Source organism: Amblyraja radiata, chromosome 10 (assembly GCF_010909765.2).
Source record: "Amblyraja radiata isolate CabotCenter1 chromosome 10, sAmbRad1.1.pri, whole genome shotgun sequence".
NCBI classification, from domain to species: domain Eukaryota; kingdom Metazoa; phylum Chordata; class Chondrichthyes; order Rajiformes; family Rajidae; genus Amblyraja; species Amblyraja radiata.
Genome location: NC_045965.1, coordinates 11,995,501 through 12,283,858, shown reverse-complemented (window position 1 = coordinate 12,283,858; position 288,358 = coordinate 11,995,501). Strand labels below are relative to the sequence as shown.

The 288,358-nt window shown below is 44.8% G+C and overlaps 5 protein-coding genes across 9 annotated transcripts; 2 read left to right on the top strand and 3 right to left on the bottom strand.

The window, feature by feature from the left end:
- Positions 1 to 13,597: 13,597 nt before the first annotated feature.
- LOC116977526 (leucine-rich repeat-containing protein 52-like) lies at positions 13,598 to 40,412 on the top strand. Of its 2 annotated transcripts, none has more exons than XM_033028026.1 (3): positions 13,598 to 13,815; positions 33,250 to 34,103; positions 39,596 to 40,412. In XM_033028026.1, the coding sequence occupies exons 2-3, from the start codon at positions 33,482 to 33,484 to the stop codon at positions 39,952 to 39,954; spliced, it is 981 nt and encodes a 326-aa protein (XP_032883917.1). In that variant the 5' UTR covers positions 13,598 to 13,815; positions 33,250 to 33,481; the 3' UTR covers positions 39,955 to 40,412. The 2 variants fall into 2 exon arrangements, with proteins under 2 accessions (XP_032883917.1, XP_032883919.1); XM_033028028.1 differs by having other exon boundaries at positions 33,245 to 34,103.
- Positions 40,413 to 52,541: 12,129 nt separating this feature from the next.
- Positions 52,542 to 61,768, top strand: LOC116977525 (leucine-rich repeat-containing protein 52-like). Its single transcript, XM_033028025.1, has 2 exons — positions 52,542 to 53,343; positions 61,199 to 61,768. The coding sequence occupies exons 1-2, from the start codon at positions 52,725 to 52,727 to the stop codon at positions 61,492 to 61,494; spliced, it is 915 nt and encodes a 304-aa protein (XP_032883916.1). The 5' UTR covers positions 52,542 to 52,724; the 3' UTR covers positions 61,495 to 61,768.
- A 16,058-nt stretch (positions 61,769 to 77,826) lies between these two features.
- Positions 77,827 to 94,040, bottom strand: hsd17b7 (hydroxysteroid 17-beta dehydrogenase 7). Its single transcript, XM_033028024.1, has 9 exons — positions 93,776 to 94,040; positions 91,071 to 91,274; positions 89,195 to 89,287; positions 86,388 to 86,502; positions 84,195 to 84,389; positions 81,917 to 82,021; positions 81,768 to 81,824; positions 78,668 to 78,766; positions 77,827 to 78,340 (listed from the first exon to the last, which is right to left on the bottom strand). Exons 1-9 carry the CDS (start codon positions 93,823 to 93,825, stop codon positions 78,239 to 78,241), a joined length of 1,020 nt encoding a protein of 339 aa, XP_032883915.1. The 5' UTR covers positions 93,826 to 94,040; the 3' UTR covers positions 77,827 to 78,238.
- Positions 94,041 to 101,340: 7,300 nt separating this feature from the next.
- On the bottom strand, positions 101,341 to 237,353 carry ddr2 (discoidin domain receptor tyrosine kinase 2). Of its 3 annotated transcripts, none has more exons than XM_033028021.1 (18): positions 237,145 to 237,353; positions 214,413 to 214,543; positions 160,559 to 160,660; positions 146,005 to 146,107; positions 144,659 to 144,887; positions 141,552 to 141,699; positions 136,457 to 136,562; positions 132,758 to 132,944; positions 129,193 to 129,436; positions 127,872 to 127,943; positions 123,466 to 123,602; positions 119,532 to 119,736; positions 114,595 to 114,818; positions 113,646 to 113,773; positions 110,442 to 110,639; positions 108,825 to 109,059; positions 106,180 to 106,329; positions 101,341 to 102,428 (listed from the first exon to the last, which is right to left on the bottom strand). In XM_033028021.1, the coding sequence occupies exons 3-18, from the start codon at positions 160,635 to 160,637 to the stop codon at positions 102,279 to 102,281; spliced, it is 2,595 nt and encodes an 864-aa protein (XP_032883912.1). In that variant the 5' UTR covers positions 160,638 to 160,660; positions 214,413 to 214,543; positions 237,145 to 237,353; the 3' UTR covers positions 101,341 to 102,278. The 3 variants fall into 3 exon arrangements, with proteins under 3 accessions (XP_032883912.1, XP_032883914.1, XP_032883913.1); XM_033028023.1 differs by having other exon boundaries at positions 119,571 to 119,736; XM_033028022.1 differs by lacking the exons at positions 214,413 to 214,543; positions 237,145 to 237,353 and adding an exon at positions 196,702 to 196,959.
- A 15,895-nt stretch (positions 237,354 to 253,248) lies between these two features.
- Positions 253,249 to 287,253, bottom strand: uap1 (UDP-N-acetylglucosamine pyrophosphorylase 1). 2 transcript variants are annotated; one of them, XM_033028019.1, is made up of 10 exons: positions 286,937 to 287,253; positions 280,937 to 281,141; positions 274,071 to 274,246; positions 270,078 to 270,250; positions 265,411 to 265,604; positions 265,132 to 265,272; positions 263,309 to 263,497; positions 260,479 to 260,526; positions 258,144 to 258,210; positions 253,250 to 255,177 (listed from the first exon to the last, which is right to left on the bottom strand). In XM_033028019.1, exons 1-10 carry the CDS (start codon positions 287,232 to 287,234, stop codon positions 255,085 to 255,087), a joined length of 1,584 nt encoding a protein of 527 aa, XP_032883910.1. In that variant the 5' UTR covers positions 287,235 to 287,253; the 3' UTR covers positions 253,250 to 255,084. The 2 variants fall into 2 exon arrangements, with proteins under 2 accessions (XP_032883911.1, XP_032883910.1); XM_033028020.1 differs by lacking the exon at positions 260,479 to 260,526 and having other exon boundaries at positions 253,249 to 255,177.
- Between the last annotated feature and the right edge of the window lie 1,105 nt (positions 287,254 to 288,358).

The following is a 288,358-nucleotide window of genomic DNA, read 5'->3' as shown; positions in this document are numbered from 1 at the left end:
GGCAGTGACATTGTGGGCCGAATGGCCCATTCCTGTGCTGTACTGTTCTAGGTTCCACGTCTGATCTTTGACCTCAGTCCCATATTCTTGAACTATCCCCAAATCACTTGATTCACTACATATCCAGAAATTGAAATTAATTTATTGTATTGTATTGTAAATAATTTATTAGCCAAATATGTAAAAACATACAAAGAATTTGAATTGCCATACAGTCACACCAAAAAAGCAACAAGATACACAACTACATAAAAATTAACATAAACATGCACACTGTAGATGCAAGGCAATAACGTATTATCTTATTCCCTCCTTTTCTCCCGCAGTCGGGGCAGCGAACCACCCGCGGTCGGGATGATCGAAGCCCCCCGCAGCCGGCGATCGAAGCCCCCGCGTCGGGGCGATCGAAGCTCCTATGGTTGGAATTCCCGAAGTCAATCCCTAACCAAGGGGCCGTGAGCTCCGCGATGTTAAGTCCGCAGGCTCCCGCGGTTGGAGCTCCCGAAGTCGATCCGTGACAAAGGGACCCCCAGCTCCACGATGTTAGGCCGCAGGGGGGACAGAGATACCACACGGAAAAGTCGCATCTCCGTCGAGGAAAGGGATAAAAAGAGTTTTCCCCTCCCATCCCCCACATAATACTAAACCAAAGCTGCAACAGACAAAAAACACCAAAAGAAGAAAGGGACAAGACAGACCGTTGGCGAGGCGGCCATCGTGCGGTGTCAACTAAATCAAGCAGTTTAGTTTAGTTTAGAGATACAGCATGGAAACAGGTCCTTCAGCCCATCCACGTTGACCAGCGATCACCCGTTTACACTAGTTCTCTATTATCCCAATTTCTCATCAACTCCCTGCACAGATTAACAGAGAGCCAATTATCCTACAAACCCGCTTGATATTGGGATGTGGGAGAAAATGGAGCACCCGGTGGAAACCTATACGGTCACAGGGAGAACGTGCAAATTCCACACAGACAGCACCTGAGGACAGGATTGAACCGGGGTATCTGGCACTGTGAGGCAGCAACTCCACCAGCTGTGCCACTGTGCTGCCTCTTATCAGGCAACTGAACCATCCCACCACAACCAGAGAGCTGTCCTGAACTACTATCTACCTCACTGGAGATCCTTGGACTATCTTTGATCGGACTTTACTGGACTTTATCTTGCACTAAGCGTTATTCACCGTTACTCCCTTATCCTGTATCTGTACACTGTGGACGGCTCGACTGTAATCATGTATTGTCTTTCCGCTGACTGGTTAGCACACAACAAAAGCTTTTCATTGTACCTCGGTACATGAGAAAATAAACTACACTCAATTAACTAAACTCGAAAACTGGAAGGAATGTATAGAGTTGGGATCCTTCTTCAGACTTTTTTAGAGAAAGCTAAGGTCAGGAAGTGACCAGAGTCCAGTGCTAGTCATTAAATTACTACAGCCTAGTTAACAGAGGCCATGAAATGAATGTCTTTCTTTGTTTTATCATTGCTCTCTTTTAGAACACAGATGAGGAAACCTGCTCAACAAATGCTTTAACCAAGGAGTAAGTTATAGACAATAGATAATAGACAATAGACAATAGACAATAGGTGCAGGAGTAGGCCATTCGGCCCTTCGAGCCAGCACCTCCATTCAATGTGATCATGGCTGATCATCCCCAATCAGTACCCCGTTCCTGCCTTCTCCCCATAATCCCCTGACTCCGCTATCTTTAAGAGCCCTATCAAGCTCTCTCTTGAAAGCATCCAGAGAACCGGCCTCCACCTCTGAGGCAGAGAATTCCACAGACTCACCACTCTCTGTGAGAAAAGGTGTTTCCTTGTCTCCGTTCTAAATGGCTTACCTCTTATTCTTAAACTGTGGCCCATGGTTCTGGACTCCCCCAACATCGAGAACATGTTTCCTGCCTCTAGCGTGTCCAAAGTTCCCGGGCAGGGGGGGGGGTCTTTAAGTTGAGAGGTGCAAAGTTTAAAGGGGATATGCGGGACAAGTTTTTTTACTCAGAGGGTGGCCTGGAAAATCACTGCCTGTTTGAAGCATGATTGGATTGTTAGCCACATTTTTCATCTCCTATGATTGTGAATGGGGTGACAAGGAAGGAATACACTACAACATCCAGTGGAGAATGTGGTCCTTTGCTTGTAGATACAAGGAACTGCAGATGCGGTTTTACAATTTAAAAAAAGACACAAAGTGCTGGAGTAACTCAACAGATCAGGCAGCATCTCTGAAGATGATCGACAGGTGATGTTTCGGGCCGGGACCCTTTTCCAGTCTCCGGGGTCTGAAGAAGGGTCCCAACCAGAAACGTCACCTGTCCATGTTCTCCAAAGATGCTGCCTGACCTGCACTTTATGGTCTTTTGCTTAACTGGCCAAAACCATGTCAGGATCCAGAATTGAAAGGGTAATGTGCCAAAACAATGCAACATAATAAGCATGATTTATATTAGGGAGAAGTAATAAAGAACAAGAGATCTTCCCTGAACTTTGTGTTACCGTTGTTCGACACACATCAAAATCACAAAAGCATTACTGATTTATTTGGAAACGTTGGCATAGTTTCGCTCACAGCTTCGAATGTCAGAAGGAATTTAAGAAGAGTATTCAGGATTAAAGGCGTTTGACAAGGTATAAAGGAAAATCTCCTGGGAGTCTTGGTAACGAGGACAAACAAATTTAACATATTTGGCCAAAGAATCAGAGGGCAATGAATATTTTCAACTTATTGCTGTTATTCAGTGTGCTCCCACTGTGAGGATAGAAGTATATAATAGTATAGATGTGTATAAAATAGTGAGAGGCATAGATAAGGTGGACAGTCAGAACCTTTCTCCCAGGGTGCACAGGTCAGACTAGGGGGAATAACTTTAAGGTGAGTGGGTCAAAGTTTAATGGAAATGTTTGGAGCAGGTATTTTTACACAGTGGTGGAGGCAGATATTTTTAAGAGCAGCACGGTGGCATAGTGGTAGAGTTGCTGCCTTACAGCGCCAGGGACCCGGGTTCGATCCTGACTACGGGTGCTTGTCTGTGCGGAGTTTGTACGTTTTCCCCGTGACCTGCGTGGGTTTTCGCCGAGATCTTCGGTTTCCTCCCACACTCCAAAGACGTACAGGTTTGTAGGTTGATTGGCTTGGTATAAATGTAAATTGTCCCTAGTCTTCTTCTTGTGAATGGCATGCACAGCCTCAAGTTGCAAGACAACTTGTTCTGTTTGATCTTCTGTTTGTGCACGCCAGGTTGAAACAGGGTGGACCACGTGAAGGTTGCGATCTCCCACCCCAATTGTCCCTAGTGTGTGTAGGGTAGTGGTGTTATTGTGCGGGGATCGCTGGTCGGCACGGACTCGGTGGGCCGAAGGGCCTGTTTCTGCTCTGTATCTCTAAACTAAACTAAAAGAGTATTAGTCATACATGGATATGCAGGGAGTGTAGGGACATGAATCATGTGCAGACAGGTGAGATTAGGTTATCTTGGCACAATGTTTAGAACAGACATTGTGGGCTGTTCCTGTGCTGTACTGTTCTATGTTCCATGATATTGGAAGCAGGTTCAATTCTAACTTTCAGAAATGTGTTGGCCACAGAAAGTGTAAAGTTGGAGAGGGGCAGAGGAGGAAAAGGATTGGGTCTAATTGCTTAATTCTTGCAAGGAGTCTTTCTTTAGACTTTAGAATTTTAGACTTTAGGGATACAGGGCGGAAACTGGCCCTTCAGCCACTGAGTCCGCGCCGACCAGCGATCATCCCTTATTCATACGCTATCCTACACACAATTTATAATTTTACCGAAGCAAATTAATTTATAAACCTGTACATCTTTGGAGTGTGTGGGGAAACCGGAGCACCCGGAGAAAGCCCACATGGTCATAGGTAGAGCGTGCAGACTCCATACACCCGTAGTCAGGATGGAACCTGGGTCTCGGGCGCTGTGAGGCAGCAACTCTACCGCTGTGCCACCGTGCCACCCACTGAGTGATTGGCTGATTGAATCAAGGAGATACATTGTTATGAGACCGCTGCATATTTACCTGGCACAGGGTATTCCCAAAGTTTACGATGATCACACATGAAGAGTCATCTCAGAAGGTTTTTTAAAAAAAATGTTTTTTAGAAGGGAAGTAAGACAAAAGAAAACAATAGAAAGGAGAAAAAGAGGAAAAATAGATTGTAGAGAATAGAAAAACGTGAAGTGTGTATATATAAAAAAAGAAAAAGTGGAAAGTAGAAATAGGAGAGAAAGCCCATTAAAAGAGAAATTTTCAAATCTTTATTCGGAGATGTAGATCTATCCGCGGCATGAACTGAAATCAGTAATCTTCACGGTACCGCTGCATCACATGATTCCAAAAAGTCGATGAAAGGAGACCAACTCCTTAAGAATTGGTCATATTTATCTATTAGTAGGAGTCTCATTTCTTCAAGGCATGCTATGTCCATCATATTCCTAAACCACATTTTAACAGTTGGTATGGTTGTATTTTTCCAAAATTTAAGTATCAATTTCTTTCCAATTATTAATCTCAGAAGGTTGATCGTGCATCTCCTTGCTTAGGCCTGGCGAAGCGGTGATAGGAGATTGGCAGAAACGTTGATAACAATGTTCTACCTCATCTCGAGAATGCATTAAAAAACATCAAACGTTTTGTACAATCAGGGAAAGTATATGGTCCACACCGCCAATGTGAATGAGGTGGCACGGTGATACAGCGGTAAAGTTGCTGCCTTACAGCGCCAAGGATCCAGGTTCGATTCTGAGTATGGGTGCCCTCTGTAAGGAGTTTGTACGTTCGCCCTGTGACCACGTGGGTTTTTACCGGGTGCTCCGGTTTCTTCCACATTTTTCAAGGCATTCACGCTAGTAGGTTAATTAGCTTCGGTAAAATTGTAAATTGTTCCTAATGTGTAGGATTGTGCGAATGCATGGGGCGATCGATGGTCGGCGTGGACTCGTTGGGCCGAAGGGCCTGAATCTCACACTAAACTAAACTAAACTAAGGTCCCTCCTCCCTTCCATCTAAATGAAGGATCTAGTAAACACATTTATGCTTAAACGGAGAACGGATGGTTGCAAGTGATTTTGTTCCCACAAAAAGGATGTCACACACACTTGAATCGAAGAAGAGTTCTGACTTGAAACATTGTCTGTCCGTTTCCCTCCTGACCTGGCATCTCTGCGGCACTTGGTGTTTTGCTGAAGACTGCAGCATCTGTAGTGCCTTTTGTCTCTGTGTTTTCGCTGTGCATATCTGAGGCATTGGAAACAAGGTGCACATTCACACCGCTTGTCAGCTGACCTGACCTGACATGGCCACAATTGCAGAATGGAAGTTGGAAGAGTAGGCTGGCAATGGACCATTATTTTTATTAGGTCTGGAGTTGTAATAAAGGCTGCTCCCTGACACAAGGTCACATGAAGTAGATAGTGATTGGTCAATTCTAAGTAGATCCTTGTACTTCTGTGCAGCTTGGATTATAATACGGTCTAAAACAAGGCAATGCCGTAAACTATGTGAAGTGCATGAAATTGCTGGGAAAACTATTGTGTTTCTTGCTTTTATTTTTAAATGAATTATTTTGCAGGTTTGTTGAAGATATTAAAGTGATGCCACCTACCAGAGTTTAGTTTAGTTTAGTTTAGTTTAGTTTCAAGATACAGTGGGGAAACAGGCCCTTCGGCCCATCGAGTCCATGCCGACTAATGATCACCCGTACATTAGTTCTATCCTACGCACTATTTGATTGAATGATACAGCATGGAAACAGGTCCTTTGACCACCGAGTCCACGCCGACCATCGATCAACCTCTTGATCACACACAAGGGGGAATTTACAGAGCGCCAGTTAACCTACAAACCCGCATGTATTTGGGATGTGGGAGGAAACCGGAGCACCCGGCGAAAACCCACGTGGTCACGGGGAGAACGTGCAAACTCCACACACACAGCCAGCACCTGAGATCAGAATGGAACCCAGGTCTCTGGCGCTGTGATGCAGCGGCTGTACCAGCTGCGCCACAGTGTTGGCGTTATGACGGCGTGCAATTAGCTACACACCCATGCCTCAGGCAACATGACATGATATTTCCAGTGTCAGTTTTCGGTAAGTTTCCTTTTCAAATGCCGGAAATATTTGCCAGAAGAGCTGACGCTACTGTTTTTTCCCAGGAAACAGGTGAACCGAGAAAGGAGGGCTGAGTGACTGACAGCAATCTTTGGAATTTTCCACAGTTTAGTTGAGTTTAGAGATACAGCGCCGAAACTGGCCCTTTGGCCCACCGAGTCCGTGCCGACCCGCGATCTCCATACACTAGCACTATCCTACACACGAGGGACAATTTACAATTTTTACCGAAGCCAATTAACCTAAGAACCCGTACGACTTTGGAGTGTGGGAGGAAACCGGAGCACCTGGAGAAAACCCACCTGGTCACAAGGAGAAAGTGAAAACTCTGTACACGCGGTACCCCTGGTCGGGATCGAACCCTGGTCTCCTGCGCAGTAAGGCAACAATTCTACTGCTGTGCCACCATGCCGCCCACGTATTAGGCAATGCAAGTACAGAAATCCCCGACATCGGTTAGTTTCAGCCATTACACCACATTTTACAAGTCTTGGAAGAGATTCCTTCCTCTGGCAGTCTCTGATACTGGTCCTAATACTCCCAGTTTTAGTCATAGAGTCACACAGCACAGAAACAGGCCTTAGGCCCATGATGACCAAGATGCCCCATCTACACTTGTCCCACCTGCCCACATTTGGCCCATATCTCTCTAAACCTTTCCTATCCATGTACTTGTCCAAATGTCCTTTCAATGTTGTCATAGTACCTGCCTCAACTACCACCTCTAGCTGTTTGTTCCTTATCCCTTCTCCCTCCAAGTCAAACAGTTGCCCCTCAGGTTCCTATTAAATGTTGTCCTTCTCACCTTAAACCTATATCCTCTAGTTCTTCTTCTTCTTTCGTGTGGCGTGCACAGCCTAAAGTTGTTGGACAACTTGTTCTATTTGATCTTCCGTTTGTGCACTAAGTTGATTGCATTAATCGAAAGAGGGCGGACCATGTGAAGGTTGCAATCTTCCACCCCCTCTAGTTCTTGATTCCCCTGCTCTGGGTCAAAGACTGTGCATTCACCCTATGTATTCCTCTCATGATTTTGCACACCTCTATTAGACCACGCCTCAGCCTCCTGCACTCCAAGGAATAAAGTCCAAGCCTGCCCAACCTCTCCCCATAGCGCAGCCCCTCGAGTCTGGGCTACTTTCTTGTAAATCTTCTCTGCACCCTTTCCAACTTATTGATATCCTTCATTTAACATAGTGACCAAAACTGAACAGAATACTCTAAATGTGGCCTCACCAACGTCTTATACAACTGTAACATGACCTCCCAATGTCTATACTCAATACCCTGACTGATGAAGGCCAATGTTCCAAAATCCTTTTTTACCCCCCTATCTACTTGTGATGCCACTTTCAGAGTACCTGTACTCCTAGATCCCTCTGCTCCACCACACTCCCCAGGGCCCGACCATTCGCTGTGAAAGTCCTGCCTTGATTTGATATATATTTTTTAATAAAATTGAAAAGATCAATGATGTGACAATGGATAAGATCTGTAAATTGCCTCCAGCGTGTAGGATGTGAATGTGAAAGTGGCATAACATAGAGCTAGTATGAATGGAATTCATTACCATAGATGACTATGGAGGCCGTCAATGGATATATTTAAGGTGGACATTAACAGATTATTGATTAGTACGGGTGTCAGGCGTTATGGGGAAAAGGTAGGAGAATGGGATTGAGGGAAAGATAGATCAGCCATGATTGAATGATGGAGTAGACTCGATGGGCCAAATGGCCTAACTCTGCTCCTAGAACCTATGAACTTATTATTGGTGATCAATGGCCAGCATGGACACTGTGGGCCGAAGGGCCTGTTTCCATGCTGCATCGATAGAGATGGGGCGACGGACCAAAGGTGTGCTCGGTTGAGTGAAAGGAAATGAAGATTTCACTGCAGAAATGATCATGCAAATGCTGAAGTCGTCTGTAAATACTCGCTGTTTCTGTGGTTACTGACAGAAATCGTCTGTTAGATTTCAGAGCACCTCACAAGAACTCGTGACGGAAATGTTAAAAAAAAAAAATCCATTCTCAGTTTCTAGAGCAGTACAGATGTCACCAACAGAACCAGCAATTGGAACGAGAAGAAACAATGGGGGATTTTATTCAACGGTGCGTTCAGAAGCTGTACTGAGTGGATCGTCAACATGGGAAGCCGCTTCACCAGAGAGCCACTGCAGCAAGAATCCTGCCAATCTTTTGGAGACCCTCTAACTATCTTCAATCGGACTTTACTGGGCTTTATCCTGCTCTAATAGTTATTCCGTTTATCCTCTACCCTGAGATGCTGCCTGCCCCGCAGAGTTACTCCAGATGTTTGTGTCCATCATCTATCTATACCTGTGGCTGTACATTGTGGATGGCTCGGTTGTAATCATGTATAGTCTTTCCGCTGACTGGTTAGCATGCAACAAAAGCTTTTCACTGTACCTCAGTCCAATAAACCAAACTAAACTAAACTTATTTGTCAGTGCTGCTTTGAGCTGTTTTAATCCAATTGTAGTAATTGAAAATAACTCTTACACTTGATGTAAGCGCAGTAATTCATGGCTATACATCTGTAGACAATTGTTTGTAGACTTCTATAGCTATGTTGACATTAATGGCTATCCATGAGTAGTCAACCTGTTGTGGACATCTATGGCTATGTTGATATTCATGGCACTCCACATGTAGCCATCCTTTTGACTTGATATGAGGCTGAGAACAGCATTGGGAGGAATGGTCTGAAGTACAACGTGGAACGCAGTGCCGTATCTCAAGCAACGTTCAACACACTCAACGGACCAGGGCTGTGACGCTACAGATTCTACTGCTGCATTGAATGTGAGGGGGACGTTGATTAATGGTATCTGTCCTCGCCAAGAACCGGCTCCTGCTATGGGAAGTGGTCCATGTTCTGCCATGGTCCTGCCATGGGCCTTCATTGTGCAGAAGACCTATTGACTTGTGAACATGGCACCCACATTGACCTCAACGGCCACCTTATGACCTGCGAGACCAGAGAGAGAACAGGAGGTCCTCCATTCCCCGGAGGAGGTCCAGAAACAGCAGCAGGAGCAAAGCTGCTCCACCATCTTAACTCTACTTTAGAGGAACATGTCTTCAGGACGAAGACAGACACAACAAGCTGGAGTAACTCAGTGGGACGGGCAGCATCTCTGGAGAAAAGAAATAGATGACATTTCTTCTTCAGACTGAGAGGCAGGGGAAAGGGAAGCGAGAGTTATAGACGGTGATGTAGAGAGATATAGGGACACTTGCCAATTGTCGGAGATGATGACCAAGGCTGTTTATTCCCAGAATAAATGCATTCACTTATGCTGCAGGTATAATCAGCTGCGAACAATATTTGGTTGGTTGGGAAGACTCCGACTTTGACCTGTGTAAGGATGGATCTGATCTTGAGGGGAGGAATGCTGGCGTGTGTGCTGACAGATGAAGGCAGTTGTCTACTCAGCAGGGTACCAGCCCCCAGACACTTAAGCTGTGCCGAAGAACTCCCTGGAGAAGCATTGCCAACCAGCAGATCTTCCAGTACACTAGCTGCCAGTTCACTTACAGCAGATAAGTGTAGCAGCCGTGTGGAGATGAGTGAGAGGAATCTGCTGCCGGTACACAGGTACAGTGATGCTTATTCATTGATTTAAATGCCAGCTGAAATGCTTTTTAAATGGTTTAACTGCATGCATTTTAATTTATCAAAACTAGTTTAAATTCTAACCTTTTAAAAAATAAAATGGTGATTTTTGTAAATGTCAAAACTATTTCAAAGCATTAGCAATTGTTAGTGGGCGGCACAGTGGTCGAGTTGCTGCCTTACACCACCGGAGACCAGGGTACGAACCTGACTACTACGGGTGCCGTCTGTGTGTGGCGTTTGCACGTTCTCCCTGTGACCGCGTGGGTTTTTACCGGGCTACTCCGGTTTCCTCCCACATCCCAAAGACGTGCGGGTAATTTGTAGGTTAATTGGCTTCTGAAAATTGTCCCCAGTGTGAAGGAGAGAACTAGTGTGGGCGGGTGATCGATGGACGACGGGCACTCGGTGGGCCGAGAAGCCTGTTTCCGCGCTGTATATTGCATTCACGTGGTGTCAGAGATAGGTTTAACAGGGTGGGGCAGGAAGAGAGGGGAAGAGAGGGTGTTTCACTGGCTGTTAAAGCCATCTTGGGAGCACAGCTGCCCAGCAAGGCTGAATGTTACTCTGCCTCAGACTAGGTCTTACTGAACAGATGGATCAACCACTCAGTACAACAAAAGGAAGAAGCATTGAGGTGCAAGGGAGGTGATCCGTGATCTCGGACAACGGATGATCTGCCCCAATGTTGGGGCTTTCTCGACTCAAACAATACATAATTCTGACATTTCCTGTAAAGGTATTTTAACCAGTTAATCTAGAACTAATCAGCTCAGATCGCAGCCCAATCCAGTGACATGGGTGGGTAATGTAGACCTTAGAGATACAGCACTAAAACAGGCTATTCGGACCACCGACCCGCAATTACCCCGTATACTAGCACTATCCTTCACACTAGTCACTATTCACCAAAGCCAATTAACCTGCAAGCCTGTGCATCTATGGATCAGAATTAGATCTCATGTTGCACAGAGAGGCTTAGAGTCAGAGTCACACAGCATTGGAAACTTCGGCCCAACTTGTCCACGCCGACCAAGGTGCACCGTCTGCGCTAGTCCTGCCCGCCCGCATTTCACCCCATATCCTTCCAAACCTTTCCTATCCACGTACCTGCCCAAATGTCTTCAGATTTTTGGCTAGGAGGCGGTTTATTTGCAGAGGCACTCACAGTGTTATGTCCGACCTAGATCAACAGCAAATCTTGCTGATCTTTCACTGTGGGTGATCAGGACAACAAATAGCATTACACTGAGGATATCGTGGGTGTGAGGACATTTTCAGCTGTAAATATTATTTGTTTAGCGGCCATATCAATCCCATGTCGCCCCCTCTCCCCCAATCCCCCCACCCCCCCCCCCCCCCCCCCCCCCTCACCCCCACCTCCCTCCGAGCCTGTTCTCGATATCACAGGAATAGATATCTGAGTGTTAACTAACTTGATGCCAACAGGACAGTGCGGTGCCAACCAACTCTCTCGGTTGCTATGGAAACAGTGCAGCTTGTTCTCTTTGCTTCAACAAGACTCCGGTGGTATTTCTAATAACTGAGATATTATGAATTAAAAAAATTCCTCTGCATAAATGGACTTACCTTTCTTTAGCTAGAGGGTGGTGAATCTGTGGAATTCATTGCCGCAGACGGTGGTGGAGGCCAAGTTATTAGGTACTTTTGTTGCGAAGGTTGATAGATTCTTGATTAGTCAGGGGCTATGGGGAGAAGGCAGGGGAATGGGGTTGAGAGGGAGAGATAGATCAGCAACGATTGAATGATAGGGTAGACTTGATGGGCCAAATGGCCTAATTCTGCTCCTATGATTAAGAACTTGTGAACTTCTGTTTGAACAATTAAAGATAGGAACTAAAACACGTTAAAGATGTTGCCAATCACATAATTAAGACACAATGGGGGCAGCACAGTGGCGCAGCAGGTAGAGTTGCTGCCTCGCAGTGCCGGCGACCCAGGTTCAATCCTGACAACGGATGCTGTCTGTGTGGAGTTTGCACGTTCTCCCGGTGACGCGTGTGTTTCCTCCGGGTGCTGCAGTTTCCTCCCACATTCCACAGACGTGTGGGTTTGTAGATTAATTGTCCCTGGTGTGCAGGGAGTGGATGAGAAAGTGGAATAACAAAGAACTAGTGTGATCGATAGTTGGCATGGACTCGGCGGGCCAAAGGGCCTGTTTCCACGCTGTGTTTTTCAGTCAATTAATAATTCTGGGTGTGTGTAAAAAGAACTTAAATAAACACTAAGCAATCAAAGCTCGTGACTGTGCGTATGCATACAAAAGCAGAGCAGCCAGCTCACCTTTTATTGCTCACGTTACTTGATTTAAAGGTTTGCTGCACCCACCCCAAAAATGATCAAATGATAGATATTTGGGTGGTACAGTGGCGCAACGGTAGAGTTGCTGCCTTACAGCGCAAGAGATCCCGGTTCGATCCTGACAGGCGCTGTCTGTATGGATTTTGTACGTTCTCCCCGTGACCACGTGGGTTTCTCTGGGTGCTTGCTATTGAGGAAGTGCAGCGAAGTTTCACAAGGTTAATTCCCGGAATGGCGGGACTGTCATGTGCTGAGAGAATGGAGCGGCTGGGCGTGTATACTCTGGAATTTAGGATGAGAGCGGATCTTATTGAAACATATAAGATTATTAATGGTTTGGACACGCTAGAGGCAGGAAACATGTTCCCGATGTTGGGGGAGTCCAGAACCAGGGGCCACAGTTTAAGAATAAGGGGTAAGGCATTTAGAACGGAGATGAGGAAACACTTTTTCACACGGAGAGTTGTGAGTCTGTGGAATTCTCTGCCCCAGCGGGCGGTGGGGGCCGGTTCTCTGGATACTTTCAAGAGAGAGCTTGATAGGGCTCTTAAAGATAGCGGAGTCAGGGGTTATGGGGAGAAGGCAGGAACGGGGTACTGATAGTTTCCCACTGTGAGGGAAGACACCAAAGTCCAGTCATCTTCCTCTGATGTTCTTTGATGTTCAAGCTACAATAGTTCAATAGTTGCAAGATACAAAGTAATTTGGGCACATCCCACCCATGGAAACCATTACATTTATCCTGAATGACCTTTGAAAAAGATTATGAAAATGTCTGAAGAGCACACCATGGAGTCCTAGAGTGATACAGCGTGGAACCAGGCCCTTCGGCCCATCTCACCCACACCAACCAACGTGTCCCATCTACAATAGTACTCCTGCCTGCATTTGGACCATATCCCTCCAAACCTGTCCTATCCATGTACCTGTCCAAATGTTTCTTAATGTTTAACATGAGGCAAACAGAAGACTGAGAAGTAGTTTTAATTCCCTCGACATTGTTGCAATCATTACTTGATGTCTTTTGCTCCTTCCACGAAATAATTTACTTCTAAACGGGTTAGTGGACAGCACAGTGGCGCAGTGGTAGAGCTACTGCCTTACAGCGCCAAACTCCTGGGTTCAATCCTGACTACGGATGCTGTCTGTACGGAGTTTGTACGTTCTACTTGTGACCGTGTGGGTTTTCTCCGGGTGCTCCGGTTTCCTCCCACACCTCAAGTAGGTTCATTTGCTTTGGTAAAAATTGTAAAATTGTCCATAGTGTGTAGGATAGTGCTAGTGTACGGGGTGATCACTGGTCGGCGTGGACTCGGTGGGCCGTGGGGCCTGTTTCCGCGCTGTATCTCTAAAGTGTAAAGAGTTGCACCGATGGGACTTTGACCCAGAACTTACTCACACTGTATGTTTATGAATCTGACTTTACACAAAAAAATGTGGACTAACCATGTGTCAGCTGAAGCCATAATTCAAAGTTAGGCTCCACCCCATCAGCGTATCCTGAGTTGAATTCAGCTTTATATATTCACCCTCCTCTTTTTTACCTACGTATTGATGGGTATTGTTTCATTTTTACTTGCTCCACACCAGACTGGTGGGAAAGGGGTGGCTGTGCTGAATTCTCGACTGTAGTCTAACCACACTCACATTAGAATCTGTGCTCGTGGTTCCAATGGTGTAATATTGGACTTCCTGAACGGATTAGTGCTCAGAGGAGATGAAGGTATGTATATCGGTTTAATGTCTTGGCAAAGCTAGGATAATATTGATTGCAACATACTGTAACACAAGGGAGATCTTATGTGATTCTTCCGCAGTTGTTTTAGTTAAATTTAGTTTAGTTTAGTTCAGTTCAGTTTAGTTTAGTTTAGTTTAGTTAAGTTAAGTAAGTTAAGAAGTTAAGTTAAGTTTAGTTTAGTTTAGTTTAGTTTAGTTTAGTTTAGCTTAGTTTAGTTTAGTTTAGGTTATTTTTACGTGTACCGAGGCTTTTTGTTGCATGCTATCCAGTCAGTGGAAAGACTATACATGATTACAATCAAGCTGTCCACAATGAACAGATACAGATACAGGATAAAGGGAATAATGTTCAGTGCAAGATAAAGTCAGGTAAAGACCGATTAAGGATAGTCCGAGAGTCTCCAATGAGGTAGGTGGTGGCTCAGGACCGCTCTCTAGTTGGTGATAGGATGGTTCAGTTGCCTGATAACAGCTAAGAAGAAACTGTCCCTGAATCTGGAGGTGTCCGTTTTCACACTTCTGTACCTCTTGCCTGATGGGGGAGGGGAGAAGAGGGAGTGACCGGGGTGAGACTCGTCGTTGATTAGTGTAAAATATTGTGTATAATATGTTACAGTGAGGATGTTGCCAGAACTTGGGGACATGAGTTGTTATGAAAGATTGGGCAAGCTAGGACTTTATTTCTTGGGGCTAATCTGAAACAACTTGATAGTATTTGATCCTCAAAATAAGCACAGGTTGAGCCTCTCATTTGCCGATATCAAAGGAAGCCAAACATTCTTAATGTGAACACTTTCCGATATCGGTGAATCTTCATCTTGTGGCATACTTGCCAATATGATATTATCATGTATATCGCAACATTTAGCGGCTTTAAATTGCAATGTTTAAGAAGGGTAGATGGACATGGTACATGGATAGAATAGGTTTAGAGGTAGTTGGGCCAAACGCAGGCAGCTGGGAACTGTGTAGATGGGACATGTTGGTCGGTGTGGGCAAGTTGGGCCAAAGGGCCTGTTTCCACACTGTATGATTCTATGTCTCCATGACTATATCAAGAAGAAACTTTTAAAAAGCAACCTAGGAAGAGTGCAGGGAAGATTTACGAGGATGTTGTCAGGACTCGAGAGCCTGAGCTATTGAGAGAGGTTATGCAGGCTAGGACTTCATTCCCTGGAGCGCAGGAGGCTGAGGGATGATCTTATAGAGGTGTACAAGATCATGAGGGGAATAGGGCAAGGGGGAAACTGTTTCCCAGCCGCTTCCTGGTGGGGACGCGACTATTCTCCGAGTCGCGTCCTCGCCCGCCTCCTCGCGGCCTAACACCTGGATTGGCGTGGCCTTTCCTGCCGGGGACCGGACCAGAGCTTCAGCAGCGGCGGCGCAGCGCTGGAGTCACCACGGAGCAGGCGATGCCTACCTGGATCGCCGTTTGGAGCTCCAGAGCGTTGGGCCCGCGGCTCCAACATCGCTGAGCTGTAGTTTGGAGAGCTTCCAGCGCGGGCGGCGCTGAACAACATTGCGGAGTCCTAGGGCCCTTTGCCGAGGGCCGCCAGCGTCACATCTCCGCCCAGCGCGGCCTGCAGACTTCGGGAGCCGTGGACTCCGGTAAGAGGTGCCCGACTCGGATGTCCAAGCCGCTGAGGAGGTCCTCCAGTCCCGACGTCGGACTTCCATCACCCCGGCGAGCGGGCCTGAACATCGGGCCGCCCGGAGCGGCGAGAGCGGGGGGTTCGGGAGCCCCTCCGACCACGGGAGGACAACAGTGGAGGATGACTGAATTTTTGGAGCCTTCCCCCTCAGTGGGAATTTGATCCCGTTGTGTGGGGATGTCTGTGTTAAAAAAAACAGACTCTGTGCCCTGTGCTCTTTTTTATTTATTTGTATGGCTGTATTGCGACCACACATTTCACTGTCCCAATTGGTACATGTGACAAATAAATGTATCTTGTATCTTGTATCTTGAATGGATATAGTGAATACACACAGGCTTTTACCCAGAGTAAAATCAAGAGCCAGAGGACATAGGTTTAAGGTGAGAGGGGAAAGGGGCAATTTTTTTAGTCAGAGGGTAGTGGGAACATGGAATGAGTTGCCAGAGGACGTAGTTGAGGCAGATACTATCTATCTATCTATCTATCTATCTATTTATCTGTATACAGGGTACTACTAAAAGTCTCGTCTTGTTTGGACGCCTGCCTGTCTGCCTGCCTGTCTTGCGTGCGAGTGAGCTCAAGGAACTTTGCCAAAACGGTACACAATAGCGCTAAAATATTTGCACCGCCTTACTCAACTTTGTATAAAGTTTCCTTCAGATTAATGTTATGTTTCACAAGTTATTGACATTTAAACGTTAAAAAAAGCCCACTTTGAGATAAATAACTGTGACCCTGCTGTGAGTTTTCTGGCAGCTTCCAGCGATGATGCCACAATGGAATCTCACAGTCCTCCAATCACAATGAGATCTCATTTACATTCGCTGCTGTGAACATTCCACCACCCAACAATGACATCACAATGGGATCTCAGCTGCCACCTGACAGTGACTGAGGGTTGGGTAAAGGAGTGGGAGGGAGAGGTGACAGAGAGACAGAGATAGAGATAGAGACAGACATATATAGGGTTAGAGTGTGTGTGGGGGGGATTAGTGTGTGTGGGAGGGTAGTGCAGGTGTGGGAGTTAGTGTGTGTGTGGGGGGGTTAGTGTGTGTGTGGGGGGGATTAGTGTGTGTGGGGAGTTAGTGTGTGTGTGGGGGGGTTAGTGTGTGTGTGAAGGGGGTTAGTGTGTGTGTGGGTTAGTGTATTTGTGGGGGGGGGGTTAGTGAGTGTGGGGGGGTTAGTGCGTGTGTGGGGGGGGGGGGTTAGTGTGTGTGTGGGGTGTTAGTGTGTGTGTGTGGGGTGGTTAGTGTGAGTGTGAGGGGGTTAGTGTGTGTGTGGGGGGGTTAGTGTGTGTGTGTGGGGGTTAGTGTGTGTGTGAGGGGGTTAGTGTGTGTGTGTGGGGGTTAGTGTGTGTGTGGGGGGGATTATGTCACAACGGGAACCTGTCAGCCACGCCTGCGCAGTTGGGGACTATGGGTCAGTGGTGGAATATTGTGTTTGTGGACCAGCCCTCCTGTGTGATGCTGCGCCACCCAACCCCCAATGTTGGGGACGGGGCCCAACGGGTCCCACTTCGTCTAGTATGTTACTAAAACTCTCATCTTGTTTGTTTGGATGTCTGTCTGTGTGCGAGTGAGATCCTGAAATTACGCCAAAACAGTACAAGATAGCATTGCAATTTTTTCACCACCTTACTCACAATTTTCCTGTGGTGCGTTTACAAGAAGTTTTATTCAGTTCGATGTTATATTTTACAAGTTAACACATTTTTAACTTTACAAAACCCCACTTTGAGAAGATTTTTCCAATCTGCACTGGCAGTTACCTGCTATGACGTCACAATGGGATTGTAGCGCTGCCCACTACAATGTTGCTATCCCAGTACACTGAGTCCTTTAACAAGTGCAATTGCATTTTTTTTTAAAGTTTACAATGAGGGAGGGTGAATAAAGGGGAAAGAGTCGGCCTGCACCGTTGGGGGCTATGGCTGAGTGGTTGAATATTGTGTTGGGGGGGATGGGTTGCGTTGGGGGACCAGGCCTCCCGTGTGACAGGTACCCAACAGGTCCCACTTGGTCTAGTACCATTTAAAAGACACTTGGACAGGTACATAGATAGGAAAGGTTTAGAGAGATATGGGCCAAATGAGGGTAAATGGGACCTGCTTAGATGGGTCATCTTGGCGGGCATGTTGGTCTCTGGGCCTGTTTCCTTGCTGTAAGACTCTATGACTCTAATTGTAATAATGAATTTAACGTACGTAAATGGTACTCTTCCCTTGTATAAGGTGGAAGAAACCATTGTTTTCGCAGAGAAACTCACTTTTTGGATATTTATGGTTGGTAAGGAGTCATATTGTTTGGAAAGATTTGCATATCAGACGTAGTTACAAGACTTAAAAATAAATAATACTAACTTTCGAACTTGAACCTAATGGACGTTTAAATGGTATCAGAACTCCAACTTAATGCCAGTCAGAAGGAGAACAAAAGGTCAAGAGGGTGGTGCCCTTTACATGAGAAAGATTCTATCTACAAGGAAGCAATATGATGACAGAAATAACTGAAATGATATAATACCTTGACAAATGTTTTTGCATCATAATGGATCAGTTTGACACAAAGTGTTGGAGTAACTCAGCGGGTCAGGCAGCATCTCTGAAGGGTTCCCTTCCGAAACGTCTGAAAGGGCTCCCTCCCGAAACGTCACCCATCCTTTTTCTCTAGTGGTGCTGCCTGACCGGCTGAGCTACTCCAGCACTTTGTCTCTATCTTTGGTATAGACCAGCATCTGCAGTTCTTTGTTTCTCTATTCTTCGATCTTCAGATGTGCAGCTTTCTAGGAGTGGCAAAGTAACTTCACGTACTGCCAGCAGTCTCAATCTAAGTCAGAAGTTCAGGGGAGATGGACACGAAGTGCTGGACTTGTATGCAGCGGGTCAGGCGGCATCTCGGGAGGAAAAGGATGGGCGACGTTTCAGGTGGGGACCGTTCCAGACCCGAACCGTCACCGATGCATGTTCTCCAGAGTGTCACCTATGCAGCTTCTCTGGGGAAAAGGAATAGGTGACATGTTGGCTCGGGACCCTACTTCAGATGCGTCTTCTCCAGAGGTGCTGCCCGACTCGCTGAGTTACTCCAGCACTTTGTGTCTACCTTTGGTATAAACCAGCATCTGCAGTTCTTGGTTTCTCTACTTCACGATCTGAGGTCCCACCTCTGAGACATAGGTATGGGTGCCACTTCACAGCCACCACCAGAAGTGCCTTTCTCCTGAGACTTTAAACTGAGGTCCTTTCTGCACATTTTGATGAACTTAATAGATCCATGAGAGTCCTGAGGAACATTTAGGGAGGATGGCCTGACCAATATTAATTCCTGAGCTCACACCATTCAGTAACCTCGAGACACAAGGAACTGCAAGTGCTGGAACGCTTGAGTAAAACACCAAGTCAAACACAAACACAAACACAAACACAAGGACTGGACAAGCTAGATGCAGGAAAAATGTTTCTAATGTTGGGCGAGTTCAGAACCAAGGGCCACAGTCTGAGAATAAAGGGGGAGGTCATTTAAGGCTGAGGTGAGAAAAAACTTTTTCACCCAGAGAGTTGTGAATTTATGGAATTCCCTGCCACAGAGGGCAGTGGAGGCCATATCACTGAATGGATTTAAGAGAGAGTTAGATAGAGCTCTAGTGGAGTCAAGGGATAGGGGGAGAAGGCAGGCACGGGTTGTTGATTGGGGACGATCAGCCATGATCACAATGAATGGCGTTGCTGGCTCGAAGGACCGAATGTCCTCCTCCTGCACCTATTTTCTATGTTTCTATGTTTCTAAGTGCTGGAGGAACTCAGCGGAACAGGCAGCATCTGTGAAAGGAATGGACAGGCAACGTTTCGGGTTGGGAACCCTTCTTCAAAATGCAATAAGACCCAGGAACAGGGAATTAAGCCGTTCAGCCCATCAATCCCTGCTGTAAAAATACCCAATGTGTAGGTCTCCACAGCCATCTGTGGCAACAGATTTCTTTGATCTATCTCCAATACTTAGATGACTGCATCAGTGCTGCCTCCTGCACCCATGCAGAACTCATGGATTTCATCAACTTCACCACTAGTTTCCATCCCACACTCAAATTTACTTGGACCATCTCCGACACCTCCCTCCCCTTTCCTGATCTCACAGTCTCCATCACAGGAAATAGACTATTGACTGACGTCTATTATAAACCCACTGACTCCCACAACTATCTTGACTACACTTATTCCCACCCTGCTTCCTGCAAAGTCTATCCCCTACTACTAATTCCTCCGTCTACACCGCATCTGCACCCAATATGAGGTGTTCCATACCAGAACATCTGAGATGTCCTCATTCTTTAGGGAACAGGGGTTCCCCTCTCCCATCATAGATGAGGCCCTCGTGTTTCCTCAGTACCCCACAGCTACGCCCTTACACCCCCTCCCCCTCATCGCAACAGAAACAGAGTCTCCCTAGTCCTTACTTTCCACCCATCAGCCGTCGCATACAACACATCATCCTCCGAAATCGTTGCCACCTCCAATGAGATCCCAACATTAGTCACATTTTCCCATCTCCACCCCTTTCCGCCTTCAACAGAGACCGTTCCCTCTGCAACTCCCTGGCTAACTCACCCCTTCCCACCCAAACCATCCCCTCCCCAGGTTCCTTCCCCTGCAACCGCAGAAGATTCAACACCTGTCCCTATACCTCCTCCCCCGACAGTCCTTTCAGGTTAGGCAGAGGTTCACTTGCATCTCCTCCAACCTCATCTACTGTATCCGTTGTTCAAGATGTGGACTCTTATACATCGACGAGACCAAACGCAGACTGGGCGATCGTTTCGCTGAGCACCTTTGCTCAGTCTGCCTGAACCAACCTGATCTCCCGTTTGCTAAACACTTGAATTCTCCGTTCCACACACATCTTTCTGTCCAAGGTCTCCTCCATTGTCAGAATGAGGCTAAATTATAATTGGAGGAACAGCATCTCATATTTCACTTGGACAGCTTACAGCCCAGTGGTATGAATATTGATTTCTCTAACTTCAGGTAGCCCCGGCATTCCCTCTCTCTCTATCCCTCCTCCACCCGTCGCACTAGCTTCTCACTTTCATCCAACAAACAGCTAACAATGGCCTGTTTCCTTTATCAGCATTACTTTTTTGCATATCTTACATTCTTTGTTCTTTATTTATCTACATCATCGTCTATATCTTTTGTTTCCATTATTCCTAACCAGTCTGAAGAAGGGCCTTGACTCGAAACGTCACACATTCCTTCTCTCCAGAGATGCTGCCTGACCTGCTGAGTTACTCCAGCATTTTATGTCTATCCTTGCAGAACTTTATGCTTTGCTCATTAAACGTCCTCTTTCACGAGAAGGTGAGAGCCCTTTGATGTTGTGTGCCTGAAGCAATGTCCCTGACTGGTAAAGCAGGAAGCTGTACAGTTAAAACCTGCTCTGCCACCTTCTGACACTGAGCTGTCCATTCTGTGTAAGCACTGATTTCCTTTTTACCTTTGGAGGCAGTTCTGTTCCGGCTCTCACAGTGAGATCTGATTGCAAACATTAATGACGTTGCAGAATGGCTCATGAGTTTCATTACCTCAAGTCAGAGAAACTCCAGATTCAGGGACAGTTTCTTCGCAGTTGTTATCAGGCAACTGAACCATCCTCTCCCCTACTAGAGAGCGGTCCCGACCTCCCATCTACCTCATTGGAGACCTTCAAATTATAGTCATAGAGTCATAGAGTAATACAGTGTGGAAACAGGCCCAACTTGACCACACCGGCCAATATGTCCCAGCTACACTAGTCCCGCCTGCCTGCATTTGGTCCATATCCCTCCAAACCTGCCCTATCCATGTACCTGTCCAACTGTTTCTTAAACGTTGGGATAGTCCCAGCCTCAGCTACCTCCATACACCCACCAAACATGTTCCTGATGTTGGGGGAGTCCAGAACCAGGGCCCACAGTTTAAGAATAAGGGGTAAGTCATTGAAAAAGGAGATGAGGAAACACTTGTTCACACAGAGAGTTATGAGTCTGTGGAATTCCTCAGAGGGTGGTGGAGGCAGGTTCTCTGGATACTTTCAAGAGAGAGCTAGATAGGGCTCTTATAGATAGCGGAGTCAGGAGATATGAGGAGAAGGCAGGAACAATCAATCAATCAATCAATCAGTTTTATTCGTCTGAAGAAGGGTTTCGGCCCGAAACGTTGCCTATTTCCTTCGCTCCGTAGGTGCTGCTGCACCCGCTGAGTTTCTCCAGCATTTTATCTACCTTCGATTTTCATGCACCTACAGTTCCTTCTTAAACAAAAAGTTTTATTCGTCACTTGCACATAAAGAACGGGGTACTGATTGTGGATGATCAGCCATGATCACATTGAATGGCGGTGCTGGCTTGAAGGGCCGAATGGCCTCTTCCTGCACCTATTGTCTATTGTCTATCGTGTGAAAAAGTTACCGCTCAGGTTCCTATATAAATATGTTTCCCTTCATCTTGAACCTATGTTCCTTGGTTCTCGATTCCCCTACTCTGGGCAAGAAACTTTGTGCATCTACCCGATCTTTTCCACTCCTCTATCCTTTTCTCCAAAGATGCTGCCTGACCCGCTGAGTTACTCTAGCATTTTATGTCTATTGTTGTTAATCGGGCTTTACTGGACTTTATCTTGCACAAAACGCGATACTCCTTATTCTGTATCTGTACCCCGTGGACGGCTCAATTGTAATCAGGTATGGACTATTTGCTGACTGGTTGGCACGCAACAAAAAAGCTTTTCATTGTACCTCGATACACGTGACAATAATAAGCAAAATGAATCAAAACAAACACAAACAAAACTAATAGGCTGTGGGCCGGGCATCGAAAATGTGTCTAGAAATGAACTTTCGTGACCCATGTCTCAGAACGACATTAAATTTTGCACAGATAAAAATAATTGAGAAGGAAGTCATACTCATCAGTGGCAAAAGTTGCACATTAATTAATTAAACTAATTAGAAAATTAGATCAAAAAGGTAAATCGCCATCTAGTGTCCAATGCCCATATTACACCATGGGGAGCCTATTTCCGTGTGTACCTGTCAAATGTGCATCTGTAAATGTGTGTGTGGATGAGTGTGTGAATGTGTGTGTGGGTGTGTGTGTGTGGGTGGATGGATGGGTGGATGTGTGTGGGTGGATGGGTGGGTGGATGTGTGTGTGGATGTGTGTGTGTGTGGATGTGTGGGTGGGTGGATGTGTGTGTGGATGTGTGTGTGGGTGGATGTGTGTGTGGATGTGTGGGTGGATGTGTGGGTGGATGTGTGTGTGGATGTGTGTGGCTGTGTGTGTGGATGGATGTGTGGGTGGATGGGTGTGTGTGTGTGGATGGATGTGTGGGTGGATGTGTGTGTGGATGTGTGGGTGGATGTGTGTGTGGATGTGTGTGTGGCTGTGTGTGTGGATGGATGTGTGGGTGGATGTGTGTGTGGATGTGTGTGTGGCTGTGTGTGTGGATGGATGTGTGTGTGGATGTGTGGGTGGATGTGTGTGTGGATGTGTGTGTGGCTGTGTGTGTGGATGGATGTGTGGGTGGATGTGTGTGTGGATGTGTGTGTGGCTGTGTGTGGATGTGTGGGTGGATGTGTGGGTGGTGTGTGTGTGGTGTGTGGGTGGGTGTGTGGGTGGATGTGTGTGTGGATGTGTGGGTGGATGTGTGTGTGGATGTGTGGGTGGATGTGTGTGTGGATGTGGGTGGTGTGTGTGTGTGGATGTGTGGGTGGTGTGTGGTGGGTGTGTGTGGGTTGTGTGGGTGTGTGTGTGGTGTGTGTGTGTGGTGTGTGTGTGGCTGGTGTGTGGGTGGGTGTGTGTGGATGTGTGGGTGGGTGGATGTGTGTGTGGATGTGTGTGTGGATGTGTGTGGGTGGATGTGTGTGTGGATGGATGTGTGGGTGGATGTGTGTGTGGATGTGTGGGTGGATGTGTGTGTGGATGTGTGGGTGGATGTGTGGGTGGATGTGTGTGTGGGTGGATGGGTGGGTGGATGTGTGTGTAGATGTGTGTGTGGGTGGATGTGTGGGTGGATGTGTGTGTGGATGTGTGTGTGGGTGGATGTGTGGGTGGATGTGTGTGTGGATGTGTGTGTGGATGTGTGTGTGGGTGGATGTGTGTGTGGGTGGGTGGGTGGATGTGTGGAATGTCGCACTGTCATTCACCAGCACGCCATAATCATAAGCCATTCACTCATTGTTTAAATAATTCGACACAATAAACAGTAAAACACTCCACGTTAAAATACTTTATATAATCATTTATTTCCCCAATCTTTTCGTTGACATTCCATCTAATCTTCATCTGAATATTCTTCATCGGATTCCAAATCTTTTGTAGTAAGAGATTTTCTGCAGTCAACACACTTACATAATTCTGTACATGGCACACCATGCTGTTGACATGAGCATCTTCCTTTCTCTGTACTTGACTTCTCACAGCTTGTTTTCTTGCATGAACAGTATGTTAATTCTAACAACATGCTTGGGGCCGGAGGCAGATCAGCCCAGTCAATGTCCAATTCACCACCTACAATTTTCCACCCTTTGGACTGGGAATTTGTGGAACCTGTGCCATACATTTTGAATGTTCAGCAGTCTGGTAAAGGAATGAAAAGTAAAATAAATCAACATCCTCAAATATATCTTTACATTGTTCAAAGTAACATCATACCTGAAACAAAGTGCGTGATTGGCCAATTGGCATCCGGTTCAATGTTAAACGAGCTTTGATTGGACTCGAAAAATTTGAGGTTTTTCTCATATTTTAAAAATATGTGCGGGTTTTGTTCTTGACGAGTTTCAGGTATGATTTATGTAATATTTTTACACAATATGTTAAAAATTCCGTGAGTAGTTCCGTGAGTTGGGTCACGAACTTGAACAAAACAGTTCCTCGGACCACAGCCTATAAACTAAACTAGACTAAAGTCAACTGCTATGGGATAGCCAATGGCAAGTATGCTTCTGGGTGCTATTGTATTTTTCTCTTCAATTAAACAATCCCTCAGTACAGAGTTCGAAACCTGGATTCTGTCTCTTATCATTTATCCCATCGGGGCACAGAGAACAGCTTTGGCTCAAATGTACACAAAGTGCAGGAGAAAGTCAGCAGGTCTGGCAACATCTCCGGCAATCCAGAGGAGGCCAGAATAGAAATGTCAGAATGGGAATAGCAAGGGGAATCACAGTGGCGCAGCAGTAGAATTGCTGCCGCACAGTGACAGAGGCCCCGATTCAATCCTGACCTTGGGTGCTGTCTGTACATAGTTTGTACATTCTCCCTGTGGCCACGTGGGTTTTCTCCAGGTGCTCCAGGTTCCTCTCACACTCTAAAGACATACAGGTTTGTAGGTTAATTGGCTTTGTTAAATTGTAAATTGTCCCTAGTGTGCAGAATAGTGCTAGTGTACGGGCAAGCATTGATAGGCACGGACTCGTTGGGCAAAAGGGCCTGGTTCCGTGCTTTATCACTAAATTAAATTAAACTAGACTAACACTAGACTAAACTAAATTAACCTAAACCAACCAAAACTAAACCAGGAGATCCTTGGCGAACTGAGCGCAAGTGAATTCTCCAATTTTAGGTAATGTTGTCCACCCCCCCCCCCCCGCCCCCACCACTCCCTTCCCTTCCCCTTCACCCTGTTGCGCACCCATTTCTCCCACATGACTGTCATAAGGTCAAAAGGGATAGGAGCAGAATTAGGCCATTCGGCGCACTAGGCCTACTGTGCCATTCAATCATTGCTGATCTATCTCTCCCTCCTAATCCCATTCTCCTGCCTTCTCCCCATAACCCCTGACACCCGTACTAATCACTATATACTCTCCTCTTACATTCATCCCCCCAAAGTGCATCTCCTCACACTTTCTCAGACTAAACTCCATCTCCAGCGGCAGAAATGGATGGAGAAATGGCAGATGTAACTTATCGAAGGGTCGTTCCATTTGGTTTATTTGATAGACTCTAGTTTTTGTACTTACAAAAAAAAACTGAACATCCTTTTTTTAATGTTAAATTGATACCATGTCTCACTTCCACTTAAACTGAATGAACTGGAGAGCCCTGAACTACTATCTGCCTCATTGGTGACCCTTGGGTTATCTTTGATCGGACTTTATTGGCTTTACCTTGCACTAAACATGATTCCCTTTATCATGTTTCCGTACACCGTGGACGGCTCGATTGTCATCATGTATTGTCTTTCCACTGGCTGGTTAGCACGTAACAAAAAGGCTTTTCACTGTACCTCGGTACACGTGACAATAAACTCAAACTGAAACTGAGTTTAACACATCAATTTAACATGATAAACAATGCTCAGTCTTCAAGGCTTTAAGCGTTAAGCTAAAGTAATGGGCCTGTCACACTTAGGCGATTTTTTTTTGGCGACTGTCATAGTCATAGCAGGTTGCCGAATAACCGGCGACTGGACCCCCCTACGACAATGTCTACGACAATATCTACAACAACCTACCACCTAGTCGACGTCAAGCTACCGACAACCGGCGACCCATTAGGACGTCCACTTATGACCACACCTACGACAACCTACGTCCACCCGCGGCAAGGTAAGACAATTAAGTCGCCGGTACCTGTCGCCGGTTGTCGAAGGTTGATGTAGGTAGTCGCCAATGGAATTCACCGAAACCAGAAGCGGCGACAATCTACGCCATCCTGGCGACAATCTACGACAGCACCTACGTCAGGAGAAGTCAAGCTACGACAAGCCCACGGTCACCGACTTTCGCCGAAAGGTTTTGAACATTTCAAAATCCAGTGGCGACCAGAAAGACGGTACGACCATCCAGGCGACACCCTGACGACCATGTGGTGAAAGCCTAGTCGCCTGTAGTCGCCTAAAAAATTGCCTAAGCATGACAGGGGCGTAAAGCACTTGCAAAACATCAAACCTGATCTGGCAGAAACAGTAATACTCCATAGGCTGTTCATGATGGTATTCCTATGCAGTCCAAGGACGTCTGTTGGTGCAAGTACTGCATTGCCCCAACTTCATGGAAGTAGAAACTCATAATGACATGGTGGCACAGCGGTAGAGTTGCTGCCTTACAGCGAATGCAGTGCCGGACACCCAGGTGTAGGTGCTGTCTGTACGGAGTTTGTATGTTCTCCCCGTGATCTGCATGGGTTTCAACCGAGATCTTTGGTTTCCTCCCACACTCCAAAGACGTACAGGTTTGTAGGTTAATTGGCTTGGTAAATGTAAAAATTGTCCCTAGTTGGTGTAGGATAGTGTTAATGTGCAGGGATCGCTGGTCGGCACGGACCCAGTGGGCCAAAGGGCCTGTTTCCGCACTGTATCTCTAAACTAAACTAAACTAAACGCTCATACTATTATCCAAGTATTGGAGGGACCATGAATTGGTGGAATCAGCATCTTTGCCAAAGAATTAAAAAATGCAAAAACTATGCAACATCCAAGATAATCATTAACTAGTAATGGGTTTGCTCAAAAATAAGTTTACAAAGCAAATAAAACATTCGTCCAGACTGACTGCTAAAGCTTCTTCATCTTTCTCCCATAAAAGGCATTTGACTGACTAAATGACTCCTTCTTTCAAGTACTTATCATACATAAAAGTACATGTGTAGGTCGGGACTGCAGATGCTGGTTTAAACCGAAGATAGTCACAAAATGCTGGAGTAACTCAGCCGGGGCAGGCAGCATCTCTGGAGAGATGGAATTGGCAATGTTTCGGGTTCAAGACCCTTCTGCAGACAATAAAAGCATGTTTGATGTGAAAAGCCATATAGGTTCAGTATCATCCTGGTATATACACAGAACCATTTCCCATCATGACGACATTGGCCAGGGAGATTAGCAGACTTAATGTTCAGAGGGCTCTGATAACACTGGCTCCATCAAAAGGCAAAGAGTCTCCAGGTCTGCTTTGTCTCCAGAACCAGGGGCCACAGTTTAAGAATAAGGGGTAAGTCATTTAGAACGGAGACGAGGAAACACTTTTTCTCACAGAGAGTGGTGAGTCTGTGGAATTCTCTGCTTCAGAGGGCGGTGGAGGCCAGTTCTCTGGACACTTTCAAGAGAGAGCTAGATAGGGCTCTTAAAGATAGCGGAGTCAGGGGATATGGGGAGAAGGCGGGAACGGGGTACTGATTGTGGATGATCAGCCATGATCACATTGAATGCCGTTGCTGGCTCGAAGGGCCGAATGGCCTACTCCTGCACCTATTGTCTATTGTAAATCATAACAGCGTGAGTTTTAAAAAAAAGTTACGTAGCTCAATGTGAATTTAAGGTCTTACATTTAACCAAAGTAAACTATGAAGGTAGAAGAGTGGTACGGTGGCGCAGTGGTAGAGTTGCTGCCTTACAAGCGCCAGAGTCCTGGGTTCGATCCTGACTACAGGTGCTGTCTGTGAGCAGTTTGTACGTTCTCCCTGTGACCGCGTGGGTTTTCTACGGGTGCCCCGGTTTCCTCCCACACCCCAAAGACGTGCAGGTTTGTAGGTTAATTGGCATCACTAAACAAAAATAGTAAATTGCCCCTCGTGTGTAGGATGATTCCAGTGTACTGGTCGGCGTGGACTAGGTGGGCCGAAGGATTTGTTTCCTTACTGTATCTCTAAACTCTACAGTGTAAAAGCTAGTAATATTTGGTTTGGTTTTCACCTGTATGAAGTGTTAACTTCTGCACCTGATGCAGCAAAACAATGTGTAGAGAATATGTAGAAACATGGAACTGCAGATAGCAGTTTACGAAAAAAGACATACAGTGCTGGAGTAACTCAGTGGTTCAGGCAACAGCCCTGGAGAACACGGATAGGTGACGTTTCAGAGACTGATCGCAAGGGTGGGAGAGGAGGGGATCTAATATACACAAAGTGCTGGAGTAACTCAGCAGGTCAGGCAGCATCTCTGTATATCATGGATAGGTGACGTTTCGGGTCGGGATCCCTTTTCAGACTGATGGGGGGGGGGGAGGGAGGGGGGGGGGAAGATAGTTGGAAGAGAGGAGGGGCAGGATAAAGGTGAACACGAGCAAGGGTTTCTTTTGATAGGCAGATGGTTGGAACAAGGCCAAGGATGAAAAAGCAGAAGGTGTGAGACAAAAGGATTGAAGAGGTGTGAATTGTGAAGCCAGAGGAAGGAATGTAGGGGGAGGGGAAGGGGGGAAATAATCAATAGTCCAGGTGGGGCACAGAGGAAGGGGGAGCGGGAGTTTTAAAGGGGAGAGGGGGTGAGGCAGAAAGGCGAGAGAGTTGTAAGAGGTTCCCTAAAATTGAAGAACTGGAGGTTCATCAGTTGGGTTAGAAGCTACTCCAGTGGAATATGAGGTGCTGTTCCGCCAGATTTCATGTGGCATCACTAACAATGGAGGATGCCCAGGACAGAAAGGTCAGTATGGGAATTGGGAGGAGAGCTAAAATGATTAGCAAACCGGGAGATCTAGTAGCATTGGTTATTGGTGCATCTGAAGAAGGGTCCCGACCAGAAACGTCACATAGAAACATAGAACATAGAAAAATAGATGCAGGAATAGGACATTCGGTTCTTTGGGCCAGCACCGCCATTCAATATGAACATGGCTGATCATCTAAAATTAGTAGCCCGTTCCTGCTTTTCCCCCATATCCCTTGATTCCTTTAGCCCTAAGAGCTAAGTCTAACGCTGTCTTGAAAACATCCAGTGCATTGGCCTCCACTGCCTTCTGTGGCAGAGAATTCCACAGATTCACAACTCTCTGGGTGAAGAAGTTTTTTCTCATCTCTGTCCGAAATGGCCTTCTCCTTATTCTTAAATTGTGACCTCTGGTTCTGGACTCTCCCAACATCGGGAACATTTATCCTGCATCTAGCCTGACCAAACCTTTAAGAATTTTATATGTTTATGAGAGAGCCTCTCATCCTTCTAAATTGCAGTGAATAGAAGTCCAGTCGACCCATTCTTTCACCATAAGCCAGTCCTGCCATCCCGGGGATTAACCTGGTGAACCTACGCTGCACTCCCTCAATAGCAATAATGTCCGTCCTCAAATTAGGAGACAGAAATTGCACACAATACTCCAGGTGCGTTCTCACCAGGGCCCTGTACAAATGCAGTAGGACCTCCTTGCTCCTAAACTCAAATCCTCTTGCAATGAAGGCCAACATGCCATTTGCTTTCTTCACTGCCTGCTGTACCTGCATGCTTACTTTCAGTGACTGATCGTCAAGGACGTCAAGGTCTCATTTACTTCCCCTTTTCCTAATCTGACACCATTCAGATAATAATCTGCCTTCCTTTTTTTGCTACCAAAGTGGATAACCATACATTTGTCCATATTGTACTGCATCTGCCATGCATCTGCCCACTCACCCAACCTATCCAAGTCACCTGCAGCCTCATAGCATCCTCATCGCAGCTCACACTGCCGCCCAGCTTTGTGTCATCCGCAAACTTGTAGACGTCACATTTAATTCCCTCGTTTAAATCATTATTAAATATTGTAAATAACTGGGGTCCTAGCACCGAGCCTTGTGGCACTGCCTGCCATTCTGAAAAGGGCCCGTTAATTCCTACTCTTTGCTTCCTGTGTGCCAATCAGTTCTCTATCCATGTCAATACCCTACTCCCAATACCATGTGGTCTAATTTTGCACCCTGATCTCTTGTGTGGGACCTAGTCAAAGGCTTTTTGAAAGTCCAGATACACCACATTCACTGGCTCTCCCTTATCCATTCTACTTGTTACATCCTCAAAAAATCCAGATTAGTCAAGCATGATTTCCCCTTCATAAATCCATGCTGACTTTGACCGATCCTGTCACTGCTTTCCAAATGCGCTGGTGTAACATCTTTAACAATCGACTCAAGCATCTTCCCCACTCCCAATGTAAGGCTAACTGGTCTATAATTCCCCGTTTTCTCTCTCCCTCCTTGCTTAAGTAGTGTGGTTACATTGGCTACCCTCCAGTCCACAGGAACTGATCCAGAGTCAAGAGAACATTGGAAAATGATCACCAATGCATCCACAATTTCTATGGCCACCTCCTTGAGTACTCTGGGATGCAGACTATCTGGCCCTGGGGATTTATCTGCCTTCAGTCCCAACAGTTTACCTAACACCATTTCCTGACTAATGTGGATTCCCACAGTGCCGCCCTCTCACTAGATCCTTGGTCCCCTAGTATATCTGGGAGATTGTTTGTGTCTTTCTTAGTGAAGACAGAAGCAAAGTATTTGTTTAACTATTCTGCCATTTCCTTGTTTTCCATTATAAATTCACCTGTGTCTGATTGTAAGGGACCTACATTTGTCTTCACTAATCTTTTCTGTTTTACATATCTAAGGAAGCTTTTAGTTTTTTTATTCCCTTTTTCCAAGCTCTTTTTCCCTCCTCTTAATGAGCCCCTTTGTCCTCCTCTGTTGAGTTTTAAATTTCTCCCAGTCCTATGGTTTGCTGCTTCCTCTGGCCAATTTATATGCCTTTTCCTTGGATTCAACACTATCCTTGATTTCCCTCGTCAGCCACGGTTGAGCCACCTTCCCCGTTTTATTTTTTCGCCAGACATGGATGAACAATTTTTGGAGTACATCCATGCGATCTTTAAATCTTCGCCATTGCATCTCCACCGTCAACCCTTTAAGTATAATTTGCTGGTCTATCCTAGCCAATTCCTGTCTCATGCCTTCAAAGTCTCCATTCTTTAACTTCAGTACCCTAGTCTCTGAATTAACCGTGTCACTCTCCATCCTAATGCAGAATTCCACCATATTATGGTCACTGTTGCCCAAGGGACCTTGCACAACAAGATCGCTAACTAATCCTTCCTCATTACACAATACCCAGTCTAGGATGACCTGCCCTCTAGTCGGTTCCTCTACATATTGGTTAAAAAACCCATCCTGTGTACATTCCAGGAAATCTTCCTCCTCAGCACTGCTACCAATTTGATTGGCCCAATCTATATGTAGATTAAAGTCACCCATGATAACTGCTGTACCTTTGCTACACACATCCCTAATTTCCTGCTTGATGCTTTTCCCAACCTCCCTACTGCTGTTTGGTGGTCTGTACACAACTCCAACAAGCGGTTTCTGCCCTTGGCTATTTCACTGTTCCACCCATACCGATTCTACAGCATCCAAGCTAATGTCTCACCTTGTTATTGCATTAATCTCCTCTTTAACCAGCAATGCTACCCCACCTCCTCTTCCTTTCTGTCTATCCCTCCTGAATATCGAATACCCCTGCATGTTTAGTTCCCAGCCTTGGTCACCCTGGAGCCATGTCTCCATAATTCCAACTAGATCATATTCCTTAACCACTAACTGCACATTCAATTCATCCACCTTATTGCGAATGCTCCTCGCATTAAGTCACAAAGCTTTCAGGTTTGTTTTTCTTATCTCCCTTCCATCTTTTGCTTCTGTCCTCCTTTTATGGCCCTCTGTCTCCTTGCATTGGTTCCCATCCCCCTGCCCTGTTAGTTTAAATGTGGCCTTTCCTACACTCTCTTTCCCATTAACTGCACGCATACGCTTCCACGTTATTGACTCCCTCCCCCCAACCCCCCACTGTTTAATTTAGTAAAGTAAAGTATCCTTTATTGTCATTCAGACATTTCAGTCTGAACTAAATTGTATACATTGCAGTCATAACATAGAATAAAATTACAAAACACACACTTAACACAGTTTAACATCCACCACAGTGAGTCTACCAGGCACCTCCTCACTGTGATGGAAGGCAAAAGTCTTAAAGTCCTTGTCTCTTCCCTCCTCGACTCCCTCTGCGTTGAGGCGATCCAGCTTCCGATGTTGGGACCCCCCCCGCCGGGCGATGGTGCCCTGCGGCCGCATCCGAGCTCCGCAAACGGGCCGGTTCAAACTCCGCGGCCCGGGGTGGTCAAAGCTGCCGAAGCTGCCACCCTCCAGTCCAGCGGACAAAGCTGTCGCTGCGGGAGCTCCAGAAAACCGGTCACCAACCTGGGACATGCGAGCTCCCAATCGTCCACTGGGCCCGTGTAGCCCTAGTAAACCTGCCTGCCAGAATGTCAGTCCCCCCTCCTGTTAAGGTGCACCCGTCCCTTTTGTACAGGTCACCCCTGCCCCATCTAGAAATCTAAACCCCTGCCCCCTGCACCAACTCCCCAGCCACACATTCAGATCCCCTATCTCCCTTTCCTACCCTCACTAGCATGAGGTACTGGAAGCAATCCAGAGATAACCACCCTAGAAGTCCTGCTTTTCAGCCTCCTGCCTAACTCTCTATACACGTTGCAGAACCTCCTTCCTCTTCTTACCCACCTCATTTGTTCCTACATGCACAACTACTTCCGGCTGTTTACCTTCCCTCTGGAGGATGTTCTTAAGTCAGTCTGAGACATCTTGGACCCTGGCACCAGGGAGGCACCTCATTCCTTTTCCCATGAGATGCTGCCCGACCCGCTGAGCTACTCCAGCACTTTGTGACTAGCATTGGTTGTAACATTGGGAAGTCAAGTTTAATAGATTGGTGGACACCAATGTTCAATTTATTAGAAGTAACGCTGAAACGAAAAGTGACACACAAAACAATCTGTAACCTTTAATAATTGACTTGGCGTGTTATATTTAGCAGATCGGTTAACGGATTGCCATAGAGCAGGTAGGAATTTAACGCGCGTGGTAAATAAATTATCCATTCTCTAAATATAGCGCACGTTAAGGAAATGAAAGTGTATTTTGTGGCATACCTAAGCGATTATTTGTCATGACCCATAACCCATATTTCACCCTGCCCAGTTTAGGTAATATCATCTAACTGAGGTGTGAGTTTCAGAAGGCTTCGGAGAGCGTGAAGGGGGCAGATGCATAAGCAATTGACCAAGACGCAACGCCACCGTGATCTCCAACTTAACACACAGTGTCCAAGTATCTCGACGCTGTTTGATCCACCAAGACCTCAAGCAAACACAAGCGACATTCTCAGAGCGGAGATGACTTGGGTGGGAAGACTCGGATGAAAGAAGGTCCGGGAATATGGATGACTATTTCATGTTGAAGGGTTTAAGACTGCTCAGTGTCTTCCTCATAGCCAAAGTGGTTCGGGTCACTGGCTGTCCCTACGGCTGCAATTGTAGCCAGTTTTCAATCAACTGCACGGGCGCTCACCTCCAGCAGTTCCCACTGGACATCCCCTTTGCTACCAAACAACTGCTCTTCTGTAACAACAACATCTCCAGCCTCCCCGTCCACCTCAACTACCTGGGCGGGCTGGTTCACCTGGATCTCAGCAACAACTCGCTGGCCGAGATCTCCCAGAGCGCCTTGGTCAACATGCAGAGGTTGGTGTATCTGGACCTCAGCCGCAACCGTCTGCGGGAGCTCACCCACCTCGCCTTCAGCTACCTGGCTAATATGGTGGTGCTGAAAGTGAGCGGCAACAAGGAGTTGACTTTCGTGGACAGCCGGGCGCTCTCTGCAAACTCCAAGCTGCAAGACCTTGACTTGAGCGGGAACGGTTTGACCTTCATAGATGTCAACATCTTGTCTGCGCTCACTCACCTCAGATCGGTGCGTTTGGCAGGAAACCCTTGGGCGTGCAATTGCAACTCGGAAACCCTAATTAGTTGGATAAGAAGAAACAGGCGAATCATTCCAGGTAGACTTTCATTTGTCCTTCATTTGTCGGGTGAAAAGAAATCGATTGAAACCTCAATTATTGCAGAATGCAAGAATGGAATTGGATCAACACCGCACTTAATGCCCATCTCCAGTTGATCTCAAGACGTATGGGAACTTTAAGCGTGTTTTTCCCCTGCTCCTGAGTTCCCTTTGCTTTTACATTTCATATTACACCTGTACTGTGTGTGCAATGTTACTGAAATTGAGATATTAGAAACTGCTGATGTTGGAATCTTGAGCAAAACACAAAGTGCCGGAGGAACTCAGCGGGTCATAGAAACATAGGTGCAGGAGTAGGCCATTCGGCCCTTCGAGCCAGCACCGTCATTCAATATGATCATGGCTGATCATCTAAAATCAGTACCCCGTTCCTGCATTTCCCGCTAAATCCCTTGATTCCTTTAGCCCTAAGAGCTCAATCTAACGGAGTCAGGCAGCATCTGTGGAGAAAACAAGATAGGTGACATTTCGGGTCGGGACCCTACTTCAGAACCGGCCCGAAATATCACCCATTCATTTTCTCCAGAGAAGCGCTGAGTTACTCCAGCACTTTGTGTCTTCCATCGGTATAAACTAGTATCTGCAGTTCCTTTCCTACACATTCGGGATTAAGGATGTCTTGCAATTATATGGGACCTCGGCCAGGCCACACCTGCGGTATTGTGTACTGTTTTGTTCTAGTTGCCTAGATATAGAGCGAGAGAGTGCTGCAAAGATTTATTGAATCAGTCTGAAGAAAGGTCCCGACCCTAAACGTCGTCTTCCCATTCCCGGCACAATTGCCACCTGACCCGCTGAGTTACTCCAGCACTTTGTGTTTTGCTGAATGGTAGCAAAGTATATTTAAGCTTAACTAATATGCCGGCGCCTTTAATCTCCCGCCAGAATCGTGACATAGAAAATAGGTGCAGGAGGAGGCCATTCGGCCTTTCGAGCCAGCACCGCCATTCATTGCGATCATGGCTGATCATCCCCTATCAATAACCCGTGCCTGCCTTCTCCCCATGTCCCTTGATTCCACTAGCCCCTAGAGCTCTATCTAACTCTCTCTTAAATCCATCCAGTGACTTGGCATCCACTGCCCTCTGTGGCAGGGAATTCCATAAATTCACAACTCTCTGGGTGAAAAAGTTTTTTCTCACCTCAGTTTTTTCTCACCTCACCCCTTTATTCTAAGACTGTGGCCCCTGGTTCTGGACTCGCCCAACATTGGGAGTCCAGAACCAGGGGCCCTGCATCTTGCTTGTCCAGTCCTTTTATAATTGTATATGTTTCTATAAGAACCCCCTCATCCTTCTAAACTGCAGTGAATACAAGCCTAGTCTTTTCAATCTTTCCTCATATGACAGTCCCGCCATCTCAGGGATCAATCTCGTGAACCTAAGCTGCACTGCCTCAATCACAAGGACATATCAACTAAGTACAGAACTTGGTTCAGTTTAGTTTTAAGTTTAGAGATACAGCATGGAAACAGGCCCTTCGGCCCACTGAGTCCATGCTGACCATCGATCACTCAGTTCTATGCCAGTTCTATGTTATCCCACTTCTCATCCACTCCCTACACACTAGGGGCAATTTACAGAGGGTCAAACCTGCACGTCTTTGGGATGTGGGAGGAAACCGGAGCACCCAGAGGAAACCCACGCGGTCACAGGGAGAACATGCAAACTCCATTATTATCTTGCTGTAAAGGAGAGAATCCTGTCCACATTTAAAACCCAAGGTAGTATATAAACCAAGTGCAGGAAAATGCAGGGGTGTGGGAAGAAACCAGAGCACCCGGAGGAAACCCAGGCTGGCACAGGAAGAATGTACAAACTCCACACAGACAGCACCCGAGGTCAGGATCGAACCCGAGTCTCTGGCACTGTGAGGCAGCAGCTCTACCAGCTGCACATTCAGACGTATTATATAAGAAACACTTGATCACTATGCGATACATGATGATCCAAGTATGCCTAATACATGATATGGTCCCTGTTGTTTTCCATTCCATTACTACTAAGAGCACTTGCTGTGGGCAGGCTCTAGTGTCTCGGATATCAACACGAGATCAACACCTTGTCCGGTACACATTCCTTGTGCTGGAGCTGCCTTGCTGAGGTGACAGCAAGCCAAGGATGCAAAGACCAAATCCGATTCCCATCTGGTGTGCAAACATGTTTGTTAATGCACGTATGGGCGGCATGGTGGCGCAGAGGTAACGTTGCTGCTATACAGCGCCAAAGACCCTGGTTCGACCCTGACTAGGTGTCTGTAGGGAGTTTGTACATTCTCCCCATGACCACATGGGTTTTCTCCATGTGCTCTGGTTTCCTCCCACACTCCAAAGATACAGATTTGTAGGCTAATTGGCTTGGTATCATTGTAAATTGTCCCTAGTGTGTAGGACTGTGCTGGTGTGCTGGCGGGGACTCAGTGGGCCGAAGGGCCTACGTCCATGTTGTGTCTCTAAACTGAACTAAACTAATGGGTGGGATTAATTTGCTTGGATAGTTTACAGCCCAGCAGTATGAACGTTGATTTCTCTAATTCCAAGGTACTCCTGCATCTCCTGCCCTGCCATCCCCTCCCCTCCCATGCCCTGCCCTCTCCTGCCCTGCCCTCCCCTCCCCTGCCTTCCCCTGCCCTCCCCTCCCCTCCCCTGCCCTGCCCTCCCCTGCCCTCCCCTGCTCTGCCCTCCCCTGCCCTGCCCTCCCCTGCCTTGCCCTCCCCTGCCTTGCCCTCCCCTACCCTCCCCTGCCCTCCCCTGCCCTGCCCTCCCCTGCCCTCCCCTGCCCTGCCCTCCCCTGCCTTGCCCTCCCCTGCTCTGCCCTCCCCTGCCCTGCCCTCCCCTGCCCTGCCCTCCCCTGCCCTGCCCTCCCCTGCCTTGCCCTCCCCTACCCTCCCCTGCTCTGCCCTCCCCTGCTCTGCCCTCCCCTGCCCTGCCATCCCCTGCCTTGTCCTCCCCTGCCCTCCCCTGCCCTGCCCTCCCCTGCCCTGCCCTCCCCTGCCCTGCCCTCCCCTGCCTTGCCCTCCCCTGCCCTGCCCTCTCCTCCCCTGCCCTGCATCCTGACTGGCCTACCAGTTCCACTATTCGCATCCTTGTGCCCCTCTCGTTATCACATCTTCCGCAGCCAACAATGGGCCATTGTGGGCTCCACCATTCCTGAGGTCATCTGTTGCTGGCCCTGAGTTGTTCTGGTCCTTTCTCACTTCCAGTTCATTTCCCCCGATGCCCCTCCAACCCACACCTCTACTTTCAGTCTGAAGAAGAGTTCCGACCCAAAACGTCACCTATTATTTTTCTCCAGAGATGCCGCCTGACCTGCTGAGTCAACTCCAGCATTTTGTGTCTATTTTTGGATTAATTGCAATTTTGATCTGAAACTCTAAATTATTCTGAATGATGGTAACGGCATCTAAAAGCTCTGGTCAGACCTCACGGGGACATACAATATTGTAGATGCTGGAATCTCGAGCAGAAAGCTGGAGGAACTCAGTAGGTCAGGAGCAACTATGAAGCGAATTGGACAGGCTACATTTTGAGTTGGGACCCTGCTTCAGACAACAGGTAGAAAGAGATGAGGGAAAATATTAAAATTTTGGAAAAACCCAACAATCCCCACAATTAAAATGTGGATTATGGAGATGTCTGAGACCTTACACTTTGAAAAAATTAGACTTGTCTTAATTGACAAACCAGAATTGTTTGCTAGAATATGGTCTCCATTTATTGATTTTCTGAAAGGGTAAATTGGTCCAGCACGGAAGCTTGACTGAAACTTGAATCCAGGATTGGATGAATAATTACACTTTATAATCTACAGACCTATCTCCAAAATTGTGTTATTGGTCATTTATTTTTTTTTTTTTTTTTTTTCTCTCTCTTTTCTTTCTATAGCTCTATCTTTCAAAAAATCTATTAAAAAATAAATAGAAGCTGTGTTAATATGTAATTGATAAACAAATTGTGTTTTGGTTATGATATGTATATGCTTCTAAGAAAAAAAAAGAAAGATGAGGGGATCTGATGGGGCAAGAACAGGGGAGTGATAGGTGGATGCAGGTGAGGAGGGGTCGATTGGAAGATGAGTCAAGTGGGAGAGAGAAGAGTGGTGGTAGTGATTGAGGCTGGAGGTGAACAGTAGAGAGGGCAACAGGGTGCAGATGTTGGAATCAGATAAGGAAGGAGGATAGGGGAGTGAAATGTATAACCAGAGGGAGGAATGTTGGGTTGAACAGAGGAGGGGGGGAGGGAGAAGAAAATGAGGGACTGGAGTTTAAATGAGGTATCTGAAATGGACCAGAAATCCATCCATGGGATGTTCCATATTAAGCCATAAATGAGGGATATCAACTGAGACGCAGTAAATACATAAATCATTAATAGCGGCAATATTAATTATGAATGTTTTCCACAGTATATATTCACTTAGCTTGTCCATAATAGCCTGAAAGAGAATAAATGAACGGTTCGATGACAACTCAAATGTTTTGGAGGGTCTGAAATATCATTAAATTGCCCAAATTTGACCACACTTTATGCTTTAGGCACTTGACTGAAGCGTTTGTTTCAAAAATGTCTTTGTATTGAAAATTTGGATTCTGGTGCTGCAAATACTGGATCCATATAACACCAAAGCAGGCCCTTCATCCCAACTCATCCATGCCGACCAAGGTGCCCCATCTATCCTAGTCTCACTTGCCCGTGTTTGGCCCGTATCCCTCTAAACCTGTCCAAGTTTCTATTAAATGTTGTTATTCTACTTGCCTCAACTATCTCCTCTCGCAGTTCGTTCCATATACCCACCACCCTCTGAATAAAAAAGTTGCTCTTCAGGTTCCTATTAAATCTTTCCTCGCTCACCTTAAAAAAGGTTTTTTGGACAGTCTGAACCCATTTGCCAGGGTGAAAATGCCAAAGCTATTGCTTTAAGGTGAGAGAGTAAAGATTAAAGGAGATGTGAAGGGCTTATTTTTTACAGAGTGTGTGGTAGGTACCTAGAACGTGCTGCCAGGGGTTGTGCAAACAGATACGATAGTGACATTTAAGGGGCTTTTGATCTGGAACATGGCTATGCAGGGAATGGAGGGTATGGAGTATGTGCAGGCAGATTAGAGTTGGTCTTGGCATCATGTTTGGCACAGACATTGTGGACTGAAGGGCCTGTTCACTGTTCTATAATCTATGTACTGTGCTGTGGATCTGAATTAACTGGGGACCGACACAAAATACTGGAATAACTCAGCGGGTCAGGCAGTATCACCCAAAATGGATGTGTGACGTTTTGGGTTGGGACCCTTCTTCAGACACAACCTGAAACGTCACCTATCCATTTTCTCCAGAGATGCTGACTTATCCACCGAGTTATCCAGCATTTTGTGTCTTTCTTTGGTATAAACCAGCATCTGCAGTTCTTATGTATTACAATACTGAATGAACTGGTTACAGAATCTTTCTTTGATTGTTCTTTTCATCTTTACCAGATGTTGCAGAAGTCACCTGTGCATTTCCAGATTCTTTGCAAGGAGTCCTTGTCACGGAACTTGCAGATAGACTATTCCCACTCTGTCATAGGAAACGGGAATTTAAACTGAGCGAAGTCCTTTACTTTTGCCTAATCGGCCCAGGGCTATTTTCCGCAAGCATTGCACTCAACTTGACTTTCAGCTTGTTGATGGTTCTCTACAAGAGGATCAAGAAGAAAGATATGAAGCACTATCGCAAACTCCGCAGGGCCATCTCGTTTAAATACTCCAAGCGGCCGAACATAATTATTCAGCAAATCAATACCAAAGCCTTCGCAAATGGGGGTGCAACATTCGGAGTGCAACTCAGCAGATGACTTTACATCTGACCTGTTACTGTGAAAGGATGTCCACACTGAGAATGACCATAGGATATGAAGTAAAATTACAGTATTGCCTTAATGTCGACACAATCAGAAAACCATCTCAATCAATAGGATTTACAATTGCTATTCTGAAACTCCATCTTGTCGCATGTTGAACCTCAAGGATTTTTACACATTTATTTGTTGGAAACCAGAATCAGGTTTTAGGATTCAAAATTCTGCAAATGAAATTTGTTAACAGTGTAATCTTATTTTTTTAAATTATTTTTCCGTTAGATAAACTAAAATTGTGAATGTTAGATCCTTTTGAACTCTGTCTCTCTGTAAAACAATGCCGTGATAATTCATTTCATATGAGCAATTTTGAAACAATGAATGTAGAGAATAAATTAACTGGCAGGAACACATGGAAACTCTCTGTACAGATTAAAGAGATTTGGTGGTTAGAAGTGTTTGCTTTGACTCATTTATTCTTTTTAAAATTGGGCCAAGTTTGGCTTTCAATAAGATTTTAAATAAAGCATTCAACAGAGGTTGAATGTTGAAATGAGTTACTCTTTATACCTTGCAGAGCTGGTGTGAATCCAGCATAGGCTGATGCAAAAGAAGGCCCTTCTTTCATAGTCATACAGCGTGGAAACAAGCCCTTCTGCCCAACTTGCCCATGCCGCCCAATATGCCCCATGTAGGAAATAGATAGGGTGAATACAGAGAGGTTTTTTACCCAGGATCAGGAAACAGGAACCAGAGATTTAAGATCAGAAACAAGAGATTATATTCAAGAATCTAGATTTAAGGTGAGAGGGAAATGATTTAATAGGAACCCGAGGAGTAACGTTTGCATGCAGGGGGTGGTGGGCATTTGGAACGAGCTGCCAGAGGAGGTAATAAAGACAGGAAAGTAAATTCCGTTAGTACAGTTTAGTTTGGAAACAGGCCCTACGGCCCACTGAATCCACGCCAGCCATCGATCACCCTTTCACAGTAGTTCTATGTTATCCCACTTTCTCACCTACCTCTTACACACCAGGGGCGATTTATAGAGGGCCAATTAACCTACGAACCCGCACGTCTTTGAGGTTTGTGAAGAAACCAAATCACCCAGAGGAAACCCACGTGTTTACACAGGGAAACTTTTAAACACTATGCAACACCAACCTCAGCAACGATGAACTTCTACGGATTGTGTCTTTGGTTGCTCTACGGATTATTTTTTGCACTAGCATTACGTTTATTAATGTATTGAATTTTTAAAATTGTTATCAGGCAGCATAGTGGTGTATCTGGTAGAAAGCACGGCGCCAGAGACCCAGGTTTAATCCTGACCTCGGTTGCTGTCAGTGTAGAGTTTGCACGTTCTCCCTATGACCGCATGGGTTCTACTAGGTGCTCCGGTTCCCTCCCACAAGACCTGCGGGTTTGTATGTTAATTGGCCCTCTGTAATTTGCCCCTAGTGCGTAGGGAGTGGATGAGAAAGTGGGATAGCATGGAACTGGTGTGAACGGGTAATCGATGGTCAGCATGGACTCGATTGGCCAAAGGGCCTGTTTCCTTGCTGTATCTCTAACAAAAAATGTTTTTTAAATGTATTTTTACTTGTGTATTATTGCATGTATAGGCCCGTTAAGCTGCTACAAGTAAGAATTTCACTCTTCTGGTGTCGGTGTATATGAGAATTAAACACTCTTGCTTCTTGACTCTTCTTGACTTGACCCGCGGAGGGAGTGCTCCCAACATTTTCTGTTTTTTATTTAATATCCACGTTCAATTTTTCCGCCACAGAGATTCATTAAAATTTACCTGACTACAATTTTTGAAGCTTTTCCTCAGATAATTTGGAACAAAATCCAAACCAGGATTACGAATCATCTTGCAGCCACGCAGTTGATAAAATACCATAGATGCAACCGGTGAAACTGCACATGCTCAGTGCAACATCTGTCTTTAATGGGGCGGCACGGTGGCGCAGCAGTAGAGTTGCTGCCCTGCAGCAGCAGAGATCCAGGTTCGATCCTGACTACGGGTGCTGTCAGTACAGATTTTCACGTCCTCCCTGTGACCGTGTGGGTTTTCTCCGGGTGCTCTGGTTTCCTCCCACATTCCAGAGACACATAGGTTTGTAGGTGAATTGGTTTTTGTAAATTGTAAATTGCCCCTAGTGTGTAGGGTAGTGCTAGTGTACACTGGTCGTGCACTGTATCTCTAAAGTCGAAAGTCTAAAAATCTAAAGGTTATTAAAAGACTGTAAGGTCAACTCAGGTTGAAAACATTCCCATGAAACATTAATGAGTCTTCTTTAATATTGTTTAACTAATTATTTTCAATAATGGAAATTACCGAGATAAAAATAAATACCTTTTTCATCAGATCTAAGGTAAGAGAGGAAAGATTTAATAGGGATCCGAAGGGCAACCTATTCACACAGAGGGTGATGGGTATATGGAACGAGATGCCAGAGGAGGTAGTTGAGGCAGGAACTGTAACAACATTTCAAAGACACTTGGACAGGTACATTTATAGGAAGGGTTTAGAGGGATATGGGCCAAACACAGGCAGTTGGGACTAGTATAGATGGGTAATCTCTGTGGGCATGGGCAAGTTGGGCCGAAGGGCCTGTTTCCAGGCTGCACGACTATGACTAAATCTCTTTGCAACCAGTAAATTTGGCAATGCTACGCCATCTAGTGGCCCACTAGAACATTGGGCTAGAGATCACCATTTAGCTCCTGAGGTTTGTCATTTGGATTGAGTGTTTAGTTTATTTAGAGATAGAATGCAGAAGCAGGCCCTTCCGCCCACCGAGTCCACGCCGACCAGCAATCCCCGTACACTAGCACTACCCTACACTCTAGGGACAAATTACAATTTTTTATCAAATCCAATTAACCTACAAATCTGTACATCTTTAGAATGTGGGAGGAAACTGGAGCAGCCAGAAAAATACATGCAGTCATAGGGAGAACGTACAAACGTACAGACAGCACCCTCAGTCAGGATCGAACCCGGGTCTCTGGTGCTGTGAGGCAGCAACTCTACCGCTGCACCACCATGCCATGATTGAAACATACAGCATGGAAATAGGCCCTCAGGCCCACAGAGTCCACGCCAACCATCAATCACCCATTCACATTAGTTCTATCTTGTCCCACTTTCTTATCCACTCTAGGTTCATGATTTCAGACATGCTTTGCATAAGCTCATTCTGTGAGCCCATTGTTGGGTCGTGTGGCTACAGTGGGTTATTGGCTACAGTGTTGGGTAGAAATGTCTGACATTACAGTCCCACGCTTGTAACACCTCCCCTTCCTTACAATCAGTCTCAAGAAGGGTTCCGACCGGAAACGTCACCTATCCATGTTTTCCGGGGATGATGTCGTAGTTTTTTTTTTTTTTTAATTCGGTGGGGCACCAACAGGCAGAGACAATGGGTCTACCGGGACAGTCAGGTTTGTGGATTTTGGGGAGAAAGTAAAATTTTTGAACATTGAACTCTATTTTGTTAGCCCTTGCTGTCTCCTCCCCTTCCTATCTCTCCATCAGCCCTCGGGCTCCTCCTCCTCCTTTTTCCTTTCTTGTCCCCCCCCCACCCCCCATAAGTCTGAAGAAGGGTTTTGGCCCGAAACGTTGCCTATTTCCTTCGCTCCATAGATGCTGCTGCACCCGCTGAGTTTCTCCAGCATTTTTGTGTACCTTCCGGGGATGATGCCTGGCCTGCTGAGTTACTCCAGCACCTTGTGTCTCCCCATGGGTTGCTGGCACTAAATGTGCTCTACAGATCATCAGTAAAAGCAAACCATGGGCTGCAAAAGCGACCTAATTTGTGCCAGCACGAAGGATGATTTTCTCCCTAATAGTTTCAAGTGTTATGACTTGTGCATAATACAACACATTGTATATTGGCTTTCATCAGTCAGAGTATTGAGTATAGAAGTTGGGAAGTCATGTTACAGATATGCAAGACATTGGCGAGGCTGCATTTAGAGTATTGTATTCAGTTTTATCACCGTGTTATAGGAAAGATGTTATCAAGCTTGAAAGGGTTCAGAGAACATTTAAAGCCCTGTCCCACAGTACGAGTTCATTCCAAGAGCTCTCCCGAGTTAAAAAAAAATCAAACTCGTGGTAAGCACGGAGAATGAACGTAGTGGGTACGTCGGAGCTCGGGGACGTCTCTTAGCGGCTCGTAACGCTAATGGCAGGTACTCAGGAAGACTCGCTAACGGCAGGTAAGCACGGGAAGACTCGTGAAGATTTTTCAACGTTGAAAAATGTCCACGAGAACCCCGAGTACCGACGAGTGGCCATAACCATAAATCTCCGAGTTCGAATCAGGGCAAACTCGGGAGAGCTCTTGGAATGAATTCGTACCGTGGGACAGGGCTTTTACCAGGATGTTGCCTAAAGGGAGAGGTTTATTTCTTGGAACGCAGGAGGATGAGGGGTGATCTTATAAAGGTGTTCAAAATCATGAGGGGAATAGATCTGGTAAACAGTCTTGCCCAGAGTAGGCGAAATCAAGAACCATAGGACTTAGTTTTGAGGTGAGGGGGGAAAGATTTGAAGGGAACCTGAGGGGTAACCTTTTACACAGAGGGTGGTGGGTGAATGGTAGAAGCTGCCAGAGGAGGTAGTTGAGTCAGGGACTATCGCAACATTTAAGAAACATTTAGACAGGTATATGGAGAGGACAGGTTTAGAGCGGTATGGGATAAAACTGGGCAGGTGGGACTAGTGTCGGTGGGGCCTGTTGGTCAGCATTGGCAAGTTGGGCCGAAGGGCATGTTTCCATGCTGTTTGAATCTATGACTCTCTATCAGTAATACAATTATATTTGCATCTCTAAAACAGTCATATTGACTTGCAGAAACAATGCTCCCTGGTAAATCCAAAAGTATGAATATGACCATGGGGATATTGTTATAGAAACATAGAAACATAGAAAGTAGGTGCGAGAGTAGACCACCAGGTCCGTCGAGCCCGCACCGCCATTCGCTCATGGCTGAACACTAAACAGACACACTTACCCACAAACAGTAGACACAAGACACAGAACACAAGACACTACCCTCCCCTTTATACCGCTATCACCCCTCTCCACCCCAAGAACCTCGTGATCTCCTGGGGGAGGCAAAAAACCGGATAAAAACCCAGGTCCAATTCGGGAAAAAAATCCGGGAAATTCCTCTCCGACCCCAATCCAGGCGATCGACACTTGTCCAGGAGATCACTCAGGTCTTACTATACTAACCATACCTAGGTCCATATCCATGCCCTCTCCCCGTAGCCCCTTATCCCCTTGGCAGCTAAAAAACCATCTATTTTAGTCTTAAATATATTTAACGTTTCTGCTTCCACTGCTCCCTGGGGCAGTGAATTCCATAAATTAACCACCCTCTGGGTGAAGAAGTTCTTCCTCATCTCAGTTTTAAAAGAGCCCCCCCTTATTCTGCAACTATGTCCCCTAGTTCTAGTTTCCCCGATCATTGGGAACATCCTCGGTGCATCCACCCGATCAAGGCCCCTCACGATCTTATATGTTTCAATGAGATCGCCTCTCATTCTTCTAAACTCCAAAGAGTAGAGTTCCAGCCTACTTAACCTTTATGGAGTTGGAAGAAGTATGAATGGAACTCTGGCTATCCTCCTCACTCTTCTCTCTTCTTCACAGCTCCCAACTGGACAACTCCCACCTCCCATTACAAAACATAAAGAGCTGGAGTGCCTCAGCGGCTCAGGCAGCCTCTGTGGAGGGAATGGACAGGTGACGTTTCAGGTCAGGACCCTTCTTCAGACAGTAGGGGGAAGAATTCCCTCATACTACAAACTCTAGACCTCACCAGTTTATATTGGGATGAAGAATGTAGAAACAAGTAACTGCAGATGCTGGATAGCAAAAGGAGAGTGCTGGAGTAATTCAGCAGGTCAGGCAGCATCTCAGGAAAACATGGTCAGGCGATGTTACAGGTCGGGACAATTCTTCATACTGATGAATCTGAAGACCTTCAGACTTGAGTCTAAAGGTCCCGGCCCGAAACGTCCCTTATCCATGTACATCAGATATGCAAGTATGAAATTTACTGTTCCGTTTCAGGACATATGAGAATAAAACACTATTGACTTTTGCCATTATGGTCTGAAGGGCTTGTTTCTGTGCTGTACTGTTCTAAAAATCTAAAGAAGAGTCCCAACCTGAGTTTCAGTTTAGTTTATTGTCACGTGTACCGTGGTACAGTGAATAGCTTTTATTGCGTGCTATCCAAGCAGTGGACTCCAGGCAATCGAGCCATTTACGGTGTACATGGTAAGGGAATAACGTTTTGTGCAAGGTAAAGCCAGCAAAGTCCGATCAAAGATAGACTGAGGGTCACCAATGGGATCAGATAGTAGTTCAGGACTGCTCTCTAGCTGTGGTAGGATGGTTCAGTTGTCTAATAACAGCTGGGATGAAACTGTCCCTAAATCTGGAGGCGATTCACCTTTCTGAAACGTCACCTATCTGTGTTCTCCTGCAATGCTGCCTGACTCGCTGAGTTACATAGAAATATAGATAGAAACATAGAAAATAGGTGCAGGAGGAGGCCATTCTGCCCTTCGAGCCAGCACTGCCATTCATTGTGATCATGGCTGATCATCCCTAATCAATAACCCGTGCCTGCCTTCTCCCCATATCCCTTGATTCCACTAGCCCCTAGAGCTCTATCTAACTCTCTCTTAAATCCATCCAGTGATTTGGCCTCCACTGCCCTCTGTGGCAGGGAATTCCACAAATTCACAACTCTCTGGGTGGAAAAGTTTTTTCTCACCTCAGTCTTAAATGGCCTCCCCTTTATTCCAAGACTGTGGCCCCTGGTTCTGGACTCGCCCAACTTTGGGAACAGAGTTACTCCCGCACTCTGTCTTTTATATATTGGGGGACTGTGTCTCCACTTCCTTTTAACCTGAACCAATTGGCCTGTGTAGTTGAGGCCCCACTCCCCATCCCCCACTCCCCACCCCTCACACCCACATTCCCACCCCCCCAATCCTCACCACCACTCCCCACCCCCCCATCTCCACCCCCATTCCCACCCCCTATCCCCCTCCATCCCTCAGACCCCCATCCCCACCACCACTCACCAACCCGTCCCCACCCCCCATCCCCATCCCCCATTCCCACCCCCCTCCAGTAACCAGTCACTGCAATTCTAATTGCATTCACATTCCTTCCACCCAACAGACAGTTTTGAAATCTTACCCCCTGTTATATAATATCTGTCCCGAATGCTATTCCTCATCACGAGGAGAGGCCATTTATTATTAAATGCCGCTGGATGTCGTTTCATTTATTATTGTTAAATTATTCATAGTTTTGCAAATAAAACTCAGAGGAGTATCAGTTGTGTTAAAGGGCATTCATTTAGGTTGAGGTTTAGGCTTGTTAATATCATGTGTGCCAAATCGCCCCTTGTGGGTGAGATGGATGTGAAAGTGGGATAAGATTGAATGGTGAATGGGCGATCGATGGTCGGCGCGGACCCGGTGGGCTGAAAATGGAAGAAGGAACTGCAGATGCTGGTTTAAACCGAAAATAGACACCAAAAGCTGGAGTAACTCAGAGGGACAGGCAGCATCTCTGGAGAGAAGGAAAGGGCGACGTTTAGGGGTCACAGTTTAAGAATAAGGGTTAGGCCATTTAGGACTGAGATGAGGAAAAACCTTTTCACCCAGAGAGTTGTGAATCTGTGGAATTCTCTGCCACAGAAGGCAGTGGAGGCCAATTCACCAGCAGTTTTCAAGAGAGAGTTAGATATAGCTACTAGGGCTAATGGAATCATGGGATATGGGGAGAAAGCAGGAACGGAGTACTGATTTAGGATGATCAGCCATGATCACATTGAATGGAGGTGTTGACTTGAAGGGCCGAATGGTCTACTCCTGCACCGATTTTCAATGTTTTTATGTATATGTGAGTAATTGGAGGAAGCAAAATAAGTTTGAGTCTGATAAGTCTGAACCCCATTCTCCTGCCTTCTCCCCATAATCCCTGACACCCACAAAGAGTGGTGGGTGTAAGGAAGGAGCTGCCGGCCTCTATCGGTAGTTTCTTAGCAGGGCGACGACTCAACCAGCACCGGTGTCGCTGGGAATTTGTCGACAGGCTTTACAGAGGGTCTTCGTTGTCGACACCAGCCCCATTGGCACTCCTTTTGCAGGTACAGAAATAAAGTTCTGATCGTAGAACTGCTCACCATCTGCTGACACCTGTCCCTCATTCAGATAATCATTTCCATCCTCTGTCCATAACACATCCACTGGGTTATCTGCATAATCATACTGAACCTGCCTCAATGGCACCGGCTCATTTACTGGCAGAATATGTCGTCGGTTTCGTCTGTATAGACCTCCGCCAGATTGTATCAAATAAGACCTTGGTTCCGGACACACCTCCTTGACCATGCACTGGGTTTGGAGACAGACCACCTGGCCCTCCGACAATGGTTGGAGTGGACAACTAGAACAGTCGTAGTATGCCTTTATTACGCCGCAGACGCGCCCCGAACCACCTCGGACTCGCAGACTTGTGGCTGGAGCAGCTGCTTCGTGAATGGAAGAGTAGCCCTGGTCTGTCTGGACATGAGTCGCTGAGCCGGCGAACCGAGTGTGGGATCACGTGGAATGTTGCGGAGATGGAGAAGATCCAAAAACACGTCAGACCCGGCCCTGCAGGACTTCTCCATCAGCTCCTTTGCACTGTGGACAGCTCGTTCAGCCAGCCCGTTCGACTAGGGGTACTCCGGACTGCTGGTGATGTGTCTAAAATCCCATTCCTTTCCAAAGTCCTTGAAACGCTGCCTTGTGAGTTGGCCACCATTGTCAAACATGAGGGTTTGAGGTACCCCATGGACCGCAAAATGCCTCACAAGTTTCTTGATGACTGCCGCATCGGAAGCTATGGGGAAGTTCAAATTTATTTGTCACATGCACTATAAGGTGCAGTGAAATGTAATTTACCATGCAGCGTTACAATTAAAAAAGGACACAATACACAACATAATAATTCAACACAGACATCCACCACAGCATTCTTCACTGTGGTGGAAGGCAATATAGTTCCTCCTCCTCCTCCCTTGTTCACCCGTGATCGTGGCCCTGATCCTCCGTAGTTGCCGCTACGGATGGCTCGATGTTCAAGCCCTCTGGCCGGGCAGATCGATCTCAAACCATCGTTTGTAAGAGCAAGAGTCAACCGGGACATGTACTGGTTGCCACGCCAGTCAAAAATGTCAGTAGCCACTATAGACCACGGCTCTTTCTGTTGATGTGGAGCCTAGCTGTTGCACACAGCGCAGGACTGCACTCTCTGGCAGCCAAGAGACAGCTTAATTATCCTGCAGCTCATTTTATTCAAGAATGCAACAACTGTGGTGGGGAGCACTTGGCTAAGAGAGAGAAGTGGTCAAGCCTTTGGTCAAGTTTGCCATGGGCGTAAGAGCCGACATCATTTCTGGAGATTTTGCAGATTCCAACCTAACAGAGAGCAGACAAAGCAGCCAATGCATTTGCTGCAGGCTGAGCCCGTCAGGTTTGTCCGATAGCAGCATGGACGAGAGGCCAAAGGTCGATGGAACCGTTCTGGGGGCACATTGTATTAGCACACAAAATGTGCCGAATAGTGAGCCATTGGCCACCGTAAAGGTAAACAATAAAGTGATCGAGATGAAAATTGACACTGGAGCGAAATGCAATGTTCTGTCTCGGGAACAGTTCAATCATCTGAGGAACGTAGACCTATTAAAACCCACCAATGTTACTCTTCTCGCATATGGGGGAAGCGAGATCAATAGGGTCGGTATTGTGACGCTACAGAGCCATCTAGGGGATCAAACATACAGGTTGCGATTCTATGTCATCGACCGCAATGTTATCCCACTTCTGACACCATGTGCAAAGTACTTATGATTCAGAATCATCATAACAATACTTTCATTTGAATACATACAGAGACCATCAAAATGAGTACTGTAGGGTCTGAATCGTAAGTTAAAAATAAAAAGGCGTCATGGCTGCCCGCATGCCACAAGGTGGTCGTGTGGAAAACCCGACATGGATTATGGATCAGGTCATCAGCAGCAAAACCAGACACGGATCAAATCAGCAATACTGTTTGATCTACATAACTCAGCGGGACAGGCAGCATCTCTGGAGAGAAGGAATGGGATCGAGACCCATCTTCAGACTAAAAGTCGTGGGAAAGGGAAACGAGGGATATAGACGGTGATGTAGAGAGATATTGAACAGATGAAAGAAAGATATGCAAAAATGTAACAATGTAGCGATGTTACAAAACCTACCTTCAGCGGCGCTGCAGATCTGCCACGGGCTGTGTGTGCGACTTTGGCGCCTTTGAGGGGGGTGGGGGGGGGTCGGGATTAAAATGCAGGTTTGTATCGCTAGTCGGAGAGGGATTTCCTCGGGCTGCTAGTCGATGATAAAAAATCGATCGAACTTCCTTCCCGTTTTTTTAAATCGTTGGACAATTTAACAGTTGGATTAAAGTAAAAGGCGACTTCGAACGCCCTCAACGCCTACAACGTGACGGATCGCAACAACAGGACAAAACAAAGGATAAGTCGTATATTTTACATATAATCTTGCTTCTTGGGGTGGCTTTAATCTAATTTTACGTTGCGAATGTTATTTGGGCCCCATATGAATCGGCATGGGGTTTCAAATTCACCGCTACCGCAACGTTCCAATCAATTACATTCCAGAAACACCCACTCGCAAGATGATTTAAATTATCTTTTATTTTTGGACAATCACGTCATAAGAGCATCTAAATTGTCTATATTTTGTGTAATTGTCTATCCATAGTCAATATTTTTATACTAAATATCCACAACAGGGATATTGTGCAAAAAAATAATATTTTTGATTATATTGAAAGTGGATGTTTTAGATTAATTTATGGGAATTAAACATTAAATTCCTTCCATTTGGCATATAAATTCATGACAGTGAGATTTAAAAATCATGTTATATTGTTAAATCTTGTGTGAATGGGATTAGTTTGTTATTTGGATACTTAGGCTATTTAAAAAAATATATCATTTTCTTAAGAAATGGAATCTACAGGACATTCTTAATGGGAAAGTAGTGGGCAGAAAGGCATGTCATGCGTGGTTTGAAGAGCAAAAACTTGTAGTTTACAGTGCCAAAATTGAAAAGTTGAGGAAAAGCAAGGTTGCTTATTGGTTACAATCTGAGGCATATGATGATGCTACTGATTATGATATGCCAATGTACCAGCTAGCAACTGATCTTCTCCATAAAGACTTGGTCTATTGCTAGAAATTGTAATTTATTTACCTATCTATTACGGACTTACAGCATATAATACAATAATATTAAAGTTCTGATCTTGAGAATATCACATTTTTGAATTTTCAAGGCAGTGTTATTACTATTTCCGTCACAACGGTCAATTTTGTAATTAGCTACAATTAGGTAACTAACTAATTATATGCTTTAATTTCAGGTCATCCAAGTAAGATGTTTTATATTTGTTACAGAATGCTTCAATCTATAATAACTGAAAATGTCATTCAGTTCTCTTAATTTTTAAGAAGGTTATGTATGGGCTTTTGACTGGCCCCGATCATAGCTTTTGTGTTAAGTCAATGGAAAAGCAATAGGGAACAAGATGCTAATTTCCGAGTATGAAAATGGCCATAACTTTTTTTTAATACTGAAGATATGAAAGTGAACTAGGTGTCAAATTAAACTTTTTTTAATGCTTTATCTGATGGGATAAATTGCAGACTTGATTTTTAAAATCTCAAAATGTTGTACCATTGCTAAACAATGATATAGGAAACATGACGTTGTTAGTTGTTTGCACCCGCTGAGTTTCCCCAGCAATTTTGTGTACCTTCGTTGTTAGTTGTTTGCTAGGTGAGAACGAAACAGCAACAGTGAGAGGAACAGCATCTCATATTTCACTTGGGCAGCTTCCAGCCCAGTGGTATGACCAGTCTGAAGAAGGGTCTCGACCAGAAAAACCATTCCTTCTCTCCGGAGATGCTGCCTGTCCAGCTGAGTTACTCCAGCATTCTGTGTCTACCAGTGGTATGAATATTGACTTCTCTAACTTCAAGTAACCCCAGCATTCCCCCTCTCTCCATCCCTCCCCCACCCAAGTCACACACCAGCTTTTCGTTCTCACCCAGTAAACAGCTAACAATGACCTGATTTCTTTATCTTTTCTACTTTTTTTTGCATATCTTGAATTCATTTGTTCTGCATCTCTCTACATCACCGTCTACATCTCTCGTTTCCCTTCGCCGTGACTTTCAGTCTGAAGAAGGGTCTCGACCAGAAAAGGTCACTCATTCCTTCTCTCCATAGACTGCCTGTTCCCGCTGAGTTACTCCAGCATTTTGTGTCCATCTTTTTTAAGACTGTCGTTACGATTGAGCACGTCACAAAAGCGTTGACTAGCAACTGCAAGTGACATTGGATCAAGTCTCCCCCCCCACTCTTCTTAACTTTCACGCTTCATCAGGTCAACTCTACCCTCGGTGTATAGAGGCAACCGGTGATTGGTGATTGCCGCCATGGCGAGATAGTGGTTGCAAATGCAATGAAGCATTCGCCTAATCAAACGTTTAAAAAATGAAACCATAATGAAAAAAAACAAATGCAATCTTGCACAAAAAAATATATGTATATATATATATATCTTAGCATGAAGTTGCGGTTTGGATAACATCTTATCAACATGTTTCTTTATTTGAGAAGGTCGCAGGGATTGCTTTGGGAAATACTGTTGATGGGAGCGACAATTGCTGCCGATTGCCCACCAAAGTGCATCTGTGATATCTTTAAGGTGAACTGCAGGAATAAGGGTTTCGTCTCATTTCCAAAAAACTTGCCATTAAACACCAGGTATCTGGACCTCTCGAGAAACAGCATCACTGAAATCAACTCTCTGCAAATCAACCTCCTGAGCGACTTGGTCTACCTGGATTGCAGTCACAACGCCATCTCGGAAGTCTCCAAGCTCGACTTCCTCGCTGGGTCAAGGGTGGCGTATTTGGACCTCAGCTACAATACTCTGAAAAGGGTCGGCGCCACCACTTTCCAAACGTTGGCGAGCTTGATCGTGTTGAAGCTGGCCCACAACAAGATAAGGAACGTGCAAAACAACGCATTTGACTCAAACATTGGGATACGTGAGCTGGACCTGAGGAACAACAGCTTGACTTTCGTAAACGTTACCGCCATAAAAACCCTGAGTGGGTTACATTCCGTGTATCTGTCCGGCAATCCTTGGGATTGTCAATGCACGGTTAAAGATCTGAGTCAGTGGTTGCAGAAAGACAAAAGTTTGTTTCCAGGTGAGAGAGTCCGTCTCAAATTTTGTATCCAATATCTGTATACATTATCTATATTTGTGTCCATATCTGTATTTATAATCTATATTTGTTTCCATATCTATACCTGTAGCCAGAATCTATTTGTTTCCATATCTGTGTCCATAATCTGTATTTGTTTCCATATCTGTATCCATAATCTATTTGATTGACATTAGGAACTGCATGCAGATGCATGTTGACAAATATATATATCCTTATAACTATAAAATTCTGATCTTGAATGTGTGTGTGTGTGTGTGTGTGTGTATTTACTTGTTTGTGTGTTTTCACATCTTCTCGAAAAAACGACGTGCAAACGGGAACATTTTTACATATTCTGGTAGAGATTTACCCCCTGGAGTCCGAAATCGGCTTATCTGAAAATGTTGTGCTTTATTTCTTGAATTATTCATAAAAATGTTCACAAATCCGATCCAACTTTGAACTCAAAACGCCTGTTTTTCGCTGATGATTTGACAATGGATCTGCCTGCCTGCTGTCTGCTCGCGCTGCGACTGATGCTACCTCCCACCCCTCCCTCCTCCCCCCGTTGTTCAAAAGTCGCCCTGTCGACTGTTGACCAAAGATCATCGCTGAAGACTGCGGCACACGCTGCGAGTGAAGAAAACGAGCAAGTCAGGCCCTGTACTAGAGCTCTCGGGTCCCGTCCCGTCCGTCGCTGCCGAAAAACCTTTGAAAAAAACCCGCTGTCTTCTTGCGAGTGATGTCACCCCCGACCGCTCCCCGCGTTCTCGGGCCCTGCCTGCAGCCTGAAGCCAGGAGCGAGGTTCGGGAACCAGCCCTCCTCTCTGATGACGCCCCCCCCCACCACCCCTCAAACTCTACCCCATCTCTCTCTGCCCTCCCCCCCCCCCGGCTCCCTCTCTGCCCCCCTCACACACCTTCTTGCCCCCCCTCTCTCCCCTCCCACCCTCCCCCCATCTCTGTGCCTCTGTGTCCCTCTTTGTGCCTCTGTGCCCCTCTCTGTGCCCCTCTCTGTGCCCCTCTCTGTGTCCCTCTCTGTGTCCCTCTCTGTGCCTCTGTGTCCATCTCTCTCTACCCCCTCCCTCTCTAGCCGTGCCTGCGAGTTGGGGGTTATATGTGAGTGGATAGGGCAGGGCATGGGGTAAAAGGAGTGAATGAATAATATTAATATAATATCAATGGGGGTGGCTAGTGTGTGTGTGGGGGGGGGGTGGTTAGTGTGTGTGTGGGGGGGGGGGGTGGTTAGTGTGTGTGTGGGGGGGGGTGGTTAGTGTGTGTCTGGCGCCGCAGGCCGCCCCCTCCCCCCGTAACCGGGCGTTGAGGCACACAACGTCACTCATACTCCCAAATTTGACTAATGTGTGTTGTATAGTTGGGAGATAATACCTTAAGCAAGTTAGGAAAAAGACAGAATTAGCAGAAATCTGAATGCTTGAATTATAATCAGGAAGGGATACAAAGTTAATTAGCTTGATGGCCAGTCTTTTTTGCCTAGGGATAGTAGTCTAAAATAAGAGTGCATAGGTGTAAGGTGAAAGGGGAAAGATTTAAAGAAAATTTAAATAGGCAAGGTGGTCATAAGGCAAAGGCAAAAGTTCATAAGGCAAAGGAGCAGAATTTGGCCATTCAGCCCATTTAGTCTGCTTCCCCATTTAATCATGGCTGATCTATTTTCCCTCTCAACCCCATTCTCTTGCCTTCTCCGCAAAACCTACTAATCGAGAACCTAAGATAGGCACGAAAAGCTGGAGTAACTCAGCGGGTCAGACAGCATCCCTGTATATCATGAATAGGTGACGTTTCGGGTTGAGACCCTGCCACCACTATCTGTGGCAATGACTTCCACAGATTCACAACCCTCTGGCTTCGTCTGGCTATGGAACAAGCTGCTAGAGAAAGTGGTAGAGGCAGGTAAAATTCCAACATTAGAAAAGTAAATATATAGAAAAGGTTTTAGAGAGCTATGGGCCAAACACAGATATATGGGATTAGCAGAGATAGATATCTTGGTTGGCGTTGGACAAGTCGAGCTGAAGTATCTGTTTCTGTGCTTTTTGTGACCATATGACTAAAGATAGAATGTTTCTTAAAGATTAAAAATCGTGCTCAGGCCCTTTCTGGATTTGGCCTGGCCTGACAGAGAACATATGGAAGATACTGTAGACACAAAATGCTGAGTAACTTAGCGGGACAGGCAGCATTTCTGGAGAGAAGGAATGGGTGACGTTTCGGAGTCGAGACCCTTCTTCAGACAGAACCGAAACGTCATCCATTCCTTCTCTCCAGAGATGCTTCCTGTCCCGCTGAGTTACTCCAGCTTTTTGTCTATCTTCAGTTTAAACCATCATCTGCAGTCCCTTCTTACAGAGAACAGATGGAAGTGTATTTGATTGCATGAGCTGATTTTTTAAAACATTGTTTATGTGAGACGACACAGTGGGTCTCACAGTGCCAGAGACCTGGGTTCGATCCTGTCCTCGAGTGCTGTCTCTGTGGAGTTTGACACCATGGGTTTCTTCCCACATCTCAAAGACGTGCGGGTTTGTAGGCTAAAAATTGGCCCCTGTAAATTGCCCCTCGTGTTTCGGGAATGGGTGATGAATTGGGATAACATAGAACTAGTGTGAATGGATAATCATTGGTCAGCACAGACTCAGTGAGCCGAAGGGCCTGTTTCCACTCTGTATCTCTAAAGCTACAAAACCATGCATAAATACAATCGTCAAGTAGGTAGAGCATTAACGGTAGCACACCTCATGTACAGTAGAGCATCATTGTAGCGCACCAGTTCCATAGATGAAGACCAATATCCTCAATGTGGTAGCAGTGAATCGGACAAGACCCTAGCTTAAGAATGGCTAGTTCAGAAGCCTGATAACAGAGAGGAATAAGCTCTTCCTGAGTCTGGTAGTGCTATGCAATCCCTAGTAATATGGAGAAACAAGGAACTGTCGATGCTTGACTCTTGAACAAAACACAAAGTGCTGGAAGAACTCAGCAGGTCAGGCAGCATCTGTGGAGGGAAACGAACAGGCAGTGTCTTGGGTCATGACCTTTTCTCAGACTGAAGACCTGAAACCAAAAGATCACCTGTCCATTCCTTCCACAGATGCTGCCTGATCCCTGAGTTCCTCCAGCACCTATATAATCTCCAGTATCAGATCTGAATCTGGCTCGCTACCCGTAGAAAGGGTGTCTCGGTGATGATTTTTGTAGACTTATGGAATTGTGTTAAATGTGCGGTATGAGACCATAAGTAATACTTTGAGATCCAATTGTCAATCAGCAAGGTTATTGCGCGAATCGTGTTGAGAAATTCTTCGGCCAAAATGGAATGATCAATGTGGGGGAGTATGCATGGCAAGGGAGCGATGGAGAAGCTGAGAGGTGTGCAATATCATGAGAGGAATAGACTGGGTAAACACATAGAGTCTTTAGCCCATAGGGTAATCAAGAAACAGATGACTTAAGTTTAAAGTGATTTAGGCAAAGATTTAATAGGAACTGAGCGGTAACAATAGACACTAGGCCATTCGGCACTTCGAGCCAGCACTGCCATTCAATGTGATCATGGCAGATCATCCCCAATCAGTACCCCGTTCCTGCCTTCTCCCCATATCCCCTGACTCCGCTATTTTTAAGAGCCCGATCTAGCTCTCTCTTGAAAGCATCCAGAGAACCTTCCTCCACTGCCCTCTGAGGCAGAGAATTCCACAGACTCACAACTCTCTGTGAGAAAAAGTGTTTCCTCGTCTCCGTTCTAAATGGCTTACTCCCTATTCTTAGCCCCTGGTTCCGGACTCCCTCAACATCGGGAACATATTTCCTGCCTCTAGCGTGTCCAAACCCTTAACAATCTTATATGTTTCAATGAGATGCCCTCTCATCCTTCTAAACTCCAGCGTGTACAAGCCCAGCTGCTCCATTCTCTCTGCATATGACAGTCCCGCCATCCCGGGAATTAATCGTGTAAACCTATGTTGCACTCCCTCAATAGAAGAATGTCCTTCCTCAAATTAGGTTGTGTAACTTTTTTACACAAAGGGTTGTGGGTGTATGAAACGAGCTGCAGGAGAAAATAGTTGAGGCAAGTACTATCATAACATTGAAGAGACGTTTGGACAAGTACATGGATAGGACAGGTTTAGAGGGTTATGGGCAGGTGTAGATGGGACATGTTGATCGGCATGTGAAAATTGGGCCGAAGGGCCTTTTTCACGCTGGATGACTCTATGGGAAGTGAGAAAATGCTGAAAGGATATCAAAACAATTGGTTGTTGCATTGAAGGGCAGAATGTAATAAATTAAGGTGTTCATGTTATAGGAGCAGAATTAGGCCATTTGGCCCATCAAGTCTGCTCCGCCATTCGATCATGGCTGATCCATCTTTCCCTCAGAACCCCATTCTCCTGCCTTCTCCCCATACGCCTGACACCCGTACTAATCAAGAATCTATCAATTCCCTCCTTAAAAAATATTGATTGACTTGGCCTCCACAACGTTCTGTGGCAATTAATTCCATGGATTCACTACCCCCTGGCTGAAGAAATTCCTCCTCATCTCCATTCTAAAGGTAAAATTCCTCCTCAACTCCTTTCTAAAGGTAAACACACTCTTCCTTTTGTGGCCTAATGGTCTGGAGATGGCTTTGGGAATTTTTGATACAAATAGTCACTGAGTCTCTTCCTATATGTTCCTCAGCAAAGCAGTTTCACTGTAAAAGAATTGTTTAAAAAACTCCTAATTTCTATCTGACCTCAGAACTAATCACCTCCTTCACAACGTGTTGGAGTAACCCAGGCAGCATCTCTGGAGATGCATGGATAGGTGACGTTTTGGGTTGGAACCCTTATTTAAACTGATTGCAGTGTGGAGGGGACAGAAAGCAGGAAAAGCAGAGGGGCAGTACAAAGCCTGGCAGGTAAAAGATGGACATAGTGGCAAGTAATAGTAACCGCTGAGTTACTCTTGCACGCAGTGTCCCTTTATGTAAACCAGCATCTGCAAATCTTTGTTTCTACAAGATATTAACTGTACTCCGATACATGGTTTTGAAGATAGGTGACGTTTCAGGTCGGGACCCTTCTTCAGACCCCTACCCACGGAGAAACACCTTCCTATCCATGTTTTCCAGAGATGCTGCCTGTCCGACTGAGTTACTCCAGCTCATTATGTTTTGTTTTTTTAACCATCATCTGCAATTCTTGTATCTACCTTTTCACAACCCCACATATTCTCACTCTTAACTCTACCTCAATCGGTTATTCCACTATTGCAGTTTATTAGTTGATTTTCACCACTTCAGATGACACTACAATCTTTGCACCGGCCAGCTAATTGGCACCGATTGTTATACCCATCATTACCATTTCCCGTTCACTCTGAAGGCTTCACATGAACAAGGAATTTCATTGCACCCCTGTGCATATGCCAATAAAACTCATCTAATCTATCTTGTTTTTGCAGCCGTGTTCTACTTAATAAAAAGCAAACTCATAAATATCAGTAAATTACTCTGCTAGGTTCCATCTTAACCTTCCTTATTCCAGAGAGTCATATAGCCATACAGCACAGAAACTCTTCTATGTTGACCAAGTTTAATAATGGCTAGTTCGATTAGCCTGAGTTTGGCCCATATCCCTCTAAATTATTTCCTCTCAGTGGCACAGTGGCGCAGCGCTCCTGGTTCGATGCTGACCACAGGTGCTGTCTGTACGGAGTTTGTATGTTCTCCATGTGACCATATAGGTTTTCTCTGGTTGTTCAGGTTTCCTTCCACATCCCAAAGACATACAGGTTTTTGTACGTTAATTGGCTTTGGTAATTTTTTTCTTAATTGTCCCTAGTGTGTAGGATAGTGCTGGTGGATGGGGGGTGATCGCTGGTCCATGTGGAAGTGTGGACTTGGGACGAAGGGCCTGTTTCGGCGCTGTATCTCTAAAGTCTAAAGTCTGCCCATATACCTGTCTATATGTCACCATTATACTGTACCTGCCTCTACAACTTTCGCATTTTGTTCCTTCTCTTTGTTAAGCAATTGTCCCTCTGATCTCGTTTAAAATTTTCCCCTCTCACATTATACATATGCCCTTACTTCACGGTCTCTATCCTGAGAAAATGACGTCAACAAATCACCTTATCAATGCCTTTCATGGTTTTGAGTACCGTCATTAGGTCACCTCGTAGTCTCCTAAACTGAATGGAACTAAGTCCCAATCTATCCAGTCTCTCCCTATAACTTGAGCTCTTGAGTCCTGGTAACATTCAGGTATTTTCATTTCTTTTATCTGTCTGTCTGCCCCTTTTATTTAAGTTACTATTAATATTGTCATATCATTGAATCTTAGGGCAGTTATTAGATTTGTTTATTCAAATTTTGATTACCATACAAAATCTTTAATTCCATAAAATTGACATTTTGGTAAATTATTTTTATTGAAACTGGGCTTTATTTTTAATTTAGTAATATTCTCAATTAATTCATAAAAATATTCAGTAGCCCATGTAAAAGTTTTTAAAGCATGTGGAGAAGATGGCTTTCTTGACTTCCAAAGGCAAGTCCAAACTCTATCCACTGACTGATCAGACTGTGTAGACTGTGCAGCATAAAACATATTCATAGGTATACTAGAAACTAGAAATTAATGAAATGAGGGGAAGCGTTGAGTGATTCTAGTTTAGAAACAGCCCAACTGAATTCCAAGATAACTTGAATCGGAGTACAGTTAATCTCTTGTTAAAATAAGGATCTGCAGATGCTGGTTTACATAAAAGGACACAGAGTGCGAGAGTAACTCAGCGGTTACTATCACTTGCCACTATGTCCACCTCTTACCTGCATTGCTTTGTCCTGCCCCTCCTCTTTTCCAACTTTATTTCCTCTCCTCCCTGCAATCAGTCTAAAGAAAGGTTCCAACCCATCACGTCACCTATCCATGTTCTCCGGAGATGCTGCATAACCCACTGTGTTACTCCAGCACTTTGTGCCTTTTTTTTGTTGTAAACCGGCATCTGCAGTTCCTTGTATCTACAAATTAAAGCATTGCTATTTGCTACTGGCTCTTGTTTGTAAAGAGGATAATACTGCCCACATTTTAAAAAAATGGTTGCATATAAACAAAGTGCAGGAAAATACAAGGGATGATAGATGGAAACTTAGAAGATTGAGGGGGGATCTTATAGAAACTTACAAAATTCTTAAGCGGTTGGACAGGCTAGATGCAGGAAGATTGTTCCTGATGTTGGGAACGTCCAGAACAAGGGGTCACAGTTTAAGGATAAACGGGAAATCTTTTAGGACTGAGATGAGAAAAACATTTTTTACACAGAGAGTGGTGAATCTCTGGAATTCTCTGCCACAGAAGGTAGTTGAGGCCAGTTCATTGGCTATATTTAAGAGGGAGTTAGATGTGGCCCTTGTGGCTAAAGGGATCAGGGGGTATGGAGAGAAAGTAGGTACAGGATACTGAGTTGGATGATCAGCCATGATCATATTGAATGGCGGTGCAGGCTCGAAGGGCCGAATGGCCTAATGCTGCACCTATTTTCTATGAAACTGGAGCACCTGGAGGAATCCCACACGGCACAGGGACAGCACTCAGACAACACCCGAGGTCGGGATTGAACCTGGATCACCGGTGCTGTGAGGCAGCAGCTCGACCAGCTGCACCACTGTGAAATCAACAGCTTTTAAGGAAAAGATTTTGGCTGTAAACGTTCAAGTGTGCAAGGTTAAGTTCTAACTTTGGATGCATGTGCCTGGTTTGGTTTTCTTGCGTGTTATTGGTTTGTGATACAATGTCGTTCCATGAACAAATAAGTTAAAATAAATAATCTGCTTTTGATTTAACAGATGATAAAGACACTGTCTGCCGTAGTCCAAATTCGATGGCTGGAATCAAAGTCTCGGATGCCTTAAACAACATATTGCACATTTGTCTGGCCCCTCTGGATTACTTTGACTACATATTTTTCGTAATGGTTGGTGTTACAATATTTATCAGCGGCATAATTGTTGCCACAATTTCAGGTATAATCATGGTTTATTTGGATCGTCAAAGGAAGTATACAGAAACAGATGATGATATAGAACCAGTACTGTATCCACCAGCAAAGTCTAATATGAGATTTAGTCAAATCAACACATGATAAAGGATTCTCTACAGGAGTATCATATCATCAGGACGCCCGAGTTAATCACCAAGGTCATTGGTAGGATGGTTCATATTATGTATGTTATTGAAATGAACTAGTCACCAACCAATGAATCGATATAATGGACTATGTGGAAGATTGGAGTGTATCACTCCGTTATGTTATCATTGTTCAATTGTGTAATACTCCCTTTGCAATTTATATATTATCAGATGCACACATTTATTTTGTAAACTATATGCCAATAAACTTTATTGTATGGTTCCAACATTTGCGACTTTACCATATTAATGACGATGTGCTCCACTTTCCTGTATTGGTATATTCCCTTAATCACCAAAAACATATCAACTTCTGGGATTTGTGCAACCTCTGGCTTTAGGGTGGCACGGTGGTGCAGCGGTAGATTTGCTGCCTTACGGCACCAGAGACCCGGGATCGATCCTGACTCTGGGCGCTGTCTATACGGAGTTTAGAGTTTACGCTCTCCCCGTGACCACGTGAGTTTTCTCCGGGTGCTCCGGTTTCCTTCCACACTCCAAAGACGTGTGGCTTTGTAGGTTAATTGACTTCAGTAAATTGTCCCTAGTGTGTAGGATAGAAGCAGTGTACAGGTGGTCGTTGGTCAGCACGGACTATGTGGGCTGAAGTGCCTGTTTCCACACTGTATCTTTAAACTAAACTAAACTCTGTCTTAAATCGACTTGGCAAGCTGAACTTCCTCAGCGCTCCTTGGCAGAGAATTCCAAAAATTCACTAGCCCAGGTTAAAGTAATTTTTTTAACCTCATGGTGTCATACAGCATAGAAACAAGCCCTTCGACCTAACTTGTCTACGTCAACCAAGATGTCCCATCTAAGCAAGTCCCATTTGCAAGTGTTTGGCCCGTATCCCTCCAACCCTTTCCTTACCTCTGTCTGCCTTGAATAGCTGACTGGTTATTTTGACCCTCTCTGATGCAATTACATCTTTAGCTGTGGACACCAGACCAGTACACAATATTTCAAGTTTCATTGTACCGTGGATTTAGATAGTTCCAGTCAGAAATCTTTACTTCTGTATTTAATTCCTTTGCAATAAAGGCCAAAACTATTATTTGCCTTCCGAGTTATTTGCTCAATCTACATGTTAATTTTTAGTTAATTGTGTACAAGGAAACCAGTTCCTTCTGAACAGCAACTCTCACTATATATGAAAATGTCTCCCGTCTATATTTTCTACTCAAGTGGATGACTTTAGATTTCTCCATATGATATTGCATCTACCATTTCCTCTCCCATTTACTTAGCATAGCTATACCTTATACTAGTCAAGTGATCAAGTATGTCTTTTCCCCCTCAACTTCTGATCTCAACATTCCAGAGGAAACAAAAGAAGAAAAGTCAGGTTGGGTACTTTTAGTTTAGTTTAGTTTATTGTTACGTGTACCAAGGTACAGTGAAAAGATGTTTTGTTGTGTGCTATCCAGTCAGTGGAATGATTACAATCAAGTCGTCCACATCAGTGCCGGCTCGGATTTATTCTGTACGTTTTCATATTTCTAGTTTACCTTGACTTTCATTCTGAAGAAGGGTCTTGACCCGAAATGTCACCTATTCCTTTTCCCCAGGAGATGTTGCCTGACCCGCTGAGTTACTCCAGCTTTTTGTGTCTATATTCACAGTGTACATTGTCTGAAGAAGGATTCTGAGCCGAAACATCACCCATCCTTTTTCTCCAGGGATGCTGCCAGACCCGCTAGAGTTTCTCCAGCACTTTGTGTCTATCTTCCGTATAAACCAGCATCTGCAGTTCCTTTAGACACAGTATACAGATACAGGGTAAAGGGAATAACGACTAGTGCCAGATAAAGTCCAATAAATTCTGATTAAAGATAGCCCATGAGTCTCCAATGAGGTAAAAGGTAGGTTATGGCAGCTCCCTATCACGAACTGGAACCTGGGTCACTGCACGCCATTGTGCCGTGATCTTCAGGTGAGGTCAAGCAAGGTCTATTAAGCTTTAAACCATAGCACAATTTTAACATCTTTTGTGAGAGCCTCTTAACGACATAAATCTACGAGAATCAGAGAACTAGGGGTGGTAGAGTTGCTGCCTTACAGCGCCAGAGACCTGGGTTCAATCCTGGTTACGGGTGCTGTCTGTACGGAGTTTACACGGTCTCCCTGTGACCACGTGGGTTTTCTCCGGGTGCTCCGGTTTCCTCCAACCCTCCAAAGACGTGCAGGTTTGTAGGTCAATTGGCTTCGATAAAAAATTGTAAATTGCCTCTAGCATGTAGGATAGTGTTAGTGTATGGGTTGATGGCTGGTCAGCGTTGACTCGGTGGGCCGAAGGTCTTGTTTCCGTGCTGTATGGCTAATGTCTAAATAGTAGGTTGAACCAAATCAGATGTCCAGCAAGTTCAATTTTGCCATCCACAGATAATTACTGGAGAAAAGAAATATTCCTTTTCTCCAGAGAAGCTGTCTGACCCGCGGAGTTACTCCAGCTTTTTGTGTCTATCTAAGGTTTAAACCAGCATCTGCAGTTCCTTCGTACACATCCACAGATAATTGTTATGTAAGCCGGCAACTCCATGGTCATAATCATGTCCAGCACAATGTATCAATCAATCAATCAATCAATCAATCAAAGACTTTATTGTCATTCAAAAATACACCAACAAATGCAAATCTGAATGAATTTTTGTTGCATCTGGCTCACCGTGCACCACAAAAGGATAAAATAGATAAAAAGATAAAATAGATAAAAAGATAAAATAGATAATAATGGCGGCACATTATATGAAATTATATGTATATATTTATATTACGGTATATGGACACATTGATCTGTTTTGTAGTAAATGCCTACTATGTTCTGTGTGCTGAAGCAAAGCAAGAACTTGAACTTGAATTCAAAAGTCTGATGGCTTGGGGGAAGAAGCTGTTGCAAAACCTGGCCGTTCTGCTCCTTATACTGCGATACCTTTTGCCCGAGGGCAGCAGAGTGAACAGTCCATGATGGAGATGTGTGGGGTCCTTTATAATACTGTTGGCCTTGGACAAGCAACGTTTGCACGCAATGTCCCGGATTGAAGGAAGACAAGTCCCGATGATTTTTTCAGTCGTCCTCACCACTCTCTGCACGGACTTCCAGTCGGAGGCTTTGCAGTCCCCAAACCAGACAGAGATGCAGCTGGTCAAAATGCTCTCTATGGTGCCTCTGTAGAAAGTGGTGAGGACGGGATGGGGGAGGTGAGCTCTTCTCATCCGGTGCAGAAAGTGCAAACTAGTGATGCAATGTTTTGTGACCAGATCAGACAGTTCGTGATCATTGCTATCTACACCAAACACTAGCGTAGAATTCTTCGACTTATTTCTCTAAGCCAATCTCTCAAGATTAAGGTCAATGTGTTCAAATTGCAGGATAATACACAAACAGATTACCTTACACATAATCATGAAGGTTATTAATAATTTAAAGTCATAAGATTCGTATTATATCACAAGCTCTATTTGGAAAGGCAGACGCACTTCAGTGCATTCCGTGACCTCAAGGAAATACCATCCCTGCTCTTTGAGACAGCATCTTGTGATCATGGTGTCCATTTGAGATGAAGACCAGGCCACAGTATAACGTCACATCTGAAAGTCCATATGTCCACCAGTTCCTCGGTTCTACACTGGTAATTAGCTTTGATTATCTGGAGATGTACGTGAACCATAACCTTGTGACTTAAAGATGAGGGTATGCGCGTGTGTGTGTGCGCCACTGACTAAACCAGAGCTGGCATTGATTGCAAAAGGTCCAAACTTTGGGACAGTATGTCCGACCTGCTGACAGTTGCTTTCTGCTACAACTACAGCTCTTCAGCTGATTGCTGACTTGGTGGGGTTTTAGTTTAGTTTACGTTTAGCTTAAGTTTAGTTTAGTATAGTTTAGTGTCTACTGAGGTACAGTGAAAAATGTTTTTTTTGCGTGCTATCCAGTCAGTGGAAAGACTACATATAATTACAGTCAAGCTGTCCACAGTGTACAGATACAGGATAATGGGAATAACGCCTCATCCAATATAAACTCCAGTAAAGTCCGATTAAAAGGTTTGAAAACATTTAGAATCTAAGTTTACAAACTAAAAGCAAAATTGAAAATAAATGTTGTTTATCTTTGAAAAATAATAAAAGTTATAAAGAACAAAATCTTTCCTTGGCCACTCTCTAAATACCACACAATTTAGCATAACTTTTTGGTTAAAGGGAATGAAACTTTGATAACTGGGAACAGCAAACAGAAATAATTGGAAATGTACGGAATCTCAGAAAGCTACCATCATGCTGAACCTTCCATCAGAATTGCAACTAATTGCAACCTGAAGCATCATCTATCCTTCTTTTGTGTTCTCTTTTGTAAACCAGCATCTGCAGTTCCTTGTCTCTATCTGCCACAGATGCTGCCTGACCTGCTGAGTGTCTCTAGCAATTTGACTCCTTTTGTGTCATAACCAGCATCTGAAGTTCTTATTTTCTAAACTTAATCCAGTCAGGAATGATTTAAGGGCCTGTTCCACTTAGGCGATTTTATTAGGCGACTACAGGTGACTAGGCTGTCGCCACATGGTCACTGGGGTGTCGCCTATATGGTAGTGAGTAGTCTCCTCAGTCGCCCATAGAGTCATAGTGTTTTTCTGGTTGCCGCTGGATTTTGAAATGTTCAAACATTTTTGGTGACAGTCGATGACAGTGGGCTTGACGCTAATGAGCGTAGCTTGACTTCTCCTGACATAGGTGCTGTCATAGGTTGTCGCCAAGAAGACGTAGGTTGTCGCCGGTACTGACTTCGGTAAATTCCATTGGCGACTACCTACGTCAACCGGCGACAGGTACCGGCGACTGAATTGTCTTAAGTTGTCGCCGATAGGGTCCTAGCTTGTCATAACTTGTCGCGGGTGGACGTAGGTTGTCGAAGGTGTGGTCGTAGGTGGACGTCTTATTGGGTCGCCGGTTGTCGGTAGCTTGCCATGGACTAGGTGGTAGGTTGTTGTAGCTTGTCGTAGACATTGTCGTAGGGGGGGTCCAGTCGCCAGTTATTCGGCAACCTGCTACGACTATGACAGTCGCCGAAAAAATCCCCTAAGTGGGACAGGCCCATTAATGATAAAGGCAGATGCTATTGTCCATTGTACACACTTACCTTGATAATCAAAATCGCCTAAAATGGACACTCTGCTAGATGCTGTCTGAACCAATTGTGCATTTTCAGGACTGCAGTTTCCCCTTGATCAGGTCAAGAGTCAAGTCAAGAGTATCTGGGACATTGTTGGCCATTGTGGGGCAAGTTGGACTGAAGGGCCTGATTCCACACTGTATCACTCTATGACTCTATCTTATTGTCATATGTACCGAAACGGAATAATGGAATTCTTACGGTTGTAGTGTTTACACTGTGCAACAAGTCTCTCAACCTTCATGGAACAGTATAGCACCAGAGGAGGCCAGTCAGCCCATCAATTCTGCACTGACTCCTTCAGAGATCAGTTGGCCCCGTTCCTTTTGTACAAACAAGGAACTGCAGCTGCTGGTTAAGACACAAAAGGACACAAGGTGCTGGAGTAACTCAGCAGGTTAGGCAGCATCTCTGGAGAACAGGAATAGGTGATATTTTGGGTCTCTACCAGAATGTCACCTATGCATGTTCTCCAGTCCCTTTCCTTAACTCTTTCCTTGATAATTTCTCCTTCAAATACTAATCCAGTTTCCCCTTGACATCACAGAGGCTTATTTTATAAGCCACTTGATTTGACTAACGAGAATCAATAATATTTGAGTGTTTGCAAATCTCAAAGGTTCAAAGGTTATTTATTGGTCACATACACCTAGGTGTAGTGAAATGCTTTTTGCCAATGCAGCACATAAAGAAAGAATACAGACATAACAGTGATAAAGAAATTTAAACATAAAAACATCCCCCCACAATGGTTCCCATTATGAGGGAAGGCACAATGTCCAGGCCCATCCCATGTCCTCCCATAGTCGGGCCTATTGAGGCTTCCACAGTTGCCTTTACGGAGGCCCGATGCTCCAGGCCGTTCTCGCTGGGTGATGGTGCTCCGGCGTCGGGAGAATCCTCTCAGCGGCATGGGAACCCTGGAACGGCCGCTTCCCTTACCGGAGACTGCGGCTTCCGAAGCCAACAAGGCTGCGCCGGACGGAGCTCCACCACTGGCGATCTCGGCGAGAGATCCCAGGCTCCCGATGTTAAAATCTTTGTTGCTCCCTCTGACCTTTATGTTCCTTTTGTTTCCACAAGATAATCAAGTAGAAAATATGAAGACCTCTTTGGTAGGCATATATAGAAAATATCAATGGTTGGCAAGGCATATGGATTTGGACTGACATGGACCATAATTAATCCATTATCAAGATAGGTGTGTGCAGATGGAGCAATAGCTACTGTCTTTAACATTCAATCACGAACTAACACTACGGCTTATGATATTATTTTCTCCTCTATCTTGACTACTCTCATTTTCTGTTCTATTCGGCTAAATTTGAAAATAGAAGTTGTACATGAACTGTATTATCTCATTATGTATTAGATACTTATGTACTACATTATTGTACTTATAATAATAAAAAAAATAAAAAAATAACATTCAATCATTCCTGATTGGATTAAGTTTAGGGCTATCGGTAGAAAGGAAGGCAAATTCAATGCTAGCATTTATATCAAGAGGATTGGAATACAAAACAGTAATGCTGAGGTTCTATAAGGTGCTGGTCAGGCCACATTTGGAGTACTGAGCTGATTTGGGCTCCATATCTAAGGAAGGATGTGCTGTCTCTGGAGAGGGTCCAGGAATGAGTGGGTTAGCATATGATGAGCGTTTGACAGCACTGGGCCTTTACTCTCTGGAGTTTAGAAGGTTGAGGGGGGACCTCATTGAAACTTACAGAATAATGAAAGGCATAGATAGAGTGGATGTGGAAAGGATGTTTGCACTGGTGGGAGAGTCTAGGACCAGTGGTCACAGCCTCAGAATTAAAGTGCGCTCTTTTAGAAAGGAGATGAAGAGGAACTTATTTTGTCAGAGTACTCAGAGTTAATCTGTGGAACTCATTGCCACAGAAGGTGGCTGTGGAGGGAAGGTCAGTTGATATTTTTAAGGCAGAGATGGACAAATTCTCGATTAGAATGGGTATCTAGGGTTATGGGGAGAAGGCTGGAAAATGGGATTAGGAGACAGAGGTCAACCATGATTGAATGGCGGAGTAGACTCGATGGGCTGAATGGCCTAATTCTACTCCAATAACTTGTGAACTTTGAGATTCAATTAGATCACAGTTACAATTACATTTAAGACCAGGATTTGGATTACACTTGGTATTTTATGTCAGAATTTATATAGCTATTAACTTCTGCAAATGAACTGTAACTATTTTGTTAATATTTTAGGAGCCTGGTTCGGAGAAAGGTTAAGCTCCTTGAAGCAATCCCACATTATACAACTAAAATCTTTAGATCTAAGATCGGACTGAAATGCTTTAACTCAGAATTTAAAAGTCACGGTGATCAAGAAGTAAATTCATTTTTATTTTGTTTAATCAATCAAAAATAATTACTGTAAACATTGACTTAACTTATGTAGGAAGTAACTCCTGGTTTATACCGAAAATGGACATAAAATGCTGGAGTAACTCAGCGGGCCAGGCAGCATTTCTGGAGAGATGGAATAGGCGACGTTTTGGGTCGGAACCCTTCTTCAGACTCCTTCTTCATGTTCTAACCTGAAATGTCACCTATTCCTTTCCCAGTCTGAAGAAGGGTTCTGACCCGAAAAGTCACCTATTCCTTTTCTCCCGAGATGCTGGCTGACCCGTTGAGTTACTCCAGCATTTAGTGTCTAACATTGCCTTAATTTGTGCCTTTGACATGCAGATATGTCTCAAAAAGGCAGCCAATATCATCAACAGAAGATACCTGACCACTAGATTCAAGAATATCTTCTTCCCAACAACCATTACATGTGGGCGGCATGGTGGCATAGCAATTAATTAATATGCCTTACAGCGCCAGGAACCCGGGCTCAATCCCGACTCCGGGTGCTGTCTGTACGGAGTTTGTACATTGTCCCTGTGACCTGCATGGGTTTCCTCCGAGATATTCGGTTTCCTCCCGCACTCCAAAGACGTACAGGGCTGTAGGTTAATTGGCTTCTGTAAATTGTCCCTAGTGTGTGCAGGGTAGTGTTAATGTGCGGGGATCGCTGGTCGGTGCATATTCGGTGGGCTGAAGGGCCTGTTTCTGTGCTGTATCTCAAAACTAAACTAAATAAATCCAACACCAACTCAACTATGAATGAATAAATAAGTATTCACCTACAAGGAATTTGCCTTGGTGCTACGCCCGCAAGTGACAACATGACATACAGTGACAGTTAAGAATGATACATAAAACATTAAACATTAATAATAAAACATTTTTGATGTGAATTAAATAAAATACCAGATCAAAAGGAGGCTACAGATGTTTGGTTATTGAGTAGAGCTATTACTCGTGGAAAAAATCTGGTTTTATGTCTGGCTGTGGCAGCTTTGACAGTCCGTAGTCCCCTTCCAGAGGGAAGTGATTCAAAGAGTTTGTGGCCAGGGTGAGAGGGGTCAGAGATGATCTTACCCGCTCGCTTCCTGGCCCTTGCAGTGTACAGTTCGTCTATGGAATGGAAGGTTGCAGCCAATAATTTATAAACTTCTATGGACTGATGCACTATTTTATTTGCACTCGTATTGCGCTCATTAATATATTAATTTCTGTTTATTTTATATCTATGTGCATTGCGTTTACACACCTGTTATGCTGCTGCAAAGAAGAATTTCCTTATTCAGTTATCAGTGCAAATGACGATTAAAACTCCTGACTATTGACTATGTAAGCTACAATTTGAATAGGCAGAGTCCAAAGTGCATTATTTCTTTTGAAACAAACACAAGGAATTGAGAGGAATTCCAACTATAAAGAAGCACATCTCACAGAGTAATTAACACCATGCCGTAACAACCCTGAATTGTTAAAAGTGCACCAAATAAATCACCTTGTTGTGACATAGTTTTGTGATGCAGTTTATGTCTATTTTTGGTTTAGTTCATTTATACAGTATACACCAATTTTGGGAGAAGACGAGGAATAGGCCACCAAGCCTCTGGAGAGACACAAGAAACTGCAGATGCTGGAATCTTGAGCAAATGACATCTTGAGCTTGGTATCTAAATATTGGGTCTGTTATGCCAATCAGTTAGCAAACTGATATCTTAATTCCCTTTACCCGCCTTGCTCTTAGTAAGTTTAGATATACAGCGTGGAAACTTGTGCTGAACGGTTTTATGTTTACGTTTTAGTTTGAGATACAGCATAGAAACAGGCCCTTCAGCCCACTGAGACTGCGCCAACCATCCACTAGTTTATCCAACATGCTAGAGTCAATTTACAGAGGACAATTAACCTACAAATCTGCAAGTCTTTGGAGTGTGGGAGGAAACCGGAAAACCTGGAGAAAACCCACGCGGTCACAGGGAGAACGTACAAACTCCACAGACAACACCCAAGCTCAGGATCAAATCCAGATCTCTGACACTGTAAGGCAGAGACTATGCCTCTGCGCCACTGTGCTGTCCTCTTATGCCTTAATCTCCTTGCCTAACTAAAATTTATCTCACTCTCAGAAGTTTTAAATGTCAAATCAAGACTGTTTCATTATCATATGTACCAACCAACAGAACAATTAAATTCTTACTTGCAGCAGATGAACTGGCCTATTAACACAATATACAAAGATAATATATAAAAAACAAAAATTTAATAAATTAATAAGCCCCCCCAAAAAAGTCCATAGTCATTTGTGCAACCAAATATTGTCCATAAGTCATAGGTTGGTGTTGTGTACTGTTGAAGAGCCAATATATGTTGGGAAGAAGCTGTTCTTGAACCTGGTGCTCATGGTTTTCAGACCTTCTTCCCGATATTAACAGCGAAATGCGAGTGTGGCCAGTGTGGTGTGGGTCTCTGATGATGCTGGCTGCCTGTCTGAGGCAGAGCCCCCCTGTAGACCCCTTCAATGGTGGGGAGGTCAGTACCCATGATGGACCAGGGCAGTGTCCACCACTTTTTGTAAGTGACGTAACCAGAACAGATTTTGGCAGAATTCCCAGATGTTTTCCAGACATTGTTTGAAGGATAGCTTTCTGATATTCATTAGAAACGTTTGGAGCAGTTCCTGCCTATTTTGTCCTCCCCTATTTGCAATGAGTTTCATTAGTTGTCATCTTTGTCATTGCACCATTCACTGCTGCTCTGTTTTCCCATCTCATTTTCCATCAGATGTGGTATCCTCTCCCTGACTTCTCGTGACCTGTAATAAATTTGATCCGTCTCATCTCCAACTTGTATCTCTATAATTACACACACCGAGTAAAAGATACTCGCATGGCTACACCTTACACCATTGGTTGTGCTAATTATTTTAAATAAATTAACTCAGCCAGATGGAGAGCGGAATCCTGAAGCTTCTCACATTTTGTGACTTCTTTTCCTCAACCGTCAAAATAAAGGTTTAGAATGACCAAAATATTGTTCTGTGCGTCATTGAGTCACTTCGCAATCTTTAAATAACTTTTAAAACAAAACTTTCATTGTGTGAATTGAGATTTGATATACTTCCTTATATAACACAGTGGCTTTCACATCACGTAGGGTGCTTCATCAGAATGTAGTTACATACAAGGAACTGCAGATGTTTGTTTAAACAAAACACATAAAGTGCTGCTGGAGTAACGCAACAGGCTAGGCAGCATTTCTGGAGAATATGGACAGGTCAGGATCCTTCTTCAGACTGAATGTGGGGTGAGGGGGGGGGGGGGAAGGAAAGCTTCAATAGAGCTAAGGCAGCACGGAGGTGCAGCTGCAGAGTCGGCCAGAGATCCGGGTTCGAACCTGACTAGGGGTGCTGTCTATATGGGGTTTGTACGTTCTCCTCATGACCTCGTGGGTTTTCTCTGGGTGCACTGGTTTCCTCCCACTCTCCAAAGACGTACAGGTTTGTAGGTTAATTGGCTTTGGTAACAGAAATTATAAATTGTCCCTAGTGTGTAGGATAGTGCTATTGTACGGGTGATCGTTGGTCGGCGTGGACTCGGTGGGCAGATGTTGGACAAAAGCCAGAAGGTGCGTGACAAAAGGATTGAAGATTGGCAAATTGTGAAGCTAGAGGAAAGGATGCAGGTGGAAGTGGAGGTGTAGGTGGGGTACAGGGGAGAGGGATGGTTTTCTAGTTACCTAACATTTGAAAATTCAACGTACATACCGTTGGGTTGTGAGGTGTCTGTCCTCCAGTTTCCATGTGGTCTCACTCTGGCAATGGATGTGGCTCAGGGCAGAAGGCCAATATGCGACTGGGAAAAGTTGTTAACCGGGAGATTAAGTAGGCCTTGGTAGACCAAGCGCAAGAGTGCACTGAAACAGTCGCCATCCTGTACATTGCTGAGTCGATACTTGGTCTCGCCAATGAACAGGATGTCAATGCAGGTAGGTGTTTTCCTTTGTATTCAGTTTTAAAACACAGCCATCAGAGGCAAAACTCCCCGTTGATAACTAAAAGTGCAGTTCTGCATGTTAGCAGAAATAGGAAAAAGAAAACCTGATTTTTTAAAGAAAAAAACACACTAATGAGTAATTTAAGATGTATCAATTCTTTCATTAACATTTCATGATACATTTCATATAGTCTGATGTGGGTGAGGGCGTCATTACTGCTCCCATTTCCGTTAACCTTTTACACAAATAAATTGACTCAGAGGTGAAATGGAGGTAAGGGGCACAAGCAGGAAGTTCCCTCATCCCAATTATGTCCTTCCCACAAACATCAGGAAGTAACTATCCCACCCTGTCTCTACATTGCACAACTCTTCTCTCCTTATCTGACACCCCTTGACCTCCTTACACCTCGAGCCTTTGTCACTTACTCTACCCATCTGCCAAACACAAGGTCATAAGGAATAGTAGAATTTGTCTCAACTTCTATGTTTCTACCATCCTGTGTAAAAAAAACTTGCTGCTCACACCTCTTTCAAAATGTTGCCCTTCTCACCTTAAAACTATGCCCTCTAGCATCTGGGGAAAAGGTTCTGACTGTCTACCCTATCTATGCCTCTCCTAATTTTATGTACTTCTATCAGGCCTCCCAATAACCTCTGGCGTTCCAAAGAATACAATCCAAGTGTGACCAACCTCTCTCTGTAGCTAATATTCCCTAATCCAGGCATCATTCTGTAAACCTCCACTGCATTTCCAAAGCCTCCACATTCTTCCATATATACAAGAGGTTGGACAAACCTGGATTGTTTTCTCTAGAAAGCCGGAGGTTGAGGAGAGAACGGATAGAAATATATAAAATGATAGACATAGATAGGGTGGACAGTCAGAACCAGTATCTCCCAAGGTGGAGATGTCAAAGACTAGAGGGTGTAGCTTTAAGGCGAGATGGGCAAGGTTTGGAAGGAGATGAGCTAGACTCAAGTTTTGTTCTTACACAGATAATGGTGCTTGCCTGGAACGTGTTGCCAGGGGTGGTGGTGGAAGCAGATATGGTAGTAATAATAATAATAATAATAAATTTTATTTATGGGCGCCTTTCAAGAGTCTCAAGGACACCTTACAAAAATTTAGCAGGTAGAGGAAAAACATGTAAGGGGAATGAAATAAATAGTAGAGACATGACTAGTACACAAGTTAAAGACAAAATTCAATTCAAAACACAATATGAGGCAATTCATGCACAGATGAAAAGGGAGGGGGACGTGGGGCTAAGGATACTTAGTAGCATTTAAGAATCGTTTGGATAGGCACATGGATATGCCGGGAACAGGGGGATATGGACAATGTGTAGGCAGATGAGATTAGTTTAACTTGGCATTATGCTTAACAAAGACATTGTGGGCCGAAGGGCCTGTCCCTGTGCTGTACTTTTCTGTGTTTTTTGTACATGCTTAAAAATACAGAGCTGTGAACTTCCTTACTGTTAGTGTAAGTCTAGTTTAGTTGAGAGACACAGCTTGGGAACAGGCCCTTTGGCCCACCGAGTCTGTGTCGATGAACGATCACCCGTACACTGGTTCTATTCTACACACTAGGGACAATTTACAGAATCCAATTAACCTACCAACGTGCATGTCTTTGAAATGTGGGAGGAAACCTGAGAACCCAAGGAAAACCCAGGCGGTCACAGGGAGAACATCCAAAATCCCCGCACTCGAGTCACTCGACTCAAGGTTTTGGTCTGAATAATTAAGATGACTTACTTCATCAAATTACTATTCTTAGTGTTTTTAAAACACGGCCATGGCAATTCTATCACCTCTTCCTCCAGCAATAGAATATTCCGAATAATAAATCAACTGAAAGGTCTCTGACCTGTGCAGCTGAGAAATTATAGCCGTCAAATGAGGTCAGAGGCAAATTAAGTTTACAGGCTGAAGTCATAGAGCTATGGAAGAACAATGGGGTATAAAAGAGCTGACAAGAGAGGAATGGAAGCAAAAGTTAACAAGAATTACCAAAGCTGACGGCAAACATCTTTACAAATATACCAAGAGAACAGAGTAGTCTGCATATTAAGAAGCTGATAGTATCATGACAATAAGGAAAAGAGCTTGGTTTTCCATCTAAGGCTTCAATTCCAGAAGTCGATGCATGGAGTAAGAGTTTAAAAAGTAACCCTGACTTTATTTGTTCACTTGAGACTCAACATAGTTGCTGGCTTTACCCTCCAGGTTACATACAACAAAAATGATTTTTAACCAGCTGCAAGACCATGACAACAATTGGTGATTCCGGGTCTCTTGAATCTCTACAGGTGTACGGTAAATAGCATATTGACTGGCTGCATCTCACCCAGGTATAAGAAGATTAGTAAAAGTGGTGGATAATACCCGGTCCATCACAAGTACTCACCTCCCCACCTATAGGAGGCACTGCCTTAAAAAAGCAGCCAGCATTATCAAGAACCTACAGTACCATCTTGGCTTGCAGCAATAGTTTATTTAATCCCAAACATCAATAAAGAAGTTTAATAAAATCTTCAGGTAATCAGGCAGGACTTTATTTCTAAATACAGAAATCTATTTGCGCCCCTATTTATCTACAGTTGTAAGACCATTGAGTAGTGATGTTACAAAACTTACCTTCAGCGGCGCTGCAGTTCTGCCACTGGCTGTGTACATGACTTTGGCGCCTTTGAGGGGAGGGGGGGCGGGATTAAAATGCCGTTTTCTCCTGCTTATCGGAGGCGGACTTCCTCGGGCTGCCAGCTGCTGAAGAACAATCGATCGGACTTCCGTTCCCGATTTTTTTCTTTATTTAATCGCGAGACAATTTAATAATTACATAAAAATAAAAAGCGACTTCTAAAGAATAGAATAGAATAGAATAAAGCCCTCAACGCCTACAGCGTGACGGATCGCATGAACGGGATAAAACAAAATGTAAGTCGTTTATTTTACATATAAACTTGTTTCTTGGGATGGCTTTAATCAAATTTTATGATGCGAAAATGTGATTTGGGCCCCATACGAACCGGCAGTGTTTTTCCTGCCGATATGGGGTTCAAATTCACCGCAAATGCAACGTTCCAATCGATCGCGTTCCAGAAAAAAACATTCGCAAGATGATTTAAATGCTCTTTTTTTTGGACAATCATATCATAAGAGCATCTCAATCGCCTATATTTTGTGTTATTGTCTACCCATAGTCAATATTTTTATATTAAATATCAGTTATAGTCCCATGTATTGTGCAAAAAAATAATAATTTTAATTATATTGAGTGGTTGTTTCTAGATTAATTTATGGGAATTAAACATTAAATTCCTTCCATCTGGCATATAAATTCATGACAGTGAGATTTAATAATCATATTATATTGTGAATTCTTGTGTGAATGGGATTAGTTTGTTATTTGGATACTTAGGCTATTTAAAAAATATATCATTTTCTTAAGAAATGGAATCTACAGGACATTCTTAATGGGAAAGTAGTGGGCAGAAAGGCATGTCATGTGTGGTTTGAAGAGCAAAAACTTGTAGTTTACAATGCCAAAATTGAAAAGTTGAGGAAAAACAAGGTGTACAGAGTTGCTTATTGGTTACAATCTGAGGAGTATGATGATGCTACTGATTATGATATGCCAATGTACCAGCTAGCAACTGATCTTCTCCATAAAGACTTGGTCTATTGCTAGAAATTGTAATTTATTTACCTATCTGTTATGGATTTACAGCATATAATACAATAATATTAAAGTTCTGATCTTGAGAATATCACATTTTTGAATTTTCAAGGCAGTCTGGGTGTTTATTACTATTTCCGTCACAACGGTCAATTTTGTAATTAGCTACAATTAGGTAATTAACTAATTATATGCTTTAATTTCAGGTCATCCAAGTAAGATGTTCTATATTTGTTTCAGAATGCTTCAATCTATAATAACTGAAAATTTCATTCAGTTCTCTTGATTTTTAAGAAAGTTATGGGCTTTTGACTGTCCTCGATCACAGCTTTTGTGTTAAGACAATGGAAAAGCAATAGGGAACAAGATGCTAATTTCCGAGTATGAAAATGGCCATAACCTTTTTAATAGTGAAGATATGGAAGTGAATTAGGTGTCAAATTAAACTTCTTTTTATGCTTTATCTGATGGGATAAATTGCAGACTTGATTTTTAAAATCTCAACATTTTGTAACTGCTACATTGTGGTTTACACAAAGAATTTAAAATCTGGAGGTGAAGAAATGCAAGCATCTTAAAGATAATTTTGGTGATGTGCAAGCCACATTAAACCTGCAAAACGTAACCAACATCACATTTAAAACTAGTTGACAGAAAAGTAAGAATACAAATAATTAGCTATTAATTAATAATGCCATGCACAATGCTTCAATACAATGTGCTGTTAAACGTGATCAAAGGCCAAGTCATTGGGTATTTTTAAAGCGGAGATTGATAGGTTCTTGATTGGGAAGGGTGAACGGTTACCGGGAGAAGACAGGAGAATGGGGGTGAGAGGGAAAAAATGATCAGTCACGATTGATTGGCGGAGCAGATTTGATGGGCCGAATGGCCTAAACCTGCTCCTATGTCATGATCTTATGAAAATTGGCCTTCAGAAGAGACGATTTACAATGCAAATATAAAATAAAACAGAAACCCAATAAAATGGCTTAAATCTTGATATTTAGCTGTGCACCAGTGTTTTTTCTTTGTGACAGTACATGCCAGTATGGAATACCAGCACCACTAAAAAATAAAACGCTATTATTTTATTTTATAGCTACGAGGTGTATATTTATGAATTGACATTCCAGCACCTTTTTGTGTACAAAAAGAACACTGCTGGGAACTGTTACAGATTTTGCCCATTGTTAAGTAGACATTTGTTTTCAGATTACTGTGAGCATTGTTTTCAAATGAAGAACAAAGCCCTGCTCCCAGGTACTTATTCTTGCTAAATTTCCTGATCAATCCCAGGAACAAATTTGGATAATTAAACCTGGAAAAATAAAAGTATAAAGGCAACAGAGGACAATATAGTTTTGCAATTCCTGAAGGATACTTTTAAAAGGTACCGTACATACAACTCACATTTTCACAACAATTTTCATATGCCCGCATTAGGAACTGCTACATGCAGCATTATTATCATGGCAATATACTAGCTATTGTCCCCAGTTATTTGACTTTTTGTTGTCATCTTGTTTTCAAGCTTTAATACTTCTTGATAAAATACTTCAGCCGTTTCAATATCAATGTCCATCTAGAAAGAACATAATAAAGTCCAATGACTCAAAGGAAAATTGACGGACAAACGCAAAATCGAAGTAAAAATAAAATCACTGGCAGCCATGGTGAATAATGATTAGTAATGTTGTTTTTGGTTTATGGGTACAATTTACCAGGTTGCAACAATTTCTTCAACTATGTGGAATAAGACAATGGCAAAAATGATATGCTATCATGCATGAAAAAGGTTCGTTTTCATCATATCCAAGATAATAGCCAGAGAATGCACTGCTTGGCAAAATATCTAGTGCAAAGGAGCAGCACCATTCATTGTAATTTAATTATAATCCCGTCACCTAACCTTGTATGTGGCCACGTAATTATTTCCCACTCCCGATGTGCAGCTGTGGTACTTCACCATTGGATCCAATGACTCTGGCTTCTGTGTGAACAACCAAACCTACAACATCGAAAACAATCAGAAACGGAATTAGAAACTAAAATGGGAGCGGTTTTAAGTGACAAAAAAAAATGGAAAGTTACAAAAGTGGTGTTTTCTCTTGTTGTGACCTGCTTCTCAAGCTAAAGCAATCTATATTGCCATTAGCATAACCAAGGAGGTGGGAGATTGCAACCTTCACTGTTTCAACGAATGCAATCAACCTGGCGTGCACAATCAAATAAGATCAAATAGAACAAGTTGTCCTACAACTTTAGGCTGTGCACGCCATACGCAAGAAGAAGCAGCATAACCAAGGACGAGTCTCGCCCCGCTCACTCCCTCTTATGCCCTCTTCCATCAAGAGGTGCAGACGTTTGAAAATGCATACCTCTAGATTCAGGGACAGTTTCTGCCAAACTATTATCAGGTTATTGAACCGTCCTCTCAGCAGCTAGAATGTGGTCATGACCTCCCATCGACCTCACTAGAGACTTTTGAAATATCTTTAATCGGACTTTACCTTGCAGTAAATGTTTACCCTTATCTTTTATCTGTACACTGTGGATGGCTTGATTATAATCATGTGTAGTATTTGAATAGCACGCAACAAAAAGCTGTTCAATGTATCCCAGTACACGTGACAGTAATAAACTAAACAAGTTTACGATTTTGTCTCAATAACAAAACCTCTAAAACTTCGTTGGCTGTTTATGTAAATAATCTAGCTCACTTTGTTTAGTTGTTAAGAGACTTAAAATAGATAGAGATCAAAGCGTCCTGTGCAAATTTAGTGTGTGGTATATACAAATCTCAGAGACTGAGGCGGATTACTCTCAGAATGCTAACAGCCAGCAGACCATTCACATACATCTTTGAGGAGAAAAGTAGACAATGAGGAGCAATATAAAGGAACATACCTAGATTTCTGGCCCTGGAAGTTGAAAAGGCACAAAACTAAAATAATACACCCCTGAACGATTGAAGTTTGAAGGGTCCCAACCCAAACATCACCTATCCATGCTCTCCAGAGATGCTACCTGACCCGCCAAGTTACTCCGGCACATTGTGTCTTTCTTTAGTAAAACCTGTACTTAGTTTCTTGTTATTGCACCCTGAACTATTTAAAATAAATGATATATTGTGGCGTCAGCTGCTAGTCAGACTACTTACGGTCGAACCCTCGTCAGTGGTTATCACGTCATGGGTTAAGGGGAGTGTCTTGCTACTTAAGCAGATCTATCTTCTGATCGTGAGTCGACAGGTTGCTGAGCAAGAGACAACACCCTCGCTCAGCTGCAGCAGCAATGACATTATTATGTTAGAGGACCAAACGTGTATGTATTTCAAACCTATTATGTCTGAATAAAGCAACTTTTTATTCACCGCATCTGGTGCCGCTACAATATATATATATATATATATTTGCAATGGGCACTGTTGGTGGAGCTGCTGCCTCACGGCTCCAGTAAACCATGTTCAATCTCAACCTCCAGTGGTCCCTATAAGGAGTTTGCTTGTTTTTCCTGTGATGATGTGGACTTTCCCCATATGCTCCAGCATGCTACCATGGAAATGCAGTATAGTGGTTTAGTTGGCCACTGTATATTGCCGCCAGTGTGCATGTGGGCCACAGAGTCTGGGGTAGTTGATGATAATGCGGGGAGAATAAAATGGATTAGTATAAATGTGTGCTTGATGGTTGGCATGGAGCTGGTGGACCAAAGGCGTATTTCCATGTTGTACGACGCTGAATTATTTTAGCTTATAAATTCTATTAAAATACTTATTTATTCATTGGAACATAGATGTCACTGTAGAAAAAAAAAATCAGCATTTAGTATCCATACCCAACTCATCCTGAAACAGCGATTTGTGAAGAAATATCAACAAGACCCATGTAAACGGTCTGAAATTAGTTCAAGGCCAATCCTGGTAAAGATGGTTAGTTTTCTAACCTGAAGTACGATGCTGAAGCAGATGGATTTTTACAATGATTGGGTAGTTTCATGTTTACCGTTAGTTATTTGTTATTTTCCTTAAATACTTGAATTTAAATTCACAGCAGCCAAAGTACAATTTGAATGACATTGCCTGAACCCTGACTACTAATAATAGTTTACTATTTTACTTTAGGCCCCTAACTACTAATTCAGTAATGTAACCACTAAGCTATTACACTTTTTGGGACACTTGGTGAGAAGATGCAGGGCAAAATTTGATTGGGGCAAAATTTACAGTAATTCTGATTGAAATCCTAAATGATTCATGTTAAAAGTTACACATTATACACATGGTTACAAACCTGAAGGAAGAGTAACATAATTTTAATAGCAAGATTAAAAACCTGCATAAGTTTAATGATGGTACAGGAAAAAATGAGACCTTTTTACAAAAAAATATTTTGGTACCCTATAGATACTAAAATATTTATAATGTGTAGGAAGGAACCGCATATGTTAGTTAAAACCAAAGATAGAGACAAAAAGCTGGAGTAACTCAGCGGGTCAGACAGCAAGCATCTCTGGAGAAATGTTTCGGGTCAAGACCCGTCTTCAAACTGAGAGTCAATATTTATAATGTGGTACTGAAACAGAAGAATGTATCAACTGAAATTGGTATTGTATTTGCAGTGTCTATGAGGTTTAATATTTGTAAACCATTTAATCTATACATGATGAATTACCTGACATAACTCCTTTTGGCAAGTTGATTGGCAATGTTTGCTGATAAAGAATTTACACTTAGAGAATAAAATGTAACCCATAATAACATTAAAACTTCATTGAACAAATGTTGTGAAGTGTGCAGGAAGGAACTGCAGATGCTGGTTTACACCGAAGATATACACAAAATGCTGGAGTAAGTCAGTGGGACAGGCAGCATCTCTGGATAGAAGGAATGGGTGGCTTTGAGTCGAGACCCTTCTTCAGACTCAATGTTGTGAGTTGTCAATACTAGTAAAAGGAATAAAACATTGTATCTGAATAATTATAATTTGTTTTCTCTGCAAACTACATACCATGGCTTCTGTTCCATTGTAAGGGCTCAACGTAAATGAATTTGTGAATATACGTATCTGGAGAAAAGAACATGTCGCAGAAATATTATTCAAAATGCAAACATTATAAGCAGTAAATGGACTGAAAATGCACGAGACATTCCACTCACCAGCCACATAATGGGGGTAATAATTGTCCAGAAAATGGGAGGAAAGATGTTGAAGGTCAAATTGGTCAATACAAATCCCGGGCACACCACACTGGAAAACAGGCCCTGGAAACAAAGGAATAATTCTGCAGTGAGAAACACCAAGTTATAGGGTGTACATAACCAACTCCAAAATCACTTCTACTATCCGACTACAGTGATACTTTGAAAGATTTAGCATTTGGTTGATAAAGTTATAATTTCATCATGAAGTAAAGTGCAGACGCAATGACAGATTTCTTCCTTATGATGATTATAATTCATAATATAATCATAATACATTATATTACAATATAATTAACATATATTATAATACATGGTTTGGAACATACCCAGCAATGGTTTTGGAATGTGACCATTTTTTAATTCTCCAGTAAATAATTATTTACATGCTTAGAAGATGGAGACAAATTGCCTCAATCTACCTTTCCATTGAAATGCAATATTATCAATAAAGGTGAATGGAATGTGTTGCCTTTGCTATCTTCTCCACACTCCGTTATTTTTCTCCTGTTAAAATCTGATTTTTATAAGAACAACAAAATGTCAGAATTCCGGTGCCAAAAATAACTAAGCACCAGTCTGTCACAAGCTTGCCAGGAGTTATTTTTGAGTAGAAGGCTGTTAATTCTTCTAAGCATGCAAGTTGTCCAAAAGTGGAAGTACATTCAATCTATGCTGGCATACGAGTGTGCATGAGAAGTATACATAAAAACCATAACACTTGTACTGATAATAAAGTTGAGAAAGATCTCCATGCAAATGGTTCACATTGCTACAGTCCATTAATGGGAAGAATTTCTGGGAACAAGATTCAATTTTTTGTGTCAATGGGTGTCAGTTAATTTGCAAATGGTGCCTGGCAGTCGGTTTCATGCCTCTTGCCATATTGGTGAAAGATCTCTTTGGATTGGGCACATCATTTTATCAATCAGCACACATTATTTTTGATCCCAGCTCCAGCTAACATCAGGCATATGAAATCCATTATTGCCTGGACTGAAAGCTTATCTGTGTTGCACAGTGCCACAGTTTGCATGTGTAACATTCTGCAGAGAAAACAAGTCAACTCAGATTTACAGCAACTAAAAAGGATTTTATTCCTCAATGTCCATCTACCATATCACATTGAACAATTTTTGGCATGCTGGCAGTTGTCAGCATTAGGGTTGAAGGCACAGCACAGGAACGACCCTTTGGCCCACAATGCTCTTGCCGATCAAGATGCCTAGATACTGATCTCTTCTGCCTGCAAATGATCCATATCCCTCTATTCTCTGCGTTCCAGGACTCCACCACCCTCTGTAAAACAACATGCCCTGCTCTTCTCCATTAAACTTTCCCCCTTTCACCTTACAGCTCTGGCCTCTAGCGATGGACATTTCCACCCTGGGAAAATGGTTTTGACCTTACCAATGCCTCTCATAATTTTATATACTTCAATTTGCCCATCAAATTAAAATAAACGATGCAGGCTGATTTAAACTGTAGCTAATTACTGGCAAAACTAGTCTCCAACCACTCAGCAACACAAGTAATAACATGTTCATAAAGTAGCGGGCAGCGTAAAGACCAAAGATGGACATTAAATGCTGAGTAACTCAGCGGGTCAGACAGCATCTCGGGAGAACATGGATAGGTGACATTTCAGGTCGGAACCTTTTTTCAGACTCAAAGATATAGAAAATGGATTGATTCCAACCTGAAATGTCACCGATGTGTTGGAAGGAACTGCAGATGCTGGTTTAAACCGAAGATAAGACACAAAATGCTGGCGTAACTCAGGCAGCATCTCTGGAGAGAAGGAATGGGTAACGTTTCGGATCGAGTCCCCTCTTCAGACTGAATACTGCCTGTCCCACTGAGTTACTTCAGCATTTTGTGTCTATCTGAAATGTCACCTATCCATTTTCTCCAGTGATGCTGCCTTGCCCACTAACTTACTCCAGCATTTTCTGTCTATCTTTGGTATAAACCAGCATCTGCAGTTCCTTTTCATAGCATAAAAGCAATCTTTGGAAACTAGTCAAAGTTACTGTCCACTTTTGGACACTTGTCAATTTAAACTCCACTTACCATCCAATTGTATATTAAGTGCATTGGGGCTTAAAGTATGAAATATGGTTTTCTAATCATCTTGAAGTAGCAACGTTTCATAGATTATTACATTTTCCATTGCACATCTCATCACAGTCATTACCATCTCTCCAAATGGGCTGCAACAACGGATCATGTTTACCTTGTTATTGTAGTGCTTGTTCAAGCATACACTCAAAAGATCAGTTGCATATTTGGATGAACTGTAAGATTCCTGGCCTTGGCTATGCTGGTAGTCAGTTAAACTGAAGGTGGATTTGCTTGCATTACTAGAAGATGTCCAAATAACTTGTGATGTACAGCCAGATCGACTAAACAGAGCTTCCAAGTTTCGTATCTAGGCAATGAAAATTACATTTTTAAAAATGTGTTTAATCTGCACAACATATTTTGTTAGCCACAGTTTTAAGATCAAGGGATTTATTTAATTATTTTGTTCATTACAAATTTCACTGCTATTAATTTTTTTGGATGGGCAGGAATTTAAAAACAGGTCCAATAATCATTGGGTAATATGGGGGCGCAGCTGGTAGAACTGCTACCTCACAACATGAGAGATCCAGATTCAATCCTGACCTCGGGTACTGCATGTGTTGAGTTTGCACATTCTCCCCATGACCGCGTGGGTTTCTTCTGTGTGCTTCAGTTTCCTTCCACATCCCAAAAGACGTACGGGTTTGTAGTTTAATTGGCCTGTGTAAATTGCCCCTGGTGTATAGGGAGTGGATGATAATGTGGAATAACATAAAATTAGTGTGAATGAGTGATTGATGAGTGTGGTGGACTTGGTGAGCGGAAGGGCTTGTCTACATGCTGTATGATAAAATTCTAAAGTTTGACAACAAAAATAAAGGAAATAACAAAAGTGTATGAAGTGCAACTTATTTGGATTTCAAAGAGCAATTGCAGAGGAAGGATGGAGAAGAGTTGTAACAAAATTAATGGTTCATGGAATTAAAGCGGAATGTGGTCAAATGGATTAAGAGATTTACAAGTTACTAGTAAAAAATATATTGTGCTGAGAATAAAAACTTCATTTTTATAATGCCCGGTCATTATTGTTAGGCATGGCAGGCAGGCTGAGTCATGCTTGCAGCAAGATATAAATCTAGTCTTCGGCGTCACAAGTGAGGTGCCAGGTGACTGGAGGACAGCAAATGTGGTACCTTTATTAAAGAAGGGCCACAGGTATAAGCAGGTTGCTTTTGTTATTGGAAGCCTGTGATCAGTGGTTAACCACGGATATTGATGGTAGGACAATTATACTTTGCTCTGCCCAATTTAAAGAAAAAACTGAAATTACTCAGAACGAAATAGTGGGGAGATACAAACTGTGGGGGGGGGGGGGGGGGGGGGGTTTAAGGAGAAATGATCTTAACTATTCTCCATCAATGAATGCCAACCAAAACCAACCTACAGCCGTTATGCACATTACAAAAAAGAGCAATAAGAATTATCAATAACGTTGGATATCTTGAACATACCAATTTATTATTCTTAAAGTCACATACACTGAAGTTCACTGATCTGGTTAAATTTAAGACTGCGCAAATCATGTACAAAGCAAGAAATAATTTACTTACAAGAAATATACAAACACTGTTTATGGAAAGACAGGGTGGGTATAATTTGAGAGGGGAACATAATTTAAAAAAACTCAATGTCAGAACAACTCTTAAAAGTATGTGCATAGCAATCTATGTGTGAATTTGTGGAATGGTCTGGAACAGGAGATAAAACTTAGCACAAACATAATTCAGTTTAAAAAGATGTACAAAAACACTTGTTTAAAAGGATATTGGGATGAGGATACGTGATTGTGAGTGGGATATTTGTTATACTGATTGTATTGGGAAGGGTGATTATAGCGTGATAGGTTGTAGATATGACTAAGATACTGTATAGTATATGAGGGTTTTTTCTTTTCTTTTTCTTTTTTTCTTTTTTGTATGGCTTTGTAAATATTTGATTAGTGTTCAAATGTAAATAATTTGGTGTACATATAGTGACTGGTGTACATAGGGTGTACATATAGCTGCTAAATTTGTATAAGATAATTACAAGCAGTTGAATAAGGGGTGGGTATTAATAAGCTTTGCTTCTTCCTGCTCCTTTTCGGACACATATGATTTCATTTATTTATGGATATTGTTCATGACACTTTATAAATATTTTTGTTTTGTTTTTTGTATGCTGTTTCACACTTGCTTTTTATTCTTTTATTCCGTTCGAAATAAATAATAAAATAAATAAATAAATAAATAAATGCCTTGAGACCAGGTTGGATTTTATGTTGAGCCACATTAAGGTGGAACAATTACAAAAAGATTCTTACAAGTAAAAAATGCCCAAAGACATTTGTCATGAAGACCTGCTGTAGTCCGTCATCACTAAGCCAATCATCCTGGGTTAGCAATCCATCCGCAGTTGTAAACATACTAAATATTTTCCTGTTAATGTGAAAATACCATCATTTGGCAACATTACTAATATCAATTAATAGTCATCACAAATACAGATCTTGGGGAAGAGGGGAGAGATCGATGGAGAAGGTGGGAGGGATAAAAGGGAGAGCATTGGGGGATGGGCTGAGAGGTTGGAGTGGGAATAGAGGGTAAAAGTTCCAAAATATTTTTAAAACCAACTTCTCCTGGACCACCCATATTGAAGCAATGGCTAATAAAGCACACCAACGCCTCTACTTCTAAGGCTTAGGACGTTCGGCAAGTTCCCAACAACACCAGGGCTGCCAACTCTCACGCATTGAGCGTGAGAGTCACGCATTTGACAAATTCTCACACTATAACCCTGATCACAAATCTTTATGCGGATAAATGGGACTAATTTAGATGGGGCATCTTGATCTGCATGAACCAGTTGGGATGAAGGGCCTGTTTCCATGCTGTAAGTATGACACACTGTAGAAAGGGTGCAATTGCTCTGGAGAGGATCCAGGGGCGATTTATGAAGATGTTGGCAGGACTGGAATTTTTTTTTTCACTTTGAAGAAAGATTTGACGGTGGGCTGAAGGGCCTGTTTCCATATATATGTTTTACGTATAAATCTAAATTTCATTGAACCATATACGATTGAATATGTGGCATTATTTTTGTCTTGTTTCGATAGTCAAAGGGTAAGGTTGATTGATTTTTTTGTGCAGAACAGTGATGGAAGTCTGACTCTTGCCTTGTTTCTCTGATTTTTCTCTATATAAATGCATAAAAGCATGAATTATAATCTGATTTCCATACATGAATATAGTCATTCATGTGCTGCACCTGTTGATCAGAGCCTGGCTCTACTGTGGAATGTAATTAGGAATGTAATTTAGCCTAACCTTATTCATACCTAATCCAATTTAAAGCATTAATGTTGCATTCAAGTGTAAGTTAAAAGACTCGCTACAGTATGCACCAGATTGCACAATTTCAAGCTGAAAAATGCGAAAGCTCCATCGCAATTTCTCACTCAAATCTCACCCAATGTTGGCAGCTCTGCAACACCTAGTTGGGCCGTAGAGAGCATTTTATCGGGATGCATCACAGCATGGTTTGCGAACAGCTCCATCCAAAACCACAAGAAATTGCAGAGAAATGTGGATGAAGCCCAGACCGTCACACAAATCAATCTCCCTTCCATTGATTTCATTTATACCTCACACTTCCTCAATAAGGCCACCTGTATTATCAAGAACGAGTCACACGCTGGCCACTCCCTCTTCCCAGCTGTTATACAGCAACTGAACCATCCTACCACAACTAGAGAGAAGTACTGAACTACTGTCTATCTCATTGGAGGCACTCAGATTATCTTTGATCGATCTTTACTGGCTTTATCTTGCACTAAACAGTATTCAAGTTATTCCCTTTATCATGTATTTGTACACAGTGAACGGCTCAATTATAATCATGTATTGTCTTTGTGCTGACTGGTCAGTATGCAACAAAAGCTTTTTACTGCACCTCGGTACACGTAACAATAAACTAAACTCAACTAAAAACAAACTATTCATCTACATTTAACTTTTCTATTCACAACAGCAACCCCATTCTGATGCCGTATGTTTAAGGCAATGGACAAGATGTGTAACATGCTGTTCAAGTCAGACAGGCTGAGCTCTAGCCCCAGACTCTGGCATAACTGCAGAGGTGAGCTCGAGATGACATGCATGAATGTGGAGTCAGAGTTGAGCCACTTGCAAAGTGCACCTCACCAGCAGTTCTCTAATGTGCTGCTTTCAAAAGGAAAGTATATTGCAGGCCGTTACTGATCTCTCATCATAGATAGATCCTGGTTTAAATTCTTTCAGCATTTTAAGATAAAGAAGCAGCTGCAAGCCATTTTGGCCATTCTACCACTCAATAAGACGATTGCTGATCCTTAACCTCAATGCCAACTTCCTGCACTAATGCCAAATTCCTTAATCTTTGCAAATCTATTGATCCCTATGTTAATAATTCAGATTTACAGTATCCAGACTTTAGCTGTATTAAAATATAGCTCTTTGCTAATTGCTCAGCAATTTACGATCAAGTGAAGAGTCAAGATTTAGGGGCAAATTAATCTCTCATCTTAATTTTGGAAAGTAGAAGAAAACCCAGTAGACACGCTTGCAGGCACAGTGAGAACGCACAACCTCCATGTTGGCCTCACCTGAGGTCAGGATCAAACATAGATTCCTGAAACATTGGGGCAGCAATGCTAACTGTTGTGCCATCATGCCACTCATAGGTGGGAGGACAGGCATGACTATTGACAATCCCAGAGAGGCCATGAGGACAATAATTACAGGGCAGGAGACAACATGCAATGTCCAATGTCTATAGTGTCCTTTTTGTTCTCTCAGGTGGTTAAAATATCTAAAAGATCCAAAAGACAATTTCTAAATCTGGTTCCACATCATTTCCACTCATAACATCAGTTTCACTGAGAGATCTCCCATGTCTGCAGTCCCAATCTTAGATACTATTGGGGGAACCATGTCAAGCAATTCCATCATCAAATTCCCAAGATATCCTTGAGGCATTGGGGGTGCATTTTCAAAAGCCAAATGCAGTAGATTACAGCATAAAGAACATTTAAACCGCTTAATGTGAATCGGCAACTTTAGTAATTATTTCTAAATCCTCATGATACAATACCTGGAAAATAATCCATTTAGAAAGGCTTTCAAATTGAAACGAGGATTTGGCATAATCCCAGCATTTAGATAGAGATAATCTAAATGTTGATACCTGCATCAAAAGAAAATATTAATTATTTAGAGAAAGTTGACATATACAACATACAATATCATGCAGTCTGCTTCTTTGCTGCATTTAATACTGGATAAGGGATTACACCTTGCTGATCAGGCCAATAGATTGTGAGCAAAAGTCAGAGTGGACAGTTATCCAAACATATTTCACATTACACTTGTAGTTTCAGATATATCTTCCCTATATCTTGAATAGCAGAGAATAGAGAGAACTGTGTTCTTTGTATCATAGAGTGATACAGTGTGGAAACAGACCCTTCGGCCCAACTTGCCCACACCGGCCAACATGTCCCGGCTACACTAGTCCCACCTACCTGCGTTTGGTCCATATTCCTCCAAACCTGCACTATCCATGTACCTGTTTCTTAAACATTGGAATAGTCCCAGCCTCAACTACCTCCTCTGGCAGCTTGTTCCATACACCCACCACCCTTCGTGTGAAAATGTTATCCCTTAGATTCCTATTAAATCTCTTCCCCTTCACCTTAAACCCATGTCCTCTGGTCCTTGATTTAATACTCTGGGCAAGAGACTCTGTGGATCTACCCGATCTATTCTTCTCATGATTTAAGATCACCCCTCATCTTCCTGTGCTCTAGGGAATAGAGTCCCAGCCTACTCAACCTCTCCCCATAGCTCAGACCCTCTAGTCCTGGCAACTCTCCTGTTAATTGCGAGTGCTGAATCCCTGAATGCTAAAATTGCAGGAAATGCCATTTTCAGAAGCAATGATATTTCTTACCCAAAGCCCCAAAAATTAAATGGAAGTGATGTTTCATCCCAGGATAGTGGCTGAAAGTTGACAACATTTAAGTCATGTATGGCTACAGGATTCATATATTTCAGAGTAATTTCAGGTTCTGATATTCAGATGTGGGTTAGATATTTTACTACCAAAAGATCATTTTATATTTCCTTCAATTATTATTTCAAATTAAGCATAAGGGAGGAATGACAACATAAGGCACAGACTCATGTTCACCTAGTATAGAAACTACACCCAGTACATAATAAACTAAGTAAAAGTTTATTCTCAATTTGCAATTGATGATGAAAATATGGGGTGGCAGAGTCAGCGATGAAGTTAGCTCAGAAACTAAAAGGACATCAGAAGATCTCATGACCAAAATACACAGTTCTCTGATCAAGTCTCAATATGAATGTAGTGCTTTTTTAGGGAGACATTGAACATATGCAAATATATGTCATCGTCATTATTATACTTATAAAAGCATAAAATTGACTAATGAATGGCGAATAGTGAAAGGAATGCAGAGAGTGGATGTTTCCACTAATGGGAGAGTCTAGGACCATAGTCACAGAATTAAAGGATGTTCCTTTCGGAAGGAGATGAGGAGGACTTTCATTAGAGGGTGGTGAATCCGTGAAATTAATTGCCTCAGAGGGCTGTGGAGGCCATTAACGGATATTTTTAAGGCAGAAATAGATAGATTCCTGGTTAATATGGGTGTCAGGGATTATGGGGAGAAAGCAGGAGAATGGGGTTAAGAGGTTAAGATAGATCAGCCGATAGAATGGTGGAGCAGACTTGATGGCCTAATTCTGCTCCTATTCCTTATGAGTAGCAAAAAGTTTATTTTCAAATTATGATAAATGCAATTCATTACAAGTACAGTACATGACATTCAGAATTTTGCCTCGTTTTGTCTGCTGGAATAATGATAGAAAATTAATTCAGTAAATATGATTACATTTATTGTAAATTGTAAAAAAATACATAATTGATAATATTGAAGTACCTTTGCCTTATCTCCTTTGCTCCTTTGATCACTGAGTCAACATTTCCTACATCCAGCTTCAGGAGGTTAATGTCAGCCCCCGGATGAGACAGCAGGAGTTCAGACTTGGCAGCCTCAGCTTTCTGCATATTTCGACATGCCATACACAGGTGGGTCTGGTCATCCTCAGACAGAATGCGATCACAAAGAGCCAGTCCAATACCACTGGAAAAGAGACAAATCTGTGGTCATCTATTGGCAAAGAAATATGCAGTCTCCCCGCATTATCACAGACGTCTTTACTATGTATTTCAGTTATTGTGGACGGGGCATCCCTACAGTGATCAGACACCACTTGTCTTTTTAAGAGCACAGGCTGATAGTTACACCGTGGGAATTCATTGTAATTGACAAGCAATTGTTTCGATCGACACTTGTGCAATGATACCGCATTAAACAATGTAACGTGCAGCCTTTTTGCTTGCAGTAACAAAAATACATTTTTAGCTTTAAAAAAAATGTGTATTTGGAAACAACTCGTTGTTTCAGAGTGACCTGTCCCATCCATTCCCCCATCGTGTCTCATCCATCCCCCCTCTTGTCCCATCTTGCTTTAGAGATTGTGGAGGCATTAATAGTGATATTTCAAGAATCACTAGTGTCACTAGTGAAGTGGTTTGAGACAATTGGGAAATTGCCCGTATTAACCCGCTGTACAAGAAGGGAGCAAAGCAGAATCGTGACAACTATAAACCGGTTGGTCTGACTTCAGTGGTTGGCAAGATTTTAGAGTCCATAATAAAGGATGAGGTTATGTACTTGATAAAATAGACGGTCAGCATGGCTTTGTGAAGGGGAGATCTTGCCCGACAAATCTGGTGGAATTCATTGAAATAGCAGGACAAAGGAGAGCCAGTGAAAAAAAGCCTTTAATAAGGTGCCACACGTGAGGCTACAAAGGATGATTAGAGTCCATGGTAACAAAGGGCAGATACTAGTATCGAAAGCAGGTTATCTGTATGGCTAATAGCAAATAGTGGCAATAAAGGGAGCTTTTCTGCTTGGCTCTCAGTGACTAGCGGAGTTCTGCAGGGGTCTGTGCTGGGTTTGCTACTCTTCATGTTGTATATTAATGATTTGCATGAGGGGATTGAAGGCATTGTGGCCAAGATTGCAGATGATACAAAAATAGGTGGAGGGGTAGGTAGTGTAGGGAAAGCATAGACTTTGCAGAGGTCATATAGACAAGAAACAATAGGTGCAGGAGTAGGCCATTCGGCCCTTCGAACCGACACTGCCATTCATTGCGATCATGGCCGATCATCCCCAATCAGTACCCCGTTCCTCCTTTCTCCCCATATCCCCTGACTCCACTATTAAGAGCCCTATCTAGGCTCTTAAAGACTTGGACAGGTTGGGAGAGTGGACAGAGAAGTGACAGATGGAATAGTGTGCAGTCATGCATTTTGGTAGTAGGAATAAAGGCATAGATTATTTTCTAAATGGGGAATCCAGAAATCGCAGGTGCAAAGGGACTTGGGAGTGTTGGTGCTGGATTCCCCAAAAGTTAATTTGCAAGATAAATCGGTAGTAAGGAAGGCAAATGCAATGCTAGCATTTATTTCAAGAGAGCTAGAATACAAAAACAGGGATGTAATGCTGAGGCTCTATAAGGTGCTGGTCAGGCCACATTTGGATTATTGTGAGCAATTTTGGGCATCATATCTGAGGAAGAATGTGCTGGCTCTGGAGTGGGTCCAGAGGAGGTTTACGAGAATGATCCCGGGAATGAGTGGGTTAACATATGATGAGCTTTTGACAGCAGTGAGCCTGTTCTAGCTGGAGTTTAGAAGAATGAGGGGGGACCTCATTGAAACTTACCGAATAGTGAAAGGCTTGGATAGAGTGGATGTGGAGAGGACGTTTCAACTAGTGGGAGAGGTCAGAGCCCTCGAATTAAAGGACGTTCCTTTAGGAAGATGTGGAAGAATTTATTTAGTCAGTGGGTGGCGAATCTGTGAAATTCTTTGCCACAGAAGGCTGTGGAGGCCAAGCCAATGGATATTTTTAATGCAGAGATAGATAGCTTCTTGATTAGTACGGGTGTCAGGGGTTAGAAACATAGAAATTAGGTGCAGGAGTAGGCCATTCGGCCCTTCGAGCCTGCACCGCCATTCAATATGATCATGGCTGATCATCCAACTCAGTATCCCGTACCTGCCTTCTCTCCATACCCTCTGATCCCCTTAGCCACAAGGGCCACATCTAACTCCCTCTTAAATATAGCCAATGAACTGGCCTCGACTACCCTCTGTGGCAGAGAGTTCCAGAGATTCACCACTCTCTGTGTGAAAAAAGTTCTTCTCATCTCGGTTTTAAAGGATTTCCCCCTTATCCTTAAGCTGTGACCCCTTGTCCTGGACTTCCCCAACATCGGGAGCAATCTTGTTATGTGGGTTATGTGGAGAAGGCAGGGAAATGGGGTTAGGAGGGAGAGATAGCTCAGCCATGATTTAATGGCTGGCGGAGTAGACTTGATGGGGCGAATGATCGAATTATTCTGCTCCTATCACTTATGAACTTAAGATCCATTCCCCATCTTGCCCCATCCATTCCCACCTCACCTTGGTCCTCCCTGCATCTTAACACCAGCCTCCTAACCCTGAGGCAACCCAGTCCCTCCCTCCCTCCCACACAGACGCTGTCCGACCCGTCGCCATGGTTACCTGTTGGCGCCTGTTACCAGGACGACCCGGCGCGCAGACAGCGCGGCCATGGCGGCGGCGGCGGCGGCTCTCTCGTCCTCGGCGGCCCCGGGAGGGGGGGAGAGGGGATGGCAGGTAAACCGCTTCAGCTTCACGCCCTCTCCTTGTCCTTCTCCGCGATGAGGCGTCCACCCACCCCCTAGTCATCCGTTGAAGCGTCCCGCCCAACCGCCATCCCCGGCCGTGTCCCCGCCTCCTCGGACCACAGCGCGTCACCGTCTCCGTCACCGTCACCGTCACCCCAGCCCAGCCCAGCGCCGTGATGGCGGCGCCGCCTATCAGCGGACGCTGCTTCATGTGTGTGTGTGTGTCTATGTGTGTGTCTGTGTCTATGTGTGTGTGTCTATGTGTGTGTCTATGTGTGTGTGTCTATGTGTGTGTGTTTGTCTATGTGTGTGTCTATGTGTGTGTGTGTGTGTGTTTGTCTATGTGTGTGTCTATGTGTGTGTGTCTATGTGTCTGTGTGTGTCTATGTGTGTGTGTGTGTCTGTGTGGGTCTATGTGTGTGTGTGTCTATGTGTGTGTGTGTCTATGTGTGTGTGTCTATGTGTGTCTATGTGTCTATGTGTGTGTGTCTATGTGTGTGTGTGTGTCTATGTGTGTATGTATGTGTGTGTATGTATGTGTGTGTGTCTATGTGTGTGTGTGTGTCTATGTGTGTATGTATGTGTGTGTGTCTATGTGTGTGTGTGTGTCTATGTGTCTATGTGTGTGTGTATGTGTGTGTGTGTGTCTATGTGTGTGTGTGTGTGACACTGAAAACATCTGCATCCGCACAGCAAATATCCTTTCCCAAGGCATTACCCCGCTTTGTGGAAAACATGTGTGGGAAGGAACTGCAGATGCTGGTTTAAACTGAAGACAGACACAAACATGCTGGAGTAACTCAGCGGGACAGGCAGCATCTCTGGAGAGAAGGCAACTCCAGCTTGTGGGAAACATTTGCCTCTGCCTTTTGGACACTTGAAAGTAATTTTGTTTGTAAAACTGCTGTTTTTTTCCTTTTTCCTTCCTCCCACAATATGTAATATGTAAAAGAATATGTGATTCTGTTACATTCTGTTTGTAGTTTGTTTGTTTGTTTTTTTGCACAAAGTCCGCGAGCATTGCCACTCTTCATTTCACTGCACATCTCGTATGTGTATGTGACGAATAAACTTGACTTGACTAGCACAGCCTTCAGTCTGAAGAAGGGTCTCGGCCCGAAACGTCTCCCATTCCTTTTCTCCAGAGACGCTGCCTGCCCCGCTGAGTTACTCCAGCTTTGTGTGTCTCTTCAAGGCAGGAGAATGGTTGTACGAGACTCTCAACATTAATGATGTTATTGTGCATCAACACATTAATAGATACTTCTCACAAGCTCAGGAAGGTCTGAAGCGATTCGCAGTAAAGAAGGTAGACACAAAAGCTGGAGTAACTCAGCGAGACAGCCAGCCTCTCTGGAATCAGGTGACATTTCGGGTCGTAACCCTTCTTCAGACTGAGAGTCAGTGGAAAGGGAAACGAGATATAGACAGTAGTATAGAGAGATATAGAACAAATGAATGAAAGATATGCAAAAATGTTAAGATGATCAAGGAAACGTTTCCGCAGAGACCGGTCCCTCCGCAACTCCCTGGTTAACTCATCGATTCCCACCCAATCCACTCCCTCCCGAGGTACCTTCCCCTGCAACCGCAGGAGATGCAACACCTGTCCTTATACCTCCTCCCTTGACTCTGTCCAGCGACCCTGATAGTCCTTTCAGGTTAGGCTAGAGGTTCACTTGCACCTCCTCCATTATTTACTGTATCCGCTATTGCAGGTGTGGACTACTACATATTGGTGAGACCAAGCGTAGACTGGGTGATCGTTCCGCTGAACACCTCCACTCAGTCCGCCTTGGCCTAAGCGATCTGGTTGCCAAACACTTTAACTCCCTCTCCCATTCCCACACTGACCTTTCTGGCCTGGGCCTCCTCCTCTGTCAGAGTGATGCCCAGCGCAAATTGGAACAGCACCTCATATTTTGCTTGGGCAGCATACAACCCAGCAGTATGAATATTGATTTCTCTAACTTCAAGCGACCCTTATATCCCTTCGCTCTCCGTCCCTCCCCCACTCTAGTCATGTCGCCCTGTTGAGTCTCATTGTCTATAATTTGTTTTCACCCAACACACAGCTAACAATGGCCTGTTTCTTTTATCATTGTTACTTTTTGGCATATCTTTAATTCATTTGTTCTATATCCCTCTATGTCACTGTCAATATCTCTTGTTTCTCTCTCCCTGACTCTCAGTCTGAATAAGGGTCTCGACCCGAAATGTCACCTATTCTTTTTCTCCAGAGCGATGCTGTCTGACCTGCTGAGTTACTCCAGCTTTTTGTGTCTATCTACACTTTCTCAATATTGATGGTACCTATTTTCACGTGGAAGCAATGGTCGGCGCCTGCCACTTAAATTATTTGAAAAGGGGTGGGGGGGGGGGGGGGGGCGGTCCCCTCTACACTAGTCCCACCTGCCTGCGTTTGGCCCATATCCCCCTAAACCTATCCTATCTCTGTACCAGTCTAAATGCTTCAGAAAATTTAACGTTGCTATAGTACCTGCCTCAACTACTTTCTCCTCATAGAATTCCATACGCCCACCACCCTCTGCGTAATAACGTTAGCCCTCAGGTTCATATTAAATATTTCCCCTCTCACCTTATACCTATGTCCTCTGGTTCTCGATTCCCCTACTTTGGGCAATTTTGTGCACCTGTACAAGATCATCCCTTATCCTCCTAGCCTGCTCAACCTCTCCCTATAGCATAGACCCTTGAGTCCAGGCATCATCCTTGTAAATCTTCTCTGCACCCTTTCCAGCCTCACACCATCTTTCCTATAACATAGTGATCAAAACAATACTCTAAATGTGGCCTCACCAGTATCTTATCTAACTGCAGCATGACCTCCCAACATCTATACTCCATACTTTGACTGATGAAGGCCAATGTGCCAAAATCATTTTTGACCACCTTACCTATAACTCCATTTCCAAGCAACTATGTAACTGCAACACCACTTTCAAGGAACCGCATATCTGCACTCCTAGATCCCTCTGTTCTACAACATTCTCCAGAGCACTACCATTCACTGTGTAGGTCCTGCCCATGTTAGATTTTCCAAAATGCAACACCTCACATTTCTCTGTATTAAATTCTGTCAACAATTCCCCAGTCCACCAACAGATCAAGATCCTGCTGTGATTTTTGACAGCCATCTTCAGTACAATACCACCCATTTTTGGATTCCTCTGTGTCCAATTCATGATATAGCATAACTACCTGAATATGCCTCTTGAAAGGTATATAACCTTCCTACACTCCTTGTTCCTCTGACTACATCCTCTTGAGCATCCTGGCATATTGCCCCACATTTGGGCACCAAGCCTTACCATTGGTTCACATGCTCTGGAATCCCCTCCGTAAACATCTTTACCTCTGCTACAATGTGGTAATGGTAGACCAATTTGCAGTTTCAAAGCACAGTTGATACAATAGAGGGAGGTAACCACATCATTGACACTTGGAGCAGAGATGGATTCATGCGATTATGGAGTTGAGCAATAGTGAACTAATGAATTATCGGAAAATGCTCTTGGAACCAAATAGCCTAATCCTTGTTCCCTTCTTCTTTCTTTTAGGAAAGATTTTGTGCTCCATTCAAATATGCCAGTAGTTATAATGGATACTGCATCACATAGAAATTAGGTGCAGGAGTTGGCCATTCGGCCCTTCGAGCCTGCACCGCCATTCAATATGATCATGGCTGATCATCCAACTCAGTTTCCCGTACCTGCCTTCTCTCCATACCTATGATCCCCTTAGCCACAAGGGCCACATCTAACTCCCTCTTAAATATAGCCAATGTACTAGCCTCAACTACCTTCTGTGACAGAGAATTCCAGAGATTCACCATGTTTTTCTCATCTCGGTCCTAAAAGACTCCCCCCTTATCCTTAAACTGTGACTCCTTGTTCTGGACTTCCCCAACATCGGGAACAATCTTCCTGCATCTAGCTTGTCCAACCCCTTAAGAATTTTGTAAGTTTCTATAAGATCCCCCCTCAATCTTCTAAATTCTAGCGAGTACAAGCCGAGTCTATCCAGTCTTTCTTCATATGAAAGTCCTGACATCCCAGGAATCAGTCTGGTGAACCTTCTGGTGAAGAATGTCTTTCCTCAGATTAGGAGACCAAAACTGTACGCAATACTCCAGGTGTGGTCTCACCAAGACCCTGTACAACTGCAGTAGAACCTCCCTGCTCCTATACTCAAATCCTTTTGCTATGAATGCTAACATACCATTCGCTTTCTTCACTGCCTGCTGCACCTGCATGCCTACTTTCAATGACTGGTGTACCATGACACCCAGGTCTCGTTGCATCTCCCCTTTTCCTAATCGGCCACCATTCATATAATAGTCTACTTTCCTGTTTTTGCCACCAAAGTGGATAACCTCACATTTATCCACATTATACTGCACCTGCCATGCATTTGCCCACTCACCCAACGTATACAAGTCACCTTGCAGCCTCCTAGCATCCTCCTCACAGCTAACACTGCCCCCCAGCTTCGTGTCATCTGCAAACTTGGAGATGTGGCATTCAATTCCCTCATCCAGATCACGTGACTAGACTTTAGTTTAGTCTATTGTACTTAAGAGATACATTGTGGAAACAGGCCTTTTGGCCCACTGAATGCATGCCGACCAGTGAACACTAGCACTATCCCACTCACTAGGGACAATTTATAATTTTATCAAAGCCAATTAACCTACAAACCTGCATGTCTTTGGAGTGTGGATGTAACCGGAGTACCCGGAGAAAACCCACATGGTCACAGGAAGAACGTAAAACTCCATACAGACAACACCCATAGTCAGTATCGAATCCGGGTCTCCTGCACTGTCAGGCAGCAGCTCTACCGCAACCCACTGCCTTCCTCTAAAATAAACTAATCTAAATTGACAAATTACCAGGGAGGCTAGTAGATATTAGTACAATAAATGTGCCTGTGAACATCATTCATGACCCACTAAGTCAAAGGATTTGTTTTATGACCAGTTTTATGTTGCAAGGCCCTGGCTACTGAGCCATGCTAAATGCGTAGAGATGAGAGAAATGCATAACTAGATTACATCAGATGATTCTTGTTGTACATGATTTACTCTACTAACTTTTAAGGTGTTCAAATTCAGAGCTATGAACTTAGCAATAATAATATAATGTCAGAGTCAGAGAGATATAGAGATTGAAGGTACACACAATTGCTGGGGAAACTCAGCGGGTGCAGCAGCATCTATGGAGCGAAGGAAAAAAAAAAAAAAAAAAAAAGGTATATAGAGATTGTCAACTCCATGCCAACCACCAACCATCTGTTTACACCAATTATAAATTCATCCCAGTTTTATTCCCCCCTCCCACCGCCCCGCAGATTCAATCTTTCTCCTACATGCTAGTGGTCATTTACTGTGACCAATTAATCTACTACCCACACTACCAGATGTGAGAAAACCAGAGGAATCCTACAAGCTCCACTGGACAGAACCCAAGTATAGGATTGATCCAGGTTTCTAGTGCTTTGCGGCAGCAGCTGTAATAGATGCACCACTGTTATCACCTTTGAGAGCAATGTTCATATTAATATATAACCTGTTACTTCAAATATATACAGATTACTTATTTTCTTCCTCTAACACTCAATCATTTTATGGCTAACATCAACTTTATTGTAATGGTGCTGCTTAAAATTATTAAATGGACAGCTGTGAAGAGCATTTGAAATCTGAAATATAAATGGGAATAAAAAATAAGGTGAAATTTTCAAAATCGACACATTGCTGTTGCTGGAAATCAGAAATAAAACAGAATGTGGTGGAAATACTCAGCAGAGTTCCGTGGAGAGTTAATGTGTCAAGTTGATGACCTGTCTTCAGACATTTTTGTCTACATTCAATCTTCTTGTCTCCGGTCAATAGAGTGCTGCATTTCTTGAATGTCTGGCTTGCTTGCTAAAGTTGTCTTGATATGTACACAAATAGTGATAGGACTTGGGGAATTAGTAATGGTAATGTTGTCCTGGAGAAAATTTAGCAAAAAAAAATGTAAATACCTTTAAACAGTTTCCAAAGGCAATATATTTAAAGAAAGGCTGGCATGTAAAATGCTGGGTGGATTATTCCTTGGAAAATGTCCTTGTTGTCTCTGGTAAGCTACACTGCCGAGATATTCCCTGTAGAACAATTTATCGCTTCTGACATTTCTCAATGGTGTACATCGGGGTTTGTTCTGGACAGTCCTGTCAACCTTTTTAGTTTGGAATAGTTGAGAGCTACAGCATGGAAACCGGCCCCTTGGCCCGCCGAGTCTACGCCGATCATCGATCATCCCACTCACACTAGTTCTACGCTATTCCACTTTTGCATCCACTCCCAACATACTATGGTGAATTTCCAGAGGTCAATTATCCTACAGCCTTTTAAAGGTCATCCATGTGTAAAACCTTTCCAGAGGAAATAGCACCCTTGAGCACAATGACAATCCATGCCAAGGAGGGCTGCTAAAAAGAATATGTACATTTATGCAAAATAACAGAATAAGGCATGCAATTGGAATGGCTAGGAAAATCAACACAGATACACAAGATAAAAAAACCTTACATCGTCAATAAGAAACGAAGACCCAATTAGGTCAAAAAGTAAAAAGGATCTTGGGGTACAAACATACAAGTCACTGAAATTAATACAAACAACTGCAGATGATTGTTTGCAAACAAAAGGCACAAAGTGCTGGAGTAGCTCAGCAGGTCAGCAGCATCTCTGGAGAACATGTATAGGTGATGTTTCGGGTCGGAACTCTTCTTCAGACAAATTAGTGACACAGTTTTGTTGGACCTTACGTTGAATAGAGCACTGGGCGCTGGTAGAATTCCAAATGAGGGATGTCATAGTGAATTTGATTCTGGTTGCTGAATTATAAAAAGGGATTAAAAAAACACACCAGGGATACTGTCAAAAAGATATACTACAAAGGCTCAGCAATGACAGTTTATGCCCCTTTGAAAAGGGGTGGACAATTTGGGTGGGTAAAAACAGACCATCAATATAAAATGGTCGCCAAGGAAGCAATGGGCAGATTCAGAGAAAATTCCCTTTTAACTATGAGGTATGCAGAACTCACAGCCACTGCGTGAAATTTAGATGCACCTTAGGGAACTGTATAGCAAGGAACTGCAGATGCTGGTTTAAACCAAAGATAGATACAAAATGCAGGAGTAACTAGCACGGCAGGCAGCATCCTGGAGAGAATGAATGGGTGACATTTTGGGTCGAGTCTGAAGAAGGGTCTTGACCTGAAACGTCATCCATTCCTTATCTCCAGAGATGCTGCCGGTCCCACTGAGTTACTCCAGCATTTTGTGTCTATCTTAGGGAACTGTACATCTTGTTTACTTTATATAAGTGGATATTAAATGATTGCAATCAGTTAGGTAGCACTTAGATAATATTTGCACATATATTTAATAAAATTTGCATAAATATCTAAATACAGTTGGGTAACTGCGCTCAAAATGAAAACATCTAGACAACATACAGATATCCACAATCAAATTAATATAGCAATGACAAACGCCTGCTAATCGACATTTTGATACCTAAATTAAGCCAGCATCCTTATTGCATGGCAATAACTCAGAGAACATCATGTATTAGTAGACATACTTTTTGACTGTAATATCTGCTATTAAGCCATAAGAAACTTTACTCTTGAATATGTACTAAATTGTACGTTAAAAAAGGCTCATAATCAAGCCTTTTCCTATACATTACTAGCAAAAAAAAGTGCTTCTTTTAAAAAGTAATCTAAAATTTGTTTTTCCAAGTTCCTAAGCAATGTTTTTGAAGTGAGAAATCATAGAAAAAAAAAAGAATTTATCAAATATTCTGTACTTTCCTATTGCAAACAGCATTTATAAACCCTCCCAAATTGTTACTGGAAAATGCAATTAGATCATTTAGAGTAAAGGGATCAGAGGGAGGAGTTTCTACTGCTTATATGCTACTGTACATTTACTGCTGTTATTATTTTAGTCTTTTCAAGTCCTTACACCTTACCACAAAACTTTCTAATCCAGTATTGGTCCACTTTCACAAGCATGTCCATTTAATCGTAGGAAGTCTGAACGAAAAAGGAGGCAAGGATGCTAATCCTTTGCTGCATCATTTACGTCATGTTTTCCACCACTGTATTTGAAAATATCTCTTTCCACTTGTCCTTGGTCCTCCTTTCTTCAAATATGCTTCCGTCACCCAGCACTGGAAACAGCGGCTTTCGTTTCACCCCCCTTAGTTTAAACATGGCAGCATACGTGCTAATAATCAGACATGAAAAGGTCTATGTTAAAGTCACGACTCTTCTCACATCCCCCTGGGAAGGGGCTCATTCTTCCAGCCCAAGTCCGACTGCAGATTCCTGCAGCACACGGTGAATGTCCTGGAACGTTGGCCGGGTTTTGGGTTCACGACGCCAGCAGCTGACCATTAACTTGTACACACCGTCCGGACAGTTTGCTGGCTGAGGCAGATAAACCTGTAGATCATGGGACAAAGAACAACAGCCTGTGTAAGCAAAACACAAAGTGATAGAGAAACTCAGTGAGTTAGGCAGCATCTGGGAAGGGAATGTGTAGGAAAGAACTGCAGATGCTGGTTTAAATCGAAGATAGACACCAAATGCTGGAGTAACTCAGCGGGACAGGCAGCATCTCTGGAGAGAAGGAATGGGTGATGGTCTTCAGTCTGAAGAAGGGTCTCGACCTGAAACATCACCCATTCCTTCTCTCCAGAGATGCTGCCTGGCCCGCTGAGTTACTCCAGCATTTTGTGTCTATCTGGAAAGGGAATGTTTAGTTTAGAGATGCAGTGTGGAAACAGGCTCATCAAGCCCATTCGACCAGTGATCACCCAAACACTGGTTCTATCCTACACACTAGGGACAATTTACCGAACCCAATTAACCTGCAAACCTGCACGTCTTTGGAATATGGGTGGAAATCATCCTGACTACAGGTACTGTCTGTACGGAGTTTGTACGTTCTCTCTGACAGCGTGGGTTTTCTTCGGGTGCTACGTACCTTAGAGGGCGGGCAATGATTTGACACTTCAAGAAAAAGGAAGATTGGGCCTTTTTAATTAACTTCTGTTGTGGGGAATTTAACATCTGGCTCAGGAATTAAAGTTCTTTAGGCCGGGACAAGATTGATAACTGTGAGAAACATAAACCAGAGAGTGCTGAACAGGCAGTCTTCAGTATCTGGATAAATGACAAGCAAGTTATCTTTTTCAGGTGATGACTGAAATGTCACCATCATTATTCTTTTTTAATTAATCCCAGCAGGTCAACTGTATCTTAGTTCACGTTGAATTAGAAAAATGTTTATCGGCCTTAAAGGTAATGTGATAGAAGACTTCAACAAATGTACTCAAATACTTTACCGAAAGTTGCAAGGCACTTTATAAGATTGTTTTCAACCTTTGGGATCAGATTTTTATGCACAATTTAATGTGATTTAAATATACCCATATCGGATTAAACCAAGCTTAAAGCATTACATTTGCAGTGGCATGTTTAACTGATTGTTCATGGTTTAATCTACCATTTCGATGAAATTACAATTTTCCAGTGTAAAGAATTCCAATCAGTTAATGTGTATTCAAAAATTATTTTAGACTACTGATATGTGTGCGTGTACTAGTAATTATTTTTATTTTAAAATGTGAGATATTTCAAAATATCTTACTCTTATCCTGAAATAAACGCACCTTCATTTATAGAATTCTTGATCAGAATCTTACTTTAAAATTTTATTTTTTGTTTAAATGCCAGTTTGGCTCAGTTCTAAAAAAAAAATTGCCTCGGTCAACAAGTATCCAGGATTTTAGTCACATAATCCACACTGAAAATTCATTGTTATGTTGGCAGACTTCTGCATTGTAGGAGGTTCCACCGTAAAATGAAACTGTAGCTCCAAGAGTTTCAATCTATAATGTTATGGGTTGTTAGAGTTGCCAGATATCAAAGGGTGGGACTACAAAGTTTAAATCCACACACCATTATCATGTGTATATTGACAAAGATCTTTGTACCCCCTCTCCAGCCACATGTCAGGTACCGAAAGACTGGAGAGGAATCAATGTTGTTCCTTCGTTTAAGAAGGGAAATAGGCATAATCCAGAAAATTATGGGAATTTGCACACTGAAAGATGTTTATTATTCTTAAAGGTATTGTTACAAAGACGTTACGGAAAAAAAATGCAACACTTATAGAAAATGTACTCTCCTGAAAGACTTTATCAAAAAACTATAAGATTATAGCTTGACGCATGAGATCAAATTTTTATGCTTGATTTAATGTGGTTTTATACAGGAGTCTTCAAGGAGGGCAGTGGGGCAGATCAAAATCTCTTAGGTCGGGAAATTTAGTTTAGTTTAGTTGTAAGATACAGCATGGAAACCGGCCCTTCGGCCCACCAAGTCCATGCCGACCATTGATCACCCACTCACACTAACTCTATGTTACCCCACTTCCTCATCCACTCCCTACACACTCGGGACAATTTACAAAGGCCATTTAACCTGCAAACCCGCATGTCTTTGGGTGGAAACTGGAGTACACGGAGGAAAACCACGTGGTCACAGGAAGAACATTTAAACTCCACACAGATAGTACCCAAGGACAGGATCGAACCCAGGTTTCTGGTGCTGTGAGGCAGCAGCTCTACTAGCTGCGCCACTGTGCCACACAAGGAAACCTGTCCTTTGAATCTGTCCATCTGTATAAACCTAGTCCCCATTCAAGTGATAGGGAGAAATGAGCCAATCTGCTTGCAGAGAGGGATATAGTTACTACTTATTTATCTTATTTTCAATTAGTTTTTAAGTCATATTTTGTTTAACGTTTCAGAACCTGGGCATCACTGGATGCATTCAGAAGAGAGTCAGATAGAGCTCCTAGGGCTGGCGGAATCAAGGGATATGGGCAGAAGACAGGAACGGGGTACTGATTGTGGATAATCAGCCATGATCACATTGAATCTATGGATCTATGAATCACATAGAGGGAAAACCATGGACATTTCCTCCCTTGAACGACATTTGTGAGCTAGATGTGGTTTTTAATGGCAATTAGGTAGTTGTGTGATCACCATTAGGTAGTTGTGTGATCATTACGGAGGCTCGCGGGTCGGAGCCTCGTGGGTCAGCGAGGGTGGGAGAACAAAGGGGGTACTTTGTAACTTTTGTAAGCACCCATTATGGGTGACTATTTGCATACCTTGAATTTCACTGTGACTTGTCACATGTGACATAACGTATTCATTCATTCATTCATTCATTCATTCATTCATTCATTCATTCATTCATTCATTACTGATGATTATGACTGAACATTGACTGAATTTAAATGGGGTTTGAACTTGGGTCTCAGACTATTTAGTCCAGGCGATTGGATAACAAGTCAGATAACTTCACCATTCCACCATCTTAGAATATTGAATGTTAAAGCACATTCTAGTTTAGTTTATCGTCACATGTACCGAGGTACAGTAAAAAGCTTTTTTGCAAGCTAACTAGTCAGCGGGAAGACAATACATGATTATAGCCATTACAGATGAAGGGAATAAGGTTTAGTGCAAGATAAAGCCCAGTAAATTCTGATTAAAGATAGTCCGAGGGTCGCCAATGAGGTCGATAGTAGTTCAGGACCGCTTTCTAGTTGGTGATAGGATGGCTCAGTTGCCTGATAACAGCTGGGAAGAAACTGTCCCTGAATCTGGAGGTGTGCGTTTTCACACTTCTGTTCCTCTTGCCTGATGGGAAATGTGAGTGTTCTCTATAAAGGACCGTAAATGCTACTGAATGCTTGTGAATGTCCTTCGCATTCAACATTGATATCAACACTGATGTCTCTGATACCCACTTAGCCCTTAGCTGTGGAGCCGGCTGTCGAAGCTGTTCTGTGGGAGCAGCCAACCCATACAGTGCACCCGTTCACACTGCTGGGCGTTGGGTTTAGGGCAACGGTAGAACCACCCTGACCTCGGGTACTGTCCGTCTGAAGTTTGCATGTTCTCCCTATGATCACGTGGATTTCCTCCGGCTGCTCTAGTTTCTTCCTACATCCCAAAGACGTGCAGGTCTGTAGGTTATGTGGCCTGTGTAAATTCCCCCCTAGTTTGCAGGGAACGGGATACCGTAGAACTAGTGGCAGGAAGGTGGCTATCCCCAAGGCAATGGAAGATCTGCTCCAATAACCTTGAGACTTGACAAAACCCAGACTTACCTGCCGCCCCTGGTCTCTGAAAAACTCGCCGGTATTTTCGATGACTTGCTCATCGGACAGCTGGGAATAGGGCTGTTCTCGGCAGAAAGTCAAAGATTCCCACAGGGTAACTCCATAGGCCCACACATCACTCGCTGTAGTAAACTTGCCCTGCACAGAAATACATAAATATATCGGCATCACAACAATTATTAATTAACCATTTCCTGAGATAAATCCTGACTGAATCAGTACAGGAGAAGGAATGGAATACGGTGGCACACTAGCATAGCCAGTAGAGCCACTGCCTCACAGCGCCAGAGACCCAGGTTCAATCCTGACCTCGGGTACTGTCCATGTGAAGTTTGCACGTTCTCCCTGTAACCATGTGGGTTTCCTCCGGGTGCTCCGGTTTCCTCCCACATCCCAAAGACGTGCAAGTCTGCAGGTTGTGCGACCTCAGTAAATTGCCCCTGAGTTTGTAGGGAATGGGATAACATAGAACTAGTGTGAACGAGTGATCGATGGACTCGGTGGGCTGAAGTGCCGACTTCTCTGCTGTATCTCTAACTTAAAAGAAAACGTGATCGTTTCAGACAAAAATGAACTTGTGGTGTGGAGATGATGGCTCGTCAGGAAATAGTTATCGCGTTGCGTACCATAGACATCAGTTATATAAAGGGGAACATTCCAATTGCAAACTATTAGTTACATAACTTGAAAATAGCACTGCAACTGAATAGGATAAAGAAATAGTGGGGACAACCACTAAATAGGCAGCAGAGATACAGGGATTATCGAGAAAATTCATCTGTGGCAACTTCAAAGCTTCCTCTGGAAGGTGAGGAAATATACACCAAACTATTCTCTGCATGGGAGTCTGACGTCTGTCTTGCTTCTGGATTTAATAGAAAGCCGAATTAAGGCATGTTATAAATAACGACTTTGATTTTGGACAAGTAAAGTAATTTAGCCACAAATGGTCTATATAGCTTCATATCTCTAGATGTTGTTTGAACTGTCAATACAGGTTAACATTGTGAATTTGCAAATATTTGTCTAATCTCTGTGCCAGATAAACAGGAATTGTAGCTGCAAATATGTCATTCTGCATTCTTCTGACAACTCACGTAATCTTTCCTGTCCGTGCAAATCTTTCATTGCATGCCTGCGTTTGATCTTTTTAAGTGGAGAGCTCACTATCCCGACCATGTTTTCAAGGGTGGCATGGTGGTGTAGTGGTAGAGCTACTGCCTTACTGTACTGCCTTACTGCACCAGAGACCCGGGTTCGATCCTGACTACGGTTGCTGTCGGCTCGGAGTTTGTACATTCTCCCCGTGACCTGCATGGGTTTTCTCCGAGATCTTCGGTTTCTTCCCACACTCCAATGATGTACAGGCTTGTAGGTTAATTGGCTTGGTGTAAATGTAAAATTGTCCCTAGTGTGTGTGGGGTAGTGTTAATGTGCGGGGATCGCTGGTCGGTTTGGAGTCGGTGGGCCGAAGGGCCTGTTTTCACGCTGTGCCTCTAAACTAAACTAGAAGGGTCTTGACCCGAAACGTCACCCATTCTTTCTATCCAGAGATGCTGTCTGTCCTGCTGAGTTACTCCAGCATTTTGCATCTATCCAGTTTAAACAAATCTAAACTTCAATGAGCTGATTAAAGCCATTGTCTTATTTTGACCTGAAAAAGCTGAGATGGACGTTTTCTCTGAACAGCAGCAGAAATGTAAAACGAAATGCAAGAGCACTAAATGTTTATCATTTTCCTGTGATACTGGGGACAAATGTTGCCTCAGCAGTAAGAGAACACCAGGCTTTTTCAATTTATTCATATTTATTTCAATCTATTTCAAGCAGATCTACTTTTCACATCATTTTTTCCCCTCAGTGTCTCGCTCCCAGATGAACAGATTTAACAGACCAGTACAGCATAGGATCGGGCTCTTCGGTCCACCATGTCTGTGCAGAACATGATGCCTACTTAACTAATCTCTGATGCACATCCCTCCATTCCTTGCATATCCATGTGCCAAACGAAAAGCCCCTTAAATGCCACTATCATATCTGCTTCCGTCACCATCCTTAGCAGCTTATTCTAGGCACCTGCAACTCTCTCTGTCTAAAAACTTGCCCCGCAAATCTCCTTTAAATTTTCCCCATCTCACCTTAAAGCTATGCCCTCTAGTATTTGATTCTGTTGCCTTCTCTGTCCTGGCAATTCATCAGTAGATACCTATTAAATATGGTGAGGCACCGGCTCTACCTGCTGTCCCACTGTGCCACCTGTGTTTACATATGGGTGCTTAAAGAAACACACATACACACACACACACACACACACACACACACACACACACACACACACACACACACACACACACACACACACACACACACACACACTCCACACACTGCACACGTGCACACACACAAAACAACATGTCTACACTCCACACACCACATGCATGCTCGTGTGCGCACACACACACACATGCACACCGCTCATATACACAACACACTCCACACACGCACACCACATGCAAGCACACAATGTACATGCGCGCACATGCACACACACACGTACACATACACGCACGCGCATGCGCACGCACACAGAGCAACATGGACAATGAGTTGGAATCACAGCTCAAGTTCCTCACCAGTAAGATGCTCTCCCAGGACATCCAGCGAATTGGAAGCACAGCACGTCCCTGGATTCGGTAATAATCCCCGCTGTACAGGTTACGGCTCATGCCAAAGTCCGCTATCTTGATGGTGTAATTCTTTCCCACCAAGCAGTTGCGAGTGGCAAGGTCGCGATGTACAAAGTTGAGGGAGGAGAGGTACTTCATGCCGGAGGCTATCTGCATGGCCATCAGTATGAGATTGGCATAGCTGTGATCAAGAAAAGAAAGCAGGAATAAACATCGGTACAGACATTTCCTTCATTTACTCCACATCCTCCAATTCTTTGCAACTTAAAACATGTTTAATTCTGAAAATTTCTTAGTTCTAACGAAAGCTGAAGGGTTAACTCCTGTTCACAATAATGGAACATTTTTTAATTTTTTAATTATTACAACTTGTTTTCCAGTACCTTTGAAACTGTAATATATCAAGATGGGATATATTTAAACGTGATTTCCAAATTAAATTTAACTCTCCCAACAGAGTCCAACGGGATTATTATAATCTGTGGGAAGGAAATGCAGATGCTGGTTTAAACCGAAGATAGGTGCAAAAAGCTGATGTAACTCAGCGGGTCAGACAGCATCTCTGGAGAAAAGGAATCGGTGATGTTTCGGGTTCAGACCGTTCAGAATAAGAAGTCTCGACCTGAAATGTCACCTAATCCTTTTCTCCAGCAATGCTGTCTGACCTGCTGAGTTACTCCAGCTTTTTGTGTTTATCTTGGATCATTATTATGATATTCCCCCATTCAGTTCTCTACTTCATTCTAATTTCCGAGGACACAATTTTCCATTGATGGGAGAATCTGCAAGATTAATCATGAACTTCGGAGCAAAGCCTGGCATCACCCACATTGAATGAGCTAGTAAGAAAAAAAAGCAGATGTATTCCTGTTTGCGTCTTTTGCCCTACTCCCTATTCAATAAGGTAACGACTGCTGTTTAGCCTCATCCACCACGTGTCGTCACTAATCTGTCCTTTGATTTCCTTGCTAAAAAAATTCAATCCCAATTCTTAGCGAAGGGAAATAAATATTGGCCTTGAAGACACAAGGAACTGCAGATGCTGGGATCTTGAGCAAAACACAAAGTGCCGGAGGATGAGTAGAAAAAAGGAACCGCATCTGTGGAAGGAATGGACAGGTTACTGTGAAGGGTCCCGACCAAAAACATCGTCTGTCCATCCCTTCCACAGATGCTGCCTGACCCGCTCAGTTCCTCCAGCACTTTGTGTTTTGCTAGATACTAGTTTTGCCTGTGATGTCCAGATCTCCTCGAAAATGTACAAAACGTTTAATTTCTCTGCTATTTCCGCATTACACAATATAATTTCTCTTATTTAAGCCTATGAGGAAGCCACAGTAACATTTGCTAATAAATTTGCAATTTATATTATATAGGACTAATAATATGTACTATGCAGATATTTCTGCTAGTCAAGAGTCAAGAGTGTTTAATTGTCGTATGTACCAAAATGGAACAATGAAATTCTTACTTGCAGCTAACAGGTTTGTAAACATAATAATCTTATGTGGGCAGAAGTTGTGCATTAAAATGACAATGAATAACTGCTTACAGGTATCTCACCTTACAATGGGAGCATTGCTTGCCATTGGCTCTGCACTTTCTGGTTCATGACGAGTTAAGAACTGATTGAGGTCCCCATTTTCCATGTATTCGGTGATCATGCAGAGTGGGTCATCGCGGATACAGACAGCCAACAACCGGATAATGTTTGGGTCTTTCAGCCGAGACATGATCTTGATTTCTTTTAGGAAGTCATTCCTGCAGAAGGTTCATTATATCATTTAAGTTTCACTGAAAGATGGTGTATACCGCATGGCACTGAAATGGGGCGGCATGGTGGTGCAGCGGTAGAGTTGCTGCCTTACAGCGCCAAAGACCAGGGTCCGATTCTGACTACGGGTTTTTCTCTGAACAGAGTTTGCATGTTCTCCCCGTGGGTTTTCTTATAATTCTTTGGTTTTCTCCCACACTCCACAGACGTGCAGGTCTGTACATTAATCGGCTTGGTATAAATGTAAATTGTCCCTAGTGTGTGTAGGATAGAGAGTGTTAATGTGCGGGGATCGCTGGTCGGTGTGGGCCGTAGGGCCTGTATCTCTAAACTAAACTAACAAAAATTCAGATGGAATCGAACGGGTACACAAGAGACTGCAGATGCTGGAACCTGGAGCAAAATACAAACTGCTCGCACATCATCTTTGGGAGGACAGGAATCACTAACATTTAGGGTTTAGACCCTCCACCAGGACCAATTCCTTTCCCTCCACAGAAGCTGCTTGACCCACTCAGTTACTCAGTTTGTTTTTCTTTGCTTTGGAAACCACCAGAGATATTTATGGAGGTCCAGTGGGTTGAAATAGTCCTACTTGGGTATTGTGTAGGAAGGAACTGCAGGTGCTGATTTATACCGAAGATAGACACAAAATGCTGGAGTAACTCATCGGGTCAAGCAAAATCTCTGGAAAAAATAAAGGAATAGGTGATGTTTCGGTTTGCAACACAGGTTTCTGACCCGAAACATCACCTACTCCTTCTCTCCAGAGATGCTGCCTGACCAGCAGAGTTACTCCAGCATTTTGTGTCTATCCACATGGGTTCGGTTGAGGTTGTAGGTGAGCTAAATTCTGTCAAGCACAAAAATTTAAAAATAAATTCAGATACTGCAAATCTAAAACTAAAAATGCAGTAAATACTCAACAGGTCAGGCCGCATCTGTAGCAAGAGAAAAAGAGTTGACTCTTCAGGCGAAAGCCATCTGTTTTTGGCCTCTGCTCCTCAGTCATGTTTGAACCCTTGATTGGCTTTTAAACAAGAAACGTGTCTACCTCAACCTTGAATATGGTAAGTTGTTCATCCACCACAGCTCAGTGGGGAAGAGAGTCCCGAAGCCCAACGACACTCTGAGAAGAGGAAGTCTTCTCATCATTGCTTTGGGTGCGTGAATCCTTGTTCTAGTTTAATTTAGTTTAGTTTAGAGATGAAGTGTGGAAACAGGACCTTCGGCCCACTGAGTCCACGGCGACCAATGATCACCCTAGTTCTATCCTATACCCTAGGGGGGTAATTAAACTACAAACTTGCACATCCTTGGGTTGTGGGAGGAAACCGTAGCACCTGGAGAAAACCCACGCGGTTACAGGAAGAATCGAACCCAGGTCTCTAGGAATGTAATGCCCCTGTCTCATTTAGGAAACCTGAACGGAAACCTCTGGTGACCTTGCGCCCCACCCAAGGTTTCCAAGAGTCGCCAGAGGTTTTGGTCACTTGCCTAGAAAGCCTCCACCGAAGCGTGAGCTGCATCTACTGACCAAAGATCCGACAGGAAGTTTGCTACCGACCGCACACACACACACACAAACACATCGCGAAGGTGGGGACCAGGGAAAGCGGAGGAGCGCTGTCTGCGCGATGAAGAGGAAGATAAACAGCTGCCACAGAGCACGGTAAGTCCTTTAGAGAGGGAGGGAGAGAAGGGGAGAGAAGGACAGAGAAGGGGAGAGAGAAGGGGAGAGAGAAGGAGAGAGAAGGGGAGAGAAGGGTAGAGAAGGAGAGAGAGAGAGAGAGAGGGGGGAGAGAAGGGGCAGAAGGGGGGGGGGCGGAGAAGGGGTGGAGAGTTTTAAGAAGTTTAATAAAGTTAGCGGGCATTTTACCTTCCGGTGGGTCTTCTAGGTCCTGAAAACCAAAGATCCTACAGGATCTTTGCTGAAAACTCCAATGTGACAATCAAAATGGCCGGTCAGCGAAGGAGATTGCCTTCGACTGCCTGTAAGTAAATAGCAACCCCACTCCACTGGCTTCGTCCAAACGGCAACCTATTTTTAGTCGAGGCCGGATTTGAATTTGTTGAAATAATCGCAGGAACAAAGAAAAAGCCTCGACTACGCGGAAACCACTTTCGACAATTAGGGAGAGTGACCAAAACTTCCTGTGACCTCATGGAAACCTTGGGTGGCGGGCAAGGTCACCAGAGGTTGCTGTTTAGGTCTCCTAAATGGGACAGGCCTTAAAGAAGCAACTCTACTACTGTGCACCCTGCCGCCCTATCTGATGATAGGATTTTGAGTTAATATTCTTCTGGCTCATTACTTTAAATCTCCCAGTTAGCAGTATATTAATTAACCACTATATATGGTAAAGTTAAGCTCAAAAATTTGTATTTATCAGAAGGCACAGACTTCCAATAGACGATTGGAGAATACATTCCATATTTAAAAGCATGAGAAATATTGATTATGCTGTGTGTGACTTTGCCTTGTTACCAGATAATACTGGGGATTAGCTAAATAAATTGTCTGCTGTAACTTTTCCAAAAGGTTTAGTTTAGTTTTAGAGATTCAGTGCAGAAACAGGCCTTTTGGCCCACCAAGTCCGCACTGACCAGCGATCCCCGCACATTAACACTATCCTACACACACTAGGGACAATTTCAAATTTACATTTATACCAAGCTAATTAACGTACAAACCTGTACGTCTTTAGAGTGTGGGAGGAAACAGAAGATCTCGGAGAAAACCCATGCGGTCACGGGGAGAACGTACAAACTTCATACAGACAGCACCAGTAGTCTGGATCGAATCCGGGTCTCCGGTGCTGCAAGCGCTGTAAGGCAGCTACTCCACCGCTACGCCACTGTGCAACCCGTAAACTAACTGTTCTAACCAGCAAACTAGCTTTCACTAATTCCCAAGCAAAGATTTGTCAACAGTTGTAAAGGGGGCATCCTGTCATTGACTTAGGAGAGAGAGAGAGGTCAGTGTCCCTCACCTAGCATTCTTGTTGGCGTCTGATCGTAGCATCTTTACCGCAACCAAAGCTGGCTGATTAGCGCAAATATCGAAAGGAAACTCTTTGTCGATGAATTCTTGCATCCCCTCCGCTTCACACAGGTGGACCTGGTCATTAAAAATCACAGTTTAAATATATTACACTAAGAATGTACATAGATTTTGGCATTAATTTGGATAAGGGATGATATGTTTAAAAGTATCATCTTGTTGGAAAAGATAGTGCTGGTTGAGGAATACATTCAGACACCATCAATTGACAGGGAGAGCAGGCTTGATGGGCCAAATGGCTGGACTCTTGTTTCTGATCTGGAATATTGTGTTCAGTTTCGGTTACCCTGCTATAGGAAGGATGGTGTTAAGCAAGAAAGAGCGCAGAGAATATTCACAAGGATGGTGCCAGGATTTGAGGGCCTAAGTTATAGGAAGAGGTAGTGCAGGCTAGAACTTTATTCCTTGGAGCACAGGAAGGCTGAGGGGTGATCTTATAGAGGTCTATCAAATCATGAAGGGAATAGATAGGGTGAATGCAGAGGAATCAAGAACCGGAGGGCATAGGTTGAAGGTGAGAGGGGAAAGATTTAATAGGCACAGGCATCGTGAGCCGATGGGCCTGTTCCTGTGCTCTATGTTTTATGTTCTGTGGAACCTGAGGGGCAACTTTTTCGCACAGAGGATGGTAGGTATATGGAACAAACTGCCAGGGGAGGTAGTTGAGGCAGGTGCTACACAACATTTAAAAGACACGGACAGGTACATGGATAGGAAAGGTATAGAGGTATATAGGGCAAATAGGACTAGCTTCGATGGGCATCTCGGTCGGCATGGACAAGTTGGACAGATGGGCCTGTTTCCTTGTTCTATGGCTCTTTGACTCTATCTACCACTGTTTTGAGTTCAACGGTTAATCATAATGAAGGCATTCCAACCTCCCCAAATTGTCCCTCTCCGAGCTTCTCCTTAAAGGCCAGCAGTTTACGCGGGAACTCTTCCACGGCCACATCTTTCCCGGACAGCAAATCCATGGTCACGGCAGGGACAGAATAGGTGTTACTTCCGGTGACGCCCTGCAAGTTCACAATGTCGGCCTCTGCATAGTGAGGTACACTGTCCTGTGGAGCACCGAGTGGCTTTGCATAGTCACCGCTACATCCTAGAGAAATCAAAGGAACTACATTTCACTCATCTGTCACCTGCGTGCAAAATCCATCATTAATGTTCAGAAAGGAAGAAGAATACTTGTTATGGAGACGCGAGGAATTGCAAAGAAAGACACAAAGTGCTGGAGTAGCTCAGTGGGTCAGGGAAAATCTCTGGAGAAATGGACAGGCGACGTTTCAGGTCAGGATCCTTCTTCAGAGTGAAGAAGACTCCGGGCCTGAAACCTCGCCTCTCCCCGTTCTCCAGAGATGCTGCCTGATCCGCTGAGCTACTCCAGCGCTTCGTGTCTTTTTTGTAAAACAGTATCGGTGAGGAAAAGCCGATCCTGGACTGACTCTGGACTCTGTTCCTGACCACGGGGGGGAAATGGAGGAGGACTGGCCAATTTTTGTGCCTTCCACCACAGTGATGAATGCTGTGGTGGATGTTTGTGTTACAGTTTTATTGTGGTTGTGTGTTCTTTACTATTGTATCGCTGCAGACAACCCAAATTTCCACCAGCCTGGCTGTGTGGCAATAAATTATATCTATCTATCTATCTATCTGCAGTTCCTTGTTTCTACACAAGGAATTGCAGATGTGGATTCTTGAGCAAAACACAAAGTGCTGGAGTAACTCAGCAGGTCAGGCAACATCTGTGGAGAACATGGAGAGGTGAACTTTCGGTCGGGGCCCTCCTTTAGATTGCCTGTAGTGGGAGGGATGGGACGGGACGGGAGGGGAGAAAGCTGGAAAAGAGTGGCAGGGGTGGGACAAAAGCTGGTGCTAGGTAGATACAGGTGAGGGGGGGGGGGATGTTTGGCTGGAGGGTGGAGTAAGTGACAGCGATTGGAGATAAAAAGGAGATAAGAGGGTGTTGGATATGGAGAGGAGTGAAATCTAAAGCCAGAGGGAGGGATATATATGGGATGGTATAGGGGGAGAAAAGGGGTAAGGTAGTGGGAGAAATGGGTGCACACCAGGGTCATAAGAAAGTGGCAGTAGAGGGGATAATATCATGTAAACTTAGAAAATTCAATGCTCATTATTTGGAGTAGAGTTTGGTGGGGCAGGAGCAGGCAGAAACAATGGTGTTGCCAGGACAGAATATTGCTATCAATGGTTCCGTGAAGGATCGAAATCACTGTGTGAAAGTGCACTAACATTATCTCTGTTTGCTTGGGAACGTATAATCAAATAAACCCTATTATGTCAACATCTCAAGGTTCTTTATCCTTTAACATGGTTTTCAAATCCTTTTCATTTTCATGAAGCTAAAATCTTCCCAAGGAAATTAATATATGCAGTTCCATTTTGAAAAATTAAATATATATTGCCTTTTTGAAAAAACTCTTTCATTGCTCACCGATACAGAGATGGTTGGCTTCCAGGAACCACCATCATCTTCCAATAGGCTAGATATAGTTCCAAAGTTTTCAATACAAAAGCAGAAAAGGCTGGAAAGGCTCAGCGGGTTAAGGAGCATCGATGGAGAGAGAAACACTCACCCATTTGAGTCAAGGAACCTTTATTTGAACTGGAGAGGTGAGAAATGCACGTTTTAAGTTGCAGAGAGGGGAGGGGTGGAAAGAACAGTGGAAGCATCTACGATAGGATGTCAAGAGAACATTTCAAAGTCAGCCGTTAGAGACAAAAGAGTGAAAGGAATTATGGAAACTAGGAAATGCAGATGCTGGTTTCCACAAAAGGACACAAAGTGCTGGAGTAACTCAACAGGTCAAGCAGGATCTCTGGAGAACATGGATTAGTGACATTTTGGGTCGGATCTTTTTTCAGACTTTAGACTTACTCCAGCAATTTGTGCCCCAGTAAAAGGAAATATTTTTGAAATGAAAAGTTACGCGTGGAGAGAGAAAAACACAAGGATGGTTGCAAGTAATTAATTAATTAATTATGTGCCTGCTGCGGCCTCACAGGGCCAGAGACCCAGATTCAATCCTGACCTCAGGTGCTGTCTGTGGTTGGAGTCTGCACCTTCTCCCTGCAACCACTTGGGTTTCCTCTGGATGCTCCAGTTTCCCAAACGGGGGGTTTGTAGGTTAATTGGGCCTCAGAAAATTTCCCCCAGTGTGTAGGGAGTGGATGAGAAAGTGGGATAACATAGAACCAGTGTGAACAGATGATCGATGGTTAGCGTGAACTCAATGGGTCAAAGGGCCTGTCACCACACTGTATCTGTTAATCAATCAATTGATCAAACGATCGGGGGAGACAAAGACAGCCTCTACGCGTCCTCCTCCACGAGTAGCTTACAGGCTCATAAGCCCACAAAGCGAATCCAATGTCTTTACCGCGGCTGCAAACTGCTAAAAGCCATGCCTCCCCAGGCTAGGCGGCACCGTTAAATGGCGCCAACTGTCGAGGTTTAGCACCACTGCAGCTCAATGTTGAAGGCCTTACAACCGCCAAGCTCAACCCAACACAGACAGTGGAGCACATAGTCACCAGTTGCCCCAAACACCGGCCACCGAATGGTGAACGAGGTCTGATTGACCTGGATGATGACACGTTGGCCTGGCTCGCCTCAACGGAGCTGCAGGTCTAAAGACATACGACAGAAGAAGATCAAACGATCAATCAATCAATCCGAAAAAGAGCCCCAAGGGCCTTATTTTGGGGGTTTAGTTTAGTTTAGAGATACAGCGATGAAATAGGCCCTTCAGGACGTCTTTGGAGTGTGGGAGGAAACCGAAGTTCTCTGAGAAAACCCATGCGGTCACGGGGAGAACGTACAAACCCTGTACAGAAAGCACCCGTGGTTGGGATCGAACCCGGGTGTCTGGGGCTGCAAGCTGTAAGGCAGCAACTCTACCGCTGCGCCACCGTGCCACCCGGGCTGTTGGAGCACTGCAGGAGTCCGAAGGGGGAGAAGTAACATGGGATGGAGAATTTCTGCAAAGGCAACTGAGAGCTCAGATTTATGCTTTTGAACTGAAAAAGATCTACAAAAGGAAGTGTGAGATGGAGATGGAGATGGAGATGGAAGAGTGAATAGGGAATCATGGAAGGAATAGTCCCTTTGGAAGTCTTAAAGAGGAGGTGAAGATGGAAGATGGAAGTCTGGTGGTGGAATCCTACTGAGGATGGTGGATATTGTCCATTGAATATGGAGGCTGAAGGATGGAAGGCAAGGTATATTTAAGAGGGAGTTAGATGTGGCCCTTGTGGCTAAAGGGATCAGGGGGTATGGAGAGAAGGCAGGTACAGGATACTGAGTTGGATGATCAGCCATGATCATATTGAATGGCGATGCAGGCTCGAAAGATTGAATGGCCTACTCCTGCACCTATTTTCTATGTTTCTATGTTAAGAGAAACTCTATCCTTAATCTAAGAGGAGGAGAAGGGTTGAGAGCAGATCTGCAAGACATAGAAATGCAATTGAGAGCCCTGTCAAGTATAGTAAAGGAGAAACCACTTCGGAACAAAGGAAAAAAGAAAGGCAATTTAATAGCACCAGTGTTGAGGGTTTCCTCATCAGAACCGATATGACAGACACATATCTTCTAATTTAGTTTCGAAATACAATATGGAAATAAGCCCTTCGGCCCACCGAGTCCGCACCAACCAGTAATCCCCGTACACTAGTTCTATCCTGCACACTGGGACAAATTACGGAAGCCAATTAACCTACAAACCCGCATGTCTTTGAAATGTGAGAGAAAACTGGAGCACCCGGAGAAAACTTATGCAGTCACTGGGAGAACGTACAAACTCCATACAGACAGCACCCGTAGTTAGGATTGAACCCGGGTCTCTGGCGCTGTGAGGCAGCAACACTACTGCTGCGCCACCGTGCCACCCCAGCACAGTGAAATTCTTGAAATTGTTCCAATTTAAATTCACCCGCCTTTCTCCCAATTTACTTTCCTCCTCTTTCAGCATTCTCATGAAGCTATTCTCCCTGTGACACCTGGCCTCCACCAACTATTCCCTATTCCCACCACCAACTACTCCCTATTCCCACCACCAGGAGGCACAAAGCCTGACTTTTTACCTCTTCCATTCACATCATCCAGGAGGCTAATAAGTCCTAGGTACACAAAATTGCTGGAGGAACTCAGCGGGTGCAGCAGCATCTATGGAGCGAAGGAAATAGGCGACGTTTCGGGCCGAAACCCTTCTTCAGACTCATAAGTCCTTGCAGGCAAAGCATGGACAAGTTGGACAGATGAGCTTGAACTTTTTTTCTTGGAGCGCATGAGGCCGAGGGATGATCTTAAAGAGGTGTATTCGATCATGTGAGGAATAGATAGGGTAAATGCACAGAGTATCATGTCCAGAGTAGGGGATCAATAACCATGTCATAAGGTGAGGGGGGAAGATTTAACAGGGATCTGGAGGGCACCTTTTTTACACAAAGGGCGGTGGGTAGGTGGAAAGAGCTGCCGGAGGGGGTAGTTGATGCAGGTACAAACACAACATTTAAGAAACATTTGGACAGGTACATGGATGGGCTTAGAGAGATATGAGCCAAGTGCAAGCAGGTGGGACTAGTGTAGATGGGGCATGGGCAAGTTGGGCCAAAGGGCCTGTTTCCACTCTGTACCACTCCATGACTACGACAAAAGTGGAAGGAAGGTGTGGGATTTACACTAAGGCTGACAAAGACCAGTTCTCACTTGTACCAAAGTAGCTATAAATAAAATAAATCTGAGAAAATGCATAAATAAATCCACTGGCAAATCCCACTTGCTTTTCCTCACCTGCCTCATCCCAACTTAAAGAAAACTCTGGCAGCTTACGGAGCAGCTTTGATGGTTCCTGGTAGTCGGGACCGAGTGGGAATATCCGGTCATATGTGGAATTGGACTCTTGTTCACTGGGTGGGGAGGACTTGTTGATCATGATGGTCTCACTCTGCAGCGACAGGCTCACGGTGAGTTCATCATCCAGCATCCGGCGTGAAGCCTAGGAGAGATGTCGTCAGTCAGTAAGACACGCATCAGCCCGTACCAGAGAATAACCCTCATGGAAATTCTGAAAATAGGTGAGGTGTGTGTTTGTGTTTGTGTATATGTGTGGTGTATGGTGTGTGTGTGTGTGTGTGATAGAAAGTATATAGAACAGTGTGTGTGGAACACAATGTGCTGGAGTAATTCAGCGGGTCAGGCAGCATCGCTGGAGAATGGAGAAACAAAAGAACTACAGATGATGGTTAATCCACAAAAGGACACAAAGTGCTGGAGTAATGTAGAAGGCCAGACAGCATCTCTGGAGAGCATGGGTAGGTGACGTTTCAGCTCAAGACATTTCTGAAGAAGGATCTCAACCTGAAACCTCATGTTCTCCAGAGATGCTATCTGACCCATTGAGTTACTTCAGCACTTTGTGCCCTTTTGTGCATCTCTGGAGAACATGGGTGGGATGTTTTGGATCGGAACCCGTCTTCAGACTGTTTTGCTACGTGTGTGTGTATGTTTGTCTCGGTGTGTTTGTGCATGTGTGTGTTTGTATCTATGTATATAATAGTGGTGTATGCATCTTTGTGTGTGTGTGTGAGTGTGAGTGTGAGTGTGAGTGTGAGTGTGAGTGTGAGTGTGAGTGTGAGTGTGTGTGTGTGTGTGTGTGTGCGTGCGTGCGTGCGTGCGTGCGTGTGTGCGTGCGTGCGTGCGTGCGTGCGTGTGTGTGTGTGTGTGTGTGTGTGTGTGTGTGTGTGTGTGTATGTTTGTCTCGGTGTGTTTGTGCATGTGTGTGTTTGTATCTATGTATATAATAGTGGTGTATGCATCTTTGTGTGTGTGTGTGTGTGTGAGTGTGAGTGTGAGTGTGAGTGTGAGTGTGAGTGTGTGTGTGTGTGTGTGTGTGTGTGTGTGTGTGTGTGTGTGTTCATTCAACTGCCGATTACAAAATCATAATTGATAGGTTTGGTTAAGAAATAAACTAAATACAATGTAATTGAGTTATAAAAGACCTGAAGGTCTAAGTAGCCTATACTCTTGCTATGTTCTTATGTGTGTGCACATTTGTTCTGAATAAATCAACTGATTATTGCTAAATTCTGCAGAATGGACTTGGCCACAAAAGATATCGGATTTCAGGAAAGCGAAACAGGTAGAAGTGGGAAATAAACACTAGCTTTTCAGTCAACGTCCACATTGCGTCTTTGTGTGTGAAGCCCAAAATAATTTTTAAATGTGTGCTTTGATCATGGGCAGATGCAGTAAAGTATTACAACTACATTAGCTGATGTAATACTCTCCTACGTGGAAGTCTATAAAGTGAAATCCAGTATAGATTTCCCCTTATCACTTGGGCCAACATGTGTCTCACAGGGTCCCAAAATGCTCTTGAGCTCAATGTGCAGTTTTGTGATGTAGCTCTGTGCCAAATCTATCCTAAGCCTGCACATCAGCTGAGAAAACCAACCGTTTCTTCAATTGGCGTATGTGATCCTAACTAGTGGGCAGAAAAACAATAATCCTCTGCATTTGTTTTGCTGCAGATCCTATCAAATCACTGGAAGTGCAAATGTGATGAGGATCTCGGAATCGTACTCAGAAGAAGCCACAATGATCTTCTCAATAATACAACGCTTGCTCTTTGAAATGCTGCCAAATTGATTGATGGCTAACTACATGACTCAAATGCCATCTGAATGATAGGTCCTGTCTCTTTTTAGGTATGTGGAGAATACAGAAAAAGGTCCTGCAGTCTACCAGGTCATGCTGACTTATCTATACTTATGACTTATCTGTACTCGCAAGAATTTAGAAGATTGAGGGGGGATCTTGTAGAAACTTCCAAAATTCTTAAGGGGTTGGACAGGCTAGATGCAGGAAGATTGTTCCCGATGTTGGGGAAGTCCAGAACAAGGGGTCACAGTTTAACGATAAGGGGGAAATCTTTTAGGACCGAGATGAGAAAAATATTTTTCACACAGAGAGTGGTGAATCTCTGGAATTCTCTGCCACAGAAGGTAGTTGAGGCCAGTTCATTGGCTATATTTAAGATGGAGTTAGATGTGGCCCTTGTGGCTAAAGGGATCAGTGGGTATGGAGAGAAGGCAGGTACAGGATACTGAGTTGGATGATCAGCCATGATCATATTGAATGGCGATGCAGGCTCGAAGGGCCGAATGGCCTCCTCCTGCACCTAATTTCTATGTTTCTATACTTGGCCCATTAACCCACATTTGGTCTGTAGCCTTCTATGCTTCGGTAATGCAAGTGCTTATGTCAGGCTATAAGGATTAGGATTCACAGGTACTATCGCAACGTTTAAGAAACATTTAGATAGGTACAAGCATAGGACCGGTTTAGAGGGATATGGGCCCAATGCAGTCAGAATTGGACTAATGTAGATGGGATATGTTGGTCGGTGTGGGCAAGTTTGGCCAAAGGGTCAATTTCCATGCTCTATGACTCTAGGATGCTTCCAAAATGTTGCAAAAGTACTTCACCACCATCTTCTCAAGCAGCAGGTTTAAGATTCCAACTACATTCTGTCTGAAAATATTCCCCTTCAGATCTCCTCTGAGCCTGCCTCGCCAACAGCCTGTCTGTCCCTTCCTTCTTTGTGTTTAAATAGTACGTGTTAAATGTATGTTTTTAGTGTTCTTTAGCTTGTTTTATGTGGGTGGTGGGGGAGGGGGTTGGGGGAAACTTTTTCTAATCTCTTACTTCGACGGAGATGCGATTTATTTCCGTATCGTGTCTCCAACCGCACTGACATCGAGGAGTTGGCAGCCTTTGCTGGAGACCAACTTTTGAGAGCTACTCCGCGGGTGCCTACGGGACTTTAACATTGCGGAGCCCGCGATCCCTTTGCCAGGGATCGACCTCGGAGCTCCAGCCATGGGTGCTTGCGGACTTACATCACGGAGCTCGCCGTCTCTGGTCAGAGAACGACATCGGGAACTCCAAGCCGTGGGAGTTTCGATCGCCCTGACGGGGGGAGCTTCGACCGCCAGCTGCGGGAGCTTTGATCGCCCTGACGGTTCGACTGCCCTGATCATGGGAGAAATAAAGAGGAAGAAGCTAGGACTTCTTTCCCTTCCATCACAGTGAGGAATGTGGGGAATCTGCTGTGGTGGATGTTTATGTTAACTTTTATATAGTTGTGTGTCTTGTTGCTTTTTTTCCCCGTATGGCTGTATGGTAATTTGCATATCACTGTTCCTTAATTGGTACACGTGACAATAAAATACATTTGAAACCTTATAAGCCCTCTTGTTTTGGACACCCACATAAAGGGAAAATGATTCTTGATTCTTACCATCTCCCCTATATTTCCCCTTCATCATTTTCTATACATCAATAAGGTGCCCCATCCCCAGTCTCCTTTGCTCCAGGGAAAACAGACCTGGCCAATCCAATCTCTCCCAATTGGGATATGGCCCTGACACCATCAAATGCTGATGATGCACAATGCATTTGTGAGCAGGACTGGTCAATTAACTATGGTGAGCTGGTTTTCATCAGAACGCTAGATTCTGATGATTATTCAATTATCCATCTGCCCTACTTCCATTGATGTTCACCAGACTATCGCTCATTCCCACCATTCCCAATTCCCCCAATATCTGCTTCCCCTCTCATTAGTGGGTTGCGTTCCTTGACATCTATGATTACAGTCGCCAGATCCTGCACAGAAGGGTCGGCAAGGTGCGGATCCTAATACAGAGTCGGGGAAAGTCACCTTTTCCAGCATCTTCTGCCAAAACTGGCGCCACAGGATGATGACGATGATCGCGACCAGGATGAAAATAATTGCCACCAAGCATCCAATGAGGATTCGAGTGTTGCTGTCGTCCACTTTATGCATTGGGTTGATGTCTGAGGACACAATGGGGATTACACATGGCATCCGAGCAAGAATACAGCAAAACCTCAAGGCTAAATACCAAGCATGTACAACAGAGGTTTTTAATTATGACATGACAAGATGCCTGTATTAAAAAAACAACGTTTTACTTTCGACTTCACTTTCGACTTTGTTGTATATATAGAAGGAATGGGTGACAAGTGATAGAAGCCTGACAAGTGATAGGTGGATACAGGTGAAGGGAGGTGGGGGCGGTGATAGGTAGATGATTGGATGAAGACCAGAGATGAAGAGACTAAAAGTGTGAGATAAGGTTGTAAAAGGTGCGAATTGTGAAGCCAGAGGAAGGAAGGAATATAGGTGGAAGGGACAGGGGGAGGAGGAAAGGGTGAAATATGTGCAACTCCAGGTGGGCCACAGGGAATAGAGGGGGGTGAGGAAAGGGGAGGAGTTGTTTGTAAGATAGTTACCCAAAATTGGGGAATTCAATGTTCATACCGTGCAAAGAGTGGGAGTAAACGGGTCCTTTTCAGAATGGCAGGCAGTGACTAGTGGGGTACCGCAAGGCTCAGTGCTGGGACCCCAGCTATTTACAATATATATTAATGATCTGGATGAGGGAATTGAATGCAACATCTCCAAGTTTGCGGATGACACGAAGCTGGGGGGCAGTGTTAGCTGTGAGGAGGATGCTAGGAGGCTGCAAGGTGACTTGGATAGGTTGGGTGAGTGGGCAAATGCATGGCAGATGCAGTATAATGTGGATAAATGTGAGGTTATCCTCTTTGGTGGCAAAAACAGGAATGTAGACTATTATCTAAATGGTGATCGATTAGGAAAAGGGGAGATGCAACGAGACCTGGGTGTCATGGTACACCAGTCATTGAAAGTAGGAATGCAGGTGCAGCAGGCAGTGAAGAAAGCAAATGGTATGTTAGCATTCATAGCAAAAGGATTTGAGTATAAGAGCAGGGAGGTTCTAATGCAGTTGTACAGGGTCTTGGTGAGACCACACCTGGAGTATTGCGTACAGTTTTGGTCTCCTAATCTGAGGAAAGACATTCTTGCCATAGAGGGAGTACAGAGAAGGTTCACCAGACTGATTCCTGGGATGGCAGGACTTTCATATGAAGAAAGACTGGATAGATTCGGCTTGTACACGCTGGAATTCAGAAGATTGAGGGGGGATCTTATAGAAACTTACAAAATTCTTAAGGGGTTGGACAGGCTAGATGCAGGAAGATTATTCCCGATGTTGGGGAAGTCCAGAACTAGGGGTCACAGTTTAAGGATAAGAGGGAAGTCTTTTAGGATCGAGATGAGAAAATCATTTTTTACACAGAGAGTGGTGAATCTGTGGAATTCTCTGCCACAGAGAGTAGTTGAGGCCAGTTCATTGGCTATATTTAAGAGGGAGTTAGATGTGGCCCTTGTGGCTAAAGGGATCAGCGGGTATGGAGAGAGGGCAGGTACAGGATACTGAGTTGGATGATCAGCCATGATCATATCGAATGGCGGTGCAGGCTCGAAGGGCCGAATGGCCTACTCCTGCACCTATTTTCTATGTTTCTATGTTAGCTGGAAGCTACCCAAGTGGAATACGAGGTGCTGTTCCTCCAGTTTGCGTGTGGCCTCACTCTGGCAATGGACGAGGCCCAGGAGAGAAAGGTCATTGTGGGATTGAGTGGACATATTAAAATGGTTGGCAACTGGGAGATCCAGCAGGCCTTGCCAGACTGAGCACAAGTTTTTGGTGAAACGTTCGCCTAGTCTATGCTTGGTCTCGCTGATGTAACGGAGGCCACATCAGGACCACCAAATGCAGTAGATGCATTCGATGTATATGCTTGATGGGAGTATATAAAATTATGAGGCATAGATAGAGTAGCCTGTCAGAACCATTTTTCCCAGGATAGGAATGTAAAAGACTAGAAGACATCGTTTTAAGTTCAGAGGGGGGAAGTTTAAAGGAGATGTGCGGGGCAAGTTTTTTTACACAGAGGGTAGTGTGTGCCTGAAACATGCTGCCAGGAGTGGTGGTGGAGGCAGATACGATAGCGGTGTTTAAGAGGCTTCTGGACAGGCACATTTACATGCAGGATAAGGAGGGATATGAATCACGTGCAGGCTGAGGAGAATAGTTTATCTTGGCATTGTGTTTGGCACAGACATTGTGGGCTGGAGGAGTCTGTTACTGTGCTGTACTGTTGTATGATGTCCCAATGAACCAATGAACCAAGGACACAGTCTTCCAACATTGGTCTTCAAAGAGAATGAGACACGATAAACGCAGGCTCAGAAACAGAACAAGATTTGTGTGCCACATTGGCTGATTCATTAACTGGCAGCCGTTCAGGTCAGTAATTGAAATATATCCTGCTTGCGTTCTACAATCAGTGACAGTTAATCTCTTTGGAATGTGTGGCTATAAAAGTTTATTTCTTGCTGAGATGAAACCGAATGGAGTCGGTCAATTAGCTGGTTGGAAGTGGGTTTATACAAAATAGATCATGAATACTTTCAAGACAATTGCACTTGTATTTGACTCATCTCTAAGGAACTCGGGCTGAAACAGTTTTGGGTGCTTTTCATTGTGTAAATCTCAGCATATTGAAGCACACACGGACTTGCTCTGGGGTACATCAAAGTACAGAGTAATAGTGCAAATGCATTCAGGAATAGTGTGAGTATATTCACCAACTCTTTGATAAACACAAAATGCTGGAGAAACTCAGCGGAACAGTCAGCATCTCTGGATAGAAGGAATGGGTGACGCTTCGGGTCGAGACTCGATTTAATCAATTCTTGGTCTGATTAGTGCCTCAACAACCTTCTTTGGCAACCTGTTCCATAAACTCACTATCTTCCATGTGGAAAAAGTTGCCTCTCAGGTTCCTATTAAATCTTTCTCCTCTCACCTGAAACTTATAAGTCTAGTTAGAGCAGGGTCTTGGCCCATGGCATTGAAGTTTCGAAGAGGGCTGGAAATTGGGCTCTTTAGACAGATTACGTACCTGCATTCATGCAGATCCCATACATACACACACATCTCATAACATCAGAATGTTGTTGGGGCCTCAGATGATGTAAAACATTTAGAAAAGTATAAGGAAATAATGAAAATAGACACAAAAAGCTAGACAGCGGGACAGGCAGCATCTCTGAGGAAAGGGAATAGGTGACGTTTCGAGTCTAGACCCTAATTCAGACTGAGAGTCAGGGGAAAGGGAAGCGAGAGATATAGACGATACAGAGATATATAGAACAAATGAATGAATAAACGCAGTTCATAATCTGTTTAACCCAAGAGTTTACATACTGGGGAAGCATGATGGGAAAAGTGGCCAACATAGGGGTCCTTTAAGGATGTTAGTGAAGCAGTGAGTGAATAGATTTATTATGGTGTTCAGGTTCCAAAGCACAGCTAGTTTAGTTAAAGCAAATATTGGGGGTTGTAAACAGCTGAGGGTAATAAAACTAATCAGCAGTACTAACATTTATGATTACCTATTTGTTATACAAAATGGGAAGAGTGGTATACTGAGTAACAGGGAGCATAGGGTTAAAGATATCTCTCGGGAAAGACAAAGATGAAAGGTTACAGTGACATTGATCAATGATGACATTTAAAAAAATATAGAATTCATGTGACCATTGTGTCACAAGAACAGATATAAGCTGTAGGTACTGCGAATCTTTGAAAGTGAACAAATCTTGGGGTTCTCTCAAAGTGTTTCTCAGTGCACACGGTTAAGGCCTTCAATAAAACCGACTTGTTTGGGAGACTCACCACTGATCTATGAGGTGTTTTATTTTGTGTCCGTGCCTATCTGAGTAAAGCCAGATACAGGGTACGGGTATAACACAGAATTCCCTCCTACAGATGACCAGAGGTGACCTGCATTAACAGACGGAGAGATGATGGATGTGCTGACCTATTCCTGAATGCATTCACATTGCCCCTCAGTATTTTGAGGCAATGTTGGAGAAACTGGATATTGAGTGATATTTAACCATGTAACAGAGAGGCTATTACATTTGTCAGTGGCCCAGCATAAAGTCACAGCAACTGCAGTCCCTACCAGATTAAAATAAAATACAAATAAATAAGTTAAAAAAAAGAATTTGTTGACATATCCTGGCACCAGCGACATCATTTTCTCAGCATGTGTGTAGAAGTGATAAGGGAAATAAGACAGAATTCTTTCAGAATATCTAATGGGAGATGAGGCTTGTTTGAATGTGTATGGAAGTCTTTAGCTGAATCCGTAGCTTCTTACCAATGTCACTGTGGGTTGTGGTGTCGATGTTCACTGTTGGGTGAACGCCCGAGTTGTTGTACATTGCAGTGTCTGCAAAGAGAAGAACAATCGTGTCATTGTCAAATCTTCTTATTTTATGAATTTCTTCATTTTATTTACGATGCAAACGTAGCACCAGCAGTCAGATTTCACCTCTTGTCAGATCCAGAGATGTTTGTAGCGGCAGATTTCCATTGGGATCTGAATGAATCTCTGGAACTGATGTGCTACAATGCTGAGAACTACATTCTTCACTCTGCATCTTCCCCTTTGCTCGACGGTTCAATAGTTCCTTTATCATCACGTGCACTGAGATACAGTTACATTATTCTTTTGCATACAGATCAGTAAGATTATTGCCTTACATAAGTACAATGCGTTGACTACCTGCTGCACTTGAGATTGGCTAGGTTGTATTTATGTATAGTATCTGATAGTATTTGATTTGATAGGATAGTTTGCCCCATCTCTTTTTACCTCTTCTCCCCTCTCCCGTCAGGCAAGAGGTACAAAAATGTGAAAATACATACCTTCAGTTTCAGGAACAGTTTCCTCCCAGATGTTATCAGGCAACTGAACCATCCTATCACCAACTAGGGAGCGATCCTAAGCTCCAATCTACCTCATTGAAGAACTATCATTACTTTATCTCATACCCTTTACCCTGTATCTGTACTAGTTGACGATTGTAATCCTGTACAGTCTTTTCGCTGACTGTATAACATGCAATAAAAAGCTTTTCACTGTACCTTGGTACATTTATGCCCCTGTCCCACTTAGGAAACCTGAAGACTTGAACCTGAAACCTCTGGAGACTTTGCACCCCACCCAAGGTTTCTGTGCGGTTCCCGGAGGTTCCCGGAGGTTTTTGTCAGTCTCCCTACCTGCTTCCACTACCTGCAACCTCCGGCAACCACCTGCAACCTCCGGGATCTGCACGGAAACCTTGGGTGGGATGCAAAGTCTCCAGAGGTTTCTGTTCAGGTTTCCTAAGTGGGACAGGGGCTTAAGAGATACAGCGTGGAAACAGGCCCTTCGTCCCACCGAGTCCACACCGACCAGCGATCACCCCGTAAGCTATCACTATCCTGCACACTAGGGACAATTTACAATTTGTAACAAAGCCAAATAACCTACAGACCTATATGTCTTTGAGGGAGCGGCTCTACCAGCTGTGCCACTGTGCTAAGGGTAATGTTAAGCAGCATCCAATGGGGAAAAGAAATGTACTGTAGGAATGGCAAGGGAAAACAATACTGAAAGTTGAGACCAAAAGAAAAAAAAAATCACATGGCAATACCTGACTGGAAAGAAATTTCACTGAACAGCATCCACGTGTCGGCAAAGTAGAACTGGCATTTGATGGCACTTGCCATGCGCTGTTGCAGTGGAACGGTGACAAAGCGGGAGCTCGGATTTACGTCATCCAGCACCAGAACAGATGTGGCGGGGGTCGGCTCCCACTTCCCTGGTTCTGAGCGGAAGAAGCACTGCACTTCCCGGAATATCTTCACTGCCTTTGTGAACATGTTATTGCTATGGACCTGCAGTTAGCAAAGGGTAGGTTAAATCTCCACACAAAAACTATTGCAAATAAGCACGCAGCATAACACAAGACATCTTGCTCTTTCACCCTTCCATTGACTCCATCTACGCTTCACGTTGCCTCGGCAAGGCCAGCAGCATAATCAAGGACCAGGTTCATCATGGTCACTCCCTCTTCTCCCCTCTCCCATCGGGCAAGAAGTACAGGTGGGAAAATGCATATATCCAATGTCAGAGACAATTTCTTCCCAGCTGTTATCAGGCAACTGAACCATCCTATCATCAACTAGAGAACGGGCCTGATCTACTATCTACCTCATTGAAGACCCTCGAGCTATCTTTAATTGGACTTTATCTTGTACTATACATAAAGGGCCTGTCCCACTGTACGAGATAATTCAAGAGTTTAAATAAAATCAAACTTGTGGTAAATACGTAGAATGTACGTAACGGCTACGTTGGAGCTCTTGGATGTCCCGTAGCGGCTCGTAATGCTAACAGCAGGTACTCGGGAAAAGCGGTAACTCGTGAAGTTTTTTCAGCACTATGAAAAATGTCCACGAGAGCCCCGAGTACCTACGAGCGGCTATTACTGTAATTCTCCGAGTTCGAATCAGGGGAAACTCGGGAGAACTCTTGAATTACCTTGTACAGTGGGACAGGCCCTTTATACCTTTTATCCTGGATTTGTACACAGTGTACAGTTGTAATCCTCTGTAGTCTTTTCGCTGACTGTATAACAAGCAACAAAAAGCTTTTCACTGTATTCTGGTACACATAATAATAATAATAATAACTTTATTTATAAAGCACTTTAAACAACTGCAGTTGCCACAAAGTGCTGTACATGACAATAATAAACAAAACTCTCCAGAGATGCTGCCTGTCCCGCTGAGTTCCCCCAGCATTTTGTGTCTATCTTCGGTTTAAACCAGCATCTACAGTTCCTTCTTAAACTAACCTGAAATTCAACTGCAAGCTAGTCAGTTGTGCATGTATCAACAATTGTTTCCACAGCATCTTAACATGGAACATAGAATGGTACTGCACAGAAACTGGCCCACAGTTTCTTAATGTTTTCAACTCGCTCGTATTTTTTTTGTCACGCAGATGAGGTAGCCTCACGTTACAGAATTTCACGATAGGGACTTTACGATAGGAACACAATCCACCCTCTTTCCCTGCTCGTAATGCTGGGATGGCCTACATTCCTAACAAGATTATTATTTTGGACACTCAAGGAACTGCCAAAGCTGGAATCTTGAGCAAAACATAAATTGCACATGGGTAAGTTTGGAGGGATTTGGACCAAACGCAGGCAGGTAGGACTAGTGCAGCAGGGACATGTTGGCTGGTGCGGGCAAGTTGGGCCGAAGGATCTGTTTCCACACTGTATCACTCTATGACTCCATGCACGAGGAACTCAAGTGGGCCAGGCGGCATCTGTGGAGGGGCTGGACATGCAACGATTTGGGTTGGGACCCGGAGAAAGCACCTGAAGAAATCCCACGGGGTCACGGGGAGAACGTACAAACTCCGTACAGACAGCACCCAAGGTCAGGATTGAACTCGGGTCTCTGGCCCTGTAAGGCCGCAACTCTACCGATGCGCCACCGTGCAGCCCAATGTTAGAAAAAACTTGATAGCACTGGTGAACTAAAACCGGTGTGCAAATGTTCTCTTTTACCTAATGTCTGGACACACTTCATTTTGTCCAGCTTATATGTTGGAGTTGGTTTTGTCCATTCCTCAGGACTGCTGATGAAAAATAATGTGCAGGAAACATAGATTAAGGCAATTGTCTTGTGGAAAACTATCTGGGTAGTCACTCTGTTCCAAGCTGTGACAACACATGAAATTACCAGGTGGCGCCAGCAATAGCTGCCTCGCCAACAGTTTGTCTGTCTCTTTCTTCTTCGTTGTTTTTTTAGTATGTGTTAAATGTATGCGTTCTGTGTTCTTTAGCTTGTTTTATGGGGGGATTGGGGGAAGGAGTTGGGGGAAACTTTTTCTAATCTATTACCTCGACGGAGATGCGATTTTTTTCCGTATCGTAACTCTGTCCGCACTGCGGCCTAACATCGAGGAGTTGGCGGCCTCTGCCGGAGACCGACTTCGAGAGCTCTACAGCGGGTGCCCGTGGACTTATCATCGTGGAGCCCGCGATCCCTTTGCCAGGACGGCCGTCCCGACACGGGGGCATCAACTGCCCTGATGCGGGGGCATCGATCGCCCCAACGTGGGGGCTTCGACTGCCGGCTGCGGGAGCTTCGATCGCCCCAACGGATGGTTCCACCGCCCCGACCGCGGGAGAAAAATGAGGGAAGAAGATGGACTTTATTGCCTTCCATCACAGTGAGGAATGTGGGGAATCCACTGTGGTGGATGTTTATGTTAACTTTTATGTAGTTGTGTGTCTTGTTGCTTTTTTTGGTTTGGCTGTATGGTAATTCACACATCACTGTACCTTAATTGGTACATGTGACAATAAAATACCTATGAAACCTTTGAAATTAGCTGCACACTAGTTCTACACACTATACACATCTCATAACGTAACTGAAGCAAAATCAAATCCAGCTGTTTGTAATAAGTACTCTACTAACAGCGGTTATCATGTAATTTTGTAATTAATGAAGCTTAGGATTTACCCAACCGAAGAACTCTGGAAATCATTGGATTGAAAATTATGTGCAGGAATGAACTACAATTATATAAATATAATCATTTCAGCTGTTATTGAACCTCAAAAGGAAGTAACAATTTATTTATTTTACAATAGTACCAAACTGTACTTTAAAGACAATGGGAACATTGAGTTTGTTTAGAAATAATGGTTACCCCTGTGTATCACATTAAAAAAAGTAGAGAGACCAGATGTGCCGTTATTTTTAAAGAACCCTTGGATGGATGGAGGGATGGTGGGAAGGCAGGAGGGATGGATGGGTGGATGGAGAGAGGGATGGAGAGAGGGATGGAGAGAGGAATGAGGGGATGGATGGAGAGAGGGATGAGGGGATGGATGGAGAGAGGGATGGATGGATGGAGAGAGGGGTGGAGTGATGGATGGAGAGAGGGATGAGGGGATGGATGGAGAGAGGGATGAGGGGATGAATGGAGAGAGGGATGAGGGGATAGATGGAGAGAGGGATGAGGGGATGGATGGAGAGAGGGATGAAGGGATGGGTGGATAGGGACGGATGAATAGATTGAGAGTTGGATGCATGGAAGTTTGGATGCAGGGATGGAGGGAGGAATGAGTGGAGTAAATGAATGAATGGGAATCAAGACAGATTCACTGATTATTGAGAAATGTGCACCTTCATTGCAGTGAAATTCCGGATGCGATCAAACTCAAACAAGATCTCCACAAATCCATTCTCAAAGCTGTCGTTCCGCCATCCTAAGTAGTCATATCCCGGCCACACGTTATAGATGTGACTCTGGGTGAAATCGTCCAAACCCCAGACGCCGTCTGTCATCTGCCCGAGTCCTTCGGAAACCATCCTAAGAACAAAGGAACATGAAGGAGGTTTAGAAGAAGGGTCCCGACTCGAAATGTCACCCATTATCTGCAGAACATTCTGTACTAATTCCTGCTGATTTTCAATGTAACATTCTCACCATTTCCAGAGAACACAGTACTTGGCTCCAGCAACACAAGGAACAGGCAGGAATGAAAAGGAATATGATGCAATGGACAAATTATCTGCTTAATTTAGTTTAGTTTAGAGCATAGAAACAGGCCGTTCAACCCACTGAGTCCACGCCGACCATCAATCACCCGTTCACACTAGTTCCATGTTATCCCACTTTCTCATCCACTCCCTACACACTGGGGACAATTTACAACTAACCTACACACCCGCACGACTTTGGAAAGGGAGAGGAAACCGGAGAACTGGAGGAAACCCATGCGGTCACAGGGACAATGTGCAAACTCCACACAGACAGCATCCAAGGTCAGGATCGAGCCACGGTCTCTGGCGCTGTGAGGCAGCAGCTCTAGCAGCTGCACCATTGAACACATCAAAGCACATTTAAACATATCACTGAAGAAGTGTTCCAAACAAAAACATCACCTATCCATGTTCTCCAGGGATGCTGCCTGACCCGCTGAGTTACTCCAGCACTTTGTGTATCGTTTGGTAAACCAGCATCTGTAGTTATTTGTTTCTACATCAAAGCATATGTTAGATAGAAACAAGGAACTGCAGATGCTGGCTTACACAATGTATGTGTGTGTACGTGCGTGCGTGTCCGTCAGGAACACAAAATGCTGGAGTAATTCAGCGGGACAGGCAGCATCTTATCAGAACATGGATAAGTGATGTTTTGGGTCAGGACCCTTTGTCAGAATAATAGAGATGGAATGGGTGGTGTTTCAGGTCGAGAATCTTCTTCAGATTCGACCCGAAACATCACCCATTCCTTCTTTACAGAGATGCTGCCTGTCCCGCTGAGTTACTCCAGCATTTGTGTCTGTCTTCAGTGTGAGTTAAAAGAAGGGTCCAGACCCGAAACGTCACCTATCAATTTTAGCCAGAGATGCTGCCTGACCCGCTGAGTTACTCCAGCACTTAGTGTCTATCTTTGGTGTGAACATTGAACTCTCCAATTTTAGGCAACTAACCAACTACCCTTTCACCTACCCCCCTCCCTCCCCAAACTCTTTTCTCTCCCCCTCCCTTCCCTGTGCCCTGAAAGTGCTCCCCCTTTCCCCTTTGCACCATCCCTTTCCACACATATCTCTACCTCACAATTTGGGCCTCTTCTCTCCTTTTCTCACTTCACGCTGCCTCGGCAATAGCCAGCAGCATTATCAAGGACGAGTCATACCCTGGCCTCCCCTCTCCCATCAGGCAAAAAGGTATAAACGTGTGAAAACGCACACCTCCGGATTTAGGGACAGTTTCTTCCCAGCTGTTATCAGGCAACTGAACCATCCTACCACAACCAGAGAGCAGTTCTGAAGTACTATCTACCTCATTGGCGACCTTCGGAATATCCTTGATCAGACTTTGCTGGCTTTACCTTGCACTAAACGTTATACCCTTATCATGAGGAATAACCTTAATCTGAGGAAAGACATTCTTGCCATAGAGGGAGTACAGAGAAGGTTCACCAGACATTCCTGGGATGGCAGGACTTTCATATGAAGAAAGACTAGATAGACTCGGCTTGTACACGCTGGAATTCAGAAGATTGAGGGGGGATCTTATAGAAACTTATAGAAACTTACAAAATTCTTAAGGGGTTGGACAGGCTAGATGCAGGAAGATTATTCCCGATGTTGGGGAAGTCCAGAACTAGGGGTCACAGTTTAAGGATAAGAGGGAAGTCTTTTAGGACCGAGATGAGAAAATCATTTTTTACACAGAGAGTGGTGAATCTGTGGAATTCTCTGCCACAGAAGGTGTTGAGGCCAGTTCATTGGCTATATTTAAGAGGGAGTTAGATGTGGCCCTTGTGGCTAAAGGGATTAGGGGGTATGGAGAGAAGGCAGGGATGGGATACTGAGTTGGATGATCAGCCATGATCATATCGAATGGCTTTGCAGGCTCGAAGGGCCGAATGGCCTACTCCTGCACCTATTTTCTATGTTTCTATGTTTCTATGTACCTATACACTGTAAATGGCTCGATTGTAATCATGTATTGTCTTTCTACTGACTGGATAGCACGCAACAAAAGCTTTTCACTGCACCTCGGTACAATAAACTAAACTGAACTTAAGGGCCTGTCCCACTTACGCGACCATTACAGGCCAGTACTCGTCATAGGTCGCCGAAATTTTCAACATGTTGAAAATTCAGGGGCAACCAGAAAGACGCTACGACTCTTTGGCGACCTCTCACCACCATAGGAGACCTCTCCCAACCGTGGTCATGAGAGGTCTCCAAAGAATCGTAGCATCTTTCAACATGTTGAAAGTTTCGGCGACCTATCACGGGTGCCGGCAGTCGCCTGCAAAGGTAGCGTAAGTGGGACAGGCCCTTAAGTCTCCTTTTTATTCCTGACAACCTCACCGGTATCCTGTCTGAAGAAGGGTTCTAACCTGAAGCATCACCTATTCATTTTCTCCAGATATGCAGCCTGGGTCGCTGAGTTACTCCAGCACTTTGTTTCTATCTTCCACCTATCACTCGCCAGGCTTTGTCCCACCTCCACCTCTCTTCCAGCTTTCTCACCCCACGACAAACAGTCTGGAGAAGGGTCCCAACCCGAAACGTCACCTATCCATGTCCTCCAGAGATGCTGCCTGACCCGCTGAGTTACTCCAGCACTCTGTGTCTATTGCTGCGAAATCTTCACAGATAAATGGCTCCAGATTCGAAATAATGCAGAAGAAGTGTGTGGTCTTAATTCATCAGGGACTTATATCTGAGGAACTAATAATAGTCTTGGCTGATTTACAATGTTTGAATAGTTTTAGTTTATTTATACATTGAGCTCCTTGTGCCTAAGAGTTTGAATGATGTTAATTAATGTTTTGTTTGTGAGTGCTTCTTGATACTGGCAGAACTTAGGGTCCTGTAACTTTGTTAGGCTCATTGCTCGGGGATTGTATTGAAAAGTAGAAACGGGAATTTCAGAGGCAAAGAAGTTCTTATCTTAGCCGCTATATTAATTTTTAATGAAATGGGTGGAATAAAGAGCTAATGTCAAATTGTTGAGGAGCGAAGGGTATCCTACTTTAGACTTTAGGACCTTTGGCCCACTGAGTCCGCACCGACTAGCGATCTAACACTAACACCATCCTACACACGAGAGACAATTTACAATTTGCTTAAGCCAATTAACCCACAAACCTGTACGTCTGTGAAGTGTGGGAGGAAACTGAAGCACCCGGAGAAAACCCACGCAGTTCACGGGGAGGACGTACAAGCTCTGTACAGACAGCACCCGTAGACAGGATCGAACCAGGGTCTCTGGTGCTGTGAGGCAGCAACTCTACCGCTACACCACTGTACCGCCCATCAATAAAATATATAATAAATGAATAACATAATCCGTTACCTTGAACTGATTGCACCATCGTAGACCGAATCATTCAAATAAACTGTGGGGTTCTTGGAGGAGAATATTTGGTGGCCCACTGGACAGTTGTAAGACACAAGACCATCTGTAGAACGACACGAACCAGTCACATCAGAGATACACCATCCGCAGTTCATCTACTGTAGTTTATCTAGTTTGACTCATTATGCACATTTCACTTGGCATTTTCACCCCTTTCACCAATTTGTATGGGACTTTAACCCAAATAGGTCTTGCTTTGAATACTATTTGAGAACCAGACAGCAGCCTAGCTCAAAGATAGACACAAAATGCTGGAGTAACTCAGCAGGTCAGGCAGCATCACTGGAGAACATGGACAAGTGACATTTCGAATCAGGACCCTTTTTCAGACTCATAGTGGAGAGAAAAGACCAGGACGTCAAAACTGGCAACAGATGACCTCAGGCAAATGCGCACATTCCCTGATGGGGCAGGAAGGGATGGAAATGGGAAGATGTGAATGTGGTGGGATGATATTGGAGGTGGTGAAAATGTCGGAGGATTTTGTGTTGTATGGAACGGCCGATGCGGTAAAGGTGAGGACTAGGAGGACACTATCTCTACTGCGAGCGTGGGGAAGGGGAGCTGTGGGGTACCAAGGAGATACGTGTGAGGGCCTTATCTATGATGGAAGAAGGGAACCCCTGTTCCCTGAAGAATGAGGACTTTGCGGATGTCCTGGTAATGAACACCTCACCTTGGGTGCAGATGCAGCGTAGACAGAAGAATTGTAAGGGAGAAGTAGGGGATAGAGTATTTGCAGGAGGCAGGGTGAGAGGAAGTATAGTCTAGATAGCTGTGGGAGTTAGTAGGTTGGTGGGATCACATTGGAGGTGACGGAAATGTCACAGGATGATGTGTTGGATGCGGAGGCTGGTGGGGAGAAAGGTAAGGACCAGGGAAACTCTGTCCTTGTTGCATCTGTGGGGAGGGGGAGTGAGAGCAGAACTACGGGACACAGAGGATACACGGGTGAGGGATCCATCTATAACACAAGGAGTGAAACCACATTATTAAAGAATGAAGACATCTTGGATCTCCTTGTATGGAAAACCTCATCCTGGGAGCAGCTGAACTGAAGCTAAATTAGTGTCATAACTTCAAACTAAATTAGTGTCATAGAATCATACACCATGGAAACAGGCCCTTTGGCTAAGGATGCCACATCTACACTGTTCCCAGCTGCTCCCATTTGGCCCATATCCCACTAAACCTTTCCTATCCATGTACTTTTCCAAATGTCTTTTAAATGTTGTTATTGTACCTGCCTCAACTATCTCCACGGGCCATATATGCACCACCCTCTCTGTGAAGAAGGGCCTCAACCTGAAATGTCACCCGTTCCTTCTCGCCAGAGTTCCACTGAGTTACTCCAACATGTTGTGTCTATCTTTGGTGTAAACCAGCATCTGCAGTTCCATCCTACCCTCTCGGAGAGGATCTCTCCCCTCTCACAATAACCTATGTCCTCTGGTTTTTGGTGTGTCAGGTCGGGGGGAGTTCCCCCCGCCACGGGTACCATGTAACCCCGTGCTACCTGCTCCATGGTCGGGTAGTCGGCGACTAAACCGTCTCCCCCACCTAGTTTGCCAGGTGAGGAGGGGGCTGTGGACCCCCAGCAGGACCAAAAACAAGACCCGTCAAAGGGCGGATGAGCTCCTAGTGAGCCAACGGCCATCCACACTTCAGTAGAAGTTGCGATCACTGTCGTACACAGCATTGTGAAGCACCGTGCCCATTGATACTTTCAACGATGATGGTGATGATGCTCTGTTTTTTTGATTCCCCTACTCTGGATAAAAGACTGTACTCTATCTACTCTCCTCGTGGTCTTATACACCTCACTAAGATCACCCCTCATCTTCCTGCACTCCAAGGAAGAACGTTCTAATGAAGAACGTTCAATGTGAAAGATGAACTTTTCCCTCCACAGATGCTGCCTGACCTGCTGAGCATCTGTCGCATTGAAACCAGCTTTCCAGCCTCTACACTTATTTGTTCTGCAGAAGCAATCCGTTGTAGAAGATTGCTCTGGGTTTATCCTGAGGATGTAATAAAACAGCATGTAAATGTAACTGCTTCCTTCCTTTGTATAGGAAGGAAAGCAGATGCTGATTTAAACCGAAGATAGACACAAAAAGCTGGAGTAACTCAGAGGGACAGGCAGCATCTCTGGAGAAAAGGAATGGGTGACGTTTCGGGTCGAGGCCCTTCTTCAGATTGAAGAACTGAAGAAGGGTCAAACTGAAGAAGGGTCTCGATCCGAAACGTCACCCATTCCTTCTCTCCAGAGATGCTGCCCGTCCCGCTGAGTTACCCCAGCATTTTGTGTCTATCTTTTGCCTCCTTCCTTCGTTAACAATCCCTAAATCAGGGCGAAAAAACAAAAACCAAGCCAAGTATTCTTGTGATTGTGACTCACTTTGTAATCCATTCTGCTGCCAACCCACAAGATTTCAGTGGCCTTGAGGTTTGCATCCAGAAGAAAGCTTGGCCTTTGTTTAAATCCCGAGGGAGAATGATAGTCACATTTGTCTACAGTCAGTCTGAATCTCTTTTTCTTTAGGAGTGTGACAGCGTGGAAGCTGTGCAGCTTTCACAACCTCCGCTGACGGAGATTTCCAAAGTGTGAAATACGATTTAGCACTGCAAGGTAGTACAGGGGCTGGCTGGTCAGACATGTGTGGGAAGGTTCTACAGATGCTGGTTTAAACCGAAGATAGGCACAAAACGCTGGAGTAACTCAGAGGGACAGGCAGCATCTCTGGACTGATGTCACCTATTCCTTCTCTCCAGAGATGTTGCCTGTCCCGCTGAGTTACTCCAGCATTTTGTGTCTATCTAGGGTCAGAGCATCAGCAACTTTGGGGCTACAGTTAAAGCCATAATAAGTCCATTAGACCAAAGACCTGAATTAGGTCGTTCGGCCCATCGAGTCTGCTCCGCCATTCGATCGTAGAGTCATACAGCGTGGAAACAGGCTCTTCGGCCCAACTTGCCTGTGCCGACTAGCATGCCCCGCACTAGTCCCATCTGCCTGCATTTGGCCCATATCCCTCTAAACCTTTCCTATCCATGTACCTGTCCAAATGTTGTGATAGGACCTGCCTCAACTACCTCCTCTGGCAGCTCGTTCCATATACCCACCACCCTTTGTGTAGAATGTTGCCTCTTAGGTTCCTATTAAATCTTTCCCCTCTCACCTTACTCCAATGTCCACAGTTTCGTGATTCTCCTGCTTTGGGGAAAATACGCTGTACATTAATAGGGCTGTCCCACTGTGCGAGCTAATTCAAGTTCTCCCGAGTTTCCCCTGATTCAAACTTGGAGATTTACGGTAATAGCCGCTCGTAGATACTCGGGGCTCTCGTGGACATTTTTCAACATGTTGAAAAATCTTCACGAGTCTTCCCGAGCTTACCTCGTTTCCTGAGTACCTGCCGTTAGCGTTACGAGCCGCTAAGAGACGTCCCCGAGCTCCGACGTACATTCTACGTACTTACCACGAGTTTGATTTTTTTTTAAACTCGGGAGAGCTCTTGGGTAAACTCGTACAGTGGGACATGCCCTTTACCCTCTCTAAACCTCTGTATGATCACCCCTCATCTCCCTAAAAGTTCTTGGACTGACCCAAGAACAGCCTAGAGTCCTACACTGCTCAACCTTTCCCTATAGCTCAGGCCCTCGAATCCTGGCAACATTCCCGTAAAGCTGATCTATTTTTCCCTCTCAACCCTATTCTCCGACCTTCTCCCTGGAATCTTTGACCCCTTGCTAATCATGAACCTATCCGCCTTAAAAATACCCAATGACTTGGCTTCCACTGCCATCTGTGGCATTGAATTCCACAGATTCACCACATTCTGGCTAAAGATATTCCTCCTCATCTAGAAAGGCAATTCAACATTCTCGTTGTTAAAGGCAACTTCATAAAATATATTTAATAATTTTCTCCACGTTTGGGGAGAGACTGGATGAACGATGAATAATTTTTGTTACTTAAAATCAAAGCATATAAAAGCAAGAATGGGTATACAAATATATATTTTTAAAACTTCTTTTCCAAATGTGCACTGCAAGGTCTCACTAAATTGGTTTATGGCTCAATTTGAAGAAGGGACTTGACCAGAAATGTCACCTATTCCCTTCCTCCAGAGATGCTGTCCGACGCGCTGAATTACTCCAGCATTTTGTGTCTATCTTATGGTGATCTGCATTGTGTAGATAGTGTGGATAAGTTCACCTCTTTATATTATTTGCAGTGATTTTCACATATCTCTCCTTTAATACCATTCCCTAGTGTTAAAAGCTCATCTCTCCCTGTATATGTACGTCACCTCCTCAACTCTAGGGGTAGCAATGTGGCATAGTGGGTAGAGCCGCAGACTCACAGCACCAGAGACCCGGGTTCGATCCTGACTACGGGTGCTGTCTGTGTGTGGAATTTACACATTCTCCCTGCGACCATGTGGGTTTCCTCTGGGTTGCAGGTTAATTGTCCCTCTCTAAATTGTCCCTTGTTTAGAAGTGAGTGGTAGAACTTGAGGGGAATTGATAACAATGTGCGGGGAAAAAATGTAGATTAGAGTAGGATTAGTGTCAATGGGTGGTTGATGGTCAGAACATATAGACACAAAATACTGGAATAACTCAGCGGGTCAGGCAGCATCTCTGGAGAAAAGGAAGAGGTGACATTTCAGATCTTCAGATGGTCAGCGTGGAATCGGTGTCCCAAGGGATCTGTTTCCATGCTTTAGTTTAGTTTAGTTTAATGCTTAACTGCCCTGTGTGCGGAGGTACAGTGAAAAGCTTATTTTGTTGCGTGCTATCCAACCTGCATAAAGACTGTACCTGATTGCAACCAAGCTGTCCACAGTGTATCTCTCTATCTGTAGCTCAGCATAATCCTTCCCCACCCACCCTCTCATCTACACACTGCCCATTTGAATGTGTAAATCTGGGTGATTGGCTGGGTAGTTTGGGATTTAAAGGTCTGATTCGATGGGCAATAGACAATAGGTGCAGGAGTAGGCCATTCGGCCCATTCACTTACCCAACCATTCACATCCATAGAGTTCCACTCTCATACACACACTCATTGAGTGATCAGTAATTGGTATGAACCTGACAAATCGGGCTATCATTGGAGGCTCCAGATCCCTCAGCACTGGATCATACGGGTTGGCATTTCCTTCAATTATCTGAAGAGGAAGAAGAAAGCATGAGACAATTAAATGGCAATAATACAATACCATACAATACAATACAATACCTTTTATTTGTCATTTGAACCTCACATGAGGTTCAAACGAAATTTGGTTTCTGCAGCCATGCAAGAAAAGAACCAAGACACACACCAACACAATTTACACAAACATCCATCATAGTGAGTCTCCTCCTCACTGTGATGGAAGGCAAAGTCTTGTCTCTCCTCTGCTCTCCATTCCTCTCCCAAAGTCGAGGTCAAAGCCCCCGGCGGGCGCTAGCAAGTCCGCAGCCACTCAAAGCCACGCCGGGCGATGTAAGGCCCTGCCCCGGGACTTGGTGTTGGAGTCCCTGGCGGGCGCTGGCAAGTCAGCGGCAAATCAAAGCCGCACCGGGCGTTGTAAGGCCCCGCTCCAGGTCACTCTCAACCCCACAATTCGGGCGGGAGAAGTCGCCGTTGCCGGTGCCCCGCAAAGCAGTCTCCCACCAGGGACCCGCGAGCTCCCGGTGTCACCATCCACCAGAGCCGGGTCGCAGCAGCGCGACACCGCAGCTCTCCACGCTCCGAAGCTGGCCAGCTCCACGGAGGTAGGTCCGTAGGTCCACAGCTCCACGGAGGTAGGTCCGCAGCTCCACAGCTCCACAGCTCCACAGCTCCACAGCTCCGCAGCTCCACAGCTCCACAGGCTCCGTGACTTGAGCCTCCAGGTCGTTCCGGTTGGAGGCCGCTCCACGGCGCTAGGCCCCAACGGCAACGGAGACCCGACAGGGAAAAGGTCGGGTCTCCATGCAGGGAAGAGATTTTAAAGTTTCCCCACCCACATATACACATTTAAAAACCCACTACAAACTAAACCCTCAACAGGACAAAAAAATGAAAAATACACAGACAGACTGCAGAGGCCGCTGCGACGTCGGTCGCGCCGCCAAACATACCACTTTTCAATAGACAATAGGTGCAGGAGGAGGCCATTCGACCCTTCGAGCCAGCACCGCCATTCAATGTGATCATGGCTGATCATCCCCAATCAGTACCCCGTTCCTGCCTTCTCCCCATATCCCCTGACTCCGTTATCTTTAAGAGCCCTATCTAGCTCTCTCTTGAAAGCATCCAGAGAACCGGCCTCCACCACCCTCTGAGGCAGAGAATTCCACAGACTCACCACTCTCTGTGAGAAAAAGTGTTTCATCGTCTCCGTTCTAAATGGTTTGCTCCTTATTCTTAAACTGTGGCCCCTGGTTCTGGTTTCCATGTGCTAAGTCAGGAGGAGTGTGGCTCGGGGGTGGTGTGGGGGGGGGGGGGGGGGGTGGTGTGGGGGGGGTAGTGTGGGGGGGTGGTGTGGGGGGGGGTGGTGTGGGGGGGTGGTGTGGGGGGGGTAGTGTGGGGGGGTGGTGTGGGGGGTGGTGTGGGGGGTGTGGGGGGGGGGGGGGGGGGGTGTGGGGGGGGTGTGGGGGGGGTGGGGGTGTGTGGGGGGTGGTGGGTGGGGGGGGTGGTGTGTTTGGGGGGGGGGGGGGGGGGGTGTGTGGGGTGGTGTGGTGGGTGTGTGGGGGGGGGGTTAGTGTGAGGGGGTGGTGACAGGATGGTGTTACAATGGGTATTTTCCAATCCTTTCCACTTGTCACTTTAATTTCATGTTTCATGTATTTTGTGTTTATGACTAAATTAGACACAAAAAGCTGGAGCAACTCAGCGGGACAGGCAGCATCTCTGGAGCGAAGGAATGGGTGAGGTTTCGGGTCGAGGCCCTTCTTCAGACTGAAGTCAGGCGAGTGGGTGGTACACAGACCTATGTGTTTATGACTGTTGGCAGATCAATTTTCCCTCTGGGATAAAGAACGTTCTATCGTATCGTATGATTTTGCTGTCTGGATTTCCAGCAGGTTGACGTGGTGGGTTTGGAAGACACCGTCTTAGGAGTTTAGTTCGGAGATACAGCGTGGAAACAAGCCCTTTGACCCACCGAGTCTACGCTGACCATGATTACCCTTACACTAGTTTTATCCAACACACTAGGGACAATGTACAGAAACCAAATAACCTACAAACCTGCACGTCTTTGGATTGTGGAAGGGTTTTCTCCGGGTGCTCCGGTTCCCTCCCACATTCCAAGAACATGCAGGTTTGTGGGTTAATTGGCTTCTGTTAAATTATCCCGAGTGAGCAGGGTAGAACTAGCGTGAACGGGTGATCGCTGGTCGGCGCGGACTTGGTGGGCTGAAGGGCTTGTTTCCGCGCTGTACCTCTAGAAAAAAACAAAAGATACCGGATCACTTGGACGAAATCCACGCTGTCACAGGGAGAACGTGAAAACTCCACATTGACAGCACCTGAGGTCGGGATCGAATGGGTCTCCAGCCCTGAAAACCTGCCCTGCACATCTCCTTTAAATCTCTACTCTCTCATCTTAAAGCAATGCCCTTCAGTCTTTGATATTACCACCTTGGGGGAAAAAAAGATTCTGACTGTCTACCCTATCTATGCCTCTGATAATTTTATATACTTGCATCAGGTGTCCCCTCAACCTCCAAAGTTTCAGATTCCGTGCCTTTGACCTGTTTTTCTAGCCACATTATAGCCACATTACAGTTTCAGGTCAATATTAGCCACAGCATATTGATAGTGGTGAAGATCCAATGGTGGCAATGCCAAATTGTCCCTGAAATGGGAAAGGAGCTGAATAAGGCCATTCGGCCCATCAAGTCTACTCTGCCATTCAATGATGGCTGATGTATCTTTTCCACTCAACCCATTCTCCTGCCACCTCCCCATAACCATTGCCACCCGTACTGATCAAGAATCTGCCAATTTCTGCCTTAAATATATCCACTGACGTGGCCTCCACATCCGTCTGTGGCGATGAATTCTACACATTCACCACCCTCTGGTGGAAAAATATAAAGGCTTCTGAACTGCCATTGAGACGCTATTTTTCCAGCCTCGAGACTGGAATGTACCTGTTTGCCGAATCGATTTTTCCACGAGTTCCATCGGTTCCCATCCCTGCTGTAGTCCAGGCGGTAGGTCTGGGCAAATTCATTGCCGTGACCTCTGGCGTGCCGGCCCTGGGTTCCCACCAGGGTAATAAAGTGCAGGCTCCGCAGGTCAACCTGCAGGAACTCCGTATCGTGTGGGTTCACCGGCCCTTGTGGGCACCAGGCTCCATCTCCTCCTTCTAGGTCCAGTCTAGGGATGCAAGGAAGCAAGACTTTGTCAGCCCGCTTGGCTCATCAGTCGCAGAGCATGATCAGTGAAGCCAAGGTCTGAGGTAAAGCAACTCGCTTCAAGAGAGGAGGGTGAATGAACGAGAGTTTTTAGTTTAGTTTAGAGACACAGAGCCTTTGAGCAGGCCCTTCGGCCCACTCACCAGCGATCCCCGCACGTTAACACTATCCTACATTGGGAACAATTTTTTTACATTTGTACCAAGCCAATTGATCTACAAACCTGCACGCCTTTGGAGTGTGGGAGGAAACTGGAGAACCCGGAGAAAACCCACGCAGGTCACAGGGAGAACGTACAAACTCCGTACAGACAAGCGCTCGTAGTCAGGATCGAGCCCGGGTCTCTAATGCTATGATCGCTGGAAGGCAGCAACTCTACCGCTGTACCACCATGCCGCCCAAAGTCAAGGAACTATTGCTCGCAACCATTTCCTCACCAGGGGCTATGGGGGAGCATGGACCAACTGGGCTTCCCTCTCTCTCTCCCCCTCATACTCCACTCCCTCTCCCCCCCCCCCCACACACTCCTCTCCCTCCCTATCTCCCTCTTACACTCCTCTCTTTCCCTCTCTCTCTCTCCTTCCAACTTCCCTCTCTCCTTCTCCCCAACTCCATCCCTCTCCTTCCAGCCCTTCCTTCCCTCTCTCTCTCTCCCCCCTACCTCCCTCTCTCCCCCACCATCACCTTCCCTTTCTCTCTCCCTCCCACTCCATCTCTCTCTCTCCCGCACTCAAGTTCCCTGCCTCACTTTCCCACCCTCTCTCCCCCGCCAATTCTTCCCTTCCCCCTCTCTCCTACTTCCTTCACTCCCCCACTCCCTCCCCACTTCTCTCTCCTTTCCATTCTTTCCCTCCCCCTCTCCCTCCCCTCTTCCTCCCTCCCTCCTTCTCCTTACGTAATGGGTCAAATGTCCATCTCCGGCCCTGTATGATAATCCTTTATATCTATTTTATTTGTCCCTAAAGCCATGCTTCCCTGCGTTGTTACCAACCCACTAGGCTGGGAGCAGTCGCTGAGCCTGTGGTGTGCAATACCCACGGTATTTAAGCGGCCACTGAGAGCAGGAATCGGCAACTCACCGGCCGTGCTTGGCTGCTGTCGAATCGTACCAATGACTGGAGGCGGTGATATCTTCATCCTGGATTTGCCCTCCAGACATCCCAAGGGGGTAACGGCAAACAGCTGGGGAAGGCAACAGAAAGTCAGGAGTCTGGCTCATAAGACGGAGACATTGAAGCCTTAGTTCACTTCACTTTAGAGATACGGCACGGAAACAGGCCCTTCGGCCCACCGAGACCACACCGATCAGCGATCACCCCGTATACTAGCACTATCCTACACACTAGGGACAATTTACAATTTACAGAAGCCAATTGACCTACAAACCCGCATGGAAGCAGGTGCTGATGGATGATCAACCGCACACCAGCTCTATCCTACACAAGAAACCCTTCTTCAGACTGAAGAAGGGTTTTGGCCCGAAACGTCGCCTATTTCCTTCGCTCCATAGATGCTGCTGCACCCGCTGAGTTTCTCCAGCTTTTTTGTGTACCTTCGATTTTCCAGCATCTGCAGTTCCTTCTTGAACAAAGTACAAACCTGTACGTCTTTGGGATGTGGGAGGAAACCGGAGCACCCGGAGAAAACCCGCGCGGTCACAGGGAAAACAGTACAAACTCCGTACAGACAGCACCTGCAGTCAGGATCGAACCCCGGTCTGTGGGGCAGTGAAGCAGCAACTCTACCGCTGCACCACTGTGCCATCCCTCATGGACATGCCACCTTTACTGGTAAGGCATTGACCTTTACTCAGTCTCACTGGCTCTGATATTGGAGAAGCAAGGTCAACTCTACAGTGAGTTCTCCCTTCACTTCTATGAAAATACTATGGCCCATGCCAACGATAATCGTAAGGGTTATAGATTCAAGGAACTGCTGGAATCTCAAGTAAACCAAAAACTGCTGGAGTAACCCAGCGGTGGAGGCAGCGTCTGTGGAGGCAAGGCGACGTTTCGGGTCGGGTCCTTCTTGATACCCTACCCTACCCATTAAGTCGTTTACAATGAATAAGGAACTGCAGATGCTGGTTTACAAAAATGAAAATCAAAAAGTACTGGAGTAACTCAGCAGGTCAGGCAGCATCCCTGGAGGACGTGGATAAGTGTCGATTTAAGTCGGGATCCTTCTTCAAACTGAAGAAAGGTCACCACCTAAAACATCACCTCGCCATGTTCTCCAGAGATGCTGCCTGATCCACTGAGTTACTCCAGTACTTTGTGTCTAAATCATTTCTGGGAAGATCTTAGTCATATGAGAGGTGAATTTTAACATAAATCAGGAGATAGGTTGAAATATTAGTTTTACACATGGCCCTGTATTAATCACCAATTGGTAAAGTAAAATTAAGGGGTTGGGGGTGGAAGGGTTGGATTAAAATTCCTGGTTACACTTCCTTGTGCTGTCTGTTGCTTTTTGCTTGGCTGAGCCGCTGAGTTATTCCAGCTTTTTGTGTCTCATTCATTTGTTCTATATCTCTCTGTATCACCATTAATATCTCTTGTTTCCCTCTCCCCTGACTCTCAGTCTGAAGGGTCTCGACCCGAAACGTCACCCGTTCCTTCTCTCCAGAGATGCTGCCTGAGCCGCTGGTTCACCAGCTTTTTGTGTCTGTCTACACTTTCTCAGTGTTGATGGTCAGCAAACATTGTAACATGTACAAGGTTTATTGCAGATCCTACCTTCAACTCGTTACTTTTGGGAATTCATTAATCCAAGGCTCATTTACACTTTTGCTAATCTACAGAGGGCAAAAAGTCAGCTGACCAGATAGCGCGCAACTAAAAAGCTTTTCACTGCACCTCGGTACACGTGACAATAATAATCGAAACTACACACAATTACAAACAAGTACAGGTACAGGATAAAGGGAATAACGTTGATCGCAAGATAAAGTCCAGTAAAGTCCGTTTGAAGATAGTCCGAGGGTCTCCAATGAGGTAGATGGGAGGTGAGGGACATTCTCTAGTTGGCGACAGGACGGTTCAGTTACCTGTACCTGATAAAGAGTTGAGAAGAAACTGTAGAGAGACACAAAATGCTGGAGTAACTCAGCAGGACTGTCCCTGTATCTGGAGGTGTGCATTTTCACACTTCTGATTTAACACCCTGGGGTCTCCTGCTATACGTATGAAATATATATATTTATATATATATTAATTAATATATATACTAATATATATATATATATAATGTGCTGCTTCTGACTCATTATCGTTATTTTCTCAATGTTCACAAAGTCCGAATTAATCCCAAAATGTCTGAAGAAGGGCCCCCGACACAAAATGTTACCTATCCATGTCCTCCCCAGATGCTTCCTGACCCGCTGAGTTACTCCAGCACTCTGTGTTCTACACAAGATTCCAGCACCTGCAGTTCCTTGTGTCTCTAAAATGCCACTTTTGGTCTCGGCAGTGACATTTAATAAGACAAAGGTACTTTTTATGAAAACCTGGTAGCTATTGTTGCACTATTTTAACTTCACAAAGGTATAGATCTTTAAATACCACCCTCGATGCCAAATAATTTAGCACGCAGGGCAAATTTCATTGAAGTAGAACAACACTTGTGACAGCAGCATTGGCTGCTGTAGAGAAAGCATAGCCAGGGGCTATATTTGCATTTCATTTACATTCCTCCCTTGAATGAATACATTGGGCAATGCGTGTCCCTTATTTTATATCCTTAAAAAGAAAGAAAAAAGTAAATAAAGATGGTCATTTATCCCGATAAACACGAATACAGTCGGGGAATGTCACTGAAAAGACTAGGAAGCTCTCCATCCCTGGTTTGGAGAAAGAGCAGACTTCAAAAGGCCTTTGACCACCTTTGGCCAAACAGAATGACAGGATTTATGCCGATTGATAATATCTCCAAAGAAAACAAGCCTGCTATTTTTTTTAATCAAACGCAAAATTAATCATGGCCGGATGACGGTGTAATTCCCAGAGAAAAGTTTTGTAATTCAAAGACATCATGGCTTTTAACTTCCACCCCCTAATGAGTGGGGATTGGTGGAGGGAGATTATGGATTGGCAGTGTCACATGGGCATGCAGCATGGAGACAGGCCCTTCAGCCCAGCTTGCCTATACTGACTAAGATGCCCCATCTACACTACCCCCATCAGCCTGCATTTTGCCCCTAACCCCAACCCAAACCCTAACCTAACCCAACCTCTCCTGTCCATGTACCTGTCCAAATGCTTTTTAAAAGTTGTTATAGTACCTGCCTCAACTACTTCCTCTGGCAGCTCGTTCTACATGCCCACCACACTTTGAGTGAAAAAGTTGCCCCTCAGGTTACTATTAAATCTTCCCTTGCCCATTTTAAACCTACACCCTCTGGTTCTTGATTCCCCTACGCTGGGTAAAATACTCTGCGCTTTCACCCTATCTATTTCCTGCCACATTTACCTCTTCTGGCTGCTTGTTCCATGCACCCACCACCCTTTATGTGAAAAGGTTGCTCCTTGGGTTCATATTAAATATTTCCCTCTCATCTTAAGTGGGGCTAAGTAAGACAGAATCTTCAGACAAACAAGCAGAGTCAAATCTACAGACTTTAGTTTCATTTAGTTTATTGTCACGTGTACCAAGCTACAGTAAAAAGCCTTTTCGGTGTGTGTAATCCAGTCAGCAGAAATACTACACATAGTTTAAATCGAGCCATCCGCAGTGAACAGATATATGATAAAGAGAATAGTTTAGGGTTGTTTATTGTCACGTGTACCGAGGTACATTGAAAAGCTTTTTTTCACGATACCTCGGAAAGACTGTACATGATTTCAATCAAGCCGTCCACAGTGAACAGATACAGGATAAAGGGAACAACGTTTTAGTGAAAGATAAGGCCCAGTAAAGTCTAATTAAAGATAGTCCGAGGGTCTCCAATGTGATAAATGGGAGGTCAGGACTGCTCTCTCGCTGGTGAGAGGACGGTTCAGTTGCCTGATAACTGGAGCTATTTGCAATCGCCCTGCTTCCAGACACTAGTGGCTCTGCGCTTGTTTAAGTCGTCAGACTTTTCTGAGTTTTGGTCAGGTCTCCATTTAAATGTATCAGCTGACACCTCCCCCCTCCCTCCCCTCCACTCCCTCCCTACCATCATAAGCCCAACAACCCATCGGCCGGCCAAAGCCCAAACTAAAGAGCACCAAAAAATCCCAAGGAAATCACGCGCCCCCTCACCCCATCCCTCGACCAGGCCTCGCCCCTCCGATAGGCATCCCATCCCCTACCGAAATGAAAGGGACTCCCCTCCCCTACTACCTCCCTCACCTCCCCTCCACCTCCCCCCTCCTCCCACGCCCTCCCTTCCTCCCTACCCTCCCTCTACCCTCCCTCCCCTCCCATCCCCTTCCATGCCTTGCCCATGTGGCATCAAGCAGGATAGGTGGTGCCTGTTGTCAGCCACAGAGCCAGGGATTGAACGCACACGTAAGTCGGGCTACAATATGAGATTTGACTGCAAAGAGTGGAAAAGTACTGGGCTCGATTCTGCACGGACTTTACAGCTGCCCGGACCAATCCTCAGGCAAAGCTGTAAAACCGTGGCATCTGTGCGGAGGGGGAAAAGAAACTACAAGATGAATGGTCTGCTTGTTTCCCTGATATTTACTGTCTTACCACTGGCTCCAGTACACATAAATTATGTCTATGCTATGGTGTGACCAAAGGGTCAGCTCATGTCAATTATTGCAGCAATGTTTTCTGAGAAACAATACTAGAGAATGTAAATAGGAAAAGCACAACCGGGATATCTTGCTGCCTAAGCAAACAATGATTCGTCTTTTTTTTTCATCTTGTGTAAAAATTTGGTTAAAGACCAAAGCTGTCTGGAAGGATGAGAGGGTGCCAAGCCTTCAAGTAGTTTTTCTTCATCAGAAAATGAAGCAGCTGTTTTTTCCCCTGCTTTCGATATATGGTTCTACAGGTATGACCGGGGGAAATGGAGGCACGGGATTACAGATGCAGGAATCTTAAGCAAAACCATCCATAGATATCAGTCATAGAGGGCTATGGTACAGAAACAGGCCCTTCAGCCCAACTCATCCATGCTGACCAAGATGCCTCATCTAAACCAGTCCTCTTTCACCCCATTTAGACAAAATCCCTCTAACCTTTCCTGTCCATATACCTGTCCAAGTGTCTTTTAGGTACGACAGATGGCACAATGGGCTAAGTGTTCGGCTGGCGACCGGAAGGTAGCCGGTTCGAATCCCGCTTGGAGTGCATACTGTCGTTGTGTCCTTGGGCAAGACACTTCACTCACCTTTGCCTGTGTGTGAGTGATTGGTGGTGGTCGGAGGGGCCGTAGGCGCAGATTAGCAGCCACGCTCCCGTCAGTCTGCCCCAGGGCAGCTGTGGCTACAGAAGTAGCTTACCACCACCGAGTGTGACTGAGGAGTGAATGAATAATGCGATGTAAAGCGCCTTGAGTATTCTAGAAAGGCGCTATATAAATCCCATCCATTATTATTATTATTATTGTTATTATTATTTTAAATACTGTTATAGTATCTCCCTCAACTACCTGCCCTGGTAGCTCGTTCCATACACCCAACCTAAATTGCCCTTTAAGGGCCTGTCACACTTGGCCATCATTTACGTGACAGGCCAGCAGTGACGGTCGCGCGCGTCATCATGCGTCTGCACAGCCGCCTGGAGCGCGTGACGTCATTTGAAGATAGACACAAAATGCAGGAGTAACTCAGCGGGACCGGCAGCATCTCTGGAGAGAAGGAGTCGAGACTCTTCTTGAGTCTGAAGAAGGGTCTCAACCTGAAACGTCACCCATTGCTTCTCTCCTGAGATGCTGCCGGTCCCGCTGAGTTACTCCAACATTTTGTGTCTATCTCCAATTGTCTTGGCCCCGCTCTGGGAGAAGGAGTGGGGGGCGGATCTGGATCCGCAACGGCCGTGAGCCCCAGGCCGAGCTCGGCGATCGTTTGCCTGCTTCTGCTGCTGTTGAAGGTGAGACGTTGCTCCGCGCCAGGGTGTCCCACTTGGCCGTCATTTACGCGAAGATTTAGTGCAGAACGAAATCCTGGAGCTCTGCGCAATACCGCGCGCAACTCCACACTCCTCCACGCCACGCCACTCCATGCGCCCGTCCCGCGCTACCCACACGCTACCAGGTCGCGTAAATGGCGTGCAAATGACGGCCAAGTGGGACAGGCCCTTTATGTTCCAATTAAATGTTGCCTCCCTCACCTTAAATCCATGACCTCTGGTTTTTGATTTCTTTCCCCTGGGTAAAAGACTCATCCTATCTGTACCCCTCATGATTTTATGCCCCTCAAGAAGACCATCACTCGGCCTCCTGCGCTGCAGGGAATATGAGAGGAATAGATCGGGTAAACGCACTCTTGCCCAGAGTAGAGGAATCGAGAACCAGAGGACAGAGGTTTAAGGTGAGGGGGGAAAGATTTAATAGGAACATGAGGGGTAACTTTTCCACACAGAGGGTGGTGGGTGTATGGAACAAGCTGCCAGAGGATGTGTTTGATGGCAGGGACTATCTCAACATTTAAGAAACATTTCGACAGGTACATGGATAGGACAGGTTGAGAGGGATATGGGCCAAACACAGGCAGGTGGGACTAGTGTAGATGAGACATGTTGGTCGGTGTGGGCAAGCTGTTTCCATGCTGTATAACTCTATGACTCTAATAAAGTCCTAGCCTTTGCCTAAGATGGTACCTAACCCACTGAGTTACTCCAGTACTTTGTGTCCTTTTGTGTATTAACCAGCTTCTGCAGTTCTTCGTTTCTACAACATAGATAGGTGGCGTTTCGGGTTAGGACCCTTCAAAAAAAGTTCTGTTTGAGGCTGGTCATCATCAGATTATTGCCATCTACAGTCACAGGAAATCATGCAATTAATCAATGTGAGTGATTTGATTGATTTGTTTAATTAATTAATTAGGGTTATTACTAGAATTGATAATTAATTTGTTTGTTTTATTGTCACGTGTGCTGAGGTATAATAAAAACCTATTGTTGCGTGCTATCCAGTCAGCGGAACGACAGTACATGATTACAATCGAGCCGTCCACAGTGTACAGATACAGGATAAAGGGAATAACGTTTAGTGCAAGATAAAGTCCAGTATGGTCCAATTAAGAAGGGTCTCGACCCGAAACATCACCCATTCCTTCTCTCCAGAGATGCTGCCTGATCCGCTGAGTTACTCCAACATTTTGCATCTACCATGGTTCGATTAAAGATAGTTTGAGGGTCTCCAATGATAGGTCAGGACTCCTCTCTAGTTGGTGATAGATTAGTTCAGCTGATAACAGCTGGGAAGAAACTGTTCCTGAATCTGGAGCTGTGCGTTTTCACACTTCTGTATCTCTTGCCTGATGGGAGAGGGGAGAAGAGGGAGTGACCGGGGTGAGACTGGTCCTTGATTATGCTGCGTTATGTCCTTGATTATGTCCTTGATTATATTCACTTAGATCGGCTGGTTCTTTTAAGATTACTTCTTGTAAGAAGCCACATCGCTTCAGCTCATAATTTCGGCTCATTGGCCTGGATAGATTGGAGAACGGACAATGTAATAGAGAATACTTACCAGTACAGGTTTTCCTGTTCTAAGCAGTATTACAAAAGTGCACTGAGACACTGATCAATAACTATCTTACAATTTCAAAAGGAACTAGATGCACGAACATGGCACATTGAACAGTGTGAAATAGTTTAGTTTAGTTTTGTTCATTATCGTCATGTGTACCGAAGCACAATAATGCCGCGGCTGGTTGCGTGCTATCTTGTCAGACAAAAGACTGTACATTACAATCAAGCCGTCAACTGGGCACCAGCAAAGGATAAGGGCTACAACATTTTGTGCAAGATATAACATTGAAGTCCGATAACATCTGATTAAAAATAGATCTCCAATGAGGTAGATGGGAGGTCAGGGCTTCTCGCTGGCTGATTGGATGATCAGTTGCCCAAACGGCTGGTTAACCTAGTTGAGTCATTACTTACTTGCATGCATGGCTCTTTGACCGACCTGTAACTGCTGCAGCCACGTGAATGACATGCAGCAATGCTCTGGTGCTCAATTCTGGCTGACAGGCCAATGCCTCAGTTTCCCCTCAGTTTCCCTCAGTTTACATAGTCTCTGCAGCAAAAGTTGCAGAGCCTGGGCGGAAACTGCAAATTTGGTTCAGGCTCCTCCTTACTAACACGAAACAGCACGGTGGCGCAGCGGTAGAGTTGCTACCTCACAGCGCTCACAGCTCCAGAGTTCGATCCCGACTACGGGTGCTCTCTGTACAGAGTTTGTACGTTCTCCCCGTGACCACGTGGGTTTTCTCCGAGATTTTCTGGTTTCCTCCCACACTACAAAGACGCACAGGTTTGTAGGGTGATTGGCTGGGTGTAAAGGTAAATTGTCCCTAGTGTGTGCGGGATAGTGTTAATGTGCGGGGATCACTGGTTGGTGCGGACTCGGTGGGCCGAAGGGCCTGTTTCCGAGCATGGAAACACTACCACTAAAAAATTCCAGAGCTCCCAAGTGTTGAAATTAGCGAGCAATATTGAGGGTGAGGAGAGGATTGTGATTTCAGCTGTTAAACAAGCTTCCATTTCAGCTACTTTGAGTCTCAGTCTCAAGCACCCGAGTGGATGGATGAAAGTGCCAGTAGACGGATAAAAGAATCATATTTCAACCACCTAATGTTATAGAGAGTAAGTCGTACCGTAAAAGTAAGCTTTCCCAAAGTTCAATGCAAAAATAGATTTTATTCCTCCAATATTCCTCCTGGTTCCCAAGCACTCCCTCCCATTCCCACACTGACCTTTCTGTCCAGGGCCTCCTCCATTGTCAAGAGTGAGGCCCAGCGCAAATTGGAGGAACAGCATCTCATATTTCACTTGGGCAGCTTACAGCCCAGCGGTATGATAATTGATATCTCCAACTTCAAGTAACCCTTTCATCCCCTCTCTCTCTACCCATCACTCCTTCACCCTAGTTGTCGTACTAGTTTCATTGTCGTCCTGTTGCGTTTCACTGTCTGCATAACTCCTTATTACCTTGCCCCCCCAGCCAACAATGGACCATTGTGGGCTCCACCTTTCCTCGATCATCGTTACTTTTTTGCATATCTTTCATTCATTTGTTCTATGTACCTTCTGTAACTTTCGATTCCCTCTCCCCTGACTCTCAGTCTGAAGAAGGGTCTCGATCAAAAACGTCATCTATTCCTTTACTCCAGAGATGCTGCCTGACCCGCTGAGTTACTCCAGCTTTTTGCATTTATCTTAGATTTTATTCCTAATGGGCTTCAAGACAGTTACAGAGAAATAAAAGAAAGTAGGGTCCCCGGAGTAACTCAGTGGGTCAGGCAGCATCTGTGGAATGGACAAGGTGACATTTCAGGTCCGGACCCTACATTTGGACTGACCGAGTCCACGCCGACCATCGATCACCCGTTCACACTAGTTCTATGTTATCCACCTTGCTCGTCCACTCTCTGCACATTAGGGGGCAATTTACAGAGGGCCGATTCATCTACAAAGCCGCACGTCTTTGGGATGTGGGAGGAAACCGGAGCACCTGGAGGAAACCCACACAGTCACGGGGAGAACGTGCAAACTCCGCACAGCCAACACCTGTACTCAGGATCGAACCCAGGTCTCTAGAGCTGTGAGGCAGCAGCTCTACCAGCTGGTGAAGTTAGTCATTTCCTGAAGGACATGCCTGCCAGATTGTTCCGCAGGAGGTGGTAACCCATGCAAGGGACACACATCCGTTTTTGGTTTAGTTGAATTTAGAGATACAGCATGGAAACAGGCCCTTTGGCCCGTCGAGTCCGTGCTGGCCAGCGATCCCCGCACACCAACACTACCCTACACACACTCGGGACAATTTACAATTATACCAAGCCAATTAACCTACAAACCTGTACGTCTTTGGAGTGTGGGAGGAAACCAGAGCACCCGGAGAAAACCCACGTGGTCACGGGGAGAACGTATAAACTCCATACAGACAGCACCTGTAGTCAGGATCGAACCCGGGTCTCTGGCGCTGTAAGCCGCAACTCTACCACTGCACCACCGTGCCATGCTTGATCTCACCCTCACCTGTCCCCTTCCACCTACATCCCACCCTCCATCCTTACATCTCACCCCTCTTTATTCCTTATCTGACACTCTTTTGTCTCCTTTTCACCTCCAGTCTTTGTCACTTATTCCACCCATAGGCCATTCAAACTCCCATCACCTGTATCCACCTATCACTGTCCCACCCCCATCTCTCTTTTTTGCTTTCTCCCCCTACTACCATCAGCCCAACCTGAAACGTCAGCTGACCATTCTCTCCACAGATAGACTCAAAGTGTCGGAGTAACATGGCGGGTCAGGCAGTATCTCTGGAGAAAAAGGATGGGTGACGTTTCAGATCAGGACCTGTCTGAAAAATGCCACCTGACAATAGACAATAGGTGCAGGAGTTGGCCATTCGGCCCTTCGAGCCAGCACCACCATTCAATGTGATCATGGCTGATCATCCACAATCAGTAAGTACCCTGTTCCTGCTTTCTCCCCATATCCCCTGACTCCGCTATCTTTAAGAGCTCCGTCTAGCTCTCTCTTGAAAGCATCCAGAGAACCTGCCTCCACCGCCCTCTGAGGCAGAGAATTCCACAGACTCACCACTCTCTGTGTGAAAAAGTGTTTCCTCATCTCCGTTCTAAATGGCTTACCCCTTATTCTTAAACTGTGGCCCCTGGTTCTGGACTCCCCCAACATCGGGAACTCACCCGCCTCTAGCGTGTCCAAACCCTTAGTAATCTTATATGTTTCAATAAGATCTCATCCTTCTAAATTCTAGAGTATACAAGCCCAGCCGCTCCATTCTATCAACTCCATCTGACCCGCTGAGTTACTCCAGCACTTTGTGTCTATCTTTGGTATGAACCAGCATCCACAGTTCTTTGTTTCTACATTTTGTCTTCTCTACAGATGCTGCCTGACCTGCTGAGTTCCTCCAGCACTTTCCGTTTTGCTCAAAATTCCAGCATCTGCAGTTCCTTGTGTCTCTCTCTCCTTCTCTGTCATTGTACGCTTGTCTCAATTTAATCATGATTACAATCAAGCCGTCCACAGTGTAGAGATACAGAATAGTTTAGTTTAGTCTAATGTCATGTGTACCAAGGTACAGTGAAAAGATTTTTTGTTGCTTGCTATCCAGTCAGCAGGAAGATTATACATAATTACAATCAGGCCGTTTACAGTGTACAGATACAGACAGAACAGTTGTGAAGGGAGTTGACAAGACTCGACCCAAACCGACCATCCCTCTACCACCACAGATGCTGCCTGACCCGCTGAGTTACTCCAGCAGTTTGTTTTAACATTCATATGGTTATTGGCTGATAACGTGGTCTAAAATAGGCAATCAAGATAGACCACCAAGATAGACTGGCTGATCTATCTCTCCCTCCGAACCCCATTCTCCTGCCTTCTCCCCATAACCTCTGACGCCTGTACTAATCAAGAATCTATCTATCTCTGCCTTAAAAATATCTTCTGTGGCAAAGAATTCCACACTTTCATTACCCTCTGACTAAAGAAATGTATCCTCATCTCCTTCCGAAAAGAACGACCTTTAACTCTGTAGCTGTGACCTCTAGTCCTAGACTCTCCAACTAGTGGAAACATCCACATCCACTCTATCCAAGCTTTTCACTATTCTCTGTTTCAATTAGGTCCCCCCTCATTCTTCTAAACTCCAGTGAGTACAGGCCCAGTGCCGACAAATGCTCATCATAGGTTAACCTGCTCATTCCCGGGATCATTCTTGTAAACCTCCTCTGGACCCTCTCCAGAGCCAGCACATCCTTCCTCAGACATGGTGCCCAAAATTGCTCACAATACTCCAAATGCGGCCTGACCAGCGCCTTATAGAGCCTCAGCATTACATCCCTGTTTTTGTATACAAGCCCTCATGAAATAAATGCTAGCAGTGAATTAGACACTCCATGTCTACAAGTGACAAGCAAGGTGTGTGATGGAATGGTCCACATGTCCAGATGATTGCAGCTCCTTTTGCTCCTCAAAATTCTCAACACCATCCAAAAACAAAGCAATATGTGTTTACGAGTATGTTTAGTTTTGTTTAGTTTATTGTCACAGGTACAGTTAAAAGTTATTTTACTGTTAAAAACCTTTTGTTGTGTGCTACCCAGTCAGCGGAAAGACTGTACATGATTACAGTGAAACCGTCCACACTTAACAGATAGAGGATAAAGAGAATAGTTTAGATTAGTTCATTGTCACGTGTACCAAGGTACAGTGAAAAGCTTTTTTGTTGCGTGCTATCCAGTCTATACATGACTATACATGAGGCATCCACAGTGTACAGGTACGGGATAAAGGGAATAAGGTTTAGTGCAGATAACTTGAGGGATTGAGCTCTAGGGAGTGGCTGAACAGGTTCGGACTGTATTCCTTGGAATGCAGGAGGCTGAGGGATGGTCTTATCGAGGCGTATAAAATCAGGAGGAGAATAAAAATGTGAATGCACAAAGTCTTTTACCCAGGGTAAGGGAATCAAGAACCAGAGGGTGTAGGTTTAATGTTCGAAGGAAAAGCGTCAATAGGAGCCTGAAGGCAGCTTTTCCACAGAGAGGGCGGTGTGTGTGTGGAACAAGCTGCCAGAGGACGTAGTTGAGGCAGGTACAATAACAATATTGAAAAGACATTTGGACAGGTACATGAGCAGCGAAGGGGAGAGGAATCAAGAACCAGAGGGCAAAGGTTTAAGGTGAGGTTGGAAAGATTTAACTGTAACCTTTGGGGCAACTTTTTCACACTGGGATGGGGTAGGTGTATGGAACGAGCTGCCAGAGGAGTTGGTTGAGGTAGGGACTATAGCAACATTTAAAAGACATTTTGACAGGTACCTGGGTAGTAGGAAAGGTTTAGAGGGATATGGGCTAAAGGTTGCCATTTGGAGGTTAAGTGGGCGGCTTGGCTGGCATGGGTGAGTCGGGCTAGAGGGTCTGTTTCCATGCTTTATGACTCTATAACTCTATGACCTGTGGATTTGAGCTGACTTAGAACCTAGTTGAGCCACGTGGCATCCAACACTTTCCATGTTTACTTTCCTCAGCACCAATATCTGGAATGTGTAACATTGACAAAAGTTGCTGCATTTTGTACTCTGCCAAGCTTTCATTCAAGAGTTCAAGAGAGAGTTTTATTGTCAGGTGTCCCTGATAGGACAATGAAATTCTTGCTTTGCTTTAGCACACCAGAACATAGTAGGCACAAATACAGAACAGATCAGTGTGTCCATATGCCATTGTATAAATATATACACACACAAATTAATAAACAGATAAAGTGCAAATAAACAGATTATGGGCTATTAATGTTCAGTGTTTTGTCCGAGCCGAGTTTAATAGCCTGATGGCTGTGGGGAAGTAGCTATTCCTGAACCTGGTTGTTGCAGTCTTCAGGCTCCTGTACCTTCTACCTGAAGGTAGCAGGGAGATGAGTGTATGGCCCGGATGGTGTGGGTCCTTGATGATGCTGCCAGCCTTTTTGAGGCAGCGACTGTCATAGATCCCCTCGATGGACGGGAGGTCAGAGCCGATGATGGACTGGGCAGTGTTTACTACTTTTTGTAGTCTTTTCCGCTCCAGGGCGCTCAAGTTTCCGAACAAAGCCACATTGAATTGCAACACAATGGCTAGGAAAGGTTTAGCAACGGAACAGTCCTCTCACCAGCTAGAGTGTGGTCGTGACCTCCATCTACATCATTGGTGACCTTTGAACTGTCTTTAATCGGAATTTATCTTGCACTAAATAATATTCTCTTTATTCTGTACCTGTACACTGTGGACGGCTTGATTGTAATCATGCATAGCCTTTTCGCTGACTGGATAACACACAACAAAAAAAGCTTTTCACTGTACCTCGATACATGTGACAATAATAAACTAAACTATTTCTATTAGCTAAATGTCACAGGACATAGGTTCAAGGTGAAGGGGAAAATATTTAATAGGAATCTGAGGGGTAACTTATTCAAACAAAGGGTGGTGGGTGTATGGAACAAGCTGCCAGAGGAGGTAGTTGAGGCTGTGATTATCCCAATGTTTAAGAAACAGTTAGGCAGGCACATGGACAGGACAGATTTGTAGGGATATGGACCAAGCGCAGGCAGGTGGGACTAGTGTAGCTGGGACATGTTGGCTGGTGTGGGCAAGTTGGGCAGAAGGGCCTGTTTTCACACTGTATCACTCTATGACACATTGACTATGACTAAATAGCCAAGGTGGGATGAAGCATGTATACAAACTGTATGGCTCCTTCACTATTCCTCAAAGTGTGACAAGTAGACACAAAATGCTGGAGCAACTCAGCGGGACAGACATCTCTGGAGAGAAGGAATGGGTGATGTTTCAGGTCGAATCCCTTCTTTAGACTGAGGTTCAGTCTGAAGCAGGGTCTTCACTCCAGTGATGCTGCCTGTCCCGCTGAGTTACTCCAGCATTTTATGTCTATTTTTCTGTAAAGCAGCATCTGCAGTTCCTTCGTACAAAGTGTGTGCCAGCTCACCTGGGTTCACCTGGGCGCCTGCAAGTCCAAGGCAATGAAGCAGCATCAGCAGCATCATTGGGAAGGAAGCGTGGATCATTTTAAACGGACGGACTTCGAGACCTGAAGAGGGAATCAGAATCTATTGTGAGTAAACCAGTAAGCATTTTATCTCTCCATAAACATATTTAGATTTAGTCACAGATGTCTGAAGAAAGGTACAGACCCAAGGTACTGAGGAGGATGTTTCTATTAGTGGGAGAGTCTAGGACCAGAGGTCATAGCCTGAGAATTAAAGGATATTCACCAAGATGGTGGTGAATCTGTGGGATTCATTGCCACAGAAGGCTGTGGAGGCCAAGTCAACGGGTATTTTTTAAGGTATAGATAGATAGATTCTTGATTAGTATGGCTGTCAGGGGTTATATGGAGAAGGCGGGAAAATTGGGTTAGGAGGGAGAGATAGATCAGCCATGATCGATTGGCAGTGTAGCCTTGATGGGCCGAATGGCCTAATTCTGCTCCAATCACTTATGAAAACATCACCTATCCCTTTTTTCCAGAGATACCTCAGCACTTTTCGATACAATGTTTTTGTGCTTCCCATATTACTGTACATTACTTGTAGTTGATATGATACAATACGATAGAACTTTATTTATCACAGGAGGGAAATTGGTCTGCCAACAGTCATAGAACACAAGATCCATGAAACATGAAATTAAAGTGAGGAGTGGAAAGGATGGATGAAATGTAAAGATTGGGGAGGGAGCGGGGGGTGGGGGGGGGGGGGGGGGTGGTGGGGGGGGGGGGAGGAGTCAGTCTACCCCACGACAGAAGGAGGAGGAGTTGTTCAGTTTGATAGCCACCGGGAAGAAGGATCTCCTGTGGCGTTTAGTCCTGCATCTTGGTGGAACCAGTCTGTTGCTGAAGGTGCTCCTCGGGTTGACCAGTGTGTCAGGGATGAGCTGTATTGTCCAAGATGCTCTCAAAGAACATCCTCCCCTCCAAGACCATCTCACGTCAGTAGGGTTAGCATCAAGCGTGGGTAGGCAGTCAGAATCTCTCTCTGAATACTAACTCACTCATCTCCCCGCTGCCTTCAGGTAGAAGATACAGGAACCTGAAATCTGCAACGTCCAGGTTCAGGAATAGCTCCTTCCCCACAGCCATCACGCTATTAAACTCAACTCAAACAAAACTCTGAACATTACTAGCCCATTGCACTTTATCTGATTATTTATATATATATATCATTGGTATATGGTCACACTGATCTGTTCTGATCTGTTCTGTATTTATTTATGCCTACTATATTCTGTTGTGCTGAAGCAAAGCAAGAATTTCATTGTCCTATCTGGGACACATGACAATAAACTCTCTTGAATCATGAATCTTGAAATCCCTTCAGTCATAAACAGGTGACCCAAAAGTAAAATCTAGTGTTTTAATGAAGAAGTAAGAACCTTTGACAGCCAGACCCTTTCCCCCAGGGTGGAAATATCAAAGACCAGAGGGTTTAGCTTTAAAGTGAGAGGAGCAAAGTTTTAAAGAGATGTGAAGGGAAAAGGGTGGTGGATGCCTGGAACGCACTGCCAGGAGTGGAGAGGCAGATACAATAGTAGCATTTAAAAGACTTGTGGATAGGGACATTGATGTGCAGGGAATGGAAGTACTGTATATGGTTTATGTGCAGGCAGAGGAGAGTTGGTATTGGCATCATGTCTGGGCACAGGCATTATGGGCTTGTTTCTGTCATTTACTCTTCTATCTTCTATGTTGTAAGCACTAGCTCCTCAAACATCCTTAAGGGCCTGTCCCACTTTCCCGAGTTACTCACAAATTCTCCCGAGTTTTCCCCTTGATTCAAACTCGGAGAATGTCCGTAGATATTTCGTAGCGGCGCGTTATGCCAGCCGTAGGTAATCGGGGCATCAGGTAAGTCGGGACGTTTTTTCCAGCATGACAAAAAAGTCCACGAGTAAAAATATAGTCGGGAGGAGTTCGTAGATTTAAACAAATCTTGATTTATTCCTAAGGTCCTTTTCAACTCGGCAGAGGACTAGGGAAAGTGAAACAGGCCCTTTTGAAAGTCCCAATTAATTCATCTCAATGTTTCATTTTAGCTTTTTTTAAGTTTAGTTTAGAAATATAGTGCAGAAACAGGCCCTTCAGCCAACAAGTCCATGCCGACCAGCAATCCCCATACACTGGCACTATCCTACACAATAGGGGCAATTTACAATCTCTACAAAAGCCAATTAACCTATAAACCTGCATGTCTTTGGAGTGTGGGAGGAAACCTGAGCATCTGGAGAAAATCCACACAGGTCAGATTCAGATTCAGATTCAGATTCAATTTTAATTGTCATTGTCAGTGTACAATACAGAGACAACGAAATGCATTTAGCATCTCCCTGGAAGAGCGACATAGCAAATGATTTAAATAAATAATAATAAGTGATAATAAGTGTCCGGGGGGTGGGGGGGTGATTGGCAGTCACCGAGGTACGTTGTTGAGTAGAGTGACAGCCGCCGGGAAGAAGCTGTTCCTGGACCTGCTGGTTCGGCAACGGAGAGACCTGTAGCGCCTCCCGGATGGTAGGAGGGTAAACAGTCCATGGTTGGGGTGAGAGCAGTCCTTGGCGATGCTGAGCGCCCTCCGCAGATAACGCTTGCTTTGGACAGACTCAATGGAGGGGAGCGAGGAACCGGTGATGCGTTGGGCAATTTTCACCACCCTCTGCAATGCCTTCCGGTCGGAGACAGAGCAGTTGCCATACCATACTGTGATGCAGTTGGTAAGGATGCTCTCGATGGTGCAGCGGTAGAAGTTCACCAGGATCTGAGGAGACAGATGGACCTTCTTCAGTCTCCTCAGGAAGAAGAGACGCTGGTGAGCCTTCTTGATCAGAGTTGAGGTATTGTGGGTCCAAGAGAGGTCATCGGAGATGTTGACTCCCAGGAACCTGAAGCTAGAAACACGTTCCACCTCCGTCCCGTTAATGTGGATGGGGGTGTGCATGCCGCCCCTGGACTTCCTGAAGTCTACAATGAGCTCCTTGGTCTTCTTGGAGTTAAGGGCCAGGTTGTTGTCAGCGCACCATGCTGCTAAGTGCTGGACCTCCTCCCTGTAGGCCGACTCATCGTTGTTGCTGATGAGGCCAATCACCGTTGTATCATCTGCATACTTGATGATGGTGTTAGTACCATGTACAGGTGTGCAGTCATAGGTGAAGAGGGAGTAGAGGAGGGGGCTCAGCACACAGCCCTGTGGAACGCCGGTGTTCAGGGTGAGGGTTGAAGAGGTGTGCTTGTCTAACCTAACAGACTGGGGTCTGTTGGTTAGAAAGTCCAGTATCCAGTTGCAGAGGGAGGGGTCGATGCCCAGGTTACCGAGTTTGGTGATCAGTTTTGATGGTATAATGGTGTTGAATGCTGAGCTGTAATCGATGAACAGCATTCTTACGTAAGTGTCTCTGTTGTCGAGGTGGGAGAGGGCGGAGTGAAGTGCCGTTGAGATGGCATCCTCCGTACTCCTGTTCTTGCGGTAGGCAAACTGATAGGGATCCAGTGTGGGGGGTAGGCAGCTTTTGAGGTGTGCCAGGACCAGCCTCTCGAAGCACTTGGTGATGATGGGGGTAAGTGCAACTGGGCGGAAGTCGTTGAGGCTTGCCGCAGTGGAGTGTTTTGGCACTGGCACGATGGAGGTGGATTTAAGGCACGTGGGGACAACTGCTTGGGCAAGTGACAGGTTGAAGATGTCAGTCCAGACGTCTGTCAGCTGCGCAGCACAGGCCCTGAGCACGCGCCCGGGGATGCCGTCAGGGCCAGCAGCTTTACGTGCATTAGTCCTACTCAGTGCCACGAATACGTCGTAGGGGGTGAGTGTGAGGGGTTGGTGATCGGCAGGTAGCACAGCCTTGATGGCTGTCTCTAGATTGTCCCTGTCGAAGCGGCCATAGAAGTGGTTAAGCTCCTCAAGGAAGGAGGCGTCGCTGGATGTGGGGGTGGTGTTGGAGGGTCTGTAGTCCGTGATGGCCTGGATGCCTTGCCACATGCGTCGGGGGTCGGAGTTGTTGTTGAAGTGCTCCTCAATCCTGAGCTTATGGCAGTGCTTGGCCTTCTTGATGCCCCTCTTCAGGTTAGCCCTGGCTGAACTGTAGGCTCGAGCATCGCCTGACCTGAAAGCGGTGTCCCGTGCTTTCAGCAGTAGCCTGACCTCGCTGTTCATCCATGGCTTCTGATTCGGGAATATGGTCACCTGTTTGAGGGAGGTGACACTATTGATGGTGGAGTTTATAAAGTCCAGAACAGAGGATGTGTAGGAATCAATGTCCGTGTGGGAGTCAAGGGTGGCCTGGGCTGCAAACGCCTTCCAGTCAGTGTTTCCAAAACACTGCTGAAGTGTGAAGTCCGCTTCCTCTGACCAGACTTTAACTGTCCTCACAGTTGGTTTAACCCGTCTGATGAGTGGGGAGTACTTAGGGAGCAGGAACAATGAGACGTGATCAGACTGACCAAGGTGGGGGAGGGGGATGGCTTTGTAAGCTTCAGCCATGTTGGTGTAGACTTTGTCCAGTGTCTTGTCTACTCTAGTGGGGAAGGAGACATGTTGGTGGAATTTGGGGAGTACAGTCTTCAGGTTAGAGTGATTGAAGTCACCCGCAACAATGAAGGCTGCCTCGGGGTTGTGCGTCTGTTGATTGCTAATGGCAGTATGCAGCTCTTTCATTGCAAGCTTGGCATTAGCATCAGGAGGGATATAGGCTGCAGTCACAACAGTGGAGGTGAACTCTCTGGGCAGATAGAACGGTCTGCATCTAACCAAGAGGAACTCAAGGTTAGCTGAGCAGTGACTCTCGATGATGGTGGAGTCCGTGCACCATGCTTTATTTACATAAATGCACAGACCCCCACCTCTGGTCTTACCGGAGTCTGATGTCCTGTCCGCTCGGAGTAAATGACGCCCCGATAGCTGGATGGCGCTGTCAGGAACGTCAGTGTTGAGCCAAGTTTCCGTGAAGATCAGGATGTTGCAGTCCTTGATCCAGCTGTGGGAGGTGATCCTTAGCCGGAGTTCGTCCATTTTGTTTGCCAGTGAGCGCACGTTGGCGAGAAAAAGGCTAGGAATCGCTACCCTGTGTGGGGCTAGCTCTAACCTGGCCTTTAACCCACCTCTGCGTCCCCGGCGGTGTTTTCGTACGCGTCGCCGTCTGTTGGTGCTTCTGGTCGGCCGAGCTGGCTTGGTGCGCGCTGGTGTTCTGCCGCTTCGTTGCTCCGCGTCTGCGTCTCCGTGACTCCGCAGGCGTTCTTCAGCCCCGCGGCTCTGCTGATGGTCTCCAGCCCCGGGGCTTACCTGGCGTTCTCCAGCCCAGCGGGTCACAGGGAGAACGTACAAACTCCGTACGGACAACACCCATAGTCAGGATCAAAACCACGTCTCTGGCGCGATGAGGCAGCAACTCTACCGCAGCGCCACAGTGCCAATGTGTAATCACACAAGTAGGAAAAATGCCAAGAAAGAAGGATTTAATGGTATCTGAATCATCCGCTTTTATGTCGATGTGGGCTGTCAGACTGGGATAAAACCCTCTGCTCTTCTTCAGCCTAGCACCAAGAGATTACTTACATTCCACTGAAAGGGGAGCTTAACACTTCATCCAAAGGTCAGGCCCTCGTATTGGTGCCAGATAGTCAACTTGACTTCAGTTTCCAGGTTGAAACTTGAGCCCTTACCTTCTGACTCAGTGGAGATAATCTACCAAATCACAGAAAGCTCAGCAGGGTGTTACATTGCCTTGGTCTGCATGGATTCCATATGGGATAACATGGTAGATTAGACAACAACTGCTGATTCGGTTAATTTTATTGGAATTTTGCAACTTTCCACACCTCTTCAGGAAAATTGTCATTTCAGCCACGGTGATGCAGCTGGTAGAGCCGCTACCTCACGGCGCCAGAGACCAGGGATCGATCCTGACCTCGGGTGCTGTCTCTGTGGAGTTCTCCCTGGGACTGCGTGGGTTTTCTCCGGGCACTCAGGTTTCCTCCCACAGCTTGAAAACGTGTGGGTTTGTAGGCGAATTGTCCGTCAGAGAAGTTGCTCCTGAGAAAGTGGGATAACGTAGAACTACTGTGAACGGGTGAACGATGGTCGGCACAGACTTGAATTCTGTTTCTATGCCGTATTTCCAAACAAAAGTAAACTTTTAAAAACAATTTTAAATGACTACTTAGGCTGCTCTTCTTATAAATTACTGTAACAACTGCTTCAGCTCTTGTCACATTGTTTGTTGATGTGCTGTTGCATTTAGTTAGTTTAGTTTAGTTTAGAGATACAGCACGGAAATAGGCCTTTTGGCCCACCCAGTCCGCGCCGTCCGGCAATCACCCCGTACTCTAGCAGTATTCTACACACTAGGGACAATTTACAATCTTTACTGAAGCCAATTAACCTACAAACCTGCACGTCTTTGGAGTGCGGGAGGAAACCGGAGCACCCAGAGAAAACCCACGCGGTCACAGGGAGAACATGCAAACTACACACAGACAGCACCCATAGTCAGGATCGAAACTGGGTCTCTGGCGCTGTGAGGCAGCAACTCTACCGCTGAGCCGCTGCACCAACCTAATTTATAAAATGTTGTGATTTGAAATCGAACTAGAAACTCTTTCAACAGCAACTACCGTGGAAACCATTGACCTTGCAGAGGATATTATTCTCAATTAGATTCTTGGTTAGAAATCACGAGCTTTTAAACGATAATCACAGTGAAGCATGTTTATAGCTGACCTGTGCAGCAGCTATAAGTAGTGTCTCGATCTGCTGCATGTTACTGTGGGAGGTCATACAGATGGAATTTGCAGTTTTCCAGCAAATAATTTTAAAGCGTCATGAGGTTAGTAGCTTAGTTTAGTTTACTTTATAAATACAGCGAGGAAACAGGCCCTTCGGCCCACCAAGTCCTCGCCGCCCATTAACACTACCCTACATAGACTAGTGAAAATGTACAATTTTACCAAGCCAATTAACGCACAAACCTATACGTCTTTGGGTATGGGAGGTAACAGAACATATCGGAGAAAACCCACGCGGGTCACGGGAAGAAAACACAAACTCCGTACAGACAAGCACCGGTAGTCAGGATTGAACCCGGGTCTATGGCGCTGTAAGGCAGCAACTCTACCGCTGCGCCACCATGTGGTATTTGAGGGGTGGGACTCGGGAGTAGCAGCGGCAATGTTATTTCCTATTCCCCCCCCCTCTACCCCCTCCCCCCCTGCCCCCCTCTGCCCCCAAACAAGGGAATGTTGCCAAGAGGAAGTCTGGTAACCAATCGGCATGGGCTCGGTCGGCCGAAGGGCCTGTTTCCACGCTGAATCTCTAAAGTCTAAAGTAAAGTTAAAAGTTACACTACAAGTGGGAGATTATTCAACCTATAATCACCTTCACTCCATAACCAATATGCTATAACATCAGATATATCCTATTGGGATGCATCGCAGCTTAGTTAGTCTCTGCCCAAGACTGCAAGGGAGTTGTGGATGTAGCCCAGTCCATCACACACACCAACCTGTCCACCATGAACTCCATCAAAATCACGCTGCCTCAGGAAAGCGGAAAACACAATCAAGGACAACTCACACCTCACGCTCCCCTATTCTACCGTGTCCCATCCAGCAGGAGATACAGAAGCTTGAAAGCACGAACCACCAGATTCAGGAACAGTTTTTCCCCACAGTTATGAGACCATTGTATACAGTCAGTACAGAGAGACTATCAGGAAAACACCCATGAAATAGGGCATAATCACGATCTTCCAACCTACTTCATGAAGGATCTTGCACTTTTTCTTCCCCTGCACATTTTCTGTAACTGTAACTTTACATATCTGCTGTGCTGTTTACAAATCTGTTGTGCTGCCTCAAGGAAGAATTTCTTCATTCTGTTTCAGAGTATATGACAATAAAACACACTTGACCTGACTCTTGGCTAAAACACTATAGCACTATATTCTGCCGTGTGCGGACGTGGCGTCGAGGAACGAGAAGCCGAAGCGAAGAAGTGGGAGCGTGCAACGCCAAACAGCCAAATAACCTAAAGGGCGCAACGCTGAAAAGCCAACTGTCCAAACAGACGCAACGCCGAAAAGCCAAATAACTGAAAGGGCGCAATGCCGAAAAGCCAAATAACGGACATGAAAACGCCGGGGGGAGGGGGGGTGGGGGGGGGAGTAGATAAAATTGTTTGGTGTCATGCACACTTGTCATCGGCCAGCCAGGGAATTTGTGTATTTGTGTCCCCACCCCATGTTTTAAAAGTGATTTACTATGGCTGCCAGTGCCCCGGGCTGTCTGTCCCCGCGGCCGGGGTCGGGGTCCGGTGGCAGTGCATTGCGGTCAGTGACTCTGGGTGGGTGGAGGGACTAGACTGTCCCCAACTCTGCAGCAGCTGACGGGGATGTTACCGGGTATTCATCTCCGTGTGTGTGTGTGTGTGCTGCCGATCCACAGCCCAACGCTGACCCCGGGGAGGGGGGGGGGGAGAGTGGGGGCTGCCCTGAGGGATGCGCTCCTGCGGCCGCTTACACCTTGGTGCTCGGGTTCAGAGACCCTCCCGTCTCCCCCGGCCAGTGATGTGATGGACGCGGGCGTCTGGACCAATCGCTGACAAGTCCCACCCCCCCGGTGACGTCATGTCCGTTATTTGGCTTTTCGGCGTTGCGTCTGTTCGCGGAGTTGGTTTTTCGGCGTTGCGCCTTTTCGGTTATTTGACTTTTCGGCGTCGTTTCTGTTCGGTTATTTGGCTTCCACTTCTTCGCTTCAGGTTCTCGTTCTTCGACGCCACATCCGGGTAACATATTCTGCACTGTGGATTTTTTCTTTGCTCTTGTGTGAATTGAATCCACACATGTATGTATCTATGATTTGATAGGATAGCATTTCACTGTACCCCGGCACACGTGACAATTTAAACCAATAACCAGTTATTGTGCCGTAGTACGCGGACCGCATGTGCACAAGTGCACATATGGAAGACATTTTCGCTGTACCTCGGTACATGTGACAATAATAAATAAACTAATCGCAACTAAAGTCAAGCTTCAAGATATTATCTGCTGGCTGTTTGAAGCATTTGATAGAGTCTCTGATGGAGCATATGAGAAAGCATATGATAGACCCACCATCTCCCACCTCTATGCCTCTATTTCCTCAGAAGGCTTAGGAGGTTCAGCATGTCCCCAACAACTCTCACCAACTTCTGCAGATGCACCATAGAAAGCATTTTATCAGGATGCATTACAGCCTGGTTTGAGAACAGCTCCATCCAAGACCCCCAAAAAATGCAGAGAATTGTGGACGCAGCACAGACCATCACACAAACCGGCCTCCCTTCCATTGAAGATAAACACAAAAAGCCAGAGTAATTCAGCGGCAGCATCTCTGGAGAGAAGGAATGGGTGACGTTTCGGGTCAAGATCCTTCTTGGTTAGGCATAAGGGAAACGGGAGATATAAGCGGTGATGTGGAGAGATAAAGAACGATGAATTAAAGATATGCAAAACAGTAACGAAGATAAAGGAAACAGACTACAAAAGGCTATAAAGTAAGCTGCTTGTAGGGTGAAAATGAGAAGCTGGTGCGTCTTGGGTGGGGGAGGGGTAGAGAGAGAATGAATGCCGGGGCTACCTGAAGTGAGAGAAATCAATATTCATACCACTGGGCTGTAAGCTGCCCAAGCGAAATATGAGATGCTGTTCCTCCAATTTGTGTTTAGCCTCACTCTGACAATGGAGGAGACCTAGGACAGAAAGGTCTGTGTGGTCATTGGAAGGAGAATTCAAGTGTTTAGCAACCGGGAGATCAGGTTGGTTCAGGCGGGCTGAGAGAAGGTGTTCCACTAAACGATCGCCCAGTCTGCGTTTGGTCTCGCCGATGTATAAGAGTCCACATCTTGTACAACGGATACAGTGGATGAGGTTGGAGGAGGTGCAAGTGAACCTCTGCCTAATCTGAAAGGACTGTCGGGGTCCCTGGACAGAGTTGAGGGAGGACGTATAGCGACAGGTGTTGCAACTTCTGCGGTTGCAGGGGTAGGTTCCTGGGGAGGGGGTGGTTAGGGTGGGAAGGGATGAGTTAACCAGGGAGTTGCGGAGGGAACGGTCTCTGCAGAAGGTGGAAAGGGGTGGAGATGGGAAAATGTGGCTCGTGGTGGGATCCCCTTGGACGTGGCGGATATTTTGGAGGATGATGTGTTGTATGTGACGGTCGATGGGGTGGAAGGTAAGGATTAGGGGGACACTGTTTCTGTTGCTACTAGGGGGATGGGGAGCAAGGGCGGAGCTGTGGGGTTCTGAGGAGACACGAGTGATGGCCTCATCTATGATGGGAGAGGGGATTGACTCCATTTACACCGCGCTCTGCCTCAGCAAGGCCGACAGTATAATCAAAGACCAGTCTCACCCCGGTCACTCCCTCTTCTCCCCTCTCTCATCAGGTAAATGGTATAGAAGTGTGAAAACGCACACCTCCAGATTCAGGGACAGTTTCTTCCCTGCTGTTATCAGACAACTGAACCATCGTCTCACCAACTGGAGAGCTACCTCATGGACACCATCAGACTATTTTTGATCGGACTTTACTGGCTTTACCTTGCACTAAACGTTATTCCCTTATCATGAATCAGTACACTGAATGGCTCGATAGTAATCATGCATTGTCTTTCTGCTGACTGGTTAGCACGCAGGTCACGGGAAGAAAACACAAACTCCGTACACTGAAACTGAAATTCCATACTTAACATCTGCAAAAAAATATGATCCTCTGGCACTCTGCCCCCTGTTGTATAACAAGCACTTCTGACAATGAAGGATCTTGTCACACCATGGGGAAAGTGAATCGCTTCACGTATCTTGGGAGCTAACTCACAGGAGAGAATCCATCTCCTGTTCTCTTCTGAGACATGAATTACCTATAGCAGGCACCTTGAGTTCCTGGAGCAATATCACCACCGATGGATCTACAAAACCCTCCAGTTGCAACAGCAGCGAACGCAAACAAACGCTTACGGCCAATATCTCCTGAAGCGAAGATAGACACAAAACGCTGGAGTAACTCATTGGGTCAGGAAGCATCTCTGGATAGAAGGAATGGGTGACGTTTCAGGGCAAGACCTTTCTACAGACTGAAGAAGGTCTGTAGAAAGGTTTCGACCCGAAACGTCACCCATTCCTGTTATGCAGAGTTGCTGCCTGTCCCGCTGAGTTCCTCCAGCATTTTGTGTCTATCTTGGGTGTAAACCAGCATCTGCAGTTCCTTCCTACACATCTCCTGCAGTGAGGCACAAAACACCCTCCCTAGTTCAGATGCATGCCACACCCCTGACCACCAAAGCAGGGTCTGTATTCCAAGCTCCATCAGCTCAAGAGATTATTTAGGTTGGCAGCAGAATGTTCTTAAAATCCCTTTATTAATAAGCGCATCATTCCCACCGACCCCTATCCACTCAAAATGGGGAAGCGTCTTTCAAAATGGCATTGAGAACCAAGAGTCCATTTGTTGGGAACAGAGAGGAATTTAGTTTTTAGTCTAACCTCGTTTTTGATACAACATGGAAACAGGTCCTTGGGCTCACTGAGTCCACGTAGATCATCCATCACCCGTTCACACTAGTTCTATATCATCCCACTTTCAAAATCCACTCCCAACACACTAGGGCCAATATACAGAGGGTCAATTATCCTACAAACCCGCACGTTTATGGGATGTGGGAGAGAACTGAAGCGCCCGCAAGAAACCCTCGCGGTCACAAGGAGAACGTGCAAACACCACACAGACAGCACCCGATTTCAGGATCGAACCATAAGACATCAAAGCCGAATTAGGCCATTTGGCCCATCGAGTCAACTCTGCCATTCGATCATGGCTGCTTTATTTTATTCTCTCAACTCCATTCTCCTGCCTTCTCCCCGTAACCTTTGACGCCCTTACTAATCACCAATCTATCAATCTCCTTTTTCAAATTACCTGATGTCTTTGAGGATAGCCCATAAAAATAGCCATTGACTTAGCCTCTGCAGCCGTCTTTGACAATGAATTCCACAGCGTCACCACCCTCTGACTAAAGATATCCCTCCTTATCTCAATTCTAAAGGTACATCCTTTTGTTCTAAGGCTGCGCCCTCTGGTTCTAGAATTTCCCATTTACTGGAAACATCCTCTCCACATCCACTCTATCTTTGGGTCTCTGGCGTGGCGAAGCAGCGGCTCTACCCGCTGCGCCTCTGCGACACAGTTTGTGGGGGATGGTACGTTCCAGCACACTCAGGGTGGAGAGAGAGACCGCTTCCCGGAGCTCCCGCAACGCGACTTCTCCAGCCCGTGTCGCGGGGTTGGAACGACCCGGAGCGGGGACGTACATCGCCCAGCACGGCTTCATGGCCGTGGGACATTCCAGCGCCTGCAGGGGGCTCCAACTTTGTGACATTTAGACCGGGAGCGGGGCCGTAAATCGCCCGGCACGGCCTAAAACGGCCGTGGGACTTATCATCGCCCGCCTGGGGCTTGGACATCGGGAGAGACATGGAGAACAGGGGAGAGAAAAGACTTTGCCTTCCATCACAGTGGGTCCACTGTGATGGATGTTTGTGTGAATTAAATTGTGTGTATGTCTAGGAATTGTCTTTGTTTGTATGGCTGTGGAAACAGAATCACTGAGGCTCAAATGACAATAAATTGTATTGTATTGTATTGTCCCCCTCAGGAACCTCCTGATCTACCTGTGGCAGCGTACAGGCCAAGTATTGGCAAGGATTTACGAGGATGTTGCCAGCACTAGCGGGTCTGAGCTATAGGGAGAGGTTGAGTAGGCTGGGTCTCTATTACTTGGAGCGCAGGAGGATGAGGGGTGATCTTATAGAGGTGTATAAAATCATGAGAGGAATAGAGCGTGTAGATGCGCAGTCTCTTGCCCAGAGTAGGTGAATCGAGGACCAGAGGACCTAGGTTTAAAGTGAATTGGAAAAGATTTAATAGGAATTTGAGGGGTAACTTTTTCACACAAAGGGTGGTGGGTTTATAGAACGAGCTGCCAGAGGAGGTAGTTGAGGCTGGGACTATTCCAACGTTTAAGAAACAGTTAGACAAAAAAGCTGGAGAAACTCAGCGGGTGCAGCAGCATCTATGGAGCGAAGGAAATAGGCAACGTTTCGGGCCGAAACCCTTCTTCAGACTGATGGGTGGTGCGGGGAGGCGGGGTGAAGAAAGAAAAAGGAGGAGGAGCCCGAGGGCTGAGGGAGAGCTAGGAAGGGGAGGAGACAACAAGGGCTAACAGAATTGTGAGAATTCAATGTTCATGCCACCAGGATGCAGACTCCCCAAGCGGAATATGAGGTGCTGTTCCGGTGTTGCTCACTCTGGCCGTGGAGGAAGCCCAGGACAGAGAGGTCAAAAGAAACAGTTAGACAGGTACATGGATAGGACAGGTTTAGAGGGATATGGACCAAACGCGGGCGGGTGGGACTAGTGTTGCTGGGACATGTTGGCCGGTGTGGGCGAGTTGGGCTGAACGGCCTGTTTCTACGCTGTATCACCCTTTGACTGTATGACTCTATTGCCATTTCCGAACTTACAGAACTGTAATGGAAGCAGCACATCCTCAATCTTGAAGGACCGTCTGAGAAAAATGCCTCCTTCTATACTTAGCCCATGTGTTACTGCGAATCTCGGATACTGTATAAAATGATGAAATACTATTGCAACTCTGCCCACGGCCACTAATGCAAAGCAGACCCATCGAGCAATGTATTCCACTCACGCAGGCAAAGCTCCAAGTGAGAGAGAGAAAAAAAGGATCTTTGGTTTTTGACAAAACATTGCCTGGGATACAAAACCTCCCACATTGCTCTGTGCAATCACCCCTAGTCCGGTTCGATGGTGAAAGAACGCTTCAACAGCTATTTGAGCTGAAGATTGGGGTGAAGACCACAGCTTGAATCAGCAGTGAAGAACCCATAGGTTCTTCCAGAATAGAAGTGGGAGAAGACGTCACGGTGGTGCAGCGGTTGAGTTGCTGCCTCACAGCGCCAGAGACCCGGGTTCGATCCTAAATTCAGGCGCTGCCTAAAGGGCCTGTCCCACTTTCACGACCTCTGCCGAGTTTGCCCTTGACTCATACTCGCAGCATGGTCGTCACGAGGTCGTAGGAGGTTGTAGGAGATCGTAGGTAGGTCGTAGCAGGCCGTGATGCTAGTCGTAGGTACTCGTGGCATCAAGTAGGACGGGGCGTTTTTTTTAGCCTGATGAAAAATGTCCACGAGTAAAAAAAGGTCGTGAATTAGGTCGTGAAGGTGGGACAGGCCCATTGGTGTTGAGTTTGTACATTCTCCCTGTGACCGTGTGGGTTTTTCACGGGCGCTCCGGTTTCCTCCCACACTCCATAGAAGTACAGATTTGTTGGATAATTGGCCCTCTGTAGATTGCCCCTAGTGTGTAGGATAGAACTAATGTACGGGTGATCATTGGACTCGATGGGCCGAAGGGCCTGTTTCCTCGCTGTTTCTCCAAAACAAACAAAAGACAAAAGAATCAAATATTCCCCCGCCTACCGGAGCTTTTTGCTCAACTTGTATCCAGAGCAAAATAATCGAAAGGAGATCAGGGAATCTTTCAACATATCATCTATGTGACCGTGAGCAAATGAAACTTTTGAAAGACTCGCTGCTGTTGTTAAAAGCTCTTTACGAGAAACAATGGTGATGCTAGAATGGAAACTGTTTCCACTGTTGCTTTTGGTAATGGTCACTTCCCCCCTCACTATAACAGAAACCTACTTCAAAGCCGGCCTCTTTATTTTGGCATTTGTGCCTTATAGTTTCCTGAAATATTTATTCACTTTGCACAATGGCCGTTCATAGTTCATAGTTATAGGAGCAGAATTAGGCCATTTGGCCCATCACGTCTACTCCGCCATTCAATCATGGCTGATCTATCTATCTCTCCCTCTCAACCCCATTCTCCTGCCTTCTCCCCGTAACCCCCGACACCCGTACTAATCAAAAATCTGTCACTCTCTGACAGCACACAGAGGGATTTGTTACAAAAAATATAAGCATTGACAAGACGTACTTTGTGGTTGTATCCTGGTCTAAGTTTTGACCATCATTTTTCCACTTCGAGTCATGGAGTCATGGAGCACAGAAACAGGCCCTTCGGCCCAACTAGTCCATGCCGACCACCAATGACCTCCCCTTGCAACATGCAAGGAACCATCAAGCTTTGATTGAAAGATACAGCATGAAAACAGGCCCTTTGGCCCACCGAGTCCATGCTGCCTGTCGATGACCCATTCACACTATTTCTGTCATCACACTTTCTCATCCACTTCCTACACACTAAGGGCAATTTTTACAGAGGCTAATTAACCTACAAATCTGCCAGCCTTTTATGTGGGGGGGGAAACCAGAGCACCCAGAGGAAACCCACGTGGTCACAGGGAGGAGGTACAGACTCCATACTGACAGCACGCATAGTCAGGATTGAACCCTGGTCTATCGCGCTGTGAGGCAGCAACTCTACATCCGCACCATGGCGCCACCGTGGATAATCATTCAGGATGCGGCCGTTAGTTTCATAACCAACCCAAACAAATGTGGCATGAGTGATTCTGAGACAAAAGTAACTGCAGATGCTAGAATCAAGAGTAAAACACAAAGTGTTGGAGTAACTCAGTGGGTCAGGCAGCATCTGTGGAAGACATGGAAAGATGACGTTTCGGGTTGGGGCTTTGACCATTGCAACCAACGTTCATCTCTCTTGTATCTCTTCCGTGTGACATTAAACGTACAGAAGACCACCTTGCTGGTTGGAGCTGCTGCAAGATAGCATGCACTACAAGCCTACATGGCCTTACATTTAACATGCACGTTGGTGAAAAGCCACGTGAATTCCTCCCAGATGCTATAAATCCCCACTTCACTTTGACAACCACCTTATTCACAAAATGCTGGAGTAACTCAGTGGGACAGGCAGCATTTCTGGAGAGAAGGAAGGGGTGATGTTTCAGGTCGAGACCCTTCTTTCGATAACTGCCTTCACAGTGTACTCGTAGGCGAGGCAGTGTTGGCGGCGCAGGGGCGCAGCGGGTAGAGCCGCTGCCTCACGCCCCACTTGGACTGCTTAGCTCCCATATCAAGGCTTTAATTTATTATCTCGAGCACAAGGGTTCATATTCAACTCACGAGTCATGGAGTGATACAGCGTGGAAACAGGCCCATCAGCCCAACTTGCCCACACCGGCCAACATGTCCCAGCTACACTAGTCCCAGCTGCCTGCGTTTGGTCCATATCCCTCCAAACCTGTCCTATCCATGTACCCGCCTATATGTTTCTTAAATATTGGGATAGTCCCAGCCTCAACTACTTCCTCCGGCAGCTCATTCCATACAACCACCACCCTTTGTGTGAAAATATTCCTATTAAATCTTTTCCCCCCACAACTTAAACCTATGTCCTCTGGTCCTCGATTCCCCTACTCTGGGCAAGATACTCTGTGTATCTCACTCTATTCCTCTCATGATTTTATACACCTCTATAGGATCACCCCTCATCCTCCTTCGCTCCAAGGAATAGAGTCCAACCTCGCCCTATAGCTCAGACCCTCTAATCCTGGCAACATCTTCGTAAATCTACGATGTTTCTTCATAGTCCTATGAAGAAAGGAAGGAATATACATTCTGCGGCACTAACTTTGGCTATAACTTGGGTTGCCAACTGCTGAAGCAAGCATGGGCTTTTACTGATGGATATTTGCTTCAAAATTGTTATCTTTTATGAATGTTGACAATACACAGGGGTCATTCAGTCTTGTTATTCTGTCGACTGCTGAGCAGAGCAAATGTTAGACGGTTAGTTTGGTGCTTACAGGCTAAGTAATAAGTAATACTTCTTCCAACAGATCATTTTCCTCATAGCACGCATTCTAACTCTGTGGCTCATATTCTGCCACAAATTGTATTCCCCATCAACTCCATAAATTATGAATAAGCCCATTTCAATAAATCGGACAATAAGCACATAGAACAGTACAACACAGTAACAGGCCCTTCGGCCCACAGTGTTTGGGCCAAACATGATGCCCACTTAAACTAATCTCATCTGCCTCATCTGCATATCCTTCTTTTCCCTACATGCTTCCCTAAAACCTCGCTAAATGCCACTATCGTATCTGCCTCTGCCTCTACCACCACCTCTGATAGAGCATTCCAGGCCCCCATCACTCTCTGTGTAAAAATGTGCCCCGCACATGTCCATTAAATGCTCCCCCTCGCACCTTATAGCTTTGCCCTCCAGAGTTGGACATTTCCACCTTGTGAAAAAGGGTCTGTCTGCCCTATCTACGCCTCTCATAATTTTATATACTTCTGTCAAGTCTCCCCTCAACATCTGACGTTCCCGAGTAAAAATTCCAAGACTCTCCAACCTCCCCCCGCAGCTGAAACTCTCTAATGCAGACAGCATTCTTGTAAACCTCCTCTGCACCCTCTCTGAAGCCTCCACATCTTTCCTGTAATGGGGGGGGGGGGGGGCAGAACTGCACGCAAAATTCCATTTGAGGCCTAACCAAAGTCCTATAGATCTGCATCATAACATCCTGACTCTTATATTCAATGCCCCTAGCAACATTAGGCAGGGAAGCCATATACCTTGTTTACCGAAGCATACTGAAGCCAAAAGCATCCTGAAAATCCCAAGTTAGGTGCCAGCTTCACTGAATGAGAGAAGGGTGATTGGTGAAGTCAAAGAACTTGCGTTGGAGTGTAAAGATGATAGAAATGACAAACATTGTATCTCAAATATCTCTTGCAGTGCCAGAGACCCGGGTTCGATCCTGACTACGGGTGCTGTCTGTACATGTGTACATTCTCCCCGTGACTGTGTGGGTTTCCTCCGAGATCTTCGGTTTCCTCCCACACTCCAAAGGCGTACAGATATGTAGGTAAATTGGCTCTGTATAAATGTAAATTGTCCCTAGTGTGTGTAGGACAATGTGCGGGGTTCACTGGTCGGCGGGAACCCGGTGGGCCAAAGGGCCTGTTTCAGCGTTGTATCTCTAAACTAAACTAAACTAAAAAACGAAATAAAAATGGATATAAAGTGCCGCAGATGTATGCTAAAGGGAAATAAGCTCTCTTAGTTTGGCCGTCGTGGAGAATAAGAGTTAGACATTCCAATCACGTGAGGAACATGGGCAAAAATATTGCAATGTTTTCCCAAACACTGCAATAGTGCTTAGCAACCTATTCTTTCTTCTGCCAACTCTCTGTAAATTCCATCAGTTCCTCTCCAACTTTAGTCCATTTACATGGAAGTTTTGAAACAAGTTTTTATGCCTGAATATTCACAACGGCAAAAAGCATCAAATGTGCGATTACAATTTATTTGATGTTTTTAAATATTTAAATCGCGATTGAGCATTTAAAAATTAATTATTCCAACGGCTACTCTGACTTTGGAAGAATTTATTTTAGGAATACAGCATGGAAACAGGTCATTCCACACCTACCCTGGCAGTGTGTTCCAGGCCCCTACTGGTCTCTGTGTTAAAAAGTACCCCCGCACATCGCCATTATATTTCCCCCCTCACCTTATAGCTCTCCCCTCGACGGTTGGACATTTCCATCTTGTGAAAACGCTTCTACCCTATCCACGCCTCTCATAATTTTATATACTTCTCTCAAGTCTCCCCTCAACCTCTGATGTTCCAAAGCCCACAAATTCCACGCCGGGCATCGATCACCATTCACACTAGTCCCATGTTATCCCACTTTCAGATCCACATCCTGCACACTAGGGGCAATTTGCAGAGGGCTGATTAACCTACTAACCCACACATCTTCAGGATGTGGGAGGAAACCAGTGCACCCGGAGGAAACCCACGCGGTCTCGGGGAAAGACTGCAAACTCCACACAGGCAGCACCCGAGGTCAGGATCGAACTGCGGTCTCTGTACTGTCAGGTGCGGCAGTGGTTCTACCAGAACAAGATGACATGTTAATGCTGTACCGGTGGATATTTTTGTGTTTGACGTCAATCCCAAACTAAGAGCAGCTATATCAACAATGATTCTGAGCACTAAAACTCTGCCGTTGAGCCAAAACTTTGGAAAACCACTCCTAGCAAAGAGTTTCATCTCCTGCTAACGTTAAATTATTTGCCTCTGAATGACGCCTCAAATTATTTGTCCTTCTATGTTGAATAAGTTTCAAGATCGCAACTGAGCCGAGACAGTCGATTTTATTTCAGTTGAAGGCCACCAAAAAGAAATAAATATTTAATATCGAACCACTGAGTCGGATTCAAACTCAATATTGACCCAACATACGCTCTGAGCCCCCCCCCCAATGGGTCACATTGACTTCCTTTACGACGGCGCATTCTTTGAGGTGGCGCAGTGACGCGGCAGTAGAGCTGCTGCCTCACATCGCCAGAGACCCAAGTTCGATCCTGACTACGGGTGCTGCCTGTGTGGAGTTTGCACGTTCTCCCTGTGACCACGTACAGTAGATTTCTTCCGGGTGCTCCAGTATCCTCCCAAATCCCAAAGATGTGTGGGTTTGTAGGTTAATTGTAGGTTGCCCTTAATATATAGGAGTGATAATATGTACGGGGTGATCCCTGGTCAGCATGGGCTCAATGGGCCGAAGGGCCTGTTTCCACACTGTATCTCCAAAACTAAAACTGTATCGTTAAAACTAAAACATTTAGTGCACTTCCTGGAAATACTTGACCATCTTAACAATAGTTTTAAAAAGTAAAATAATTTTGAGAGTTCTTGGTATCGTAAACATTTTTACAGTATCTCTTTTTATCTTTGTTGTGACTTTGCAAGTCCAAGAGAAAACCGCACATTAGGCTCCAAATCTGATGATACTGGGATGCTGAGTTCTAAGAACTTTGCCAAAATGTCAAGGCCTTTGAGTGTGTTGATGAAACTGGCTATATGGAGCTGACATTCCAAGCACGCATGTTATGCTATGCTCTATGGGCAACATGCCAAACTTCATTAGTTAAGAAACATCGTGGTGTAGTGAGGTGGAAGCCAGGAATCAAAATTAATACTGTAAGGTGTAGGAAGGAACTACAGATGCTGCTTTAAACCAAAAATGGACACAAAAAGCTGGAGTTACTCAGTGGGTCAGACAGCATCTCTGGAGAAAAGGAATAGGTGACATTTCCGGTCAAGACTCTTCTTCAGGCTTCGACGGTGGAAGAGGCGGGTGGTGGTGTCCGGCCGGCGGGTGTAGTTGCACAACAGGTGGAAGAAGGCTGCAGCAGGGAGAGACTCCATGCCGTTGGTCCCGGGTCTGTCTCTATCAAGGACCGTCCCTGTGGTGGGTGTCAGGGTATGAATCTCCCCGCGGTCAAAGATGTCACATATGGACGTCCACCTGGAGGTAGAGTCTGCGCCTCCCGGGTCGGCCTCTTCAGCCATCTCAAGACCCGCGGAAAGGACCCACCAGGAGGACCATCACACTTGGCTTCCAGTGATCATCGATGGTGATGATGAAGTTTGAAAGGTTCAATGGCTCTTTTGTTGTCACATGCACCAAATGTGCCGAGAAATGTATATTTTTATATATATATCAGCAGGATTGTTGCCATACATGACGCCAATCCCAGATTAAGTGCCCTATGCATCCACTGAGTCCATATGCAATGGTCGCCGGGTTTGGGTGCCGTTTTACACAGCGCAGGCTGCAGTTGGCCATAAAGGCCCGTTGTAGCCGTCACCTCAGTCAGAGCACAAGCGAGTCGTCCTTCTCCTCTCCGGGCCTTCAGCCTTCGTTCCTGGGGAGCACCTCCCGCAGCCGACCTCAAAGACGCAGGAGGTTAGACCTCCTTCCCTCCCCCCCCGGTTCTTCTAGCGCCGCTGTGTCCAGTATCCGCCGGTGTTGCCGACTCTCTCCCCCATCCGGTTCCCGGTCCACGGGGGCGAGCGGGAGACGAGACTCAGACCCACTCTGGGCGGGCTCTCCGGATCTGCAATCAGCTGCCTGTCGGGGTTTGGCGACCGCCCGCAAGGCCCTCTGAGAGCTCCCGTCGCCCGGCCCTGTGTCCGTCGTTGCTGGTCTCCGGGTCTCCGGGGGTGAGCAGGGTCTGGGTCAGCAGCGGCTTCCTTCAAACAGGCCACGACCCGCCATTTTGTAATGCGTCTTCAGTTCAGTTTAGTTTATTGTCACATGTACTGAGGTACAGTGAAAATATTTTGTTGCCTGCTAACCAGCCAGCAGAAAGACTGTACATGATACCAAACGAGCCATTTACAGTGCATAGATAGATGCATGATAAGGGAATAACGTTTAGTGCAAGGTAAAGACAGCAAAGTCTGATGGGAGAGGGGAGAAGGGGGAGTGGCCAGGGTGTGACTGGTCCTTGATTATGCTTCTGGCCTTGCCGAGGCAGCGTGAGGTATAAATTGAGTCAATGGAAGGAAGGGCGCTTTGTGTGGTGATCTGGGCTGAGTCCACAATCGCTGCAATTCCACGCGAGTAAATAATAAGTAGTTTCGGGGGGGAATTGATGGGGAGAGAATATGCAATGGGGGATTAAAATGGCAGTGGATGTGATTGATGGGATTTTCCGGTGTGCTAGCATAGGCTTGATGGCCTGAATAGCCTCCATCCAAGTTGTAAGAGAATACGAGTGTATAATTAGGAATTTACCAGCCAATTTAACACATTGGAATCAACAACATTTCTGGGTCACATTTTATATTTCTCAGAGGCCCGATCTATAGTGCTCTCCAAATAGATTATTAGTTTTGTAGGAGCACTTGGGATTTCTTTGGCTGTTCTATTTATTACCTGCAAGGTAAAATGGATGCCAACGGAGACACAAGGATTGTAATCCCAGCAGAACACACGTAGATACTTTAGATACACAGCACGTAAACAGGCCCGATCAGACCAGTGATCACCCCGTATACTAGCACCATCCTACACCCAAGGGACAATTTACTGAGGCTACAAACCTGTACGTCTTTAGAATGTAGGAGGAAACTGGAGCACCCGGAGAAAACCCCATGCAGTCACAGGGAGAGTGTACAAACTCTGTACAGGCAGCACCCATAGTCGGGCTCAAGCCCGGGCTTCTAATGTCCTATAAGGCAGCAACTCTACCGCTGCGCCATTGTACATGCTATGTGGCACATCACCTTCTCTCCCTATAACCAGTCCCCTGGTCAATATTCTTCCATTGCCAGCCTCATATTGCCCTCTACTTGCTAACCAACACCACCAACCAACGCCTGCATCCAGAGTCATAAATAATAGGTAGAAACAAGGAACTGCAGATGCCAGCTAATGCACAAAGGGAGACAATGTGTTGGAGTAACTCTGCAGATCAGGTAGCATCTCTGGGGAACGTGGCTAGGTGACGTTTCACACCGGGACCCTTCTTTAGAGTCTAACCCGAAGCGTCAACTATCCATGTTCTCCAAAGATGCTGTCTGACCCACTGAGTTACTCCAGCACTTTGTTACCTTTGTGTATTAACCAGCATCTGCAATTCTTTGGTTCTGCAAAATGTACAACATACAACGAGACCCTTTTTCAGCCTGAAATTAAGTATGGTAACAAAAATAAGAATTGCCCAAGGTAGCTGTGAACCATATGTTGTTGACGTTGGTTTAAATAAGAGCAGAATGCTGTAAATACTCAGCGGGTCAGGCAGCATCTGTAGAGAGAGAGAGATGCAGAGCTATCCTTCAAGGTTAACGGCCTTTCATCAGCGCAGTTAAGCAACCTGTGCTTATTAACTGGTCGTTGCAGAAGACGCAGGAAATAACTCAGGCATTGTCTGTATAACAGCTGTGCAGAACGCAGAGAGCCTCCAGAATTTCAATGGCGGGAACGTGCACAAGCTAGCAAACTTTTAAATGTGGCATTTATCAATAACAGCTTCCCAGCATCAAAGACTAAAGCATTCAACTGATTAGAAACATTGAGAAGAGACACTCGGAAGTAGAGGTATTCGCTGCTTGGACTAATACACTCCAATCTGAAATGCGGGCCAGATTTTCAATGGCAACTGGCAATATCTAGCAACCGTCTGTTTCAAGATGTTTCAAAGATTGGACGCAGGGAGAATGAGAATTTAAGTGATACATCACTCCAAGTCCCTACATTGTGCCATTCAAAACGATTGAGAGAAATATTTCAATATCACTCCACTGTTGTTGCTATGTGCAACAGTTTAATCTTTTTTAAGCTTAGGTTTAGGGCTATTGTGGTCCCGTGTAGCGAGGTACAGTGAAAAGCTTTGCATGCTATCTAATCAGATCAGATAATACCCGACATAAATACAATCCAGTCAAATGCAAGTGCAATAGGTAGAGCAAAGGAGAAGATACAGAGAGCTAGATATAGTTCTCATCATTGTAGCCCTTCATAAAGCCCTGTCCCACTGTACGAGTTCATTCAAAGAGTTCTCCCGCGTTTGCCCTGATTCGAACTCGGTAATAGCCGCTCGTCGGTACTCGGGGCTCTCGTGGACATTTTTCAACATGTTGAAAATTTTTTCACGAGTCTTCCAGAGCTTACCTGCCGTTAGCGAGTCTTCCCGAGCACCTGCCATTAGCGTTACGAGCCGCTAAGAGACGTCCCCGAGCTCCGACGTACCCGCTACGTTCATTCTCCGTGCTTACCACGAGTTTGATTTTTTTTAAACTCGGGAGAGCTCTTGAATGAACTCGTACCATGGGACAGGGCCAAAAGTCCAATGTCCACAATGGGGTTGAGGTGAATCTGACAGTATCCCTCGCTTATGGAAGGGCCTGATAACAGTGGGGAAGAAGCTGTTCCTGAGTCTGGTGGTGCGTCGTGTGTGCTATCAAGCTTCTGTACCTTCTGCCGAAGGGTAGCAGGGAGAAGAAGGAATGACCGGGTATGTTGGCAGCTTTTCAGGGAGAATGTGAGGTGTGGATGGAGTCAGTTCTGAGCAGGTCAAATTAAATATGTCAATAAATATCAGGTGGTTAAAAACAAATGTTCTGGAATGCAAAACAATCATGCACCAATAAGTTCACGTTTATCGATGACCAGTGTTAACTAAAATACACAAGATTAGTTAATGTGCAGGTTTGTGTGTAGTGCACTGGCTTATACAGTGTTGTGCAGATGGACCTCGAGTCCATTGCTACTGTCCCACTCACCACAACATCTGTGACATCCAGCTGAGAATAAACATCATTCTCCACTTGAAACACAAGCTACTGGTAACACTTTTCCAAAATACTGGTACTCAATTCTAAGCTGTGCTTTTGTTGTGATGGTACACAGCAGTATAGTGCATGGGCATCTCTAACTTGCCTGAAAAGGGGTCTCGACCCGAAATGTCACCCATTCCTTCTCTCCAGATCTGCTGCCTGTCCCGCTGAGTAACTCCAGCAGTTTGTGTCTACCTTCTAACATGTCACATTTGGCTGGGGAAGGGTCCCGACCCGAAACGTTACCTATCCATGTTCTCCAGAGATGCTGCCTAACCCGCTGAGTTACTCCGGCACTCTGTGTAGTCTTGGCTGCTTTAAATGTTCCTCCTTACATCTACCCCCTCCAGTATTTGACACAAGGTGATGTGTTCTCGTTCCACCACTCTTCGAGATTTCTCTCGCCCCCCGCCCCATCTCAATCAGTGTGAACAAGGGTCCTGAGCTCAAACATCACCTGTTCACGTTCTCCAGAGATTCGACCCGGCCAGCTGCGTTACTCCAGTGTTTTGCATCCGTTTACAAAACGTGTTTATCTAATGCATAGCGTAATTTAATGAATTAGAACATTTATTTATTTAGATTTGGAGTTCTGTAATTATATTACGTTAAACTGTCCCTAACATTGAGCGTATTGATGGAAAAAAATTTGATAAATGAGGCTTAATTTTTATTTGCTGTGTCCCAGCACCTTTTTAGCTACAAAAATAGCGCTGCTTCCCAATGTTAAAATCGAACATTGATAGAACAGTGAAGGCCTGGTGTTTGTTGATTGTTAAATGAAAGATCTAATTTGCATCTGAAGAAGGGTCTCGTCCCGAAACATCGCCCATTCCTTCTCTCCAGAGATGCTGCACGTCCCACTGAGTTACTCCAGCATTTTGTGTCTATCTTCAGTTTAAGCCAGCATCTGCAGTTCCTTCCCACACAGAGATCTTTTCCACAACCTGAAACTTAGACTCATAATCATAATCAGAAACTGAATCCAAGTTCGCTATGGAGACACAAACATTAACCAGTCTGTAGATTCAAACTGGCCTGAAACATCATCTGTTCATTTCCTTCCGCATGTACAGCCTGACTCGCTGTGTTCCTCCAGCACTTTGTGCTTTACTACACATTGGAAATGATTGATTATTAAACTTCTCTGAACAACATTCCTTTAGCATAACCCAAATAACATGTTGTTCTTAAACTCAGCTTTCCTCCGTTTTTTTTTAACCAAAAATAATTTTAATCAACTATAGAGGATACAATCCAAAAACAATACCAACAAACCCACCACCACAGTACAATTCTTAAATATCAAATATACTGAGTATTAAAGAACTATGTTACAATCCTTGTCAAGGGTACATTCCACCCCCCGCGGTGCCCAACGGTCTCGGAAATCCCCCAGGGCGCCCGTGGACAGGGCGTAATCCCTCTCTAGCACCACCCGGGTGCGGACGTAACCCTGGGAAAGGGCAGAGCCCTCTTCCGCCCGGCGCCATGACTCGTGGATGGCCAACTTGGCCAGGTCTCAGTTTTCCTCCTGTTGCTGTTCTGATGGAAACGGAGAGGACCGTTCCTTGTCTAGCCCAGTAGCAGCATGAAATATTATTTATGACTGTCGTAATCAGCGCTAATACCCTCGCCGATGTTTTTGTGGAAGAAACTATGACAGCACATTCTTTGTTGACCCGCTAATCCCAGGATGACAATAACTCCCTCCCCATTTCACAACGAGGCCACAATAAAAATCTCCATCCCTGCACATGGACGGTGTGTTGTTTACTATGGAATATTGAACACTCAAGGACTGCTAACCGCATTGCTCCCTGCAAATTCAAGTACCCGCATTCAGGTAGTTTCCATGCAATATTTCCAATTTTAAATTTGTTTCAGCTGATTTCTCAAATTGATCACATTTTTATTACCTGCAAACAAGACAAAAATGCTGGAGTAACTCAGCGGGACAGGCAGCACCTCTGGAGAAAAGGAAGAGGCGACGTTTTGGGTCTCGACTCCTTATCTATTCCCCTCATAATTTTATGCACCTCTATAAGATCACCCCTAGGCCTCCTGTACTCTGAGGAATAAAGTCCTAGCCTGTCCAGCCTCTCCCTATAGCTCAGTCCTGGCAACATAAATCTTATAAATCTTATCCGCACTCTTTCCATCTTAGCGACATTAACAGACTACTGACCGACATCTACTACAAACCCACTGACTCCCATGGCTATCTGGACTACACTTCTTCCCACCTTGCTTCCTGTAAGGACTCTATCCCCTAATCCCAATTCCTCCGTCTACGCCGCATCTGCTCCCAGGAAGAGGTGTTCCAAACCAGGGCATCGGAGATGTCCTCATTCTTTAGGGAACGGGGGTTCCCTTGTTCGACTATAGATGAGGCACTCACCACTCACTTCTATACCCCGTGACTTTGCTCTCACTCCCCATCCCCCCACTTGTAACAAGGGCAGAGTCCCCCTTGTCCTCACCTTCCACCCCACCAGCCGTCACAGACAACAGATAATCCTCCGACATTTTCGCCACCTCCAACGGGATCCCACCACTGGCCACATCTTCCCATCTCCTCCACTTTCGGTTTTCCGCAGAGACCGCTCCCTCCGTAACTCCCTGGTCAATTCGTCCCTTCCCACCCAAACCACCCCCTTCCCTGGTACTTTCCCTTGCAACCGCAGGAAATGCTACACTTGTCGCTTTACCTCCCCCCTTGACCCCATCCCAGGACCCAAGCAGTCATTCCAGGTGCGACAGAGGTTCACCTGCATCTCCTCCAACCTCATCTATTGCATCCGCTGCTCTAGATGTCAACTGCTCTACATCGGTGACACCAAGCGTAAGCTTGGCGATCGCTTCGCCGAACACCTCCGCTCGGTCCGCAATAACCAACCTGATCTCCCAGTGGCTCAGCACTTCTACTCCCCCTCCCATTCCGAATCCGACCTTTCTGTCCTGGGCCTCCTCCATGGCCAGAGTGAGTCCCACCATAAATTGGAGGAGCAGCACCTCATATTTTGCTTGGATAGTTTACAACCCAGTGGTATGAACATTGACCTCTCCAATTTCAGGTAGTCCTTACTTTCTCCCTCTTTCCCCTCCCCTTCCCTGCTCCCCCACAGCCCACTGTCTCCGCATCTTCCTTTTTTCTTCCCGCCCCCACCACTGCCACATCAGTCTGAAGAAGGGTCTTGACCCGAAACGTCACCTATAGATGCTCCATAGATGCTGCCTCACCCGCTGAGTTTCTCCAGCATTTTTATCTACCTTACCCTAGAACGTATTCTAACTCTTGCCTGACTAGTAATACTTCTATTTCTCATTTTCTTGCCACACACTTACAACAGAGGACAGTTGCAGAGGCCAAACAACCGTCTAACCAGTACACCATTGGGATATGGGAGCCTTTGGGATGTGGGAGGAAACCGGAGCACCCGGAGGAAGTCCATGCAGCTACCAGAGAACGTGCAAACTCCACACAGACGGTGAGTGGGGTCAGGATTGGACCCAGGTCACTGGAGCTGTGAGGTAGCAACTCTACTATAGAGACACTGCAGATGCTGGAATCTTGAGCAAATCACAGGGTGCTGGAGGACCTCAATGGGCCAGGCAGCATCTTAGTTAATTTAGCTTAGTTTAGGGTAGTTTTGTGATACAGGGTGGAAATAGGCCCTTCAGCCCACCGAGTCCATGCCAACCAGCGATCACATGTGCACTAGTTCTATCCTACACACTAAGACAATTTGCAGAAGCCAATTAACATACAAACCTACACGTCTTTGGAGTGAGGAAACTGGAGCACCCGGAGAACACTACAGGGTCACAGGGAGAACATACAAACTCCACACAGAGAGCAGCAGTAGTCAGGATTGAACCCGGGTCTCTGGCACTGTGAGGCAGCAACTCTACCGCTGCGCTACTGTGCTGTCTGGACAGGTAAAGTTTCTGTTTGGGACACTTTGTCAGCCAATTCAAGCATTGCCATCAATATTGGCGACAAGGGAGGTACAGTTATAGTCCGGTGGGCTGACATCTATTGTACTGAGGCCAGGCACCAGCTCTCAGGCACCTCCTCATACCCACCCCTTGAACTTGACCTCACGGACGATCTCTCAAACCATCACCGATCTCATCCGCCCTCCACATCCTCCAGCCTTATAGATCCCAACCCAGCAATGTCTGGTTTTATCTAAAAAAATAGGCTGAAGAAGTGTCCCGACCCAAAGCTACGCCTCTCCATTTCCTCCACAGATGCTGCCTGACCCACTGATTTCCTCCAGCACTATTTGTGTATTGTTTTAGCAACTCTACCAGTTGTGACACCTGAGATTTGTAAAGATTTTAACATACTGAAAAAAAAATTGTGAAGAAAAATATTATGCATTTAAGATTAGATTTTTATATTTTAAATAATAATTAAGTTTCTTTTGATACATAGTCTTTTTTGAGTTTAAATTCATTTATAATAATGTCCATAATGTCATTTCTAATAATCATTTGCCATTCTGTTTGGAGTGAGAGTCACATGACACAGAAACAGGCCCTTTGGCCCAACTTGCCTATGACGACCAAGATGTCCAATCTACACAAGTACCACTTTCCTCTGTTTAGCCAATATCCCTCTCAATCTTTCCTATCCATGTACCTGTCCAAGTGTCTTGTAAATGCCTTTCATGAATGACAATATTATTTTCACAATGCGTGAACATTAATAATAATAATAATGCATTTTATTTACTGGCGCCTTTCTGGACACCCAAGGACACCTTACAGGACATAAAATCACAATACATTTATCAATATTAAAATCAAGTTGATTAAAAACAAAAAACAAAAAAAAGAAAAAAAATTATATCATCATATCCACCAGGATGAGAAAATAACACAAATTCTTGCTAATCTTTGCACCATATGAAGAATGCTATCTGGAAGATCTCTCAACGTCTTACAAATTGACTGGAACACAAAGTGCTGGAGTAGCTCAGTGGGTCAGGCAGCATCTCTGGGCGACATCGATAGGTGACGTTTCAGGTCGGGACACTTCTTCACAATTGGCATTCTGCTTGGCAACTTGGAGTCTGTAGAAGGTTCTCGATCCAAACTTCACTCATTCATATCCTCCGCAGATACTGCCTAATCTACTAAGTTATTCCAGTGGTCCAGGCACGATTCCAGCATCTGCAGTTCCTTGTGTCTTTACCGCAAATTGATTAATTGTCCGGAGTTTTTTTATTGTGTTCTCTGAAATTTGCTCCATATTTTTCAGCCCTGGTAAAGAATAACGTTCACGTTGATATTTGCCAAGCCTCGTGGGCCTGAGCTGCAGGGAGAGGTTGAGCAGGCTGGAAAGAGTACAGACAAGATTTCTGAGGACTTGTAACTTCCCAGGACTTGATGGCCTGAGCTTTCAGGAGAGGTTGGGAAGGCTAGGACCCATCACAGAAGGATGAGGGATGATCTTATAGAGGTGTAGTTTGGGTAGTTGCACAGAGTCTCTTGCCCCAGGGTAGGGGAATCTAAAACCAAGGGATATTGGTTTAAGGTGAGAGGGGTTGAAGATATAATAGGAATCTGATGGGTAACTTTTTCACACGAAGGGTGGTGGGTGTATGGAACGAGCGGCCAGAGGAGGTAGTTGAGGCTGGGACTGTCGCAACAACTGAAAACTAATTAGACAGGTACATGGATAGGACAGGTTTAGAGGGATATGGGCCAAATGCAGGCAGGTGGGCCTAGTGTAGATTGGACATATTGGTCAATGTGGGCAACTTGAGCTGAAGGGCCTGTTTCTGCGATGTATGACTCTAACCCAGTGTAAAAACATGGCAGAATCTTCAATCTTCAACCTTCAACATTTATGAAAACCTTTAGGTGAAAAATGCCCCTTTAAGAAATAATTTTGCTGCTGTTTTTGGCAGTAAAGAAAATGGCATTTTACTTTTGGCAAATGCCTAAACAACATAAACAACAGCTGCCTTTATATGCAGAGCTCCACAGGAAGTTTACAAAAAGACAGTCATACCAAGAACTTTGCGAAGAATAATATGTATTAATATGTGGTGGAAGAATTAGGATTTAAAATTTAACATTACTCTCACCCCCCCACCCCCCCCATTCCAGCAATGTTAGCAGATAGAACATACTCGTTTTCAGTTTGGATGTTCATCTGAACCACCCATGTCTCCAGGAGCCAGGCTAGAATAACATCTCCTAGGGCTTAACATCTCCTTGATCTTCATCGTCATTGGGTTTGTGGGTAGCTCTGAGGATAAGTGACGCCACATTATGCGCTTTTTCTCAGATGAAAATGTCAAGGAATATTTCTTCAACTTGCCCCAACTCCTTGGTTAAAATCATTACCTCATTGAATGAAAGGTACAGCATGGAAAGTGGCCATTCGGCCCACCGAGTCCTCGCCGACCATCGAGATCACCTGTTCACACTGGTTCTATGTTGCCCCACTCCCTACACAACTGGGGCAATTCAGACAGGGACGTTTAACCTTCTCACCCGCACGTCTTTGGAATGTGGGGAGGAAAATGCGGAGCACCCGGAGGAAGCCCACGCGGTCACAGGGAGAACGTGCAAACTCCACACACACACACACGCACACACACAGACAGTACCCGAGGTCAGGATCGAACCGGGGTCTCTGGCGCTGTGAGGCAGTGGCTCTACCACTGTGCCGTCCCATTGATAATACCAGTGATTTGTGTATAGTAACCTCAACAAACTAAGATCCGAAGAGGATATTCTCAGTCTGAAGGTGGGGCCCAACCCGACACGACACCCATCCTTTTTCTCCAAAGATGCTGCCTGATCCGCTGAGTTACTCCAGCACTGTGTCTATCTTCAGTATAAACCAGCATATGCAGTTCCTGTCTACAAACTAAGATTCCATCTCGACACTGTGATCTCGAACCACCTAGGTACAATCTCTACATCCAAGTTGGTTATTCAAGAGCCAGCACACTGAATCAGACTAGGCTACAGCTCTTGACGCCAATGAGTAATGTGAGAGGCAGCCAACCCCTTTTGGTCTGTTCACTGTCAATGCCAAGGAATAATGCAGTGGTGCAACCTGGTGGAACTCCTGCCCCAGTGACTCAGGTTCGATCCTGGCTGTTGCCCTTCACTGAGTGAAGTTTGCTTGTTTCCCCCCTGTAATCGCACGTTCCTGCCTCCGTGCTCCAGTTTCCTGCCGCTTCGCAAAGACACGCCAGTCGGTAAGTCAACTGGCCATTGTAAATTGGTCCGAGTGTGTGGGTGGTTGGTTAGGATCGGTGGAGAGGTGATACGAAAGTGCGGTGGATAAAATGGACCCAGTGTAACGGAGACACAAGGAACTGCACACACGGGAAACTGGAGCAATACACCAAGTGCTGGTGGGATTCAGTGGATCGGGCAGCATCTGTGGAGGGAGTGGATGAAGGATATTTCGGGTTGGGACCCTTCTTCAGACTGAATGGACGGCACGGATTTGGTGGGCTGAAGGGCCTTTTTCCATGCTGTATGACTATGTGATGGTCTGAGGACTTGCCAAGGCCAAACTTGGCATGGTCGCAGTCAGTGCAAGGGTCTATGATTTTGGTGGAAGGTCTGGAGAAGATGCCAACTTTCACAACAAGGACTTGACAGTTGGCTCTGCAATATTGAACTGATGCAATCCTCATGCACTGGGCAAACATCATTTTCTGGCACCACTTTAGGATGACTCGCAAGTTGATGTTGAAAACTTCAAGTTGAAATAAAATATGCAAATGAGGAACAGACTTTGAAAATAAGTCTCCAGGGCTCCATTTCAGTTTGGCCAAATTAAATTTGTATACTCCTTTCAGTATAGGAGTAAAGAGGTTCTTCTGCAGTTGTATAGGGCTCTGGTGAGACCACATCTGGAGTATTGTGTAGAGTTTTGGTCTCCTAATTTGAGGAAGGACATCCATGTGATTGAGGCAGTGCAGCGTAGGTTCACGAGATTGATCCCTGGGATGGCGGGACTGTCATATGAGGAAAGATTGAAAAGACTAGACTTGTATTCACTGGAGTTTAGAAGGATGAGGGGTTTTCTTATAGAAACATATAAAACTATAAAAGGACTGGACAAGCTAGATGCAGGAAAAATGTTCCCAATGTTGGGCGAGTCCAGAACCAGGGGCCACAGTCTTAGAATAAAGGGGAGGTCATTTAAGACTAAGGTGAGAAAAAACGTTTTCACCCAGAGAGTTGAGAATTTATGGAATTCCCTGCCACAGAGGGCAGTGGAGGCCAAGTCACTGGATGGATTTAAGAGAGAGTTAGATAGAGCTCTAGGGGCTAGTGGAGTCAAGGGATATGGGGAGAAGGCAGGCATGGGTTATTGATAGGGGATGATCAGCCATGATCACAATGAATGGCGGTGCAGGCTCGAAGGGCCGAATGGCCTCCTCCTGCGCTTATTTTCTATGTTTCTATGTTTAAGTCATGGGGCTAAAATTGGACACATTATGCCCATTTTTGAGAGGTGTCAAGATTTCGATTTAACACCAACCAGTCCATCACGGATACTGACCACCCTACCATTGAAGGGATCTACAGGAGTCGCTGCCTCAAAAAGGCAGCCAACATCATCAGAGACCCACACCACCCTGACCACACTCTCATTTCACTCCTGCCATCGGGAAGACGGTACATGAGTCTGAAAACCATGACCTCCAGGTTCGAGAACAGCCTCTTCCCAGCAAATATCAGGCTCTTGAACACTGCACAACACTAACCTCAACTATGAACCTCTATGTGGATGCATGGTTGTTGGGAAGAAGCTGTTCATGAACGTGGAGGTCACGGTTTCCAGACTCCTGTACCTTCTTCCCATAGGTAGGAATGAAATGCGCCTGCTTTCAGTCTTTTTTGCACTAGTATTGGGGTTATTAATATGTTGGGTTTTAAAAAAATTATTATATGTTATCTATGTTTTGTGTTTACCAATCTGTATGTTGCTGCAAGTAAGCATTTGATTGTTCCTTTGCACGCATGACATTAAACATTCTCGACTCTTGTCTCGTGCAGTGCAGTGCAGACACTTCCCACACTTCTCCAAACTTTGACTTTTGGCCATAACACATTGGAGTCCATCAAGTCTGCTCCACCATTCAATTATGGCTGATCTATCTTCCCCTCTCACCCCCATTCACCTGCCTTCTCCCCGAAACCTTTGACACCTATACCAATCAAGAACCTATCAATCTCCACTTTAAAAACACCCAATGATTGGCCTCCACCGCCGTTTGTGGCAATGAGTTCCACTCAGTGGGCCAAAGGGCCTGGTTCCACACTGTATCTCTAAAGTCGAAAGCCTGTTGGGTCCCCGTTGTGACGCCAGATCAAAATAGCGATCTGAAAATGGTGGCGGGTCCGGAAACCCTCCCCCAACTGCGCAGGCGCGGCTGACAGCCCAGGAGCGTATTGCGCAGGCGCGCCGCCGCCGCCGCCCGGTGGGATAGAAAGTTAATTAAAGTTTATAAAGGGAAATACTTTGTAAAATCGAACCAAACTTGCTACTGCACACCACAGGCAAATTGTGAGGTGCCCCTAAAATTGTTGTGCTATCGTGTACCGTTTTGGTTGTATTTCGGGAACATACATATATATACGTACAAGATGAGACTTTTAGTTATATTTAGATGTACGGGGCAAGTTTTTTTTACACAGAAGGTGGTGGGTGCCTGGAACACGCTGCTGGGAGGGGTCGTGGTGGAGGCAGACATGATAGTGGGATTTAAGAGGCTTTTAGATAAGCACATGGATATGCAGGGAATGGAGGGATTATGGAGCAGAGGAGATTAGTTGAACATGGTTGGCATCAAGTTTGGCCAAAGTTTCGCTGTTCTATATTCTATTTTCTGATTTTCTCTTTTTGTCCCTTTATGAATTCAATGAAACTACTGTACTCATTCGTGAACTCGTTTCCTTGATTAATCACAGGGTGCAGATTTTAAATTAGAAGTGGCTGTCATTTTTGTGTCCAGTGTGGATTAAAAGATTAGATGAACCCATTAACTCTGCAGCGATTCTACATTGGCGTATGGGTTTGTAGGTTAAATGGCTTCGGTATACATTGTAAATTGTCTATTTTGTGTAGGATAGTGCTAGTGTATGGGGATCGCTGGTGGGCGTGGACTCGGTGTGCTGAAGGGCCTGTTGTCACGCTGTATCTCTAATCTAAACTAAGCTATCAGTGAATGGAGAAAATATGGATTTTCTTTATAAATCAGAGCATTGAGTATAGAAGTTGGGATGTAATGTTAAAATTGTACAAGGCATTGGTGAGGCCAATTCTGGAGTATGGGGTACAATTTTGGTCGCCTAATTATAGGAAGGATGTCAACAAAATAGAGAGAGTACAGAGGAGATTTACTAGAATGTTGCCTGGGTTTCAGCAACTAAGTTACAGAGAAAGGTTGAACAAGTTAGGGCTTTATTCTTTGGAGCGCAGAAGGTTAAGGGGGGACTTGATAGAGGTCTTTAAAATGATGAGAGGGATAGACAGAGTTGACGTGGATAAGCTTTTCCCACTGAGAGTAGGGAAGATTCAAACAAGGGGACATGACTTGAGAATTAAGGGACAGAAGTTTAGGGGTAACATAAGGGGGAACTTTACTCAGAGAGTGGTGGCTGTGTGGAATGAGCTTCCAGTGAAGGTGGTGGAGGCAGGTTCGTTTTTATCATTTAAAAATAAATTGGATAGTTATATGGACGGGAAAGGAATGGAGGGTTATGGTCTGAGCGCAGGTATATGGGACTAGGGGAGAATACGTGTTCGGCACGGACTAGAAGGGTCGAGATGGCCTGTTTCCGTGCTGTAATTGTTATATGGTTATTATATATGGATCACGTGATGGCAGAGGAGATTAGTTTATCTTGGCATTATGTTTGCCACAGACATTGTGGCTGAAGGGTCAGTTCCTGCGCTGAACTATTCAATATTCTAATTATAAAGATTACAGTGCCATAAATAGACAGATCCTGAGAGATAACTTGAACAGCACATTTTGCCAGCTAGCGGTACAGTCGACTGAATGAAGTCAGCTTTGGAAGTTTTGAATAAATGTTCAAGATAGACACAAAATGCTGGCGTAACTCAGCGGGTCAGGCAGCGTCTCTGGAGAAAAGGAATACGTGATGTTTCGTGTCGAGACCCTTCGTTAGACTGAGAGTCAGGGAACATGGATTACGTGCAGGCAGAGGAGATTAGTTTATCTGGGCTTCACGTTTAGCATGGACATTGTGGGCTGAAGGGCCGCAATGACTCTCAGTCTGAAGAAGGGTCTCGACCCAACACGTCACCAATTCCTTTTCTACCAGAGATGCTGCCTGATCCGCTGTGTTACTCCAGCATTTTGTGTCTACCTTCGGTGTAAACCAGCATCTGCAGTTCCTTCCTACACATTGAATAACTGTTCCACTGGGTAATGGCGAGCGACATGAGGCAGCAGAACAGTAAATGTCAGATGTAGACACAGGAAACAAGCACAAACTCATGAGGCCATCCCTCTCCTTTGTTCCACATACCTGAACAAAGTGAGTGTGGAATATCTTGGCGATCCTAACTTTCCCCCAGAAAGTTTTAAATCACTTCCGAATCAAATGAGCACCATGTTCCTTGTACTCTAAACGGTGCGTTCAACAGTCCGTTTCCTGCTCTTAAATGGCAGAGACCAGCTCTGAGAAAAAGCAGGGAAGATCTTAGTTTTATTTTTCAACGGGCAGAACAGTTTGTTAACATGATTCATGGGTCATTCTCTTGCTGTGGTCCAATGCAATCAAATATACCGCCCCCGGCTTGAATGGCTGAAGTATTTACTTGGCAAAGATTAAACGTGGCCTGCACGCCAGCATTGAACGGAGTACTCACCAGCAAACACGACAGAAAGGTTTTCAAGGAGCGAGATGCAGGTTGGGAAGCTGTTCGGGGTCGTACCGTGGAAAGTAGCCAGAAAAGCAAGTATAAGGGCTGACAGCGGCTCATACAATGCAGAGATGTTGCACCCTTCGTGGACTCTTCACTTGTCTTCATCTAACCATTGTGAGCTGGTCTCCAGTTACTCTCCCGAACGCTAACTCTCTCAAGAGAGACCGATCCGAACCGCCGAGCTCCTCCTTTCTCCGATTCAGTTCTCGCCACTGAATATTCATCCACCGAGGATAGAATCTGGAAACCGCAGCTTTCTGCGCTGTGTGCAACAGCTGCCAGGAAACCCAGATGTTCTTCATTACACATAAAGTTATACAAGCACGATATAGCCCATGCTGGTCGGAATAGCTGTTATTTATAAGAACAGCGAGTCTCATGACAGGGAGACGTTTAGCTGGAAGGAGTGGAGAGAAGATTTACAAGCATGTTGCCAGGACACGAGGGCCCGAGCTATGGGGAGAGGTTGGGCATATTAGAGCTTTATACCTTGGAGTGCAGGAGGCTGAGGGGTGATCTTACAGAGGTGTATATGATTATGAGGGGAATAGATAGGATGGATGCACAGTCTTTTACCCAGAGTAGGGGAATCAAGAACCAGAGGACATGGGTTTAAGGTGAGAGGGGAAAGATTTATTAGGAACATGAGGGGCACCTATTTCACACAGAGGGTGGTGGATGTATAGAGCTGCCAGTTGAGGTAGTTAAGGTAGGAACTATAATAAGTGTAGGAGGGAACTGCAGATGCTGGTTTACACAAAATACAGACACAAAATGCTGGAGTAACTCAGCGGCATAGCCAGCATCTCTGGATTGAAGGAATGGGTGATGTTTTAGGTCGAGTCCCTTCTTCAGACTGGTACTATAATAACTAGTTTGAAATTGGTTAGGTTGAAACCAGTCTGAAGAAGGGTCCCGACCTGAAACGTCACCCATCCTTTTTCTCCAGAGATGCTGTCTGACCCACTGAGTTACTCCAGCACTTTGTATCTATCTTCAGTATAAACCAGCATCTGCATTTCCTTTCTACACAAACAATTAATTTGGGTGAGAGATAGAGTGTGGAAAAGGCCCTTCGGCCGACTGACTCCACGCCGGCCAGCGATCACCCGTATACTAGGCCTACCCTACACACTGGGGGGCAATTTACAGAAGCCAATTAACCTACAGACATGCACATCTTTGGAATGGGGGAGGAAATCGGAGAAAACCCATGCGTTCGCAGGGAGAACGTGCAAACTCCGTACAGACAGCACCTGCAGTGGGGATCAAACTCGGGTCTCTGCCGATGCGAGGCAGCAACTCCACTGCTGCGCTACTGTGCTGCCCCAACAATGTTTAAAAGACATTTGGACTGGTGCATGGATAGGAAAGGTTTTGAGGGATATGGGCAGGAACATGGGCAGGTGGGACTGGTGTAGATAGGGCTTCTTGGTTGGCACGGGCAAGCTGGACCAAAGTGCCTGTGTCCATGTTGTATGACTGGAAGACTCTATAATTCCCTGTTAAATTGTGACATAATTGAGGAAAATTTCACACAATCCATATTCCTCCTTTCTCAGCAAATCCTATCCAAACGTCTCTTAAAAGCAGTCTTCTTGAAAATGGATGGCATGTGAACTGAAACTCTCTCTAGCCCACTTGTCTCGTTACCAGTTAGATTTTATCTGTGACCATTGATTAGCATCCCTGCTGCCGGCTTAACTTGTGCAGCACTTACAAGAAAAACAAGATTGGAATGTGGTTATTGTTTTTCTTGTAAGAACAGGTCAAAAGTCCCTTCAAACACATGTGTTGGAAAGCGAGCTGAGTGTTCATGATTCACCCTCACCATTCACCAGACCTTCCGTTAACATTACATATTTGGAGATACAGCGTAGGAAACGGGCCCTTCGGCCAACCGAGTCCGCACCGACCAGCGATCGCTCCGTACACTAGCGCACTGGAAACAATTTACAATTTACAGAAGCTAATTAACCTGCAAACATCTGCGTCCTTGCAGCGTGGGAGGAAACCGGAGCACCCGGAGAAAACCCATGCAGGTCACAGGGAGAACGTTCAAACTCCGTACAGACTGCACCCATAGTGGAGATAGAACCCGGATCTTTGGCAATGTAAGGCAGCATCTCTACCACTGCGCCTCAGAAGGTCTCATGCAGTCTGTGGAATTCTCTGCCTCAGAGGGCGGTGGAGGCAGGTTCTCTGGATGCTTACAAGAGAGAGCTAGATAGGGCTCTTAAAAATAGCGGAGTCAGGGGATATGGGGAGAAGGCAGGAACGGGGTACTGATTGGGGATGATCAGCCATGATCACATTGAATGGCGGTGCTGGCTCGAAGGGCCGAATGGCCTACTCCTGCACCTATTGTCTATTGCGCCAACGTGCCGCCCAAACTATTATTGATAAATAGAGAAAATGATTTCCATGCTTGAAGATGCTTGGACTATATATGTCATGTTTGAAGATTGATGATCCCAAGTGGCAGGAAATACTGTGCCTTATTTGAGGAAGCAATAGAGTCCAAATATAAGCATCACTCCACTTTAAGAGAATTGCTTTTTAATTTGCTGGGACATTGTGCTTAAGGTTGCAGCCAGGATATAAGGATGTGAAAAAAAGGAGAGAAAAAACACTTTATGTATCATCTGCATCCTTGTTGCAATCCTCAAAAGGTCTCATGCAGTCATAGGATCATATAGTACAGAAACAGGCCCTTTGGTCCAACTTGCCCATGCCTACCAAGATGCCCCGTCTACACCAGTCCCACTTGCCCACTTTTAGCCCATATCCCTCTAAATGGTTCCACTCCCCAAATGCCTTTATAGTTATAGTACCTGCCACAACTACCTCGTTCCATAAACCCTCAAACCTTTGTGTGAAAAAGTTGCCCCTCAGGTTCCTATTAAATCTTTCCCCTCTCACCTTAAACCTATATTCTTTGGTTCTTCATTCTGATACTCTCGGTGAAAGACTCTGTGCATTCACCCTATCTATTTCCCTCATGACGTTATTCACCTCTAGAAGGTCACCCCTCATCCTCCTGCGCACCAAGGAATAAAGTCCTAACCTGTGGAATTGTGGTATCTTACAACATAGAATGGGTACATTGTGCCTGCACTAACTCTCTTAAAGAGCTATCAAGAGTCATAGAGTCATACAACATGGAAACAGGCCATTCGGCCCATCGTATGCATTCCCACCAGTTGTTATCCATCCATTTTAATCTCACCTTCCAGGCATGTCAGATGACAATCTTTACGTGGGAGAACCATGGAGCTACACGCTATGACATCTTTTTCCATACTCCATCCCAGATTCTCATTTTGTTTTCTTCCAGGAGATCTTCCGGGATTTGAAAAATGGATCCAAACACAAATCAGATTGGGGAATGTGCTAAAGTACCTGGCACAAAATTAGTCCGACAAAATCCCTGGCGAAATCTGCTTTTAGCGAGAATTACCCAATGGTCAATTGTCTAGAATTTACAAGACAATTAAATAGAATTTCAATTCATATTATATTTGCTACAGCCACATGGAAAACATTTGCATACGCACAGCAAATAACTTTCCCAAGACATTACCCTGCTATGTGGAAAATGTTTGTCTATGACTTTTGGGCACTTTTGAAAGTAATTTTGTAAAATCAGTACAACCTTCAAAAAGGAATCTTTGGCTAATTCCATTCGACTGGGCAGGAGAATGGTAGTACAGGACTGTCAACATTAATGATGTTATTGTGCATCAAGACTTTAATAGATACTTCTCACAAGCTCAGGAAGGTCTAAAGTGATTCACAGTTACATTTTTGCATATCTTTCATTCATTTGTTCTATGTCTCTCTATATCACTGTCTATATCTCTTGATTCCCTTTCTCTCAGCCTGAAGAAGGGTCTCGACCCAAAACATCACCTATTCCTTTTCTCCAGAGATGCTGCCTGACCCTCTGAGTTACTCCAGCCTTTTGTGTCTATCTTTGGTATGATTTGTGTCTATCTTTGCATCTGCAGTTCCTTTTTATTACATTTCATTATCACAGTATGTTTTGTTTAGTTTAGTTTAGTTTTGAGATACAGCGTGGAAATAGGTCCATCAGCCCACCGAGTCCATGCCGACCATTGATCACATGTTATCCCACTTTCCCTACACACGAAGAGCAATTTAATGAGGCTATTTAATCTACAGACCTACATCTCTTTGGGATGTGGATAGAAACCAGGGCACCTGGAGGAAACCAACACGGTCACATGAAGAGCTTGCAAACTCTACAATGACAGCACAAAAGGTCAGGATTGAACCTGCATCTTTGATGCTGTGTGGCAGCGGCTCTACCAGCTGCGCCACTGTGTCGACTTGTGTAAATCAATTATGCCTTGTGTAATTTGGTTGGCATTGGGAGGACTTAACATCACAGTTAAACACACAGAATGTCTTTGGATTGTTGCTAACATTTCTGGGCAGGTAACTACACGCCAGGCAGCAGTGTATAAAGTACAGTCAGAGAGGAAATATAATTTCAATGAATTAACAGTCTATAGTAAAAAACCTTCACCATTCTCAGACATTAACTCAGCTCAATTGGTAACCGGCCCAATACTGTGGTTATACTACGTCAATGGACTACGTTTAATAGCTACACAGGGAAGTCAGGTGAAGCAATAAGATTACAATGGACAGCAAGGTAAAAAGGTCTCGACCCGTAACGTCAGCCATTCCTTCACTCCAGAGATGCTGTCTGTCCTGCTGAGTTACTCCAGCATTTGGTGTCTATTTAAGGTAAAACTCCCTGGATGAGGGAGTGTTTCTGATCCGTTTTGGTTCAGCTGGTTAGTGCAGGTGTCAGGGGTTATGAGGAGAAAAGGCAGGAGAATGGGGTTGAGAGGGAAAGACAGATCAGCCATGATTGAATGGCGGAGTAGACACGATGGGCCGAATGGCCTAATTCTGCTCCTAGAACTTATGCTCTGGAAGAGTTCTATGAAAGGTTGAGAACTGGGTTTCACGTTCAGTAAATCAGCTGATTATTGGGACTACATGCTGAACCTATGCAGCATGGAAACAGGGCCTTCGGCCCAACTTGCCGCATCTAAGCTAATCCCATTTGCCTGCATTTAGCCCATATCCCTCTAAACCGTTCTATTCCAGGTACCTTCCAAGTGTCTTTAAAATACCACAATTACTACCTCTGGCAACTCATTGCAAACATCCACCACCATTTGTGTGAACATTTGGGTTGACCGTCAGGTTCCTATTACATCTTTGCCCTCTCACCTTTTCTTATTCTACTCCTTTATTTACCAGCACCCACCTTCCCTTCCCCCCAACCCTCCCACAGCCCCATCTCCACTTTGGTTGAGACACCAGTCCATGTCTAACCTTCAGCAATTACATAGATATCATGTGTCAACATGGAGGTAGGCCCTTGGTCTATCTCGCGGATACCTCCAAAGATACAGCATTCTACCTGCATCACTCTGGAGCATTGGCCAAGGTTTGTGCTCAAAGTCAATTTGAGTTACAGGGCAGGCTAGGACTTCATTAGACTTTGGAGATACAGTGTGGAAACAGGCCCTTCGGCCCACCGAGACCATGCGATCAGCGATCACCTACACTAGCACTATCCTACATACTGGGGACAATTTATAATCTTTAACAAATAACCTACAAACCTGCACATCTTTGAAGCGTGGGAGGAAACTGGAGAGCTCAGACACAGGGAGAACGTACAAACTCCGTAAAGACAGCACCCGAGGTCAGGATTGAACTTGGTTCTCTGGCGCTGCAAGGCAGCAACTCTACTGCTGCATCATTGTGCCGCCCCTATTAATAATAATAATAATGGATGGGATTTATATAGCGCCTTTCTAATACTCAAGGCGCTTTACATCGCATTATTCATTCACTCCTCAGTCATACTCGGTGGTGGTGAGCTACTTCTGTAGCCACAGCTGCCCTGGGGCAGACTGACGGAAGCGTGGCTGCCAATCTGCGCCTACGGCCTCTCCGACTACCACCAATCACTCACACACATTCACACACAGGCAAAGGTGGGTGAAGTGTCTTGCCCAAGGACACAACGACAGTATGCATTCCAAGCGGGATTCGAACCGGCTACCTTCCGATCGCCAGCCGAACACTTAGCCCATTGTGCCATCTGTCGTCCTATTGGTGTGCAGGAGGCTGAGGGGTGGTCTTACAGAGGCGTACAAGTCATGAGGAGATGGATAGGCTGAATGCACAGTCTTTTACTCAAGCTAAGGGAACCAAGCAGAGAACACAGGTTTAAGGTGAGAGGGGAAAGATTTAATAGATTAACAGGGCAACTCTTTCACACAGGTGGGTGTATGGTGGGTGTATGGAACATGCTGCCAGAGGAAGTTTTTGAGGCAGACACAATAACAATGTTTAAAAGACATTTTGAAAGGTACAGGGATGGGATAGAATAAGAGGGATATGGGCCAAATACAGGCAGGTGGGACTAGTGCAGATGGGGCATCTTGGACGACACAGGCATGTTGGGCTGAAGGGCCTGTTTCTGTGCTATATGACTGTCTCTGAGGTGCATTGAAAACCAGCAATCATTTCAGCGATACAGAATGCCTTGTGGTCTTCTCCCTCCCAGATGAAACAAGTGTTTCATTTTACAGTGAATATGTTGGCCAACATGTGCTACTTATTACATCCTCCAGTATAATATAAATAAGATGCAGATAAATCGCTTTCATGTAAAAAAAAAATAATTAAGTCAGTGTTGCAATAGGTTCTTGTGTTAATTAAATCCAGAGAGGGCTTGCCACGTAAGTGATCGAGAAAATAAACACTCTCCTTACTGCCAACCAAAGGGGAATTCATTTGTGGGTACAGGTGAAAGATGCCTTCCTTGCCTGTGCTAACCTGACAACTATCAGCCTCTAGAACAAGGTCCTTCCGCTGCTGGACATGGGGCGCAGGGTGTGGTGAAGACGCCCCTCAAAAATAAGGAAAGGGATTCCACGCCAGTGGGCCACATGAGTGGCAAGGGTGGGGAGGAAAAAAAATTGTGTCATGTGTGTAAACAGTTGAATGAAAAGCCTCCAAGAATGTTGGATTAATTTTTTGCACGATTCCTGTATTGTATATTTATTACTTGAATAAATTCTATTTAAAAAAAAAAATTTTAATTAAGAAAATCTACACAACACTAACCTCAGTGGTGCAGCGGTAGAGTTGCTGCCTTACAGCGCCAGGGACCCAAGTTCAATAGACTTTCATAATTGAAGACTTTAATCGGACTTTACTGGGCTTTATCTTGCACTAAACGCCATTGTCTTTATCGTGTATCTGTACACTGTGGACGGCTTGATTCTAATCATGTGTTGTCATTCCACTTACTGGTTAACACGCAACAAAAAGTTTTTCACTGTGAAAACTGTCGGTGCATGTGACAACAAATTAATCTAAACTAATCCTGACTATGGGTGCTGTCTGGACAGAGTTTGTACGTTCTCCCTGTGACCATGTGGGTTTTCTCTGGGTGCTCCGGTTTCATCCCACTTCCTTAATGATGTGCAGGTTTGTAGATTAATTGGCTTTTGTAGATTGTCCATGGAGTGTAGGATAGAACTAGTGTACTGGTGATCGTTGGTCGGCAAGGACTCGTATCTCCAAACGAAACTAAATTGTAAACTTCCGTGGACTATCTTCAGTTGCATTAATTCAATTCAATTCAATTCAATTCAACTTTATTGTCATTGCACAGATACAAGTATGGGTACAACGAAATGCAGTTTAGCGTCAGTCCATAGTAGTAGTGCAATATAGAAATAAAAATACAGAATAAGCAAACAATGTGGACGGAGAGACTGGAGAAATCTATCGGCGGGACTCCGAGTTCAGCAATGTGATGGTGTTGTTGTAGAAGCTGTTCCTCATCCTACTAGTACGAGACCTGAGGCTCCTGTACCGCCTCCCTGATGGGAGGAGGGCAAACAGTCCATGGTTATGGTGGGAGGGGTCTTTGATGATCTTCCCGGCCCGTCTCAGACACCGTTTTCGGTGGAGGGCATCCATGGCAGGGAGCGGGGCACCGATGATGTACTGAGCGGTTTTCACCACCCGTTGTAGTGCCTTCCTGTCCGCTACGGTGCAACTGCTGTACCATACCGTGAAGCAGGTGGTCAGGATGCTTTCGATGGTACAGCGGTAAAAGTTGGTCAGGATCTGGGGGGACAGATGGGCTTTCTTGAGCCTCCTCAGGAAGTAAAGGCGCTGCTGCGCCTTTTTGATCAGCTTGGAGGTGTTGAGGGACCAGGACAGATCCTCCGAGATGTGTACCCCGAGGAATTTGTAGTTGGAGACGCGCTCCACCTCAGTCCCGTTTATGTGGATGGGGGTATGTCAGCCCCCTCTGTTCTTCCAGAAGTCAACAATAATTTCCTTCGTCTTCTTGGAGTTGAGGACGAGGTTATAGTTGGCACACCAGGTTGTCAGGTGCTGGACCTCATCCCTGTAGGCTGACTCGTCGTTGTCACTGATCAGTCCTACCACCGTGGTGTCATCGGCAAATTTAATGATGGCGTTGGAGCCATTCTTAGGGATGCAGTTGTGGGTGAAGAGGGAGTAGAGGAGAGGGCTGATCACACAGCCCTGTGGCACGCCGGTGTTCAGTGTCAGAGTGGAGGAGGTGAGGTTGTTGACCCTAACAGACTGTGGTCTGTTGGTGAGGAAATCCAGTGTCCAATTGCAGAGGGAAGTGGAGATGCCAAGTCCGCTGAGTTTGGTGATCAAGCTAGCGGGGATGACAGTGTTATGTAGGTGTTATTGCTGTCCAGGTGGGTCAGGGCAGAGTGTAGGGCCGCCGATATGGCGTCCTCTGTAGACCTGTTGGTCCGGTAGGCAAACTGATGGCGGTCCAGTGTGGGGGGGAGGCTTGCTTTGAGGTGAGCCAAGATCAGCCGATCAAAGCACTTTGCAATGACAGGGGTGAGTGCCACTGGGTGGAAGTCGTTGAGACTCCCTGTAGCTGATTGTTTGGGCACTGGCACAATGGTTGATGTCTTGAGGCAAGTGGGGACAACACCCTGGGCCAGTGACAGATTGAAAATGTCAGTGAAGACCAGGGATAGTTGTCCAGCACATGCCCTGAGCACATGCCCTGAGCATTATGGACGTTGTTGTTTTATTTGCAATATTGTGGTTATTAATGTATTGAATTTTGTTGATTATGTTTTATCTGTGTTCTCTGTGTTTACAAGCCAGTTGTGCTGCTGCCAGTAAGGATTGTGTTGTTCTTTTGTCAGTAGATATCTAAATAACTAAAAGTCTCATCTTGACCACATCCTGTCTGCACTATATATTGATTTTAGAAAAAAAGCTACCCTATATCGGTATGATTTTTGGTCATCTTACTCACAGCCCTCCTCCGCTGAGGCAGCCCTGAGCATTTTTCCAATCGATGAAAAATAGAAAAAGGTATGAGTGTTTAAAAAATCTTGAGATCAGCTGATTGGTCCTCTCGCCTGTCAATCACCATGATGAAGGTAACGCCCCTTCTGGGGGGGGGGGGGGTGGGGGTGCAGGACTATAATACCCAAGATCCCCGGATGTGAGTCAGTCACTCTGGAAGATCGCGAGGGGGAAGTCACAACTGTGTTTCTAAGCTGTGAATCAACTGAACTGTGAGTCTGTAATGTACTTGCAATAAATGATTTGTTAGCCCTTAATGAAAATGAAATGAGTTCTTTGGCCTGCCCTATGCTTGAAACTGCAATGGAAATGGAAATGAAATGAAAATGCAATGAGCTGTTTGGCTTGCCCTGTGCTTGAAACTGCAGTGGAAATGGAAATGAAATGAAAATGCAATGAGCTGTTTGGCCTGCCCTGTGCTTGAAACTGCAATGGAAATGGAAATGAAATGAAAATGAAATGAGTTGTTTGGCCTGCCCTGTGCTTGAAATTGAAATTGAAATTGAAATGGAAATGGAGAAGAAATGAAATGAGTTGTTTGGCCTGCCCTGTGCTTGAAATTGAAATGAAAATTAAATGAATTGTTTGGCCTGCCCTGTGCTTGAAATTGAAATGGAAATGAAATAAAATTAGTTGTATGGCCTGCCTGAAACCACTAATTTCGGCCCACAAGGCCCCTATTAGCCAAGAAACCAGTCCCTTTTGCCCAAAATGCCCGTGTTAGCCCAAGAGGAGAATTTTGGCACAAAAGGCCAGTGCCAGGCCAGGAAAAGTCCAGAAAAAGTGCCTTTCACTGAGATTTCATTCAGATTGTAAATTGTGTAGGATTTAGTTAATGTGCGGGGATCGCTGGTTGGCACAGACCTCGGTGGGCTGAAGGGCCTGTTTCTGTGCTATATCTCCAAACTAAACTAAAAATCAATGAGAAGTCAGCCACACTGCTGGGTGTGGTGTTATCTAATGCCAGACACAAGCGTGAACATTTATCTTCTACAAGGACATTTGTCAACAAGGTTTTTGTACATGAAAAATACACAGCCTGCTGGTGTAACTCAGCAGGTCAGGCAGCATCTAATCATAGAGTACCATTAAACCATTGGATATGTGACGTTTTTAGACCAGAGTCTGAAGAAGAGCCACGACCCGAAACGTCGCCTGTCTATTCCCTCCACAGATAGTTCATAACTTTGTAAGTCACAAGAGCAGAATTCTTAGCCCATTCAGCCCATCGAGTCTACTCCATCATTTAATCATGACCGATCCATCTTTCCCTCTCAACCCCATTCTCCTGCCTTCTCCCCATATCCTTTGACACCCTTACTAATCAAGAACCTGGCAATCTCCGCTATAAAACTACCCAATGCCTTGGCCTCCACAGCTGTCTGTGGCAATGAATTCCACAGATTCATCACCCTCTGGCTAAAGAAATTCCTCCTCATCTCCTTTCTAAAGGTACGTCATTTTATTCTGAGCCTGTACCCTCTAGTCCTAGACGCTCATTGAAACTGACCTGCTGAGTTCCTCCAACACTTTGTGTTTTGTTCAAATATTTTGGGTGGCACATTGGTGCAGCGGTAGAGTTGTTGCCTTGCAGAGCCAGAGACCTGGGTTTGATCCTGACTACGGGTGCTGTCTGTACGGAGTTTGTACGTTCTCCCTCACTCCAAAGACGTGCAGGTTTGAGTCAATTGGATTCGGTAAAGATAATTGTAAATTGAGCCCAATGTGTGTAGGATAGTGCTAGTATGTGGGGATCACTGGTGGGCCGAAGGGCCTGTTTCCGCACTGTCTCTCTAAACTAAAACTAAACTATATTATACTTCAAAATAATTCACAAATTTCTATTTAACTCAGGATGTGATCTACCAGGAAAGAGCACACATGTCTGATTCAAGATAAGCTTGGTGGAACAGAGCATTTTTGCGATGAAGTTATGAGTGATGAATATGTGATTGGTGCATTGTATGACAAAAGCAGATATTTAAAAAACAAAATTAAGCTTCTGCTCGATTCCATTTATCATTCACTGAAGTGTATTTCAGGCCGAAGCTCAACATTTTGTAATTAACCATTATGCAACAGATAATTTTCTAACAGACATTAACCAACCACATGTTGGGTGGGATTGGATGGCAGTGCGATGATCAGAGATCACGGCCTGGTTCGGCCACTCAAACTAAAGAGATTACAGAGAGGGGTGGACATTACCCGGTCTATCACAGGTACTGACTTCCCCACCATTGTAGGGAATTCTAGGAGACACTGCCTCAAAAAGGCAGCCAGCATCATCAAAGATGGTGGTATCATTGATGAAATGTCTGGTGATAGGACATGAAAGGCACACACCACCCTAGCTCCACTCTCATTTCACTCCTACCATCGGGAAGAAGGTGCAAGAGTCTGAAAACTATGACCACCGGGTTCAAGACCAGCTTCTTACCAACAACCATCAGGCTCTTCAACACCTTGACATTAGAATCGTATTTAGAGTCATACAGCATGTAAACCAGCCCTTTTGCCCAACTTGCCCAAATCAACCGAGATGCCCCATCCACTTAGTCTCACCTGCCTACATTTGGTCTATATCCTACTAACCACTTTTTCACGCAGAGAGTTGTGAGTCTGTGGAATTCTCTGCCTCGGAGGGCAGTGGAGGCAGGTTCTCTGGATGCTTTCAAGAGAGAGCTGGATAGGGCTCTTAAAGATAATGGAGAGAGGATATGGGGAAAAAGCAGGAACGGTACTGATTGGAGATGATCACATTGAATGGCGGTGCTGGCTCGAAGGGCCGAATGGCCTACTCCTGCACCTATTATCTATTGTCTAAATCTTTCCTATTCCTGTACCTGTCTAACTGTCTTTTCAATGCTGTTATAATATCTGTTTCAACTAACTCACTTGTTCCATATACCCACTACACTGAGTGAAAAAGTTGCCCATCAGATTCCTATTAAATCTTTTCTCTCTCACTTTAAACCTATGCCCCCTGATTCTTGATTCCCCTACACTGGGTAAAAAAATCTCAGGAACTATGAACTTCCTGGAACTATGGATACTTGGGAACTATCTTGGTTGCACTGTTCATAAATGATAGGAGCAGAATTAGGCCATTCGGCCCCATCAAATCTACTCCGCCATTCAATCATGGCAGACCTGTCTCCCTCCCAACTCCATTCTCCTGCCTTCTCCCCATAACCCCCAACACCCGTGCTAATCAAGAATCTATTTATCTCTGCCTAAAGGGCCTGTCCCACCAGCCTGCATGCGGCAAGCGCGACCAAACCGGAAGCGGGGGCTGCACGGAGGTCGAGTGAGTGATGTGAAGTTCGAGCGAAGTCCGCGGGAAGTTCGCGCGTGACGTACGGCATCAAGACGCTGCGTACGCCCGTCGAGGCGGTGCGTACGGCCTCAATGCGGCTGCGGGCCGGCAGGCCGTTGCCACGCAGAATTTTTGAACACTGTCAGTTTTTCGGAGCCCAGGACCAACTCCATACAGCTCCGGCGATCGAAGTGGGACCGGCCCTACGAGGCCGTACGGCTCAAGCGACCACGTTAGGGCGTGCTTGCCGCATGGAGTCGCATGCTCGTGGGACAGGCCCTTTAAGATAAATTGACGGCCTCTGCAGCCTTCTGTGGCAATGAATTCTATAGATTCACCACCCTCTGACTAAAGAAATTCCTCCTCATCTTTCCTAAAGGAATGACCTTTAATTCTGAGGCTATGACCTCTGGTCCTAGACTCTCCCACTAGTGGAAATATCCTCTCCACATCCACTCTGTCCAGGCTACTATGGAGTTATAAATTTACTGAAATATTTTTGATTATTACATATTACCTATGTGCATTGTGTTTACAGGCCAGCATGTAAAAAAATGCATTGTTCCATTGCGGTACATACGACAATTCAGCACTCTCGATTGACTCTCGATTTTAACTCAGTTGGGACCTCTGAAATGGGAGATTGTGCGAGGTTTTGAATTGCCTGCCAGATCAACAAGTCCGCAGAGTGTTGTATAAAAATCAAGTTGAAACATTCCCCAAATGGCTCAATTAACGAAGAAAAATGTGTAGGTGAAAAACATAGAGCAGATTTATTGCTCTCTTGAAATAGCTAATATCCGAAGAAAAATAAGCCAGGTTCATGTTCTTAGTTTCAGATGGCAATTCCTGTTTGAAGGTCCATTTATAAAGCCTTTGAGTCTGGAAAGGGTTGGATTCAACTACATTATTAAATATCATCCAACGTGCACTCTCTGTGCTAAATCTTGAGCAATTTCACTTTAGTACTGCTTTCCCTCTCTGTTATCAGGCTTCTGAAGGTCCTTCCATAAGCGAGGGTACTATCCAATTCACCTCTACCCCACTGTGGACATTGGCCAGTCTCTGGAACTGATGCACTGGAATTCTGAGAACTATTCTGTATCTTTATATTAGTTTAGTTTATTATTGCCACGTGTACCGAGCTTCAGTGAAAAGCTTTTTTATCGTGTGGTCTACAGTCAGTGAAAAGACTATACATGATTACAATCAAATCTTCCACAGTGTACAGATATAGGATGGTAGACAAAAGTGCTGGAGAAACTCAGCGGGTGCAGCAGCATCTATGGAGCGAAGGAAATAGGCAACGTTTCGGGCTGAAACGTTGCCTATTTCCTTCGCTCCATAGATGCTGCTGCAGCCGCTGAGTTTCTCCAGCACTTTTGTCTACCTTCGATTTTCCAGCATCTGCAGTTCCTTCTTATACAGATACAGGATAATGGGTGCAGCGCTTAGTGTAAGGTAAAGTTCAGCAAAGTCTGATTAAAGATAGTTCATGATCTATAATGAGGTAGAGGGAAGGTCAGGACCAGTCTCTAGTTGGTGAGAGGACAGTGCAGTTGCTTGATAACAGCTGGGATGAAAAACTGTCCCTGAGTCTGAAGGTATATGTTTTCACACTTCTGTGCCTCCTGCGTGTTGGGAGAGGGGAGAATAGGGAGTCACTGGGGTGAGACTGTTCCTTGATTATGCTGGAGGAATTGTCAAGGCAGCATGAAGTGTAGATGGGGTTAATGGAAGGGAGGTTGGTTTGCATGATGGTCTGGGCTATATCCACAATTCTCTGCAATTTCTTGCAGTCTTGGATTTGGCCCATTGCTCTCTAAACTCTTCCTGTCCGTATATTTGTTCAAATGTCTTTTAAAAGTAATAATTATATCTGCTCCTATAACATCCTCGATCAGCCCATTCCAGAGATGGACACAAAATGCTGGAGTAACTCAACGGGATAGGCAACATCTCTGGAGAGAAGGAAGGGTCTCGACCCAAAACGTCTCCCATTCCTTCTCTCCAAAGATGCTGCCTGTCCCACTGAGTTACTCCAGCATTTTGTGTCTATCTTCAGTGTAAACCAGCATCTGCAGTTTCTTCCTACACAGCTCATTCCAGATACAGACTACCCTCTGAGTAAAAAAATAAATAGACCCAAGGCCAGCAGCATAATCAAGGACCAGTCTCACCCTCTTCTCCCCTCAGGCAAGAGGTACAGAAGTGTTAAAACTCACACCTCCAGATTCAGTGACAGTTTCTTCCCAGCTGTTATCAGGCAACTGAACATTCTATCACCAACTGGAGAGCGGTCCTGAACTACCAGCTACCTCATTGGAGACCCTCGGACTATCTTTAGATTTACTGGACTTTATCTTGCACTAAATGACATACCCTTTATCCTGTATCTGTACACTGTGGATGGCTTGGTTGTAATCATGTATAGTCTTTCCGCTGTCTGGATATTACTTAACAAAAAAGCTTCTCAGTACACGTGACAATAAACAAAACTAAACTAAACTCAATATGCCAACTTGGTCAGCCATAGTTTCTTAGAGCCATACAGCATGAAAACAGGCCCTTCGGCCCAATTTATCCACGCTGAACTACACGAATCCCACCTGCCTACGTTTGGCCTATATTCCTTTAAACCTATCCAATCCATGTACCAGTCTAAATGTGTCTTAAAAGTTGTGATAGTACCTGCTGCAACTCCATCCTCTGGCAGCTCCTTCCATATACACATAGACCCTTCGTGTATAAACAGTAAACCCTCAGGTTCCTAATAAATCTTTCGCCTCTCATCTGAAACCTATGTGCTCTGGTTCCCGATTCCCCAACTCTGGGCAAGAGTACCTGATCCATCCCGCCCACAAGTTGTGTGCCTCTATAAGATCACCCCTCATCCTCCTGTGCTCCAAGGAATAAAGTCCTAGCCTGCTCAACCTCTCCGTATAGTTCAGGCACTCGGTTTCCTGAGCTCAGGCTGAAGGGCCTGTTTCCGTGCTATGCAGTTCTATAATACTATGCGAATTCTATATGAGAATGCGTAAAGGGATTGGTTGGACACAAAGAATATAACCTTTGTCCTGATCAGTCTGAAGAAGGGTCTCAACCCAAACCACCACCCATTCCTTCTCTCCAGAGATGCTGCCTGTCCCACTGAGTTACTCCAGCATTTTGTGTCTACTTTCGATTTAAACCAGCATCTGCAGTTCCTTCCTACAAACTAAAGAGTGATCCTGACCTACCATGTACCGGATTGGAGAACCTCGGACTATCTTTAATTGGACTGCTGGACATTACTTTGCAGTGAACGTTATTCCCTTTTTCCTGTATCTGTACACAGTGGGCGGCTCAATTATAATCATGTACTAGACTAAGTGGGACCCGTTGGGTCTCATGTGCACACGGGGGGGCTGGTCCCCCAACGCAATATTCCACCTCTCCACCAATTCCAATAGGGGGGGGTTCTGGAGCGCTAGTATGGGTGTTGTGGGCTGAAGGGACTGGTTTCCAGAGGGCTAGTATGGACATTGTGGGCCAAATGGATTCTTGGGGTGGCAGCTCAGTAACTCAAGCCTGATGGGCTGGCCGCTCATTCACGGCTGGTGGGCTGGCAGTTGACTCACAGCTATTCCTTGAAATTCCATTTCAAGCAGGGTGCAAGTCCACCAAATTCAAATGCAGTTTCATACAATTTCAAGCAGCGTGAAACCACCATAAAACCAGCATAAAACCACACAAAACACCACACAAAACACCACATAAACACCACACATAGTTCAGCAGACATTCAGTGTGTTCAGTTGATTCACAGCTCTGACAGTTGTGACCTCTCCCTCCCCCATCTTGCAGAGACTGAGCCACATTCACACTTCCAGGTTTTATAATCCCTCCCACCAGAAGGGGCGTGGCCTTCATGGCATGATTGACAGGAGAGAGATTCTCAACATTTTTTAAGCACTAATAACACTTTTATTTTTCATTGATGGGAAGAATCCTCTGCACCCGATGAGCTGAGGGGGACTGAGTAAGATAGCCAAAAATCACAGCCGTAAGTGGTAGCGTTTTATCTAAAATCAATATACAGTGCAAACAGGAAGTTGTCAAGTTTAGACTTTTAATCATTTGCCTTTCGAAACCAACCACCACCAACCACAATTTGCATTGCTTTACTTCAAACCAACAACCATTTGCAGTGCTTTATTTCAAACCAACCACCATTTGCTGTGCTTTATTTCAAACCAACCACATTTTCATTTTCAAACCACATTAAGGGCACTCAAGGTCAGTAAAACCGCATTCACTTGCAGAGACTGACTGAGGCACTCAACACTTCCGGGATTTATAGTCCCTCCGGAAGGGGAGTGGCCTTCGGGAGAGAGAATCGCAACATTTTGTAAACACTAATAACTCTTTTATTTTTCATCGATGGGAAAAATCCTCTTGTCCTGCTTGTCCGGAGGGGAACTCTGAGTAAGATGGTCAAAAATCACAGCCGTAAGTGGCAGCGTTTTTTCTAAAATCAATATACAGAACAGGAAGTGGTCAAGATCATACTTTTAGTAATATAGATTGTCTTTCCGCTGACTGGATAGCACGCAACAAAAAGCTTTTCACTGTACTTTGGTACACCTGACAATAATAAACAAAATTAAACTAAATAAGCATTAACTGTTCTGCCCACTTCTTCCAAAATCTTTAATTATCATAAATTCATAAAAGCTCATGTGATTAATAAGAACCACAGAATAAATTATTGGCTAAATAAGAATTTATTGGCTCAATATTTGCGGACAACATAGAACATAGCACAGTAACAGGCCCTTCGGCCCACAATGTCCGTGCCAAACATGATACCAAACACTAATCTCCTCTGCCTGCTTTGTAAACGACTTACATTAGATGAACTTTGGGTCTGTTACGGAAATGTTCTGCAAACCCCTCTCCATCGTTTCTTCCAGTACTTTGGAATTTGGATTCCAAGGATCGGCCGTTTTGGTGGAGTTCCTCAGAGTGGAGTCAGGAATGCTACAAATGATAATGACAAATTAAAAATAAATGGTCAAAGTGCCATTCAACCCAGCGATACGAACATTGAATTCTCTAAATTTAAATAATTTCTACTTATACTTCTCTCCCCCTTTGGCCACTTCCTCCACCCCAGTCACTTAACCAGTTCCACAGGTTAGACTTTTGAGATACAATGAGGAAGCTGGACCTTCGGCTCACCAAGTCCGTGCCGGCCAGCGATCACCCCTTACACTAACACTACCCTACACACTAGGGACAATTTACAATCTCAAAAGATAATCAATCTACAAACCTGTGCGTCTTTGGAGTGTGGGAGGAATCCGGAGCACCCAGAGAAAATCCACATGGTCACAGGAAGAACGTATGAACTCCATACAGACATCATCCATAGCCAGGATCGAACCTGGGACTCCCACCCCCAACCCATACTTTCAGATTGAAGAAGGATCCCGTCCCGAAACGTCGCCCATCCTTTTTCTCCCAAGATGCTGCCTGACCCGCAATGTTACTCCGGCACATTGTGTCTGTCTTTGGTCAACACATCTGCCTTGCATCCACAAAACATTCATTAACACCTGCCTTAGGAGAATACTTAACATCTGGTGGAGAGACAAAGTGTGCAACGTGGACCTGTGGAAAAGAACAAGCCAGGAGCCCATTGACTTAGATTCGAAGGAGAAAATGGAGTTGGATTGGACACACGCTCAGGAAACCTGGCACAAACATAACCTGGCAAGCCCTGACATGGAACCCCCAAGGAAAAAGGAAAAAGGAAAAGAGGTCGCCCCAGGAACAACTGGAGAAGAGGTGTCCGAGAGAAATGTCTGAGAGTGGGCTCAACGGGGGAGATCTCGAAAGAACTGCCAACAACCGAGTGAGGTGGAGGACATTTGTCAATGGCCTATGCTCCCTAGAGGAGCAAAGGGCTTAAGAAGAAGAAGAAGAAGAAGAAGAAGAAGAAGAAGAAGAAGAAGAAGAAGAAGAAGAAGAAGAAGAAGAAGAAGAAGAAGAAGAAGAGGATCCACAATGCTATGTAATCCTGAGTCAAGAGTCAAGTGTGTTTTATTGTCATATGTTAATATTTCAATAGGGATCAATAGTGCTTTATTTGTCACATATGCAATTGAATTGTGAATTTCTTTTTGCATATGTCACACATGCAGGCGCTGCCATTTTTGGCACCATTAATCAAAGTCCAAAGCCCTCTCGGCCTGCATTCTCGATGTACTGGAGCAGTTCCCGCAAACCAACGTCCCTCTCCTCGCCCGGCCATCTTTGTGTCCTGGGGGCGCCTCCTGCAGCTGACCTTGTAGGCACTGGAGGCATTAACCCAGTTCACCCTCCTACCGGCCCTTGCTCCTCACGACCGACGTTCCAGCTACGCCGTCAGCCAAGCCAGCGGGCTGGTTCCCAGTCCCACCGACCGACGAGCCTACAGATGGTTCCCCGTCCCGTCGACTGACAAGTCTTCAGGCGGGTTACCCACAAAATTGGACAATGACATTCATGCTTTCATTGGCCCAACTTCAATTGCCCTCACACTGACCTTCTATGCACAAGGTGTTTGCTCCGGATTTCCATTTAACTTAACAAGAGTAATGGCCAGGACAACACACATTGCATTCCTTGTCCAAAATATCTGGACTGCTGACTTAAGGAAACCTGATTAAGATAAAATACTGGCGTATAGTACACTTGCCTTTGTCGGTCAGGGCATTGAGTATAAGAGTCAGGAAGTCATGATGCAACTTTACAAGGCTTTGGTCAGGCCACATTTCATAAGTCATAGAAGCAAAATTAGGCCCATTGAGTCTACTCTGCCATTCAATCATGGCTAATCTATCTTTCTCTCTCTTCCTCATTCTACTGCCTTTTCCCCATAACATTTGATGCTCTTACTAATCAAGAATCTGTCAATCTCTGCTCTATAAATACCCAATGAATTGGATTCCACCGCCATCCACCTGCCAGATTCACCGCCCTCTAACTAAAGACATTTCTCCTCAATCTCCATTCTAAAGATACTGTACGTCCTTATATTCTGAGGCTGTGCCCTCTGGTCCTAGACTCTGCCACTAGTGGAAGCATCCTCTCCACATCCACTCTATCCAAACTATTCAGTAAATTTCAATGAGGATCTCCCTCATCCTTCTAAACTCCAGCAAGTACAGACAGACCCGTAAATACAAACAATCATTCTACATGAACCCAATCATCCCTGGGATCATTCTTTCGTAAATCTCCTCTGGACCCTCTCCAATGTCAGCGCATCCTTCCTCAGGTATGGGGCCCAAAACTGCTCACAATACTCCAAATGCGATCTGACCAGTGCCTTATAAAGTGCCAGCATCACATCCCTCTTTTTATCTTCTAGTATTCACCAAGTAAATGGTAGCATTGCATTTGGAGTATGGCGTGCAATTCTGGTACACCATTAAATCATTTACCCATTTTTGATATTAATATAAAAAATAAATAAATTAAAAATAATACTCTGTGCTCCCAACTACTCAGTCACAAGCCACACTTTGACCTGTATTTACCTTGATTTGACCTGGATATAATTTGATAAATTAGCTCAGATGATGAATTCCTAAATTTATAGATTCATATATTCCAGGAACAGAATTAGGCCATTCGGCCATTAAGTCTACTCCGCCATTCGACCCGAAACATCACCCATTCCTTCTATCCAGAGTTGCTGCCCGTCCCACTGAGTTACTCCAGCATTTTGTGTCTACCTTCACTAATCTAATCCAATTGTGTTCTCTTCATATTGACATCAATTCCCCCTTGCTCTATCACTCACTACACATTAGCTTCAATTCACAGAGGGTCAATTAACCTACAAACCAGCATGTCTTTGGGATGTGGGAGCAAACCAGAGCACCCGGAGGAAACCCATGCGGTCACAGGGAGAACGTGCAAACTCCGTACAGACAGTACCTGTAGTCACGATTGTCTCTAGCGCTGTGAGGAGGCAGCAGCTCTACAACTTCCTTTAAACATTTTTTTCATTTTTTTGGAAGTTCTTCTGAAACCAAAGTATTTTTGTCCTTAGTTCCAAAATGTATTTCTGCAGATGTTTCTGCTTTAACTCCACAGCAATTCTTTATTTTTATTTTTCAATGCCTTTAGTCTGATGAGAAATTAGTTAACCAAACATTCTGTTTTTCAACCGATGAAAGGATGAATCCCACGCAAGTAAACAGAGCAATATTGATGGAAACCACAGAGGAACCATAGAAAGATTATTACTTTATGTTTGGTACTAATATACAGCTTCAGATTTCTGTTAATAGAAATGTAATGATGAAGAGTAAAAATGCCTAAACACCTGTTTTAGCTTCTTCATTCTGGGATATTGTGTGTAGATCGATGATAAAAAAAATCCATTTTAAAATAAGGCTGTAACGTAACGAAATGTGGAAAAAGTGAAGGGGTCTGAATACTTTCTGAATGCACTGTTAATTTACAATTTTACCGAAGCCTAATTAACCTACTAACCTGTACATCTTTGGAGAGTGGGAGGAAACCGGAGCACCCGGGGAAAACCCACGCAGTCACGGGGAGAACGTACAAACTCCGCCCACGTTGTCGGGATTGAACCCAGGACTCTGGCACTCTAAGGCTACAACTCTAACACTGTGCCAATTTTTTAATTAGTGTAAATTATTGCTTTATCACCAGCCTGGACTCAGTGGGCTGAATGGCCTGTTTCTGTGCCGTACGATTCCCTTAAGGACCTGTCCCACTTGGGCGACCTAATCTGCGAGTTCTGGCGAGTTTGCCCTCGACTCATACTCGCAGCATGGTCGACATAAAGTCGTAGGAGGTCTTCGTACCTCTCCTTCATGCTCGAGAGTGGTCTCTGCGTACTCGAGGCCTCAGCTAGGTCGCTACGTTTTTTTCAATATGATAAAAAATGCCGCGCGTGTAAAAAAAGGTCGCCAGGGAAAAAATCGATACTTTTTTTACTCGTAGGTTTAGTCGTAGTAGGTCGGCATGTTAGTCGTAGGTAATCGAGGGTAGTCGAAGGTAGTCGAAGGTTGTCGTAGATAGTCTTCATCATAGTCGAAGGGAGATCGAAGGAGGTCGTCTTCACTCTCCACTATTCGATGTCCAATTTTCCCGAAGTTAAGGGCCTGTCCCACTGTACGAGGTAATTCAAGAATTCTCCCGAGTTTTCCCCTGATTTGAACTCGGAGAATATCCGTAGCGGGTCCGTAGGAGTTCGTGGATGTCTCGTAGCGGCTCGTAACGGTAGGTACTCGGGAAATCCAGTAAACACATGACGTTTTATCAACACTGTGAAAAATGTCCACGAGTAAAAAAATACTCGTGATGAAAAAAATGGTTACTTTTTACTCGTACGAGCTGCTACGAGACATCCACGGACTCCTATGGACCCGCTGCAGACATTCTCCGAGTTCGAATCAGGGGAAACCTCGGGAGAACTCTTGAATTAACTTGTACAGTGGGACAGGCCCTTTAGTCATAGCTAGTCTTCAACATAGTCGAAGGAGGTCTTCAACAAGTCGTTTTTTTAAACTCTCCTAAACTCTTCTAAACTCGCCAATTAGGTCGCCCAAGTGGGACGGCCCCTTAAGTCTATAGCCTGTTCTAGGCAGTTGCTGGAGCTCTGTATTTTGGTAACTTTTACATTTCTGTACGTGTTTTTTTTAGAACATATAGAACATAGAACAGTGTAGCACAAAAACTTTGGTCCACAATGTCCATGCCAAACGTGATGCCAAGTTAAACTGATCTCCTCTGCCTGCATGTGATCCATATCCCTCCATTCCCTGCATATCCATATGTCTGTCAGCAGCATTTGTATCTGCCTCCACCACCACCCCAGGCAATGCATTCCAGGCCCCACCATCCCAGTGTTAAAAAACTTGCTCCACACATTTCCTTTAAACTTTACCCCACTCACATAGCTTTATATGCCTTCTAGTCTTTGATATTTTCATCCTGGGAAAAAGGTTATTTCAACGCTCTCTAATACCACTCATAAATTTATAAACTTCTATCAGATCTCCCTTCATCCTCTGATGCTCCAGAGAAATCAATCCAAGTTTGTCTAACCTCTCCTTAGAAATAACACCCTCTAATCCTGGCAGCATTCTGATGAATCACTTCTGCACCGTTTTTCTTTCTAAATGCTTAATATCACGGGATGGCGGGACTGTTATATGCTGAGAGAATGGAGCGGCTGGGCTTGTACACTCTGGAGTTTAGAAGGATGAGAGGAGATCTTATTGAAACATATAAGATTGTTAAGGGTTTGGACACGCTAGAGGCAGGAAACATGTTCCTGATGTTGGGGGAGTCCAGAACCAGGGGCCACAGTTTAAGAATAAGGGGTAAGCCATTTAAAACGGAGACGAGGAAACACTTTTTTTCTCACAGAGAGTTGTGAGTGTGGAATTCTCTGCCTCAGTGGGCGGTGGAGGCAGGTTCTCTGGATGCTTTCAAGCCAGAACTAGATAAGGCTCTTAAAAATAGCGGAGTCAGGGGATATGGGGAGAAGGCAGGAACGGGGTACTGATTGGGGATGATCAGCCATGATCGCTGAATGGCTTGAGGGGCCGAATGGCCTACTCCTGCACCTATTGTCTATTAGGTGTGCAGTTCTGGTATCCCTATTACAGAAAAGATGTGGAGGGTGTGGGAAGGGGCGTTAGAGAGAGTGGCCTACACACTAGGGACAATCTACAGCAGTTAACCAACAAACCTGCAAGTCTTTGGAATGTGGGAGGAAACCGGAGCATCAGGAGAAAATCCATGCGGTCTTTTTTAGTTTCATTTAGAGATACAGCGCAGAAACAGGCCCTTCGGCCCACCAAGCTTGCACCAACCAGTGACCCCCCACACACTAGCACTACCACTATCCTACACACACTAGGGACAATTTACAATTTTACTGAAGCCAATTAACCTACAAACCTGTACGTCTTTGGAGTGTGAGAGGAAACCAGCGCACCCGGAGAAAGCCCACGCAGGTCATGGTGAGTCCGTGCAAACTCCACACAGACAAGCAATCTATACAGACAAAGGATCGAGCCCAGGTCTCTGGCGCTGTAAAGCAGCAGCAACTCTACTGCTGCGCCACTGTGCCGACCATCACTAACTCCGTTTCTTTTTAATAAAAGGCTGCCTGACTTGAAGGGATGTTCTGTTTTTATTTCACAGTATTTGGCAATTCAACAGGGTTTAACCCGTCCAACTAAAACCAACATTATTCGGATCTGCTATTTACATGAAGTAAAAACTGGAATCAACTTTAAAATTACCTCGAAACCCCATTCGGGACCCTTCTTCAAACTGAAAGTAGACGTGAGGGAACTAAAGGTAGGAAAAGGCCAGGACAAATCAGGGCCGGCCACAGATGACCAAGGAAGGGTGGAGCCCATAATGGTCCATTGTTGGCTGGGGAAGAGATGATAACAAAGGGATACAAGGTTGCGAACAGTGGAACTAGCAGGGTGACTAGGGTGGGGGAGGGATGGAGAGAGAGAATGCAGAGGTTATTCAAAATTGGAGAAATCAATATCCATACCACTGACCCACACCATCCTGGCCACACACTCATCTCCCTGCTACCTTCAGGTAGAAGGTACAGGAGCCTGAAGACTGCAACAACCAGGTTCAGGAATAGCTACTTCCCCACAGCCATCAGGCTATTAAACCTGGCTCGGACAAAACTCTGAACATTAATAACCCATTATGTGTCATTTTGCACTTTATCAGTTTATTTATTCATGTGCTTTGCAGTTGATATAATATAATTGATATAATTTAATTGCCACACAACCAAGGTCGGTGGTATTTGGGTTGCCAGCAGCGGTACAGTAATAAAGAACACAACCACAATAAAAATTTTACACAAACATCCACCACAGCATTCATCACTGTGGTGGAAGGCACAGAGCTTGGCCAGTCCTCCTCCATTTTCCCCCGTGGTCGGGTCCACCACCCTCCACAGCCGTTGCTGCGGGCGTCCAGATGGTAAGGGACAAAGTCAAAGTCAAGGTGAGTCCAGGATCGGCTCTTCCCAACCAGAGACCGCGGCTTCAGGCTGGTGTAGGCCGCAGGCCGGCGGTCAAAGTTTTAAAGTACCTGCCGTGCCGCAGCCGGAAGCACCGCAGTCTGCAGGGCCGGCGGTCGAAGCTCCCCTCCAGGGGTGATGTTAAGTCCATACCGCGCCCGCGGTAGAAGACGGCCGCGGGCCGGCGGTGGAAGCTTCTTCCCCCGGGTCCCCAACGTGAGATCCCGGGCTGTAGACGCCGCACCAGCTGGAGTTCTGCAGACTGCGGCTTCAGGCTGCCGGCTGCCGGCTGCCGCGGGCCAGCGTAACGGAGCGCTCCCCTCCAGCGAGGTCTCACCCGCTCCGCGCCGAGAGTCCACGTTGCACCCGCCGCTGAAGCTCCGGGCGCGTCTCCGGGAAAGTCCGCGCCGATCCTTGCTGTTAGGCCACGGGGGAGGCGACCTAAAAAAGTCGCCTCTCCATGGAAGAGGCGGCCGAAACGGTTTCCCCCTTACCCCCCCACACCACCCCCCACACATAGTCAATGCCTATTATGTTCTGTGTGCTGAAGCAAAGCAAGAGTTTCATTGTCCTATCAGGGACACATGACAATAAACTTGAACTTGAACTTGGGTGTAAGCTGCCCAAGCGAAATATGAGGTGCTGTTTCTCCAATTTGCATGTGGCCTCACTCTGACAGTGGAGGAGGCCCAGGACAGAAAGGACAGTGTGGGAATGGGAAGAAGTCTTAAAATGGTTGGCAGCCGGGAGATGGTGAAGGCCCAGGCAATTTTGATATAAATATACATCTCAAATGCATTCATATTGGGAAGACCTGATAGAAATATATAAAATTATGAGGCATTGATAGGGTAGACAGTCAGAGCCTTTCTCCCAGTGTGCAAATGTCAAAGACTAGAGGACATGACTATAAAATGAAAGGGGAAAAGTATAAAGGAGATCTGTGGGGCAAGTTTTCTTTTACTCAGAGGGTGGTGGGTGCCTGGAACGTGCTGCCAGGGGTGGTGGTGGAGGCGGATACTATAGTGGCGTTTAAGAAGCATTTAGATAGACTCATGGATATGCAGGGAATGGAGGGATATGGATTAGTATGAAGAATACTAATACCCGACCCCAAACGTCACCCATCAGTCTAAAGAAGAGTCCCAACCCAAAATGTCACCTATCCATGTTCTCCAGAGATGCTGCCTGACCCGCCGAGTTACTCCAGCACTTTGTGTCCTTTTGTGCAACGCAGTATCTGCAAGATCCTTGTTTCTAGATTAATTTAGCTTGGCATCATGGTTGGCATAAGACATTTTGGGCCGAAGGGCCTGTTCTCGTGCTGTACTTTTCTATGTTTAATATTCTATATTTCTAATATCATTTATCACAATGTTGAGGTATTGTACTCTGATTCTTGATGAAGTTTAAATATTAACTCCACGTGAAAAGTCATTCATTATGAAAAGTTGAAAATACTGCATTTTTAATGCTCTGCCCATTAATGATAAGACCATCTTGCAAATTCTTCCATCCTGTGCTGTGTTCTATATCGTCCCAAAGAGTAATTTTAATGCCCCATATCCAGTAATGTTTAACACATAGTCAGCTATAGCCTTGAGAAATAAACTATTTACATTTTTAATGCGCTTTGAAAGTCGAGCTAAAGTAACAGCAGATGTTATGTTTAAGAGGTCGGCAATGTGCCACAGTGCAGGAATTAAAGGAGAGATCAGGGCAGAATACCTGATTAAAATGATGATTTTTAAGAAAGTTTTATGAGAGTTTCTGAAGAACGAATTACGTTTGCGAATCTACAGTTGAAGCTTTTCTGAAGCGGGACACTGAGGGGGGGGGGGGGGGGGGAATTGTGGACATTATCACAACGGACAGAATGAGAAAGATGTGCTTTCAAAGGAGTTTCTTCTCCGCCTGTGCATAGAACAGAGAAAAGGCACTTGGCAAGTGTTATGGCTTTAATAGGTGTTGTGATATTAAAGTTATACTTGATAATCACTTCCAAGCAAAAATATTGTTCCCAGTTGACCAATGTAACCATTTTTTTATGATATTTGTCAATCTGCAACATTACCTAATGTCTGGTGTACATGGCATTTTACAGAAGGCGATTAGGAGGAGACCATGTGTGTCATGTCTGCAGCTCACTGCTCACCTATCCCAGTGTAATATTACACAAGGGCAATATCATAAACTTATGAGTCAAACGGAGAGGTTGGCCAAACTTGGACTGTTTTCTCTCGAGCGCCACATTTAGAACACTGCGTGCAGTTTAGTTTAGTTTGGAGATACAGTGAGGAAACTAACATTTTGGCCCACTGGGTCCACGCCAACCAGCAATCACCACACACCAGTTTCAGGTCAGGCGATGCTCGAGCCTACAGCTCATCCAGGGCTAACCTGAAGAGGGGCATCAAGAAGGCCAAGCACTGCCATAAGCTCAGGATTGAGGAGCACTTCAACTACAACTCCGACCCCCGACGCATGTGGCAAGGCATCCAGGCCATCACGGACTATAGACCCTCCAACACCACCCCCACATCCAGCGACGCCTCCTTCCTTGAGGAGCTTAACCACTTCTATGGCCGCTTCGACAGGGACAATCTAGAGACAGCCATCAAGGCTGTGCTCCCTGCCGATCACCAACCCCTCACACTCACCCCCTATGACGTATACGTGGCACTGAGTAGGACTAATGCACGTAAGGCTGCTGGCCCTGACGGCATCCCCGGGCGCGTGCTCAGGGCCTGTGCTGCGCAGCTGACAGACGTCTGGACTGACATCTTCAACCTGTCACTTGCCCAAGCAGTTGTCCCCACGTGCCTTAAAACCACCTCCATCGTGCCAGTGCCAAAACACTCCACTGCGGCAAGCCTCAACGACTTCCGCCCAGTTGCACTTACCCCCATCATCACCAAGTGCTTCGAGAGGCTGGTCCTGGCACACCTCAAAAGCTGCCTACCGCCCACACTGGATCCCTATCAGTTTGCCTACCGCAAGAACAGGAGTACGGAGGATGCCATCTCAACGGCACTTCACTCCGCCCTCTCCCACCTCGACAACAGAGACACTTACGTAAGAATGCTGTTCATCGATTACAGCTCAGCATTCAACACCATTATACCATCTAAACTGATCACCAAACTCGGTAACCTGGGCATCGATCCCTCCCTCTGCAACTGGATACTGGACTTTCTAACCAACAGACCACAGTCTGTTAGGTTAGACAAGCACACCTCTTCAACCCTCACCCTGAACACCGGCGTTCCACAGGGCTGTGTGCTGAGCCCCCTCCTCTACTCCCTCTTCACCTATGACTGCACACCTGTACATGGTACTAACACCATCATTAAGTATGCAGATGATACAACGGTGATTGGCCTCATCAGCAACAACGATGAGTCGGCCTACAGGGAGGAGGACCAGCACTTAGCAGCATGGTGCGCTGACAACAACCTGGCCCTTAACTCCAAGAAGACCAAGGAGCTCATTGTAGACTTCAGGAAGTCCAGGGGCGGCACGCACACCCCCATCCACATTAACGGGACGGAGGTGGAACGTGTTTCTAGCTTCAGGTTCCTGGGTGTTAACATCTCCGATGACCTCTCTTGGACCCACAATACCTCAACTCTGATCAAGAAGGCTCACCAGCGTCTCTTCTTCCTGAGGAGACTGAAGAAGGTCCATCTGTCTCCTCAGATCCTGGTGAACTTCTACCGCTGCACCATCGAGAGCATCCTTACCAACTGCATCACAGTATGGTATGGCAACTGCTCTGTCTCCGACCGGAAGGCATTGCAGAGGGTGGTGAAAATTGCCCAACGCATCACCGGTTCCTCGCTCCCCTCCATTGAGTCTGTCCAAAGCAAGCGTTGTCTGCGGAGGGCGCTCAGCATCGCCAAGGACTGCTCTCAGCCCAACCATGGACTGTTTACCCTCCTACCATCCGGGAGGCGCTACAGGTCTCTCCGTTGCCGGACCAGCAGGTCCAGGAACAGCTTCTTCCCGGCGGCTGTCACTCTACTCAACAACGTACCTCGGTGACTGCCAATCACCCCCCCCCCCCCCGGACACTCCTCCCACAGGAAAAACACTTTGTCTGTATATATGCTAATGTAAATATTTATTCAAATCATATGCTATGTCGCTCTTCCAGGGAGATGCTAAATGCATTTTGTTGTCTCTGTACTGTACACGGACAATGACAATTAAAGTTGAATCTGAATCTGAATCTGAATCTTATCCTACACGCTGGGGGCAATTTGCAGAAGCCAATTAACCTACAAACTTATACGTCTTTAGAGCGTGGAAGGAAACCGGAGCACCCGGAGAAAACCCACGTGGTCACAGGGAGAACGTACAAATTCCGTACAGACAGCACCTGTAGCCAGGATCGAATCCGGGTCTCTGGCGCTGTAACGCAGCAACTCTACCACTGCGCCACCGTGCCGCCCCAAATTGTGGTTGCCTCATGACAGGAAATATGAGGAAGCTTTGGACCGGGTGCAGAAGAGGTTTACTAGAATACTGCCTGGATTCAATGGTATTAGCTACAAGGTTGGTCAAACGTGGATTGTTTTCTCTGGAATGTCGGAGGCTGAAGGGAAACCTGATTGAATTATATAAAATTACGTGAGGCATAGAGAGGGTAGACAGTCAGAACCTTTTTCTCCCAGGGTGAAAATGTCAAAAACTAGTGGGTGGCTTTAAAGGTGGCAAAGTTTAAAGGAGAGGAGGGGGGCAAATTTTGTTTAAATAGAGAGGTGCCTGGAATATACTGCCATGGATGGTGGTGGAGGCAAATACAACAGTGGTGTTTAAGAGGCTTTAGGTGAAGCACATGGACATGCAGGAATGGAGGAATATGGATGACATGCAGGCAAAGGGGATTATTTTAACGGAATCATATTCGGCATAGACATTGTGGGCCCAAGGGCCTGCTCTTGTGCTGCTCTACGTTCTGTCAATCAATTAGAAAATTCAGCATGAATACACATTTCAATGTAAGCATTAATGCAGGATAGTTATAGATATAACCTATAATGAGGGCAGTGGAAAAATGGATGGCCTAGTGTTGATGGGTAATACTCAGTAAAAGCTCGGACCAGAACAGGTGGAGCAGCGGTAGAGTTGCTGCCTTACAGCGCCGGAGACCCGGATTTGATCCTGGCTACTGTCTGTACGGAGTTTGTAGGTTCTACTTGTGACCACGTGGGTTTTTTCCAGGTGCTCCGGTTTCCTCCCACGCTCCAAAGACTGAGGGTTAATTGGATTATCTAAATTGTCCTCTGTGTGTGGGATAGAACTGGTGGTCGACACAGACTCAGTGGACCGAAGGGCCTGAATCCACGCCGCATCTCTAAGCTAAACTCAACTACGCAGAAGTTATATAAAAAGCAAAAATTGCATAATGGAACAAGGCGGAGACCATATGACATAAGAGCAGAATTAGGCCATTTGGACCATCAAGTCTGCTTTGCCATTCGATCATGGCTGATCTATCTTTTCCTCTCAACCCCATTCTCCTGCCTTCTCCCTGTAACCTGTGACGCCCTTTATAATCTAGAACCTGTCAATCTCCGCTTTAAAAATACCCAATGTCTTGGCCTCCACAAGACATGGCCTCTGTGGCAATAAATTCCACAGATTCCTCACCTGGGCTAAACCCAGGACTAAATAAACAATATGTGGTAAAGAAGTCTATTCCTCAAAACAATGTGTGCATATTTAACTCTGAGTATAAATGGAAACATAAAGCTCAAAGGCTTCTTATGTGGGGAGGATAGGCAGGAATGTCAACTAAATTAAACTCAGGCAGGAAGATAAAAGGAAAATGGTAAAAGGAAGAGTAATAAAATGCCCAACACTCAATGTAGTTTTGATGCGTTAAAAAATGATTGAATTTTTACACTTGCATAATATTGTGTAGTTCAAGGAAGGTGAATGGTTTACATGTTGAATTGAGTTCTTAAGAATAACCATGTCAAGAGTGTATTTGCCAATAAGGGAGTCTGCTGGATCTCCCAGTTGCTCAGCACTTTAACTCCCCTTCCCATTCCCACACTGTCCTTTCAGTCCTAGGCCTCCTCCATTGGCAGAGTGAGGCCACACGCAAACTAAAGGGACAGCACCCTATAATCCGCTCGGGTACCTTCACAACTCAGCTGTATGAACACTGAGTGTGGGAAGGAACTGCAGATGGTGGTTTATACCGAACACAGACACTAAATGCTGGAGTAACTCAGTGGGTCAGGCAATATCTCTGAAGAGAAGGAATGGGTGGTGTTTCAGGTCGGAAAAAGGGTGCTGATCTGAAATGTCGCCTATTCCTTTTCTCCAAAGATGCTGCATGACCCACTGAGTTACTCCAGCACTTTGGGTCTATCTTCAGTATGAACATTGGATTTTCCAATTTTAAGTAATATCCTCCTATTCCCCTCCCCTCCTATTTCACTCCTCCTCTTCTCTCCTTATCTGACTCCCTTTTCACCTCCAGCCTTTGCCGCTTACTCCACCCATCAGCCAAACAACCCCCCTCAACTGTATCCACCTATCACAACTATAAAATGTCTGAAAAAGGATCCCGGCCCGAAACGTCACCTATTCTGTTTCTCCAGAGATGCTGCCTGACCTGCCGAGTTCTTTCAGCACTTTGTGTCTATCCACCTATCACTTGCCATGATAGTCACAGTCACTTGACTGGCTTCCATCCCCCCCCCCCCCCCCCCCCGCCCATCCCCTTTACTGCAATCAGTCAGATGAAGGCCCCCAAACTAAAACATCACCTGTCCAATCCCTCTACATCCACTGAGTTACTCCAGCATTTTGCGTTTTGGACCAAAACAACATATTTTCCACGATCTTTCCGAAGTCCTCGCAAACTCATGAATTGGAAATAGAATGGAATCCTCCCTCAGTCTGTCAAAAGAGCAATTGTGTGACTGCCGGCCATGTCTCATAAACAGAGCAGTTACATTTCTGTGGTAACTGGGCCTGTGTAATATTTTGTGGCTTGGTGTGAATTTGGTGCCAGGTTCTTGAAAAAAAACCTGGTGTGACCTGGTGTGCAATTCTCCAAATAAATGACCTCATTAAACTTTCAGTAATGCAGAAAAATAAGACACAGCTTTTGACAGGATGTGGATACCTTGATATCTTAGTTTTACTTCTATAAATTTACATCTTCCAAGTACAAATTTGGGAGCTGTCCTGACCTCCCATCTACCTCATTGGAGACCCTTGGACTATGTTTAACCGGACTTTACTGGACTTTATCTTGCACTAAATGTTATTCCCTTTATCCTGTATCTGTACAGTGTGGACGGTTTGATCGTAATCATGTATAGTCTTTCTGCTGACTGGACAGCACGCAACAAAAAGCTTTTTATTGGACCTTGGTACACATGACAATAATAAACTAAACTAAACCAAACTAAACAAGCAATAACTGCTCGGCCACTTCCAAAATCTTTAATTGTCGTCAATTCATAAAAGCTCATGTGATTAATAAGAACCACAGAAATAAAATATTGGCTAAATAGGAACTTATTGGCTCAATATCTGCTGACAACATAGAACATAGCACAGGAACAGGATGCCTAGTTAAACTAATCTCCTCTGCCTGCACATGATCCATGTCCATATCCATGAGCCTACCTGAAACCACTATCACATCTGCCTCCACAACCAGGCCCCCACCATCCTGTGTAAAAAACCTGCCCCAACATCACCCTTAAACCTTGCCCCTCTCACCTCAAAGCAATGCCATCCAGTCCTTAAAGAAGTGTAAAGATGACTTTACATCCCTTCTTCAGTCTTCAGACTTCATCAGTCTGAAGAAAAATCTCCAATCGAAACATCACCTATCTGTGTTCTCCAGTGTCTGACCTGCTGAGTTAGACAATAGACAATAGGTGCAGGAGTAGGCTATTCGGCCCTTCGAGCCAGCACCACCATTCAATGTGATGTCAATCCAGCACTTTGTGTCTTTTTGTGTAGTAATCAGCATCTGCAGTTTTTTGTTCCTTCTCAGTCCACTTGGGTTGGCCTGCAGCCAACAGTATGAACTTTGAATGCTCCAATTTTAAGTAATACCTTTTTAGCTTTGTTTAGTTTAGTTTAGAGATACTGCGAGAAAACAGGCCCTTCGGCCCACTGAGCAGCGATCCCCGTACACTAACACTATCCTACATACACTGGGGACAACTTACACTTAACTTACAAACTTGTACATCTTTGGAGTGTGTGCGGAAAACGAATATCTCGGAGAAACCCAAGGAGGTCACGGGGAGAACGTACAAACTCCGTACAGGCAGCACCCATAGTCGGGATCGAACCCGGGTCTCCGGCGCTGTAAGCACTGTAAGGCAGCAACTCTACCGCTGCGCCACCGTGCCACCTCGCTTCTCTTTTCTCTCTCCCCTCGTATACTTCTCCCACCACCCCATCACCATACTCTTTTCCACTCCTCCTTAGTCATCTCCCACCTCTCCCACCTCAGTCCCCCATTTCCCTTTCATCACCCCTCTTTTCTCTTCCCCCTTCCACCCATATCCCTCCCTCGGGCTTTACACCACTCATTTTCTTTCCTCCATTTTCTTACAATTTCACTGTGTAGTTGCACATGAAGCAGCATTGAACCATTGGATACATTTACCTCTGTTTTTAGTTGGACAACAACAAAGGCCATGTTGTAAAAGTGATTTGTTATCAGTAAAATGGTGTCAGAGGTTATGGGGAGAAGGCACGGGAATAGGATTGAGAGGGAAAGAAAGATCAGCCATGAATGAATAGCAGAGTAGACTAGATGGGCTGAATGACCTAATTATTTGAACTTAAGAAATTATAAAATGTCTTGAAGAATGGATACTTACAGTACAAGGCATGGATCATTCATCTCTTCAAAACGACCAAGGATCTGTGGTAGAAACTCATGTTCTGCCCCCGAGCTTTGCTGGAAATTGCGCATCTAGAGTTCTTCCAGGTTCCCCTTTACTTTCATATCTCTAAAATCCTTTCAAGCATCAAGTTCCAACATCCCTACCACAGTCTGTTTTCTTTTCCTTTCTTTCCTCTAATTCTTCTACCAATTACATTTTAAATTACATTTGAATTCCCTGGATGCCTCCGATTTGGTCAACTGAAATATGATTCTTCGAATTAGATCCTTCCTGTTTCCGTTGCAGAGACGTATCATATCTTTGTAGATCTCAATTAAATTTCCTGTCTGTAGCCTTTGTTTCAGCGAGAGCAAGCACAGCCAAGTAAAAACTCCCCTCATAACTAAAGTATTTCAGTCCAAGTAACATCCTTGTAAATCTGCTATGTTTCTCGCAAGTATTATCACAAACCGTCTTGTCGTATGATGACCAAATGTTCACACAGCACTCTAAGCATGAACATTCCACAGTTCCATTTCTGTGCTCAAGAGATCAACCAATAAATGCAACTATCTTTAGTGGAAACAAAGAACTGCAGATGCTGGTTAATGCACAAAAGGACACAAAGTGCTGGAGTAACTGGAGGGTGGCACAGTGGCAGAGTTGCTGCCTTATGGGCCCACTTAGGCGATTTTTCTGACAACTGCTGGCGACTGTCAGAGACAGAGAGAGAGAGACAGAGAGACACACACACACACACACACACACACACACACACCCCCCCCCCCCCCACACACACACACACACACACACACACACACAAACACAAACACACGCAGACCCACACAAACACAAACACACGCAGATCCAAACACACACACACACGCAGATCCACACACACACACACACACACACACACACACACAACCCCCCCCCCCACACACACACACACACAGACCCACACAAACACAAACACAAGCAGACACACACACACACACACACACACACACACACACACACACACACACACACACAGCAAGTGGGGGGAGCGCTGTATGAGTGAAATTCCCACGGTGCAAAGCCAATGTGATACAGGCACACACCGCGATGAACAGGAAGGTTGGCGCTGTAATTAAGAACCTACGACAATCTTCGACCTCCTGGCGACCCACCTGGACCTCCTGGCGACCCACCTACAGCGCCAGAGACTCGGGTTCGATCCTGGCTTCGGGTGCAGTCTGCACGGAGTTTGTACTTTCTCCCCGTGACCCGTGTGGGTTTTCTCCGGGTGCTCCAGTTTCCTCCCAGACTCCAAAATTGTAAAATTGTCTCTCGCGTGTGTAGGATAGTGTTAGTGCGTTGGGATGGCTGGTCGGTGGGGACTCGGTGAGCCGAAGGGCCTGTTTCTGTATTGTATCTCAAAACTAAACTAAAACTCAGCAGGTCAGGCAGCATCTCTGGAGAAAATGGAGAAGTGATGTTTCGTGTCAGGACTCTACAATCAGTCTTGAGTCTACAATGAAGGGTCTTGACCCGAAATATCATCTATCCATGTTCGCCAGGGATAATGCTTGACCTGCCAAGTTACTCCAGCACTTCGTGACCTTGAGAAAACTCTCTTTTTTTGTCTTCTGAACAACCTTATCTACCTCCTTGAGTGTAGGAAGGAACTGCAGATGCTGGTTTACACCAAAGGTACCATAAATATATTTTATGTAGGTATTGTGTTCTTTTCACTTAGTGTGGCTGTATGGTAACTCAAATTTCACTGTACCTTAGTTGGTTAAGTGACAATTAATACAACTTGAACTTGAACTTGAGACATAGAGGTAGAATTGCCACTTTTCATTTCACTGCACATCTCGTATGTGTATGTGACGAATAAACTTGACTTGACTTGAATTAGGCCACGAAAGACACAAAATGCTGGAGGTTCAAGTTGAGACTGAAGAAGGGTCTCGACCCAAAACGTCACCTGTTCCTTTTCTCTAGAGATGCTGCCTGACCTGCTGAGTTACTCCAGCATTTTGTGTCTATCTACCTCCCTACTGTCTTCAGGGATCTCTAGATGCCCTTTTCCAGATCCCTCTATTCTCCAGCTCTTTTCAATATATCTGACAATTTGGTGTACATTCCTTTGTATCAATTGACCTCCCCAAATGTATCACCTCATATTGAGCTCCACTTGCCACACAAGCGCCCTCGCAACCAGTACATTGATACTTTCTTCCACCAGGATACATTCCTAGTAGTCACCACACTGCCACGTTGGGCCATGGAGTTCAGTTTAGTTTAGCGATAGAGCATGGAAACTTCAGCCCACCGAGTCGACCATCGATCACCTCTTCACACTAGTTCTATGTTATCCGACTTTCTCATCCAATCCTAACACACTAGTTACAGAGGGCCAAATAACGTGCAAACCCTCACGCCTTTGGGATGTGGGAGTAAAACCGGAGCACCCGGAGGAAACCCACGCGGCCACAAGGAGAACGAGCAAACTCCATGCAGACAGCACTGGACAGAGGCCGGGATCGAACCTGGGGACTCTGGCACTCTGAGGTAGTGGCACCACCAGCTGTGGCACTGTGCTGCCCCAGAGTTGCCCATGGAAATTCTGACGTGACGAGGTGCTAAAATAAATGCAGGTTCTTTCCCACCCATTGTTAATAGGATGAAGAGAAAATTAGCTTGGCTCTGAGTCAGATGCCGTTTCATCTGTCTAACCTCGTCATCCAACAATGAAATGAGGTGGACAATGTCCATTTGTTAAAATGAGCAAGATACATGCCTCAACACATAACTTCTCGCCTTCTGCTGAGTTTCTACTCTCTGACGCACTGCGGAAAACTGGCATTTAGAGGAATGTGGCGGAAAGTCTCTAGGTTTCTACCTTGTCCAGTTTCACACACTTAAAAACACAAAGCTAAATGTCTTAACGACATATGTAACACACACAACAGCATGCAGTTGTTTACCACTGAAGTGAATTGATTGGAAATTTGTAAGCACTGTTTAAGAAAGTATCTTTATTCAAAGCTTTCAAGAACATCCCAAAGTACTTCTCAAAGCACATCCCAAAGTAAAGGCGGCACAGTGACACAGCGGTAGAGTTGCTGCCTTACAGCGCCACAGACCCGGGTTTGATCCTGACTATGGGTGCTGTCTGTACGGAGTTTGCACGCTCTCCCCGTGACCTGCGTGGGTTTTCTCCGAGATCTTTGGTTTCCTCCCACACTCCAACTGTAGGTTAATTGGCTTGTTGTAAATGTAAAATTGTCCCTAGTGTGTGTAGGGTAGCGTTAATGTGAGGGGGTCGCTGGTCGATGCGGACTCAGTGGGCCAAGGACCTGTTTCTGCACTGTATCTCTAAACCAAACTCAACTACACTATGTAATCCAGCAATTAATAGCTTCAATCCATGACTTCATCTTTTAGAACGCATCCTGGTCAAATAATATGAAAGTTGTTGCTTAATTATTGAATTAAAAGCACTATAAAATACATTGTGTCCCATAAAGACAACCGCATAATCAGGCTTAGTTTAAAGCGCTCTTTTTTTAAGTCATCTTTTTTTTAAATGAAGCCATGTGAAGTTAATTTCCAAAAGTACAAACTATGAAATTGTTGTTGGAGTAACATATTGAATTGTTGATTATTTTAAGATCTTTATGTGAATGACATTCTATTCACCTTTTAACACATTGTAAAAACTTCACCTGTGAAAATGAGAAGGTTGATGACGATAATTAAAAATTATAAGAATGGCATCAAGTCTTTGACAAAATACGGCAATTAGTTGCAGTTTTCATCTTATTTTTAAACTTAAAAACTAGCATTTGCAAAACAAGCTAGACGAAAGCACAGGAACAGGCCCTTCAGCCCATAGTGTCCATGCTGAACATGATGCCAAATTAAACTAGTCTCCTTTGGATCCATATCCCCTATTCCCTGCATATCAATGTGCCTATCTAAAAGTCTCTTAAATGCCACTATTGTATCCTATTTCACTCCTGGCAGCACATTCCAGGCACCCACTATGTAAACAATTTGCCAGTACATCTCCTTTACACTTTGCCCCTCTCATCTTAAAGCTACGCACTCTAACCTTTGACACTTTAACCCTGCAAGAAAGGTTCTGACTGTCCACCCTATCTATGCCTCTGATAATTTAATATACCTATTAGGTCTCCCCTTAGGCTCCGACGTTCCAGAGAAAACAATCTAAGTTTGTCCAACCTCGCCTAGTAACATAGAAAATAGGTGCAGGAGGCCATTCGGTCCTTCGAGCCAGCACCGCCACTCATTGTGATCATGGCTGATCGTCCCCTCTCAATAACCAGTGCCTGCCTTCTCCCCATATCCCTTGACTCTACTAGCCCCTAGAGCTCTATGTAACTCTCTCTTAAATCCATCCAATGATTTGGCCTCCATTGCCCTCTGTGGCAGGGAATTCCATAAATTCACAACTCTCTGGGTGAAAAAGTTTTTTTCTCACCTCAGTCTTAAATGACCTCCCCTTTATTCTACGACTGTGGCCTTGTAGTTAATGCCCTCCAATCTAGGCAGTGTCCTGGTAAACCACTTCTGCACCATCTCCAAAGCTTCCTGCAATAGGGTGACCAGAACTGCATGCAATGCTCCAAATGCAGCCTGAGCAAAGTCCTATAAAGCTGCATCATGATGTCCTGAATCTTATACTCCATGTCCTGACTGATGAAGGCAAGCGTACCATACATATTTTTACCGCTCTGTCTACTTGTGTAGCCACTTCCAGTGAGCAATGGACTTGGACCCTAAGATCCCTCACCCTCTCTACAGGATCTTACAATCGTTATATTATAGTCTCATCTTCTCTCTCCTAAAACTCCTCATCCAATTTCCTCCAGACGCCACACCATTGTTTTCTCTCTGCACCGAAACAACAAACTTTTTACGGTTCACTTAATACTTTCTCTGCCGTCCAAAATCAAGATATGGCAATAATAATCAACTCCAATTTGAAAAATGTGATAAAGAAAGTAGGACACAGATTGCTGGAGTTAATCAGCGGGACAGGCAGCATCTCTGGAGAACATGGACGGGCGACATTTCAGGTCGATCCCTTCTTCACTCTAAAGAAGGGTCTTTACCCAATATTCTCTAGAGATGCTGCCTGACCTATTGAGTTACGCCAGCACTTTGTGTCCATTTTTGTAAACCAGCATCTGCAGTTCCTTGTTTCGACATTAGAATTAAACTGGGCGTCATGGTGGTGCAGAGGTAGAGTTGCTGCCTCACAGCGCCAGAGACCCGGGTTCGATCCTGACTACAGATGCTGCCTGTACCCGTGGGTTTTCTCCTGCTTCTTCGGTTTCCTCCCACACTCCAAAGACGTGCAGGATTGTAGGTTAATTAGCTTCGGTAAATATTGTAAATTGTCCCTAGTATGTACAGGATAGTGCTAGTGTACGGGGATCGCTGGTCAGCATGAACTCAGTGGGCCGAAGAACCTAATTCCGTACTGTATCTTTAAACTAAACCTAAACTAAGCCACATGTCTTGCTCAAACTCATGCATTAGGCCACTGTGGGAGACCATGTTGGTCTAGGTCACCAGTAGGGATACAGAGGGGTTATGTGGAGCCAGTTCCACACAGAATGTTATTCTCCATTGACTAACAGAGAGTACATGTTTTTACATTAAATTTGCCAACCACATAACAGAAGATCATTTAGCCTATATTACTAAACACAATTTAGCCCCTTGAGTTTATGTTCTCCATCTGATTAATTGCTTCAATCACATTCCCCATCAATTCATTTTATACCAAACCAATCTCTCTCATAGATTAATGTCCCGACCCTTCATCAGTCCAACATGAAGCGGCACCAATCCATGCCTCCATGGATGCTGCTTGACCCGTTGAGTTACTCCAGCACTTTATGCCCGTTTTTACAAACTAGTATCTACAGTTCCTTGTGTCTCCCAATTATCCCATAAGTTTTGGTCAATTTTTAAACTTCAATTGACAACTTTAAAACAGGTTGTCGGGGGTTACGGGGGCGGGGGATAGGGGGGGGGAGGTGGAGGCAGGAGAATGGGGTTGAGAGGGTAGGATAGATCAGCCATGATTGAATGGCGGAGTAGACTGGATGGGCTGAATGGCCTAATAGTGCTCCTATAACTTATGAACATGTATTGCAACAAAGGGGCTTTGCAGACTCACTACGGCAAAGAGCACTCCAGAGTGAGGGACTATATAATACAATGCTGATGGAGTGCGAGTTAGTCTGAAGACGGACATCAAGTTGAAAAGTTTCCCACTTTTGTCGGAAAACCGGCACTTGGTTACAACTCAAGTTGTGCAGCAACTCTGCCTGTCAGCGATCAGCTAGTTATGCCTGCCATGCAGACAGCAAAGAAAGTTGTACTTTACCTGAAAATATTTTTTTTTCTTCCACATCACATCAGTTTTAAATATCTATGGTTCCATGCAACCAGTTTTACATAAACACAAACTTTCTTCGCAATTCACTTTCCGTTACTTTCTGAAGGAGTTGTGCTAGCTAGATGAATCTATCCATATCTTAAAAAAAATTATAAACTTTCCCGGACTTGGCCAAGAACCACTGGTGGCCCGCGACAGAACGGCAACGAAGGATTTACAAGAAGGGATTACATACCTTCATGAAGAAGAACACTTTCCCATCAGCACAACTGTCCAGGGTGGTTATACATATGAATGTCTTAGTTTGGGGATCTTCAGTGATCAGACTTTGGTTTTGATGTTACTTAGAATTTCCTACTTTCTCGGTCTCTCTCTATCTCACATAAGCAGAGCTGAAGTAAGATGCCTGCAAAGAAAAAAAAAACCCTCTAACATTCTGGGAATTCTTGGGAGTCAGCCAAGGATCCCAGAATTCCATACGATGCACAGACTGTTTCAATTAGACGCCCTGACTAGGAGCAATCACAGCAGTTTAGACTCACTTGCATTTGCCCAAGGGATTCTGCTTGTTACTGACAGCAAGGACTGAGTTTAGTTTAGTTTTGAGATACAGTGCGGAAACAGGCCCTTCGGCCCAACTGGTCCACACTGACCAGCGTCCCCTGCACATTAACACTATCCTACACACACTACGGACGATTTTACACGTATACCAAGCCAATTAACCTGCAAACCTGTACGTCTTTGGAGTGTTGGAGGAACCCGAAGATCTTGGAGAAAACCCACGCGGTCACGGGGAGAACGTACAAACTCCGTACAGTCAGCACCCGTAGTCAGGATCAAACCCGGGTCTCTGATGCTGCAAGCGCTGTAAGGCAGCAACTCTACCGCTGTGCAACAGTGTCAATGGGAAACACTGTCGGCCCTGAGGTTCTGCAAAAGGACATATTTTATTGTCAGAACTTGTCCAAAATGCGTACCCACAGCAGTACAAAGGGACAGGAAATTACAGTGTTGGGCTGCCTCGTGGCTCCAAGATTTGTTTGGGTAGCTTTTGGGAATCAACCAGACTTCTTCCTGTCCCCGGAACACAATGACTGAAAGCAACAAAAAAAGACACAAAGCGCTGGAGTAACTCAGCGGGTCTGGCAGCTTCTCTGCTGGACATGGATGGGTGACGTTTCGGCTCGAGATTCTTCTTTGGATCCTTCTTTGGGTTCGGATATTGGGAATCCCATCCCTAAAAAGGTGGCACAACGGCGCAGACTCTGACTCACATCGCCACATACCTGGGTTCGATGCTGACCTCGGGTGCTGTCTGTATGTGGAGTTTGCACGTTCCTCCTGTGACCTGGTGGGTTTCCTCCAGGCGCTCCGGTTTCCTCCCACATCCTATGAATGTGTGAGTAAGTAGGTTTATTGGCCATCTGTAAGTTGCCCCTGGTGTGCAGGGAGTGGATGAGGAAAGTGGTATAACATAGATCTAGAGCAAAGGGGTGATCGATGGTTGGTGTGAACTCGGTGAAGCGAAGGGCCTGTTTCCATGCTGTGTCCCCAAGCTCAACAAAACTAAACTTCATACTACATTTTACTGAAAGCAATCTGCTTCCACTTATGCAAAGTGGGTTCGAAATTCAATACTTGATGTTTTTTTTCTCTCATTTTACTGTAATTGAAAATGTACTTGTTCCTGAATAAAATGTGACACAGACCACATATGGGTTGATTTGTCTCAATTGAAAGTCAACTGTCGGCCACTGATTTTACTTCTATATCAAGGCTCGTTGGCTGGTATATTTTATCTCATGCAACAACTCCTTTTTGAGAGAGACTGGAGGAACTGCAGATGCTGGTATCACGTGCAAAAACCCAAAGTGCTGGAGGAACTAGGCTGGTCTGGCAGGGTCTTTGGAGGGAGGTGAGTCTGTGGCATCTGTGACCTTACAGAGGGTGGTGAATCTGTGGAATTCATTGCCACAGATGGCCGTGGATGCCAAGTCATTGGGTATTTTTAAAGCAGGTTCTTGATTAGTAATATAGAAACATAGAAAATAGGTGCAGGAGGAGGCCATTCGGCCCTTCGAGCCAGCACCGCCATTCATTGTGATCATGGCTGATCGTCCCCTATCAATAACCCGTGCCTGCCTTCTCCCCATATCCCTTGACTCCACTAGCCCCTAGAGCTCTATCTAACTCTCTCTTAAATCCATCCAGTGACTTGGCCTCCACTGCCCTCTGTGGCAGGGAATTCCATAATAGTGTCAAAGGTAATGGGGAGAAGGCAGGAGAATGGGGTTGAGAGGGAAAGATAGATTAGCCATGATTAAATGGCAGTATAGACTTGATGGGCTGAATGGTCTAATTCTGCTTCCATGCCTTACAGTATGAACATGAATGTACAGACAAAGTCTTGGAGCCTTCTTTGTAGAACTAAGGAAAACTTTGACTCATTTGGCCTGGATCAAAGTAGTTTTTTGTCACTGCTGAGAGAATTCAGCGTTCCAACACAAATAGTTTCCAAAATGCTCAACAGTTAATGAAGAGGTTTTGATATGCAGTGACTGGTTGCATCGTAGGAAACAGGGAGGCAAACATACCCAACCAGCTCCCACAAGAAACAATGTGATGATGCCCAAAGAATCTCATTTCAATGTTGTCGGGAAAATAGACGTTGGCAGAGGACTCCCTGTTCTTCCACTAATCCCTTGGGACCAGAGACTGGTGAAAACGTTTAGTTTAATTTAGAGATACAGCATGGAAACAGGCCCTTCGGCCCACCGTCCACACCGGCGAGTGCTCACCCCGTACACTAGTTCCATCCTACACACTAGTCACAGTTTACAGAAGCCAATTAAACTAGAAACCTGCACGTCTTTGGAATGTGGGAGGAAACCAGAGCACCCGGAGAAAACCCACGTGTTCACAGGGAGAGCATACAAACCCCGTACCGACATCACCCTTAGTTAGGATCAAACCCGAAGCTCTGGCGCCGTGAGGCAGCAACTCTACTTCTGCGCCACCGTGCCGAACAAAATAGTGAGATATCAGAAAATATCTAGTGGTGGTGACTAGCTCTGCCCATTCCCTGTTCGTGTCTGTGGAACTGATGGGTAACAATCCTGAGAACTATATTCTGCACTCTGTATCTTCCTCTGTGTTCTATCTGAACGGGCAGCACAGTGGCACGGCTGATCGAGCTGCTGCCTCACAGCGCCAGAGACCCGGGTTCGATCCTGGCCTTGGGTGCTGTCTGTGTGTGGAGTCTACACTTTCTCCCTGTGACCGCGTGGGTTTCTACCAGGTGCTCCAGTTTGCTCCCACATCCCAATGACGTGCGGGTTTGTATTTTAACTGACCTTCTGTAAATTGCCCCTAGTGTGTAGGGAGTGGATGAGAAAATTGGCTGAAGGGTCTGTTTCCGTGCCGTATCACTAAACTAAACTTTTGTAGTTGAATTCAAGTTGATTGCATTTAGGTAAAACATTATCTTATTTGATTGAATAACATGCAGAACAAAGTGTTTCACTGTACCTCGGTGCACATGCCAATAATAGACCTCAGCTGGTTCTCAGTGATTGTGGTTGTAACAGTACTGGGGTGCAGCCTTTCATGTGGTCCCAACTACATGCTTCATGCGATCTATGAAGAAACAAAGTCTGGACTCCCTCCTCCACGCACATCAGTCTGTATTAAGTTCTAAAATCTAATGGGCTTTGATCTTGTTGAATGGTGATCAAGCCTTGGGGGTTGAGTGGACTGGTTTGGCTCCACTGCCCTGTTGCACTGACGTGACTTTTCCAATTCCCCACCAAGCAACCTGGTGATGTCTACAAACGAGGCAAGGAAAAGATCTCAGCCAAGGGGGGACTTCAGTGCCCAAGCCGGCTGCCTGCCCCTTTTCCGGGGTTACGTCCGCGCCCGGGTGGGGTTGGCGAGGGACTACGCGCGGTCCTTGGGCACCCTGGGGGATTTCCGGGACTGCTGGGGGTTGAATGTATCCTCAATAAGGATCGTAACATAGTTGTATAGTAGTTTATTTAGTATATTAGTTTGTCTTGTATTATGGTGGTGGGTTCTGTTCTGTTTTGTTTCATTGCAAATATTATTTTTAATAATTGAATTTAAAAAAAATAACAGGGGGACTTCAGAGCATTCAGAACAACTGAACACTGAAACAGCCCTAATCTACGTCATTAAGGTGGAAAGAGTGCAGAGAGTGCATAGTGTAGGGGCGGCCCAGTGGCACAGCGGTAGAGTTGCTGCCTCACAGCTCCAGAGATCCGGGATCGATCCCGACAACAAGTTCTGTCTGTGTGGAATTTGCACAGTTTTTTCTGTGATTTCGTGGGTTTTCTCCGGGTGTTCTGATTTCCTCCTATACTCCAAACTTGTGCAGGTTGTCCCTAGTGTCAAGGTTTGAACTAGTGTATGGGTCATCGTTAATGGGCACGAACCCGGTGGGCCAACGTGCCTGTTTCCACACTGTGCCTTTAAAATAAACTAAGCATCCAGCACTGTTGAACACTGAAACAGTGCAAGCTATGTCCACAGACATGAGGCAATAGGCAATAGGCAATAGGTGCAGGAGTACGCCATTCGGCCCTAGGAGCTAGCACCACCATTCAATGTGATCATGGCTGATCATCCCCAATCAGTACCCCGTTCCTGCCTTCTCCTCATATCCCCTGACTCTGCTATCTTTAAAAGCCCTATCTAGCTCTCTCTTGAAAGTATCCAGAGAAGTTGGCATCCACCTCTGAGGCAGAGAATTCCACAGACTCACAACTCTCTGTGAGAAAAAGTGTTTCCTTATCTTTGTTCTAAATGGCTTACCCCTTATTCTTAAACTGTGGTCCCTGGCTCTGGACTCCCCCAACATCGGGAACATGTTTCCTGCCTCTAGCGTGTCCAAACCCTTAATAATGTTTCAATAAGATACCATCTCATCCTTCTAAACTCCAGAGTGTACAAGCCCAGCCGCTCCATTCTCTCAGCATATGACAGTCCCGGCATCCCTGAAATTAACCTTGTGAACCTACTCTGCACTCCCTCAATAGCAAGAATGTCCTTCCTCAAATCAGGGGACCAAAACTGCACATAATACTCCAGGTATGGTCTCTCTAGAGTCCTGAACAACTGCAGAAGGACCTCTTTTCTCCTCTACTCAACTCCTCTTGTTATGAATATCATTAAGCTGGAAAGAGGTCAGAGAAGATTTATGAGGATGTTGCCAGAGCTTGAGAGGCTGAGCTGGAGGGAGACTTTGGGCTGGCTAGGACTTCATTCGCTGAAGTGGAAAACGATGAGGGACAATTTTATGGTCTATAAAATCATGAGGATAATTGACAGGGTGAATGACCAGAGTCTTTTACCCAGGGTAGGGGAATCAGGAACCAGTAGGTTTAAGGTGGGAGAGGGAATATTTAATACGAACCTGAGGGACAACCTTTTCACACGGAGAGTGATAGGTATATGGAACAAACTGCCGGAGGAGGTGGTTGAGGCAGTTACTATAACAACATTTAAAATACATTTTGACAGGATAAGAATGGTTTAGAGAGATATGGACCAAACACAGGCAAATGGGACTAGCTTGGATGAGGCATCTTGGTCACATGGAGAAGTTGGGCTGAAGGGCCTGTTTCCATGCTGTATTACTCTGTGCCTCTATATTTTTGCACATGAACATGAACTCTACAGCTGATGGACAGATGAAGGTTTATTCGATTAAGAACAGACGATTCATTCTCAGTAGCAGAGATCAAAGGACAATGCTTGCAGTGCCACCCAGTCCCTTTGGACAATTACCTTTGAAGATTAAAAACTACAGAATTAAGTTTGCCATTAAGCTTGGCTAATTTATACTCAGCCCATTATGCCCAATTACAATTGATTGCTACACACACATACACACTTTGATACATTAATGGCTGTAAAATTTGTGTAGTCGGCATTGGGAATATTTAAAAGTCATTCCAAATGCTTGGGGCATTTACTTACTTTTGTTGAGGCAAATTTACGGGTGATCAGTCACCATTGTAGAATTTCTTTTTTGAACATTAAAGCAAGGAGCTGTTACTGATATTAAACAGTGGTCCAGGATTTGTTATCCAGTCAGTGAAAAGACTATACATGATTACAACCAGGCCACCCACAGTGCACAGAAACAGGATAAAGTCCTGTAAAGCCCAATTAAACAGTGCAATGAGGTAGATAGGTCAGGTGGTGATAGTTCAGTTGCATGAACTATGGAAGAAACTGTCCCTGAATCTGGAGATGTGCGTTTTCACACTTCTGTACCTTTCATAATACTTCTTATGCCTCTCATAATTTTATTTATTCATTCAGGTCTAATCTCAACCTCTGATGTTCCAGAGAAAACAATCCACATGTGTCCAACCTCTCAGTTAATGAACAGAACTTGATCAAATATCATTGCATTATGTAATTTTACTGCAAAATGTATTTTTGAACAGAGCATTTTTAAGGCAGAGATAGATTCTTGATTAGTGCGGGTGTCAGGGGTTATGGAGAGAAGGCAGGAGAATGTGGCTGAGAGGGAAAGATAGCTCAGCCATGATTGAATAGCGGAGTAGACTTGATGGGTTGAATGGCCTAATTCTGCTCCTATCACTTCTGAACTTTCTATCTACATTTCAGATTTCCATCAACTGCAATTCTTGTTCCCTATTTTCAAAGGTTAAAACTACAATATAGGTCACACAAAGCAGTTTATGATGCATGGGCAGCCAGTTTTACAGCACGTCTGATTTTTTTTTACTGATGAGGGCAATGCATTTATACATCTGCATTCAGGTACAAATTCCAAGGAGTTACTTTCTTCTTTGGCATTGATTTGGGTCTTTGAAAATTACATTGCCCAATGTCAGTACTCAATCTCAATCTGTCTATTCGCAGTGTATAGACGGTCCGACCCGAAACGTCATGCATCCTTTTTCTCCAGAGATGCTGCCCGACCCGTTGAGTTACTCCAGCACTTTGCATCTGCCAGTAGACTTTGTATAAACCAGCATCTGCAGTTCCTTTCTACACACTCAGTCTCTATCCAATTGTGTGAACTGTAGATCAATTGGTGAGGTCGCACTTGGAATATTGTGTTCAGTGTTGGGCACCATGCTAGAGGAAGAATGTTGTTAAGCTGGAAAGAGTGCTCAGAATGTTTAAGAAGGAACTGCAGATGCTGGAAAATCGAAGGTACAAAAAAATGCTGGAGAAACTCAGCGGGTGCAGCAGCATCTATGGAGCGAAGGAAATAGGCAACGTTTCGGGCCGAACCCCCGAAACGTTGCCTATTTCCTTCGCTCCATAGATGCTGCTGCACCCGCTGAGTTTCTCCAGCATTTTTGTGTACCTAAGAGTGCTCAGAAGATTTGCAAGGATGTTTCCAGGACTTGAAAGCCTGTTGATAGGGAGAGGTTGGACAGGCTAGGCTTTACTACTTAGAGTGAAGGAGGCTGAGAAGTATTCTTATCACAACATTTAAGAGACATTTGGACAGGTACATGGCTAGGATAGGTTTTGAAGGATGTGGTCCAAATGCAGGCAGGTGGGATAGTGTAGATGAGGCATGTTAATCGGCGTGGGCAAGTTGGGCCGAAGGGCCCGTTTCCATGCTGTGTGACTCTTTGCTCTAGGTGTATAAAATCACAATCGGAATAAATAGGGAGAATGCACATACTCCTTTTCCCCCAGAGTTGTGAAATCAAGAAATAGAGGACACAGATTTAAGGAGAAGGAAGGAATGATTCAATTGGAACCTTGGGTAACCTGGGGCAACTTTTTCCACACAGTTGGTTGTGGGTAGAGGTGAGGAGCTACCAGGAGAGGCAGTCGAGTCAGGCACAACAACAACATTTCATAAATTCTAGTCATAGAAGCAGAATTTGGCCAGTTTGGCCCATCAGGTTTGCTCCATCATTCAATCATGGCTGATGTATCTTTCCCTCTCAACCCCATTCTCATGCCTTCTCTGCATTACCTTTGACACCCTTACTAATCGTGATCACTTAATAATTTTACTGTCAATCTCCGCATTAAAAACACATTTGTTGCACTGAATTTGCTGTGGGTCTATCAGAAATCACAGAGGTCTCAGTTTAATCGGTTCCTCTTTGGTGTGAAAGCATAATCATACTGCACACTTGAATTTGATCCGTTTTGCTACTCTTTTGACAGGGATCTGATTTGGCACCGGCATTCAAAACAACACTATTTCAGTGCACAAAATAAGTGCAAATTCAATTGCCAGACATTCATATTTATTTTTCTTATGCATGTATAAAATTAAACCTTTAGGTTATGTAGCCATCCCTATGAACACACGACGCGTGCTTTTTAATATATTGCAATCAGTAAAGCTGCTAAAGTTTTAACACTGAGAGATTGTAAAAGATGTTACCAGGAAAATCATTTAACATGTGTGGAGTAGCTCCAAAAAAAAACTGTTTCCTGATGGTTCCAAAAATCTGGTTCTAATTGACATTGAGATTGTGCGGATGGAATGGGAGGAAATTCATATTGAAGAATTTGTAACTAAGATGCAGGGCCAATCAACGGTTAACAGTATATTTGGGAAAAGAGGTGCATAGATAGATGTCAAAGATGATGGCAATAGTGTTGGAAAAGTCATAACATGGTTTGGTTTTATTTACTTTAGAGACAGCACAGAAACAGGCCCTTCGCCCCATCGACCAGCGATTCCCGCACATTAACACTACCCTATATATACACACACACACACACACGGGACAATTTCAAACTGTTTTTTCATACCAAGCCAATTAACCTATAATCCGGCACGTCTTTGCAGTGTTTTAGAAAACACGAAGATCGCAGAGAAAACCCACGCAGGTCACGGGGAGAACGTACAAACTCTGTAAAAACAAGCGCCCGTAGTCAGGATCAAACCTGGGTCTCTGGCGCTGTAAGGCAGTAGCTCTACCACTGCACCACCCTAATTGTCCAATCTGTAGTAACAGTTTAGATTGTGTAACTGAGCTGTTTTCAGATAATGTACATCTACACAGCAAGGAAACAGACCCTTCAGCTCAACTTGCCAATGCCAACCAAGATGCCCCATCGACGCTAATCCCACCTGTCTGCATTGGATCAATATCCCTCTAAACCTTTCTTATCCATGTATCGCTGCAAATGTCCTTTAACGTTTATAGTTCCGTATGCTCACTACCCTCTGTGTGAAAAGGTTGCCCGTCAGGTTCCGACTCAATCTTACTCATCTTAAACATACGTCCTCTGGTTCCTCCTCTGAGTAAAAGACTCTTAAAATGCATCTCTGGTACAAGCATACAAGAAACTCAATGCCACATTGAAAAGGTAGACAGTCAGAACATGTTTCCCAGGATGGAAATATCAAATGCTAGAGAGCAAAGCTTTAAGGTGAGAGAGGCAATGTTTAAAGGAGATGTGCGGGGCAAGTTTTTTTTTGAAAGGGTGTGGTAGGAACCCAGAATGTGCTGCCGGGGTGGTTGTGGAGGTACGTACTATAGTGACAATGAAGAGACTTTTAGTAAGTCACATGGATATGGAGGGAATGAGGGACATGGATCATGTGCAGGCAGATAAGAGTCAATCATGGCATCATGTTCGGCACAGACATTGTGGGATGAGCGGCCCGTTTCTGTACTCTGGAGATACTGGGTGGAAACAGACCATTCAGACAACTGAGTCCCCACTGACCAGCGATCACCCCGTACACTAGCACTATCCTACACACTAGGGACAATTTACAATTTTACAGAAGCCAATTAACCTACAAATCTCACCGGGTGGTGCTTTGATGGCAGCCTCGCCTGCAGTCTGTCCTTTGTCTTTTGTTGTTGTTATCTTTAGTGTGTTTAAAAAGTATGTGCAAATGGTCTCTGGTTTGTTTCAATCTCTTACCTTGTCGGAGATGCGATTGTTTTCCGGGTCGTATCTCCGATCGCTTTGCGGCCTAACATTGTGGAGCTGGAGACCTTGCTCGGGACTGACTTTGAGCCTGAGATCGACGCTCCAATCGCGGCCTGTGGACTTTAACATCAAGGAGCTCGCAGTCTCGGGAGAGACCGAGTCGGGAAGCTCCAAGACCCCGGGCAGCTGAGATCCCCCCCCCGCCGATGCAGCAGCTTGATCGCCCCGACGAGGAGGCCCGCCGCCGGCTACGAGAGTATGATCGTCCCGTCAACGGAAGGTTAGAAGCCCACGACCGCAGGAGGACAAAGAAGGGAAGAGATTTAACTTTTTTTTTCGCCTTCCATCACAGTGAGGAATGTGGAGGAGTCGCTGTGGTGGATGTTCATGTTAAAATGTAGTTTTTGTGTTCTGTTACTTTTGATTTGTGTGACTGTATGGCAAATCAAATTCCTCATATGTTGCGAAACATACTTGGCTAATAAAGTATGATTATGATGATTATTATTAAACTTATAAATCTTTGGAGTGTGGGAGGAAACCGGAGTACCTGGAGGAAACCCAGTCATTGGGAGAGCGTACAAACTCTGCACAGACAGCCCCCATAGTCAGGATCGAACCCAGGTCTCTGGCGATGTAATGCAGTGACTATCGCTGCGCCACTGTGCCACCCTGTACTGTTCTACGGTAACAGGCTGGAAACACATTATCCCCATAATTCATTTTCTGTGGCCAGAATCAACAACTGTGTCCTGTTATCCAGTAATTGCATTGGCTGTTGCAGTGAGGAACTTCATTGATTCTTGAAAAAAAGTTTACAAAAATCTTGTTTCGGAGCATCGAAGCACTTTTTGGCACTCGACAATGTCTGGGAGGAAGAGACTGAGATTTCTCAGGGGGAGCCATTTCAAAGTAGAACTGAAATGTTGACTGTTCCATCATAGGAAGTCAAGGATTATTCAGCAACTCTTTCCGACCCAGTAATAGAAGATTCTAAAAGGCTGGATATCTAGATTTTCATATTAATTCACTAATATAATGAGTAAAACACAAAGTGCTGGGGGAACTCTGCAGATTAGACATTTGTGGAGGGAATGGACAGATGACATTTTGGGTTGGGATCTTTCCTTAGACTGATAGTAGTAAGCGGGGAGAAGGGAGGGGGGTTAAGAAGGGTCCAGACCGAAAATGTTATCTGTCCTTTCCCACAGATGCTGCCTGACCTGCCGAATTCCTCCACAGGGAGAACATGCAAACTCCACAGAGAGCACCCAAAGTCAGATTGAACCCGGGTCTCTGTTGCGGGGCAGCACCTCTACCAGCTGCACCACTGTGCTGCCCAAATCTGCTCTTTCCGAATCAAATGTTGTTCATATCTTCGCAAAATGTGACGTTGAAGGAAGAACTCAATAATTGATATGCTTGGTCAAAAAAAGTTTAGATTCTTACTTTGTACAATTTAAGTTAACTTTTCACTGTGACTTGTCTGGCAAAGCACCGGACATGTTTTCAGCACTTTGAAAGAGCTTAGAGTGATTATTTTGGAGCCGGTTAATGCTTCTCTGCATGGATGAACTACAAAAATTGTTCATCCCAGTTTGGCAAAAGAATAAATCAGGGAAGGTAGTGCATCCGTGGATAACAAGGGAAATCAGGGATAGTATCAAAGCGAAGGATGATGCGTACAAATTAGCCAGAAAAAGCAGCATACCGGAGGACTGGGAGAAATTCAGAGACCAGCAGAGGAGGACAAAGGGCTTAATTAGGAAAGGAAAAATAGATTATGAAAGAAAACTGGCAGGGAACATAAAAACTGACTGCAAAAGTTTTTATAGATATGTGAAAAGAAAGAGATTAGTTAAAACAAATGTAGGTCCCTTGCAGTCAGAAACAGGTGAGTTGATCATGGGGAACAAGGATATGGCGGGCCAATTGAATAACTACTTTGGTTCCGTCTTCACTAAGGAAGACATAAATAATCTGCCGGAAATAGCAGGGGACCGCGGGTCAAAGGAGTTGGAGGAATTGAGTGAAATCCAGGTTAGCCGGGAAGTGGTGTTGGGTAAATTAAATGGATTAAAGGCCGATAAATCCCCAGGGCCAGATAGGCTGCATCCCAGAGTACTTAAGGAAGTAGCTCCAGAAATAGTGGATGCATTAGTAATAATCTTTCAAAACTCTTTAGATTCTGGAGTAGTTCCTGAGGATTGGCGGGTAGCAAACGTAACCCCACTTTTTAAGAAGGGTGGGAGGGAGAGAGAAAACGGGGAATTACAGACCAGTTAGTCTAACATCGGTAGTGGGGAAACTGCTAGAGTCAGTTATTAAAGATGGGATAGCAGCACATTTGGAAAGTGGTGAAATCATTGGACAAAGTCAGCATGGATTTACAAAAGGTAAATCATGTCTGACGAATCTTATAGAATTTTTCAAGGATGTAACTAGTAGCGTGGATAGGGGAGAACCAGTGGATGTGGTGTATCTGGACTTCCAGAAGGCTTTCAACAAGGTCCCACATAAGAGATTAGTTTACAAACTTAAAGCACACGGCATTGGGGGTTCAGTATTGATGTGGATAGAGAACTGGCTGGCAAACAGGAAGCAAAGAGTAGGAGTAAACGGGTCCTTTTCACAATGGCAGGCAGTGACTAGTGGGGTACCGCAAGGCTCAGTGCTGGGGCCCCAGCTATTTACAATATATATTAATGATCTGGATGAGGGAATTGAAGGCAATATCTCCAAGTTTGCGGATGACACTAAGCTGGGGGGCAGTGTTAGCTGTGAGGAGGATGCTAGGAGACTGCAAGGTGACTTGGATAGGCTGGGTGAGTGGGCAAATGTTTGGCAGATGCAGTATAATGTGGATAAATGTGAGGTTATCCACTTTGGTGGCAAAAACAGGAAAGTAGATTATTATCTGAATGGTGGCCGATTAGGAAAGGGGGAGATGCAACGAGACCTGGGTGTCATGGTACACCAGTCATTGAAAGTGCAGGTGCAGCAGGCAGTGAAGAAAGCGAATGGTATGTTAGCTTTCATAGCAAAAGGATTTGAGTATAGGAGCAGGGAGGTTCTACTGCAGTTGTACAGGGTCTTGGTGAGACCACACCTGGAGTATTGCGTACAGTTTTGGTCTCCAAATCTGAGGAAGGACATTATTGCCATAGAGGGAGTGCAGAGAAGGTTCACCAGACTGATTCCTGGGATGTCAGGACTGTCTTATGAAGAAAGACTGGATAGACTTGGTTTATACTCTCTAGAATTTAGGAGATTGAGAGGGGATCTTATAGAAACTTACAAAATTCTTAAGGGGTTGGACAGGCTAGATGCAGGAAGATTGCTCCCGATGTTGGGGAAGTGCAGGACAAGGGGTCACAGCTTAAGGATAAGGGGGAAATCCTTTAAAACCGAGATGAGAAGAACTTTTTTCACACAGAGTGGTGAATCTCTGGAACTCCCTGCCACAGAGGGTAGTCGAGGCCAGTTCATTGGCTATATTTAAGAGGGAGTTAGATGTGGCCCTTGTGGCTAAGGGGATCAGAGGGTATGGAGAGAAGGCAGGTACAGGATACTGAGTTGGATGATCAGCCATGATCATATTGAATGGCGGTGCAGGCTCGAAGGGCCGAATGGCCTACTCCTGCACCTAATTTCTATGTTTCTAAATTTGTGATCAGTATGATGATTTAAGAAATCTATTTTTTTGAAAGTCATATTTCTTAATCATACAAAAATGAGCAATTAAATGATGACTTTGCATCCCATTGTGGAATAATAGACAAGGACAGGCATGAGGATTGTTATTTAGAGCAATACTCTTTGGGATTTTTGAGAATGAGAGGTGAACTTAATCTGAGAAGATTTAGTGTAGTAGCAACCAGGATGCCTTCAAAATATACACAATTAACCTTGGATGCACCAGTGATTGGAACTCAAGAATGAACAGATGAAAATATACGCCGTTCCTATATTCAACCAGAATCCCCAAACTCGCAAAATGTAGTCATAAGTGTAATTAGGCCATTCGGCCCATCAAGTCTACTCCGTCATTCAATCAAGGCTGATCTATCTTTCCCTCTTAACCCAATTCTCCTGCCTTCTCTGATCAAGCACTTAAAAGCATCCATTTAACTTGGCCTCCACAGCATTCTCTATATAACACATTGCACAGAAGGAAAGGTATCTTAATATCATGGTTACAGGTAGAGGGAGGGAAGGTGGGTGGTGCAGATACAGTGATCAGGCCAATAACCAAAGCACAAAGGGTATAGACTATATAAGGAGTACTTGAGGAATCAAATATTATACAAAGACCCTTCCCTCCCAGGCCGCAGTCTCAGTTCACTCCTTCCATCAGGAGTCTAAAAACAGGGACCACCAGGTTTAAGAACAGCTTCTTTCCAGCAACCATCAGACTCTTGAACGCTGCACACCACTAACCTCAACTAAAAACTTCAATAGACTGTGACTGGTTGCACTAACGACTGTTTTTTTGCATTGGGATTGCAGTTATTAATTTTAAAGAATACAAGATTGTGGTAAAGTAAGTACAAAAGTTAGGAAATTGTGACAAATCTTTTCAATACACTTTATGGACAAGGCTGCAATTCTGGCAAACAGAACTAACGTCAGGAATAAGTCCAACATCCTTGAGTGCCGGATTGAAGACACCACGGGGCATCTGTAAAGCTGAAACTAATGCAGATAATGCATTTTTTTTAAAAAGGTGATGAACCTGCAACTTAAGGAAAGGCAGTCAGGAGAGGAGTGGGTGACCACAAGGAAGAGGGTTTCTGCCTTACAGCACCAGAGCTGGGTTCGATCCTGACTGCGGGTGCACCCTGCATGGAACTGGTACGTCGTAGGGTTTCTCCGGTTTCCTCCCCTGCTCCCGAGACGTAGTTTTGTAGGATAATTGGCTTCTGTAAGTTGTCTCATATGCAGGGTAATGTTAGTGTACAGGGTGCTCGCTGGTCAGCGCAGACTCAGTGGGCCCGAAGGTCCTGTTTCCATGCTGTATCTCTAAAGTCTAAAGTAAAGGAAGGCAAGGATACCTCAGAGCACTTTTTACGCTAGCACTGTTTCTCTGCTTGAAAATGGTGGAAGCAAGCATCTTTAGTTTAGCTTAGAGATATATCATGGAAACATGCCCTTCGGCCCATGCTGACCAGATCCCCAATTGACATTGGCTCTACCTTATCCCACCATCTCATCCACTCTCTACATACTTGGGGGAATTTACAGAAGGCAATTAACCCTCACATCTTGGGGATGTGGGAGGAAACCGAAGCACCCAGAGGAAACCAACGGGGTCGCAGTGAGAACGTGCAAACTCCACACACAGACAGCACCAGAGATCAGGATCAAACCTGGGTCTCTGGTACTAATGTATGTGGCAGCAAATCTACCAGCTGCGCCACTGTGCTGCCCAAAATGGAGCCAGAACCACAAGCACTGCATTTACAATTGGGGAGGAACAAATGTCCAAGGACAACTGTGCTAGGAAACTCAATAGGGAGGATGAAGGCAGTTGTTTGTGTGGCTAGAGGCACAAATCCAGAAAGGTGTATTGCCGCTCTGCTGCCAAAGACAAGGCTGAACAGTTGCAGAGCATTATAAACAGCAGCGGCCATGGTACATTTAGGTACTCATGCCATTGTGAAAAAAGAAAGCCTGAAGAACAGGAACTTGTGCCAGGTTCCTGCCACAGCAGCACACTGTCCAAGTGGATGTTTTCTTTAAAGCATAGCCGACTCAAAATGGCAGCCAGCATCACACCATCCTGCCTACACTAATTCCACTCCTGCCATTGGGAAGATGGTATCAGAGCATGAAAACTAACTTCACCTATTCTTTCTCTTCAGAGATGCTGCCTCACCCGCTGAGTTACTCCAGCATTTTGTCTCGACCTCCAGGTTTAGCAGCAGCTTCTTGCCTACAACCATCAGGCTATTAAACACTACCACCTACAAATAGGCCCTGCATTATATAGACTTGGTGGCATTATTTTTGACTTTGCATTATTATCTCTATCTATTGAACTTCTATTGTAGTTTATTAAGGTGCTTACAGAGTACAGGTACTATGTTTACATATCTGTTGTGCTGCTACAGTTAAGAATTCATTGTTTTGTTTCAGGACATATGAAAATGAAACACCCTTGACTCTTGAGTATGTACCCGAGTGTATGGAGAGGAGGAACAAGAGCGTTAGGAAGAGTAGCATTCCTTGGGCCACCAGCACATGCCCAGAATTTTGTTTGTCATTCATTCTCCAACATAACCTTGTTAATATTGTTGCCTATTTTTCGACATTAGTACCCATTGACCAGAACGGTAGAATTGGCAAATCAGTCATTGATCTGTTTTCTAAATGATGAATATCCATAATTAAAATTAACATCCAAAGAATAATTAAATATGATTTTATTGGACAATAAAATGGTCAAATTTACCAAAACAATTATTATAAATATTGTACGACAAAGAACAAGTCACGTGGATAGTTAATGTTGCAAAAGCCACGTTCTGAATTTATTTTGACAATACATTTTTTGCTTATTTAAAGATTGGTAGATGTGACCCAATAGTAACAAGATCCCATCGATAAAGAAGATAAAGCATCATTTTCATGACTTGCACAAAATATCTTTAAAATGGACTACAGAACCCCAGTTCATAATAGTCACATTCCAAAAAAATAACTACTTACCCTAGACTTCAAACGTTCCCTCCCCCGCCCCCCACCATATAGAAAGCGGACCTGATAGATTCATACAGCATGGAAACAGGCCCTTCTACCCACCAAGCCCACACCAACCATCAACTACCATTTACACTAACCCTAGGTCAACCCCAATTTTTATTCTTCCATATTCCCATCAGCTCTTAAAAATAGCAGTCAGGGAATATGGGGAGAAGGCAGGAACAGGGTACTGATTGGGGATGATCAGCCATGATCACATTGAATGGCTGTGCTGGCTCGAAGGGCCGAATGGCCTACTCCTGCACCTATTGTCTAACTCTCAGTACATTCCAAGATATCCATGCAACCTAGGGGCGATTTACAGTGGCCAATTAACCTACCTACCACTATGGGATGTGGGTGGAAACCCACATGGGCAAAAAGGAGAAAGACAGAAGGAGAGGTCAGGATTGAACCCAAACCACTGGCGCAGCAAGGCAGGCAGCTCCACTGATTGCAGCACTCTTTTCTTAGTGCAAGTGAAACCACTGAAACATAGGTTAAATCTGTGATAACATCCAACCCGAACAGTACACAACTGTAGAACAATGAATAATATTGGACTGCAATACAATAAAATCAGACAATAATGGACCATGGTGGGGCTGATGTCTGTTATTGCCGATTAACCCAAGGCCGTGAGGGCAGATACGCCAGGAGGTAATTTACAGGCCGGCCCCACACGCGGCACGCCAGTGGACGGGCCCAGTACACACGCAGCCTTCATGCTGCTCCCTCCCTCTGCTCCCACAACCGAAGCTCCCGCTACGTGACGTCAGCTCTTTGGGAAACTGGCTGAAGGGGGTGGGGGCTTTTTCATGGGAACCTCGGTCTGCTATAACTGAAATCCGCTATATAGAGGTCCGTTATTGTGAGGGTTTACTGTATATATTGCAAGCTCAGCAGATTAGGATCACTGTAAAAGACATGGAAATTATGCATAAAGCAGTCCAGATCAAATTACAAATCATTAGTATCATTTTAAACTCTTCATAAAGCATACAACATATGCAGTGATGCCATATCATTGTTCATTCATGAATATGAGCAATAACTCATGTGCTGCATTTCCCCCAACTTGCGTTGTTCCTTCATTTAACATGATATTTTAATTATTGCTATGGGAAGGGTTTTAATAACTGATTATCTTGACAGTGCCTTATATACTATAACGAGCGGCAATTTATTTTAAAAATGTAAAATAATATTTTAGATCTACAAAAACCGTACCCTGAAACAAATGTTATTCTTTTCAACAAGCAATCCTGTTTCCGTAATAATGCAGGTAATGATTTAAATACCGAAAACTAAAATAGTTTACTAAAATTTTCTTTCAAAGAAAATAATTTGTTTAAAATAATTTAAGAAATTCAGATAAAACTATGTCTTGTAATGTTGAACAATGTACAAATGGTGCTAACTGGATTTTGTTCCAAAGTTTAATTCCTGTACAATGAAGTCTTCAAAAGGATCTTCAGTCTGCTGGTAGTCTTCACGCATTTTAGAGGCCATTCTTGATCAATTCATGGACCCCGTTTTCATCGATGATCAGTGGAGCACGGAAGTCGTGTCCTGCAACATGTTTTCCCAGACCCTGAAACACACATCTCTTTTAGCTCTACGAATAAGACTGTGTGTCATATGAACAATTGGAGAATACTGTCACTGCCGACAATGTCACTAATCTAATTAAGAAGTTGGAAGTTATGTTACAACTGTACAAGATGTTGGTGAGGCCGCATTTGGAGTACTGTCTTCAGTTTTGGTCACCTTGCTGTACACTTACAAAGAAAAAAACCTGTTGGAGATATAGCATGGAAACGGGCCCTTCGGCACACCGAGTCCTCAATGACCAGCAACCAACCCACGATCCTGCAGGGACCATTTACAGAAGCCAATTAACTAGGGACCATTTACAGAAGCCAATTAACCGACAAGCCTGTACGTCTTTGGAGTGGGGGAGTAAACTGGAGCACCCAGAAAAAAATTGTGCGGTCACAGGGAGAACGTACAAACTCCGTACAGACAGCACCCGTCGTCAGGATCACTGGCACTGCAAGACAGCAACTCTACCGCTGCACCACCCTATAGGAAGAATGTTGTTAAGCTGGAAAGAGAGTAGAGAAGATTTACAGGGATGTTGCCAGGATATGAGGGCTGAGCTAGAGGGAGAGGTTGGAACTTTATTTCTTCCAGAGTGCAGGAGGGAGTGGGATGATCTTATAGAGATGCAAAATAATCAGGAGGGGAATGGATAGGGTGAATACAGAGCCTTTTACCCAGCGGAGTGGAATCCAAAACGAGGACATGTTTTGGGTGAAAAGGGCAAGATTTAATACGAACCCACGGGGCAACCTTTTCAGACGGTGGTGGATATATGTAACGAGTTACCAAAGGAGGTAGTTGAGGCAGGTACCATAACAACATATAAAATACAGTTGGACAGGTACATGGACAGTAAAGGTTGAGGGATATGGGCCAACTGGGACTAGCTCAGATGGGGAATCTGTGTTTCATAACAAGTTGGCCTGAAGGGCCCATCTGCCTACATGCTGTCTGTATGACTCCATTCCCTTCCTGTTCATGCACCTCTATAATGCCTCTTAACCATCACCATCTTATCTGCTTTCACCACCACCCTTGGCAGATGTTCACAGCTTTTACCATGCTCTGTAAAAAAAAGCTTCATAGATCTTCTAACTTTTCCCTGCTCTCCTAATCCTCTACTCTCTAGTAATTTGATATTTCCACTGTGAGAGGGGGAAAAAATTGACTTTCTAACCTAAGCTCTTAATAATTTTATATATTAGGTTGCTTCCTCAGCCTACGACATTGCAAAGAAAACAATCCAAGTTGGTCCCACCGCTCCTAGTAGCTAATGTAGTGGCGCGACTCTCGTCAGCAGCGGCCTCTGCAGTCCGTCTGCGTTTTTATTATTTTATGTCTATGCTTTTATGTAGTTTTTGTTATTTTTGTTGGGGTATGTGTGTGGGGGGGTGGGGGTGGTGTGGGGGGGTTGGGGGTAACTTTTAAATCTCTCCCTGCACGGGAGACCCGACCTTTTCTTTGTCGGGTCTCCGTTGTCGTTGGGGCTGCAACGAGGAGCGGCCTCCAACAGGAAGACCGGGGGCTGTGGTGCCGACTACTCACCTCACCGTCGTGGAGCTGGCCGAGTCCAGAGCGGGTGGAGCTGTGGTGGACGCTGCTGCGACCCGACCCCCGGAGATTCGGTGGCTGCAACTGCGGGTTTGGCGGACGGTAACACCGGGAGCCCGCGGGTCCCTGGAGTGAGACCGCTTTTCGGGGCTTCCGCAACGGCGACTTCTCCCGCCCGAGTTGCGGGGTTGAAGGGCACCTGGAGCGGGGCCTTACAGCACCGCCCCGCGCGGCTTGGAATGGCGGCGGGTCTCTGCGAGCGCACGCCGGGGGCTCTAACACCAAGACCCGGTGTGCGACCTTGCATCACCCGGCGTGGCTTTAATGGCCACGGGACAATCGCCATCGCCCGCCGGGGGCTTTGACTTTGACATCGGGGGGGAGAGCGCAGTGGAGAGAGAAGTTTTTTTGGCCTTCCATCACAGCAATGTGATGGATGTTTATGTAAATTATGTTGTGTCTTGGGTCTATTTGTTTGTAATGTATGGCTGCAGAAACGGCATTTCGTTTGGACCTCAAGGGGTCCAAATGACAATAAATTGAATTGTATTGTATTGTATGCTCTCCAATCCAGGCAGCATTCTGGTATGCCTCTTCTACACGATTCCCTGAAACCTCCACTTTTCTGAAATGTGGCACCCACAACTGCATCCAATATTCCGAATGTGGCCTGACCAAAGGTTTTTATTAAAATTATACAGCTGCATCATGACTTCCTGACTGACTAAATGAAGGCAGGCATGCCATTTGTCTTCTTTACCACTATCTTCTTATGTTGCCACTTTCAAGGAGCCTTGAACTTGTAGCTCATGATCGATCTACACATCAATACTTATGCTCCTCATCAGAGCCCTGCCATTTAGTGTATACTTTCCTCTTGCATTTGATCTCCCAATGTGCAACATCTCACACTGGTCTTGATTAACTCCATCTGTCTATGTAACCCATCTATGTAACTTATCTATAGACACTAGAGACACAGCACGGAAACAGTCCTTTCGGCCCACTGAGTCAGACTAGCGATCACCCCGTACACTAATGCTGTCCTACACACTACATACAGACAAACCTGTATGTCTTTGGAGTGTGGGAGGAAACCGAAGCACCTGGCGAAAACCAATGCGGTCACAGGGAGAAAATACAAACTCCGTACAGACAGCACCCGTAGTCAGGATCAAAGCTGGGTCTCTGACGTGTGAGGCATCAACTCCACCGCCGTGCCACCCCGTTGGTTATTATACTCACAAAATTGAATATTTAATTGAAAACACCGATCAGAAATGTTTGCTAAATTGGAATTCCTTAGCCTTAAGTGTTTGAAACTAATTACAATACTATTTGTTACAGCTTCTAATAACTGACCAACAATATTACGGCATTCCTCCATCCTTTAAACATACTCACCTCTCCAGCATAAGACACAAGCGGTGAAATTTCACATTTTATTGGAAGATCCGTCAACTCTTTCATACTGAAAAGTAAAATATAATTTTTAGCAACTTAAAAGTATTCCCTCAACAAATAAAAATCTTCTTAGAATCTATTCACCACCGTACACAAAACAATATCCAATTTCATTTAAGTAAATATTGATGGGTTTTTTAAAGGCTTAATCAAATTAGAATTGGAAACTATTATTTTTGGTTATTGATTTTATAACTACAGGGCATCACCAGTTCCCTGGATTGTGATAATGGCATCCATTGCAAGAGGGACTGTTTAATCTCAATCACTATGGATCAATTGGAGCTTCATGACCATCAACAAGGTTCAAACCCATGCTGCAAGTCAACAGAACATTCACAGATGGATCAAAACTCCAGAAGAGTAAATGCAGGGAATATTTTGCATTTAAAATATCAAATCAGCGTGCAGTTTATAATCATGGCAAATTAAACTCTTGCTTGGATAACATAACTACGGTCTTTGACCCAGCTATTTGATTCCAGAAATGATGCTTTGTAGGTTCAAGAAATTCAAGCCAATTTTCCATATGAGCATAAAGATTGGATTTGGAAGAATAGCAGCCTAATGATGCAGCTGGCAGAGCTGCTGCCTCACAGCGCCAGAGACCCAGGCACAACCCCGATCTCGGGGGATGTCTGTGAGGTGTTTGCATGTTCTCCCTGCGAGGCGTGGGTTTCCTCCCACATCCCAAAGACATGCGGGATTATTGGCCTCTGTAAATTTAGTGGATGAGAAAGCGGGGATAATGCAGAACTAGCGTGAACAGTCGGCACAGATTCGGTGAGCTGAAGGGCCTGTTACCATGCTGCATCTCTACACAAAACTAAAACGTAACTCAAAACAAATGCTTGAGCCAATTTACTTTCAGTTAACTTTGTAATCAGTGTGCTCAAATCCACTTTTCTACTCAATCATCATTAACAATAATGGAATAAACGGGCAACGTAATTTTAAAATAATTTTGGTTAATCTAATTGTGGATAGATTCTTTAGAAGACATAACACAAGTGACCCAACCAACCACCAATGCTTAAGTTAACATGTTAAAAATATCCATGCATTCAAACCTTTTTCTGTGTTAGTATGTGCCTTTCACCACGCATCTAATAAGGTAAGCATTTACCAGCAACTGCCAATGTCTAAACCCAGATGATGGATAAAAAGGACATGGACATGAACTATCTCTGAGGAACAATGACATTGTGGAGTCAATTTGCATTTCATAAATTGAACAAAGCTTTGAGAAACAATGACATGAAAATACTATCCTTAAAAAAACGAGCAAATCAAATATTTCAATAGCTTTGGGTGCAAATGGACATCTACAACCAGATCGATTACAAACAATTCAGAAAAAAATTGAAGTGCAAAGGATTCTCAAACCGAGAACAAAACGTGTAAAGGTATAAAATAAAGTGCTGAAGGGACTCAGCGGGCCAGGCAGCATCTGTGGAGGGAATGGACGGGCGTCATTTCAGATCAGAACCCTTCCTCAGACTGATATTAGGGGGAATGAAGGCTACAAAAGAGAGGTGGTGGAAGGATAAAGCCTGCAAAGAGATCGGTGGTTACCGGTGAAGAGGGTTTCATTGGCAGATGGGTGGAGTACGTGACAAAGATGAGAGATGAAAAGGCGACAAAAATGTCAGATAAGGAGAAAGGAGGAGTGAAATGTAAAGCCAGAGGAAGGGAATAGGTGGAAGGGAATTGGAGGGGGGTGGGAAACGAAAGGGTATGATAAGGAACAACTTTATTTGGATGTCTTAATATTTTGTAATTCAGTCCGGCTAAGTACACAACTTTTTACTTAGCATTTATCTTTCATTTACAAGAGATATAATGATCTATACAGGACAAAAGTTTTTGCAAAAAACAACAAATCAGACCAGGCCGGTCTGATAGCAAGTCTCCCTTACATTCCAACTTGTGTGTATTGAAGGTGCACAAAGACCTCTGTTATTCCATATTTGAGGCAGATCTTTTAAAATTTTGTTTGGAAAATAAGTTTGGGCTTGGCTAACAAAAATAATGCACCCTTCACAATTGACAATTGCTCATCTAACCTTGATGTGTTTCCAAAGCACATTGGAGAGAGCTAAAATATCACAATTAGACAAAAATACCCAAGAAAAAACTGTGCTTTGCTTTGAGCTTTTACACACTGGCAGTGTATTGAGGCAAGTATTTTGCTTCAGTCTAGTGTCTTGCTTTAGTCCGCAGCGAAGCACCCGTGACCCATCACCATGCATTAAACTGAACCCAAGATATTTACTTGTCATTGACAACAGCAGTGACTGCTTCTGACATTCCAGTCGCCGAACTGCCACATGGGAAGAAAAAGCGAGTTAATGGGAAAAAAAAAGCAAAAAAAACACAAAATGTTACAAATAAAAACTGGGATCAAAATAAAAATTAACAAAATCTACTAGGCATAAAATGTAGTTAATATTCAGATGTGGATTTTAATAGAATTTGTAACGTGGTGAAAGATGGATAACACGGATGTTTTCAATTTTCTCCTTTCTTTCAATGAACGCAGGATAGGGCCCGAGATAACCTAGTTAGTTTACTTTAAATTCATCTGCAAAATAGTAAACTCATAGTACACATTTCATATTAGAGATCTTGAACTTAATAAAAGTGGTTGTCAATAATTAAACAGAGTTTCCAGTTTTTCCACAAAAGCACTGTGATAACTATTAGATTAAAATGTAATTTTCTAAATACTGCACCAATTTTCATCACTTAAATACGTAGTCAGACATGCATATATTCATTCATTTGAGGAAATTAAAGAAAAAGTGATCAGTACTTTTCACCGCCAATACAACTTTATTGAAATAGAAATGTGAAATTTAAACATTATGAAATATGATAAAGGACATTTTTAAAGAAACAAATACAAATGATATCCTATGACTAATTCAGAAATTTGGAAGTGCTATGAAAATCTTGGATACTGAAAACCATCTGTTGAGCTGATTGTTAAATTGAAGTACAAAATAGCGAGAGCATGGGATATATTTTATACATTAGCAAGTTTATGTGGTATCTCAGCTGCACGGAGGCGGAGAGGAGAGCTCTTCAGCGCGTCGTCAACAGAGCGCAGCGGATCATCGGGACAGAGCTACCAGCCTTGGAGGGCATCTACCACACGCGGTGCCTCAGGAAGGCCCTCAGCATCCATAAGGACTCATCAAACCCCTGCCACGGTCTGTTTCAACTACTTCCCTCCGGCAAACGTTACAAGGCCTTCTACGCCCGAACCTCCAGACTCAGGAACAGTTTTATCCCAAGAGCTATAGCGGCTCTGAACCGGCCCTAATGAGTGCCCCCCCCACCCACCCCCTTTGGACAGTCTCCCTCAGATGGTCACGTCAATCAATTCAGCTTGCTTATTTATGTATTGTATTTATTTACCTTTCTTGTACATCAGTGGAGCTGCACACTAAATCTCGTTGCACTGACGTGCAATGACAATAAAATATATTATTATTATTATTATTATTATTTAAAGTGACCTAAAACGGGAAACATATCAAAGTATAATTCGAATGCCGTTATGTCAATGCCATCAATGAAGTTCAGAATTTCAAACAAAAGCTGAGAGCAGAACAAGTGCTTGGGAAATGGAAGGGGTGAGGAATTAATGAAAATTACAATTAGAAGGGAAATGGCCATTTAGAGCCTTTCCAAATGGCTGCAATCGATGCGGTGAAAGTCATCCCAATACACACTTCGGTAGAGCATTCAATAATTTAAACTCTGCCACAAGTAGCTGGAGCTGTGGGCTAATAAGTCTTTGGATTGTGATGGACTTAAGTGAAGTGGCTGATGAGGTAGCTGCACTGCTTTAAATTTTCTAACATCCCCTTGTTTCAAGAAAGCTTCATTCATCTGGAAAATAGCGAGTGTAACATATATATATATTTTTAAAATCAGAAAGGAGGAAATTACTGTCCGGTTAGCTTAACATAAAGAGTATCTATTACTAAAGATGCTATAGAAGGGCACTTAGAAATTTTCAAAGTTATCAAGCCAACCAAAAAGATTAGGTGACGTTTCGGGTTGAGACCGTTCTTCAGATCTCGACCCAAAACGTCACCTATTCCTTCACTCCATAGATGCTGCCTCACCCGCTGAGTTTTTCCAGCATTTTTGTCTACCTTCAATTTTTCCAGCATCTGCAGTTCTTTCTTAACCAAAAAGATTAGATAGGTTCTGTGAGCGGGTGCCGATCAGACAAATGGCGTATGGTGAGAGAATGTGAAATTGTCCACTTTTACAGTAGAAAATAAATGGAGACTTCAGAGCTCCATTACTTAGAGGGACAGGCTATCTTGGCAATAAAGGGAGAGAGTATGCAGGTATTATAGTTAGAAAAGCTAACAGAATGTTATTCTTTATTGGTAGGAGAATTAAATGCAAATATTGAGGTAATAGCTCAAGTATACTGTTGAAAGTATATCTGGAGTACACTATACTGTATATGGAGCTTATTTAAAGAATAATCAGAATGTGATAACCATTTCCATTTCAGTTGCTGAAAGTTGCACAATGTAGTATTTCTGTGCTGTAGGAATATATTGATGATGCGTTGACACGACATGCAAGACGCCTCCTAATGTCACCGCTGCATATGGGTACCGCCGAGAAAATTCAGTGTTTTCAATTTTGGGTCAACAACAAGGGAGTTAAATTAAAACACAGAAATATACACACAATTTTAAAAAGCAAGCTCTTTCACTTCAAATATGGTGGCTTTATTAATGCACTAAACCATCAATATTTGCTTCATGTATTAATTCTCAGGACGCAGCATTGCTGACATGGCCAACATGTTTTACTATCCCTAGATAGAATTTCCAAATCACTGCAATCGGTGTTGTGGAAGTCATCCCAAAATACTGGTCGGTAGAGTATTCAATAATTTCAACTTTGCCACAAACCATGTGAACTGTGATGTATACCTACATGTTTTCGGAAGGAAACCCATATGCGAAGAGCTTTGCATTCACCTTGCCTTCGTCTATTCAGGTGGTGGGAACCAACACATTTAGGAGGTGCTAACAAAGAAAGATATAGCTTGCCAAACGACATACCTGGGAATTGCAGGAATCCTTGATCCATTTTCATCAACAAAGTGCCCACCTGCATTTAGTACCCAGCGATGGTGGAGAGACATCAATGCATGGCGTGCTGTTGTAGGTGTGTCTTTCCCATCTTGACTATCTGCGTTCTTCAATGGAGAGAACTCATCCTCCCGCAAGACTTCAAATATTACAAATTTCCTGTGAAAATATACATTAAATAACTTCTAAGAATTGGAAATTGAATATTAGACTTCACAGAGCATGAAAAAAAACCCTAAATACAACTATATATTTATTCAGCACTTTTTTGTTGCTACATTGTACCAGCAAATAGTTTTTTAAATTGTCAGAAATATTAACATTACAAAAGGATTAACAAAGCTAACATTTAAAAAAAAATTAGGTCAGGCCCTTAAACAGCTTATAATACAACATATTTTCTGCATATTTTAAAAGTTCAATATATAATTCCACGAGAACATTTACAACAGGGCAATATTTCTTCTGCAGTCGTATAGGGCTCTGCTTAGACAACATCTGGAGTATTGTGTACAGTTTTGGTCTCCTAATTTGAGGAAGGACATCCTTGTGATTGAGGCAGTGCAGCGTAGGTTCTCGAGATTGATCCCTGGGATGACGGGACTGTCATATGAGGAAAGATTGAAAAGACTAGGCTTGTATTCACTGGAGTTTAGAAGGATGAGGGGATATTTTATAGAAACATATAAAATTATAAAAGGACTGGACAAGCTAGATGCAGGACAAATGTTCCCAATATTGGGCGAGTCCAGAACCAGGGGCCACAGTCTTAGAATAAAGGGGAGGTCATTTAAGACTGAGATGAGAAAAAACTTTTTTCACCCAGAGAGTTGTGAATTTATGAAATTCCCTGCCACAGAGGGCAGTGGAGGCCAAGTCACTGGATGGATTTAACAGAGAGTTAGATAGAGCTCTAGGGGCTAGTGGAGTCAAGGGATATGGGGAGAAGGCAGGCACGGGTTATTGATAGGGGATGATTAGCCATGATCACAATGAATGGCGGTGCTGGCTCGAAGGGCCAAATGGCCACCTCCTGCACCTATTTTCTATGTTTCTATAACACAGTGAAAGATTACCGTGTGTCATGGCAATTCTTATTTAAAAGAAGTTGATAAGATTTAGAGAAATTGGGCGTGTTTTTGCTGCACAAACTTCTCAGCGAAGTAGTGTATCTGATAAAAAAGCTTTGAACATGAGACAATGCATCCAAATGCATATCACGACTCCTAGAATTGATCTCGACAGTTATGAGCTACCACCGTTCAGCATAGTCTGCAGCTCCTTCTGGCCCGACTCCCTACTTCTGCAAAATACTCCTCCTACTTTACTATTAGCAGAAACCTTGAAGACAGCTTTGTCGGCTGCTGTGCCACTCTTCAGTGTGTGTTTTTGTCATCTTATGCCGCCATTATCCACCGTCAAATGAAGAATGGCCTCTTGAACAAGTTATGCTAAAGCACGAGATCCTCCTTACATAGAAATTAGGTGCAGGAGTAGGCCATTCGGCCCTTCGAGCCTGCACCGCCATTCAATATGATCATGGCTGATCATCCAACTCAGTATCCTGTACCTGCCTTCTCTCCATACCCCCTGATCTCTTTGGCCACAAGGGCCATATCTAACTCCCTCTTAAATATAGCCAATGAACTGGCCTCAACTACCTTCAGTGGCAGAGAATTCCACAGATTCACCACTCTCTGTGTGAAAAATGTTTTTCTCATCTCGGTCCTAAACGATTACCATAGCTAGAGAGAAGTAAAATGTATTAGAACATTCGTGCAAATAAAACTTACTTGGAAAATTGAAATATGTCAAACACAAATTTTTCCATTTTAATTCCATTAGGTTTGTCCGGATTAATTTGTTGACCTTGATCATTAATGTAAGGAATTTTCTTCCGGGCAACGTGATGCTGCAATTTAGGCTCATGGATTCTACAAAACAAAGAAACAAAAAAATAAAAATAGACTCATTCAGCAATGGTGAACCAGTCAAATATTTACTGAATGGATACTGACAACAACCATACTTTGCAAAATGAACCTTATGTATTTGAACGTATTTTAACTTACGTCACAACGTCCTTTAAAAATTGTAGTGTAAAGTAGTGGTTACAGATGTTCCCTGCATTGAACATCAAATGTCCATCAGCATTCCGTTTCTGGGCAGTAGCTAGGGTGATCTCACTGTACTCCACAACTTGATACAGGCCATTCACTTTACACACAACACCAACTGCCTCGGTTGGGTGTGTCTTTTCTACTACCTGAAATTAAATTAAAAATATCTTAAACAACCACTAGTCGATTCACTTACCCAATAGCAAAAGCGATCTTACATGTTACATCAATAATCTTTTGCCACTTGTCGAAAACTGCATAAAATGACACCAATAAGTTTCCAAGCTTAGTTTATTTTACAGTCAACAATTTTTCTCTCCAACATCAAGAATTTGAGAAAACGCAGAATGGAAATCGACTGGGCCCCAAACATATGTACATGCTCATTCAGATTATCCACCAACACAAGTAAACCAAAAATCACAATCAAGGTGCTCTTTCCTTATGTAGTAAAAAGGAACTGCAAATGGCATACAAAATTCCTTATCATTCCTTTCATTATTTTTTGTGCAATTTAAAACTAAAAACGTCATAAAAAATCTTCTTGGGAAATAATCTTTGTTCGAGGGAGCTAATTTTGCAAACTCCTCAAAACGGATTCATGGACCATGATATGGGTCAGGCAGCATCTGTGGAGAACATGAATAGTGAAGAGTCCTTGCATGCACCCTTGACTTGAATCCCATCAGAAATAGACACCACCACCACTACCTCAGAAAACTGAACCTCACCCTCAGCAGCTTTTTCTGTGGAAACTGCATCTGACCAGTAAGTCTGAGGAAGGGTCTCGACCCGAAATGTCACCTATTCCTTTGCTCCATAAATGCTGCCTCACCCACTGAGTTTCTCCAGCATTTTTGTCTACCTTCGATTTTTCCAGCATCTGCAGTTCTTTCTTAAACAAACTGACCAGTAAGCCGATCAGCGGCAGGAAGAAAGTGCACGGCCTCGAGGGTGGACTGGGCTGCAGAAGCCCTGCAGCAACCTGGGGCTTGGCTGAACCGGGTACTGCTCAGAACACCACAGCTACACTTGGCCAGGTAGACCCTGCAACGTTGCCAGAACAGGACTTCATGGTCAGATTAGGAACTCCACGCCTATAACAGGAACTTGAAAATGGGCCAAATCTGGCGATACTGTATATTGTCTCAATGTACTAGTACTATATACTTGTACCGTATCTGAGATGCTTGTCCACGAGCTTATGTATAGTTATACTTGCACTGAACTCTGCAAAAATGAATTTCAATGTGACAAATAAAGTACCATTGTAACCATTGGAATTTCTCTGCGCTTGGCAGTTGACAGCATTTGAAGCCGGATACCTACTTTTGCAGCCTGCTTGTTTGAATTAATTTAGGCCACATCCAGAATTAATTGTACGTCATCAGCTGCATTGATCAGCAAGGGAGGGGGAGAGAGAAAAGAAGACAGTGGTATGAGGAGAGAGATTTCATGAGTGCCTAGATCCAGTTAATGCTACCCTGTGCAACCAGACTGTGGCTCTTAAATACATTGTGGTTGAAACAAGCGCCAAAGATTCCAAACTGGAAAAGAGTGTGCTGAGTCTTCAAGAGCTGCTAACCAGCAGTTACATTTGATTCTTCCTCCTCCACCCTCTTGCAAATTGGCCAGATTGCAAGAGCCCAGAGATCAGCGAGTTTGTGGTCCACTTGGATCCCCAGGATGTGAAGTTTCTGATTAAGTATGGCCCTGGGAAAGGGTAAGCTTGCTGGCTCCTCGGAGTTGGGAGTCTGCAGGGTAGTCTCGCATGAAGGAGAGTTCAGAGTGGGAGTAGATTGGATGTGATGTACTTTAAAACATAAATGCAGACTGCAAAGAAGTTTAAAAAAAAAGTTTAAATACACCCTTCCTCCCAAGTGACGGACATAGAAAGCCTACATAGCATTTCTTAGCTGTATCCTAATTGAGTGGGGGGGGGGGATATTCAGAAAAGGATACAACCAGGAAAGGTTAAGGCAAACAGGCAGTGAGGACCTTCAGCACTTGCAGGGCTCAATCATTCGGGTGATGGTTGACAAGTAGCAGAGAATTCGACTGTCTCAACCAAACCTCAATTGGGAGCTCAAAGGCTCTCTGAAAATTAATGTACCTTTGGCAACAGACTAATGAGAAAGTGATAGATAGAAGGCAGCGCAGCGGTAGAGTTGCTGCCTTACAACACCAGAGTCCCGGGTTCGATCCTGACCACGGTTGCTGTCTGTACGTTCTTCCCACGGGTTTCCGCCGGATGTTCCAGTTCCCTCCCACACTCTAAAGACGCAGAGGTTTAGGCTTATTGGCTTCAGCAAAAATTGTAAATTGTCCCTAGTGTGTATGATAGTGCTAGTGTACGGGGTGATTGCCTGCCAACGCCGACTCGGTGGGCTTAAGGGCCCATTTCCGTGGTGTATCTCTAAACTAAACAAGTCAATGGCAGGTCAGTTCTTAAGGACTCAAATGCAGTTGCAAGGTTGAAGCCTCAGATGGTGAAGAATGGGAAATACATTTTCATATATCATGTCAAGATGCTCCCTGACCGGTTGAGTTAATCCAGTTTCTTTTGGCTTTGTTTATAAACCAGCATCTTCAGTTCCTTATGACTACAAGTCATTATCAAGTAATAGCTGTTGATTTGTCTTCTTTACAAGACAGATTAACCTTTGAGTATTCAACATCACTTAGAACGTAACTGTTCTAACGAGTTCTAGGTTACTGCTACTTTGAATGGGAGTTTTAGGTAACACATCTTGTATTTAGTACTCAAGGGACAGTTTGGAATCAAAGGATTACAAGAGGCTTTTCTCACCTTCCTTGCAGTACAATGTCTTTGAAAGCTCTTCCTAGTTAAACCTCTTCATGCTTGCATCCTGCTTGCCCCTTAAAATAACTGCTTTTAAATAAATGCCTAATTTCCTTTTTACAAGTTATTGCTGGGTAGGTTTGCATGACTATTCAGGCATTGCATCCCAAGATTATAATATCATGCGTTAAATTAAAAACATATTTTTGGTTTCTACTGTTAATTATCATAAATTTTAATCCACTATCACCGACCCACCCACTAATAGAAACAAGTTCTAAATTATTTCTGACCAAAGTGAACAGATTAGCTCTCAGATCTCTCCTCATAGGTGAAGCCGATCATTTCTTGTAAAGTGCTGGCAAATCCGTGTTCACTCTGGTCGGTTGCACGATTCATTCAGTGAACTGCTAGAGGCCATGGATGGAGGATTTGCGGTGGTCGTGGGTGGTGGAGGTGGCCGTGTGAGGCCCTACAGCAGCCGGGGGAGCGAGTGGATCAAGGACAGCCTGCGGCAGCTGCACGGTGCAGCGGTGGAAGGAGCCGACGGCATGAGGCTAGAACAGGCAGATCCCTACTTCATCCATCCAGTGCCATCAGAGAAAATAAGAAATTGCACATCTCATTGGGCCATGCTCAGACTTTTCAGAAACTCCCACGAATGTGGTGACTGTGTGCTGCTCCAGAAGAGGGTGTATTGTAATCATGTATAGTATGATTTGACTGGATAATATGCAGACAAGCTTTTCATTGTATCTCTAGACATGTGACAATAAAGAAACCATTGAGCTAAATGCTGGCTTCAACAAACATCTAGAAATAGATAGAAAAATAAAATCTGGAGATTACACCAAACTATCGATTTGTAAGAATCACCTCATTTTGTAGTTTTCATCTCTATCATAAAATAAAGTTCCTGTTATCTTCACTGTTCATGCTTGTAATGTCGGCAGTAAATTATACAATATAATCTGCAGACAAATGGCAACCACCACCAAAGAGAGAGAAAAAAAACAGGGACATTTTTTTGAAGAACTGTACATGGCGTTAGCACTGCAGGATAGAAATTCAGTTTAGCTTAGAGATACAGCATGGGGCAGGCTCTTTGGCCCATCAAGTCCACACCAACCATCAATCTCCCTTTCACACTTGTTCTGATATTTCACTTTCTCATTCACTCCCTACACACTAGGGGCCAGTTAAACTACAAACCCACAAGTCTTTGGGATCCACAGACACCACTTTACCACTTAGGTAGCAGCTCTACCAGCAGTGCCACTATGCCATCCATTTAGAACGGAGACTAGGAAACACTTTTTCTCAGAGTGGTGAGTCTGTGGAATTCTCTGCCTCAGAGGGCGGTGGAGGCAGGTTCTCGATGCTTTCAAGAGAGAGCTAGATAGGGCTCTTAAAAATAGCGGAGTCAGGGGATATGGGGAGAAGGCAGGAACTGATTGGGGATGATCAGCCATGATCACATTGAATGGCGGTGCTGGCTCGAAGGGCCTACTCCTGCACCTATTGTCTATATATGATATGATAGAACTTTATTCATCCCCAAAAGGAAATTGGTCTGCAGGAACCAATTTTCCCACGGCAAATTTCCAGATTCCAGAGACACAAATGGCCAGGTTAATCATTTTGGGTGTTTAAACGCTGCTTGCAAGATCAAAGGATCGCACCTGCTCTTAATACTGTGGAATGTTTCATATCTAAGCATAAGTCGGTATTCATTAATAACACCGTAAACTGGATTGTAGACCAGGCTCAGTGGCAATAATTGTTGTCCTCTACAAAAGGAAGTGAACATGCATACCTTGGCTCCACAGTCAGCTTGCTGTTCCACACAAAAGCCTATGAAGGTTGGATCTGCAACTTTAACAAGAATATTGTCTACACAATACACGTGAATATAAGCAATGCCTCGATCTTCCATATCCTCCACAATCTTCTGATTACCAAGGGCACGGTACAGGCCTCCATTTCCATCTGCAAAACCAAATAATTTAGAAACATTTAAACTGCAAGTTTCAATTTTGAGCCAATTTATTTAAACTGAAAAATGCGTCTCAAAACAACATCATTATAAAGCAAAAGCACCATTATAAAGCAAAACATATTATAAATATGTTGTAGACTCTATCAACCATTTCTCAATTCCATTAGATTATTGTTTGCGGTGTTTTGAGCATGAGCTGGCAGACTTACTTACAAGTACCTAGTTCTAAAGTTAATGTCAAAATTTAACAAAAAAGCAAAAAGCCTGTAAAGTATTAAAAGCACTAATGTCTTCAAAATAATCAGCACATTTTGTTGCTTTTCTTTCTACCAGATACTGCAAGTAATTTAAAAAAAGAATAATTTAAAGAATAAATCATATTCATATTCTAATTCCCACATTTCAATTTAAGATTAATTTTATTTTTAAGAACGTTCTCCATTAGCTAGCACAGTTGAGTGGACAAAAGTAAGATTTAATTCAATGTGGGGGAAGTGAAGGAATCTTCTTTAGATCAGAGAAAGACAAATTGGAATTATTACTTAATTGTAGATGAGTTATGCATGCCCTGGAACTTGAAGTTGTGTACTCTCCACCAACAACCCATTCATGAAGACAGGTTTGTGGAAGATAATACTAAAAGATAGATAATGAAATGCAATGCCATGAGAAAACAGATGCAAATTTAATCATGACGGAACTAGATAAGTACTTGAAAGTAAACACATTGCAGGACTATGGACGGACATTAACTGGAGTGTTGTACAGAGCTGGTCGGGGGTTGATAGGCCAAATGCATTCTATTATCTAACTATTTGTTTAAGAAGGGACTACAGATGCTGGAAAATCGAAGGTACACAAAAATGCTGGAGAAACGCAGCGGGTGCAGCAGCATCTATGGAGCGAAGGAAATAGGCAACGTCTGAAGAAGGGTTTCGGCCCGAAATGTTGCCTATTTCCTTCGCTCCATAGATGCTGCTGCACCCGCTGAGTTTCTCCAGCATTTTTGTGTACCTTCTATTATCGAACTACTCGTTTCCTTTTTAAGAAAAAAATCCTTGTGTCACTTTAGGTTCTTTTGCCAGTTGCCTTGCTTCTACAGTGCCCTCCATAATGTTTGGGACAAAAACCCATCATTTATTTATTTGCCTCTGTACTCCACAATTTGAGATATGTCATAGAAAAAAAAAATCACATGTGCACATTGTCAGATTTTAATAAAGGCCATTTTTATACATTTTGGTTTCACCATGTAGAAATTACAGCAGTGTTTATACATTCCCCCCCATTTCAGGGCACCATAATGTTTGGGACACAGCAATGTCATGTAAATGAAAGTAGTCATGTTTAGTATTTTTTGTTGCATATCCTTTGCATGTAATGACTGCTTGAAGTTTGTGATTCATGGACATCACCAGTGGCTGGGTGTCTTCTCTGGTGATGCTCTGCCAGGCATGTACTGCACCCATCTTTAGATCATGCTTGTTTTGGGGGCTAGTCCCTTCAGTTTTCTCTTCAGCATATAAAAGACATGCTCAATTGGGTTCAGATCGGGTGATTGACTTGACCACTCAAGAATTGACAATTTTTTTGCTTTGAAAAACTCCTTTGTTGCTTTAGTAGTATGTTTGGGATCATTGTCTTGCTGTAGAATGAACCGCCGGCCAATGAGTTTTGAGGCATTTGTTTGAACTTGAGTAGATAGGATGTGTCTATACACTTCAGAATTCATTATGCTGCCACCATCAGCAGTTGTATCATCAATGACGATAAGTGAGCCAGTACCTTCAGCAACCATACATGCCCAGGCCATAACACCCCCACCACCGTGTTTCACAGATGAGTTGGTATGCTTTGGATCTTGGGCAGTTCCTTCTCTCCTCCATATTTTGCTCTTGCCATCACTCTGATATAAGTTAATCTTTGTCTCATCTGTCCACACGACCTTTTTCCAGAACTGTGGTAGCTCTTTTAAGTATTTCTCGGCAAACTGTAACCCGGCCATCCTATTTTTGTGGCTAACCAGTGGTTTGGATCTTGCAGTGTAGACACTGTATTTCTGTTCATGAAGTCTTCTGCGGACAGTGGTCATTGACAAATCCACACCTGACTCATGAAGAGTGTTTCTGATCTGTCGGACAGGTGTTTGGGGATTTTTAATTTATTATAGAGAGAATTCTTCTGTCATCAGTTGTGGAGGTCTTCCTTGGTCTGCCTGTCCCTTTGCAATTAGTAAGCTCACCAGTGCTCTTTCTTCTTAATGATGTTCCAAAGAGTTGATTTTGGTAAACCTAAGGTTTGGCTGAGGTCTCTAACAGTTTTATTCTTGTTTCTCAGTCTCATAATGGCTTCTTTGACTTTCATTAGCATAACTTTGGTCCTCGTGTTGATAAACAGCAATAAAAGTTACCAAAGGTGATGATGGAAAGTGGGTGCTGAGAGCTCTCTTATACCTGCATTAAGGTGGCAATTAAACACACCTGAGCAATTACAAACACCTGTGAAGCCATGTGGCCCAAACATTATGGTGCCCTGAAATGGGGGGGGACGATGTATAAACAGCTCTCATTTCTACATGGTGAAACTGAAATGTAAAAATGGCTTTTATTAAAATCTGACAATGTGCACTTTAACCACGTGATTTTTGTCTATTACAAACCTCAAATTGTGGAGTACAGAAGCAAATAAATAAATGATGGGTCTTTGTCCCAAACATCATGGAGGGCACTGTATATCCTCTCAACTGGAACAGTTTCTCAATTCTCTAGATTCTGTGATTTTAATCCGTGATTCTACCACCATATTATCTAAATGGTGGCCGACTAGGAAAAGGGGAGATGCAGCGAGACCTGGGTGTCATGGTACACCAGTCATTGAAAGTGGGCATGCAGGTGCAGCAGGCAGTGAAGAAAGCGAATAGTATGTTAGCTTTCATAGCAAAAGGATTTGAGTATAGGAGCAGGGAGGTTCTACTGCAGTTGTACAGGGTCTTGGTGAGACCACACCTGGAGTATTGCGTACAGTTTTGGTCTCCAAATCTGAGGAAGGACATTATTGCCATAGAGGGAGTGCAGAGAAGGTTCACCAGACTGATTCCTGGGATGTCAGGACTGTCTTATGAAGAAAGACTGGATAGACTTGGTTTATACTCTCTAGAATTTAGGAGATTGAGAGGGGATCTTATAGAAACTTACAAAATTCTTAAGGGGTTGGACAGGCTAGATGCAGGAAGATTGCTCCCGATGTTGGGGAAGTCCAGGACAAGGGGTCACAGCTTAAGGATAAGGGGGAAATCCTTTAAAACCGAGATGAGAAGAACTTTTTTCACACAGAGAGTGGTGAATCTCTGGAACTCCCTGCCACAGAGGGTAGTCGAGGCCAGTTCATTGGCTATATTTAAGAGGGAGTTAGATGTGGCCCTTGTGGCTAAGGGGATCAGAGGGTATGGAGAGAAGGCAGGTACGGGATACTGAGTTGGATGATCAGCCATGATCATATTGAATGGCGGTGCAGGCTCGAAGGGCCGAATGGCCTACTCCTGCACCTAATTTCTATGTTTCTATTCACTTTCTTCAAAACAAATATAAGCACTGAGATGAGTTGCATCAATCAATAACTTCAGAAATTGAAGATGACCAGCATTCTAGAAAATAAATAAATGGGTTTATTTTACACAAGAATGCTGGGCAGATGGAATAACACATGCATTAATGCTCTGATGACCTGCACTAGGCAGCTCGCAGTAATCCAGATCGCAGTAAGTAAGTTAGCTAGTAAATTGCACCCATTTTGTTTTGTTAGAAAACCAACCTGGTGCCATTGCAATTTTACTCTTTCCTTCAAGAATGGCCTTCCCATCAAAAGTCAGAGCTGGCAACATTCCCTGTTGGAAAAATATGATATTTTCCTTCTGTAGGCGAAAGTAATCATTTTTAACAAAAAACTCCTTTGTCGAATCCATTGTCCGACCACTGGTCATGATATACCTGAAACATAATACAAAGTGCTTTAAACAAAAAAAGTCCTGCAGAGCAACTAATAAAAATCCAAACAGTCGGATCAAGATCAAAATTATTTTGGCCAAATAACATCCGCTCATTATACAGTAACTGGAATTGAAACCATTGTCTCGGGTGGGAGATTGCAACCTTCACGTGGTCTGCCCGGTTTCGACGAATGCAATCAAACTGGTGCACAATCAAGTAAGATCAAATAGAACAAGTTGTCCTACAACTTTAGGCTGTGCACGCCATACGCAAGAAGAAGAAACCATTGTCTGACCATTAGTCATCATATACCCCACAGATGTAAAAAGTCAAATAACCCCACAAATACAAATCTAAACTATTGGATCAATTTAACAATAACTTTGGCAGACAAGCTGATCTGCATTTTATGTAGTAATTGTAATTGAATTGAGAAGGAAAATATATGGAAAACTAAATATTGGTCTGCTCATTCCTGCAACATGTTTTATGCTCGGGTTTCCAGCATCTGCAGAATATTAGTGTCTACCATAAAAATATTACTTGTACAGAAACCAAACTTGAAAATTCTAGAGTGTAATTCTACACAGTACAAGATCAGTTAATCCTAAGGAAACACAAGAAAGCATACAGCTAATCCTCACAGGGTTAACATACAGTTAATACGACAAAATATAATGAAAGAATACAAGAAATCCTACAACAAGCAGGAAAAAAATAACACAGAAGAGAGTGCCATCTGCTGGTGAAATAATCAAATAGGAATAAATAGACAAAAAAATGTTCACTTCTTTTGGTTTATTAAATGGGTGCTCTGTGTAGCATTAGTTCCTGGTTCAGTGGCCCATGGAAATGAGAATACATCTCAAACCTCCTACATCCACTTTACCCCCCCTCCCTTTTAAAACTGCTGTAAAGTTCACTTTCCCTCCTAAACTTTATTGGAGGTCCAGATAGGTTGTGGCGTATGGAATATTTTACCAATGTTGACGTAGTCACGTCAACATTTCAAACAAAAAGGATTAAGGCAAGAAGACAGAGTAAAGAGAGAAACAACACTGCCTCAGGTTGTCCCTACCTCTGCTGCTGAAGATCTGCACATAATAAATGAATTGTAGGCTCCACCTTCAAACTTGGGGTTCTCACTTGCATGGCTTTGTTCAGGATCGTCAAATCTTTAATATCTTAAGGATCGGAGCCAACCATACGTCTCCTCTCTGAGACGAATGGCAACGTTTTTCTTTAATACAGAGTTGCAGAACATTAAGAATTCTTGATTTTTCTAATTCTCACCATAATCTCTGTGCTGTCCAGAATATAAAGAGCAGGCGGGCAGGGGGTTTAGAGAGAAAGAGCGAATGTTACAAAAACAGTGTTGCTGAAATAAGAACCTGTGGAGGAGGACCAGCGGTGAAATTCAAACACATTCAGTCTGCAGAAGAGTCTCGACCCAAAGAGTCACCCATTCGTGCTCTCCAGAGATGCTGCCTGTCCTGCTGAGTTGCTCCAGCATTTTGTGTCACACATTCTGCCAATCTTAATTGAATGCTAGAAAATATTTTTGATAGAATCCCACATAAACTTGGAGTGCAAACAGAAAATTCTGCAAGAAAGTATTTTCAGAAAAAAACAGTAACAGTTGACTTCAAATCCTCAATTTAAAATCTGAACACCTCCAATATAATTTAGGAGAGGAAGTGAACTTTACAGCAGTTTTAAAAGGGAGAGGATAAAAACGGAACGAAGGAAGTGGTTTATTAAACACACCTGGAAGGCAAAAGGAACAAAAATGGGAAGAAAAGAAACAATGTTTTCTGGCAGTATTTAATTGTTCATACTTTAATGCAAGAAATGTTGGGGGTAAAGATAAATGTAACAATGGCATAGACAGACTGGAGCCGTAGTGATCTCAACTGCAAAGTGGCTTAAAGTTGATATTCCTGGTACAAGGTGTTCACTCAAGATAGATGGGGGTAGAATAGAAGGAAATGTTGCAAATGGGTTAGAAAACCAAGTTGTGTGGGGATATGTTACAGACAAGCCAACAGATAAGCCCGTATCAGCAAATATATGTAGCTAAAGCTAAGCTCTACGTCTACGGAATGGGGGAGGGGGGGGGGGGGAGATGAAACAGACGATGACAATAAGGAAGAAGAATGTAGTCCTGGAAATGATAAAGGGAGAACTGACATAAAGGGAGGAAGGAGAGGGCAATGCTGACATCTTTCAAAGTGGTTAAATTAACAAATCACTACATATATATATATATATCTACATATATATCTATATATATATATATATATGTAGTGATTTGTTAATTTGTTAATTGTTAATATCGATCTCTATATCGATCTCTATAGAGATCTCTATAGATATATATATATAGATATAGGTAGATATAGATAGATAGATATAGATATAGATATATATAGATAGATATAGATATATATATTACAGGGTTTTAAAAGAACCGAGGGAAGAATTAACATGGGAGAATTAATCCCAAGAATTAATGCAGGCTCGACAAACAATTTCGCAACACGCTTTGGCCGCAAGGTGTAAGTTTTCTTAAAAAGGGTGAAAGGGAAGGACTGAAGAACTACAGGTCAGTGAATCTGATTTATCTGGAAGCCAACAGTTGGAAAAAAATGAAGCCAATAGCAATAAATCAGCATTTAGTAAAGCACCGAGTGGGGCACCTTGGTAGACATGGGCAAGCTGGGCTGAAGGGTCTGTTTCCGTGCTGTATGACTCCATGACACAGGCTCGGTCATGGACATTTTTCAAGGAGCGATTTCAACAAGACATTGCCTGGTTAACAACCGAATGTTCTGAGGAGGTAACAAAGACTTAATGAGGATAGAGTATTAAATATAATATAAATGGATTTTAGAGACCAGCTTGCCAAAATCCCTTAACACTGATTGATGGTGAAGAAGGAAAATGCCAGACTGGTTAGGTAGACCCAAAACTAGCAAAATGAAGAGGGGGAAACATAGAACAACTATACCACACACAGAACAGCACAGAAACAGGCCCTTCAAACCACCATATCTGTTCTGTATACGTGTTGAAGGCTGCATAAAAGGAGGACACCTGCAGTCTAGATCATGATCAGTACAGATGGGTGGCGGGGGGTTGGGGGGTGTCAAGCTAGTTATAGAACCATACAGTGTGGAAACAGTCCCTTCGGCCCAACTCATACACACCGGCTATCAGTGTCCCAGCTACACTAGTCCCAATTGTCTGTGCTTGGTCCATATCCCTCCAAACCCGTCTTATCCATGTACCTGTCTAACAGTTTCTTAAACGACGGGATAGTCCCAGCCTCAACTACATCTTCTGGCAGCTTGTTCCATACAACCACCACCCTTTGTGTGAAAAAGTTACCCCTCGGATTCCTCTAAAATTGTTTCCCTTCACCTTAAACCCATGTCTTCTGGTCCTCGATTTCCCCACTATGGGCAAAAGACACAGTGCATCTACCCGATCTATTCCTCTCATGATTTTGTATACCTCTATAAGATCACCCCTCATCTTCCTGCGCTCTATAGAATAGAGACCCAGCCTACTCAACCTCTCCCTATAGCTCACACCTTCTAGTCCTTATAAATATTTTCTGAACCCTTTCAAGCTTGACAATATCTTTCCTATAACATGGTACACAGAACTGAACACAATATTGTAAATGTGGTCTCACCAACAACTTATACAACTGCAACATGACCTCCCAACTTCTATACTCAATACTCTGACTGATGAAAGCCACAGTGCCAAAAGCCTTTTTGACCACCTTATTTACCTGCAACTCTTCTTCTTTCGTGTGGCGTGCACAGCCTAAAGTTGTTGGACAACTTGTTCTATTTAATCTTCCGTTTGTGCACGTCGAGTTGATTGCATTAGTCGAAACAGGGCGGACCACATGAAGGTTGCAATCTTCCACCCCTATCTGCAACTCGACCTTCAAGGAACCATGCACCTGTCCTAAATCCCTCAGCTCTACAACACTACTCAGAGGCCTACTATTTCCTGTGTAGATTCTGCCCTTGGTCGACATCCCAAAATGCAACACCTCACATTTCTCTGTATTAAATTCCATCAACCATTCCTCCGCCCACCTGGCCAAACGATTCAGATCCTGCTGCAATCGTTCACAACCATCTTCATTATCTGCAAACCACTAACTTATGTATCATCAGCAAACTTGCTAAACTTGCCCTGCACGGTCTCATCCAAATCATTGATCAGTTCCAAGTAAAACATTAATCAGGTCACCTTTGTGTACACAGTTCTAACTCGTCACCCCTCTACAGGAATGATGTGAAGGCACCTGAGATAGAGCTGCCAGGGCAGCAGAGTTATAGTTCTGAAGAGGGTAGTTTTGGCTGGGGTTGCTTTCTTTGCAACAAGGGAAATTGAGGGCACACGTCTCCCTTGGTCCCAAGAAAGCAACCCCTATCTGGACAACATATACGATGAAAGATCCCATTTCCCTAAAACGAGTCAGTAATCGAGGGCACAGATTTCCACTAATTAGTAGGATCATAGCAAATTGAGAAGAACAATATTTCATTTTATAAGAGGCAGTAGCTGGAACACTACCTCAGAATGTTGATAAAGGCAAATATCCTCCCATGTTTAAAGAGTACTTAGATGAGGCATAACACATAAACCAACCATAACATGCAGATCAAGAAATGGAATTACCCCAAATTCCATTACGGCCAACATAGACACTATAAATTCAGTGACCATCTCCAGGGTCAGAATTTATGATTCTGAGGTCATACAGGTTTGTATAAGTAATGTGTGCAAACATTTATGCATTTCAGCAGCTTTTCCACAATGTATGCTAGTTTGCTTTCTGGAACTGTGTAACAGTGTAGAATTTATGCATGGAAAAATAAACAAATTCAATATTTCTTGGGAGCTTGGCTAAATTACAGTCCTCAACCCCAGAGTGTTTGAGAATGTGCTTCATGTGCCAATGCATTTGGACAAATCACTTTACAAAATGCCCCCTCATTTGATTCCTGATTAAGCTACATAATTACAGAGAACGTAGGAGCTCACTATGGCAGGGCTTACCAAGAAGAGCAGTCTCAAACAGAAGGCGACATTTACCAAGAGTAAAGAATTCTGAGTAATGTAATATATAGTATTACATCCCACTTCGGACACCATGTTGTGTAATGAGACCCATGCACAGGAGTAACAACTCATAGTCCTTTATTGTAACATAAGGGGAGGAAACATAGCATGCTACCGTCTCTGTAGTCAGCATCTAGCCTGACTGTGAGATGGTAAAGTACCGTTATCTATAGTCCGGGGTAGGGATGAAGATCTGGACCACAAATGAAATGTGTAGCATGCATAATATGTGTGGTGATAGATATAGTAAAGGCAGGCTAATATAGTTAATCTACAATTGCCATGTTCGATTTAGCTCCAGCTTACATTTTATTGGCCATCTGATCAATGGTATTAATTAATAGATTACCCAGAACTAAAACAAATTAACATTAAGAAAATAAAATTTTGACTGCTGGTCAATCTCCATCAATCATATTGTTATTATGTACAGAGAAAAATATTCCCAAAACTTTGCAAGGCATACTCATTTTCTTAATTTTATTTTAAGTAGGAAGTAAATCTGAAACAATAAGAGAAAATGCTGGAAATATACAGCTGGCCACATGTGGGTATTTTTAATGCTTTTATTTCTTATTTTCCTCCTCCATCTGGGAGATACATAACTGCTCAACTGGCCTCAACTGCCACAGAAAGTAGTTGAGGCCAGTTCATTGGCTATATTTAAGAGGGAGTTAGATGTGGCCCTTGTGGCTAAAGGGATCAGGGGGTATGGAGAGAAGGCAGGTACAGGATACTGAGTTGGATGATCAGCCATGATCATATTGAATGGCGGTGCAGGCTCGAAGGGCCGAATGGCCTACTCCTGCACATATTTTCTATGTTTCTGTTTCTATGCTCCACATTTGTCACACTCATGTTGACAAAGTACATCCTGAAATAATTTCAGTAGATAAAACAGTGAGATCTATACCAGGAAACAGAGGCCAAAATGTGGCTGGGGACAATTCCCAGATATGCTTGGCGTAGGTGTCGTGCAACTTAATCTCTCACCACTGTAGACAGTGCAGAACATAGAACAAGAGTTTTGGAGTTGATTGTAGATAGGCAGAGTAAAGGGAGGGTAAGAAAATAAACCTGGAAATGGGATATTTTTTATCCCACCCCTCTATCCCATCCCACCCCCTCTATACTGGCTACCTCTCCTCTAATCTTTCAGTCCAGAATAATCATCTCAACCCTAAACATTGAGTGCCATTTCCCTCCACAGATGCTACCTGGCCCGTCGACTTCCTACAGCTGCTCTCCTTTTTATCGATCCAAGTTTCAGCATCTGCAGTCTCTTGTGTCTGTAGATGCTGGAACCTGAAACAGTTCAGACGTTGTTTGCTGAAATGGCCTCCACAAGAACAATAGATCAGGTTCTTTTAAAGTAAAACAACTTTCCACACAAAGGTTATGACTGCATCAACTATGACCATGGTAAACTGAATTGTAATCCACAATTATTCAACTGAAAAGAACAAGCATCACTTGTTTAAAATCTCATCTGAGTAGATACAGATTGCTAAATGTACTAAAGTGGTCCGAGATACTAACCATGGAATCGTGCATTTGTGTCCAAATTGCTCTGAAGCCCATTGTTGAAGTTTCAAAATCCGTTCAGCTTGAATTTGAAAGAGAGTTTTTTGCGATAATAAGCCAACATTGTACATTCCTTTGGGAAAGGTTACTCCGAGACGGGTACCCTGTCCACCGGCCAAAAGCAGCACAGCTACTTTACTTTGTGAGATTTGATGGAGACCTGAGAAAATAAGACAATATAATTAATTTCATTAGCATTTGGTTGGCACACACAACAGAACTTCCCATCTATACCTAACTAAAACACTGATCTTATAACCTGCTGGTTTGGCGTTCATTCTATTTGCGCAAAAACGGTTCACGATAGCGATGTGCTTTTTCGCCAGTTCACTCACCGTTCTCCTATGCTGCGATTGCACCAAGTTTCGTTCCGATCGGTTGAATGCCATAAACGTTAGCGAGGTTTAAAAATCTTATAAACCGCACGTGCGCAGATCGATCTTTTCTCTTGCCTTCCAGCGCCTCGCAGATTAGTCTCTTCCCCAGGACGGTCCACCCCTTCCTGCTCCATCGCGTCTTTACTGGAGCTGAGGGTGGCCGGTGGAGGTTTCCAACCGGACTTTCGGAGGACTTTAAACAGAATCCTAGGGATAAAGTTTTCACACAAAGGACAGACTTGGAGGGATATGGACCAAGCGCAGGAAAGTGGGACTAGTGTAGTTGGGACATTGGGACAGCGTATAACCTACTTGAACCCCTCCAATCTGGCTTTCGCCCCCTCCATAGCACAGAAACTGCTCTCCTCAAAGTCCTCAACGACCTCCTCACCTCTGCTGACACTGGTTCCCTCAACATCCTCATCCTCCTCGACCTGAGCGCAGCCTTCGATACAGTGAACCATAACATCCTGCTCACCAGACTCAAAGACCTCGGCATTGAAGGCTCTGCACTCAGCTGGCTCCGTTCCTACCTTTCCAACAGATCCCACTTCATCTCTCTCCACAACCACACTTCTGCTACAGCCGAAGCCACTCAAGGCGTTCCCCAAGGCTCCGTACTCGGCCCCCTCCTCTTCATCATCTACATCCTCCCCCTTGGTCAGATACTCCGCCACTTCAATCTGGACTTCCACTGTTACGCTGATGACACCCAGATTTACCTTGGCACCAAATCCCCCCACAACCCCCCCCCTCTCCCATATCAACTCCTGTTTGTCAGCTATAAAAACCTGGATGCAACATAATTTCCTCAAACTCAACAGCGATAAGACAGAATTCCTCCTCATAGGCTCCAAAGCCACACTCAGCAAAATCAATAACCCCACTCTCACCATCGACGGCACCACTGTCTCCCCATCTCCCCAGGCCCGCAACCTTGGCGTGATCTTTGATTCCACCCTCTCCCTTGAGCCTCACATCCGCCATGTCATTAAAACCTCCTTCTTTCATCTCTGCAACATCGCCAAACTCAGACCCTCTCTCACACCGCCTGCTGCTGAAAGACTCATCCATGCCTTCATCTCCTCCCGACTGGACTATTGCAACTCACTTCTCCTTGGCATCAGCTCCACCTACATCAACCGACTCCAACTGGTCCAGAACGCAGCCGCCCCACTCATCACCCACACCAAATCCTGGCATCACATCACTCCAGTCCTCAAAAAACTTCACTGGCTTCCCATCTCCCACCGGATCACCTACAAAATCCTGGTCCTCACCTACAAAGCCCTCCACCATCTGGCCCCCCCATATCTCACTGACCTCCTCTCCCCCTACCAACCCTCACGGTCCCTCAGATTCACATCAGCCGGTCTCCTCTCCATCCACAAGTCCAACCTTCGCAGTTTTGGGGACAGATCCTTCTCCAGGGCAGCTCCCAGGCTCTGGAACTCCCTCCCCCAACTGATCCGCAATTCCGTGTCCCTCACCATCTTCCAGTCCCGCCTCAAGACCCATCTCTTCACCTCTGCCTATCCTTAGCCCCACGTCCCCGTCCCTTTTCATCTGTGCATTAATTGCCTCATACTGTTTTGTATTGAATTCTGTCTTTACTTTGTGTACTAGTCATGTCTCTACTATTTATTTCATTCACCTTACATGTTTTTCCTCTACATGCTCAATTTTTGTAAGGTGTCCTTGAGACTCTTGAAAGGCGCCCATAAATAAAATTTATTATTATTATTATTGTTGGCCGATGTGGGCCGAAGGGCCTGCTTCCACACTGTATCACTCTATGATTTTCCATAGCTGGCAGTGTTGCATCGCTAAGTGGAACAGAATATGGCATAAGGCAGCACATTTTTTTCGAAAAGCAATGTAGTGTATTTCTCGAATTTTCCAATTTATCTCACAAAAGAACGTCATCAAGTACTGAACTATTTAACAGAACCACCATTCTTAATGCATCTGGCAATGTTAGTCCTACTCATAACAAGTAACAAACTTGTTCCAAACATGGTTTCAGTTGGCTTTAGCTTGAATTCCCAACAGAATTCTTCCAGGAACAATCCTGCTATTTAGCACAACTGCAGTGAATTTATTCCCCATTGCAAAATTGTTCAATGTTTTTAATGATATAAATGAAGACCTTTAGTTTGTAGCTACAGTTCGAAAATAAGATTTTTCACATGCAGATAGCATCATTCCAGTTATAAAAAGGTTTGATTGATCAATAACTCAGATTATGAGTAAATTATTGCTCTGTATAAAACTCAAAATAACCCTGCAATAGGAAATATATTCTCCCCCATCCATTCAAAGTTCACTTTGTGAAATTTCTTATGTGTAGAGACATCAAAGTTAGGATATTTAAAATAAGAAGCAACCAAACACAATGTCCTAAACTTGAGTCAGCTGAGAAATGATGGTACCCATTAACTTCAAAAGAAACTGCTCATAAAGATGTATTTAGTTGGAAAGGATGTCAGGGCTGCCAACTCTCACGCTTTGAGCATGAGACTCACTCATTTCAGCAAATTCTCACGCCCTCACGCTGATGACAGAATTCTCACGCTGACTTCAGTCCCTGCACAGCAGGGATCCTATAGCAGAGGTATATGATCTTTGCTGCAGTTTGTCTCTTCGCTTTGTGTAGGGGAGGGGGGGGTGTAGGGGAGGGGGGGGTGGTGTAGGGGAGGGGGGGGTGGTGTAGGGGAGGGGGGGGTGGAGAGGGGAGGGGGGGGGGTGGTGTAGGGGAGTGTGGGCTCACTGGTTCCCGGCCCCGCCCGCACTCCTGGCTCCAGGACCCGGCTCCGGACTGACTCAGCTGCTCCCGTTCCCAGCGTACGTCGCGCTCACAGCCCCCGAACACAGCCCGCACTCTGCTGCTTCAGCTTTATTCTCGGCAGCTTCTGGACGGGCGGCTTCTATACATGCTCACGGACTCAGCCCCGTCTCCAGGGCTTCTCCAGCGGGTGCCGGAAGGGGCGTTAACTTTGTGGTGACTGACAGGCGAGAAGACCAATCTGCTGATTTCACAATTTTTTAAACCTTCATAACTTTTGTAATCTTCCACTGATCAGAACAAAGTAGAGCAGAGGAGAACGGTACGCAAGGTGGCGAAAAAATCCTAGCACTATAGGGTGCTGTTTTTGCGCAAATTTAAAAACAATGCAGACCGGAAGTGGTCAAGATGAGAGTTCTAGTAATAGTATAGAAGATAACGTGAAAAAAGCCTGTCCATAGCTCATGGTTCCTAACGTGTACAACAATACTTGATACCTTTTGGTTAAAAGACGAACACAAAAAAAGACAAAAGAGACCCACAAGCTCTTTCGCAGCTGGCAAGTTAAAGGTTGGACTTCACCAACTCTCCAAGCTATTCTGAGGGCAGAGCGTGCCGGCATCAATCACAACGTCGCATTTCTGATATCATGATAATCAAGCCCGTCACAGGTGTCAGGGATTCAAGTGCTGGAGTAACTCAGCGGGTCGGGCAGCATCTCTCGTGGACATAGATAGGCGACATTTTGGGTTGAGACCCTTCAGACTGAGCAGTTACGTTAGCTTGAGCAATTCCACAGGTCGATGGAAGATCCTTTCCTTTTCTGGCATTTTCCACTTTACCCGTCACAGCATTCTCTTACTCCAGGTGCCCTTCCCTAACATCCAAAGGTATATCATTTCATTATCGCCTCTGTTACACTGCATTCCTTTCACAGGAAAGAAACTGCCAAATTTCACCTCCACGGTGTATTTAATAACGCACAATGCAGTCTCATTGTAGACATTACCGCTTTAGATCACCTTCTATTCACAATTGGTGCACCACTGAATCACTATGAAAATAACCACACCAAAACTTGTGTCCTCATTGACCAGTTCTCCCAACACCCAGTACTAATTAAAATCTTCAATTCTTCAGTCTGAATAAGGCATGCAAATTTGTGGGTTAAATAGTCTCTGTAAATTGCCCCTGGCGTGTAGGGAGTGGATGAGAAAGTGGGATAACATAGAACTAATTTATGGGTGATCAATGGTTGACATGGACTCGTTCGGCTGAAGAGCCCATTTCCACACTATCTCGAAACATATTATTGCTGAACTATTTTCATTACAATTTTCATATTTTCCATTTCCTCAGACCTACAAGCCTTTTTGCCCAATAAGACACTCTTATCCCCTACTTCCCTAAGCGCTTAGTTTCAAAATATTAATTTGTGCGTTTTTTCCACAACTGCAATATCTTTCCTGTTCCAGCACATTATGTTTTATTCCCAATGACGTCAGTATTTACTTTCACCCCCCACCCACCATTTCCTGCGATGACTTTCTTTCCAACATTTGTTAGTGTTTAGTAACAATGAAGACAGCAGTTCTTTCCAACCAGTAATGTTAAATGTCCGCCGAGCTTCACAGCCGTGTATCCCTGGCTTCATAAAAGTTTTCTCCACTCCGTCTCCCCCCTCCCCTCTTTTAAAGGACTTACCGTTCACTGTGCTTTTAGCCGGCTTAATTACAGCACCAACCTTCCTGTATCACCTTGGCTTTGCACCATGTGAATTTCACTCAGACAGCGCCCCCCCCCACCCCCACCACTTACCCTGTCCTCCACCTGCATAATCTGATGAAGGAAGGTGTGTGTGTGTGTGTGTGTGTGTGTTCCACTCTGACAGTCGCCGTTCCAGTTGCCAGTTTTTCAGGCGACTGCCAGCAACTTGACAGTCGCCAGCAGTCGCCTGAAAAATTGCCTAAGTGGGACAGGCCCATCCGGAAGAATCTCACCTATCCATTTTCTACAGAGATGGTGCCTGACCCACTGAATTATCGTGTCTATCTTCAGAACAACCCATCACTTTTATTACAAATTAATTTACAAGTTTTTTTACAGTATCACAGTAAACCGATACCAAGATTTATTTCACTAGGAAAACATCCACAGTGGAAATTTTCCAAGTACACTGGGGGCGGGGTCATGAGCAGGACGTGTTTTCGGACGTCAATGTGTAGAAGCAAGGAACTGTAGAAACTGGTTTAACAAGGAAACAGACAAGGAGTAACCCGGTGGGTCAGGCAGCATCTCTGGATAACACGGGTAGGTGATGTTTCACGTACTATAATCAGACTGAATGGTCCCAACCCGAAATATCATCAATCCATGTTCTACACTACAGGGACGCTGCCTGACCTGCTGATTTACTCCAGCACAGTCTTCTTTTGTAATCCAGCACCTGCAGATCATTTTACCTTCAGATCTGCTGCCTGACCCGCTGAGTTACTCCAACACTTTGTGGTTTGTTTGTAAACCAGCATCTGCAGTTACTTTCACCTCCACAAAAATGCTGCCTAGCCTGGCCTGCTGTGAGTTACGCCGGCACTCTGCGTCATTCCGTGTTTAAGGACACGTTATACCAAAGATCCTATTGCGTTATACTACAGGGAGAGTCCGCCCAGTCCAGCCTCACCCCACCCCCGGGGCGGGCTGACCCTCGCCCTCCGAACATAGACACAAGATGCGGGAGCTCAGCTGGATCTCTGGAGAGAAGGAAATGGGTGACCCTTCGGGTTCTTCACTCACCCTCCGTCTGCCACCCCGGCAGCCGCTCCCGGTCCCTGCTGACGCTGCCCTGCACCTCCTTGGGCACCGGCTCCATGCTCTCGTCCACCCTGTACTGCTGCTGCTGCTCCGGCGGCGCCTGCTGCGCGGCCCGGCGGAAGAAGCACAGGCTCTCGGGGAAGTGGCAGTCGTCGAGGTCGGCCAGCAGCTCGGCGCGCTCGCCTCCCTCCAGGCCGTCCCAGTAGCGCAGCAGGTGAGCCTGTCCGCTCGCCGCCAGCCGCTGATGCTGCTGCTCCCTCAGGCCAGCGCCCTCCATCATTGCTGCTGCGGCCGAGCGGCTGGCCAAAGATCTGCTCCGCTATAGGATCTTTGCGGCTGGCCGCGAGTGAAGGGAGGTTGGGCGGCGAGAACCAATGGGCGCATGCTCCAGAGACCCCGCCCTCTCCCGGTCCTAGCCAATGGGCGCGCCCCCCCTGGGAGACCGCCGACCAATGGGAGCGCGCACAAATTACTGGCCAATGAGTGCGCGTTGCCGAGGGACCGCCAGCCAATGGCAGCGTGTGCTCCAGAGACCGCCGACCAATGGGTGCAAGGAAGCCGGTTCTGGCCAATGGGAGCGCGAGGTGTGCGGCTACAAGCCAATGGGAGCGCGGCCTCTGGAGAGCGAGCCAATGGGAGCGCGGTGCGAAGAGGTCCGTGAGCCAATGGGAGCGCGCGCCAATGCTGGCCAATGAGTGCGCGTTGCTAAGTGACCGCCAGCCAATCGGCGCGTTCTTCAGAGAGACCTCGAGCCAACGGGCACGCGTTCCAAGCGACTGCCCGCCCGCTCGCGGTGGGGGAGAGAGAGAGAGAAAAGCGCGCGAGCGAGCGAGCGCGAGCCGGCCGGCGGCAAGAAATATTAGCCAAAAACTTGGGGGTTTGTAGGGGGAAAACCCCCGATGTCGGCCGGATAACAAAGCCGACGATCCTCCGCTGCCGTAGGTAGGCCTGGCGGGATGGCAGAGCTGAGGCGGCGCTGAGGGCCCGCCTCCCGGCTCCCGCCACGTGCGGGGCATTTAAGGTGCCGGCATCAAAGTGAGAGACGGCGGTGGGTTGGTCGGGTCAGACTGCCTCCTTTCGTCGTCTCCTTCCTCCTCCGCCTACCTACCTGCCTGCCTGCCTCCTTCCTTCCTTCCCTGCCCTATCCGCCATTCGTCCCTCTCCTCTCATCCCTTCGTCCCTCCCTCATTCCTCCTTCCTTCCCACCCCTATCCTCTCTCCCCATTTCCCCCTCCTTTCATTCGTCCCCTCTCCCTTCCTCCATCTCCGTCCCCGATTAAGAATAAGGAGTAAGCCATTTAGAACGGAGGCGAGGAAACACTTTTTCTCACAGAGAGTGGTGAGTCTCTGGAATTCTCTGCCTCAGAGGGCGGTGGAGGCCGGTTCTCTGGATGCTTTCAACAG

Coding starts and splice junctions, on each gene's coding strand:
- LOC116977526 (XM_033028026.1), top strand. CDS start 33,482: ATGGATGACTATTTCATGTTGAAGGGTTTAAGACTGCTCAGTGTCTTC. Junction 34,104..39,595: donor AAACAGGCGAATCATTCCAG/GTAGACTTTCAT, acceptor CATCTTTACCAG/ATGTTGCAGAAGTCACCTGT.
- ddr2 (XM_033028021.1), bottom strand. CDS start 160,637: ATGATCCACGCTTCCTTCCCAATGATGCTGCTGATGCTGCTTCATTGC. Junction 146,108..160,558: donor AGGCGCCCAGGTGAACCCAG/GTGAGCTGGCAC, acceptor TGCCTTCCCCAG/CTGTTTGCCGTTACCCCCTT. Junction 144,888..146,004: donor ACAGCAGCCAAGCACGGCCG/GTGAGTTGCCGA, acceptor TTGCATCCCTAG/ACTGGACCTAGAAGGAGGAG.
- uap1 (XM_033028019.1), bottom strand. CDS start 287,234: ATGATGGAGGGCGCTGGCCTGAGGGAGCAGCAGCATCAGCGGCTGGCG. Junction 281,142..286,936: donor GCCGGGGTGGCAGACGGAGG/GTGAGTGAAGAA, acceptor TTATTTTCTCAG/GTCTCCATCAAATCTCACAA. Junction 265,273..265,410: donor TTTTTAAAGGACGTTGTGAC/GTAAGTTAAAAT, acceptor TTTGTTTTGTAG/AATCCATGAGCCTAAATTGC.
- LOC116977525 (XM_033028025.1), top strand. CDS start 52,725: ATGTTTCTTTATTTGAGAAGGTCGCAGGGATTGCTTTGGGAAATACTG. Junction 53,344..61,198: donor AGACAAAAGTTTGTTTCCAG/GTGAGAGAGTCC, acceptor TTGATTTAACAG/ATGATAAAGACACTGTCTGC.
- hsd17b7 (XM_033028024.1), bottom strand. CDS start 93,825: ATGGCCGCGCTGTCTGCGCGCCGGGTCGTCCTGGTAACAGGCGCCAAC. Junction 89,288..91,070: donor GCAAAGGAGATAAGGCAAAG/GTACTTCAATAT, acceptor CTTTTGATGCAG/GTATCAACATTTAGATTATC. Junction 82,022..84,194: donor ACAAGCACTACAATAACAAG/GTAAACATGATC, acceptor CTTTGTTTCCAG/GGCCTGTTTTCCAGTGTGGT.